Source organism: Archocentrus centrarchus, chromosome 6 (genome assembly GCF_007364275.1).
Source record: "Archocentrus centrarchus isolate MPI-CPG fArcCen1 chromosome 6, fArcCen1, whole genome shotgun sequence".
NCBI classification, from domain to species: Eukaryota; Metazoa; Chordata; class Actinopteri; order Cichliformes; family Cichlidae; genus Archocentrus; species Archocentrus centrarchus.
In genome coordinates, this window is record NC_044351.1 from 32,718,467 (window position 1) to 33,006,219 (window position 287,753).

Genomic DNA, 287,753 nt, shown 5'->3' on the forward strand with positions numbered 1-287,753 from the left:
TGTTTCTCCTTCAGCACTTTAGCATATTTCTCCTCGCTTTCATGGAGTTTGCACTGGATGTTGGTGTGCTTTTGTTCCATCTTCTGGAGAATTGCTTTGTGCTCAGCTTTCATTTCTTTAATCACAGCTGCATTGCTTTGGTGGGCTTTATGAAGCGATCCATGTAAGCTTTTATTTTGCTTTGTCATGTCTTCTAATTTGAGCTGCACCACCCTGTGCCTCTTTTCAGTTTCTTGAAGTGTTGCTTTCACTTCTACATGCTTCATTTTCAGCTCCTTCTTCTCTTTCAGTAGCGTTGCTTTCTCCCCAAGGCAAGATCAAGCTTTTGTTGCAGGCTTTCGTTTTCTCCCTCCATCTCTTGGAGCTTGGATTGCAAGTTTGCACATTTTGCATCCTGTTGTTCCTGATCTAACAGGACTTGAGCAAACTTTTCTTCCAATTTTTCATTTTTCTTCTCCACATCTTGGAGGTTGTGTTCCAGCTCTGTGCATTTTGTATCCTTCTCCTTGACCAAGGCTCTTGCTTCCTTCAACTTTGCTTCGAGCTCTTGGATTTTGGTCTCCGCGACTCGGAGCTTGCTGCACACATCCCTGAATTTAGATTCGTCAACATGACGATTCTCCTCTTGCATGCGCTGTACAGGGAGGGATTCAGGTGGACCATTACTGTCAAGGGAGTCGGCGTCTTGCCAAAAACCCCAGTAATGGGTATCTATTTCAGGGTCAAGCAGGATTTCCGGCGCATCACCCCATTCATGGGGGATTTCTGACTGATCTTCCCAATCAAACAGGTTGGTGTTATCGCGCTCTCTTGAATCCTGAGACATGTTGTCAATGTTTTGCTTGACTGCTGTGGATACAAATCTTTCTGAAATCTTCCTTCGTCAGTGCTGAGCTGGAGAATGCTGCTAACACGAGTGCTGCGAACAAACTGAATTCTATTGTTTCTTTTTCCTCCTCAAGGAAACACTTTGCACAGAAAAAGAAAAGAATGTGATGTCATAATATAATTTAACAGGTCCTGAGAAGGTCAACATTCCATATGCAAATTAGGCTGTCACATGACTTTAAAGATGTCATGTGACATCTTTAAAGCATTCGATTTGATTTATCAAATCTAATTCTTCAGCTGCAGCCTGACAGACAAACTGCAGGAGACAGAAAGTGGAGATAAAACTGTGGAGAAACGGCTCAGACTGAGTTTACTGACCGACCTGTGTGTTAGAGACTGAGACAGCAGCTGACCCCGGGGGCAGAGCTGACCTCAGGCCAGTTTGTTCCTTAATAAAAACTGTTTCTGCTGCAGTTGATGACAGTTCAGTTTATGGCCATTTATTTGCTCAAATAATTATATGATAAAAATGGAATCTATTGAATAGCAACCTCACTTTAGTCATTTTTTATTTTGTTTTTTTTTAAATAAAGAATTTCATTATTTGTGCCATTACTGGATAAAACTGAGAAATGCTTTCAGAAAAAAACTGCTTTAATGTTTCCAGTTTAACTGTTTTTAATCTGATCTAAGATCAGTTTCACTAATAGATGGCGGTACTCTGACAGCCACAGCAGAGATGTTTCACTGAGTTACTGTTAAAGGTCAGAGGTCAGTCAGTTTCATATTTAGCTGAAACGATTCAGGCCATCCAAGTCTGTAATGAATGTAAAGTTTTACCAATAAAGGCAAACATGTAATAATGAATGTCTCAGCTTTATAGGCTTTAAATACTTCAGTGGGAGGATGAGACATTTAATGCAAGAATGCAGATCGTGTCAGAAAAATGAACCCATTATCCAGACTGGATGAGCTGGAAAATGACTGGAGCCTGAACTGGATCTGGACCTTATCCGGTCTGAATCCGTGATCCTGATCCGTTTGGATCTCCTGCTGTGAATGGGGGCTCCTACACAGTTTGCAGATCCGTTATAAAGCCGTGATCACCAATTTAGGTGATTTTCAGCGGAGATTATGTTGAGATTCATACTCTGAGTTTCAGACATCATAACTTTCAAAATGTTGGCAAGATTTCATGTCACTTTAAATCCATTTAGTTCAGTTTTCAAGTCTTCAAATCATTTCAGCCTCATCTTCACTCAAACAAGCTGAGCACAAAGCAATTCTCCAGAAGATGGAACAAAAGCACACAACATCCAGTGCAAGCTCCATGAAAGCGAGGAGAAATATGCTAAAGTGCTGAAGTTGAAACAAGAGCTCTCCACATCACAGAAACAGCTGCAAGATGTTCTCCAAACCTCTGAAAGGAGCAACGGAGAACTCAGGGAGGCAATCAAAAAACTGCAGCAATACAGAGAAGAGATGGAGAAAATGTGTGCGGGCATCGAAGTTATGATGCACAAAAACGCAGAACTGGAAGAGCTCCATAAGAATGCCCAGCACAAAGCAAACCAACAGGAGAAGATACTCAAAGGACATGCAGGAAGCACAGAGATTGGTGGAACAGAAATTTAAGAGCTGAAAGAATAGTGATGCAGAAAAGCATGAAATAGTTGAAGAACTCAAAATACGGTGTGAGAAACTTTTTTTTTTTTTTTTTTTTTTTTTTTTTTTTTTTTTTAGCCTGTCATGTCTGGCATCTTTCACAATCGGAATGATGATCCGAATGCACTGATGTACCAAACATATTTGCTTTGACAAGAACAGCTCTATATGTTTCCTATAGGCTCTTCTTGTTAATGTTTGCAATTTTATTTTTATTTATTTATCTTTTTATTTAGTTATTCATGCCAAGTCTGACAGGCAACAAGGAAGGGGCAAGAACAAGAGGTGGGGGGGAGAAAGGGGGGGGGGAGAAAGGAAGAAAGGAGATAGAAAAAAAATAAAAAAATAAAAAAAAATAAAAGGGGTTGATATACTCACACACACACACACACACACACACACCCATACACACACCCATATGCACCTACATATACACACACCACAAACACACACACAAGTTTATTGTTTGTATTAATGTGTGTGTATGCGCCTTTGTCATGCAATGTATTCGATAATGAGGGCGAGAAACTGCAACCATGCCCCCCGCGATCCAGAGGCAGATAGGGAAGGCCCCAGGGGACCCAGGCCATCCACAGCACAGGAGCTCAGAAGACTTGGGGCCACACATCCCGATGGCAACCGCGTACACTCCCCAGAAGAGGAAGGAGGGAGGCTACAGACAGAACCCCCCCAATCCAGGGGCTAGAGTCCAGAGAGCCAGAGACGACGGGCAGCCCACCCCCCCCGGCAGGCCGGCACCCCCAGCACGAGCCAGGCATGCGGCCCCCGAGGCCCCAAGCGCCCGAGAGCAGCCCGACACCCCAGAGCCCCCCCACGCGCCAAAGAGGCCCAAGCCACCCCCAGGTCACGGCCGCCAAGGGAGCAGGCCAAAAACCATGCCGAGACATCCGGCCACACCTCCCGGGACCCACGGGCACCCACACCCCAGGGGCGGCAGTGACGACCAGTGGGGAGCAGCGTGGAGCGGTAGGGAGGGGTAACTCCCACCCTCCGTGTCCCACCGGTGCCAAGGCTTGGCAAGCCACCAACCCAGGCCCAGCTGTCCACACACACACTCTCACAAGCACGCACGTACACACACACACACGTACCAGTCATTCCCTCATGTACACACACGCACATACACACGCACGCACATTCGCATGCACCAGTCACACACTCATGCATACGCACATGTAACATACATGGACACCTAATGTGGGAGAGCGGGTACCAGCACCAAGCCAGCGGCAACCCAGGGAAGCAGCCAACCCAGCCCCGAACAACGAGCCAGTCCCCATCCCAGGCGGGGTGCATGGAACTGGGGTGTGAGAAGGCCCGCCCGCCCCCTCCTCCCACTCACTCAGCGTGTTGGGGGGGTGATGTGAATGTATGTACTGAGAAGAATGTGTATGGCTGTGTGAAAACTACAGTGCTTTTAAAATTGGAGGGACAGATGTAATATGAGCACTGAATAACAGCGCCCATCCACACTGTCCCCCCAAGGCCCTCAATGTCTAAAATGTAAATAAAATTGAGGTGCAGGCAGCAGTGAACAGACAAGTGGGGCCACCTCAGCAGTGCCACCCACTAACCACTGTGTGACACACCTGCCCCCCAAGGCCCTATATGTACTATGATGTGTTGTGAGCTGTATAATGCAATTAAAAAAGGAGGAGTGGGACATCACGCAGCACAGCGAGCAGAGCCGAGGTGATGGCCCTACTCACTGCAGCACGAGCCCCCACCCCCGAGAACCTATGTGTGCATAATGTGATGTTAAACTGAGTGGGAGGAGGGGAGGGGCCAGGATAAATATGACCGGGAGGCAGAGGACTACCCCCCGGAGGAAGAGAGCCAGCTAGCTACTGGCTCACTAGGCACCCCAGTTCCCTACACCCCCCCGCAGCCCAGGGAAGGCAGGTCCAGGGCCTGAAGTGACCGCACCCCCAGGACGCCACCGTACTCCAGGCCGGCACCCACTGCCCCCACTGCAAACAGGACACAACACACACCCCACATGCATACAAAGGACAACAAATATCGCACACCACACACACACGCACGTACGCACACAGACACACGCACGCACACACACGCACACACACACAGACACACACCCCCACCATACAACTCACACATACACACACACGCACACAGTGGTCCTGAGTCAGAACCAACCGGCCCCGTGTGGGGCAACTGCTGCTCCCTCACTGAGCGGCCCACCACCCCATGGGGGAGGGCACCAGAATCCCGGAATGCCAGCCAGACACCCCGACACAGCCAACCCACCCCACACGGCGGCGCGCCCAAGGGGCACAGACCCCTCCAGCGCAGGGAGGGGCCCAGCCAGGAAACGGGCAACCCCGGGCACCAGGGCCCCGACCCCCGCACCCCGGCCCCACAGAGGAAGCCGGCCACCGGACGGGGCCAGCACCGCCACCACGGGCCCCCGAGCCCACACCCCACGACCATAAGAGCACCATCCAAGTCCCCACCACCAACAACCAGGGCCCGGACACAGAAACCACAAAACGGTAGCCACCGCCTCCAGGCCAGAGCCATCAGACACCCAGGCCCCCCGGCCCACCCCCAGCCACCTACCGGGTGCGCCACGAAACTAGACCACAGCTCGTCACCCCCATCATGCGATGGAGCTGATCAGTGGGGACCAGAGAGATTCAAATTTGCCAGTTGATTTTTAGAGTGGCAGACATTCTTTCCAGACTAATGTGGTCTAAAAGTAGATTCTTATAGTGAGTAACGCATAAATCATTTTTGATTTCCAATTCATGAGGATAGTTTTCTTAGCGATGCATAAGGTAGTAAGAACTATGTGTGATATATTTGTTTCCATGTTTAATTCACTTAAATCGCCTAGAATGCACAGTTTTGGTGATGTTGGGATATCGCAATTAAAACATGTGGATAATTCCTCACATATCCTCTGCCAGAACCTCTGAACAGGTGTACAAGACCAACTGCATGCATATAGTTTTCAGTATGGTTGCCTGAACAGTGGGTGCATATATTTGTGTCTCTGAGGCCCATTTGGAACATCCTGTGTCCTGTATAATGTATTCTATGGAGAGTTTTGTATTGTATAAGTTGTAAATTCGGACTTTTAGTCATTTTGAAAGTGTTTAAACATATCTGTGTCCAGAAGTTTTCCTCTGGGTTAATGGAAAGATCTCGCTCCCATTTTGTAGTTGGGAGGGATATTGAATCATTAATTTTTAATAATAACTTATATATTTTTGATAGTAATTTAGGGGTATAAAGATTTAGAAATTCTGTTACCAGTACAGGGGTTTCTAATTTTAAATTATTTAAATTAAACCTTGCCTGTATGATAGACCTCAACTGCTGGTATTCGAGAAATTTGCTATTGCTAATTTCATATTTGGAAATAAGTTCTTCAAATGAAATAAAGGTCCCATCGTGAATAACATGTTCTAAATTCTTTATTCCTTCTCTTGCCATGTTGAGAAGTTCAGTACTGTTTTTTTTTGACATATCTGGATTGTTCCAAATGGGTGTCAGTTCACATGGGATAAGTGAAGACTTTGTTATCTTTAAGAATTCCCATCAGGCTGTCAGAGAGGTATTTATGTTAAGACTTTTAAATCCGCTATGATGTTTAATACTGACGCTAATGAAAGGTAAGTCAGAGATTTTCACTTTTCCACAGAGTGTTTGTTCTAAATCCAGCCATGGGCTGTCTAAAGGGCTTGATTTGATCCATCTTGAAATATACTGTAATCTGTTGGCTAAGAAATAGTGATAAAAGTTTGGGAGTTCTAGACCACCACTGCATTTTAGCTTTTGTAAAGTTTTTAAACTTATTCTTGAGGTTTTATTTTTCCACAAAAATTTTGAAATGTTTGAGTCTAGAGATTTAAACCAGGCAACAGAAGGTTTATTAGGGATCAGTGAAAACAAATAATTGATTTTAGGCAAAATCATCATTTTTACTGTGGCAACTCTCCCCATGATAGATATAGGTAGAGAGTTCCAACGTGTGAGATCATCCTCTACTGATTTTAATAGAGGAATATGATTCAACCGTACCAGGTCTGACAGCCTGGGGGAAAAATTAACACCTAAATATTTAATATTGCCAGATTGTAGTGAGGTGGTCGTGGTGTTCTGAAAATTACAATTTATAGGTAAAACGTTTGATTTACTCCAATTGATGGAGTAGTCTGATATAGATGAGAACTTATCTATAAGTGTGATTGTTTTTAGAAGAGAAGTTTGTGAGTTCTCAAGGAAAAGTAATACATCATCAGCATAAAGGCTTATCTTATGGTCTGTGTTTTCTGTTTGAATTCCTTTAATATCTACATTTTGTCGGATTGTTGCTGCTAGTGGTTCAATGAAAATGACAAAGAGTGAAGGAGAAAGTGGGCAGCCCTGTCTGGTGCCTCTCTGCAGACTGAAGCTTTGGGAAATAAGATCATTTGTTCTAACACGTGCATTTGGAGAGCTGTATAATGTTCTGATCCAGTTTTTGAAGGATGAACCAAATCCAAATTTGTGTAGAACTGCTAACAGAAATTCCAATTTTACCCTATCAAATGCCTTCTCTGCATCTAAAGAGACAACTGTGGTTTCTAATTTATTAATAGAACAGTAATCTATATATTTATCAGTCTGCGTGTATTATTGGCAGAGTGCCGACCTTGATAAAACCTGTTTGGTCTGGATGTATAATAGATGGAGTGATTTTTTCTAACCTTCTGGCAAGGACTTTGCAAATTATTTTAAGGTCTACATTAATCAGAGAGATTGGTCTGTAGCTGGATGGAGTGTGGGGTCTTTGCCTGGTTAGAAGTAGACTAATGTTAGCAGAGTTCATGTTTGGAGAGACCGCATGATTGCTCTGAATCTGAGCCACCATTCTGAGAAAAGAGGGTCTTAGTACAGACCAAAATTCTTTATAAAACTCTGCTGGAAAACCATCTGGGCCTGGGGCTTTATTATTTGGGAGATGCTGTATTGCTTCGTAAAATTCAGATGATGAAAGAGGCGAATCAAGAGTCGCGGCCGGTTCATCATTTAGTTTAGGTAGATTAATGTTATTAAGATATTCTTCAATTTCAGCATCAGATGGATTAATCTGCGATGAGTATAAGGCTTCATAGAAGTCTCTAAAAGAGTTATTTATTTGTTGTGGGTCGTGGGTAATATTACCAGTTGAGTCTTTAATAGAATAAATGGCTGTTTTTTCTTTATTTAGTTTTAACTGGTTAGCCAAAAATTTTCCAGATTTATTTCCATGTTCGAAGTTTTCTAAACGCAACCTCTGCAACATGAATTGTGTCCTTTTATCAATTATTTCATTTAACTCCAGTTTTAGTTTCCTCATGTTGTTAATTATATGTTCTTGTGGTGAAGCAGCATAGGCAGTTTCTAAAGATTTAATTTTCTGTTCTAATTCTAACACAAGTGCTTTTTCTTTATTTTTCTTATGCGAGCAGTAAGATATTATTTTGCCCTCATTACTGCTTTTCCTGCTTCCCAAAGAACACATGGTGATATTCCAGGTTGATCATTATTTTCTAAATATGCTGACCACTCCTTTTTGAAATAATTAATGAAATCTTGTTCTTAAGTAATGATGTATTAAATCTCCAGTTCCTGGTTGGTGGTGTGACTCTTTTCTGTGTCAGAGACATAGACACCGGTGCATGATCACTGATAGTGATAGGGTGAATCTGAGTGTCTGTGATATCCATCATCATGGAGCTGCTAATTAAAAAGTAATCTAAGCGGGAGTGAGACTTGTGTACTGGTGAGAAGAAACTATAATCTTTCAGAGTGGGGTGATGTGAACGCCAAGCATCGCAAAGACCAAAATCCTTCATGTACTGTTTAAGAATGTCTGCAGACTGCCAGTTCCTCTGACTCACTGCTGTACTGAGCCTGTCAATATCTGCATTAAGTACCAGGTTGAAGTCTCCTCCTATTATAAGTGTGGTGTCAGAGTGATCGGACAGCAAAGTGAAGAAGGTATGAAGAAGGAGGGGGTCATCAACATTTGGCCATATATACTAGCAATGCATAAATCTATATTTTGAATAGTTAAATTGAGTATTATAAATCTACCTTCTGGGTCTGATGTAGTATTCTAATGATGCAGTTTATCTTTTTGTTAATCAATATGGCTACACCTCTTTGTTTGGAGTTGTAGCAGGCTGAGTACATGTGAGGGAACTGTGGAGAGGAGAGTGTGTGCGCAGATGTTCTGGACACATGTGTCTCCTGTAGAAACACAACGTCAGCCTGTAAATCATTTAACCGATTAATAATTTTCACTCTCTTTTCCCTTGAACCAACTCCGCGTACATTCCATGAGACAAACTGAGTGTGCTCATGTTTAGATAACAGGTGAAGTGTTGTGTGTTTACTAAAGATGTGTGCGCGCGTCCTCGCATGTGTCCTCCATGACCTTGTGTGCGCATGTGTACGTTTCCTGCATGACTGTGTATCCTGTATGGCAGTGCGTGTGCTGTATGTCCGTGTGGCAGACATGTTGGGTGCAAAAAAAGAAGAAGAAAAAGGAGTGTAAAGTGAGAGAGAAATGAAACAGTGCAAACACCAAGAGCCAAGCATAAAAAAAGAAAAAAAAAAAACAACATGATAACAAAACAAAGAGCTGTGCATTAATTGTTATATAGAGACTGTAGACCGGCCGCGGTTTAAGTTTATCTCTTATCTAATCAATTACATGCTTTAAATTAACATGAAGTTGCTCCTAATAAAGCCATGGGGTAACCTCCCGGTCCCTGTACAGCTGTACAGGGACCTGTACAGGGACCGGTGTGAGAAACTTGAACTCTTCTTCAACTTAAACACAGCTGCCACCACCTTGAATCCATCTCCTTCACTTTGACCTGTGCCTTTGCCTTTCTTTCTTTCTTCTCTCTCCCTCCTTTTTTTGAAATTAATTTAATTGGCTACTCTAAATTTTAAGATAATAATAAGGCAATCTTATTGTAATTTAGCTTAATTGGACACTCTAAATTTTTGCCTGTGCAAAACCCTACCACCACCTCCTCGCGGTGCCGGCTGGTAACAGTGGTCTCAAACCCTGGCTAACGGTGGAGGTCATACCTGTCAAGTTTTGTGTTTAAAATACAGGAAATTTTCTGCCACTGAAACTAGAAGAATCTGATATGACTTTGGAAGGAAACCGGAAGTACCTGGAGAAAAGCCACACAGACACAGGGAGAACATGTAAACTCCACACAGAGAGAGAGAGAGAGGCCCAGGCAGAATCAAACCCAGGACTCCCAGATGGTATTCTGACTGTGAGGCAGCAGTGCTAACCACCGCGCCACCGTGCTGATTTGAAGCAAACATTTTAAAGACACACTGCACACCATGCTGAGATGTACCAAGTTTTCAGCTAATAATTCTTTGGGAATCATTTTGTTGATGAATGCTACTGAAAAGAATGCCATTTCTTCTGTGTTACTGTGTTATCTTTGACATTGTTTTCATGGATTAAACTACAGAAACGGAAACAAATGATGTGTTTTTTGTGGTAGGTTGCTAGTAACAAATTGCCTACACAGACCATTTAAAATGAGTTATTTATGAAATTCCTGGATTGCAAATGAGTGAAAAAGCAGCAAATGCTTTAAAAAAATTTGAAAGCCCTTCAGAAAGCCTGGATGTTACTATTGCTCAAGACAACTTGAAAAAATAGGCTGGCCTGCACCCTGCCTCTCACCCTATGGCAGTCAAAGCTTGACTCAAAGCTGCCAAAAGAAATAAAAAGATTAAAATTAAAGCAAAGTTTTCTCTTAATATTAACTATGCCAAGTTTCACAGCATGTGAACACGTTCACAACAGTCATGGTTGACTCAGTGACTGCAAGGTGCCCAGGTCCTGTGGCTGCAAAACAAGCCCAAACCATCAGCCCTCCACCACCACCGTTGCTGACAGGTTGTTTTGATATTCTATGTTTGGTTTTAGCCAATCTGACTTTGCATTTTGGCCGAACATCTCAACTTTGGTCTCGTCTGTCCCAAGGACGTTGTTCCAGAAGTCTTGGGGATTGTTCAGATGCAGCTTTGCAAACCTAAGCTGTGCTGCCAGGTTCTTTTTAGAGAGAAGAGATTTTCTCCTGATAACCTTCCAATCAATCCATAACTGTTCAATCTTATGCTAATTTTATTGTCATGAACTTTAACATTTTACATGCTGACCGAGGCCTGTAACATCTGAGATGCAACTTTTACACAGTTTGGCCTTGGGGTGAATTTGCAGGGATGTCCACCTGTAGGAAGACTGTTGGGCTTGCTGATGGGTGGGAAGTGAGCAGCTACACTGGGATGAGAGTGGGTCGCCTTCCAAGTGGAAGGTCAGTTGTTCAATTCCCAGCTCCTCTAGTTTACATACCAAGTGTCCTTGGGCAAAATAGTGAACCTCAAATTGTTCTCAATCATTTACATCAGTGTAAATGTGAGAGTGACAGAATGCAAAGAATAAAGGATGAATGTGGCTTGTATAAAGCCCTTAGAGTAGAGTGGAAACCAGTCCATAGAGAGCTGGTGTAGAGAAATTAGTGCTGCTCAGAATTTTTTTAATATAGTCTGATTCTGACCTCTTTCAATCCTATCAAAGCACAGGTTGTCAATAAATGAAACAGTAAGTTAAGTTAGGTTTCCCCCACATTTATAGTTCCCAGAGGTGGCAAAAGTACTAACATTCTGTACTTAAGTAGAAGTACAAGTACTTGTGTTAAAAAATACTTTGGTAAAAGTTGAAGTACTGGTTCAACTTCTTTACTTAAGTAAAAGTAAAAAAGTACAGGCTCTGAAATTTACTCAAAGTAAGAAAGTAAAAGTAGCTCTTTGGAGGACGTTTCTACCTGCTATTTTTGTGTAAAGCTAACTGAACCTTATTATATATTATTGTAATAATATAAAATAATACATGAGAACACAAACGTTATTCCAATCTAAATTTTAATTCTAATGAATGTACTCAGCTTGAATCACAAACTGTGAAAGGGAATTTAAACACAGCTCTGTTCTCTGTGTCCTCCATAGTAGAGGGTGACTGTGTCTCCACCTAAACACAAACATGAGGATACTCAGGGGTTACAGTGGGATTCAGAAGGTGGAGGAACCCTAAGATCAGCTGTAGTGGCTCTGCATGGGGAGAAGAATCACAACTTTCTATTGTGAGCTGCAGTAAATGATGTTGGTGTGCAGGCTGTGATCAGCTGACCTGCTGCTGCTGCTGCTCTGAGGTTTACTGCTCTGTGTGGATGAACTGAACTCACAAAGATGTAACCCAGTATTTCACAGCTATCTGAGCTGATCTCCATCCCCTACACTGACAGCATACAGGCTGTAGAAATGTTGGATTCAGTGAATGAATCTCAGCATCAGCAGCTTTGATTCAAACTCATCTCTGCTGCACTGATGTAACCTGTAACTCTGACCATGAACACAAAGTGCACCAACACAGAGCTTTACTGTAAATACAGTACAACTAGATAACCTGTTTATTACGTACTAAACTGCAGCATTTTCATACAATCTTTGAATAACACAAAGTCAGCATACTTCAGTTTATTTTCCAGTCCTTACCTTTAATTCTAGCCTCTCTTCTTCCTCTCCTGTCCTCTTTCTCCATCTCTGAGTGAACATCTCTCTCTTTGCTCTCCCTGAAGTGCAGCAGCTCTTCTTTCAGCTAGTAGACACACTGTGTGACAAACTGCACACACTTTGTGTGTTTGCTGATATTTGTTGAGCATTTAAAAACGTTGCATTTACCTGCCACACGTTACTCCCTTCATGCTCGCTCCTCTTCAGTAGCGCTAGCTAAGCTGTTTATGTCCTGCGAGCATAACTTACGGATTCGGTCCGGCCCGCTGTGACCCCTGATTATAGCGCTTTAAATGAGACATTAATTACATGGGTTTGTGTATTTAATCCCTTTGTACCCGATAAGCCCCGATGATGGAGGATACGCCAGTACGATTGTCTCTTATATGTTAATATTCCTCCGTTTAGGCTCAGATCGCTTGATGACTGACGGCGCACTGACCAGAAACGCAAACTTCTCCCTGACGTGTTAAAAAGTAACGAGTCTGTTTTGAAAATGTAAGAAGTAGAAAGTACCGATACTTGTGTAAAAATGTAGGGAGTAAAAGTAAAAAGTACTCAGAAAAATAAATACTCAAGTAAAGTACAGATACCTAAAAAATCTACTTAAGTACAGTAACGAAGTATTTGTACTTCGTTACTTCCCACCTCTGATAGTTCCCAGCACACTGCTCACATTGTCCTGTATACCCGACCAGGTTATATCAAAAGACTGAAGAACGTATCCTTGCAGCCAGACAACTTTAGCTAATCCAGTAAGGTAATGATGCTGGTTGGTTCATGCTGGATCATTTCTGATGGTAGACACAAATGTTTTGTGGAAATTAAAGAAAGCTGAGCTAATAAAAGCAGCATTGTTTGGGATTTGAAGCGATCGCTGAGTGTAACTGTTAAACGTGGTGACCACTTTCAGAGTGAGCTATGCAACATGAAAGTCTCAAATCATCCCTTATTTTGTTATATTTTACTAGGAAAATGGGAAACATGCAAATGTGCAAACATACATGGCATGATAGTGTTCCATTGTGTGTTTGTCTATCCAGGTGTGATTTGACTGCAGTGTGTTTGGGATCTGTTAGGGATTATTTTTTACTCAGTAAATAAAGGACAAATGTTTAAAGGTTGTAGTAAGCATAAACAAAAAGGGGGAGACGTCCCCCGCTAATTTATTAGATAAAACAAAAGCTTGTTTAAATTCTCTGTTTTAAATTATGTACCTGAAAAAACAAAAGGTCAGGAATCTGGGAAAAAACTCTAGAGCTGAATCACATAGGAAAAGGAAACTGTTTCTGTTACTGTCTGTCTGTGTGTGTAGCTGAGTCAGTGTGTGTGTGCGCCTTGCAGAGAAAAGAAAACAACTGGAGTTGGTGTGTGAGAGTGTGTGGCTCAGAGACAGACACAGAGAGAAAGAGAAAAAGGAAAAATGGTTGTAAAGTTTAGCAGCTGGAGTGTGTTTGTGCGTATGTGTGTGTGCGTCTCTCTGAGCATTGTGGTGTGTGTGTGTGTGTGTGTGTGTCACTTACAGCATTGCTGTGTGTGTGTGCATGTGAATCTAAGTTTGCGTGTGTGTCAGAGAGACACAGCTTGTGTGCGTGTGAGTGAGAAAAAAACGAGTTATGAGTGCTATAAGTTGTTTTGTTTTTGTTTTGTTTTTTCCTTTTTTTGCTTTTGTTTGTTTGTTTTTTGGTATGGATGGTAGAGTTAGGGAGTGGGGGTCAAGAGCACTCAGGGATAAGGTTTAACCCTGATACAAAGTGAGTATTGCTACCATTGAAGGATTAAAAAAAAAAAAAAAAAAAAGCATTTTCAGTTTTATTTCTCTCTTGATTTTTGGGTTGTCTGGGACTTTGCTTAGTTTTTTTGTTTCCCTGGGGAGTAAAATATTTTATTTCACCCCCATTTCTTTTCTTTTCTTTTCTTTTCTTTTCTTTTCTTTTCTTTTCTTTTCTTTTCTTTTCTTTTCTTTTTTGCACATTCTTAACAGAGTGTTTTGGTAAATAATCCTGAATATCTTGGGAAAAATGTGGGGTGGGGATATATAGGTGTGTGTCTAGATAAACATATGTTTGTCTACATGCGTATACATACATAAATATATAGAACAATGATCTCATTGATGGCAAGCATTGACATAAACCCCTTAGAAACATTGAGAAGCAGATATTTTATTTATTTATTTAATAATTTCTTCTTGATTGTTTTATTTGACTTTATTTCAATTTTACTCTTTAAATTTTATTTCTTTTATTTTAAAGGGGAGCACACTTGTGGGTCCCTGACTCTATCAGATTAGAGACTATTAGTGGAGAAAAGCTAAACTTAATTGATTTTCCTAAAATAAAAGCCAATATAACAGACAAATGCCTTGATCATCACAAATTAAAAGCAAAACATAGAGGGGAAAACAAACTATTTATGAAAATGTAGGATAAAATAAAATCACCTGATTTACTCTTTTGTGCATTTACATTTATTTATTTGGTAGATTTGTTTAAAGCTAAGATTATAAGAGAAAAGCAGAGAACATTTGAATTTTGAATGTCTGAACAAATTTTAAACAAATATTATATCAAGCATTAAACATTGAACATTCTCAGTAATTTGACTCATAATCTGTTTGGATAATTCATCATTGGAAGGCCACAGGAATATAATCTGCTTTGTTTCTTTTAACACGTCCTGATTTCAGTTAGATGATCACAGAAAACTATTTTGCTGTGAGCTCTGTGTAAAAAGACCGACAAAGGAGGGAAGTGTGAGTATGACCTCTGACCCCAGAATTACCACAACATTTCAGACTCACCTGACTGATTTTGACTGACTGCACTACATGGTGTTATATTCAGAACAAGACCAATAAAGATACACCAAAGCACAAAATAAATAAATGAAGTCATGAAAGTAAAATAATGAAGGTTTCTCTCACTAACACTAAAACTGTGTCACTCTTAAACAGAAAGCAGACTGTTTGTGTGTGATGTAAGACAGAGTCCAGTCCAGTTAGTTTTTCCTTTTCTTTTTAACAATTAGGACTAAGAATAATATCTGTAATTTTGGCAAATTTTCCATTACAACATTGAATAACATGTTTAATGAAAACTCAAATATTAATGCTGTCATTGAAAGATAACTGAATAATGAGAGAATGAAAACTAATATCATTTGCAATGCCTATTGTTTTTATTGTTTTTTATTTTTGTATTTTATTTTTCAATCAATTTTAACAAAATTAGAGAAAATAAATGGCTAAATTCAGAAATGTCAAATATAAGGTTTGGGGGCTGGAATTGGCCAGTAAAGTCTTAAACCTGGCTGACTGGGTGTTTCTGGAGGCCAAAAGGAGGGAGCTGCTCTAAAACTTTATAGTTTTATCAATTAAGTGTAAAAGTAAAGAACAGATCCAAAACTGGCTCCTTTCCTCCCTGTTGAATTGCCACAGGCAATGTATTGTTGGATCATGGTATTACAATCTTATATATGTTTGTTTTTCTTTATGTTTGCTTTTACCTTCAGTCTTTAGTGTTTTTGTCTTCATTTTATTCCATAGCTATAACACATGTACCCATGTGCAAATTTAAACTGTAGGATTCTAGGATGACTAATCATAGACTGTGTGAGCTTTAGCATATGTTTTTATTTTTCCTGGTTTCTGACTTAAATGTGTGTTAAGTGTTATTTTCAGAGCATTAATTCCTTTTTATTTTTTATCTGAATAGATTGAATCATTTTAGAATAGAAAATTTAGACTGGGTTAAACTAATGAAGAGATCTTTAATATGAAGACACTGAATAATGGATCTTTCAAACATACACTTCTGCTGTTAAATATGTCTCTTGGCAAACTGTAGTGTGTAGATTTTAATTGGATAGTCTTTGAGTCAGGGTGTTATATTTAGTGGGTAAAATTAATAAATAAATTCATGTTGAATAGTTAGACCTGATCAGACCACAGGTTCTATTCAAATTTAGATGTTGACCCCAAAGGCCTGCAGTTCAGACTCAACTTTTCAAAATAAAGACAGCAGGAAAAATCAGTACAATACAACTGGACTAGTTTTCATAGATACCAGTAACTGCTCCCAGCTGATAAGGAAATGTGCCTTTTTACAGGGAATGTTTTGCGTCGGACTAGAACGCCTGTCCGTCACACTGTGGATGGGAACATCTCAGTGTGACGGCCTGTTATCTGAGTATAAAATGGCACTAAAAATCCCTGGTTTGCCAAACAGAGGACTGACGTGTGGAGGATGGGAGTCTTGGGAAAATGGGATGGTGTCTGAATTAGTCCAGGTTGTAATAAAACAATCAGCCTGAAAGGTTTCTTTATGCCTAAGAGTTCCTGGTGGAGTTCTTAACAAATTTAAGGTACAGCAGCAGAGTTTGTGTCACTGTTTGCCTTTGGGTCAAAGTTAAACAAAACTTAGATTGGGTTAATTATAATCTTAAATCAGGAATGTTGATTAACCTTACAGAGGCTGATTGGAAAACTTAGTGATAGAACTGAACGTCATTAACAGCAGAATAAAATGACAGATGTTACTTGTGTGGTTTACTCAGTCTAAATAATCTTTAACCATAGCAGTTCAATTCTCCAGAGCAGTGTCAGTTGTTAGTAAAGAACTCAAATAAATGAATAAATCCTGTATCTTTAATGTTGGGAAAAATGTTTTGGGAAATCAGATGGACAAATTCTAACTTTTCCTCTTTTCCTAGGGACCAGTCGCCTGGGAAAAGACAAAAAAGGGGTTTGAACCTGTAACAACAGGATCAGTTATTCAGCACATAAATACTAATTGATGAAAGTGTGAAAATAAATATCTGTTTTATGTGATGTGCTTAAACAGAAATGTTCTGAGGTTATGTTTGCAGAAGGATCATGATCTTGTGTCTCGGGAAATAAGAGTGCTAATAATAATTATGTCTTAGAATGCTTTTCATATGCTTCTCCCCCTGTCTCTGTCTCTAACAAGTGTGTGTGTGTGTGTGTGTGTGTGTGTGTGTGTGTGTGTGTGTGTGTGTGTGTGTGTGTGTGTGTGTGTGTGTGTGTGTGTGTGTGTGTGTGTGTGTGTTTGTGTGTGTGTGTGGGTGTGTGTGTGTGTGAGAGACCTTGTTTAGTATAAACACTGATTACAGAACTCAGTGGCTCACAGAAATATCGTTTGGGAGCAACTCTGGTTTGTAGTGACTTATTGTGCTTTAAAATATATTATAATGTCATGTTGTTTGTTTTCATGTTGTTTTTAGTTTTAATCAATAGGTTATTAACCATAGGGGTATTAAAATTTTTTCACACCTGAATGGTGTGAAAAAGGAGGGAGTTGTTATTTTTTTACTCAGTAAATAAAGGACAAATGTTTAAAGGTAAACTCCAGTAAATTAATTAATAAACGGTGGATCAACCAAATAATAAACAATTAAATAATACATTAGACAGAGAGGAACCGATCAGAAAGTAGTAGACTAACTTCTCTCTTTCAGTGCATCTTATCTTGAGGACCGGCCACCAAACGTACAATTACAACATCACCAACGTCACCATGTTCTGTCATTAATCTGGACAAGATTTCTCTGTATTGATTAAATTAGAACATCAGGAAGAAGATGTGCTTATGACTGAGAGGAATCTGGGTCATGAAAAACCAGCCTGAACAAGACTGAAGGTCAACTCATAGCACCCAGAGATTGTTTAAGTTTAGATAACAGGCTTTATAAAGATGTAATGGTTAGACAGGAACACGGGCTCAGAGAGAGAGCACACTCTTACTCTGAGCCCCCACATACATGTGTATTTTTTCTGATTCTTTAATACATAAAATGACTTACTTTTTTAATTCAAGTGTTTTAGGTGTCTTCCTTCATAAAAAACCTGTTTACCTGTCAGATCGTTTTGAAAAATGAAACCACTGCCAATCAGATCATTTCCAGATCAAACTTATCTAATAGAAAGAGAGAGCATATTTCTTCCATATTGGCTTCTCTTCATTGGCTTCCTGTTAAATCTAGAATAGAATTTAAAATCCTTCTCCTTGCATACAAGGTCTTGAATAATCAGGCCCATCTTATCTCAAAGACCTCATAGTCCCGTATCACCCCAACAGAGCACTTCGCTCTCAGACTGCTGGCTTACTTGTGGTTCCTCGGATACTTCAGAGTAGAATGGGAGGCAGAGCCTTCAGCTTTCAGGCCCCTCTTCTGTGGAACCAGCTCCCAGCTTGGATTCAGGAGACAGACACCCTCTCTATTTTTAAGATTAGGCTTAAAACTTTCCTTTACGATCAAGCTTATAGTTAGGGCTGGATCAGGTGACCCTGAACCATTCCTTAGTTATGCTGCTATAGGCCTAGGCTCCTGGGGGGGTTCCCATAATGCACTGTTTCTTTTCATTCACCTTATTTACTTTGTTTATACTCCACTCTGCATTTAATCATTAATTGTAATTAATCTCTGGCTCTCTTCCACAGTGTGTCTTTTGGCCTGTCTCTCTCCCCTCAGCCCCAACCGGTCACAGGAGATGACCCCCCCTCCTGAGCCCTGAGCTGTATTATTGTAGGGTCTTTACCCACAATACAAAGCACCTTGAGGTGACTGTTTGGTGTGATTTGGCACTATATGATGAGCAGTGTTGTTTTTGCACCAAATATTCCTTTTGGAATTTTGTCCAAAAAGTTCAACCTTGGTTTCATCAGACCATAACACATTTTCCCACATGCCTCTATAGCAGATCTGCAAACCGTGTAAGAGCCCCCATTCACAGCAGGAGATCCAAACGGATCAGGATCACGGATTCAGACCGGATAAGGTCCAGATCCAGTTCAGGCTCCAGTCATTTTCCAGCTCATCCAGTCTGGATAATGGGTTCATTTTTCTGACACGATCTGCATTCTTTCATTAAAATGTCTCATCCTCCCACTGAAGTATTTAAAGCCTATAAAGCTGAGACAGTCATTATAACATGTTTGCCTTTATTGGTAAAACTTTACATTCATTACAGACTTGGATGGCCTGAATCGTTTCAGCTAAATATGAAACTGACTGACCTCTGACCTTTAACAGTAACTCAGTGAAACACCTCTGCTGTGGCTGTCAGAGCACCGCCATCTATTAGTGAAGCTGATCTTAGATCAGATTAAAAACAGTTAAACTGGAAACATTAAAGCAGTTTTTTTCTGAAAACATTTCTCAGTTTTATCCAGTAATGGCACAAATAATGAAATTCTTTATTTTAAAAAAAACAAAATAAAAAATGACTAAAGTGAGGTTGCTATTCAATAGATTCCATTTTTATCATATAATTATTTGAGCAAATAAATGGCCATAAACTGAACTGTCATCAACTGCAGCAGAAACAGTTTTTATAAGGAACAAACTGGCCTGAGGTCAGCTCTGCCCCCGGGGTCAGCTGCTGTCTCAGTCTCTAACACACAGGTCGGTCAGTAAACTCAGTCTGAGCCGTTTCTCCACAGTTTTATCTCCACTTTCTGTCTCCTGCAGTTTGTCTGTCAGGCTGCAGCTGAAAAATTAGATTTGATAAATCAAATCTAATGCTTTAAAGATGTCACATGACATCTTTAAAGTCATGTGACAGCCTAATTTGCATATGGAATGTTGACCTTCTCAGGAACTGTTAAATTATATTATGACATCACATTCTTTTCTTTTTCTATGCAAAGTGTTTCCTTTGAGGAGGAAAAAGAAACAATAGAATTCAGTTTGTTCGCAGCACTCGTGTTAGCAGCATTCTCCAGCTCAGCACTGACGAAGGAAGATTTCAGAAAGATTTGTATCCACAGCAGTCAAGCAAAACATTGACAACATGTCTCAGGATTCAAGAGAGCGCGATAACACCAACCTGTTTGATTGGGAAGATCAGTCAGAAATCCCCCATGAATGGGGTGATGCGCCGGAAATCCTGCTTGACCCTGAAATAGATACCCATTACTGGGGTTTTTGGCAAGACGCCGACTCCCTTGACAGTAATGGTCCACCTGAATCCCTCCCTGTACAGCGCATGCAAGAGGAGAATCGTCATGTTAACGAATCTAAATTCAGGGATGTGTGCAGCAAGCTCCGAGTCGCAGAGACCAAAATCCAAGAGCTCGAAGCAAAGTTAAAGGAAGCAAGAGACTTGGTCAAGGAGAAGGATACAAAATGCACAGAGCTGGAACACAACCTCCAAGATGTGGAGAAGAAAAATGAAAAATTGGAAGAAAAGTTTGCTCAAGTCCTGTTAGATCAGGAACAACAGGATGCAAAATGTGCAAACTTGCAATCCAAGCTCCAAGAGATGGAGGGAGAAAACGAAAGCCTGCAACAAAAGCTTGATCTTGCCTTGGGGAAGAAAGCAACGCTACTGAAAGAGAAGAAGGAGCTGAAAATGAAGCATGTAGAAGTGAAAGCAACACTTCAAGAAACTGAAAAGAGGCACAGGGTGGTGCAGCTCAAATTAGAAGACATGACAAAGCAAAATAAAAGCTTACATGGATCGCTTCATAAAGCTCACCAAAGCAATGCAGCTGTGATTAAAGAAATGAAAGCTGAGCACAAAGCAATTCTCCAGAAGATGGAACAAAAGCACACCAACATCCAGTGCAAGCTCCATGAAAGCGAGGAGAAATATGCTAAAGTGCTGAAGGAGAAACAAGAGCTCTCCACATCACAGAAACAGCTGCGAGATGTTCTCCAAACCTCTGAAAGGAGCAATGGAGAACTCAGGGAGAAAATCAAAGAACTGCAGCAATACAAAGAAGCGATGGAGAAAATCTGTGCAGAGAAAATGTGTGCGGGCATCGAAGTTATGATGCGCAAAAACGCAGAACTGGAAGAGCTCCATAAGAATGCCCAGCACAAAGCAAACCAACAGGAGAAGATGCTCAAAGACATGCAGGAAGCACAGAAATTGGTGGAACAGAAATTTAAAGAGCTGAAAGAAAGTGATGCAGAAAAGCATGAAATAGTTGAAGAACTCAAAATACGGTGTGAGAAACTTGAAGAGCTGAATGCAGAAAGTGTCAGAGATCTCCATACAATCATACTGCAGCATAAAGAGCTGCAAGAACGCTGCTTAAAAAAGAAAAAAGGCTTCAAGTTTTTCCGGAGGAACTCTTCTTCAACTTAAACACAGCTCACCTCATCTGCCACCACCTTGAATCCATCTCCTTCACTTTGACCTCTCCTCTGTGCCTTTCTTTCTTTCTTTCTTTCTTTCTTTCTTTCTTTCTTTCTTTCTTTCTTTCTTCTCTCTCCCTCCTTCTCTGAAATTTAACTTAATTGGACACTCTAAATTTTGGCTGTGCAAAACCCTACCACCACCTCCTCGCGGTGCCGGCTGGTAACAGTGGTCTCAAACCCTGGCTAACGGTGGAGGTCATACCTGTCAAGTTTTGTGTTTAAAAATACAGGAAATTTTCTGCCACTGAAACTAGAAGAATCTGATATGACTTTGGAAGGAAACCGGAGTACCTGGAGAAAAGCCACACAGACACAGGGAGAACATGTAAACTCCACACAGAGAGAGAGAGAGGCCCAGGCAGAATCAAACCCAGGACTCCCAGATGGTATTCTGACTGTGAGGCAGCAGTGCTAACCACCGCGCCACCGTGCTGATTTGAAGCAAACATTTTAAAGATACACTGCACACCATGCTGAGATGTACCAAGTTTTCAGCTAATAATTCTTTGGGAATCATTTTGTTGATGAATGCTACTGAAAAGAATGCCATTTTCTTCTATGTTACTGTGTTATCTTTGACATTGTTTTCATGGATTAAACTACAGAAACGGAAACAAATGATGTGTTTTTTGTGGTAGGTTGCTAGTAACAAACTGCCTACACAGACCATTTAAAATGAGTTATTTATGAAATTCCTGGATTGCAAATGAGTGAAAAAGCAGCAAATGCTTTAAAAAAATTTGAAAGCCCTTCAGAAAGCCTGGATGTTACTATTGCTCAAGACAACTTGAAAAAATAGGCTGGCCTGCACCCTGCCTCTCACCCTATGGCAGTCAAAGCTTTGACTCAAAGCTGCCAAAAGAAATAAAAAGATTAAAATTAAAGCAAAGTTTTCTCTTAATATTAACTATGCCAAGTTTCACAGCATGTGAACACGTTCACAACAGTCATGGTCGACTCAGTGACTGCAAGGTGCCCAGGTCCTGTGGCTGCAAAGAAAGCCCAAACCATCAGCCCTCCATCACCACCATGCTGACAGGTTGTTTTGATATTCTATGTTTGGTTTTAGCCAAATCTGACTTTGCATTTTGGCCGAACATCTCAACTTTGGTCTCGTCTGTCCCAAGGACGTTGTTCCAGAAGTCTTGGGGATTGTTCAGATGCAGCTTTGCAAACCTAAGCTGTGCTGCCAGGTTCTTTTTAGAGAGAAGAGATTTTCTCCTGATAACCTTCCAATCAATCCATAGCTGTTCAATCTTATGCTAATTTTATTGTCATGAACTTTAACATTTTACATGCTGACCGAGGCCTGTAACATCTGAGATGCAACTCTTACACAGTTTGGCCTTGGGGTGAATTTGCAGGGATGTCCACCTGTAGGAAGACTGTTGGGCTTGCTGATGGGTGGGAAGTGAGCAGCTACACTGGAGATGAGAGTGGGTCGCCTTCCAAGTGGAAGGTCAGTTGTTCAATTCCCAGCTCCTCTACTTTATATACCAAAGTGTCCTTGGGCAAAATAGTGAACCTCAAATTGTTCTCAATCATTTACATCAGTGTAAATGTGAGAGTGACAGAATGCAAAGAATAAAGGATGAATGTGGCTTGTATAAAGCCCTTAGATTAGAGTGGAAACCAGTCCATAGAGAGCTGGTGTAGAGAAATTAGTGCTGCTCAGAATTTTTTTAATATAGTCTGATTCTGACCTCTTTCAATCCTATCAAAGCACAGGTTGTCAATAAATGAAACAGTAAGTTAAGTTAGGTTTCCCCCACATTTATAGTTCCCAGCACACTGCTCACATTGTCCTGTATACTTGACCAGGTTATGCAAAAGACTGAAGAACGTATCCTTGCAGCCAGACAACTTTAGCTAATCCAGTAAAGGTAATGATGCTGGTTGGTTCATGCTGGATCATTTCATCATCATTCACTGCAATTTACATGTTGATGATTTGAAGCCAAAAATATAAAATTTGGATTCATCTCTCCATCAGACCTGTTGCCACTGATTTTTTTCAGTCCACTTCTTGTGTAATTTGGTATATATCAGCCTTTTCTCCTTGTTTCCCTTCCTCAAGAATGGCTTCTTGACAGCCACCCTTCCACTGAGACATCAGTGAACAGGAGATGGATCAGCTGAAGGGCCAGATGCATCTCTCAGGTCCTGTTTTGGGTCTTTGTTGGATTTTTTCCCATTTCTTAAATAAATGACTTTCAATTTCATCTGTTGTAGATCGTTTTTTAGGCCTGGCACTTCCTTCTTTTGTCCTCTACTTAAAAATTCCTCAATTTTTAAAGGACACATTGCACACCACCCCGAGATATGCCACGTTTTTGGCTAATAGCTCTTTGGGAATCATAATGCTGGTTTAAAAACACTATTTTATGCCTGTCAATCTGTCTTATCTTCAGCATTTGTAGTAGATTCAACTAAATAAATGGGAACAAGTTATGCACTTTTGTCAGGTTAAAATTGATTCTTTGATACTTATAGAGCACCTATATAGAGCACAGGCACACATTAGGCCCAGGTGTTGCCAGTGTCACCGATTGGAACTGAGCCACAGCCCTCTAGTGCCTGCAGGAGACCTGTTACAGAGAGGGTCGTCACAGCATGTTTTTAACCAGGCTCCCGGTGCTGTATAATACAGTACAGTCTGAGGAGTGAGCTAAAGAGGCTAAAGAACAGCTTTTATTATTCTCCAATGAAAAAAAGACCCAGATTCTCTGTAAGAGTGGGTAACATGTGAACAAAAGAAAGGCAGTCAGATGGAAAAGTACTCACCGTAAAAGGATCACAAAGTTCAGAACTTGCTGTTTGTTTACAGCCCAGAATTATTCATTTGCTGGCTAAATAATGTGGAAACTACAGGTCACCTGTACATTCGCATGTACAGAGAGCTGACCAGGTGTGTGAGTGTTTGTGTGAACATGAGCGAGGAGTCAGGTTGCACACAACAACAGTGGCAGCAGATGCCGGTGGCCTGTAAGCTATAAATTATGATTAATCATTCAGTGTACAGGTTTAAATAAACAACAGGTCAAGTGGACTAGTTTCCCCTAACTGTGCTGGAGGGGGGATGAGATTATCAAGTATTTCAGCCCTGCTAACTGTCATACTTTTGAGTGTGACATGCAGGAGAATGCATTGATTTGCAAATCTCATGAGCTCATATTAATCGCAATAGAACAAAGAAATACATCAAATGTTTAAGTTTAAAAAATTAGGTCATTTTGAATTTGATGGCAGCAACACGTCTCAAAAAAAGTTGGGATAGGGCCGCGTTTCTCACTGTGGAGCATCCCCTCGTCTTTTAACAACAGCCCATAAATGTCTGGGAACTGTGGAGAGCAGCTGCTGGACTTTGGGGAGAGGAATGTTGTCCCATTTTTGTCTGATGGGAGGATTCTAGCTGCTCAACAGTCCTTGGCCTTCTCTGTTGTAGTTTCCATGTCATGATGCTCCAAATGTTTCCAGTTGGTGAACGGTCCGATCTGCAGGCAGGCCACTTCAGCACCCTGACTCTTCCACTACGAAGTCACACCGTTGTACTGGATGCAGTATGCGGTTTAGCATCGTCTTTCTGAAATATGCAAGGCCTTCCCTAAAAAAAGATATTGTCTAGACAGGAACTTACATTTCAACACTGATGGTGTCCTTCCAGATGTGCAAGCTGCCAATTCCATAGGCACTAATCCACACCCCATATCATCAGAGATGCAGGTTTTTGAACTGAGCACTGATAACAAGCTGGATGGTCCTTCTCCACTTTCGTCTGGAGGACGCGGCGTCCAAGTTTTCCAAAAAGAATTTCAAATTTTGGTTAGTTTTCAGCTTTGCTTCAGTCCACTTTAAATGAGCTTTGGCCCGGAGAAGATGGTGGAGTTTCTGGATTGTGCTCAGATATAGTTTCTTCTTTGCATAATAGAGCTTTAACCTGCATATCAATTAACCTAATTAGTTGCAAAATGTTCCTCCAGCTGTTTCTTTTTAGTTCCACTTACTTTTCCAGCAATTTCACGACTCATTAAAGAAGGAAGCTTTTACGAGTCGCCTCCTTGTTATCTTGAAAGATGCACGAAAACATGGCGTTTCCCGTTTTGGACACCAAATTGAGATTTGCATAATTTGCAAGTCATAACTGCTGCAGATACAGGCAGCAGAAATGTTCAGAGAGAATGGGTTTTAACTAGTCTAAGTCTGGTGGATAACGATGATCCCACTGGCTAATCAAACCAATACACACTGCTCAAAAATTAAAAAAAAAATTATAGAAACACTTTTTAATCAGAGTATAGCATCAAGTCAGTTAACGTCTGGAATATTTCAATTCCATTTTATTTCTATAGTGCCAAATCACAATAGCTGCCTCAATGCACTCTATATTGTAAGGTAAAGACCCTACAGCAATACAGAGAAAGTTAAGTAGCAAACTTTCAGTTTCAGCTGCTTTGGTGTTCATGAAATTACCAACAGGTGCACTAGAGGGGCAACAATGAGACAACCTCCCAAAACAGGAATGGTTTTACAGGAGGAGGCCACTCACATTTTTCCTTGCTCATGTTTTCTGACTTTTTTCACCACTTTTGCATTTGGCTAGGCTCAGAGTCACTACTGGTAGCATGAAGTGACACCTGGATCCTACAGAAGTTACACAGGTAGTCCACTATGTGCCATTGCCAGAAGGATTGCTGTGTCTCCCAGCACAGTCTCAAGAGCATGGAGGAGATTCCAGGAGGCAGGCAGTTACTCTAGGAGAGCTGGACAGGGCCGTAGAAGGTCCTTAACCCATCAGCAGGACCGGGATCTGCTCCTTTGTGCAAGGAGGAACAGGATGAGCACTGCAGAGCTCCAAAATGACCTCCAGCAGCCACTGGTGTGAATGTCTCTGACCAAACAATCAGAAACAGACTTGATGAGGGTGGCCTGAGGGCCTGACTTTCTCTAGAGGGTGCTGTGCTCACTTCCCAGCACCGTGGAGTCTGAGTGGCATTTGCTATAGAAGAGCAGAACTGGCAGGTCCACCACCGGCACCCTGTACTTTTCACAGATGAGCGCAGGTTCACCCTGAGCACATGTGATGGATGTGAAAGGGTCTGGAGACGCCGTGGAGAACGTTATACTGCCTGTAACATCGTTAAACATGACCAGTTTGATGGGTCAGTGAAGGTCTGGGGAGGCATATCCATGGAGGGATGCACAGACCTCTACAGGCTAGGCAACGGCACCCTGCCAGACATTTTTCCATTCCATCCAGATCAGTGTGATGTAACAGTGACGCTGCAGTAACTACAATAAATGTTTCAGAGGAACTGACTGACAGTCTGACAGCGGCAGCTACCTCATTATAAATCCGTGACATCATCGCTGTCTCCGTCCTTACAGCCTGTTGACGAGTGAACGACTGTAAAAGCTTCATGTTACGTACAAAAATAACCAACTAATATCTAACTGGGATTTCAGTGCTTGTAGAAACGTCTGCAGATGAATTTGCTCCTCTGATCACTTTGCAGCGACTTTATGAATGAGGAGATGAATGTGAGTGTCAGACAGGTGGTTCAGATGCAGCAGGAGGGGTTGTTGTAGTCTCTCAGTGCCTCTGCTTCCCTGTGTTGTGTCAGCATCCTGTTTTACTTTGGCAGGCCTTTGTATCGTTGTATTCAGTTTTACTGCCCTGATCTTGTTCAGCTGTGCTCCCTGGTGTGTCCTATCTCCCTCATTACATAGTGTGTACATATTGTCTGTGTCCTGTGTTTTTGTCACATAGACTCACTCAGGTAGTAGTTTAGTGGATTTATTCCAAAGCCAATGGGGTGTGCAGTCACAATTTTATCATCGACAGTGTGCAGATAAATGAAAACACAAATAAAACAAATCAGCATGCAAAGACCAGAGGAATCAGCTGCTGTTTCACCAATTTAAACTCTAAGATGACTTTAATAGTTGATTATGATCACGTTGGTCAGATGTGGCTTGCAGTGTCGAGAGAAATAAACAGAACACTCTTTTCTTCAATAAGCAAACAGGATATAAGGCATTTATTTTTTTCAAATAGGTGTAAAGTCTTTGAAAAGAAAAAACAAAACAGTTACAAAAAACTAACAAACTAACAAACAAACAAAAAAAACAGGTTTAGAGGAAAAGTGGAGGACAGCAGAGAACGAGGCAGTCTGATGGAAGTCTAAAGGGGGACCAAGTGAATTAAATACAAAAATCAAACATGCTCCAATCAAATGATCATCACCAACAATAACCCACTCAGGAAGGCATTTAAAAATGGTAGCTTAAAGTATTTTTGTTTTTGCTTTTTTAAAAAGGAGAGGGACTCTGAATTTAAACTAGCAAGTGTTTGGGAATAAGACCATATCATCCTCTCCTAGTGTCCACCCCTCCAACAGTTACACACAGTTAGCCATCCAAATCGGGGTTACTTCAATAAAACCTTGTCACTGGAGGGGCACTGATGAAAATCTCCCATGTCACTGTGAATGTGATAGCTGGGTAGTAAATTGGTAAAGTTAGTCTGAAGTCAGCAGGTCTTGTGGTGTCAGCTCACACGTTTTATGCTGCGTTTGCGCCTGAGACAGCTGGGGACACACTTCTTCTCCGACTTGGCACCCGGAGACGCCGGGGCCGGAGCTGCAGAGCCCTGCTTCCTGTGCACAGAGAGGGAGAGAAACCAGACACAGACAAATGAGAAGAGGAAGTGTGATTGTTTGTTCTGGTGGTGACACGAGAAGATTTAATTATTAACGGCAGGCTCCTGTGTCCTCTGCTGGCAGAACCGCTGATGTGATCGCAGTCCAGTCTGAGGCGGCCGAGGCCAGCACAGACACTGTGGTTATTACCTTCACGCATCAATAATGCACTAATCATCTCAGTGGGCGGCACATGAATCTGGATGCTTTTCATTATCTCGAAAGAATCGGTGCTCACTGAAACTCTTGGTAGATATTCGCTTCGGTTTTTCCACATCCACACAAAAACTGCTCGTCAAGGTTAATCTTTGTAATTGCATTACCACCAAACTGAAAGCTTTAACACCTTTGTTCTGTTTTATTCAATTATTAAGTCTTAATAACGAATTATTTAGCCATTAATAAAGCCATGCAACAAGAAACTGCTTTTTAAGCCCAGTTTTTTTATAATTAAAGATGACTTTAATGTGGTTTGTCTTTTATTATTTAAACATAATTTTGTCTTTTAGTATGTTTGACCTAATCTTAGACTTCTACTTTTGACAGTTGGAGATTGCACCTGTCGGTGCTCAGCTTAAAACCCTACTATCATGGCTGCAGTCTCAGCTTTGTTTAATTAATATAACAGTTACTGATCACAAGCTAAAGATGGCTGCAGTGGAGCTGTTTGTTACCTGGTGGCAGCAGCAGGAGCAGCAGCAGCCTCTCTGTCCCTGATCTGCTTCATCACCTTCAGCAGGCGACAGATCTGCCGCAGGGTCATCTTGGGAGCATGGCACGCCAGGCGGGGACGCGGGGTACAGCGGGGACCCCGCTGTGTGAGAAGCGACAGATAGTTGCCCCCTCTGGGCCCCCTTCCGAACAGCTGCAGGGGCTGAACGCTGGCATAGCAGGATGCAAACTGGGAGCCGAGGATGGAGAGTTTGTTACATGATGGTTACAGAGTTTGATTCACATTCAAAAATTATGTTCCTACAAAGTCATTCTGTGTATGAATCATGTATTAGAGCAGCTCAGCTGATATATTCATCCTGATATTTTTTTTTTCACCGATAATGTAAACTGCCACGCTATGTTATTGTTCCCACTTTGACCCCATATGTGCAATTATGGTCAAAAGCTCTTTTTTTTGTAGTGCTCACAGAGTCCCACTCCCCAAACCAACCGATACACGAGAGCTGAAATTTCAAAGCTGGTTAACTGATGCGCATAATGACAGAAAATTAAAGAGCAACAATTCTGATAATTAATAGCTTGAATGCTGTTTTTGCTTGAAAACCCAGTTCCCAGCTTTACGAGACAGTAAACGCAGCGTCTTTTAGGTCTTTGCACGTTGGTCCAGCAACACAAACTGCTGACATGCCCTGGGAAATCTGTTAATAGAAAATTAATTATTGAACTCCTTGGGAATAATAATTAAGAATAACTGGTTGTGGCCTGTGTTGGAGTAATGCTGCCAGGCTCCAGGTAGTGCAGTTAACTCCTCGAGGCACAGAAAAAAAAAAAGTAAAACTTAAATTTGGATATTTCAGCACTTTGTCTTCAAGATCATAAGCACATGCATGGAGGTGAAGGTAATTTCAAAGAAATCTGCAGTTAATAAAATTATGCATAAATGTGAGTAAACCTTGGGGGTGTCGTGCATACAAAAATGAAGCAGCTACATGCTGACTCTGTTTCTGCCTAAATTAACACAATGATTACACAATGCTCTCTAAGGTCATTTTGAATTTGATGGCAGCAACATGTCTTGAAGATGTTGGGACAGGGTCACGTTGTGTGGCATCACCTCTTCTTTCTTTGACAGTTTGTCAACATCTGGGAACTGAGGAGAGCAGCTGCTTATCTGATATAGGATTCTAGCTTCAATGATGGAGCCTTTCCAGATGTGCAAGCTGCCAATTCCCCCATACTATCAGAGATGCCGGTGTTTGAAATGAGTGGTGATAACAAGCTGGATGGTTCCTCTCCCTGGCGTCCATAATTTTTTTCTGACCACAGAATAGTTTTCCACTTTACCTCAGTCCATTGTGAATCACCTCTGGCCCAGAGAAGCTGTTCACATATGGCTTCTCCATCGCATGATAGCGCTTTAATCTGCATTTGTGGATGGCACGGTGAACTGTGTTCACAGATTTCTGGAAGTGTTCCTGAGTCCATGCAGTGATTTCCATGACAGAATCACACCTGTTTTTAATGCAGTGCTGCTGCCAAAGATCGCAGGCATCAAATGTTGATTTTCAGCTGTGCCCATTGCACACAGATTTCTCCAGCTTTGCTGAATCTTTGGATGATATTATGTGCTGTAGAAGATGAGATATTCAGTCTTTGCAATTTTACTTTGAGGAACATTATTCTGAAATTGTTCCACAATTTGTAGATGGACTTTTTTGCAGACTGGTGAATCTCTGTTCATCTTTACTTCTGAGAAACTTATGCCTCTTAAGGTGCTTTTTAAAAAAAAACAACAACAAAAAAAAAATCATGTTACTGACCTGTTGGTAAATTAATCTAATTAGTTAGAAAATGTTCCTCCACCTGACTTTTCCAGCCTTTTGTTGCACCTGTCCCAATGTTTTTGAGACCTGTTGCTGCAATCAAATTCAAAATTAGTAAAATTTTCACAAAATAGTAAATTATCTCAATTTTCTGCCTTTATTATGAATAAAATATGAGTTTGAGATTTGAAAGCTGCTGCCTTCTGTTTTTATTTGACTTATTTTACACTGAGTCCCAGCCTTTTTGGAATTGGGGTTGTATTTGTTCTTTTTGCGCCACTCTATTTTTACACTACACCCTGTTACCTAACAAATTATTTGAGCGCTGATGCATCATGGGAAATACAGATAAGTATTTAATTGCATCTCGCTTTTGTTGCCCTCCCAGCCTGTTAATCTACTGGAGCATAATAGATACTATAGCTCAGGCAGCAAAAACACAATAGGTCTATACACTCATGCATCTGCCATTCACACACACGCATACACACACTTTTAATTAGTGGAGGAGTGGCTGTCTTCTTGTCACTGGCTTGATTGCGCTCTACATCAGCGGCTCGCACACGAAGAAGGATTGAGCTCACAAAGAGAATTCAGCTGTGCAGATTCATTTACAGGACTGATACTTGATCACTTGCATTGGCCTACCAACAACTCTTTATTCATGCATGCACGTATGCATGCGCTCACACGCACACACACACACACACACACACACACATGCTGATCTGTTCATGAACAAAGGCATCAATACCTCATCTACTGTCCTACAGTATTCAAAAGGCTATTGCATCATTTGGTAACAAATAAAAAACAGGTTACATTTCTGGGGGATGAAAAAATTTCTCGTACACTTCAGTCACTGCCACTTCCACTGAGCTTGCAGCACCATAGTTCATTCACACTATGAAGGATGCAGCACTAACAGAATCAACCCATTTCTAATGTTTAACACACACACACACACACACACACACACACATATAGATACTCACAGGAACGACAGCAGCCATGGAGAAAAGTTAGTGCAGTCTGCAGTAAAGATATGAGTGTATTAGTGGTTTCACTTTTATACACGCTGGCATGACCAGGCCACACAATGGGCCAATCATTCTCCAGATACCACAGACTAACTCCACCCACCCACATCACATCACAGTGAGGTCACTCTCAAAGCACACACACATACACACACCTGTTGATTCATGTTACACAGACACTGACGTGCGGTCTATTATTGATGACTCTTTTGTTTTGAAGGATATATATAGAAGCAACTGTAATTCAGAGAAAGACGAGAGAAAAACATGTTTAAGAGAGAGGGAGGGGGGTGAGTGAAGAGTGACAAAAAGAAGAAATGATAGAACTGAGGAAAATATCACGGAGAGAGAAAACAGCTGAACAACAAAAAACAAAAGACCGATGACGTACTTAAACAGTGTGGTGCACTGGTGCATTACATACGTCCATCAGTAGGATTTTCATCACTGACTGGAAGTGACAATAGATGATTAGACAGACTGTCGCTCTGATGTGGTTTCTAGTTTAGAGAAAAACAGAGGAAGGCAGAACTGTCTCTCAGACTCATTCAAATACTGTAAAAACCAGGAGAAGGTCTCACCACATTTAGCTAACCTCCTGCTCCACTAGATTCTGTGCTGCAGTTGTATATTGTTTTTCATTAATATACAATATGTTCTTTTTCCTTCTGAGTTACCTTCAATAGTTACTTCCTCCAAACTATCAACCTGTCTATTAGATCCCATTCCTAATAGACTGTTCAAAGAAGTCCTTCAATTAATTGATGCTTCAATCTTAAATATAATCAATTATAATACTGTAATATATTACTGTGCTACGTACCACAGGCCTTCAAGGTGGCTGTAATTAAACCTCTACTTAAAAAGCCATCACTGACCCAGCTGTCTTAGTTAATTATAGGCCAATCTCCAACCTTCCTTTTCTCTCAAAGATTCTTGAAAGAGTAGTTGTAAAACAGCTAACTGATCATCTGCAGAGGAACGGTTTATTTGAAGAGTTTCAGTCAGGTTTCAGAATTCATCACAGTACAGAAACAGCATTAGTGAAGGTTACCAATGATCTTCTTACAGCCTCTGACAGTGGACTCATCTCTGTGCTTGTCCTGTTGGACCTCAGTGCAGCTTTGATACTGTTGACCATAACATTTTATTACAGAGATTAGAGCATACTATAGGTATTAAAGGTACTGCACTGCAGTGGTTTGAATCATATTTATCTAATAGACTCCAATTTGTTCATGTAAATGGGGAGTCTTCTTCACACACTAAGGTTAATTATGGAGTTCCACAGGGTTCTGTGCTAGGACCAATTCTATTTACATTATACATGCTTCCCTTAGGCAGTATTATTAGAAAGCACTGCATCAATTTTCATTGTTATGCAGATGATACTCAGCTTTATCTATCAATGAAGCCAGATGATGCACATCAATTAGTTCAACTGCAGGAATGTCTTAAAGACATTAAGGCCTGGATGACCTCTAATTTCCTGCTTCTAAATTCAGATCAAACTGAAGTTCTTGTACTCGGCCCCACAAATCTTAGAAACATGGTGTCTAACCAGATACTTACTCTGGATGGCATTACTTTGGCCTCCAGTAACACTGTGAGAAATCTTGGAGTCCTTTTTGACCAGGATATGTCCTTCAATGCACATATTAAACAAATATGTAGGACCACTTTTTTGCATTTGCGCAATATTTCCAAAAGTAGAAATATCCTTTCTCAGAGTGATGCTGAAAAGCTCATTCATGCATTTATTACTTCTAGGGTGGACTATTGTAATTCATTATTATCAGGCTGTCCTAAAAGCTCCCTGAAAAGCCTTCAGCTGATCCAAAATGCTGCAGCTAGAGTACTGACAGGGACTAGAAAGAGAGAGCAGATTTCTCCCATATTGGCTTCCTGTTAAATCTAGAATAGAATTTAAAATCCTTCTCCTCACATACAAGGTCTTGAATAATCAGGCACCATCTTATCTCAAAGACCTCATAGTACCGTATCACCCCAATAGAGCACTTCGCTCTCAGACTGCTGGCTTACTTGTGGTTCCTCGGATACTTAAGAGTAGAATGGGACGCAGAGCCTTCAGCTTTCAGGCCCCTCTTCTGTGGAACCAGCTCCCAGCTTGGATTCAGGAGACAGACACCCTCTCTATTTTTAAGATTAGGCTTAAAACTTTCCTTTATGATCAATCTTATAGTTAGGGCTCAATCAGATGATCCTGAACCAGCCCTTAGTTAAGTTGCAATAGGCCTAGGCTGCTGGCTGCTGTTGAGTGTTTTTTTTTTTTTTTCTTCACTTGAATCATTATTTAATATTAATCTCTGGCTCTCTTCCACAGCATGTCTTTTGCCCTGTCTCTCTCTCCTGACTGATTAGGAACGTTAATCTGTGCAGCACTGGAGCAAAAGAAAGAGCAATTTTTCCTTAACTGTGTGAACTTCACTCTGTACGTTGATGTGTTTCTGCCCCCTGCTGGTTCTGCACCCAGCTAACAGGATGAGAAATGGGACACTGCGTTGCACAATAATTTATATGCTCTGATCTGCCATCTTATTTTCTTGTAGTTGGCCATATTAGATAGCAGACATTACTGTATTGTATTGTTTTCTTTTAGAAGTTTATATATGAATGTTATTGTTTTGCAGTCATGCACAGATTCTACTGAAACGACTGGGCAGGCAATTGTTTTTTTCCTTTGCTTTTGTGGAGATGCCATTGAGCAAGGCACATACCCCTAATAAGATTTAGACGTTTTGGAGAGGCTTTTAACAAAGTGATTTCTGGCTTGAGGAAAAGTAAAAGTAGTGCACTGTACTTCAAGTACTCGTCCTGCCTCCAGAAAGTTACTTACTAGGAAAATATACTTAAAGTATTAAATGAGACGCACTCAATGCCTAATGAGTTAGCATCGGCAAAGGTGTCAGTGTTAGGTGAACTGGTGACGGCACGGCGACATCACAGAATAGTTTAATTGTACCTCATATTCACATCACTTTTTCCACGATTTTAAATAATGTTTGACGAAACACGCGGGTCGGCGCTCTCCGACAAGCGCTGGCTCATGCGCCGCCTTCACGTCCATACGTAATTTTCCCAATTCTGTCTAATTAAAACCCGAAATCTACAGTAACATCTGGGTTTCATTGGCAGCTGCGCTTAAAAAAAAATTAAACAAGTTAGAACAGGCCTTTCAAACACAAGTTCTATCTGTTTTTCGATAATTATGTTACAGACAGCGGTGAAAATAATAATTATAATAAGAATAAGAATTCTGCCCTCTGTTCTGACTAAGCACTATAACCGAGAAACTTGTGTTTTATAAAATAAAATAAATTATAATTACAATTTTGTAACACGCTGAGTGCGGGGAGCAGTATTTTCGTCACCACGCGAACGCATCCGCAGTCACCAGACTGAACCAGCTGTTTGTGAAGATAAAACTCGAGTGACGCTTTAAAAACTTCAGATTGCGCATTCACCAGCATACATTAGACTTTTTTTTTTTTTACCTGAACATCTAAGGTGTGAAGGTGACGCATGGTCTGTTATAAAAGGAGTGAGATATTTATTTAACCTTGATAAACTGTGCTGCAAATGTCATATTTCTTATTGATCAGGAAGTGATGACCGACATGACACATCTTAGTGCTTGTGATGTCATCCGACTGACATCCATTAAAAGGTTAATTTGAATTAATCGCCATGAGACACATTAATTTTAAGATGATAAACTAATGTAATAATGTTTTTTAGCTGAAAGTTTGGTCTACACAGCAAACTTCTTTTATTTAACAGCAACAGGTGCCTCGGGATAGTATGTTGCATTCAGGGAGCATGAGACATTCGGGTACTTTTACTTTTAAGTAAATATAAGGCTTTTTTTCTGATTTAATATTGCTAATATTGCCAAAATAATAACACTGTAATCGTGAAGCAATAATAAACAAACATTGTGGCACATTATTTAGAAGTTTTTGTGCACATATGCTGCTGCGATTGTAATTTAGTCTCTACGCTACTAAATACGACCTTTATTGAGCTCGTGAACGCCTCACAAAAATCCCGCCCCTCCCGTCCGTGTCTCGTGGACACCCGGAGTTTAAGATCCTCTGGGTGTCAGCAGCAAAGTCAGTTCATTAGTCAGGTCGACGGCCCGCTGAGGAGGTTTTGGCTTCAGTCATCAGTTCAGGTGGACGCTTTACATCTCCACTAACAGGATGTCACCGTCCACGTCCCCCCGGTTCTTCACGGAGAGGGAGGTGGCCCGCCACTGCACCGAGGACTCCTGCTGGGTGCTGATGGGGAGCAGGGTGTACGACGTGACTGCCTTCTTGCGGATGCACCCGGGTGGGGAGGCACTAATACGCAGCCGCTCCGGCAAGGACGTGAGCCAGGCGATCGAGGGACCCCCACACCGGCACTCTGAAAACGCCCGGCGGTGGCTGGAGCAGTACTACATAGGGGAACTGGACAGAGACAACGGCACCGACGAGGCACAGGTAGAGCCGGGGGTTCCTGACCCACACCTACCTTCCTACCTATCTGTCTGCGTAGCTACCTACCTAGCTAGGATGACATCACTGACCTCAGAGTAAACAACTTAAGAGAAAAAAGAAGAAGTAAAATACTTTGCCGCTCTTCTTGAAGCTGCTTTAAAGTTTTGTCGAAGTGTGTCTCATAGGGTAACATGCTTAATCTCCCCCCTTCTGCTTAATTAGTTAAAGGGGCTTTAAAGGCATGATCTTAAATCTTCAGGAGTTTCTAGCATGTTTGAGATACATGTCATATTGGTTACGTTTTATTTCAAACGCAGAGACAGCGGAAGGAAAGTAAGGAAAGGAAAGCTCTCTGAGTAACAGGTGTAAACAGGTGTATAATGGTCTCTCATTTGACTTTATTGGGCGTTTTCCTCCTGCGTTAAAGAGGAAAAAGGAACTCCTCACTCCCCCCTATTTGCACTCTGTTGATAATGGGGGGGGTTAGTGAAGGAAAGCAGTGCTTGTGTAATCCCTCTAGGAAGGAGGGAGAGGGCCAGGGAGGGGCATACAGGTGATATGGGAGACCTGTGGGTTTGGGGTTGGGTGGGTGTGGAGGGGTCAGACATGTTAATGAATGATTCAAGACCTGTGCCTTTGTGCCTCTAAGAAAGGAAGAGAAAGAAACTGGTTTGGCTTGTCCCAGGAGGAGCGCTGCAGGCTGGGGAAATTGTGGGGAAACTTAGCATTTCTCCCTGTAAAATGAATCCACACCCAAACCTCTGTCCCCTGTGTTTTTTGTGTGTGTGTGTGTTTGAGAAGGGAGTTTGCATAAATCTCATGCTGACAGAGTTGTCATTTACATGGCTTGCCCACTCTCACGTGTGTTCCTGCCTGTTGGTTGCATCTCTGTATGGAAGGTTTACATAACTGCAGTAACAAAATAGTTGTACGTTCGAGGTTCGAGCGTTGCTCACTGATAAGCTGTAACTACAAAACAACTGATTTTTGGACTCCTTTGTCTCTGTCAGCTGTTAGATTTGCACATGCATGTGGTTGGCCAAGGGGGGGGTGAAGCTAAAGTGTGGATGAGCGTGCTTTGACTGCATATAAGTCAATTTGGCCCAAATAATGGCAGCACCTCTTACTACCACTGGATTCCCCTCACTGTAGCAGTCAGAGGGTTGAGTTTTCCTTTAATGTGTCATCTTTAATGTGTATTTGCTTGGGCTTGCTGGAGGATTTGTGTGTCAGTTATCTCTACACAAATTTTCACACCATTTCACGTGATGTGTTTGAGATGTTTGCAGCTAAGAAAGTAAAGCCACTGTTGTCACTGCAAGAGGAAAAGTCAGTAACACATTTTCAAGACTTTTGATTTAAACTGACTTCATTTTCTCAGGACTGAGGTCAGTGACTTGTCAGGCTCTGGACGGACGGACAACCTGTTCTGCTCCTTTCCTGCTCCTTTCCATTTTTATCCTTGTAAATTAAACTGTGAATTTGCATTACTCACAGTTCACAGTAATCCGAGTTTCAGTCTACTGACTGAAAGAAGCCATTTTTAGCTGCTTATGCCCTTAAGGATGACCCTTAAGCCAGCTTTCTTGTGAATGGCTATCTCTCGCAAACAGGTCTAATACACTGATGTACATAAAATGGCTTAATGAAGAGCGTAGAGGCAATTAACAGCAGGATTGAAATAAAGAAGAAATGAAAGAAGACCTCTATGTAGAAACAAAAAAATATGAAATGACACCCACCCACGGTTACCAGATTAACGATATCTGCTCTCAATATAATATAGAGCCAAGAGGAGATCATTTTGACTGGTTTATTTTTCTTAATGATGATGATCTGGTTTTTTTTTGTTTGTTTGTTTTGTTCGTTTTGTTTTTATTATGGGAGTGAAATTCTGAAAGTATAAAAAGGGTAAAATGAAAAAGTGGGCCACGAGATTTTGATCAGTGACTCAACAGGATATTCTGGTCATTAATGAAACATCACATTTGCATTGTTTGTTCTCCATTCATGGCTGAAGAACAAATTCTGCTCACTCTCTCTTCATTTCCTTGTTCTGCCCGAGAGGACTGCAAATGTTAAACTTAAGCCTCATTTTCTTCTCTTTAATGATTGGCCTAATGGCTTTAAATGGCAATTTCACATACCAGTGCAGAAACATGGTGGAGCTTCGAGTCACAATGTGACTTTAAAGCAGCTTTAGCTGCTTTTTGATGGAATCATGTTTTAATGATATTATATATAAATATATTTGTATGTGATAGAGAAGAATATAGCATATAACTCTGAAGCACCCTCAGAAGATCAGTGGAAGTTTCATCATCACAGTTTGAGCTTTAGATATAAATCTAAATTATTATTATTATTATTATTAATAGTAAGAAGTACATCTTTAATAGCAGGGCATGTTTAGTGTAGAAGAATACTTAATTTCCTTCTTTTTTCCTCTGCACTTTGATCTCAGCTTGTGATCATAACTCATGATCTGAGTATATCATAAGAAAGTAACATCCTAGTCCCATTATTCTGGGTTAAGCACGCAGTCTGTGCTCTCTCATAGGAAAACTATAAGACTGTAAGCAAATGTTATCTGGAAAACTGAAGGACTTGTAGAGCACTGTTTGAGGAATCTGAGACGTAAAGATCACCTGAGATTATCACTCGAGATGTTGCTAATATTTTAGTCAGCAGTTGATCTGCGGCTGGTAGATGCTGCATTGCAGTCACAGCTGCGGGAGGCACGACAGCTTCGTGTGTGTGTGTGTGTGTGTGTGTGTGTGTGTGTGTGTGTGTGTGTGTGTGTGTGTGTGTGTGTGTAATAGTTGCACATTGCACCCATTGATAACCAGTGTTTGAAACTGCTTTTTTTTTTTTTTTTTTTTTTTCACGTTTTAAAAAAATAAAACAGGAAGTAGCACAGTTTGTTCTGACATAAACAGCTCCAATAAGGTGTTATCATAAATTAACTGTCTTTGTAGGCACTAGGGTTGTCTAAAAAATGGATTCTCAGATACTAATCAACACTAAAAATTACTATGATATTAGATACTCATTTGCAGCAGTGTTGATGCTAACAGTGGCATCTTTGCCTCCACCAGCTGAAGTAGTTGATGTTCACAACACCTCAGAGGTCAGTAAGGCTCCCATTTCAACAACACTATAGAATTCAGCAGTTCTCATAGACGTTAACCCGTCCGGTGCTCACTTTAATGTTACCACTGTTGGCAGTTACACGATAAGCCATAGCCATAAATTGAAGCTCGACCACAGTGCTGGTCCCAGGCCCAGATAATTGGGAGGGTTGTTCCAGGAAGCACATCTGGCATAAAATCTTTGCCAAGTCAAACCTGTGGATCCATCTGCTGTGGCAGCCCCTGAGGAAATAAGGGAGCAGTCGATCTGAGAGCCACCTCGGCCACCTGTTATGTTACAATTAGGGTAGCAGCTAGTGGCTAATAATAAAATGATACCTCAGATATTTCCAGTCCGACTAAAAACTATTGTTTCTCTTAAAGCTTGAGGCTGAGAAAAAGTATCAGCAACTAGACCGAAACTCTGGCAGCCTACCTTACCCACTCTGTTTGTGGAGTTGGTAAAATATGAGTAAAATATGTAAATGAGCCACCAGAAGGACAACACTCTCAGCTTGTAAATACTGTGGTATCAGTGCAACTTAAGTGAAGCGAGAACTCGCATTCATCAGCGTGTCATTCACAGGTACACCTTTGCGTGTCCTGTGCTCCTGCCCCTTTAAGGAACTGAGCCAGCACTGCCCATCAGCCTCTGGAAAGGATGTGGAAATACCTGGATCAAAAATGCTTGACACATTCTTCCCATTTTTGTGTCACTCAGCCTGTTCGTCTTGCTTTTTCATTCTGTAAATTGACTCAGAAGTGTAAGCTACTTCCACAGGGAGAGAGGACAGAGGCAGGCATGTTAGTTCCTGACATGCATGAAAATGTAGCTGCATAGTTGTGACCTTTGAAAAGATAGTACCTCTATTGTTAAATGAGAAACTCTGAGGTATTATGTAAATGAATGAACAATGGAAAAGCTGAACAGTGTGAATATATGAAGGAGAGCAGTGTTGGTACAACAGACTAGTTCTGTACTTTTTAGAGAGGAGAGAGGATGTAAAGTAGAGTGTGTCTTGATGGTGGCTGTTAAGGTTTTGATGGATGGGATCCCGGAGGGTGACCGCATGGAGCTGGTGGAGCGTAGGAATGCAGATTCGTGTGCACGGGCCTTTCTCCACTCAGTGATGGGATTGGATTTTATCATGGGGCACAGAGAGGAACGAGGGGAAGGACTTAATACAATGTAACCATGTTTTAATGTTGTTATTAATCTTAGCTGCCATGTCGGTAACATTCTACCTGCATTCAGAGCAGCACGATGGTTATTTATTAAAGACTTTGTCCTTCAGAGGAGGTCCTTTGACCTCCAGTTTGATCCCTGATCATTCAGTTTTTACTGTCTCTCAGTACCTGTATCATCTCCACCTTCCACCACACTGTTCAGGTGAATTACCTCTTTTACAACTCTTAAGAGCCGCTCTGCCTTTATCACCATAGTGATACATTACCAGGAACATTGTTTACCTTTGCTGCTATAGAGACTGCAGACGCAGCAATTAGTGCTCAGGTGCAGGCCTCAGGTGGCTCATGTCATCGCCAGAGAAACACCTAAGGAGTGGGGTAGATGGTGGGGGTGGGGGTTGGATGGACGGTCAGTGGGGATGGTAACAAACATATGCCTGGAAAATGCAACTGATTTAGGTCTCACAGGAGTGACGTTTAAGTCTGTCAGTGGACTTTTCTCTTATTGATTAGTTGATTAATGATTCATTTCACCATGGTATTTAAAAATAATTCTTTTTCTTTAATGCTCACTGGTCTTTAGTGCCTTGAGGTGACTGCTGTGATTTGGCGCTATATAAATAAAATTGAAGTGACGTCTATTTGGGTGTGAGGCCGTGCTCATTGTTAAATAGTTTTAAACCTGAGAGTTGTCGTCCATAGTTACCCTGGCCTAAACTCTGCACTTTCAAGATATGCTATTTTTGGCTCTTAAAAAAATGCTCTCCCTTTTAAGTTTTGTTTTTAAGTTTTCTCACTCCCAAACAAGTCCATTTTATTCTCTGGTGAAATAAAGTGACCTGCATAGCTTTAAATCTGAGTCCTCAAACCAAGCCGTTGGTGTCTGTCCATGGTAACCACCATTATTCAGATTAAGCAGAATTAAGTAGATAAGACACCAGTGGGTAGTCATAGGATATGATGCACATGTTAATTTTTTTTTTTTTTGTTTGTTTGTTGTTTTTAAATTTGGCGCATAGGCTATACATCAGCTGGGCATCAGCTCATCTTTTTGTTTTAATATTCTACTTCACAATAAGACGTACCAACTATTGGACAGTTTTTAAAAGCCTGGAGTTACATTTTAGGGTTAGGGGTACTTGTCATGGCTGATGAAGCCTTACCGGTGATTTGTGCTTCAAGAAATCTACGCCGTAACCGGAAACCCCTCTGAACCTACACCACAACCTACGACTTAACCTGACATGCGCCTCCTGATAAATGTAGCAACACGTCGGGTCGGCGCAGCCTGCAATGATAGACCTGTTCAGTATCGTCGAGTCCTCCTGTGCATTTCTGGCCAATTTTTTTTTTTTTTTTTTTTTGCTGCTGTTTTTTAATTTATTAGTGAGGGAATAACAATGATCATCTCAGTATGAGGAATAATAATCATAGCATCAAAATAAGGACTCACAAATGTCAGTAACTTCCCGATCGCTGAAACTATCAGAATAAATGTGCAATGAAGTGGAAAAACTAGAGGGACAAATATGTCTGCCATGCTTACCTAAGAGTTGCTAGTCATTAAAATTCCTTCCACCCAACTTTTTTCTGTAGCTTTACACAATTATATAAGTACTCTTTGTAGGCCTTGGTGGGGCTATGTGTACAGATTTGGTGAACACAACAGGTTGGATAATGGCTCAGGGGGAGAACCCAGCACACAGACACACATGCATATACTCAGAGGTGTGTTGTTGCAGAAAAACAAACAGTTGAAAGGTGTGGGAGAAACAGACAAGACTTTCAGGCACACCTAGAGAAGGTGGAGGAGATGAAAAGAAAGGGCCTGAAGGAGTTTGCCGTATTATCTGTGAGAAAGTGGAGAGAAAGTGTTATCGATGGGGATATTTTGTGTCCAGTGCAGCGTGGCTGCTCACACTGCTCAGTGTCTCTAGATGAACTTTTCCTTCGGGGAATGCCGTGAAAAGACTCGGCTGACAGCAGTGCGCCGAGAGCACGAGATAAATGTATTGGATATTAGGGGACCTTGCTCCTGCCTTTTTGCTCCCTGTATGAATCAGCATATTTCTCTTACCTCTCACTCAAGGTCTCATTATGTTATGAAGCACAGGTCTTTTGGCCTGGGAAAGTAATAATAAGAGTTGTGGTCATAAAGTTCATGGATTTTGACCTTTAAAACCCCCCCCCCCCCCCCCCCCCCCAAAAAAAAAAAAGCAATTTCACTTGTGCCGCCGCGATTCCTGCGTTTGACGTTTGAGCACGTCAAATCAGCAGCTCTCTGACTTGATTGTCAGGACGAAGTCAAAGGCAGCCAAACCTGGCGGTTGGGTGAGAAGTGAAGTTTCGGTGTGCTCTCTGTCGGTTATGAAACAATGACATGCACTACAGTTCAGTTAGGCTTTTACCTCGGGGATATAACTATAAAACTCCTGATGAATTTATGGTGCACAACCTCGTGACTGTCAGGGGAAAAATGACAATCCTGCTACAGGTTGAGCTTCTGACTGGATGTGCCACCTTCTTGCTTGGGAACTGCCAGCCCCTGCACTGAAAAGTCTCTGGGTTGTAGTCCGAGATCCGGTTTTATCACCATCAGCGTGACATGAAATGTGGTCAGCTTGACACGGAAGTTGGTGTGTTTGCCTTCTGCAGGTGTTTGAGGTCAAAACAAATGAACACAATTTTAGAGCACGATCCTAAAATGGCAACAATGCTGGAAGATGAGCACAAGTTCATCTTCCCAAGATTTTTTGATTTTTACTGGTAGGTGCACACAGAAGGATCGTATGCAGGCATAAACTTATTTGTCGCGTTAATAAAGTAGACCTACCTTGGTTACCCTAAAAACCTTGTTTCACACTGTGTCACAGCACAGTGCCAGCTTATGGTTTTGCTGCATTAGAAAAATACAGCTCTGCACTGAATAGGCTCTCTGCTTTTTTTGTTTATGTATCATCAGTTCAATCTCTGTATTTGGTGCTCGTTTGACAACAGCACGCTTGCATCAGAAAATTGTAGATATAAAAATAGCACTGCAGGCCAGAGGGGGAAAAAATATGCAAATTTGACATTTGGATGATCTGTGCTTTTTAAGGTAAGGTAGCACCTATAAAATGTAGATGTACAAAATTTTTAATGTTGTTCTTGAAGTCCACCTGAGCAGTTCAAATATCTGAATAAATATGATTTGCCAATAACCTGAACAGGTGACACGTGCACGTTTAACCAGGTTACTTCCCCAAACAAGTGAGAACAGAAGAATGAATCATGCAAGTGTGTGTGATGACTGAGCAGGGATAATATTAGATGAGGTTGGTCTGCAGAATCCAATACTCAGTGCCTCAGAGTCTCACTGTGCTGCGTTCCATTATGGAGACATTTCCACCATAGATTGTGTCTTTTTTTTTTTTTTTTTGCATCAAACTCATTGGTCCCAAGAGGTCAGAGGCAAGAGTGCCTTTTAATAAAGTTATTTAAACTTTAATTGTAATCTCATGACTGATTTGAAGGCATTCAGATCAGATCTTCTTGCTGTCGTGTTTCGTGGACCAAAAAAAAAGTACGTAAAGAGCATCACAGCATGGTGAAGGTGAATTGTGTTTATGTGACATGACGCTTTGCTCACTAGTTAACGTGTGCCTGTGTGTGGTAACACAACACCATCTGAACAAGCTGGCTAGCTACACAGAGCCTTTGATTCTTGCACCAACAAACACACAACGGGGGGGGGGGGGGGTCTTGAGTCCTGGTCATTCAGGTTTGACTGGTTCTTTTGTTGATCTTGTAATCAACACACACGTACATGTGTGCGCGCGCACGCACACACACACACACACACACACACAAAGCCCCCCACCACCCACCCCCACCCAAACCTGTGGTGGATATGTGCTCCGCTTTGGAGAAGGTCTGCCTTTCTAGATTCCTCTATGATTTGGCATTAAGCACACAGATACAGGTACAGGACAAGCCTGTGTCACACAAGCCTGTTTACATTGTGTCATTTTGAAAGGTGGTGGTGACAGAGAGGTTTACACAGGGACTTGTTTTCTACTCATTTCTTCCTGTCCAAGAAAAAGAGGAGTGAGAGCAGTCAGTATACAGCCCCAGTGCTCCCATTTTCATTCTTTTATTCCTTTGCCAAGAGAGTTTGCACTGGAATTTTGTTTTCCTATCCAGGCAGTATCTCTGAAAACCCTGACCACAAAGAGGTATGGTAGTTTTTGAGAAATAACTGGTTAGTTGGGTGAGAGGTGAGGTTCCGTTATGCCTTGTGTTGGTTATGATGCAACAGCAATGATGCACAACCTCATGACTTTCTGGGAAACAATGACAGTCATTCTACTGATTTAAGCTTCTGACCTGATGCGCCACCTTCTTGCTTGGAGAAGGTTATCATTGGAGGTCGTAGTTCAACTCCAGAACCTGTGACCTGTTAGGCTTTTAAATAGGTACTGGTATCAACATCATAAATTAATGAATGGGTGTTTATTTGACAAAGACAAAATAACAGCATGTTCTTTAACTAATTGATATTATTTTATTCCAGCTTAGTGTGTAAGTCTCTGCCATGCTTTGCTGCCATTTACAGTCTGTTTCACTGCGTCTGCACCGTCCAAATACACACTAAGGTGCAGCAAGCAACAGATAACACTTGATTGAGAACACTTATTCCACTTGATGACAACTGGTTATACAACTGTACCTACAGTGGAAGCTTCATGACAAGTGTTAAACCTAAAGAAGGAGCGAGAAGCCTGTCTGTGGTCCCCTTCCTTGTTTGTGAATTCATTTGATTGAACAACAAACTAGTGCAAGCAAACTGAGGACCCTATGACCCTAGGACCCGTAATTTCAGTCTGGTAAAAATCTGATTCCAGATCAGCTCAAATAACTGTCCATTTTCTTTTCCGGGTGACCCACAAACAGACCTGAGGACAAAGGGTTTGGCCACACTTATCCTATTCCTGGTGTGTGTTTGGCTAATTTGGGAGTGGTGGAATATTTCAGCAAATGCATAATGCCTGTTGAGTAATATAAATAATGGGTGCAGGTGCAACTGTGGCTACATCTGGGAAGAGGAGAGGTGTCTGTGTTTTTCTCTGTGTGCAGCTGTGTAGGAAAGAGAGGTGGAAGTGTGTTCAGCCTTCACATGTGTCATGTGACCCACCACCCTCCCCCACCCCCGATGTCATTGTTATCAAATCTAAAAAGTAGGAACAGGCTCATTCTTACAAATGCGTAATAATAAGTAAATAACTTCAGGTTTTCTGTAAAAAGTGTGACTGATGTACATGCATGATCCTTTTTCAGTATTATCAAACCCTGTATTGAACTTCAGCCTTTATACATGTGTTCTATTAGGCAACGGTGCCTGGCACACCCTCACATACGCGTGCAGGCACACACCCACACGGTTGTCACAGGTAGTTTTTCAGAATAGCTGCTCACTTATCAGGTTTGGCTTCAGGTTTTTCCAGGTTTTGCGCTTTTGTTTTTACACATTTAACTCCCATGCTGGGCACAAAATCTAATACATATAGTTGATGGTGTGTGTGTGTGTGTGTGTGTGTGTGTGTGTGTGTGTGTGTGTGTGTGTGTGTGTGTGTGACGTTTTTCCTCTTCCTTTTTTTTTCTTTTTTTTAATTGGTTATGCCTGAGCCTGATGCCGGGTCTATCTTGCTAAATATTTATCACATCTTTATGGAGGTAATAAACCACATCATCCTCGCTTAGTTGGCTAATTTACCTTTCTCATCTGCTTTGTAACTGTAGACTAGAGGGGTTATAAAAACTTAACACTTAAGGTCACCTGTGGCTCTTTTACCTTAAAGGGTATCTATATGCCCTTAATTTTGTCGTGTATACTGTTACAGTGGTGCCGGTGCCTATTAAGCATGGCCAAAGATTCGGATTATGAGGTCAGCATATGTGCTAGTAATCCCTGTGAGCTAAAAATTCAGGCTTTGGACTGCCCTAAACGCCCTGTTGTAGGGTTCGTTTTTTTTCTGTTCGTGGCTCTGTGTGATGTCACTGAGTTCTGGTTGTCGGCGCAGAAGCTGCACCCATTTGCTGTTCTGTTTGCTAAGGGCAGCTAATCTGAAGAAAGTTTCCTTAAATGAAGAGGTGCTAAAACAAGTTGTATCAGACTGTAGATGAATTGAAGGGCTGCACCAGAGGTGGCAAAAGTACAGACATTGTGTTGTTAAGTAGAAGTACCGATACCTGTGTTAAAAATACGCTAGTAAATGTTGAAGTACTGATTCAACTTCTTTACTCAAGTAAAAGTGAAAAAGTATACTCAAAGTAAGAAAGTAAAAGTATCTCTTTGGAGGACGTTTCTACCAGATATGTTTGTGCAAAGCTAACTGAACCTTGTGCTATATTAATATAATAATAAAACAATATTATTACATGAGAATACAAATGTTATTTTAATCTAAATTCTAATTCCCGTCCTCTCCCTTACATCTTTCTCCATCTCTGAGTGAACTTCTCTCTCTGAAAATACAGCTGCTCTTCTTTTAGCTAGCAGACCCGCTGTGTGATAAACTGCACACACTTTGTGTTTTTGATATTTGTTGAGCATTTAGAAATGTTGAAATTACCTGCAACACGTTACTCCCTTTATTTTCGCTCCTCTTCTATAGCACTAACTAAGATGCTGAAGTACCGCGACTACAACTTACAGATATCTGCACACGGTCCGGCCCACTGTAACCCCTGAGCACAGCGCTATAAGTGATGCATAAATTATATGGTTTTGCCTCTTTAATCTCTTTGTATGCGATAAGCCCCGGGGATGGTTACACCAGTATGATTGTCCCTTAATGTGTTATTGTTCCTCCATTTGGGCTCAGATCGATTTGATGTTGTATGCGAGTGACCGGAAATAAAAACTTCCCTCAGATGTTAAACCTAATGTAACGAGTCTGCTTTGAAAATGTAAGGAGTAAAAATGTAGGGAGCAAAAGTAAAAGTTGTCAGAAAAATGAAAATGCAAGTAAAGTACAGATACCTGAAAAATCTACTTATGCACAATGGTGCAGCCCTGAGGTACTGGGCTGCACCACTTCAATTCAATTCAATTTTATTTATATAGCGCCAAATCACTACAAACAGTCGTCTCAAGGCATTCTATATTGTAAGGTAAAGACCCTACAGTAATTACAGAGGAAACCAAACAGTCAAAGCGACCCCCTATGAATCCACCCCATGGCCTTTTGCTGCATGTCTTCCCCTTCTCTTTCTCCCTACTTTCCTGTCTACTCTTCACTGTTGCACTGCCCAATAAAGGCCAAAAATTCAAAGCATTGCTGCTGATCATTATACAGAAGGTAGCATGAAGTTACTCGTGGTGGTTTACTAGAAATGCAGGACTTGACACACAGAAAAAAGCAGATGGGTGATGCTGCCTTCAGGGAGGGAAAAATTGGTAATGGAACCAAAATTGGTGCCAGTGGGTGAGATATCTAAAATTTTTTGTTTTGATTTTTATGATCAAAGATATTAATTGACTCTAAGATAACTGTTGTGTAACCTCCTCGCTTTTCCAGTGATGCCATATCTTTTAATTGCAAAATCTTGACTCCACCAACCAACGATGACAAAGTCTGCGTGCAGGAAGGCTACCAGGAGAGGACAGCAACACAGCCTTTGCTCTGCACACAATTTTGTCCACCTTTAGTTTCAACACTCACCCTATCAGCAGTCATAAAAGCCACTATAATAAAACCCAGTGATGGAAATATCTACGCACAGCTTGACGAGGCGGCGGGGTGGGGGTTACAGCTTTTGATGGCGAAATGGAAAACCATTTTAAATGTATTGTTTTGGTTTCACCACAAAAAGCACAAAATCAGGCCAAATAATCTATGAGAGGACACCAAAGCTAATGGTTCTGGGGTTGTTTTACATATTTTATATTATGTGGTTGTGTTATCTGGTTAAATTAATATCTGCTGGCTGTCTTATAAGACTGTGGTGTTTGGTATTAATATTCTTGCAAACAGAAAGTTTGACCTGCAGGTTGGGTGGTGGTGTTGGTGGTGTGTTCACTCTCTTCTGACATCATACAGAGCCAAAAGTAGAAAAAAAAAAGTCTGAAATCAGACTTTTGGAGGCGGGACTATCTGCAACACATGTTGATCGTGTTATCTGAAACTTTGGCCTTGTTTTGCCCTTCTGTTAGAAGGGTGCATCTGCCATTGTAACATAAGGGCAAACGCATAATAGGCATAATAGGTCTTTGTGTCCTCCTCGCTGCTCTCAAAAAATGTTTAATTCCCTCTCACCACATTCATTTAACTCATCCACCCACAACCCCCCCCCCACAGACACGGACTATAGTTTCAGTGTTGTGTTGGTACCAGGCCACATTTACGCCCCACTCTAAACATCTCCTTTGTTTTTTGTCTGTCATTCTTGCAGATTTCTCCCCCTCCTGCTGGGACAGAGCGCCGCTTATGTTTTACTCCTCGATCACATTCACCCGCCGTGCCCTTTTGTTAACGACGCATCTTTGAATCGTTTTCTCATTCTGAAGTGTTTCCTGATGCTTACTGATGTTAAGTAACCTGATGCTTAGTAACCTTAAAACTTCTCATTTTATCATGAGAGGCGAGTCTGAGCCAATGACCTTCATGAGCTCTGGCATTTGTGGATAAAAAAGGAATCATAAGGGATTCCTGGTGGTTTCGAATGCGAGTATAACCTTGTTAAATGCTTTTGACTCCATTGTAGAACAGTATAATGAAGGCTCTCAAGTGTCCCTCTTCTTTCTAATTCAGTCAATAGGTGTCATTCTTTTTTTTTTTTTTTTTTTTTTTTTTAAAGCCTGTCATGTCTGGTAGATCTTGCAAGCAGAACTGTGATCTGAATGCGTTGTTGTGCCAAACATATTTGCTATTTCAAGATGAGCTCTATAGGTTCTCAATAGGCTCTTCTTGTTGTTGTTTTAACCCTTTATTTTATTTATCTGAGTTATTTTTCCACATACTATGTAACAGCCAGAGCTGACAGGCTGAAGAAGAGGAAAATAAAGAGAAGAAAAAGGGAGAGAGAAAGGGAGCAAAAAAAAAAAAAAAAAAAAAAGGGGAAAGAGCACAAGTCTATTATCAGATACTTCATCACTTTAACATATAAAAAAATACTATCAATACTTGCAAAAATAATTTGTGTGTGAAAACAAAACTAACAAAGCATGTTACGCACACCAACAATTTTGTTGAGTTGTGATTGAGTGGGGCGTTTGTGTCTGTGTCATGTTTGTGTCTGTGTCATGGAACGTACTTACCAATGAGGGGCAAAACGCTGCAGCTCCACCCATCAGAAGCCAGAGGCAGGTACGGAAAGCCCCCAGAACCCCAGGCCACCAGCAGCCCACCAAGAGCCAGGAAGACCCCCGGCCACTCAGTCCAAAGACAACCGCACACCTACCCCAGCAGACGGGAGAGGGTGGTCTCAGACGGAGCCCCCCCAGTCGGGGCGCGAGGGCTCCAGGGAAACCCAAGGCGATGAGAAGCCAGCCCCCCCCCAGCGGCCAGCCCCCTGCACTGGCCGGCGGCAGGGCTCCCGGGCCCACGGCACCCAAGGGACCCGCCCGACCCTCCACAGAGCCCCCCCCCCCGCCGAAGAAGCCAACGCAGCCCCGCACCGCACCCCCCCGGGGGGCAGGCCAGTACCCACGCCAGAACACCCAGCCCCACCCAGGAACCCCGAGGCACCCCCATCCCAGGGGGGTAGGGGGGAGGAGGCAACCAGCAAGGAGTGGCCAGGAGGCAAGGCACAAGGCCCAGACCCAGGTCCAGCCATACATACAAACACACCCAGACACCCGTGTACACATTTATACACGATACTCATACATGCCCATACATACTTACCCACACACAGATATGCCATACATACACATTCACTCACCCACCCATACTCACGGAGACGGTGACAAATACACAAAGACACACATTCATCCATAGCTACCCACCCTCTGAAGGCGGGGCAAGTGGAAACCACCCCAGGGCCAACAGCGACCCCAGGACGCCACCAGCCCGGTCCCCAAGGAACCACCCGACCCCTACCCCGGGCGAGACGCAAGAAATCGGGGTGTAAGATGACCCATCCACCCCTCCTCCTCCCCAACTTGTAGGTCTATGTGTTAATGTTTGTGAGTGAATGAGGTGTATAGGGTGCAGTTAAAATTGAGGGGACAGTTATGCCACAAGCGCCAACTGTTGGTCGTCAGCGCTTGCCCACACTGCCCCCCCAAAACCCTCCATGTCTAAAGTGCAAATAAAATTTGGAGACAGACAGTGACGAGGATCCGAGTGGGGCCACCTCAGCGGCCCATCTCATCAACCTCTGAGTAACATGCCTGCCCCAAAGGTCCTATGTGTATCAGGGTGTAAGTGTGTATGTGTTGTGAGTTATAATGACTAAAGTGCAATTAAAACGGAGAGGCAAGTGGTGGTGCAGCTCTCCACGTGGCCTCTCCATCCTACATCTGTGAGTGATGTGTATTCTGTGTGTGTGTGTGTGTGTGTGTTTGTGTATGGGGAGGGGGAGGGGGGGGGGGGGGGGGGCATATGACCAGGAAAAATCCTGGAAGAAGAGAGCCAGCTGGCCGCTGGCTCAATAGGCACCCCGACCTCCCACACCCCAGCACAGGGCAGGGGGAGGTGAGCCCGGGGCCGCGGTGACAGCATCCCGGAGCACTGCAGCACCCGAGGTTGGCGCCCTCGCCCCCACCGCAGAGGGCGGCCCGCTCCTCCTAGATGCCCATTCACTCAACAATAGACACAAACAGGCGACAGGACATACTGGCCTGGGCATGGAAATGCAGTGCCCAGTCCCCCCCAACCACCCCACTGCGGCCCCATCCCCCACCCCACCCCCCTGCAATGCAGGCACCCCAGGGCCCCAAAAGCGTAGACCGGACATCCCGACGTCAGGCCAACCCACCCCACCCGGCGGCGCGGCCGGGACAGCAGAGGCCCCCCCCGCGCCAGGGGGGGCCCACCGGGAGCCGGGCGCGGCCCCAGTGCCGGGGCCCCAGACCCCAGCCCCCAAGCCATACAGGGAAGACCAGCCAACCGACCGAGGGCCGGCACCACCCCCCCAAGCACCCCGCCCACACCCCAGGACCGAAGGCAGCACCATCCAAGCCCCCACCACCATCAACCAGGACAGGCACACAGACATCACCAGAAGGTCGCCCCAGGACCCCAGCCTCAGGAGGCTACCAGCTACCCAGGCCCCCGGAGTCCCCCCCCCACCCCCCCACAAGCACATCAGGAGCAGAGCCCGCAGCCCACCACCCCCACTAAGTAATGGAGCTGAGCAGTGGGAACCAAAGAGAGTCAAATTCCTCCAATTTGTTTTTAGAAGAAGCAGACATTCTCTCTAAACTAACATGATCTACTAATAAATTTCTGTACTGAGTAATACATAGTTTATTTTTTGTCTTCCAGTTCATGAGGATCATCTTCTTAGCGATGCACAAGGCAGTAAGAACTATGTGTGATATAGGTGTCATTCTTGATGATACGATGGGTGAAAGTCATTGCAGACATACTAATTATCTCACCTCAGGCCTGAGGAGTGTACACAGGAACTCCTGCATCAGCATAAACACAAAGGTCCCACTTCCTCCTCTGTTTACTTAATTCATCTGCTGTTCAAACGATGTACAGACTGTGTCAGAGTAGGTGAGGAAAACTGAGCTGAAAGGTATGAAACAGACTGGAGGAAAAAAGGCATTGTGGTTGATTAGTGTTACCCAGGAAGGGTGAGGAGAAGGGGGCAGGTTTGTTACCTAACTCCCAAACCTCGTTGAAACCCTTACCTGAGTTACGCCATTTGGATTTCAATTGCAATAAAAAGATGAATAGCCATGCTTTTGACTCCTAGAGGAGATCAGCCACGAGTACTTTAACCATAGTGGAAAATCAAGCCAGCCTTAAAACACAACTCTTTCTGGAAAACAGAAAGCATCAGGTGTGCATGTTCACGGTCAAGACTTCATGAGCAGAGGAGGAACTCCCAGAATAGGCCTGTGATTGCTGTTCCTCTTTGCGGCAGCTGATAACACATGCCGTCATGATGGGGTTTAGATCTTTTCACGTGACCGATCACTGTAGCTGCCTTCACCCACTGACTAATTCCTAATGTCTTCCTCTGAACTGTGGAAGAGGAAGACGGATCATCTGCATCCATCTCACCTCATCCTCAGCATCCTCCTCTGTCACACAAACACTTTGCATGTTCTCCTTCACTACATCCATGAACCTCTGTGGTCTTCCTCCTGCCTGGCAGCTCCATATCCAGCATCCTTTGCCCAATAATCACTTCTCTACACTTGACCAGCCCATCTCAGCCTTTCCACTCTAACAAAAATTCCTAATTTACATTCCTTTATTTGTGAAATAGGTTTTTACATTTGTGGTCTAGATTATGTTTAATTTATTTCACTTTATTTCCTACATTTATCTCCATTAAGTGAACACATACCAAGAGCAAAAATCTGTTGTCTTTTGTGAGAAATGACCACTTCTCTGAAGTTAAAATTTACTGTTTACATCAACAATATTTTAATCACTTTATGTGTGATCACCATCATAGTGTCTCTGTCGTCCTGTCTCCCTCGCAGCAGATGGCCGCCCCTCCCTGAGCCTGGTTCTCCTGTTTTAAAGGGAGTTTTTTCCTTCCCGCTGTCGCCAAGTGCTTGCTGGAGTTTTCTCTGTATTATTGTAGGTTCTTTACCTTACAATATAAAGCGCCCTGTGATTTGGGGCTATATGAATAACCTGTGTTTATAAAAGATGGCCACCGTGAGCATGTTTCTTAGTGATGTTTAGTGAGATGTTTTAACATGTGGATGGACTTGCTTGCCGAAAGTGTCCAGAGAAGAACTGCAGTGCTCCTACTGTTTCTAGGCATTAATGTGCTGGAGGTTTCCTCTTATTTCCACTACAGTTGAACCATAGAGACTGGTTACAGCTGGGAGTTTGTTATACTTTAGTAGCATTTTGATTTAATGCTACATTTGTTGCAGTGTGGTTTTTCTTTTTTAGTGCTGTATACCATCCAGACCAACGACTCTTACCCACTCATGAATGCTCTTTCCTCCTCAACTGCCTGTTGTGGCAAAACCTGCAGTGTATATACAGAAATAGAGAAATTGCTTTGAAGCTGTTCTGGTGGTTTTTTGGTTTTGCTCTTTTTTTTTTTTTTTTTTTTTTTTTTTGTTTCCCTAGAAATTGTCACCCACCTACTCACCAGCACTAAATGGCTCCATTTTACATAATTAATACTCTTAATGCTCTTTTCTTTAGATAAGATTTTTACTTAAACTACAGAGTAAAATGTTTCTTGATGGTTATTTTTAGTGGATTCATTTATATTTGGCATTAATGTTTTGTGTATGATGAAAATACTACCTTATAATTAAAAAAAAAAAAATTGGATGGTAAGCAAATGAGGTTATGGTTTGGATGTTGGCACACACTCACCTCAGACAGGCACAGAAGTTTGGGTTGTTAGTATTTATACATCTGTCTTTTTCTCCGTTTAACAATTATCTGAATTGCTAAACTTCTTTTTTTTTTTCTTTTTTTTTTTTTTTTTTTGCATGAATGGAAAATAGAGCCACAAAGGAACACTACATCTGGTTAATTTTGTCAGAATATTCAAAATTAGCTCTGATTCACAACTTAAAGTAGGTCCCTCACAACCTAGGTGGTTTTATTAGTTTCAGGTAAACTGCATACATGGTTTGATTCCAGGAAATAAAATGATTTGCTTGCTGAATGGCAACAGGACGAGTGCATGAACATATGGTGACATAAACTGATCTGTGATCTTTGTCAGTCTGCCAAATGAAATAATGGTTAAAGATTATTAAGGACGTAACTCCAAGACGAAATTGCAGCCAGCACTTGAGCACTGACCCCCCAACCCCATATCCATATACCCCAAATTCATCATATGAATTTGAAATCTTTTTTTTTTCTTTTCTTAATTTGGAAGATAACAGATTTACATGAAGATACCTATTTCGTTTTCCAGACATCTTCCTGGTTTCCAGTTTTATCAGTAAAGAGGGAACAAAAAACAGCAAATAAAAAGGAAAACAAAAGAGGACCAGATGGTCACTTAAACTTTGTTTTTTCTGTCCTCTTATGCTGTTCAATGGTTCACTTTAATTCCATTTTATTATATAGTGCCAAATTACAATATAAAGCACCTTGAGGCGATTGTTTGTTGTGAAGTAAAGACCCTACAATAATTACAGAGAAAACCAAACAGTCAAAATGACCTCTATGAGCTGCACTTGGTGACAGTGGGAAGGAAAAAACTTAACAGGAAGAAACCTCCAGCAGAACCAGGCTCAGGGAGGGGGGGTCATCTGCTGAGGGGGGAGAGACAGGACAAAGACACACTGTGGAAGAGAGACAGAGATTAATTACAATTAATGATTAAATGCAGAGTGGAGTATAAACAAAGTAAATAAGGTGAATGAAAAGAAACAGTGCATTATGGGAACCCCCCAGCAGCCTAGGCCTATAGCAGCATAACTAAGGGAGGGTTCAGGTCACTGATCCAGCCCTAACTATAAGCTTTATCATAAAGGAAAGTTTTAAGCCTAATCTTAAAATAGAGAGGGTTGTCTGTCTCCTGAATCCAAGCTGGGAGCTGGTTCCACAGAAGAGGGGCCTGAAAGCTGAAGGCTCTGCCTCCCATTCTACTCTGAAGTATCCTAGGAACCACAAGCAGTCTGAGAGCGAAGTGCTCTGTTGGGGTGATATGGGACTATGAGGTCTTTGAGATAAGATGGGGCCCTGATTATTCAAGACCTTTTTATGTGTGAGGAGAGGGATTTTAAGTTCAATTGTGATTTAACAAGGAGCCGATGAGGAGAAGCCAAAGTGAAGGCATATAGTTACAAAAAATAGTGATCACTGAGTTCATTATGAAATTGCTTCCTGTGTTGGTTATTCCCAGTCAGGTGCAGTAGACGAACAGCATGAGGAATACCTTGTAACCATGGCGCTGTGGCTTTAAATTTCCCTAATGACTATTTGTATTTATTTTTTTGACATGCTACCCAAGCTGTAGCTGTGATTCTTTCACATGCCACAGAAATGGCCTTGTGAGCTACTAAGCTGCCACGTGCCACCTTTTCAAAGGTGGATGTAAAGCCTTGGATGGCTTCAGTGGGCCACGCATTCTGCCCTTTTACTATCATAAAAGGTAATCATTACAGTTGGTTTAGTTAAGATTTACCCCTCATTTAAAACCTTCAGTGCTTAAAGTTTGAGAGATTTCATGTGTTGACCTCAGTTGTCTCTTTAGTCAGTAAATCATCAGTCCTCTTGTTCTGACCTGAATCTAATTCTTCTGTAGCAGAACCAATAACAAGTATAATTAAACCAAATGTATCCAAGGATTTGTTTCACCTTTACAAAAGAGAGAAAAGGGAACTCAAGCGTTCTGGGCGTGTAACTGGAAGAGCTGCAGATTACTTGGGCAAATCCAGTGTTTTCTAAGTTCTGCTTTAAATATTGCAACTGAACCAACTGTAATGATTATTAAGTAATTTAACATCTGACAGGATAAAATAACTTGAGTTTCTACATTATTCTTGGATTTGGCTCGATGACACACACCCCCATTGCACAAATTTGATCTGTTTAATTTTCAGTTTGACTGTTTTTATTGCACTTTTTGTTCCTCTTCTCATAGCCTGGTGACAGTCTTCCCTTTAATTAGCCGAGTCATGCAGAAGAAGCAAAAATGCACCAAAAATTTTTGGTGCATTTTTGCTTATTGTTGAGGTTTGAGGACCTCAACAGTAAGTCTATAATCCATGTAAAGTTGATGGTATCTCTGGGTTTGAAACGAACTACTGAAAACAGAGTAATTTGTTTTTATTTTGTAGTTTCTCTTATCCAGCAATCAGACTTTCCCAAAATGCATAAATGACACTTTTTGGACACATAAGCAACAATTGCCGTTATTATTCTAATAAAAATACAGAATTTCTCTTTTTCAACGTAAAAATGAACTCTAACACTAAATCAAGTTTTACTTCAAGAACAGGAAGGGAAGCTCAACTGGAGGATTAAAACTAAAAGCTCCTCTGTTGTTCTGATGGGTTGATGTGAGCAATTGTTTCTATGTACTTATTTGTTTCCACAGCCTGCTCCTTGGAGAGTAATCCTCTGAGCTGTGCACTGGGTATGAATTGCTCTGTCAGGGTATTCTGCTACAGAGGGTTCACATGAAGGGTGTGTGTGCTGTCTCAATTTAAAATGTTACTTTAAAGTGGTAGTGTGTGTGTGTGTGTGTGTGTGTGTGTGTAAAAATGGTATATTTATTTGAAATGTCAGAAAGTATTGATACATATCTGGTGAAGCTTTGCTGTGTAACCAGATGACTAATGAGAATTTTGTCATTTGTTACTTTTTTAGCAGTTCTGTGAATATTGATTACAATATTTTCTAACATTTTTTGGCACTGGGGTGTCATATTGGTGTTTATTGGGTCTGTATGAAAGAAAAAGCTTTAATTATTTCAAATATGTTCAATTAATTGAGTTTGAAGTGGGAAAGGAAACATGTTAGAATAAAAAAAACATAAAAAAAACCCCCCAAAAAACCCAGTGAATCAGAATAAAATGAGATGCTAAAAAACCAACAATTTGCTAAAATGAAACAAAACACCACAGAGACAGAAAATTGGTTACAAACTGGAGAAACTAAAAGACACAGGAGCACAGCAGAGGGTTCGAGGTAGCATGTATTTGAGGTCATCTGTAAGTGTGTGTTTACCAGCTGGTTGTTTTCTGAAAAGCCCCATGTTGTTTGTTTTTTTTTGTTTGTTTTTTTGTTTTTTTTTGTTCTTGAAAATGGTAAATTCAGTGCATCATCAGTTCTGGCAAACCAGGAGTCAGTCTGATCAGCTGATCTCCGTGTCAGTCCACATCAGCTGACTGCTCTGTTGATACTCTTCTCTGCACACTATTGAGAAACCTGTCTCTAAGGCAGCCACAGCCAGCATACAGTTGCTACTGCCTCTGCAAGCCACTTTGCACCCTCCACCCCAGCTCCTCAATCTGATGCTTCGGTATTTCCAGACGTGATCGTTGTCATGGCTGTTGTCCTCTGTGAGGACATCCTGGTGCTTATCTCCCAGACTTTTGGCTTTTGTGCATGAAGGTTTCCAAGAACAGAGCCATGCTACCAATACAGATTCCTGCGTTCTAATCCTTACTTTTTGTTACAGATAAAAATCCTGATTTGTTATCACTTTGGTGTCACTCAGAACTGAGTTAAGAAATCAGGAAGGTTTTGGTCATTATTTTTAACTTCTTTGAAATTAACCTCCTTCTTGTTAAGGTCTAGTTGCAAATGATTTCACGTGCTCTGAGCCCTGATGGTGAGTCTGTAGGACCATGGTCGCTAGAGCTGAGTAAATCTCAGCAGGCAGAGCGTGTGCAGGTTGAATAAAAGCGGCGTGGGAATCGAACACTGGGGCACTCCACTCGTTACGGCGATCCGAGTTCAGATTTAGGATCACTAGTGGCAACAGCAAAAACCCAGATGTACGTTATGAGTTGAGCCATGTTTTTGTTTTTTGGCAAAGACTGCAATGAGATAACAGCAGTAAAAAAACATTTTTTTTTTATATATCTGAATCAGTATTCAAACAGATGTCATGTATCTCAGTACAGTAAAGCTTCTTTTGTGACCCCTGTATTTTCTGCTATAAACAGACTGCAAACCTCTAGCAGCTCATCTGGGATTCAGGATCATTATCTTCATCCCCCACCAAATAAAAATGGGCCACAGTTCCTCCCATTTTAATGAAAATTGTTGGGATATCTACATTCCCAGCAATAGCCATCCTCACCCTGAAGTCACCACACCTGCAGGATTCATTGATGGAACAAGACTTGAGTCACCTTTGGTCGACGATAAGTGTAAAATGGGGCAAGGTAGCGCTCGTTACACATCGCATTGCTCACCGGCTCACGTAGGCTATGGCTGCTGCTGATACAGAGGGAGTGTCTGTTTATTGCTCTCACCGTCATAAAGCTATCTCACTGCTTGTTTTGGTGTGTGCGTGTATGTAGGTGCATAGGAAGACAATGAAATGGAGGTGGGATAGTAGCTTTGAGCCAGCCAATAGTTTTTGCTGCTGGTTTGTGTCACCAAAGAGGTGATTTTTTTTTTTTTTTTTTTTTTTTTTTTTTTTTTTTTGATATGTGAACCACACTAAACAAATGACACAGTGAACACTATACCCAACGTCTTTATTGTAGGCTTTCTCGTTTATAATATGCCTGCTGCTTAAAAAAAAATCGGTTTCATTTTGTGCGTTCAAGCTTGTTCTAATAATGTGAATTATCACACATTTAAAAAAAAAAGTGATAATTTATGACCTTTGGGTGCAACTATGGAAGATTAATAGCTGAAAAAATGTGCTGATCTCAGGATTTATTGTAGTGTGATTAATAACATAATGCAGTAAAGTGTTCTGTGGTCACAGTCCTCCCTCAGGTTAAAGAAATGCCTGAGAGACCAGGGCGAGCTACAACTTCAAATCTGTTCTCCGAGGATGAGTGCAGCTCAGGGGGAATAGCGTTGCCTCTGTAGGTGTTGAATTGCCAAGGCCATGTTGGTAACAAACCATGGGAGACCTTGTACACATGTGTGCATCCAGCCAGCTAATAAATATTTCACCTGACTTATGGAGACTCATAGGAGTAGCCAATCAGAAGCGGGTGTTGATCAGACAGTTCCCTGAACTGACTTTAAATAAACGGAACGTAACTTGACAGGTGCTGTAATTTTTCATGAAGGCTTGCAGGTAAACTCTACCCAGACGGCTGAGGCTGCTTCTTCTCAGAGGGCAGCTGCTCTGTTTTTGTTTTTTTCAATTTGTCTGTTAAGCTTTTATCATTTTAGTAAGTTGAAACATTTCCGGTACAAGACAGGAATCTTCATGCTTCTTGATACTCGGTGCAGATTTGCATTGATCTGCTAATCTGGCCAAGATAGGCTTCATCTGTCTGTCAAAGATGTGTATCATGAGTCATCTGTTATCTTTTTGTCCTCATGTGACATCTTGTTGTTTGCATTTTGCATCCTGATCAATGAAAAATATATTGGTCAAATATTGCTGTTAGTGATTAATTGTCTCTGACTCATATCAGGTAGAAAAGATTGATGTCATTGGCTGATATTTATGCACTCAGATTAATTTTGGTGTGAGGAAGAACGGGTCCCATTATAAATTTATAATTAAGTTTTTGGTTTCCATTATAAAAAATGATGAAAATAAGAAATAAATTTCTGTCACCGTGCGTGTCTGCATGGTCGGTCACAGGCCATCCTTTGGATAATCAGAGGAAGATCTGATCAGGAAAACACGCTAACAGTTTGAACTTGTATTTTGAAAACCTGGTCTTGACTTTAGTGCTATTTTTTTTTTTTTTTTAACTAAAAAAATATTTAATTGCACCTTAAAGCACAGGTCTGTGCAGCAGGACACACACTAAACGTCACACAGCAGTAATGACTGATCCTTTGCTCATACAGCTGTAGAAATGGTGATGGCGAGGCACATTGCAGATGATGTTCAGTGATACAAAATGTTCAGAGGTTGAAAGCTGCAAATGTCAAGTGTTGATATATGTTGCATCTGATCATAGCCATTAAAGCCTAATGATGGGCCTGTTATATGCAGTGTAGATGGGCCATAATAGACTGTGTGACTCCTGTTCTATTTATATATAAAGGCCTGCCATCTATTGAACACATTAACAACTAATTTTTCTTTCTCAGTAAAGCTCAATGGTTGGTTAAAGCATTTTAATTTATATTTTAAATTATTAATTTAGCTGTGATTAAATAATAACAGTAATGTATTTTGTTATGTGTAGTTCTGTAGTGTTGCCACAATCTTTTTTTTTTTTTTTTTTTTTAAATAGTTGTTATCCAAGAATTTTCAGATTTACTGTTTTACAAAGATTTTGTTTTATTGTTTTCATGACAGGCAGTCTAATAAATTTTGTTGAGCTCTGTATATGTATTTATTGTACTTTTATCTTCAGTTACTGTGGTTTTGAGATCGAAACCTTTAATATTTTAATTATACGTTGTGCATGTAAAAGCTTTAAACTCTCGGTGCAGCCGTGAGTTTCATACTGTGTATTGGAACCATGTTACACTGAATCAAATCAAATACATTTAAATGATACTTGTTAATAACAGCTGTTCTTTTTTTTTTTGTTTGTTTGTTTTGTTTTTTTTTCCCAGACTCTGAGAGAGAGAAATAAGGCCAGAGAACAGACAGAAGGAGAGGAGGCAAAGAAGACTACAGCGCTGAAAGACGAGGACGGGCACGCCCCGTACAACCTCTGCAGCTCTGTGGACCTGGACAAGGTGTGTGTGTGTGTGTGTGTTTCTGAGACATGGCTGGTATGTGATTACATGGAGAGTGTGTCTTTTCTACACAGGGCATCTCTTTGAGTGAATGTGTGCTAGTTGAAATTGTGCAGGATGAGACACTCAGAACGAGGAGGGTGACCAAACAAGCGCGTGTGTGTGTGTGTGTGTGTGTGTGTGTGTGTGTGTGTGTGTGTGTGTGTGCGCGCCTCTGATAGGAGGGGGACTTAAAAAGAACAGGTGAATAGCCATCAGGTTATTCACCCTCTCATCTGTTTGTAGACTGCGTAAATTCCCACACTACCAGACAGAAGCATGTACAAACATTCATAACACACAGAAGACAAAGCAACATTGCTTAACACCTAAAGCTGAGCCAGCTCTGAAAGTCTCAACCCTAAAACCACGTCCACATCTTTACATCCTCCTCAGAACAGTTTGTCCTTGTAGGTGTTGAAAACTGCATTCGTGCACACGCACATTCATTTAGGCTATGCTCATGTGACAGTGCAGTTTGACAAGTGTTTTTCCACTTTAGCAGCTCTTCACATGGCGCAATGCCACCATGACAGTTGCTGCCGGGCAACACTTTAATAAGACCCACCACTCTTGACCCCTCCCACTGTAAACCACAAACCTTAACCCTTCACTGTGTTTCTGTTTATCACTGCACAGAGATCTGAAAGTTTAGACCCTCCAGTCTGAGTGGTTTTCTCACAGGAACCTAAATCCTGAGCCACCCTTCAGAGCTGCAGCGTTTGATTTCAGTAACTGTATCCATCTATTATACTCATGCAGTGTCACTACTGTCACCACCACACATGTGATGTGCTGGCCGTCCTGATTTAAAACAAAAAAAACCAAGGCTTTGTGTGTGTGTGTGTGTGTGTGTGTGTGTGTGTGTGTGTGTGTGTGTGTGTGTGTGTGTGTGTGTGTGTGTGTGTGTGTTTTTTCAGACTGGTTAAGCTGGATTCTAGCTGCTTTAATGTCATGTTTTTTCTAGATACTCGCCTTTACTTGAAATCAGGTCACTTCTTTGTGTGTGTGTGTGTGTGTGTGTGTGTGTGTGTGTGTGTGTGTGTGTGTGTGTGTGTGTGTGTGTGTGTGTGTGTGTGTGTATCTTTCCACATTTTCAAGCTGTGCGATACGCAGGAATGCGAAGCATGTCTCCACACTTGGCCTGTTTCTTTTGTCTTTGTTCACCTGTTATTAAACACAGAAACCACGATCAATATCTGCCTTCTTATGCCAACAAAGTTCCACTGTTAATTTTTCAGACATCCTGATATTCAGAGTAAATGTTGAGCTTGGTTTATCATTAATGTTTATCAGGAAAACCAGCAGATAGCAGCTTGATAGGGTTTTTTTTTTTTTAAGAATGATTTAATTCCATCCACCAGTAAGTTAGACTATAATTTGTTGATGGTTGAATTTAATGTAATCTTCCACCTTTTTTTTTTTTTTTTTTGAGAAATCACTTGTTTGTGGGAAGCCCCCAGCAGTAGCATGCTCACCCTCAGCATGTGACACAATTTCACTTCTTTTTTTTTTCCTCTTTTTATATATATCCACCAAACTGAATGTGTAGTAAAGATGAAACTTTCTCTTTGTAACTCTGAGAGATGAAATACAAGAAGCTGACACACAGTAATCACGTTTCCTACTTGACAATTTTTGTTTTTGTTTTTTTTTGACAAGTACTCTGAAGGTTGTAGCTTATGACTTTGGTTCTAGGAAAAACAAAACTTTATTGTAAGGAAGAGCAGCATTTATGAGATCATGGCAAAAATGTGATTGGCTGCAGTGAGAAGAGGCACAGAATTGGTGGTTTGGCAGGTGTTTATGAGCCCGTCTGTATGTGGACGGATTCTGTCAACGTGGAACATCAACATGCTGACAGACATTGCCGTTGGTGTGATCCCAGCTCTGATGCCACATTACCATACTGCAGTAATGGGTACTAAATCAATTCAGCTAACTGCAAAAAAACCAGAAAAGTACATGTGACTTATTTACAATATGTGCAAAGCCCTTTTACGTAATTTACAGTAGATGCCAGAAAGCATGGAATCCAGAAAATGCAGCATTACTGGTTTTGCTTTATTCCTTTTTATCCTGATTCAAGTTGAACTTGGTTAGCTGCCATAAGAGTGTGTGTGTGTGTGTGTGTGTGTGTGTGTGTGTGTCTCTGTATGTATATATAAACCCACTTAATAATAATGATAATGATGATAATAATAATATTTTTGCAGTTGAGAATTAACACAGAATAAGCTGCATTTATACCGTGTGTGAACCGGGGTCATGGAGGACCAAGACAGTTAATAGTTGTGTTCCTGGCAATGCTTCATGGTTGATGCCTCCATAAAGCCAGGTGCCATGTGGCAGGTACTGTAGCTGATCAAACTGTTGCAGTAAACCCATGTGATGATGATGATGATGATGATGATGATGATGATGATGATGATGATTATTAATTGTCAGAGTGAATGAATGTTTTACATGCTGTAAAGAAATATACAATAGCTGCACACTGAGCAGTAAGGTCATCTCTGGATTTCTGAGTCTAAATGAGGTTAAGTGGTAAACACTTTATTACCTGTCATTACTTGTAATGAGCCTGGCGCTCAGGTGATTGTGTCAGCCTGTGCCTGATGTGCTAAGATGGGTTTCTCTCAGAAGCATTCTCACATGGGTAATGAGCATCATTTCCTGACTAATCAGGGGGACGTGTCAGAATCATTAAGAAATTACAATTAAACTGTGGACAACTCTTCTGAGCAGGGTCACAAGTTCTGACTCAGGGTAATCCTTCCCACCTTCTTTCCTAACCAGAAGGGTTCCACCTGATATTACAAAAGTGATGTGTGTGAAACGTGACAGTTTTCACGTTATACCCACACACGTGTGGCTGTAAGCATAAGGAACTTGGCGCCATCTTAGCCCTTTAGACTCATTGAAGCTGCAAAACCTGCAAAGGCAACAAACAAATGCAGAAGCTTCCTGGTCTAACCAGTCCTTGGAGTTTTTAAAGGTTTTTGACTCTCTGCTGCCACCTGCTGGAGATGAGAATTATTTTTCACCAGTTTAGAGAACATGTTCAACTCATTTCTTTTGGTTGTACCTCTGCAGGATTTGGTTGACTGGCGGAAACCCCTGGCGTGGCAGGTGGGCCACCTTAGAGAGAAGTATGATGAGTGGGTACACCAACCTGTTGACAGACCTATCAGGCTGTTTGGGAACCCCTTGATGGAGGCCATCACCAAAACCTCCTGGTAAGAAAAGGACAACATGCATTCAGTTTTGTAGGCTTGGCAATCATACGTGCAGCATTTTGAAAGCATATTAGATGTAATTTTATGCAAAAGTTTCCACATATCGTTGTGTGTAATGCCCATATGATGAAGGCGATCAGGTAAAGGCTCCACCTTGAAAAATCTGTGGTTACACTATAGGCTCAGTTTTTTCACCTTTCTACAGTGCTACATGTCCAATTCATACAAGGCTGAGCTCAGTTATTTTTGAGTTGGGTGGAACAGTTGAAAACCTAGTGTTGACCTTTTTATTGTTAAACAGACGTTGTGATGTTTCTTAGCAGGAAAGATACAGATGAGTGAATGAATGAATGTGGGCGGGGTTGTTGTTCATACCTCGCAGCGACTGCAGACGTGTCCTCTGCAAAAATCTAATGTGCCAAAAAACAATCAAGCAAATGTGACCAAAGTGCTTCCTGAAAGGATATTTTGTCCTGAATCCATGTTTATGCAACTTTAAGCTCATCCTGCCTGCATCTGCAAGCCACCTTGCAACCCAGGTTCACCTCACGCTAGTCATGCTATTTCTGACTTAGTGTCATATCTGTGGTCACTGAGGCCTGCTCTGTTTTTGCTGTCTCTCTCCCTGCCTTTAGGCTTCACAAGGAGGAAGTGGTCCTTTCAGAATTACAGTGTGACCTAACGCTTTATACTCTCTTGCTTCAGGTATTGGGTACCCATTGTGTGGCTCCCTATAGTGTTTTATCTCAGCTGGCATTGCTACACCACCCTGGCGCAGGGCACCATCAGGGTAGCCCTCACTTCAGGTAACACACATTTTCATTTACACATCCAAATTTCTGTTTGAGCCATCACACAATAGAGCCTGTGTGTTTTCATCCCCTGTTTGTGATAGCATCGATATCTGTGTGTGTGTGTCTGTGTTCCCAGACTTCTCTATCCCCATCCATAAATACTTATTCCCAGTCCTCTTCTTGATTGGCTGGTTCTTGTGGTCGTTCATGGAGTACTGCATCCATCGCTTTGTCTTTCACATGAACCCGCCAGCCCATAACTACTACCTCATCACGCTGCACTTCCTCCTTCACGGGCAGCACCACAAGGTACGAACAGTCCACCGCCGAGGTCGCAGCTCTGTCATAAAAGTGCTGTTCTTTTTATATCCAGCTTTATGGCACCAGGTAATCACTTTATGTTCCTGCTGGAGAGGAAAAAAAAAAACCTTCCTCCTATTTCCAGATACTTTTCTGAACTGAATACATAGAGTGTTATAAGTATTTACGACTGTACAAATGTTTTGGTTTTTTTAAAGTTATTTTAACATTAAACATACAGTGTAGGCTACGTCACAGGCAGAAACTGATTTCAGTTTGAAGAACACTGAATAACTAAAATAAATAAGATGTTCTTTGGACCTTACAATCTAAATTCTAAAGTTTTATGTATCAGGATGTAATAAAAAATAATCTGCTCCTCAGCAGGACATGGCATATTAGACCGTCTCATTATGTATTAGATTAGATTATTCACAAGCTGAAAACACGTCAGTTAGGCCCTAGAGCCCGATCTGACTCCACAGGCCTCAGTTAGCACGTTAGCTGTTAAAGTTCATGATAGTAGCCAGGAGAAAGCCTCTTCTCTCTAAAAAGAGCTTGGTGGCATGGGTTAGGTGTGTCGGAACAAACCACAAGACCTCTGGAACAATGACCTTCTGCATTTTAGTGTAGTTTTTGCTAAGAAAATGACACGGTTTAATGTGCTTCATGTTGTTGTCCTGATATGTAAAACCTTAGAAATTACAGAGTGTATTTGGCAAAGGAAACTGTCATATTGGAGGCACAGTATCTATAAGATGGACCAAAATTGCACATCTTAAAACCCCAATTCCAAAAAAAAAGTTGGGATTCAGTGAAAAAATCTACAGTATGTTGGTCATGTAGAGAACAACAGTGAACAAAAGTTGCAACACTTTTTCAGTGGAACATCTAAAAGGGGCACATGTTTGGCATTTTTATGTAGGAGTGGAGTTAAACCTCTGAGTAATTTGGCCACTGCAGAGACAAATTAATCAATTTATTTTCCTCCACAGTCTCCATTTGATGGCTCACGGCTGGTGTTCCCTCCCGGCCTGGCCTCCTTAGTGGTGGGAGTCTTCTACGTGACCCTCAGTAGCGTGCTCCCAGACATCCTTGGGTTATGCGTGTTTGTCGGTGGGCTGGGCGGCTACGTCGTATACGACATGATCCACTACTACCTTCACTACGGCTCTCCAAAGAAAGGCTCGTATCTGTACAGCCTGAAGGCCTACCACGTCAAACACCACTTTGAGCACCAGAAATTAGGTGAGGATTTAATCAACTAACAGCCTTTAGAAGATCATTCTTCTTTCTTTTTTTTTTTTTTTTTTATTTTTTTACCCCATTATGGGATCTTTGTTTTTCTCCCCAGGTTTCGGAATCACCACCAAGTTTTGGGACCACCCCTTCAACACAGCCATCCCTGATGAGAAGTTCTAACAGTGAAACAGCTCCCCTGAAGGGCCACAGGACTTGTCAGCCACCCTCTTTAGCCACCAGCCCACATTCTCTAACCAGCCTGAGTCCTTTAATTAAGTCTCTGCAGCCACATAACTTCCACAAACGAGGAGGACCTTCAGGGCCACTGCATCCATCCATCCATAGTCTGTGTAATACATTAACCAGCACCGCAATATTATCTTGAGCTCAGTCATCTGGGTGTGTGTCAACCTGCCTGCACTATTTACCCACTGTGATTGTTTCCACTCAGATGTGAGGCCTTTCTGTGCCATTGTTATATTTTTTTACTATTAAGCCATCTGTGCTTCACCGCACCGACCTGTCACACGATCGCCACTCAGAACGTGACAGCGTACAGCTGGGAGGTGGGCCGTGGGGGGAACTGTGATGCGTGTGGTTTGACAGAAAAAATATGTCTATTAAAATCCAAATTCAGACAGAAAAAAAAAGCTGACAAAGCTTCATTTAAAAAAAAAAAAAAAGCACAACACAAATGAAGGCATATGCATGCAAAAGGCACACTGTTCAGGCGGAAACAGGAAGTGATCGATGGTAGGTGAATGTGGAAGACAGGTGAGGAGAGAGAGATGTGTAGAAGTGTGTGAGTGAAAGTGAGAGACTGAGCGAGCGTGCCCTAACTATAGTGAATCAACTCAGGAAAAACTGTTCGTCCTACCTTTGCATCATCTGCAGCTTGAATATTCCTCACCGCCATCATAGCTTTTATCCTGGTATGCTGCTACACACTGTTGTGATGTTAACAAATCACAAAAGTTCCCGTCGCCACATTTGGACTTGCTGAGATGCATTTAACTTATTAATTATCACCGAAGCTGCAGGCGTGAGATTATACTGTAGTGTGCTAATTGCATGTACTATTAATGTAAAGCAGAGCTCAGAATGTCTGAAACCCCTGTGGAGATATATTTTTGCAAGTCTATTTGTAATATTTCCATGTTTTTTTTTTTCTTATTAATAATTCAACAAAGATGTAAAAATAATATTTTGTAAGATGCTTTGTACAGAAGAGGAGGTTCTTAAATCACTGACTGGATGTTAGAGAGAGCGATTGTCAGGGAGACAGTGGGACAAATCTGAAGGCATGAAGCCAGTGTGTCTGACTTCCTGCTGTGGGGATCTGTGGGGTCAAAGGTCAGAGTTTTGAAGTGTTATTTTCTAAAAGGAATCTCTCGGAGGTCCCTTCCTCTAAAAGTGGACCTGTTAGTCTAATTTCTAATTCTATATTTCTGGTGTTACTGGAGCTACTGGTGTAGCTTTGCACAAGTCAGTTAAAAATAATCCTTATTTGCGTTTTAACTGTGCCTGTCGTTCATCTTCTGTTGAAAACGAGCCAGCTTAGCTCCCTCTCCCCTCCCTTAAAGCCAGCTTTCGTCAGAGCTTTGTGCCTCTTTAGATGACCATATCAGGGATATCTGCTCTCTGTGATGTCATACAGAGCCAAGAGTAGAAAAAATGATCTGAAACTGAGTGTTTAGAGCAGTTTGAAGCCTGATCTTCTGGTTCAGGGGTCACGTATGAGCCTCCACATAAGACAGGAAATGAAACGCATAATAGGCCGACTTTTTAAGGTCAGTGGTTTATTTTGACCCAGCAGACCCCCTCCCCGGGATGACGATCAATTAACTATCTGACTTTTTACAGCAGGAAGTCACGACACCGACTGGTGGATCCGCAAAAATGTCTCGTGCAAACTCCTGACGACGCTGAAGCAGAACAAACTTAATTCAGACTCTTTATACAAATAACTAAAGCACAGTGAGAGCATACTGCTACTGCAGGAAATTATTTTTTATCTACTTTTATAGCTTAAATAAATACTTCCACCATACAGGCCTACACGCCTGTATGTAAACTAATCCATCAAGCTAATTTTTGTAACGCAGCACCATGACTCCATTTGTACTTCTGTTTTATACAAATTTACTGCAGCAATAAGAATGAAGTGTAAACATGAAGACCAAATATGTAACCAAATATGTTTCCAGTACAAAGAGTTGAATTTAACTGTTTCCACACCAAAATGTGCCATGGTCTACAAATATCAGTTAATCTAGAACCATAACACTGTCTGTCTTTATCAGCGCGCACCACAGATGATTATGAATGTTCAAGACACTGTGAGGAAAGCATTAACTCATCAGAACCAAAAGAATTAATATTTTTAATATCTCTTATGCTGTCGTCAGTGACCAAAATGATGTTAAGTTGCAGTAATAATATTACGTGATTGTGCTGTCTGCTGGGCGAAGTGAAACGATTCCACCTGTTGGAATTTTAAAAAGATCTTATTTATGTATATTTATGTGAAGGACAAAAACAGCAAACTTGATTCTGACTCGTGAAATTCTCTTGTGCTAAATGACGCAGCCAAAAAAAAAAAATAATAATAATCCTGAATCTGTTTACTGTAATATCTTAACTTTTACTTTGTAATTTTAAAATGTATATGCAAATGCAGAGATATGTGTAAATAAATATCTGTATATTTCTGATGTAAGCCCGTCCTGTGCTTTTTTTTTTTTTTTTTTTTTTTTTGTTTGGCGACTGTCTGGCTTCCAGTTTTTGCAGACGTGCGGTTGTGTTTGAAGCAGCGAGGGAGCGTTTACAAAAGGCTAAATGTTGCTTTATCATAAGGCCATACATTATAGTTTAACTAGCTCGAGCTGTTTTTCTTTGATGTGTAAATATGTACCAGTTAACAGTATCAGTATACACTCACCAGTAGAACATACTGGGTACCTCTCCTATCAGCTAAGAACAGGAATCTGAGGCTGTATTGTGCACAAGCTCACCAAGACAGAAGATTAGAAAAATATTGCCTCGCCCGATGAGTCTCAGTTTCTGCTGCAGCGTTCAGATGGTAGGGTCAGAATTTGGCATAAACAAGATGAAAGCATGGCTCCATCCTGCCTTTATCCATGGTTAAGGGTGGTGGTGTAATGGTGTAGGGCAGGGGTAGGGAACTCCAGGCCTCGAGAGCCGGTGTCCTGCAGGTTTTAGATGTTTTCCTGATCCAACACACCTGAATCAAATATAGAAGTCATTAGCAGGACTCTGGAGAACTTGACTGCAGACTGAGGAGGTAATTCAGCCATTTGATTCAGGTGTGCTGGATCAGGGACACATCTAAAACCTGCAGGACACCAGCTCTCGAGGCCCCTGGTGTAGGGGATATTTTCCTGGCTCACTTTGGACCCCTTAGTACCAGCTGAGCATTGCTTAAATGCCACAGCCTACTTGAGTATAGATGCTGACTGTGTCCATCCCTTTTCCACCACAGTGTGCTCATGTCTCAGAACTCAAATCATCTCAAACTGGTTTCTTGAACATGATGAGTTCACTGTATTCAAATGGCCTCCACAGTCACCAGATCTCAGTCCAATAGAGCTGCTGCTGCGCTTCTGGGATGTGACGGAACAGGAAATTCACATCAGGCATGTGACTGACAAATCTGCAGCCACTGCGTGATGCTATCACACCTTTACTCTTCTACGCCACAAAGAATTAAAGCAGTTCTGAAGACAACAAGGGGTTCAACCGATTACTGGCAAGGTGTACCTAATAAAGTGACAAATGAGTGATTATTGGCTAAATGGGTGGGGTTTTTATTTGAACACTGGAGGCAGAGACACAAGAAGCAGAGTGTGCTCCATCAGGATATCAGACCCTTCATTTGCTTTTACATTTCCAATTTTTTTTTATTCTAGTGAGATTTTTTTGTGAACTTTTTTTCTTTTTTTTCTGGCAAAATTTTAGGGAAAAATGTCTTAATTTATCTAAAGGAACACAAAGATATCAGACACCAGCTCACCCTTTATACTGGTATGCTACGCAATGAGGCTCTCAGGTATTCTGTATTGCTTTCACCTTACAGGGCGAGGCAGGCCACGCCCCGGACCGGTCACCATTCACACCTAAGGCTAATTTAGAGCCAGCACTTGAGCTAACATGCACCGCTGCACCACCGTGCCACCTATACTAATTAACACTTATGCACAGTATGTACAATATTATAACCTAATAATAATCTAATTCAAGCATCACCAAGCAGCATTTTAGTGTTTTAAATTGCAGGTAGCCTAAGTCCACCACTGCAATCTGAATATTTGTAGTGCAGAGTTTGTCTCCTATTTCTTCTGACGCCATAGCCTCATCTCACTATCCCTTCTAGGGGTCTTGACCAAGGCTGGATTACTATTCAAGTAAAGTGAGCAACTGCCCTGCGGTCAGAAAAGTTCTTTTAGGGCCAGCTGAGGCCCAATAACAAAAATCTTTGTCTCAGCGCCTGTCAGGAGCCTACTGCGCATCTCATTTAGATTTAATCTGAAACTGCTGCGCTTTCTCAAGAGCAAAGGACACTTTGTCCAAGTGCAGCCTGCGGCGCCACCTTCACACCGAACTTCTCTGAGCATCTGTAGGTGCGTGTGTTTTTAACACTGAGTCGCAGCAGCGCTGGTGCAGTAGGACCCTGGGCTGCAGCTGCAGCAGTATCGCAGAGAGGCGACAGGAGGGAGGAGCCTGAATAGAAACCAAACAGCCCTCCACACCCTGCAGCCTCTGGGAAGTTCCTCCGCATTCCTGCCATACAACACACCTAAAAAATCAATAGAAAGCTGGGAGGAACCTCATACTGAGGCTGGGTAAGTGTGTGCAGACTGAGAATGTGCTCTTCACGCTCTCTTTTCAGCACTCAGCTCATCAGTTGTTGTCTTCATGTTGCTTCTGTGTGTTTATGTGTGTGTTCAAACAGGAGTTTGGAGGGGGGGGGCCCTGCTGTAGGACTGTAGACCAGAACCTCATCATCTCCGCCCTACCAGGTGCTGTAGTTGATATTTTCCTGACTCATCCTCTGTTTCACCGCTAAAAACCTTCCTGTCACTTTCCCCGCCTGCATTAACATAACTCAGTCACAGGAAGTACTAGTTTCAGTTCACGAAGTGTTGGTCGGTGTATCTTCGAGTGCAGATGCAGTGCGGTCAGAACGGAGGAAGCGCCTTTTAGACACACTTTTTAGAGCTGTAATAACCACATTTTCCACCCGAGAAGGTGCGACATTTCTTGTAAATTCATTAAAGGTGCAGCAAGTAAGCGAAATTAAAGCCGGAGCATGCAGATGTGTGCACCCTCACATGCAAATCTAAACCCCGCGTAACCAGTTTAATAGTTGTTATAATGTAATAACTGATGCAAAAACGTTAGTTAAAATGAGGAAACTGTCACATTACTGCGCTCATTATGTAAATGATGCATTATTAAAAGTCCTGAAACAATCAGATAAGTTCACACTTGTCACCTGATAATAAACATGACTCCATCTTGTCTTCAGTGTAAATTCAATAGTCCTGCATTATTAAAATGCCTGCACTTAACTTCGTTTATACTAGTTTTTGAAGTACCTGTTTCTTACATAGTAATTGGACATTTGTAATGAACGCTTATGCAGTGATCAGTCCGGAGGGATTGTTAATGTCTATGAATTATTAGTGGTGATCGTGTTGTATTTTTTTGTGTTCAGACTTTAGTTCGTGTGGCTGTGTGATGTGGGTTTCAGTGTGTGTGTGTGGTTCAGAACAGTGTAAAGGTTTAGCTTTACACTCTACGTAGATTCACTGCAGAAGTATGAGTGAAGCGTTACCCTCTTTAAGTACTGCACGCTCCAAATAAACAAGTTGTAGCATCTGTCAGCTACCACTGAACACAAAGAATAGTTGAGGTTGATGCAAATGCCATCTAAAGATAACCTTAGGGAGCCGTCTATAGCTGTGCCACATTTGATGGAACTCTAACCATAGCCTCACTGCTATGTTAGAGGAATCTGGATCGCCGACTCTTCAAATTTTAGCTGTTGTAGCTGTAAAGTCATTAAGGATTATCCTCTGGGTACTGTTCATTTCTTTCCATATTTAATCGTGATCCATTTAATATTGGCAGAGCAAGTATCAGGGATCACCATGATCTATCTCTGGGGACCATGAGCAGAATAGCTGTTCAGATATTTGCATCAAAAACTGTCAGTGTCAACCCTTGAGCCATGATGGCAGTGTGACTAAATAAGGGCAATAAGGTGGTGGTGAAGGTGCTGAGGGTAATAGCTCCAGTTAACATACTGTTTTATTACCATTTGGTTCCAGTCTCACCATGAGTAAGGCGGGTGCAGATGAAGGTGGAGCTGGTGGCTGCGCTGAGCCTGCCAAGCACCTGGAGGATAAAGATGAAAAAGGAGGAAAGATGCTGAGCAAACTGAGCGCCGTCACCGGCTGGACCAAAGTCAGCTGCCCCTGCTGCGTCTCGGCACAGGTGGAGCCGCTGGTTCTGGTGAAGCTCGGCCCGAAAATCGGCCCCGAGACGAAGCGGTGGCTCATCAAGATGATCGGAGCTCCTCAGAAAGATGGAGGTGGGTGCTGCTCCGTGCTGCTGCTCACGTCTGAGACCTCTCAGACGTGAGCAGCAGCACGGCTCTTACTTTACTTTCTGCACCGTGCAGTCGAGGAGAAAGCATGCAGAGCAAACATTTATGAGGATTTCTCCCGCTCTCGTGCTGGGAGCGAACGTAACAGGAGAGCAGGAGATTTCCAGGAAAGATTGTTAGCATTGAAAAATTTGAATGCATTTGCATTTGCAGGCTATATGGCAGATAAATACAGTTAAATAACTCTTGTATAAATGTACGCCTGACATGGTTCTGCAGAAAACAGACAAACACAAAAACTACTCTCTAAAGTAACAATATTGATTTTTTTTTTATTTCATTATTGTTGTTAAGACAGCTAAAGGCGTGAGCGTTTTCACCGATATGTTCACAGTACTTCGAGCCTTTTGCCTCAGCATTAAAGTCGTGTTTGTAACAGTGTAACCACTGATTCACTGTCACCAGGCGCTGCTTTGCTGGCCCACCCGGGAGAGGACGCCAGCGGCGATGTCATTGTGGTGTCGGCCCCCCGCTGTACGTTACTTCAAGCCACCGAAGAGTTGGGTCTCTGTAAGACTTACCGCAACGGGGACTTGGAGCCCTTCTCCAACAATGACAGAGACAACTTTAAAGATTCAGGTGCAGTGCAGGAACTTTAAGGGAACACACTTTTTCATGGTGAAACAATGATAAAGGTGTTTATTAAAATACCCTATAGAGCTTAGGGAGGCTTATTTTTGTCTTTAAAAAAATCACAACCTTATCTCCATAAATGTCCCTGATTATTTGTTGTACATTAAGCCGCTCACTAACAGTAGCATCTGGATCATAAATTGACTTGCACGAACACAGTCCAAAGTCCAGTTCTGTGTTTTTCCATTACTTCGTTACTTGTGTGGTTTCAAAGAACTTTAGAAATCTCCAGTGAGCTTTTTTAATATATGTTTGTATATTATAATATATAAACATATATAATATATATATATTATATTAGAGCTCCTTATTTTTTATTCCTGGATTCCACTACAGTAGCTTTGCATGATCCGTAGTCCAACATAATCCTCATTGGTCTTCTGCATACACATAATCAGAACATATTTCCTGCCTTTCTGGGGCTTTCAGACATATTCTGTACCCCTCATGAAGCACCTTTCATAAACTTGGAATTTCAGTCATTAAAGTCTTCAATATTTGCACATCTTGGCATTTCTCAGTCACCTTTATGAGAATGGCATTCAATTAAAGTGCTCAGCACCTCTGGGAACTCTTGGAAAACCATTTCAGGTGATGACCTCATGAAGCAGATTGAGAGAATGCCGAGAGTGCGCAAAGCTGTAATCAAAGCAAAAGGAGCCGACTTTGAAGAATCTAAACTCTAAAAAATACTTTGGTTTGTTTAATACTTTTAAGTTTACTACATGATTCCTTCCTTCATAGTCTGGATGAGTTTAGGATTATTTTACAGTGTAGGAAAAATAAAAACATCGAATGAGAAGCTGCATCCTGTTACTGTGCTTCACTGTCCATGTGTGTGACAGACAACATGGAGGTGTTTCTGACGCTGGCGGAGCGACAGTACATCGTGAAGTACGAGCTGGATGGACTGCGAGCACACAGGGACCTGAAGATACCCGGCCTGCCTGACAGCTACACACTACGAAACCGAGACAACATCTGTGAGTGGTCTCGTTGTGTGTTTTCAGACGTCATTACTCTGGGACATTACATTACTTTTTCTTAGGCTCTATTTTCAGCTGCCGATTGATACGCATTTAATCTTCTTTGGTTTGTGGGATTGGCTTAAAACTGTGTGTGTTATAAAGAATATGGGCAACTGTTTCTGGCTGATATCAGCTGTTCTGAAATTGCTCACTCAGTGTGCATAGGTAACTGAATATGTATTATCATATTATGGGTCGACTCGAGTTTTGAAATCACACTGTTGCACACTGTCGCAGGGAGGAAGCTTTCCTCAGCTGGTGTTGTTGTGGACATGTTTCCCCTGCACACCCCGGCCAAACTGAAGGACCTCAGTAAAACCTGGTACTCTGGGAATCAGCTGACTCAGCCGCTGGGTGGGTGGAAATACAACAGATAGAACTTGCATACATTCGTGCGTATAGTTGTAACAATCTTAAGTTTTCGTGCATTTTTCAAGGTCTTATGATTCATAATAGATGACTGTGTGGGTGACAAGCGTGTACTCACACCAGATATCGCTGTGCCTAAATACAGATTCAGTTAATGACTATTTTGGAAGCCCTGTGGCGTTCTACTTCAGCTTCCTTGATTTCTACACCTGGTCTCTGCTCCCACCAGCAATACTGGGCCTGGCCATCACGTACTTCTCAGGTAGGTGTGTGGACTGAGCCGTGTTTGGCCTTTATGACATATTTGGCACTCAGTATGCTTATATTCGAATGAGATGACGCACTTCAGTGAAAACACTTCACATGTACACATTACTATAACCATTATTTAAGCTCATTTTTCACTGCTTTCCAATTTAGATATATACCTAAAAAACAAGGATTGGGTGCACAATTTGAAAGTATTTTGGATTTTCTCTAATCCGCACTGTCAAAAGTATACATGCAGGCTCAAACATGTGCATACAGCTGCACTATATTTGGTTAAATGTCTCTTAGCAATTTGCACCTCAACCAGAAGCTTTTGGTAGCCACCAACAAGCTTCTGGCATAATTCTGGTTGGATGTTTGACCACTGTTCTTGGCAGAATTGGTAGAGTTCATTTAAATTGTTTGGTTTCCTCATACAGACCCAACTTTTAAGCATAGTCCACAAATATTCAATACGGCTAAGGTCAGAGCTTTGGGAAGGCCGTTCCAGAAGCTTGATGTTAGCCTGCTTTAGCCGTTCCAAAGCTAGTTTTGATGTGTGTTAGGAATCATTCTAATGTTGTCCTAGTTGCCCCCAACAATCAAAAGACCCCCTCTGAGCATTGGCGACAGTGGGACGGAAAAACTCCCCTTTAACAGGAGGAAACCTCAGACAGAAACAGGCTCAGGGAGGGGCAGCCGTCTGCTACGAGCGGTTGATGCTGACCTTCTGGACTCCAGTTATTAATTAAATCCAGTTATCAAAGATGGGATGGCCCACTGTTTGTATTTCACTAACCGGACACATAAACTCTTCCTGCCCATCACAGGTGAGGTTCAGAAGGAAACGGCCACGTCGGTCCCGGGATCAAAGGTCACAAACGATGACGATGAGTCAGCACCAGTGGTCAGTGGTCACATGCTTCAGGCGATGTTCAGCATGATCTGGTCCACGCTGTTTATGGAGATGTGGAAACGCCGGAGCTCCTCGCTGTCGTACCGCTGGGGGACCCTGAACCTCGCAGAACGTTTTGCAGAGCCCCGGCCCGGTTTCCACGGTGACCTCGGGGTCAACCCTGTGACAGGCCGTGTGGAGCCTCTCTTCCCTGAATGGCAGAGAGAGCTGCGCATACTGCTGGTGTCAGTCCCAGTAGTGGGGCTGTTTCTAGGTAGGTGTAGCATCGATTACTGCTTTATCTCCCCAAAGATTTAGCAGGAAAACATGAAATTGGTGTGATACCTGTCATCTGTCACGCCTTCTCCTGCAGGGCTGGTGGCGTTCGGTATGATGTGTTTCTACTGGGGGGAGGCCCAGGTGCAACAGCTACACAAAAGCTGGGACTCCCTGCTGTCCAAGGCTTTGCTCTACGTGCCCTCAGTGCTTCACATCATCTATACAAACATGCTAGCAAATGTGTACAAGAATGTAGCAGAGTCTCTGACTGAGTATGGTGAGTGAGACCGAGCCGCAGGGAGAATGCAGGAGAATGAGTTTAATAATGCAGGGGAGATTTTTGTCATTTGAACTGTGATTGTGAGAGGAATCTTTAGGATAGGAATCGTGCATATCTAATGAAATCACTTTTGGAAATCCACTGAAATCTTCCCGTGTCCCTCTAGAAAACCACAGAGAGGAGTCGGCCTTCCAGAACCATCTGACAGCCAAAGTGTTGGTGGTTAGTTCCTGCTTTCCTTCTTGAACCATTAGCTCATACAGTACAGGGCATCCTCTTTGACAGGTTCTCCTTTCTCGCCCCTCAGTTCACCTTCTTCAACTACTTTGCCGTGCTCTTCCACATTGCCTTCTTCAAGCAGGATGTGCCCCTGCTTCGTAAGGTAACCGCTCTCCTCTTAAAACGGGAGAAAGTTTTAAGATTGTGCTTCCATGAAATTTGGGAACTTGCATGACAGATTCCTTTTAAAAATGCTCCAGACACTGACATAATCATTGTACCTGTGCTATTATTCTTTATTTTTCTAGGTGAACGTCTCACTGTTTGTCTTGGGGCTAAAATTTGTAAAATATTTTACCGGTTGTGGTTTTTACACATATGCAAACAGATAAGAAGGAACCAGACGAAGCAGCGAATTATACACTGCTCAAAAAATTAAAGGAACACTTTTTAATCAGAGTTTAGCATCAAGTCAGTAAAACCTCTGGGATATTGATCTGGTCAGGTAAGTAGCAGAGGGGGTTGTTAATCAGTTAAAGCTGCACAGGTGCACTAGATGAGCAACAGTGAGACAAACTCCCAAAACAGGCATGGTTTTCCAGGTGGAGGCCACTCACATTTTCCCTCCTCATCTTTTCTGACTGTTTTTTTTTTTAACTAGTTTGTCACTGCTGGTAGCATGAGGCCGTACCTGGACCCTACAAAGGTTGCACAGGTAGTCCAAATCCTCCAGGATGGCACATCAATATGTGCCATTGCCACAAGGTCTGCTGCGTCTCCCAGCACAGTCTCAGGAGCATGGAGGAGATTCCAGGAGACAGGCAGTTAGTGTAGGAGAGCTGGGGAGGGCCGTAGAAGGTCCTTAACCAATTAGTAGGATCGGTATTGGTTCCTTTGTGCAAGGAGGAACAGGATGAGTGCAGCCAGAATAACAAGATGACCTCCAGCAGGTCACTGGTGATTCTGTGTTGGTGCAGTGGGTTCTGGGTTCCTCGTGCTTCATGTGGTGAGAGTGTGTGGGCAGATCCTGGAGGATGAAGGAATTGATATCACTGACCGGCCCACACCCAGCCTGCTGCATCATTGTTTCACTTTGATTTTCTGGGTGTCTTTGAATTCAACCCTCTTTAGGTTGCTCATTTGCATTTCTATGAAACATTATTGCATTCAATATTGCATATTTCATTCCTAACACATTACCCAATCCATAACTGTATAGATATCAGCATGATTTTTTCTCCCAATGAGATCTGATTGTTTTCATCTTGCTTTACAATGCAAATATTCTGATCTATAATGGTACCTAAATATTTATTCGTCTCAGTTTCAGCCCTTTGAGTGGCTTTGTTTGTTGGAAGTTTAGATGACAGCATTTTGCCATTTGAAAATTTGTACTAATGAAGAAGCTGAACAAGATATAACAAAAAACTTGATAAATTATCCCCCCCAAATTTTTATATATAGAGAAAGTAGTGGTCCTAATATGGAGCCATGGGGAACTCCTTTTTATACGAGGAGAAAAGAGGAAGATGGAAAGGGTGCCATCAGGATTTTATTCCTTCTCTTTCTTTCTGCAGCGCCTGGCGTCTTTGCTGATCGTGAGTCAGTTGGTGAACCAGGTGACAGAAGTGGTCATACCTTTCCTGGTGGACAGATTCATCAGCGCCCCCAACAGGAAAGAGCGAGAAGATGACCCACAGGAGGACAAGTTCAGGAACCAAAGAGCCCTGCCTCCTTTTCCTGTAAGGCTATAGAAAACATTAGGACTGATAGGATGAAATGTTTAAAAGACAGCTTGACCAAGAGCAGCTGATAATATTTTTTATTTTGTTTATTTTGTTTTTGTTATGTATTTGGAAAAAAATCGTAACTGTTCTTTGGGCACTGACTGTGGTAAATGTCATCTTATTGACCGACAGGCCATTATCAGTCAGCACAGTCAGTACTGATGCTGGCAGATTGTAGAAAAAAAAAAAGATTGATCATAATGCACTGAGAGTGACAGCTTCCTGTTGTGTCACAGGGCCTGTTTGCAGAATACATCGAGCTCCTGGTGCAGTTTGGGTATTTGAGTCTATTTTCCTGCGTGTATCCTCTGACGGCCGTGCTGCTGCTCATCAACAACGTAACGGAGATCCGATCGGACGCCTATAAGATCTGCAACCTCTTCCGCAAAACCTTCTCCCCCCCCGTGGCTAACATGGGTGTGTGGCAGGTCAGCAGAAAGCGCAACACAAATGAGACGCAGCAACTTTGTCGTTCTCAGTTATGAGCAAATATTTTGTGTGGTTGTCTCGTGTTTCAGACTGCCTTCGAGATCCTCAGTTTTGTCTCTGTTGTTTCTAACTGCTGGCTGCTGCTGCTGTCGCCACGGTTACAAGAGCTGTGCCGGGAGGGCGGATTGAGCAGCACAAACGTCCTGCTGTTGGCTGTTTTAGTGGAAGTAAGAAGGAGACCAGAAATACATGCCAAACTAATACATTTGTGTGTATGCCTCTGACATGTTTACCTTTGTGTGTATTTGTAGCACGTGCTGATCTTAGTCAAGTTTATTATGGCAGCGCTGATTCCCGATGAACCTGATTGGGTCAAAAAAAAGAGAGAGCATATTGAGTACACGTCCATGCAAGCCCTGAAAGAGCAGGTTAACTCCATCTCCATCGACTACATTCTCTAGCATTTTGGCACACTCCTTCATCCATGTGATATCTTTTCTTTATTTCTTTTCCCCCAGAAGCTGCAACCTGTAAAGTCCTAACTGTGTTTCAAAGCAATGGTGCTTGATGTCATCGGAGGCCACCATCTTCAGTGTTGCTTGGAACCCAGCAGGAGAAGAGTCTCCAGCAGGGCCGACGATGCTTACTGCTGTAGCCCTGTGTTTGTAAAGTGTTTCTGCTGCTCTCCCTGATTTACCTGGTGCTTCTGCAGTGTGCATACTTTGAAATGCAGCTTCACGTTATCTGTACACTGTGCAATTGAAGCAGCACCTAATTAGACTGCGAAGGAAATGTATATGTTACACAGCAGGTGCAGTTTAAAGGTACTTTTTGCAAAAACCCTCTGTCAAATGTAACGATACCTTCCACCACAAGGCGGCAGCGTTTTTACCACAAAGTTTTAGTGTAGTTGTGCACTGCAAACAGCATTTTATATGTACTAAATTATTTTACATTGCTACCTTGAAAAACTTCAAATTTTTTAGAATATTTTTAAAGCATAGTCTTGTGGTGGATGACTTGCTGCACCCTCTTGTGGTTCAAAGTGGTATTACATTAGAGTATAACCAAGCCTTAGTTCCACTTTACGTAGTTGACATCTCTTCAACATAATATATATACGCAGGGGTTAAAGTGGGCTGAATCAGTCCGGAATGTCATTCTGGCACCTTCGGTTAATGAATAATTAAATCTGATTCGGCATGATGATGCATATTATTACTGAATAAGATAAATTTTCATGGACTGCAGCCTGGCGTTGCTTTCAGTGCCAGTCTGCGTAAATTTCAGTTTCAAAAAATTTGCACGTACTCATTTTGCAATTCAAAGGTTGTATGAAAATATTAGGCAGTTTACTGCAGGCAAAACTGGTTCGTTTGCAGTACTGTGCAGTATTAAAGTTTACAGTGACTGACTGTGTTGGGCTGGTTACGTCTAGGTTACACCAAAGATAGCAGACAGGAGTTTATATTTAAGGTGATGATGCTGATTAGATTCACTCACTGAAGTCTACCTCTTTACAGTGTGCAGAGGTTGGACATCAGCCATATAGCTCATATAACATCTGCGTATAACTCGTTGACTTGCGCTGGATAAATCCACACAGAGCAGTGAATGTCGTAGTGGCAGCACAGGTCAGCTGATCACAGCCTGCACACACAGAACAATCTTCTGGGACTCACAAAAATATTGTATGACTTATTCCGAAGTATTTTTTTTTCCCGTGCTGAGCTGCTACACAATTTTAGGGTTCCCCCACCTGCCAGATCCCACCTTAACTCCTGCTTATGCCACAGACACAACATCATTTTTTTTCTTTACTTTCTGGTTACAGTTTTAGTTCATTTTAAAAGGGTTTAAATTCTTTTTAAATAGTTTTTTTTTTTAACAAAAAGTACCTTTAAAGACTGTCCTACAGTAAAGCGGGTTTTTCAAAGTAAAATTTATGCAGTATGTACAATCAATATTTGAAAGGGACAGACAGGACTTGATATGTGATGCCACTACAGTTCCAAAGACAGATGCGATACTTGACAACGTTTTTCATTGTTTTCTCTCTGGGGAGTTTTTCTTCTCAGTGCTGCCACCTGGTGTTCAGCTGCGGTTCCTAATTATAGATGACTGTATGGTCACTGGAGTGAATATCAAAAACCAACAACTATCAGTGAAAGGTTAGCCTTTAAAGCTGCTCTAATCAATATTTGGTGTACATCCACGATTTAAATACTCATCCCTGTAGTTTACACTATCTGCCCTGCACCCAGCAGCTGACAGACACATTTAATTCAGTTTAATTTTATTTACATAACTCCAAATTGCAGCAGTCCTCTCGAGGCACTTTAATGTAATTCTAATTAGATGCTAATGGCACTGTGTGCTTGCTGCCTGTTCAGATGAACTTTACAGGGGAAAATGTTTCATCTTTTTTTTTTTTTTGCTGTTACCAAAATTTGATTATTGCAGCTGTAAAATCTTTAATTAGACTCCATCAGATGGAGAAAGCCTGTATTTTTATAGTGGTACCAGGAGAGTTTAGTGAGTATCGGAAGTGAAAAAGCGAATTACGGTGGTGTATTTTACAGTTATTTGTAAATGAGCTTCAGGAATGAGTTTATTATCCAATATTTTGCTAAATCCACTTTTGTGCAAAGGACAAAATGACAGGAAATACTTTGAATACTCCCTTGTATATTCCTGTCTTTTCCCTAAGTAACTGCAGTATAGTTATTTGAATATTTCACATCTAGATATAGCTACTTTTGACTACTTTCTTGTCACAAGCGGTCACCACAGCAGGTAGCTCCACATGTTTGATTTGGCAGTTTTACGCCGGATGGCCTTCCTGACACAACCCCAACAGGGAAAATGAATATATGACATCTGTAGCATGAGCTAAATACGGTAAACTAAATGCCAACATTTGCACTGAAAGCAGTGGAAAAGAACCGCGATTTGCTTTGCTATTAGTAAATCTCTTATTTTTCTACTTGTGGGTTTTTACTTGTTTGTTAAAAACTTATTGTATGACTGTTATTGCACTGCTGTGTGATGGTTACTTTGACATATTCTAAGAAATGTGTAGAATGTGAAGCCACTGGGGAAGCCCACCATTCTTCTACACAGTGGTATATTGTTCCTCATAGAAGTCAGTTTTTAGGTGTTAGTAGTCTTTCCAGCCACCAGGAGGCACCATTGATTCTGGTGGTCCTAGTAATAATGCAGGTCAGCAAAGGTGCAGATGGATGGTGAGGCTTCCTCCAGAGGCTGCAGGTGCACATGTGTTCCCCAGGACACTAATCATAGACAGACACTAATCCTTTCTTGATCTTCCTTTGTTTGGCCATCAGCTGGCATAGTATAGACGTTATGTATATACTAGTATATACATAATAGTATATACACACTAGTATTGCCTGTTCAGGAGGGGTCCATGATCTGAGTCAGCATACTTGTCATTATTGGAGTGTAGTATTTGTGTTGCACCTCATCAATCTCTAGCTATTATAGCATGTTGGGTTTCAAAGAATCCATAGGATCCTTACAGGAACTACACCCTGGTTGGGATTTGAACCCATGACTCCTGCTCCAAAGACTGTAATGTTACCACTACACCATTACAGCTGATAGGTTAAAAAAAATAAATAAATAAACTTCACAACTCCACAAATCCTGCTTACATGTCCACGTTTGCAATATGAAGTCAATAAAATCTACTACTGTCAACATTATGAGCTGCATAATGTATTTTAATTTTTAAGTAAGTCAGTGGCTAATTATCTGGGTTATCATAATGGTTAGTATTCAGAGGACCATTTGACTTGTGTTTCTGAAAGCCAGCACCTGAGGAATTACAGAGAAAAGGCCTTCATTTGAAAGTATTATTGCATATTGTATACACTGAACACCAGGTTTCAGACTGGATGTTGTTAAGTGTGGAATATCGTAAAAAAACTTGCTGTCTCAGGTACACAGCCCTGGACCCACACGCTGTTTACATCTTTTGTTTGCAAGGGGCAGCCAATCAGAAGAAAGCTGCCTTAAAGGGTGAGTAGCTAAAACAGCTCATTTCAGACTGTGGGTAATAAGAATATTTATGAACTGTGACTCATACAAACCGACTCATAAACCCTGTTCAGGAGAAACTTCATTTTCAGTGTGTGTCTCTGTGAAATAAACACACTGCACACATCCGTCCTGCTGATTGAATCCATTTTAATAAATAAACAGAAAAACAAGTTCATGGCTCCATAGAGACGTGGTCCTAGTAATAATGCAGGTCAGCAGACAGACGCACTGAGGAGGGACGGGCTGCAATCACATAGAAGCAAATAATTTTATCCCCCTACTGCACAGATTTTATGCTTCCACGGCTGATGAGACATGAGCGATAATCAGATTTCACGTGACAGCCGCTCCTCATATAGGCAGGGAACCAGCGATCGCCGGTCCTGATGAAAAATCCAATTTGTTGAGCTCGTGAAGCTGCACTGACTGACAATAGTAAGCTCTGGTTACTGAACTACAGGAGCAACATGTAGCTTATTGTACAGCTTTGACCTTCTGTTACCCTACAAAACTTTACACCTTCGTCTTTGCGTCAAAAAGGAAAAAGTACAGAACACACAGAGCCATTATGTGTCAAAATAATCCCAATCGGAGAGACTCCTCAGCTACATAATAACAAGCCGTCGTGGTTCGGTCTGAACGACCCAACAAACTTAGCCATCAGTCCCCGGACACTGCTTGTTAAAAGCTGCCGGCTACAGTAGTCGTACTGTGTGCAATTCATTATTCAGTGGGTTACCTCAAAGTACTTACAGTCACACAAGAGCAATGAAACAACGAATGTCCCGTCAGGTCCAAGACACGTGGAGGTATATGGTGATAAATGACAGTATTACCATGCACAAAGTCACATATCTCTTCAGAGGATTCATATCTTTGTCACGTTATAAAAAAATAATAAATCAAGGAACTTTAAAACTGTTCGTCCAAAATAAAACGAAATGTTAGTTCAGCAGAATTAAAACGAAAAATGGAAGACCTGCATTCCAGTCAACGACCAGTGAGCGCGGAAACACTTTTATACAGTATGTTAGGACGATATATATATTTTCTTTTAGACCAAAGGATTAAGAGAACAGGAAATCATATTGTCCTCTTCTCAGGGGTGTATTATACAGTATCATATCTGAACATATCATATTGTAACAGTCTCAGTCTTGCTTATATTAAGAGCTTTCAAACCCATGTGACAGGCAGGATGTGCAAAGGAAGGAAGTGCTACTCTGCAGCAGAATCTGATTCAAGATAAATTAACACATCTATGTATCTGCAACTGTTTTAATAATTATCTGTTCTTCCAAAAAATAAATAAATAAAGAATCCAATGTCTGATGGTCCAGTGTCGTCAAATGTATCCGTTTTCTACCTTTTTGGTCTTAAAGTGAATTCAGGTTTTGGTCCACCGGTCGTTTTAATGAACCACCTCCTAATTTTTTTTTTTTTTTTTTTTGGGAACACCATTTTTCAGTTTTCTGATAAAATAAAGAAATCCATCAGAATATCTGGCTGATTAATCAACAATAAAAATAATAGTTGCAGCTCTAGTTTAAAGGTTCATATTCACATATAATAAAATAAGGAGCTCGGAGCTTTTGCAGTCGGGACTGAAATGATTTACAGTATGAATCCACTTTTATCCTATTAGGCACCAAACAAACAAACAAAAAGGACTTTAGCTTATTCGATATAAACTGCTTGTGGTTATGAGATCCCTCTCTCCGTGTCGCCTCCTTTCCTCAGTCTTCCTCATTCATATACAGTTTCTAAGCTACACACTGGAAACAGTCTGGTTTAATTCTATGGTGGCTCCTGTACACAGCAGCAAAGGGATGAAGTTCTACTAAGTTTGATTACTGTGCTCAACACCGGCTCTCCAAACGTTTATCCGATGAGCAAAACGCTAGAGAGGAGAGTTTGTTCGTATGAAGCTGTGCATGTTTCTTCGTGTGCACTCGTTTGTACGCTGAGGACGTTTCGCTCTTGTGCCTCAGCGGGGAGGTCAGCGGTCCACGCTGGGCAGCCAGCGACCTGCTGACTGCTAAGCAGTCCCGTGTCCCCCCCCCGTGTCCCCCCCCCCCCCCAAACGTGGAAGCAGCACATCAAAAAGCACCGAGGCCAGTTTCACTTAGAGCACATGGCAGCAGTTGTACTGAGCCAGCGGCAGGATTTTGGGCTTGTTGTGTGTCGGTATGTTGAAGGCCAGAGCTTTCTCACACAGAGGGAACTGAAAGAGGCGCTCGCGAAGCTTTATGCTGTGCCGTTTTCCCTGCTCCGCCCTCGGAGTCGACTCATCGCGGGTCGCCGCCGCACTCTGGGGTTGAGACCTGTCTGTTAGGAGGTCGTCTTTTCCGCTTTCTCCTGCCCACTCGCCTTGTTCTCCTTCTCTTCCTCTTTGCTGCATCTCCTTCTCGTTCAGGCCGGCAGAGGACATGAGGGAGGGATGGGAGTTAGATTTAGGGAGAGGAGGACGGGGTTTGTTGGTGTTGTTGTTGGGTTCCATCTCCTCGTCTTTGCCTTCCTCTCGGGCTGTGATGTCTCGCTGTCCCTGACAACACGGTACCCTCAAACCCAGCTGAGAGGATGGTGGAACTTCAGGAGTCTGACTGACCAGCGTGTCTCCATGACTGACTGGCTGATCTGAAATCACACACCCACTGTCTTCATTTTCTATTTCTAGTTCCATCTCTGCTTTGTCCTCCTCCATTACCTCCACTGAGCTTCTTAACCCTTTCTCTTCCTCTTCCCTGATTTCGTGGCTTTCTTCTCCATCCACCGTCTCTCTAGCATCTCCTTCTGGCTCTCCCTCTAGTAAAGAGGCCAAACCTTCTCCCTCTTTCAGCATACTTTCATCCTCCTCTTCTTCTTCTTCTTCTTCTTCATCTTCATCTTCTTCCTCCTCACAGATCTGCTGCAGCGCAGGAAGGTTCTTGGCAATCGGAGGCTCTTCAGCTGGAGGTGGACGCAGGGTGAAGCTGAAGCTGGGCTGCCACGGCCCAGGGAACGCCTGCTGAGACGATGGCCTCTCAGCGAGCAGATCTCCACACTCGGGCACTCCTGAGCGGGGAGAGCTGGGAGAAAGAGCCCCTGAGAGCCAGTGTGGGGGGGGCTCTGGGCTGAGGAGGGCGTTATCCAGCCCCTGCAGCCAGTGGTGAGCCTCAATCTCATTGAGTGAGGCGCGGCGAGAAGGGTCCTTCTGCAGCATGCTGGAGATCAGACTGATGGGAAAGAAGAGAGAATTTTATTGTTTGAGGGAGAAGATACAAGTGTCTGTTATGCTTTTAGTGATAAGCCTTTACAGCGACTGGATTGACACAGAAAATGACCTGATTTTGATCCGATCTAGGCCGTCAGCACACATATTAAACCTGTATGTGTCCAGAAGGCTCTTCTGTTCTGCTCCTCTCATAAATTCAAATACATAATTGTGTGACAGAGGGCAGAGTCATATGACGAGTGCCGGGTCAGAAGTGGATAATCTGACAAAACCACAGGGCCGAGGGTATTTACGTCGCCTCCCAAGACTGAAGACGAGCTGGAAATAACCTTAATGGAGCTATTTAAGAGGAACATGTAGATATAGCTGCTATTTTAAACACACACACACACACACTCTACTGCACCTATTTTATTATACTTTATTGTCATGGTTTTTCTCAGCAAATCACTAAAAAGACCAAAAGCCAGCATTTCAAAGAGGTTTCCTTCTGTTTTTTTTGGTACTCAAGTCTATAAAATAAAAACAACAAACAAACAGGTGAGGTCATTTCCTGCAACAGCTCTCCATGCACGCATGATTTAGTAAATATTATTTAAACGGGGTGAAATGGTGTTGATGATGAATATGAGCTGACAAGCACCGTGAAATGACCCTAAAAGCGGCGTGCTGCGATTTAAAGGTCAGATTTCGCGCTGGTTTAATTGCTGGTCAGTAGAGCAAAGAATTTAAATCTGTAGCTTTCCTCTTTCGTAACAAAGAAGATTCATTCTTGCACAACACTTCAATCAGGTTGAAGTCTGGACTTTGACTGGGCCACATCGCAGCACCTTGATTCTTTTCTTTTTCAGTCATTCTGCTGCACATTTGCTGCTGTGTTTGGGATCATTGTCCTGTTTCATGACCCAATTTCAGCCAAGCTTTAGCAGTCAGACAGATGGCCTCACATTTGACCCTAGAATGCTTTGGCAGTGACTGCAAGATGTTCGGGTCCTGTGGCTGCAGCCCTCCGCCAGTGTGTTTGACAGCTGGTTTGAGGTGTTTGTGCCGATATGCTGTGTTTGGGTGATGCTGTGCATTACGGCCAAACATCTCCAAACATCTCTGGGCTCATCTGTCTTGAGGACATTGCTGCAGACGTCTTGTGGTTTGTTCAGATGCAGTTTTGGCTTTCTCCTGGCAACCCTTCCATACAAGCCGTACTTGTTTAGTCTTCTTCTAATTGTGCTGTCCTGAACTTTAACAGTGTTTTTGTATTTTGGGGGCTTTTAGCCTTTATCAGTTGAGAGTGGACAGGAGAAAGAGCGGGGCCTCTGTGACAGCCTTTTACAGTATTGGGGTCGCCTGCTCAACCCAATGAGCTACACCAGCGCCCACAAACTTTACCATGCTAACTGCAGCTTGTAATGTCTGAGATGTAGCTCAGACTCTCTGATGAAACTTCTGCTTCTACAGAAGTGCACACACTTGCTGCTGATCAATCATGACTATGGCTGCTGCTCTTAAATCAGGAAGCAGTAAGAGTGTACTTAGTTTTTCACACGCTGCTTCTGCATTTTGGCTCAGCATTTGTTAAATACATAATGACACAATGAATGTCATCATGTCTTGTTGCTCATCTGAAGTTGTATCTACTTAACTTTTTGTGTGTGCTGGTTCAGTCTTTAAGGAGTGAAGGTGCAACGAGAAGACAGATGTGTACCTGGGAGGTGTATTTTATTTCAGGAGTGGCAAAATTTAAGACACAGATGCAACATTTGAAATAATGAAATGAAGATGAGGTTCACACTCTTAGGCAGAACTATATTTGCAGCAGGCTGATGGAGCCTTCGAGACATCTAGGACACTGAAATTATTCAGTGAAACGCACGCTAATGAGATGATTTTACGGTCAGCAGCTTCTTAACGCACCGCATCTACTGAACAGCACAAATCTGCGGCAGAGAAAGCAGCCACAAATAAAACATGCAAAATAATAAAATCATTTTGCTTTTCACAGACAACGTTTTTCCCTACAGATCTGGTCTAAGAGGACATTTGAATAACCTGGATTTTACTCACTCTCTGCAGTCGTCAGAAACATGTTCGGGGATGGTGTAGCGACAGTCCAGGATCATGACCAGAGTCTCGCTGTCGTTGGTTTCCTGGAAGGGAGGGACTCCACATACCAGCATGTAGAGGATCACCCCCAGAGACCAGATATCTGGAACACACACACACACAAAAATCACAAAAATTAGCCTTAAATAGCAAAATAATTTCAGGACTTAAAATAGCCTCCAATCCCTCTGCGCTCTCATCATATTTAGAATAGCTCCGTGGTTCAGAGAGGGTATTTTAAAATGTTGTCACTTTTTGAATGTAACAGTCAAGGAGAAAGAGCTCACTCTGTACTACAAAGGTACATAAAAGGATTCAATCTGGATTAAAGCAAAGATGATGGCTGTATTCACTGATCTCCCGCAGTGAATTTCTATTTTCTCCTGCCTGCTTCGGCTCCACAGTGAGGTCACAGGTCAGGATGCACAGCAGTGGAGCTTCCCTGCTGAGTCCTACATCAGATTACACGAGCGCATTCCTCAATGAAGTGAAACAATCTAAGAGGAAAGCTCGTGAGTAACAGCTGGATGTCCGGTTTTTAAGAATCTAAACTGTGAGCACTAAGCTGTGGACAACCTGGCTTAGTGCTCCTGACCCTGACTGAAAAACACATGCCCAGGCTTCCTGACCGACAGCGCTGCTGACAGCGTGCTCTCTTCCCCTATCCTCCCTTTCCTTCCTCTTTTCCACTCGCCTCCCCTCCTTCTCCTGTCCTGATGTGGTGAGAGGAGGTCGATGCAAACTCTTGCGAGAACACGGCAGCCGGTTCAAGGAAACTCACACGCAAGCTGAGGAAAGGGAGCTTGAGGGCTGAAGGCCGTAACAAACAGAAGGCTTGTTGTGGTGTTGTGCTATTCTGAGAACCATCTTCCTTCTGTCTTTTATGCCTCTTCTCGTGTTGCTGCCCAAACACTGGAAATAGGAACACTGAGCTCTCTGTTCAGACTGTGCGCTAACCCTGATGTAACACTGTAAATATTGCAGATCATAAATCTTCATCACTAAAACCTGCCCCCGCTAATATCACATATTCCTTCATGCGCAACTTGAAGGGTGTTTCCAGAGGTCTGACCTTGATTTGCCAACTTTTGCTGCTTATCTTTCAGGTTTTTTTTCTTTCACAGAGAACTGCAGTCCACATATAAAATGTCATTAAAACACAATAGTGCAATAATTACTAAACTTATATATATATATATATAAAAAAACTCTTTACTGGATCTCTACTCAGTCCTTTTTGATCATTTTTAGTTTGATAGTTAAACTGTGACAGAAACCGTGATAGAAACAGAGCAACGATGCCTGGTTAAAGCAGGCCGAGTCTGCTGAAAGCTAACGTTCGAGTAAGGAGTAATGTCCACTGAAACTTCTACATGAAACATTCATTGTTTCCAGAGGATAAATTCTAGAGACTTCAGCGGTTCAGCTACCTACCTATTACTCCTTTTCTAAACAGGTCATATTACTTGTCCTTTAATTCAGCTTAAGACTAAACCTGTGACACTAGTGATATCTGTACATGACTTAGGCTGCAGACCTTAAATTATTATATTATACATCCACCCAGGGACTCCAGTGTTAGCCCTGCGACAGACTGGTGACCTGTCTGAGGTGTACCCTGCCTCTCGCTCTACGGCAGCTGGGATAGGCCCCAGACCCTGAATTAGATAAGCAGAAAAAGATGGACAGCTGGACCTTTAGACACTTTGTTTCTAGCAGTCTGTTTCAAAAACATCATTTGTTCCCATTTCTTTAGCTGAATCGATGCAAAATGCCAAAGATAACAGAGTTTCGCAGGCATAAAATAGTATTTTTGCATCAACGAGGTGATTCCCAAAGAGCTGTATGCTGAAAACCAGGCATGCTGCAGCATGGTGTGCAGTGTGTCCTTAAAAAAATTTGATGAAACTGCACAAGTGGAGGAGACAAAAGAAATAGAAGAACTAAAGACTTGTTTACAACAGATGAGCAGTATCTGAAAGTCTTGTGCATTTAGCCTTACAGCATATGGTGCTTCCAGCTTCACAGAGCATCTGCAGCGCCTTGTTTTAATTGTAACCTATTAGAACAGTATTAATAATAAAAATTACATATTTATTACCTGAGACCAAAATTTTATCAACATCCTTTTCTCAGAATTTGAGTACACTGCCTTTTGTGCAGAAACAGCACACTTGCAGTGCAATCAGTTTTGCAACTAGTTTAAAATAACACGTAATGGTGCAAAAAGCACATGTTTAAGGGCACAGATAATCCTTAAAGTGCAGGGCTGCAGTGTGCATGCAGCTTCACACGCAGTTATAACAGCACAAAACAAAAACCTCATTAAATACTAAGCAGGTCAGACATAAAAGGAATTCAAAAAAATTTCTTTTTAGAATATAATAAAACATTGTGGTACATTCAAATCCTCCTTTATCCAGTGGTTCTCACATGTACCAGCCCCGTATATGATCAGACATTCAGCCATTGTCCCACATCATACTCATGATGGTACAAACAACAGCCCTCAGTTCTCACCATACAATGTAGTCTCACACGCACACTCGTGGACACGCTCATTTCAGTCCGGGGACGTATTATGCAACAGGGAGGAGAAACCACAGAGTGCTGGGAGTGTACTTTTCTCTGCTCACTGGGGAATATCACACATTCTTACCATGCATTAGTGGCCTGCTGACAGTACAAAGATCAACTGCGCGCACACACACACACACACACACACATGCACGCACAGTAAATACAAACCAGACTCAGATGCCATAATGCTGACATTATATTTGAAAAGAAATGTAACTATAAAACAGTTGCAATATAAAACCTTCAGCACAACTTCAAAGAGTAACTGAATGATCTGCGGTCCTCTGCTGGGGCCGTCTCCTTTTAAGCGCACATTTCAAGGCCAAATACGTCAGAAAGGGTCAACACAGCTGACTCCAACTGGTGTTCGAGCTGAGACTAAATATAAATGCAGCCCTTTTTTTTGCCCACATTTGGAAGCTAAATCCAGAGTATCCCAGCATGTTAAAAAAAAAAAGGTGCATTCAGATCATCAGTAACTGATTCATGAGCTGTATTACAGGAACTGGACCAATCACGAAGCCATATTTCTCCTCATCGTGGGAAAGAGTATTACTCTGAAATGATTATCGTCTAACTCTTACATAACTTTTGTGTATACTCATATTATTTTAATAACTGTGCAGTCATCTTCTGTGATCACTTTGACGTGAAACTGCATTATTTCAAAAGAATTTGTTTAGCTATCGAGGACATGCAACACTAAACTTTAAAAACTGTATAAAAGTATAACTATGCCAAGTACAGATGCATGGATTAAGAAGATCCCGGCAAAGGGCATTTAAATAACTATTTTGGCTGAAGCTGATATTCATACAGACACTCTTCTAGTTGTGGTGGTAAATGTAAGGGCAGCGGTTGCTGCACCAAAAGCCTCAGAGTGACTGCTGTTGGCCTCAGTGTGCATGGAAGACACCGATCTGTTTGCAAACACTCGCCCTTTACTCTCCGAACTGCAGCGACACCTGAAAAAGTGCAATGAAAACTTTTAACAGTCGTCACCAACGCATTTCAAAAGGTGCAACTTTCCCTTTGAAGGCAAAAAAAAACTTTTCACAGTTTCACTACCGTTTGGCGAGTAGTTTGCGAGTGTTTGCACATAAGTTGGCATCTTACTGGCGACCATGGAAACCTGCACCCTATATCTCTTTGCAACCAATAGCAATTTCCAGCAACCATTCAGGGTAAATGGTGGCAGCCAGATTGTCGCCGTCAGGTCTCCGGGCCTCTGTGACTGAAGCCTTTCGAACAGCATATACTCGGTCTAACTTAAAAAGTCGCTTTCATTTAGGGACATTCCATCAAAATCCATCAAATTAAAAGAAAAACTTCCCAACCTGCATCACGGATTGACCGAAGAAGATCTCTACTGTCAACAGCCTTCTCTAAAAAACATGACATGACATGACACCGTGTACCAAATTAACTGTGTTAGAAAGAGAACGTTTCTGTTAATATTATATGCAAAATCTGTGATGGTGCTCTTTTAATACTGATGATGGAATTTTAAAACAGCCCCCTTAAAAAATGATGGAAAAACAGACATAAACACCCCGACTTTCATCCCTTGAAATAATTTTTTGAGAAAACTAATCACAACAGGAATCATTCCCCTGGAGCACATTTGATGAACTGACACAAAATGACCCTTTAGTCTATTTTTAGTGTAAACGGTGAGTGTTAAGGGGATAAAGAGACAAAGATTTTGTCCCAAAAAAGGAAAAAAAAAAAAAAGTATTTGTTTGGAAAACCTGTTTAAAGTCTTGGAAAGAGTGTTCATAAATCAGGACATGCCGTACCCAGAAACATCTGCGGATCCTCACTGTTGCAAAAATATTCTCCCAGAATGAGGCATCTGTTTTTGGATTTAGTTGCTGAGAGATAATCTGTTCACTGCACCATTGGACTTCCTGGTATGTGTTAGTGTGCTGGTGCTGTGGTTTTCAGCTTTGGAAAAGTACTTGTTGCTACAAACAGTCCAGCAGCCCTGAGGTTGATATGAAAACACTGACAAAGAGGTTTTGTCTGGAAAGCCTCTCGGTAATTCTGCTCTTCCTCGGCCTAAAATAGGATGCTCACAGGGGGCTTTCCATGTGCTACTGCCCGCTGGGTAATGAGCAGCCATCACCCTCCACCTTCGAGCAGAGGAATAGGTGGTGTATATGATGTGGCATCCAGATACAAAGTCATCACACATCAAAGAGCTTAAAGTTTCTGACTTACTAAGCACCAGACTGAGCATGTAGGTACTGTTTCAGGCTATAACAAAGCAGCTTTTCTTCCATCACATTTGGGGCTCATTTTTAAAAAAAATAAGACACAAACTGAAAAACGCATCATCATCATTTTCTTCATAAAGTCAACGCACTTCGCTAAAACTTTCCATGACAACCAACTGTTGGAAACACAAACAACGCTCTTCACCCTTCAAATGAGTAGCTGACTCTGAGTAATCTGCCAAATGCAGAAGTTCCTCCTGTACAGAGCAAACTCCACCAATTTAGCTCTTCCGTTTTTCCTTATCTGACATTTTCTCCAACTTTACTGCACAGCCCAACGTCTTTGTCATAACTCACCACTTACTGTCAGATTTACATCTGTTCAGGCAGAGCACTTTCCCACACTGACAAACTATTATTTGTGTTCTTTATTTATGACAAACCGATTCTTATTAGCCAGCGGTTGAATTCTTATAAAGAAAAAAGACCTGCATGTATCATTAACATGATGACCTTGATGTGAAGCCGAACATTTACACTCACAGCCTAGAAAGAGTACACACATGCATGCACGCAGTAAAGGGCAGATATTATGTAACTGTATGCAGTGTTTATCTTTATTAAAGGCAAGAGGTCCTGCAGACATTCCTGTCTCTCCTCTAAATCATGTGACCATCATCAAACACAAACACCACGTCTTTAATTAGACCACGCGTAAACTAGCGCTGGGCTGCATGACCAAAAATGTATCACGTGTTTTTGTTTTTTAAAGATTTTGGCAGTTTTACAGTATATCCGGTTATTATTATTATTATTATTACCTCCAATTGTTGCTGCTCTTTAAACAGAGTCTGCATACATTATGGCTCATTAGCGTTGCAGTTGGAGGTGTTCTTCAAAACTTTGTCTCATTTTTAAAACCCCAAATATTCCAGACAGCAGACACAGCTCCTCTCTTGGCTGTTGGTGCATTTCTGCTCTCATCCTTCACCCTCTATCTTTACAGACTCTTATCCTACCTGGTTAGGAAGCATTACCCAGCATGCTCCATGGTATCTTACAAACTGTTGCCATGATGCCCTCCTGAATAGACTTAGTTTGGGATTATTAATTGTTGCCTTATATTTATTTTTGCATCCTATGATTAAAAAGGCACGTAATTAATACAGGTCACACTGCCTCCCCTTCCACAGCAGTTATATTACATGAAAGCCCTTTGAAAAGGCTTTGGTTATTGTTGAAATATTCACATCTGGCAGAGCATAACAAAACATGAGCGGTGCATCTAGTATGGTTACCAGCGCTACGGTATACAACAAAAACCGCACAGCAGCCCGTCTATATCGGACAGAAATATCAAACAGACACAGAGAGCAGTCTGTGTGTGCAAAGACGGGTTTATGAGTCATCTTACTAAGCTGAGATCACTTAGGGACATCTCTCCCTCTGTGCAGCTCAGGATTATAACACACAGTCATGAATATATACATGTATGTGCCTGTGTGTGTGTCTGTGTGTGGGAGGGTGGAAGTGAACATTTCTGTCAAAGTGATGACAAACATGAAATCTACAGGTTGAGTCATATTCAAGTAAAAATAGAACAGAAAAATGCACTTCAGTTGAAGTGAAGCAGAAAACAGGCATAGAGGAGGTAATAATAAAAGGATTTAAATGGACGCCCTGTGAGAAACAGGAAGTGACATTAAAAAAGGAACTAATGCAACTCATAAGTCATGCTGAAGTTATGGTCGTGTGTGAACGAATTTTTCATGTCACTATTCTCATCTGTATACTATCCATAAACAATATAGTAGTTTTTTAAGGAAATTTAGCAGCTTCGACTCTCGATCTAACTTACTTACACAGAAGCAGTAAGAGCAGAACCTATTTTACATTCAGTGCAGTATAGTTTACAGAACAGCACCCAGACCTTGGGGAAATCCAGCCTATTCCCGCTTAGCCGATAAGACCACCGACCTCCCCAAAGCACACATGCTGAGTTGCCCCCAGCCGGGATCCATAAGACCAAAGCCCTCAATTCTCCTTCTGTTTCTATCAAGTCAAATCCCACAATCTATCGGCCTGCTTCACCTTTAATGTCACAGATAGTAGAAAACCTGCTCGGTACTAAGGATATAAACAGTGATGCACAGTAGTTTCTCTTTCTGCTATCTGTCTCTGTCTTCATCTCTCTCTCTCTCTCTCTCTCTCACACACACACACACACACACACACACACACACACACACACACACACACACACACACACACACACGAATGCTTGCTATGCAGAGTGGGGGCACTGTGGTGAGCTGCAGTGTTTGGTTCCTCTGCAGAACGTGCCCAGTTGGCTCATGACTGGCTGGCTTGCTTAGACTGACCCAGATACACACACACTAATCCTCAATGGATATACGAACACACACACACGCAGACAATTGCATGCTAGCACAATAAATATGGAAAGCACACACTGAGACACAAGAAAGTGCACAAGAATACCTACACAGGGTCAAGGGGACAAATTTGGCCACATACTCTTCACCCACACATACACTTGGTTTCATGGAAACAGACAATACAGCCTTTTGGGTGAATTTTCATTGTGTTAGCAGTTTGCTGCAGCTGTGTCAAACATAAGCAGTAACTCTTTTTTTCTTTCTGGGCTTTGGCAACAGCACATGACAAAACAGCCTCATCTTATCTTACCTAATCTGCTGACTCTGTGTGAACAAAGGCTCAAGATCTTCAACAGCCATTAACTGGACTTTAAAATAAGAAATTAGTACAAGTTGTAGAAACAGATGTAGCAAAACGACAAGTGCTAATCACAGAAAAGAAAGACTTTGACGCTGCACGCAACCTCTGGGCATGACGCAAATGCAAATAAGCCTGTAATGCTGTTTACGGGGCTGAAATAAATAATTATTTTGTGAAAAATCTGCATATTCAGTCGTCTATTAATCAGGTTTACAAGGGAAAAATAGAGAAAACTGCCTGCTAAAGTTCCCTCTATAAAATGAATCCTAATGCACAAAATTATTAAGGTAATTATCATTTGTAGATAAAGCACAAAATAAACACATTTTAGGAGGTAGATCTTTTGCCATTTATCCTTTTAAAATTTTATAATAAAAAAAAAAAATCAACTGCACTGCAGTCTACTTGTGACCCCCTGTCACTAGCTGCACTGGACCCCCCCCCCCCCCCCACACACACACACACACACACACACACACACACACAGACTTTACTTGAGTGGGCCACCCAGGTTTATGTTGCAATTTATTCATTTTTTTTTTTTTTATATATATGTCTAAGACAACAACATAATCAGTTAACTACAGCTTGCCATCCCAAGGCTGCAGTCCAAGGAGGCGGAGCTGAAGTCCATCCACAGGATGAGGAACTAACTGTCGAGGCAGCTGATTACTCATCTATCCATCCATTTTCTTCTGCTTATCTGGGGCTGGGTCGTGGGGGCAGCAGCCAAAGCAGAGAAACCCAGACATGCCTCTCCCCAGTCACCTCTTCCAGCTTATCTGAGGGAACACTGAGGCGTCCCCAGGCTGGCAAATAGATATAATCTCTCCAGCATGTCCTGGGTCTGCCCTGGGGCCTTCCTCCCGGTAAGACATGCCTAGAACACCTCACCCAAGAGGCGCCCAGGAGGCATCCTAGTCAGAACCACCTCGACAGACTCCTTTCGATGTGGACCCTTCTGACAGAAAGGTCAAGGGAACAGTTTACCCTGGCTGCGATAGGGTTACCAGGGCCCCAGCCTGGAGTCAGGCCTAGGGAACAGTGCTTGAGGGAGAGCACCTGGTGGCCGAGCCTTAGCCCATGGGGCCCGCCCTCCTTTAGGCCCACCACCCACAGGAGGTGTTGCAGGGGTCGGGTGCAATATGGCCAAGTGCAGAGGCCCTGGTAGACCGATCCCTGGCTATCAAGGCAGCTGAATACCGCTCCATTAAAAGCAGACATGGAATTACTGGCTACAATCTAATTATTTATTTAGAATTTATTTAACAAAACAAGAAATTTCCTCCTCTTCTTCTTCTCTTCCTGCCACAAATACAATCAAATCCTGTGAGAAACACTGCACAGTTTTTCCTCTCACATTATAACCATAACAACAAAATATATAAGGTGCCCATCAAAGACTGTTTTTCTAAAGCGGAATAATGTTATGCAACACCAATTTGCATTTTCTGTTTTCCTATTCTGTTGATCATTTTTTCTCGCAGCTTTAAAACCTCTGATCTCCAGTTCAGCATTTAAATAAAAAAATAAAAATCACAGATAGAAGAATGTGAAATTTTTCTGCCTCTCACCCACAGCTGGAGCATGGTACTCTTCTCCCAGCAGAATCTCAGGAGCAGAATATGCCAGCGACCCGCAGCTGGTGGCCAGCATCATCCCGGGTTGGAATAAGTTGCTGAACCCAAAGTCTGTCAGCTTGACGGCGCCCTGCTGAGGGAAGAAAACCACATTCTCGGGCTTCAGGTCCCGGTGCACCACGTGGAGCTGGTGGCAGTAGGCCACGGCACGCACAATCTGGGCGAAGTGACGCTTGGCGGTACCCTCGGCCACGCCTCCCTCGTGGCGAAGGATATAGTCGTAGAGGTCGCCACCCTCGGCCAGCTCCATCACCAGGTAGAGAGTGGTGGGTGTGTCGATGACCTCGTAGAGGCGGACTACGTTGGGATGCTGCACCCGCCTCATGCACCTGATGATAACAGGGAGAAATTTAAATAAGGATGGTTTCAATGATTTAACTTTTTACATGAGGCTTCTTCTCATATCAATGTGTCTGTTTAAAATCCCATGTAACATAAGCATTCAAACCCTCAATCTTTTTTTTTTTTTAGAATTCATACCTCACTTCCTGTAAAAGGTGGCTTGTCGCCATGACGTCGAGTTTTGTCTTGTCTATCATCTTAACAGCCACCAGTTGGCCCGTGTTGACATTACGGGCCAGTTTAACAACAGCGAAGTGACCTCTGCCCAACGTCCGACCCAGATGGTACAATCCGCTGAGATCAGAGCGACCGGGGCTGCTCCGCAGGTCCAGATGTGCATCCTGGGCAGCAGTTAAACCTCCAGAGGATTCCATGTTTGAAACAGAGAGGGGGTTCGGAAGGGAGGAGGCGGAAAGCGGTTGCGTCAAGGTGTCAGGGACTGAGAAGGGAGGTGGGGGGGCGTGCACGGCAGCAAAGTTCTTCACTGCTGGGGAGTCGCCTGGTAAGACAAAGAAAAGACAACACAATGAAACTAAATGACTGTACTGATTATTTTGGCCTTTGGCCCGAAGGGAAAAGGGCTTTCGATGAGGTCAGCTGCTGCTGCTAATGCCTCATCCCTTCAGGCACAGGACCAGAAATAGACTGATATTAAACATCGCTTAACAAAAGGCACAGAAAACAGAACACGGTTAAATTAAGTAGGGAGGACTAGATTAGAGTGTGGCAGAATTACAGTCCAACAGTGAGAGCAGCAGTGTAAAATATTGTTTTATTGTCTCCGACGCTGAGGGGCTGCGTTTGGGTCTATCTCAAATAACACCATCCAGCACAAATGGCACGCTGAATCAATACTGTAACAGGAAACCATAATGTACATCTGTGCGCGTATGCATGCGAGCGTATTTGTGTGTCATTAGTTCAGTTAAGAGGGTCACAAGGTGGCATTAGGCCTGATGATGTCATCATCATATCATCTTTGGGGTATTCTGCCTGACAGCCACCGCCGTCAGGTTCACTGCTGCTTTCTTTTTTTTATTAGTTTATTTAGAGGAGCAAAAACAGGTAAATGTGCAGATATGAGTTCAGCTTCAGAGGTGGAAAAAAAGAACAAATAAATCAGACTGTGTTCAAAGTTATTAGCAATTCATTCTATGTTGTTTCATGTGTGCGGGGAACTCTCTGCTGTATGTCCTGTAAATTAAAAAAGTTATTCTACACCTCTGAAGTCTCCACTGACAGCTAATAGCTCCTTTGGCTCTACATATGTTGATTAATTAATAGATTATATCTGCGGCTGGGCTTTATCAGCGCTGCTTTATGAATGAAAGCTTTAAAAAAAAAACAAACCTGTAAAAATAGCCTGTTAGGGCTTGTTTTTGCACCTCTTTGCCTCACTTCTTCTTTCGTGTCTCTTTGTGAGCTTTTAAAGTTATTATAGTTCTGTATATTTCTTTATTTTCATTTAGTTTTACATTTCTGTTTTCAGTTTAGTTTCAGTTTCCAGAGTGTGCTTGCTTTCAGTTTAGATTTTATTAAGACTGTATTTTACTTTTTTACTGATTTCCATGTTACTTTTAGTTTTTCTTCCATTAATTATTTTTTGTTATAGTTGATTTTTTTCACCTTTTTTTTTTTTTTTTTTGCAGAACACTTCCACAACAGTCTTTGTCTTTTTTTGTAGTTTTTAAGTAGTTTAAGTTAAGTAGCTTTTTGTGTCTTTTGCGATTGTTTTGTGTATCTGTAGTCATTGTGGATCTATTTCTATAGTTGTTATTCACTTCTTTATTGTCACGCTACATCTCTGCAGCTCTTTGTAGTCATTTTCCACATTTTCACGTGTGTTTTGAGTGTCTTCAGCGTCATCTGTGCTTGTTTCTGTGCCTTTTGCATCTCTTCTGAGTTAGTGTTCATTTGATTACACTGTCGACTGCATCAGTCATTTCAAACAAAAGCCCACAGGACCCCTTTGAGGTGTTTTGAGACAGATATGTGATCCTATCGAAAACGAGAGCAGTTTTTATCATCTGCAACCCTTCATCATGACTTACCACTAGTACATAATGCAGCATCACTATTCTCAGCAGCCTCTTTAAAGCACGTCTAACAGCTTCTCCTGTCCTAATAGGCAGAAACAGGCCTGCCTGTGTTAGATATGTGCTAATACCCTTGGTTATACAGTTTTATCACATCCACAACACCGCATAATCCTGCCTCGGGGCTGCAACACTTGTGTTAAGGCCAGCTGTTCTTTTCTTGGCCTCAACTGCAGTCCCGAGTTGGCACACACACTCACCCGCATGTAGTCATGCCCCCGGCCGCTGCTGTACACCTCCGAACAATCGCTACCAACAACCTCGCTGACACCGACAGAGCCACACGAATAAAGTGCCGTCACCGCACTGGCGAAGCTGCTGTGGAAATACAGCGGTCGCGGTGCTAACTTACCATTGTTGAGCGAATATCCCGTGGCGAGCGGCTCTTTCCGTCACTCCGCGGCTCCACGCTCGGTGTCACCGCTGAATTCAGGCGTAGAAATCGGCAGCGCCCGCTTCTCGCTGTCTTTCATAACACTCCATGTCCCCGGTCCATACTTTTCTCATGACCGCCCGCCTCACTTCGCACTACTCAGTCTCGAGCCCCGCGACCGCGCGCCCGCTCCTCGAGTGGTGGACGGAGCTTGCCGTGCGCGCGCGTGTGTCCGGCTGCCCTTGACGTCAAAGCATACCAAGTGGCTCGCGCGCGGCGCGTCGGCAGGCAGCGGTCGCGAGCCTCTTGTACGCAGTGAGGAGAGGAAAATAACTGAATGAACGCTTTGGAAGTCCAAGAAATTATGTAACCGTCTGAGGTGTTTTTTTCTCTGTAAACAGGATCAGGGAACAATGAGCTACACCATAACTTACCGACTGCGTGCACGCGCGGATTCTGGGGCCCTTGAGCCCCAGAGCACCGAAGGGCCCTCAACCTTCCTGCATAACAAAGAAGTCATAATTCTTTGTAGTCGTTTCCATAATTGTGCTCTTTCGTCTATCTATCTATCTATCTATCTATCTATCTATCTATCTATCTATCTATCTATCTCTCTCTCTCTATATATATATATATATATTTTTTTTTTTTAATGCTTCTCTGTGCTTTTCTCTCTCTCTCTCTCTCTGTGATTCTTTCTGCTTGTTTCTCTTTCTTTTTGATACATTTGTTGTCCTTTTTGGTTACATTTGTGCAACCTGTTTATTGGCATTTTGGATCCATTTACGGCCGTTTCATGTTTCCTTGTGGCCACTTTATGTCTCTGTGATTATTTTTGCCTCTTTTTGGGACATTTTGTGTTTCTTTGCAGCCACAACTGTCTCTATGTCGTCCTGTTGTGTGTGTGCGTGTGTGTATGTCTGTGTGTGCGTGTGTGTGTGTGTGTTTTGTAGTTTCATTGATATTTCAACAAGAAACATTAACAGCAGATCTGTTCCAGTGATCCCCTGACCCCAGTCGTCTTCCCATGACCATATGACTTTATTCGTTTGACCGGAAATCACAGAGTGACTCAAAAGGCCTCGAGGGGAATGAGGGCTTAAAGTTGACCAACTCCCCTTCTTCTTGTTGAATAATGAATGGTCACATTAAACATGAGCAAAGTTTCACATAATTAAGTCAGTTTATACACAACTATGTGAGCCAAAAGTTCAGACTTCAGATTGTTCTATTTTTTCTATTCTTGGATCTCTTTAATGTTACTGGGAGCTGATACGATGCTCATGAGGCACACAGCTCTGACTGTCCCCACACACCTGATGTTCGAACTTTCTGTTTGTGAGGGGCAGCCAGTCAAAACAAGGCTGATTTAAAGGGAGGGACCAGAACCCTAAAACGACTTCTTTCAGAAAGAGGAAGAAGCGCTGCACCAAGTTTCGATATAAGATAAATAAGAATTATTTTGGAGAAGCTACTGTAGTCTAAGAATAAAAACTGGAGCCAAAAGCAAGCACGAGCATAACAGATCCAATTTAAATAAATAATCATAACATTATTATTGTAAATATTAATTAGAATTATTGATGTCATGAGTAAATATAAGCTTATTATATCAGGTAATGTTAATTACTGTATACGATGTGTAATTTAATGTATCTGATGTTTTTATGTTTTGTGTAGGTTTTAAATTTTAAGCATTGTTACTCTGCAAAGCTGCATTAGTCTGCAAGATGATCTCATCCTAGCTGCTCTTTGTTTCATCTAACCAGCCAGACAGCCAAGCAGCAGAATAATGGGGCCATCTAGTGGTTCTTTCTTTCTTTCTTTCTTTCTTTCTTTCTTTCTTTCTTTCTTTCTTTCTTTCTTTCTTTCTTTCTTTCTTACCCCCCAACACACACACACACACACACTGACTCCATCACATGATCTAATTTCATAAGTCCTTGGTCCTGCAGGAGTACAAACAAAACCATATGTGCATGTGATTCGAGCAGCAGCGTTGCTTCACACTGTGCCCCATCACCTGTTTTTCTTCAGTATCAGGAGGATCACACTGCTGTCTTTTCAGGTCATTTCAGGTAGCTTCAGGTTCCCAGGCTACCTATCAATTTTCCTCTGACTTGGATTTGATTTGTTCCGGCAGCTTAGCGGTGCATCTGTTCAAGTTCACAAATAATATTTCAACAAAAGAGATATGTAACATCAGAGCCACTGGGTTTGACGTTGGATCCATCTGGTGGTAGAATGGCAGTCCAGCAGAGACTATGGACTCCATAGTAACTTTAACCTTTCTCCTCTTTCACATAAATACACAGAAACATAGTGTACATCAATCTGAAATACTAATCCTATCAAATAAAATCTGTATTTGACTATAATATCTATTTCAAATAGTGTTAAGGAAGCTTCTGACACCAGTGGGCAGTGATTCAGTGACACCAGGTAAGGACAGTTTAGTGCAAAATACACATTTTATTGTTCAAACAAATACCCAGTGTTACATAATGTCAAACATATATTGTTAGAATTAATCACAGAGCACTAGAATTAAGTAAAACACAAATAAAACAGTATTAAAAATAATACAGGAGTGTTCTGTTGGACTGTATTACAAATAGTCAGGTGTTTATAACAGGCTAACTAATAAATTATTCTGTTTATTTATTCTTGGTCTGAGCATAAAAAATATACTTCATTCATAAGAATCATATTTACAGCAATAACTTAAATTATCAACTAAATTATGGCATATTACAAAAAACTGATAGTTTTAAAGTGCCTCAATTATGTTGTTACGCAGCCGTCTGACTATTAGGAATGTTGAATATGGTTGGTCAACATTTTTTTTAAAGTTCACTCTTACAATGTCAAATTGTGTGTATTTGCTACAGTGTAATATTAGTGTAATACACAGTGCAAATTATCCTGAGGAAAGGAAATGAGTTCCTACAGTAAAAATTAATATCACCCCTCATTCCCAGCACAGACACAGTGCATGAGCAGCACACGATCCAATATCACAGTGTGAATTCTGTGTCTGCCAGCAGGGCCTTCGTCAGTCTGTCTCGCATGATCTCTTTGGTTGAGTATAATGGTAGCTCCAGAATAGAGTGACATGTCAGTGACTCGGGGAGGTGCTGATCGTAGGAGCCGCTCTGAATTTGCTTAATGCGAACCTTCATCTGGATCTGGTCCATGCCAAGAATAGGAACTCTCCTGTAACCAGTCAGGAACCCTGAAGAACAGCCGTAGAAGGAAAACGTTCGTGTTTGTCTGTAAATGTCTCTGCTTTATATGGTTACAACAAGGACACAGACTTTCTTTTGGCTCAGCCACCTCATTCAATCAGGTCCCCAGTGGAAAAACACAAGACATGGGGGCTCTTTAATTGGACTTAAACATTGTTCTTAAGGTAAGGTCGTGACAACTGCAATAATCCCAGTACTGGCCTATTGTAACTAGAGTAAAATGGTCACTAGATCATCATTATCCTTAACATTATCTGTGACTAACTAAATCATAAAGCAGCCTTTATATTGCTGCTCTCTACTGTATCACAGCAGTCCTCAGTTTATGAGCTGTGATTTCAGTAACATATCATAAGAGAGGCTTCAGCCGTGAAAAGCTCAAATTTTGGTACTTACGAAGGAAGTCTTTCTTCTGCTCTTCAGTTAGTTCATCAAACACCTCCCAAAACATCTGTATTGTGGGGTGGTTATGGTACACCCACTCATAAACTGTGTTCTGAAGACAGTGACAATGACTATTACTGTGATTGAATTTATAAAATTCAGCACATAGACATAGGTACTCTTTTACATCTGTGAAAACTAAAACACGTCTCTTTCGTTGACTTACCCGTTTGAACTTTTTCCAGTCATAGACGTCCTGGCCCACCAGCACGCCCTGCAGCTCCTCTGGTCGAAACAGCCTCACCAGATCCTGGTCACACACCTGGAAGAAGCCTCGCTTGAACTCCTGAAACACACTCTCCACTGATGTGTTGAAGGCATGATGCACGTAGGCCTCCACATACTCCTTCCTGTTTAGCAGGCAAAAGTTTTAAATAAGCAAACATTTCACTGATTCAAAGATGCTTGGATGGAGCTCACAAGCGCTTAGCTTTTTGCATTCTTACTTATTTTGACTTGTCAGGGGCTTTCCAGGAGTTTGAGGATCCAGGTCAACCTCTGTCCCGTCCCAGGTGATCTGTAAATGAGTCATAAAACAGATGAGTTTAGTGATATAGCTGCAAAACCTTTGGAATACCAAGTAACATGTTGTATAAGAAAATACAAACCAAAAAGCCCATGTACAGGTCACACACAACCTCATCTTCATAGTCCAAGATGCTCTGCAGTCTCCTTCAAACAGAGTAAAACAGAGAGTTGTATTAAAAGAAGTGCAGTCTTGCATAGTGCAGTATTCACAAGTTATTGTGATCCTTAAAGCACCACAATGTAAACTCTATGTTAGTGAAATTAAATCAGTACTTACCGTCCATTAGCTGGGCTGAACTCCATCATATCCTCCAGCGTTGGCTCTAAATTGAGAAGCTTCTTGAACAGAACCAGTGGGAATGGTAAGTGTATGATACACTGGTTGTACAAGGCCAACCCACACAGAACCCCAAACAGGAAGAAGTTTCTCTTGGCCTCCTCTGTTGCCTGAAATGATAAAAGTTGAAATAATAAAGTCTAAAACTTCACTTTGGTTCTATTATTGCTTATTTAGCAGGAGATGATTTTAGACCATCTTATTCAGTCTATGGGTTCACTTTTAAAGCCTTACTTTGGAGGGAAACCATGCCAACGTTTTGGAGTCATTGAGCATGAACATCCCAGACTGAGCTGACACAATATTACGAAACAGGTGGTGAAAAAGGTCTCGTTTGTAGACATCTGTGACCTTTGGGTCCTCATCAAAGTATACCTGAGAAATAAAAAAAAAGTTCCAGATGCTTTTGATGAGAGCAAGCACAGATGAGTCCGGTTATGCTTTAACCATCAGGTGAAAATCAATCAAATATTCACCACAAGCGGCTTCTTGAAGTCTTCGTGACGAGCAGCTGCCAGCTGTCTGAAGGTGCCTTCGAAAAGTGACGCACGCTGCAGCCTCAGCTCAAAAAAACGTGGATCTGACACGGGAACCCCTCCATAAAGAAGTGGAGGCACTTGGTGTTCTCTCTGTAATAAAAATCAAAGTACCAGGATTTAAAAATACATTTCATGTACTTCAGTGTGTCTTAATATTTATAGATGCATTAATTTTTCTGTCCACTCGGGGGGACAACATCTACCTCACAACATTGTTGGAACAAACTTTGCAAATAGTTGCTTTTTAGTAATCAGCTGCTGATTTAAGTGATTGTATTCTGTTGGTTTACAGATTGTTGTTTCCTCTATTATATAAAAATACTAAATAGTGTAGATTTGACTCCCATAACAGGTTACCCAGAGCTTACATGAAAACAATTTAGGTATCATTGCCACCCCAAAGTCGTTTGGTTCAGGTTAAGTTACCTGAGTGCATGCAGAATTCATGTCAAAAACCATTTTCTTTGATTTCAGATCCATCACAAATGGGTACCTGCAAAGAATCAGAGGCAGACCGTTCGTACCCTGAAAAAAAGCAAAACAGTTAGTGGTGCTAAGTGAATAAAAAAAACGCCCTGATTGCCATCTTAGCGTACCATTGGGGTCAAAGGTTTACATCCACTCATCATGGGCATGAATGTAATTTTGGGATTTTAATGATATATTTTTTTTCAATTGTTCTTTTTCCAATGTGGAATGATTATCTTCTGGTTGAGGTGTGAATTGCTAAGGAACATTTAACCAAATATTAATGAGAGTGTATTTATACTTTTGACCCTGTGTGATTAGAGAAAATCCAAAATAATTTCAAACTTGTTCACCCAATTTTTGGTTTTTAAGGTCATTAAAAATTACCATGACATTCACGCCCAGGATGAGTGGATGTAAACTTTTAACCAAAACTATGGATTCAAACTACTTGCTGTCGGCTGAACTCACGTTGAGTTTGGACTTTGTGCGCCAGCGCATCAGATCCTCATGCAGAAACATCGGGTTAATCTCAAAGCAAAAAGTTGTTTCTGGGATTTTCTTGTTTCTCTTGTTTGCCTTAAAACAAGAAGAGGCCGTATTTATTTTAACTACTGCATAGAAATATTGTGTTCTTGTCAAAAAGGTGAGCAGTAACAGTTCTGATTTAGTTCTGATAACTGATACTGACCTGGTACATATGCTGGAGGATTAGCAGCACATTTGTGGCTTGAGACTTTTGAGAAACAGACTTCTGGGACAGGATCTGTGAGAGGGCCTGCTTCCACACCTGAACGTGTCTGACCATGTTGGAGGGCAACAGTGAGCACCACCAGTCACCTGAGGATGACAAAGATACAGTCAGCACTTCACCAGCTCAAATCATAAATATAAAGTCTGGAGGGTTTCTTAGAATGAAATACCATCATTTAATAAACTGGTGTATTTAAAGAGTATCGATTGTGCATTTGAAAATGTGTGTGAGGGAAAAAAGTGACTGTGGTCTGACAATTTCGTACATTAATGTGGGGACTTAAGGTCTTGCTGGCGAGCTGCTCATAATGCAAAATGGCAGGTAGCTATATTTTTGGTGTATGTATGTATGGATGGATATACGTATCTGTCACTGTACCTAAAATCTGGACGCTTTCGTCAGGGAGTCTTTGCATGACATCAGCGACTGCATCAGCAAGTCTTGTGTTCTGCTGCTGTCTACATTTCTGCATTGCATGCAGAAGTTCACTGAGAAGCAGGAAGATCCTCAGTCCTTCCACTCCCACTGGTTTCACATCAAGAGATGGAAGCAACTCCAGAACAGCAGCCTCAACCTGACGGTATAACTTATTATTAATCAAATGTTTAATCGAAGTTGACTTACTACTTTTTTGCAGTTCATTACTAATCGTGTTATAAACGCATGCAGTCACATTTTAGTTTCATACCTCTTCCAAAACGGGATCTGACTTCACCAGTTTCTCAAAATTGTGCCGTGCAAGTGACAAGTCCAAACCGGAGTACTTTGGTGAGGTCTGGAAATGTTTATCTTTGCTGAGAAGAAAAAAATGACAAATGTGTAAATTTAAATGTCACAGTGCAACAGAGACAAAGACGTCACGATCGTGCTCAGAAACTGTGTGTTTACCGCCTGTCGAGGAAGCTTTGATTCATGCAGAATGGAGAGCTGAGCATCCCGTGAATTTCCCTGTGAACGTTTCAGGAGGTTAGTAGGATGCACACGCTGTACAGCAAACTGATTACAAACCGCTGCTGTGTTACACTTACTGCCTCAGATTTTTCACTGACTTCGGATCATAGTTAGAGGTCCATTTGCCAATCATATTATCAATCGAGTGCTGTGTCACATTGTTCTTAGTGCCACTGTTTGAGCCGTTATCAGTGTCCTGTGAAAGAAGCAAACATTCATGTTTGGTTTAGAAAAATGACTTCACATACATGTAAAACTGGTAAAGACAATTTTACATCTCCTACAATTATCCTTTGTACTGTATGCATTTGTGCTGGTACCTCTTGAGGAGTGCATATTGCAAATGAAGTATTTTCTCCTGCATAGATGTTAGTGGTGTCTAGAATTAAAACAGAGGTTATAAAGTTAAAACATTATAATCAGATAATCAATGAATTAAAAACCAACCAGGATTAGTGGCAAGCTTCAACAGTGGGATTCATTTGTTTTTTTTTGCTAACTGTGGTTGACCCCAAGGTTGAATTCCAGGTCCAATTTTATTTATTTATATATATTTTCCATTGATAGTTAAAAATATGTACATACAGCAAAACACATGCACCTAAAACTAAGTCCGTGACATTCAGGTTATTTTAAAAATTTCATGCATGGCCAAATATTTTCATTTTACCTTGCTGCTTCTACACAGTGTCATTGACAGGTTTATACCCTCTAACTACACCTTTTAACAATTGCATTTGACACACCTTAATTATTACTATAATCATAAAACTATTTTATTTTATTTGCTACTGTCATTTTTCTTTAATTGCACACTGAACACACTCTCTTAAGGTTATATGTATTTACCGTGTGGCAGTTGGACAGGCAGTGGCACTGATGGATGACTCTTCTCTCCATGCCCCAGCTGTCCTTGTTTATTACACCCAAAGGAGTACACCTTCTTGGATTCTGTCAGCACTAATGTGTGATAGCTGTTTGAGAAAATAGAGGACAAACAGCAGTACAGCTGATCAGACTTGTTAGTGGACCTGCTTAAGATTAGTCTGAGGATATAAGCCAGGATCTAGAAGCTGTGATTAAATACAGGAAGTGGTCATCACGCAGGTTTCCTGTTTGTGCCAACATTTAATAACATCCTCGTGCATCGTTGCTAAATCTGACTGACACGCTTTAAAGCACAGAGGCTTTGGAAAGCAAACAAAAGTCACATTTGGAAGATAGTAAAGCCTATTAATTATTTATGATATGCTGATAATTAAATATTACCTCCCACATGCGATCTTGGTGACCTTTGACCCCCAGAGCTCTGCAATAAGGCGAGGACGCAGTTCATCCTGTAATGAGTTGTGGCCGAGCTGTCCATGTTGCCCAGAGCCAAATGTAAACACTGCACCATCCTGAGAACCAAACAGTCGCCTCATATTAATTTTGTACATATAGCTATCGCTCCAATTTTGCAGTGAATATGTGAAAAAGTAATCAGTTAACTAATAGCAGTGTCCACTGTGGCCTTCATGAGCTTCATTAGTGAGGAAGAAGATATGCTGAAATAATCAAAGTGGTAATAATGTTCCTAAAATAGAACAAGCTAAAGAATAAAGCAGACTGGCAATTTAATATCTACTGAAAAAGTGCTGAACAGTGATGGCATTAAAGTCATAGAAGACTTAAAAAAAAAAAAAAAAAAGAAACTAACACTGTAATTCATTGGAGCCAAGAGGAGACACAGAAAAAACAATGAGAAGAAGAAGGAGGCCAGATGACAAACTGACAAATATACATGATGGTGTACAAGACACAATGTGGGATACACTTAGTGCACTACATCGTGTATAGTGGAGCAAGTCACCTTATAATCCACTGCGTAATCAGTGATTTTGGACACAGCCAAAGACTAAACAGAAGTAGCCTTGAAAATAAAACAGGAAAAAAAAAAAGGAAAAAAACTCAGCAAACAGGAGCAAAAGCAAGAATTAAAGAGTGCAAAACCTCCCCCAAATGCAGCTCTCTGAGCAGCATTTAAGGAAATAGTATTTTATGGTGTATATATTGATTTTGTTTTCTTTGTTCTTGTTAAACACACTTTAAGAAGTTTGTGGTGCAGTAAAAATCAGATCAGGGCAGCAGGACATGAGTAGGTAATGATAACAGGTATTGATTTGTAAATAACTGGACATGAATAGCTTGTGATTATTATATATTATACTACAGCATATTTAATTAAGTGACTGGGCAGCTCATTCTCTTTCTCTTGGCAATACTCTCTTTAAAGATAGAACGGTCAACTTGAAAGAAAGGCAGATGTGAAATCTAAAAGTCAGGTCAGAGGTCAAATGTAACATGATGTTTGGATACAAACTATAAATATAAATTGTAGAATCCCCATATACCAGTATCATTTTCTAAATGTTGCCAGTACAAACAAAGGCAGTAGAATTTTAGGCACACTTTTAAAGATAAAAGACATTTTATGAACATTTGACCTTATTTGACCTTGAAGAAGAGGTCAGAGGTCCAAAATAATGCAATATTTAGAATCATTCCCTATATGCTTATATGTCGCCAATGCAAACAATGTCAGTTCAATTCAGTTCCATTCAATTTTATTTATATAAATTTAAATCATAATCAGCCATTTAAATGTTTGCTTGTCATCCTGGTGGTCAAATGTTACAACACGAGACTGTTATGGACTCACCTTTGTCAGGACGGCAGTGTGGTCCCTCCCACAGGAAATGGAAACAGTTTTCTTCATGTTTAGGTAATGAAGGAGAGTCGGCGTATGTCTGTCTATAAGAAAGATATAATACTGAGCACTGCACAAGTATTTTGATGCCTACATCTAGAATATATACAAGCGACTGATTCTCACAACAACCTTTCAGTACAATATTGACAGTTATCAAAATAAATAAGAAAACTCAACAACAAAAAGCAAAACATTGTAGTACCTCGTGTGTCACCCAGTCCGAGCTGTCCGCACTCGTTTCTGCCCCAGCTGAACACGCCTCCAGAGACAGAGAGGGCCAAGCTCTGCTCTCCTCCTGCAGCCACCTGGACCACAGGGATCGCTGACAGAGATCTGACGTGCTGAGGACAGTCAACCCTGGACTTGTTTGTGCCCACCCCCAGCTGGCCCCTGGAGCCCTGGCCCCATGTATACAGCTGACCATCTGTGGGGACATCACCAAAGCAGCTTTCTCACATCCTGCAGTAAACCTCTGTGTAATCAAGTGCTGCATAAATTAGGAAATAATTATCAGTATCATCTGAACTTTGGACTTGGAGAATACTTTTACCACTCAGTCATCTTGTCCTATTGTCTTACTAATATGACAATTATTATAAGGGTTTACAAAATAATATCAAGTGCACAAATAAACTGAAGAAAATAAACTAAACAGTTACATTTACTTCAACACCGGCAGTAAGAGAAGATAAAAAAAAACGCTTGCTACCTAAACACAAAGGAGTGAGGGTTTTTTTTTTTTTTACTTTTGTGCTACCACAGCATCAGGAGCCTTTCAGTGCAGTGCAAACTTCACTCTACCTTTTGTCAGAGCGACTGTATGCTGACTCCCACAAGCGACCTGAGACACCCGTATGTTACGCAATCCTTCTGGAGTCCTGAAACAAAACAAAGAAGAGGCGATCAAACAATTCTGTGATTATGGGCGTCAGATATCATGAAATGAAACTGAGATTTAGGAACAGATCTTTAAAAAAAATGAAGATGCAAAACTTTTGCCTCACCTGGGAATGAAAGGCGTGCGAGCTGGATCCACACAGAAAACTCGGCCTCTTGCAGACAGCAGTGTGACCACATCATCACCACAACACACAGCCTCAATCTTCTCCTCACAATTCACAAACTCTGCAGATTTACGAGCCACAAACACAGCAGGTGAGAGTGGATCAACAGACGTCGAGAGCAGAGACTGAGACAGGAACATGAGGCCAATACTCACTCTGTTTGCCTCTCACTCTTCCCTCATCTTTGCTCTCAACTGTGCGAATAATGTAAGCATCCCCACTACTTTTAACGAAGGTGAGCACACTGTGACCAGCTGAAAGATCCGCGATGTGAAAACTGAGGTTTAAAAAGTGCACTCCATCAGCAGTTTGAACATTTGAGGCTTTTTTCAAGCGAAAGCCCTGCTGCCAGTCCTCTCCCCATGAAAACATGTTGGTAAAGTGACTCAGCCTTACAGGCGCCTGCTTTTATGGCTCAGCTGGAAGCACGAAACGAAACCTTATTGGTTTATTCAGCAAAGTCAGCTGTGACGAAAGGAAAACAAAACTTATAAACATTAGAAATACCACAGCGAGTGAGTCAGCGGGGCGTGGTTTATTACCCTCACTGCAAGAGGAAAAACAAAAGTGAAACTGGAGTTGATGAGTGCAGATTTTGCTTGACAGCAACAGTATTTGCATAGTGAAAAATGACCACATTTCCCTCCTTTCTTTACTTATATTTTTGTTGTTAATTCAGTGGTACTTTACAAATTAACTCTAACAAAATCTGCTTGAGAACTGAAACACTTTCATGCAGGTTTCACATCACTGGGCTTACAAGACACTCAGGATATTATGAACTGCACCTGTTAGAGGTCAGCTGATACTTAACAGGGCTAAATGCCAGGCAGAATATTGTAATAAGGAATGTATTTTCATTAAAAAACACCATGGATAGTCAGGGTGATGTTTTAAGTGTACATTGATCAATATTGACAATATTTGAACTTCTCACTTGTGGCTCAGGAGTAGGTAGAGAGGGTCTGCTAATGGGAGGGTCAGCGGTTCAATCCTGGCTTGAACCTGTATGTCAAAGTATCCTTGGGCAAGATCCTGAACCCTGAGGTGCATCCATTGGAGTGTGAGTGTGTGAATGTTTTTTCTGCTTAGAAAAAAGCACTTGTGTGAATGATGTTTGTAGTAAGAAAAGTTCTTTGAGTGCTCAAATTGTATGGAAGAGGGATACATAAGTACCAGAGTGTTTACATTAATTACAATGGTATAATTACTATCAGTCATTTTGACACCAAAATCTAAAAATGACTTCTTTCAAACACCCAAACAGACAATATAGGAGAAAAACAAGAGCACCTGTAAATTAAAAAGGAGGCAAAATTTTGTGAAAAGGGGTCCCGAAGTGTGTCTATTTGGATCCCACTGGTGGGTACCATTAACAGGTCTGGGATTTTTCCACCTAACAGCATGGTTAACAACTGCACAGTAAATGGAAGAAAGTGTTTTCCAGCAATACAGCTCTTTATGTTGCTCTGCATTTGGTGTTTTCTCAGGAAAATATTGACAGGTATCTTATTAGCCAACAGCTACAGGTTGAGATATCTGTCACCTGGTATTCATTTGGTACATCATTAGCCCTTGTGTGTGTGTGTGCATGTGTGTGTGTGTTTATGTGGACATGTGAGGACATGCACGTAATCTTTCCCAAATCCCTTCAAAAATGCATTTCAGTGAAACCCAGAACCAAACACGGGAACAAGGATAAAGAAACTAGCAGGAATCAAACCAGGCAGTGTGGTGATTGTGTGGACGCCCCACCACAGAGTGTTGATGAGAACACGCATAATCCCAGAAACCCCGAGTGGACACAACCTACAGCAAAGACCAAGAAGCAGTGGGCACCTGTGTGCAACGCCAGAAACATAATAGCCAAGACCCCACAGAGGCCAGACAGCACTTTTTCATCTGGTGTTTTCTGGAGATGGGTGGTTTTCAAATATGGTCATCTTGGGAGGATAGTTGTGGCTGTGAGCACAGAAGCCTCACCAATCTGCATTTCAAATCTTTTGATTGTGGCGGCAGACACCCAGAAGAAACTTGGCTTAAAGGGAAAGGGTTGGATTATTTTAAACTGTGAATCATGCAAAGCTACTTAAGCTGAGTCCAAGAATAACAGAGTTTGAAATGAGCAAAGTACATCACATTTCAGATAAGTTTTAATATTAAATCCACATTTGAAACACAGAACAATGTATATTTTCTGAGATTTAACACTTGGAAAAAAAAATTAAAGACAAACAGACTTCTTCCAATCTATATAAGCATATATTACCTTCATATTTTTAGAAAGTGTGATTTAAAAAAAAATAAAACTAAATTCATACATTCCACATCATCAGAAACCCTTTATTATCCCTAATACTCTGATCATTATCATAATCGGTAACTCTGCTCTTAGGTCAGCCATTCACAAAATAACTTCTGTTACTTTGTTACTGTTAAGTAACAAAGTGTATTACTGCAATGTTAAGTCTTCTGCTCAGTACAGTAAAAAGTCGGTGTATATAATGCTGATCACTTGTAGATCCTCTTATTGTTGCTCAGGGCCTCTGTCAGTTTGGTTTGCATGATCTCCTTAGCCGAGTATAACGGCAGCTCCAAGGTCGAGAAACACGTGTGTGTCTCCGGATAGTACCGGTCAGGGGAAAGGTCCGTGACTTCTTTAACTTTGACTTGCATCTTGATTTTGTCCGTACCAAGAGTAGGTACCCGGTCAAATCCTGTCACAAACCCTACAGGAGGAAAAAAGTGGAACTGAATTGAAACTGAAGTGAAAGTGAATTTCCTGGTTTTAATGTGTTTATTTATTTTGCATGGTGTTGAGGAATTGTCCACCACCTCAGCTGCTGTGTAACTGATTTTTCCTACCAAAGACCAGATACCCACTGCATAGACCAGCAAATGTAAAAAAGTTCCTGAACAATCTAAACATCACTAGTTTCAGGTGACAAAGAAATATTGTGAATTTACATTGTTAAATTCCTGCAACTGCTGACTTTGTTATAACTCTGGATGAACTGCATAGAAAGTCCAACAAAACAGATTAGTAATATAGCTTCCATTTATGGGTCAAAATTAGACTTTTGTTCATGTTAAAACCAGGTACAGTACTCACACAGGAAAGCTTGCTTCTGAATCTCAGTTAGTTCATCAAAAACCTCCCAAAACATCTGTATGGTGGGATGGTCAGCAGCGTAGCCACCTTTATAAACTGTGTTCTAATCACAAAGAGGCTATTATGTTTATTACAGATAATCCATCAATTACTGATAGTAATCAAAGCATACACAAGGATGTTATAAAATAGCTGCAGAGCAAATAATTTGGACTGTACCTGCTTCAGCTTTTCCCAGTCATTGAAGTCTTTACCCACCATCACTTCTTGCAGCTCCTTTGGCCTGAAGAGTCTCACCAAATCCCGCTCGCACACCAGGAAGAAGCCTCTTCTGAACTCCTGAAACACGCTCTCCACTGATGTGTTGAAGGCGTGATTCACGTAGGCATCCACGTACTCCTTCCTGTTTGGCAAAGTAGCGATTCAAAAAACACGTCTACACTTTTGTCATATCATGAACTAATTTGTTCCATTTTATATGAAGAGTGATCTCTCTCTATCGCTGTCACTGATATCTCCCCATGATTGTTTAAATTGCTTGTCAACAATTGTTCCCTTTTCTATTAGATGCTTCCCCTTGGTCACAAAATAGTATATGTAATAAATCTCCAGTTATAGCTTGCTGTCAGCTACAGTGGTATAAACAGTTTGGTTTGGCTATTAGATTGTTTTGATCATTTTAAGTGATGGCTTGTTTTTATCTGTAGCTCCTCTCTGGCAGGATAACACTATGTTTGCTTTTTAAAAATATGTTTGTTTTTTTAAAAAAGCTTTGATTGTCCTCACTTATTTTGACTTGTCACCAGCTTTTCAGGATTTTGTGGATCAAGGTCAATATCCTTCCCATCCCAGTTGATCTGTTGAGAAAAAATATAGATATTACTGCTTTAACTGAGTCAGGTATCCAAGACCATTTCTGAGTGAAATTGATTGGCCTTCTGCAAAACTCCTACCGAAAAATACATGTACAAGTCTTCCAAGTCATCATCTTTGTAGTCATCCAGGATGTACTTCAGACTCCTTTAAACACAACATAGTTTGGGATGATTTGTGAAACCAACCAACACCTAAAACTATAAATTTGTGTAAAATAATTATAACTCATATTAACCCCCCCCCCCCCCCTTACTCTCCAACACTTGGGCTGAATTCGATCAAATCCTCCAGGGAAGGCCTTACACCAAGCAGCTTCTTGAACAGAACCAGTGGGAAAGGTAAGTGAATGATGCAGTCGTTGTACAAAGCCAGTCCACACAGAACCCCAAACAGAAAGTAACGCTGGTCTTCCTGAGCTCCCTGATGATGATGATGATGATGATGATGATGATGGGGGAGACAAATCAAATCAGAAATCAGTTCTCGAAGGTTGGATCAATACATATGATCCAAACTGAATATTGTTAATTTTATGGGACTATAAGGAACCCATTAAAAGCTGTAAATTCTGGGTCTTTTCCCATTCTATTTCCAGTGAGCAGGAAGACTTACTTTGGAGGAGAACCATGCCAGTGTTTCAGACTCATTGAACATGAACATCCCAGATTCAGCTGACACCAAGTCATGAAAGACTTCATAAAAAAAGTCTTTCTTGTAGACATCATCGATCTCATGATTTTCATCAAAGAAGACCTACAAGACAAGACAAAAGGGCAAAAAAAAACAAAAAACAGTTTATATCAAAAATTGTGGCTTACAATAATGTACAGACTTTTAATATTATTTGTGTATTGCTGTGTTTACCATGAGTGGCCTCTTGTAGTCTCTGTGATGAGTGTCAGCCAGTTTTTTGATGGTGTCCTCCAAAACTGATGCTCGCCTCAGGTTCACTACGAAGTAAACTTCAGTAACTGGGGGATCGACAAATGTCCACCAAAAATTCAAAAGGACATCCTCCACTTCTGTCAGCTGAAATAAAGTTATTTCAGATTGAGAAGTGTTCTAGTTTATATAAGGGCAGTTTCTGTGAGGCTTCAATTACCTTGGTGTGGAAAGCATTCATGTCAAAAACAGTTTTCTTTGATTGCAGATCCATCACAATTGGGAAGTTACAAAGGAGAAGTGGCTCAGCATGTGCATGCTAAAAGGAAAAAAAACACAGCTTAAAAACACATGAAAACCACACATTTCTTCTTGTTGGTTATATGAACACTGGACACTGACTGAAAGTGACAGAACCAAAGGTCAGAAAAAGGGGATAACAAAGCAGTGGATTACACACAGACACACGGCTGTAGACCAGAACATTTTACCTTCCGTTGTGACTGTAAATGCCAATGATGCAGATCCTCGGAAAGAAATGTTTCGTCAGTTGACAAACAAAAATCGCTCTCTGGTATCCTCCGAGACTCTGCAACCCTGCTGTTGGCCTTCGGAAGGGAACATCTTATCAATTATATATTATAATTTAAAAGGTCAAGAAAAGGCAAAATTTTTAAATTAGTAAAATAAGTGGTTTAGGATATTAATACTGACATTGTACATGTATTGGAGGACTAGCAGCAGATTTCTGACTCCAGAGTTGCGAGGAACAGGCTGGAAGGACAGGATCTCTGAGAGGGCCGTCTTCCAGACTTTAACGTGTCGAATCATGGTGGAGGGTGACAGCGAGCACCACCAGTCACCTCAAGGAAACAACAGGGAAGAAAGCATCAGTGTCAGTGGGCATTTTACAACAGAACAGATAAAAAGGGGCATACCACAAAACTTTCAACGCTTTGTTCCCTTCCCGATTGAAAAAGAGCATTCTGATATTACATAAAACAGTGGCAACAGTACCTATAATCTGGAGGCTTTCCTTCGACAAGCTTGTCACTGCAGTAGCTACCACCTCAGCGAGCTTCGTGCTCCATTGCCACATGTGTTTCTGGATTGCATGCAGAAGCTCATTGAGAAGCAGGTAGATTCTCAGCCCCTCCACTCCAACTGGTTTTTTATCAAGGAAAGGAAGCAGGTGCAGCACAGCGGCCTCAATCTGTTCGTTTGAAAAGGATGGCAAGGATCACTCAGCAGCAGCAGCAGTTGGGTCCGCACATGTTAAATGTGTCTTTTGTTTAGGATGTGTTCAGAAGAAAAACATTAGGATTATTAAGTCATTCTATAAAAGACAGGAAGCTTATCTTGTTAACACAGACTAGTGCAGTGCCCGGTCACAGAGACTGTAACCAGTTACAATCTGCTAAATGAGTCACACGCAGGTGTTTTTGTAAAGGGTGCAGCTATGAGGATGCTTTTACCAAACGTGTGTGTGCTCAGAACGAGTAGATAATGGGTTGCAGCTTTTGAAAAACTCCTTCAAACAAGAGTGACAAAAATGTAAGCAAAAATCCTGATATGTGTACTCGTCCAAGCTATCTTTTTTTTTAGCTGGTCACGGTGATAAAATTTGGTAAAAATTTGAAAAAAGTCTGGATGAGGATTGAGACACTGTTTTAGTGTTAGAATTAGGTTATTGTTAAGGTAACTCTAAGTTTAGCAGTTAGCTGTAATGGTTCGTAGCCTGTGTTGTAAGTGTGCCCTGCCTCCCACGCAGAGTGAAGCAGTGATAAAACCGTGTAACTGTGTATGTTTAACGCCTGGTTCAAAAACTGTTTTAGCCTGTATAAACAGTGTGGGTGAATTTTTGAATCACAGTTGCCAGGCAGAAGAACAGTCAGTCATAACTTATGGACAGATACAGATTTCTGGACTGATTAGAAAGATGTTTATTTAAAAAAAAAAAAAAGACTTTTCCTACAGATTACATGTATTCTAGTAACATACCTCTGCCCGAACACTGGCCTTCTTTACCAGCTTCCTGAAAGCGAGCCGTGCATGTTTCAGGTTCAAACCAGGGTACTTTGGAGAGGTTTGGAAATGTTGATCACTGCTAAGAAGACAAAGAAAAAAGTCCACATGAAAGCATGACACTGAGGCAGAGGCAAATATATAGCGGCTGTAACAATGTTTCAGTTATTTGAGTCCTGAACTAACAGCCAGTTTTAGAATGAGAAAAAGGGAGACGATGGACAGAAACTCAGCGTTTACCTTTGCTCGAGGAAGCTGTTGTTCAGACAGGATGCCGAGGAAAATGCCCCGTAGATTTCCCTGTGAACATTTAATGCTTTCATTCCATTGCAAAAAACAACAGCTTTGCTTTTAATCATATAATTCGAATCACAAACCCAAAAACTGTGACTCCCAGTGCATCATACTTACTGTTTTATCTTTTTCCATGACTTTGAATCACATTCAGAGGTCCATTTATCAACCTTGTCATCAAGACCGTGCTGTGTTACAGAGCCACAGTGGGTGTTTGGCCCTTCGTGAGCATCCTGTGAAAGAAAGTAGTCAGTGTTGACATGTTTACACCTCCTCCCATCACGGTCTGTACTTTATGCGTTAGTGTCAGTACCTCATCAGATGAGCATGTTGCAAATGAGCAGTTTTCTCCTGCGAAGATGTTTTTAATTTTGGGCTCGCTGGTGGCTGAAATGATGAGTAAACACATTATTTCTTTCTCAAATCACTTAATTTATTTATTTATACCATAAGTATGGTTACCTTGTGACAGATGAACAGGTAGCGGCACAGTTGGATGAACTGACGCTCCATGTCCCAGCTGCCCTTGCTCCCCACAGCCAAAGGAGTAGACCTTCTTTGAGTCGGTCAGAACTAAAGTGTGATTCCTGAGTAAATAATATATCACAAATCAACATTTTTAGACCTCAAAACCACATATACACTTTAGTAACTGTTTGAGAAGCTTGGTGCTGTTTGTTATTCTCTTCAATGATTAAGTAGTGAAATACTTCAGCACCAGCTTTCAAAACAAACTGCTTCATAGGATCAAGAAACAGGAAATATGTTTTTCAAATCTTACAAATAAACTGTTCACTAAAAAAAATGCAAATCAAATAAAATGTTCAACAATAAAATAATAAATAAATATAATAAATCCTTAAATAAAAAAATAAAAATAAGAAGCTTTCTTAAAGGATGCGGCTGATGAACAGGCAGCTTCAGATCTGGATGCTGACTGTTCATGTTCAAGTCATAATTCCTGTCATTTTTAGGTCTGACTGTTAATATTTCACTCTTAAAGTGACTGTTAATGACAACAGCCAATGAAATGCCCTTACTTTTGGCTTGTTGACCCTTACTGTGTCATATATTAGCATGCTTATGTAACTGTATAAATAACGAGCTTTACATTAATAGGTTTTTTCTATAGTTTTTTTTACCGCTAGTAAAAACTAAAAACTTTTTTTTGTTTGTTTTTACCGTTTGTAAAAACAAACAAAAAAAAACCAGCCTGAATAGATCATGAAGTTAACAGTATGCATACCATACCTTCCACATGCAATCTTGGTGACCTTTGCCCCCCAGAGCTCTGCAACAAGCCGAGGATGCAGTTCGTTCCGTCGTGAGTTGTGACCGAGCTGTCCGTGCTGACCAGAGCCAAATGTAAACACTGCACCATGCTGAGGAGGAAACCAACAAACTGCAGCGTAAAGTCCCACAGTCATTTTGTACATTTGCACAGAAAGTGTTTTATGTTTTTTCAAAAAATAAAAAAATCTATTAAGAGCGATAAGTACTACATTAGAATCATCCTCTATAGAGCTTCTCAGCCTCTTTCAGTTTTCTTTTTGATGTTTACAAATGTTTTAAAGTAATATTTGGAATCATCCAAACATCCAAAATCCTTCCGTTGTGGTTTGGGGAATAATTTTGTTTATTCATTCGCTCTTTGTAGTAATATGTCGTAAGATGAGAAATCAGAGCATCAAAAAGCTCCTGCTGACTAACCTTTGTCAAAATGGCCGTGTGGTCCTGTCCACAGGAAATGTGATGAGCTTTCTTCCTGTTCAAACAATGAACAGAAACTGGTGTGTGTCTGTCTATAAAGGAAAGGTTTGTTAGTGTTATTATGTTACCAGATTATAACGCTTTCCAATGTACATTAATATACAATAAAGTTAGCATGACTGTGATGTCTGGTGGTAAAACAGACTGCAGTATTATCCTTACATAAATACATTTAACATATTCATATTAAAAGGAATAAAATAGATATTAAAAATTTAGCCACAGTACCTTTTATGTCTCCCAGCCCGAGCTGTCCACAGTCATTTCTGCCCCAGCTGAAGACGCCTCCAGACACAGAGAGGGCGAAACTCTGGTCTCCTCCTGCAGCGACCTGGATCACCGGGATCGTTGACAGAGATCGGACATGTTGAGGTGATCTGCAGCCAGACTTCCTCGTACCCAGACCCAGCTGGCCCCTGCAGTCCTGTCCCCATGTATACAGCTGACCACCTGTGGGTGAGATAAGCAGATCTCCATTTTAATTTGGGTTTATATTTAATGTCATGACAAGCCCACCAATGAGATGGTCACAAACTGAAGCTGTGCATTAAAAATGTTTTCAAACACATAAAAATAAAAAGTACAAATAAAATTTTATACTCCGGTTTTAGATCACAAAGCTTCTAAATATAAATATGCCAGGTTGAAGGTTGATGAAGTTTCTATAAAATGATGCACAAAACAAAGAAAATTTTCATTTAATTTTCATTTCCAATAAAAAGAAAATATCAGCTGATGGCTCAGCTGATACCCTTCTAGGCCTCCAATTATCATATCTTATGCAGGGTATGTTAATTAAGCTGGTTTAGCCTGCCCAGAGTGACTGTGCATCTGCAAGCCACTTTGCAACCCGAACTCCTCCTTTTATGCTCTATGTGACTTAATGAATGTCAATAGATAGATAGATAGATAGATAGATAGATAGATAGATAGATAGATAGATAGATAGATAGATAGATAGATAGATAGATAGATAGATAGATAGATAGATAGATAGATAGATAGTGTACCTTTGGTCAGAGCAACTGAGTGCTGACTCCCACAAGCAATCTGAGAAACCTGTTTATTAGAAAAAGCTTCCAGTGGCCTGAAAAAGAGAACAGGAAACAGAAGAGAACAGGGCTGAAATTTTGCTGAAGCATCATACACACTGTAGGCTGTATATAGGAATACTAACAATACTAATAAAATACATGATATTTTGCACATTTCTAATGTCAGTCTAAGGACCATAAACTGTGTTTCTGCTTACCTGGGAATGAAAGGAGATTGTGTTGTGTCCACACAGAGAACCTTCCCACTGTCAGACAGCAGTGCGACCACATCATCACCACAACTCACAGCTTCAAACTTCTCTTTGTATTTCACAAACTCTGCAGCCACAGGAACAGATACAAATGGACGCAGTGCAGTTAAATATGTGGTTAAATGTACCTAAGAGTGAACCTGTTAGTGAGGCTTATACTCACTCTGCCTGCCTCTCACTCTTCTCCCATCCCTGCTCTCGTTTGTGCGGATGATGAAGGCGTTTCCATTACTTTTGACAAAAGCCAGCACGTTGTGACCTGCAGACAGATCCGTGATGTTATAACTGATGTTTAAATAATGAACTCCACCATCAGCGGTCCCGCCGTCGGAACTGGAGCCGTCTTTCAAGTAAAACCCGCGCTGACAGTCCTCTCCCCAGGAAAACATGCTGTCTGACTTTGTTTTGGACCGACAGCTGATTCTTATTGTGTCACTCTGCAGTCCGTGAGTCACAAACGAAACTTACCGTGGAAAACAAAACTTAAACATAAACTCCGCTGAGCAGCGTGACGAAAAGAAACAACGACACAACTCAGCTGATCTGTAACAAAACGAAAGTGAAACTGTTGCTACTGATCATACCGTATCAGAGAAAGAATAGAAAGGAAAGGCCGATTGTGTAGCTTTTCAGTGTGTTTCGTTTCACATGCAGAGGAGGAGGATGAAGGACTGGTGAGGAAGAGGCGGGTCAGTGTGCCAGGCTGGAAAAATGGGCTACAAAATCACCCAGAAACTAATGTTGAAGGTGTGAATGAAACTCTAAAACTCAAACAATTTGATGTTTTGTAAAAAGAGGACCTATTCTGCTGCTCCATATCTCTGTGGGACAATAAAGGATGTTTCTTCTTCTTCTTCTTCTTCTATTCTTGGACTCCGCTGGAGTGACTGTGCGTGACAGCTCATAACATGAATATGAAATACACTGTAAGTTATTTTTAACTTTTCCAAGTCCCTCATTTAAAAAAATACAATAAGCATAAATGAAATCTAAAGTTTGTTTTTAAGCTCCTTTGCGTTCGTTTTCATATATTTAATGTGTAATGATCTTTAACAGGTGGGACAGCTGTTATCACAGCTGGAGCCTGAGATAAAGCTTTCAATTTCAATTAACATAATACTGAGCTAAGAGAAGAAAAAGGAGCAGCCTGAAGCTTGAGGCTCACGGGGATTGTTTATGCATACACTGACTTCATTATCGGAAACTTTGTCCTCGTTTGATGCGCTATTAATGCAAGAGTGGGACATCTGGCACACGTTTGGTCTGGGGCTGGATAGTTGTAAGAAACAGAAATGAGTACCTGGTAAATGAACTAAAAAATGTGGCCTAAATCCACTGCCATACGAATAGATCACAGGTACAAACAACATCTGGCAGATCGGTTCATAAAGAGGTAGGTCTTTTGCCCAAACTGTGCCATCGTGTACTGAAAGTGAACAAAAGCGGCTTAAATATCTGAAAGTGTGAATGCTATAAACGTTATTTATTTATTTATTTTTTTAAAAAGAGCATCGACTTACCTCATCCAGTGCAGTCATAACCCCTGCAGAAGCTTTGAAAACCATCAGTGCCATTTTGGAGACTACATACAGTAAATCCTTTATGATAATCCGACTCTGAAGGTCTGCAATTATTTATCCATTCTTTTGTACTGAAAACGTATCTTGTTATTGTTGGCATGGTAGCAATCTCTTAATACCTTGGGTTGAGTCAAAATCCTGTTGGTTGAGTCTGTCCACTCACCAGGAAACAAGTAGAAAAAACTGCCACAGCTTCTATAAATCTGATGGCAGTGAGAGCTGAAACAATTAAGATGTTTAGCCTGGAGCTTAGTTACTGATCAAGGATCATGAATGGATATATTTCTTTCAAGCTTGACAACAGTTTAAAATAATAATAAAAAAGTAACTTATAAGAGCAAATGGCAACATTTTCAGCATTAAAAAACTTGAACCACGTGATCATGACCACAACAATCCGCTCAGATCAGACATCTCCAATCCACACGGGTTCAGCTTAAACACAATGGCATTGATCAACCACAAGGTGGCGGTAGAGTCACTCCGATGCCCACACATTAACTACAAAGTACACATCAACACAAGCATATAAACACTTTCAAAATGTTACTCGGCCTTGACCTTCTGTAACTCAAGAAGCAGCTGTCATATTTACAAAGTAAATTATTTGTTTCCAAGAAAAAAACTGAAGAAATAAATCCGATAAAATGCTCACTGAAAGGCGAAGTGCCGACACAAAAAGTCAAGACCAGTGTGCTTCTGTTTAGTTCAGTGGAAGCTAAAAATGCAAAAGGTTATCTTGAGGACAATATTTGCTCTAAAACCAACAAGCCCCGTTTGAAATGTTAGCTTTGGAAAGTGCTCACACTGAGACGAGATATCGTGGAATTTGTTTCCTCACAGGAAAAAGAACCAATGACACTGGTTCAGTGAGCATTTTTATCTTTACAGTGAAAGTGATTCATGTTCCAAAGTAGCTGATCAGTGACAGAGAGAGAAGAGAGATGTTCAAGTTATGGTTGTAGACGGCATCACTGCCCCCCCACTTCTCTTCCTCTCTCTGCTGTAACTCTCTCACAGCAAAGAGACCAACCAAAGTAAAAGGAATTTAAGAAAGTCTGAGTGAGTAGCTGGTGTGTAGGTATGTGGTTAAAGTGTTTTAAACCATCTGAATCCATCACAGCCTCTCTGACCTCTGCAGCCCCCCCCCCCCCCCCCCCCCCCCCCGCCTCCCCCAGCAGCAGGAGTGAGCTTCATGACATGATTTATATACTATATGAGTATTTTTCCTGTTATTTTACTGTATTGCAAGTAAGAGAATGCAAATTTTGCAATTCTGCTTGTAGTTACAGAAAGTCAGACACCCCCTTTGGATATGTATCTTCTCAATCAAAGGAATTTGATATATTTTCATTTTTATTTTTGGTACACTCCGCAGGTGCCCTCTGAACTGCACCTCTCCACAGTGATTGCGGTGCTGATGGCTTTCGGAGCACTTTAATGGAATTATGTGATAAATAGGCCTGCTGTGAGGTGCAGCCTCTCCACAAGGTTTCTGCTCCACCTTTGGTGAGTGTCCATCTTCAGTTGGGCCAGAATGTGGCAGCTAGGTTCCTAATAAAAACTAGCTGGTGGTTGCATTCTTACTTCCCATCACTGGCTTCCAAAGAAATATAGAATTCATTTTAAACGGGCAGCACGGTGGTGCACAGCTCACAGCAAAGAAGTCCTGGGTTTGAATCCACCATCTGGCTGGGCCTTTCTGTGAGGAGTTCGCATGTTCTCCCCATGTCTGCATGGTTTCCAAAGACATGCAGTTAGTGGGGTTAGGTTAACTGGTGATTCTAAATTGCCCATAGGTGCGAATGGTTGTCTATCTCGCCCCTCTGTGACCCTGACTTCTATAAGGAGGATGGGTGGATTTTAAATGTTATCAGCATTAAGTGATTAAGACCTTTTGACCTCTACCTTGTTAGTCCAACAGTCATGGCACTTTTTGGGTCATGCTGCTTAAACTTTGACACAGCCTTTCTGATTATATCAAGTTAGGTTATTTTTGATATGTGGATTTTTTTCTAGGTGCTATACTAAAATAATAAATAATTCTTAATTAGCAAGAATCTGTATCATCATTATGTTTCATCCACACACATTTATGGACGCACCTTGCTAACCAAGCTAGCTAGTATTAACTGAAATCTTAAAACTCCATCCTCTGCTTTCAATATGGTCACTTGGCTACCAAATATTAAGGCGGTGGTTGCTAAAATGCCAAAAGGCCTAAAAATGTAGAGTCCAGAAGCCAGTTTGTGATGTCATGGTGGCTGCATCCATCTTTTATATACAGTTTATGCGTAAAAGTCAAGAATTGCAATAAGACATCTGGATACTTTTGGTATAACCCACATGACACACTAAGTCTTGGGGAAATAAATCTTTATCTGGTGCACTTAATAAAACAGTAGTATGGCTATTGGAATGGAACATCTGCAATGCCAATTGTAATATTTCTCTTTTCTGAATATAAAATAACATAATCTTTCACCAGCTTTATTTAATCTTGACTCTCATAAGGAACATCGTCACTCTGACCTGCAGTCCATTTCCTGTTTACTCCATTTCTTGAAGTTCCTTTGTTGCTCACTTGGCTTTACTGGAGAGGATAACCATCTTGGAAGTGATTGGCCCATCAGCCTTTTACTCCTCTGAGCTACCACTGCCAGAAACTGTCAAAAGCTTTAGCTCAGTCTGAGCTGGAGGAACATCACCTTCTTCCTGTTTTGTGCCATGAAGCAATAAAACAGATTCCCCTTTAAAGCCTACCCAGAGGCACAAAATGTAAAAGACAGAGTAGATCTGCTGGTAGAGTTTGACAAACATCAGTTAATGAAGTCATTATTAATGTTGAAACGAGCTTTCTAAAATCACCACGGTGCAAAACAAGGAGACAAGCAGCAACAGCGTGATAAGTGACTGTTTTCCTTCTGTTTATTCAGCACTTGCTCTGCATGTTTTGATGTTCGTCCCTCCTGTGCCTCCAGCTTTGCTGTACTCATGTCAGAATTTTTATTCTCCTGAAGCAACTGGAGGCTCTGACAGTAAGTGAAGGAGTGCAGCCTCTTGAGAAACAAACTGCGCTGAGTACTTCCAGTACTGTGCGCATGTGTGTGTACGTGTGTGTTTCAGGGCTGTGCTGAGCCGTACCAGGACCTAAACAGCCACGGTATCATCTCTGCTTCTTTGCTTCCACATAACACAGAGCAACATGACCGCAGAGGATGCTGTTTTTCTGCCCTTAGTTTTACTCTTTCCCCCAGTTTCTTTTTCTCCCGTTTCTTCCACATTGTCGCCGTTTCTCTTTCTTTCGGCTCCAGAATAAGTGCTTCTATCTCGTCTTATCTTCAGACACAAAATATAATTTAAAAACAATTTTCTTAAGTGAGAAAGGCCCGCGGGGCCGTGAATAAGGCAATCAGTACACTGTCAACACCACGACTGGATTAACTCAAAGGAGGGCAAAAGTTTACTTTATCAACACTTTATCACCAGCAGAGTCCTCATGTATACACTCCATGTTATAAATGAGACAAATACTATGCTATTCAGAATGAATAGAAGCCATATTTTTAAATCAGTTTTAATTTTACATATACTGAATTTACAACATGCATATTCTCATGTACTTAGGGCACAATTCTGAAATACTGTGTATGAGTTGTGTTACTTTGTCTTTGGAAAGAGGGAAGCTGTTTTTGCAGTTTCTCTGAGCGCTGCACGGTCTGATCTTGGGGTGAAATTACTGGGAAGATTAGGGCGTTGTGTTAACACTCACATGGACGCTCCAGGTGAATGCTCTGCTTTTATAGAGGTGCTCACACTTGCTGATGATGAGTTAATCAAGTGCATTTAATTAGCAGTACCTGGCTGCCAGTCACCCTCTTAATGCCTATGGAAGTAATAAGGGTGCACTTAACTTTTCATGCACTGCTTCTGCATTTTGGCTTAATGTTTGTTAAGTAAATAATGACAGTGTAATATGTCATGTTTTGTAGTTCATCTGAGGTTATATTTACATCACTTAAAGGCTTGCTGAGGACCAGATTATTTTTTTATGTCTTGATATGTAAAACCTTAAAATTACTCTTTTTTTAACTAGGACTATAGCTGTATGAAAAAAAATGATCAATATATTATTCATTCATTGCTTTCTATCTTAATGGAATTGCTTATTGGCAGTGTTTCATCATGAACTATTGAGGAGTAAACCACTTCACTTTAACAATATAAGTGAATACTGGTTGGTAGACCACTCACCTTTGACCCTCGTAGACTCCAGTATGTCTGACTCAAACAATAAACTGTACTTAAAAGATGGAAGTAGCCACAGTGATGTTTTAAACCATAAAAGACGATGCCACCGTATTTGGATAAAAAGGGCAGAGTTTTGGGATGTTACCAACTAATACTAGTGCATTAGCTGGTAACTTCCCATTCACACCCTTTACAGGAGAAATTAGCTACAGAGACACTGTCGCCATCTTGGTGGTTTGAAACCAGGTGTGATGAGTGAGGGCCAATCTCATTGGCCAACATTGACAAGCTGCTGACCAGTGAACTTTTCCTAGATAAGCCTCGTTTATGAAACTGACAAAAACTTACCAAATAGATTTAATGCTTTATTCATTATGATCTGAGATGACAAACGTGTCAGCACAGTGTCTACAGAAGTCAGAGCTAATGGATGTTTTCCTGCACACTTCTACAGGACCCAAAGTCTGTTTGTAACCAGGCACTTATGTGTTGGCTTCACTTTTCAAACCCAGAAGCTACGTCCATCATTTATATAGTCTATGTTTTTTTTAGACGCCTCAAGTGGTCATTGAAGGAACTGCAGTTTTTGGCCCTGCTTTAAAGCTGCATGCCCCTCAGCCACTAAGAGGCAAGAGACCTCAACCTGACAAACACCCTTGATGTGTTATGAGTAATGCTCTGAAGCAAAACATTAGTGAAAGAGTCCATTTACATTTATATGTCCAGAACACACCAGCTTTACAGCTTTGGTTTGGTCTAATCCACCTGCTAAGTTAATATATTTGAGTCTTCAGTAGCAAGTTGCTTTCTTCATGAATACAACACTTAGGTTGTGTCTTTGATTACTCTGGACATGCAGCAAGCAATGGCTTTATCAGTTTTTCAGCTAAAAGCATCCGTGGATGAGATTTGAGATTAAACTGAGATAATTAATGCACACTAAAAGCAAAATAAGCATAAAAAGGGCTCAGAATCAGCTGACACGTCCTCAGGAGAAACCCACTGCATGACCCTGAGGCTCTAACGCTTGATGGTAAAAGTATTTGCTGTTAAGTAGCTAAAATGTAAAGTACCTTTGAGATGTACTACAATGGATTGTTTTTTCTTTTTCCTTTTCCACCATTAAAAAAAGCTGATTCATGTTTTTTGCTATAACATTTAGATACAGGAACTAATGTGGCTACTGAAAGTGGACAAGACTGCCGTTACACTGACCAGCTATACTTCAAAGGGCCTTAGCGGCATGAACACACACACACACACACACACACACACACACACACACACACACACACACACACACACACGAGTAGAAAGACAGAGGAGAGATATCAGCCTTGTCCGACAGCTGAGATATAGCACCAGAGCCCTGGGGAGTTTCAGGGGATTTCCACCAAGGGAATCGGACACGTTGTCTGATTTACTCTAACACTCTGGCTAAACTTATGATAAAAGTTCACAAAGGAAGCAGCATTACTCCATCTGTCTCTATCCGTCTCTGCACTCATCTGTTTTCTGCTCGGCTGCTTTCTTTTTTCATGCGAGCGTTGATGACCATCATCTTTCCTGAATAATAATAATGATACACACAAAAAAAAAAAAGGAACAAAAGAATGGTTTTTGGCCTAAAAAATGAAGCTAATGGTGAGTGAGTCAGAATGAGAGGAGTGAAAGCGAAGCAGCAGGAGAGAGGGGCTGAAAGAAAACACATTCATTTTTATCTTTCTTTTTTTTTTTTTTCTTCTTCTTCACTGAGACGAGAGCCAAAGAATGCAACGAGGAATCTGGTGAGAGATAAAGAGAGGAAGGTGGATGGTACTGTACTGTACTGTGTGTTTTCTGATTGTGCAACCGTGTATCAGTTGGAGCGCATGAAGTCGATAATGTTTCATTCAAATTTTCAACGTTGAAAAGCGTTGTTTTAGTCGTAAACAGGGCAGGATGCACTGACGGGAGCTCTGGGAGGAAACTCTGGTCAAGGTCAGCTAATGTATAGTCGTAGTTTTTGCACATATTTCTCTTTAAGTCTTTTGGGTCTCTTTTGTAACTTCTTTTTTTGGGACCTAGTAACATTGTTTAAAAAAATGATGGAATTATAGATTTTTACTTTCTGTGTGATAATACTGTGACGATAGTTGGAGCCTCTGAGAAACAGATAAATAAAGACCACAGAGACAAACTCGTACTGTATCAAAACAGTCACAATACATTTAAACAGAGAGAAATTTTCAATCTCACACTTCGAGTACAAAAATGCTTCACTGGCATTTGCTGTTTTATGACTCCAATATTAATACACATCAAAGAAAGGAAAAAGAAAAAAATATAAACCGTTTCTGGATTCATCCAAAGAAAAGTCTAATATATATCAGTTAATTTACATCTTTCCCCCCATGAAAACAGTTCAGTTCCCATGGTGAAGAAGTATTATTTACATCTTGACCATAATGTCCCGGCCACAGAGCCAGTGTGACCCGGCAGACATATTTTAAAGCTCGCAGTGCTGAAAACACTGCCAAAGTCCAGCAATATTTACACACCACAGGGACAAGAGACAACTGAGCTCCAAGAAAAAAAAAAAAAATACTCACATTAATCAAGAGCAAAAAAAGAAAAGTTCAGCTTTTTAAATACAGCCGTAAAATCATGTTTGCAGCAGTGAATATTTTATGCAGACCAGACAAAACACCAAAAAGCTTACACAGAGCGCGCGCGGCACAGGGTCAAAGATGCAAGTTATTTTCTTGATTTGAGTCTTTCAGATTAAAAGCATCTTACTGTTAATAGTATGACTTGGAAAATTATAAGAGGTTTTTCCCGTGTGACAGGGAAAAAAAAAAAAAAAAAAAAGCTCTCTCTCCTTCTGGTGAAAGCAGTTTTCATCTGCAAAACGATGACGGTGCGCCTTCTCAAAGTAGTTCTACAAAAGAAATATTTACAACAGCTGAAAAGGCGCCAAGCTGTAGGTGTGCGCAGGTCGCTGACAGTAACCTTTGACCTCACTCTGCAGCATTGTGCAGTTGTAATCTGTTGTCCTCTGGAACACCTCCTGGGCACGTTTTTAGAACATTTACACAGAATATTTGCTTGCCGTTATGTTTTATGCTGGTGGAAAAATATTTTAATTTTAAACAAAGGTACTGACTATGCTGTACTGTCAACAAATCCCATAAAAATAAACCATCAACAGTGAAAGTAGGCTGCATACAAGTATTTCTCCTCTGTGTGAGATAGGCCCCATTAATTAAATATATGAGTGCTGCACTGCCAGGCTTGTTCCATAATTAGCGTTACTGCAGAGCCCGTTCGGAGCGAGTGCAACACAAATTATGTTTTATAGCTACAGTTTACAGATGTCCCCTGAATGCATCGGTCATAAAGTTGCTGAGAACAGCTACAAGGATACACTCGCTGAAGGCGTGTGTGTGTCACTGTGGGCAGTGGCACACACGCTGTGGGCACTGTGTTGTGGGCAGCCTGCAGCTCTTCCAAACAACATGAGTGACATTTGCCTTCATGAATATGCTCACAAAGACAGCCACGTATGTGTGCGCCTCCCGTTACACACAGAGCGGAGCAGGCAGCAGTCACTATAAGGGAAACACTGGACAATAGAGGACAATTCATAGCTAAAATATGAGGCCTACATACCCAAAACAACCTCAAACTCAAAACGGCGCTTCCTCACATCCCAAGAAACACACCCGCCTAGTTTACAGGGGGTTGGATAAGCAGTTGTCAAGAGATGGACATACAGAGATTTCTTTAATTATTATTGTCACACCTACAAATACTGTATTGAAGGTACCGTCTGAGAACAACTGCTTACCCCTGTTTGAGAAACATTTGCTAAAAAAATACAGTGGCCAGGTATTTTAGGAAGTTATTCCACCTTAAAAAAATATACATGCCTGAATGTCATGAGCTTGGAGCTCAGAATAACCTATATAAAATACTGAGAGTATTAAACATGGAGACATGCTGTTGAGACCATGAGTTTAAAGTACTTTCCTGATGATAAAATACTGCACAGTGGCTATTTATATTACAAGAAGTATTTAAAACCTCAATGGGAAATAACTATTAAGTAATCTACCAGGATTATGAGCAGCCACTGGTCCTGTACTGGAAAAAACTTCAACTTTGCTGCCTGGTGAATGTGCGAATTACATTTTTCACACATTGATGGTTTTGATTTTTTTGGCATTTGTTGACAGCAGCAAAAATATAGTTCAGCAAAAGAAGATTTCCATCTGCGCTCTGCATTTATATTAGCAGCATGGCTCGGTTCTGGGACACCCCCCACCCTTCAACACTCACACTTGGAAAGCAAGGAGAGCAGCAGCACGCGGCACAGAACGCAGCAGTCATCAAGAACAGAGATGTGACACCGGTTAAGTCAGATACAGCGTGAAAGGTGGAGCACGGGTGGAGGTGGGTTGAAAGTGACAGGCTTAAATAGTGTGCCCCGTATGAGATAACTAATTGGATGTGTAGGAGACGATCAGCTGAGCCATCAGCTGATGTGGGTTAGGCTTGAGATCAACTGATGTGATAAACAAACTAATATACAAGTTAATATCCTGAAAGTGCCGGTGCAGTTTCCAAGATTTCGTTCCCCTTTTGGATGTCAGGATTTTCCTCGGTTCTGGACAGATCTGGATTTTACCTCGGAGTGCAGGCTGTGGTGCGTAGCTTGTAAAATTTAAGTTCTACCTGGACTCCCATGGAGGCTGGTTTTTGAGGTTGCAAAAGTGTGACTGGATTCATCAGTGAATGGTAACATAACCCTTATGTTTACATTTTAATCTTGGAAATGGGCTGCAAAGACACTCAGATGGACAGCTGGAGCTTGGTGAGGTTCCTCTGGTGCATGTTGTGGTGTCGGACCAGCTCATCGCTTCGGGCGAACTTCTTCTGACAGTTGGGCCATCGACAGTTAAACGGCTTCTCACCTGAGAGAGGCGTGGGTGGAGGATGGATGAAGATGAGATAATGAGAGGAGGAGGAGGAGAATTAGCATCGGAGGGATGTGAAAATGAAGGAACTCCTAGAATATTTTGTTGATATATTTATTTATAGTAGCACCAGTCAATTGACATTATTATTTCATAAGAATTAAAATTATTTTCAGCTATGTCAAATGGATGAAGAAGAAATGGAAAAATAAAAGTTTACGCACTTGTTTTACCTGTATGAGTCCGTGTGTGTGTCTTAAGGTGGTCAGACCGAGAGAACTTTCTCTGACACGTCTCACATTGGAACGGTTTTACTCCTAAACACATGTACAGTAAGCATGCACACACATTCAACACAAGTTCACATAAACACATACAGAAAACACACATTCAACATCACACACACATACACACACACACAGAGGGGGAGATAGAGAAATACAGTAGAGCAAAGGCTTGCAGATAAGCCATTCCAAAGTTTGGCCAGCATTTAGCAACTTCATCTGAGGTGGGTTCAGTACAGTGCACCAATGAACACAAAACTCTAAAGATGGGATTGTTTAGAAAAAAACAGTGTCATGCAAAAAAAAAGCAGAGGAGAGCGAGTGAAGAGAGCAAAAGGCCAGGAAGTCAGACAGCCAGCGGGAGGAAAACCAGTCAAACCTGTGTGCCTCCTCTGGTGCCTTTTAAGCTGGTCGGAGCGCGAAAACCTCCGTCCACAGTCTGTGAACTCACACTGGTAGGGTTTCTCCCCTGGACAGAGAGAAGAACAAGAGCACCGAGGATTAATGCAGACATCATTTTAAATTATTTCATCACACACTCACAGAAATTTCACATATCCAGCCGCTCATTATGCAATTCATAACGGACAAAAGCAGCATCTGCACAGATGAAATCAACAGGACAGTTAATCAGCCCGTCGAACAGCTTTGAACCTGTTCACTGTAACATGAATCAAAGCTCAAAAATGTGATTTTTTTTTCCTTTTGTTTTTTTGGTCTCTAACTGAGGGAAATTTTTACACTAAACTGATTTTACCCGTCATTAAGTTTCCCAGCTGACATCCATGTGAGAGAAGTTGATGTGAATGCTGACAATCATCTGGATGTTTCCAAAAAATATTTAACCACATAAACAATCAAACAAATAAAAAAAAAAAAACACACCACACAATAAAACAGTCAGAAATACAAAAACTGGATGAGATGCAAATAAAGGAAACATTAAAGAATACATTTTCTGGTTTTCATCCAACTACATTATCTGAACATCACCTCGGGTTCTGGGTATTTCCTGAAAACTGATACATTAGATGAGGACACGATTTTTTAAAAAAATGACTAAAAAGTGAATAATTAATAATTAGCCAAAGCTTCACCACATCACAAGAGTTGGAACCAAAACAAAAACCATCACACTGACCGCTGTTCTTGTGGTCACGTCAAGATTTAAAAAAAATAATGTGTCAGTATCAGCAAAGATATTTAACAGCCCAAGAAACAAAGAGAGATAAATGAAAAACATAATGTATCACTGTGGCTGTTTTGTTGTCCACAATCATAAAAAACAACATTGAACAAAATATTATTTTTTAATGAGTGTTTTTCTGAATATATGCACAGGAACATGTCATAAAGGTGTACAGTTATTAATTTAGAAGTTACATGTAAAATATGTGTTTTTTTGAGTCATGGAAAAAAAAATAGCAGTGAAAGGTAATTTTCTCTGCATCAGATTTGACTGAAAATCTCTTTCTCTATATTTCACCCAACAGGAAATATTTCCTGGCAACTGGAGACACAGAAATTTGAGCCAATGGAAACTTCGTCTGAAGATGTTTGTCCTCTTGAAGCTCAAAAAAACCCTTTAAGCGAAATAGGAACTCGTTATTGACGTTAACGGCGCTTCTGGGAAACGTGTCTGAGTGCGCAGAACGCCGCTGCTGTCGGCGGTCGCGTGATGAATGCGGTGGCGGGGCGCGTCTTTACCTGTGTGTTTGCGGCTGTGCATCTGCAGATGAGACAGCTTGAAGTAGCGCTTGTTGCATCCTGGGTAGGCGCACATGAACGGGCGCTTCTCGCTGCTTTCTGATCGCACTATGGCTGGAGCGATGCTGGGCACCCGCCGCACATCCTACACACACACACACACACACACACACACACACACACACACACACACACACACACACACACACACATTTATATTTAAAGCTGAGCCACTCCAGGCAGAATTAACAAAAACATGAAGCAGTAAAATGTAATTTAGAAAACAGGCAATTAAATCTGTCCTGTAAATAAGTGCATGTGATCTGTCTGGTGGGGTTCATTATAATAAAATGGTCATGTATTCATTAGATGAGAATTAGCAGTAAAATGACCCCAGACTGATCGCAGCCCAAAGGGAGCCGTTAGTCACGCCTTTTAGACAGACCCCCTTCCAGTGCGCCCCATCGCCTCGCTCAGAGCAGGAGGAAAATAACAGAAAAAAACACATGGCTGCAGGGACAAATTCAGTGTTTGAGTTTATTTGCACTATAAATCAAAATATCTTTTTTTTTTAAAAAAAACATCTTGTTTCATGTCACCTGCTGCTGTTTACCTAATCTACTGACATGCCATACATGAAATGGTAATACATGTTCTTCATGTTTCCTTTAGCTGTGCTTCTGGCCCAAATGTTTCCACTTTGCACCCCTCTTCCCAGTCTTTCCTTTATCACTTTCTCCCTCTTTCCCTCCACACTGCCTCCCATCACTCCTCCTCCCCTCTTTGCAGCATCTGCTCTTCATTTCCTCAGCGTTTAGCATAATGACCAGAGACTAAGAGGTCAGCCCTGTTCTAATTAGAACTGTTAACATTAGAGCTGTTAAGAGTCACCCACCATGCCCGGGTGAACACTGAGACAACAATAAGCTGCAGCCACAGTATGTCAGCTGTTAGACAATACAAATAAATATTAATGTAATAAACATCTTATATTTTAACTACACAATTTTTATTAATACAAAATGAACTCGTTGCACTGCTAATTTATTATATGCTAACATACGGAGTCCTAATAGGCCCAACACTTTAAAATGTATAAATGTGATAAATGTGTAAACATACAGTACTTGTTATACTGCCACCCAGTGTAAGGTATATGCCACAGCTGCCCTAAATTAAAAGTACTGATAATTCCCAAATTATATTTTTTAAGTTTCTGTAATGGTTAATCCATCAGTATGTGTAAGCTTTTCAATAAAAATGATATTTTTAAGGCTAAAATGTATCTATTGTTGTTTGCGTGAATTTAAAAAATTGACTATTTTACAATAAATCAGAAAAAATAGTAAAGCTCATTATTAGTTTTTGATTAAGATGCCAAGTTATAGCTGTTTACTTCATTCGTGAACAGAAAAATCCGTCTTAGTGGTTGAATATTATGCATGAATAAAGTAAATTTTTGTTTTGCTGTTTCTGTTGTTATTATTGTCTCATGATATTGTAGAGCCACAAAGTTTTCTAAAAAATATATTTGTCTTTTATGGTAAGCTCATTTCTTTTACATGTAACGAATGTGCTATATAAATAAAATTGCCTTTGATGCTGAGATTATTTTACGGTACAATCATTTAGTGCCTATAAGCTCGCACAGATAGATGAAATCATTTTATGATTCAACACTGAGCTGAGGAACATTTAGGTTTAAAAAAAAAAATCTCTGATGCTTCACCTTCATATTGTGTAATAATTTGGATTACAGTTCGGCATAGCCAGTTAGCTCCTTGCAGCTAGAGTAGCAAAAGCCAGCTAACTGTTTAAAAATGGTAGCTGCTGTTAGGCTAGCTTCAGAGATGAAGAGGACAAGACTGAAAACTGTCAAGAAAAGTGACTTCATGCAATAAATGGCAACATTATAAAAACAAGAAAAAAATTAAATTGGAAAAATACTGTGATAAAAAACCCTTCATAATTGAACAAATATGAACATAAATAGAACTTTTTTGTATTCAATTGATAATTAAATAATTATAATTACATTATTCTAGATGTTTTTGAAGTATATATATAATTTACTAACATAGTTATTCATCTTAAAAAATAACTAACAATTTAATGAATTTTGACCACACTGGGCCTCCGTACAAACAGCTGCACTCTAACGAGTAACATGTTCGTTTAAGGTTTAGTTGATTTAAACCTGAGATCAACAAAACTCTCTCCATAAGAGTAAGTGTTATAATTAGCTGTTAGTTTTTAACACCGTGTAATAATGACTGCAGGTCATGAAGTAATATTAATGAAGAGTGAAATTCCACGGCTGTCAACTGTATTTCCTTTGGCAGTGACTGAGAATTAGTGTAATCCCTGCAATAAAAATATGGAGCAGAGCATCAATTTGCTGCTCAATCTGTTATCTCACTTTTTAGCAGCTCTTAAATTATACTTTAAAAGGCACAGGAGTGAGATATTGTTTATTCTTTTGTACTGAGCCAGATCTCAAAGAAAGAAAAAGGAACAGAGTGAGTAATGAAGCACGCCGCAGAACGAAAGATCTCAAAAGGTCCTGCTGTGGACTAAGAGCAGGTCTGGAGAATCTCCTGCTCCCTGTCCTTTAGAGCGGCTGACAGACAATAATTAAAATCTAATGATTTATTAGCATGCTGATCCCTGTATGGAAACTGTATCGTTACCCAGTGTAACCCTGAGTGTGTGTTTCTCCACTGCTAATGGATTTGTGGAAAAAGATTCCTCTTGACTTTTAAAGCCGCCTTATAACAACCCCTGAATGTGTGTGTGTGTGTGTGTGTGTGTGTGTGTGTGTGTAGGTATTCATGTGTACGAGTTTGTAAATCTGTGCTCTGCTACATATCAGTATTTCCTCTTCACGTAGCCTGTTCATTGCATCAGACTCTCCACCACTCATCTTCCTCTTCAGTCCACCCATTTAAAACATTTGTTCTTTTTTTCTCTTTTTCCTCCTCTCTTTTAGACCTAAGGGTTGTTTTTTTTTCAGATCTTGACACATTACCTGGCCTCAGAATGACCTCCTGACAAAGAGTTAAGAGCCTGCAGTAGAAGCAGCAGTGTGAGTCCTACCTGTATTCCCCTGAAGACGCCGTGTGTGTGTATGCGATACTGCGTGCTGCAGCTGTATACCATCGGGGTGCTGGGGTCACTGTCATAACTTGCTGCGTGGCTGTAAACACAAAAAGAGAAACAGATGATTTGTGCAGCAGTTTATTTACCTAGTAATCGACCATTTTTAAGCTGCCACTCTCGTGGTCTCTGAACCCACCAAGTACCAGACACCTGGCATCTAGAGTAAACTAGCAATAAGCCTCCATGTTCACTGTCATGTACACAGATTTATACATAAATTACTATTTTCCTGGGCAGCAGTGAGCACTCCTGTCTCATAAAAAGAAGGTTCTGGATTTAAATTTGCTGGTCGTATCAGAGGCGGGGAGGAGGAAGAGTGTGCTTTTAGCCAAAGTTAGATGTAAAGAGACGTCTTTTTAATGACCTGAGAACACATGACATCTGACAAAGTCGTCTTCAAGGTCTTTTCAGCGAGTTTGTGCTGGACAGGAACCATTCAATCAATTCTATCAGCTCCAAAATAGCAGAATTAGAAGGATGATTTATGGGTCAGATGACTGATACTGACTTGTTGGCCAGTGTTATCAGCCTTTACTGCTACATCACATGTATGCTGTGATGTAGCAGTAAATTGCTTGATTGCTGCCTATGTTGGACATTTTAAAAGAATCATTATGACACACTGTATAAGAATATAGAGCAAAATATGAATTTAGCTGTTTTATTATTCTTGAAAAGTTGGCCCCCCCAAAAAAGTACACAATCACCAGATGATAAAGTGCAATAGCACATGAATCAATACCCTAGCAGCCCGGTAGAGTGAGCATATCGTGTGCAGGTAACATTATTCCAACATGGTCAGCTTGTCGGATAGCGCCTGTAATACAAAACACAGAGTCCACAGTACTGATGTCACTCGTGCTGGTCCATATTTGGTCCAAAGGGTTAAAGTTTTGCCCCAGTAACCTCTGATACAAAATCAGCTGGCATACAGCAAGGAAAAGGTGTGAAATTATATATTCAGACAATATTCTTAGACTTGGCAAACATGATAAAAATCAGCATATTAACATATTAATCAGCATCATTTGGTTACATAAACAACAAACAGTTCCAGTAACTTCTGTTTCTGAAAAGTTACCAGATTTAATTGTGGAAAATAAACTATTTCTCTAAAGCTGTTATTATTTTTTTTACAATATTTTACAAGTAGCTGCTACAGAAACTCTTCCAGTGGTGCATTTCACACCGACTTAAAGGGCAGAACAAAACCCGTTCTGTCTGACACCGCCGCCTGAGTCACCTCTCATATCTTCTTATGATAACACCCAGAGACACAGAAAGCTCTTGTCTGTGAAATGCGTTATATTTCAGTCTGTCTAACCAAACGAGGAGGATGGGAGTTTGCATCCTGTGCCGCTGCAGTGGAAACATACAATATACAGCCGCGCTCATATAAGGTGCTCTTTGTCTGCCCAGATTATCCCAAAGACAGAAGGACGGCTACCGCAACTGCATGCTCCTTTACTGCTGCTTATTCAGTCATCTTTGTGAGTGTATGAAGTTATTAATAGTGGGTGGTATACTGTACATAATGAGACACCCAAGTCAGTCAGTTCTCTGACAATCTCCGTACTGTGAGGGTGGACAGATATGGATGTGGCAGCAGATGTTTATGGCCCAGCATAAAGACGTTATTGTTACATCACATAAGCAAGACCAAAGGAGAAGACATCTAAAAGGAATAACTATGTAATGAAGAGCTGATTTAAAAAATGTAGTTCTGTTTTTAAGGGTTCCCTCAAAAAAAGAGACAGGGCCGTCCATTAATCCCATGCTGTCACGCCGCTGAGACGACCAATGTTATCCTGTGGTGGCGAAGCTTGAAGCATCAGGTTATGGTATCAGTAAGATGCGTCTGTCAACTGCAGTTCACCCCCGACCAGAATATCTTCTTAACCTCAAACATTTTAGAGCCTAAATCTAAGCAGCAAGAAGGAGAAAAAAGCGCAAAACACAAACGTCCCAGTGGGATACAAACCATGGATGACAAACCTGCACCTCATGCCATCTCCATCCCTTCAGCCTCACCATGCAGACTTTGTCGGAGCACAATTTCCCAAATATGGGATAAATAAAGTATTTCTCACCTGATATATCTGCAGCTGGGGGCAACAAGGCATCGAAGCCAAATGTGCTTAATGGGGAGATGCAGGAGGAATCTGAGAAAACTGCATTATATCTGTATAACACAAGACTACAGCAGGTAGTCAGTTAGCTTAGCATAAAGACTGAAAGCTCTTCCAAAAGATAACAAAAACATAGATTTGTTGTTTTTACTCTGAAGTGTTAGTGCTGAAGAAAGAAAGATATGATGTGATAAAGATGAAGTGACAGGTGGGGTTTTCTTCCCTTCAGAAAAAGGAAGACTAGCAGTCTTTGGGCTAATGTGAGCTCATCAGATGCCGGCTCCAGCTCCATATTTGGCAGATACGCTGCAAAATGTTTTATCTCAGGAAGAAGAGCATACGTGCATTTCTTGAATAAAATACCTGCATATCCACGTAACTTTTAAACAGTTTATACAGTCACAGCAATAGTTGGTAAAAGCTAAGCCTTCAGGCATGGCTGGTCTTTCAAGGTTGAGCTCTGATGAACTTCAGGTTCATTCATCACATAATACACAACGACAAGCAGCTTCCACACTTCCATACCGAGTCCTTAGAACAGGAACGGCTGTAAGAAAGTGAGTGTCACGGTCTCCTTTTAATATTCTCTTTAAGCGGTTATATCCATAAACCCTCATAAGGTCTAAAGGAGGTAAGCTTCTCAAATATTCCATATCCTTCGTGTTTGTGGGATTTAACAGGAAGTCAGCAGAAGCAGGATGGACTCTAGTGCACATGCTCCATAAGCCCAGAAATGCAAAGAGCATCTGCAGAAACATGAAGATCTGCGTGCTGCTGATAGCTCTCCTTAATACACCCACGACGGGAACACACATGATCAAAAAGCTAATTATACCATAAATCAGTACATTATGATACTGAGAGTATAATGTCAAACAATCAGAGATGCTAAACCAAATCGTTTCAGTGTTCAGTTTTTAAGTCTAAATACTAGGAAGGGACCAACGTGGACTTCCTGTTTAAGCTCAGCTCCCCTACACTTCCTCTTCCTCAAAGTCCTGCTCCTCCTCCTCTTCTTGCTGCTTTCTTTTCTCATCCTCGTCATACTCACTACTGCCTCACACCTCCCCTTCCCTTCCTCTTCCATCACAGAGACACAGAGGAAGAGTAAAATCACACGGTAAACATGAAGCTGTAATCAGTTTAAAACTTTAAGTGAAGAAAAAGATATTCAAACCAGATTTAATGAGCCTCGGTCCACACACACACACACACACACACACACACACACACACACACACACACACACACACGTTAACTAAGATGGATGCCTCTTGGCTCGCAGCAGAAAGCCATTTGTGAGTCGACACAGACGCTGACCAGCAACAAGCTCTGCGGGGTCACAGTGACACACAGCACAGCGCATGCTTTTCAGTGCTTTTAAGATAGTCTGAACAATGCTGACACTTCACTGATTACTTTTACATGGTTTTTAATTGGTTTCTGGCACACAGGAAAACGAGAAGTCCTGGGAAAACTTATTAGATGCTCTAGTTTCTCAACCTCACAGTAATTATCAGCATGTAAAATCTAAGAGCAAAGATTTTGTTAATATTGATAATCTTTCACCATATCCGAGCTTTCCCTGCATATTCTTGGCTTCCTGTGAGCAGGTAAACTGCACTATAATTACTTCTAACACAGTCTTAGGTTACGCTGCCCTTGGAAACATTCACTGATCTATATTTATTGCTCCCACATCTTTTTGGGAAATACAAACCCATGCTTGACCTTTCAATGCTCTGCTTGTGTTTTGTTTCTGGGTTCTGTAAGATTATTTTCTTTTATTAAACACTCAGCTGCTGTAAATTTGCTCATACAGTACGCTAGCACAGAACGGGCCACTTGCAATAACAAGTGCATAACAAGTACTGATGCTTATCAGTGAACCAAACTAATAAAAAGTCATGGTGTCATGACTCGTCATCGAGTTCCCCGGGCACATGCCTTAATAAACAGCAACAGTATCACATCTTGTCTAAATAACTCGCCCGTAAATATTGCCTGATATTGTGCAGCTCCTTCTTGTGTCACCTGTGCTCAGTTTCATTGTGTTGGGGGGAATTTGGAAGGCAGGTCAAACCCTCGGGCTCCTTTGCCCTGCTGGGGCAGGCTGCTGCCATTGGGAGCACCATAGCTACGTAGGCTGGAGGGTGTCAAAGTAACATCCACATTAATGTCAAGGTAACAGTACATCTGAATATTTTGTCCTGCAACAGAAAGAACCCCCCCCACCTCAACAAAAGACCACCGCTCATCTACTACTTCTCGGGACCCCATCAAGTCAAATCGTTTGACTAATAAGTGAAATGAGATGGTTTCAGATGTCATTCGCTTTGCTCAGTGGCTTCAATGTTGTGGCTGATCAGAGGTTTAAATTAATGTTCTTACCTGCTTAGTGGTAGATGCACCTCCGTTTGGAACAATACTTTTAGTAAGTTATAGTAAAGGTCTACATTCAACAGTGTAATCTGTGGAGTTTACAGCAAACAGCAAAACATTATTTAATCTTAATTTTAAAGGATTTACTTTCACCTTTTAAAGGTTCGTCATACTTCTGCTACTTATATTAAAAACAGCAACGGCAAAGTTCTTGTAGAAGCAAGTTTCACCGCTCAGCTGTTGTATATAAATATCTAAAGATTCTCTGAACGCCACGTCTCAATCTTATAATGTCTGTGATAACAGGAAGGCTAGAATTACGTAAGGCTGGTATATGTTGCAGTAACTTATGCTGTTAAAACAATCCTACAACAGCGATGTCCTTCTAATGCTGGGCTGATACAAATGACCATATTTAAACAGATAAATACATATTTTCATGAACCCAGTGTCTTCCATATAGCATATCTTAAACCTTAAACGTCAAACTTAAGCCTGTGTTTTACTGGCTTTTCTGCACCTCGACATCAGAGCAGCAATACTTCTTCTTCTTCTTCTTCTTCCACCCTCTTCTACCTCATCTAAACCAAACCTGACAGACTCCTGCTGCTTAAAGAGAGCGATGGATGAGTTCCTACCTCTTTATGGTGGATGCCAGTGTATTGACAGGGTTCCATGCCACACACTCCAACTGAGAGGTCATTTGATATAAATTTTCACCGCTGTGGAGGAAAAACAAAATGTAGAAGAAAAGCTCATGAGCTGTGCAGTGGACTGTCAAGTACCAGGACACGGTTGAGTGTGTGTGTGTGTGTGTGTGTGTGTGTGTGTGTGTGTGTGTGTGTGTTCATTTGCGCAGCTACGCTGGCTTTTGTCGTCCCCTGTAGAAGCACACTAATGAAAAATGCCAACACACACAAACACCCACACAGTCACAGGTGGAGCTCAGATTTAAAAAATGTTCCTCGGACACCAGGAGAGCCAAATTATCCCGTTACAGCCATCTTTCATTAAACGCAGCAGACTCGAGAATCATTCTTCAGACCTGCCATGTGTTTAAATACCTCACGCACGCACACGCACACGCACACACACACACACACACACACACACACACACACACATATATACCCAATGGATTTATAGCGCTCACCCCTAACACCGCAGTCCCTCTATCACACCACCTGCAGGCTCATAGCAGTGTGGATGGGGTAGATGTGGTGCCTGGTACCCTGCTCATTACGCAGCTATTATTTTACAGTACAACAGGGGCGCGCGGCCAAATGGTATTTCTGCTGAAATACTTCTGGAATGGAGGCTGAGCAACAAGATTTAAAGCAATGATCCGTGACATTTTAAAATAAATATGCATCTGCTTTTCTTCTCTGACTGAACCCACTGCTGACCATCTATTTTAAGACCGTTATCCATCCTAATTTTTTTTCTGCGCCGTAACACCCAATGTGTGTTACAGCAGGCCTTTCCTGGAAAAACCCCCCCCTCATCTTCACAGGTGACCTGCAGAAGAAATAAGATTTTCTTTAGAATAAAGATAACGAGTATTTACCTCAAGCAGCAGCAGTTGCCAAAGGAGGTCAAAAAGAGCGCAACTATCGAATTACAATCCGTGTTTTTGAACAAAGAAGAAAATGCACAGAACTAACTATATTTCTTGTTCTCATGAAGAGACTGGGAATCAACCTTTTATGTTTGAGGCAACTACAGGCTTGATTTAGCTTGTTTGTAAAATAAAATTAGGAAGTGGTAAAAATAATAAATGATGGAACCAATCTGTGTGGTAACAGTTTGCAGTTAGGTGGAAAAATAAGTATTACAGGCATATGGAGGTGGCTGGTGTAGCAGGGGTGTAAAACCCACAAGCTACCACCTCTTTGCTGTTAGCGTCCTCCATGCTATGTTAGCGCTGCTGCTGACCATAGTGAGGTAACACAGATTTGAACAACACTGAACAGACTGGCCAGTTATCACCAATACCAAATCCAGCTTTTTGAGTCAGGATCAGACCAGCATGTGATTCTCATATCGCTTCGTAGTTTGGGCTATCAGCTGTTCACATGCTGCTCAGTGCAGTGGATGTGGATGTCAGTGGAATTCAGTCTGTGGTGCTTAAAATATTCAATAAAACATCCACTCATCTTTGTAGGGAAGTTTGTTGGCAATAATACATAACCAGGCCTCTTACCTGAAAGTTTAACCAGTTTAGCTAAGTGTAAAACGCTGACAGTCACCAAAGCCTGACACTACTAACATCCATCCATCCATCCATCCATCCTTCTTCTAATTATCCAATTCAGGGTAGCAGGGCACTGGAGCTTATCCCAGCTGTCAGAAAGGCCCCAGCCTGGACTCAGCAGTGCTAACCACTGCACCACCTCTGGATACTTTTAACTAATAATAATAGCAATCAGCCTGGTTATGGCCTTTCAGTGCTGTGCAACTACTTCATTAAGATAACAGCACACATTTTTAGACGGTCTCTCCAAGGAGACGCTGTATTGCATTAAGACTTACAGTTGAAAATTGCCTTAAACGTTTAAGTAACAAGTGTAAAAAGAGAGCTAGATAATCTCACACTACATATTGGACAGGTGTGTGTGTGTGTGTGTGTGTGTGTGTGTGGGGGGGGGGGGGGGTATTTATTCAATAAGCAGCTCAGACAAACTGTGAATCTGCTTTAGTGTGACAGAATTACACAAAATCTGCCTGAGCAAACTTAAGGACTAACTGAATATGTAAAGAGTGACTCACCACCGGCCCTCCACACGGACGGACTCAGTCGGAGAAGTCAAATTACTTTAAACAAAGTTTCGGCATTGTATGCAAATTGTCAAATTTCTTGTCAGTCCAACAAGAGTCTGAGCGTTTAGTTCAGTTAACTGATAGATTACAGCAACAGTTCAGAACATTGTGTGCAGCCCCCCCGTATGGATTAATAAGGCCATGTTTTAATTTCATGTTGTTCCAGCAGCCTGCAGAGTAAATGCAGGCCTGTTGGTACCAGGCTGTGAGATCAGACCGCTGACTCAGTTATGAGTGAGAGTGGATATCAGTTATGTTTATGACTGAGACGCCCCTCAGTCGGAGACTCTGAGGATAGCCAATGGCCACCCGTCTCTCTCTCTTTCTCTCTTTCACACACACACACACACACACACACACACACACACACACACACACACACACACACACACACACACACACACACACACACACACACACACACACACAGAAATCCATCCCTGCTGTGATATTCACAGAGGATTTATTATGTTGGTCCATTGATGGGCAACATTGAAGCAATGGCATGTGAAGAATGTTATATTTAGAAATCAGAAGAACACACAGCAAGAAGACATGCCTGCTTAAAGTCTTTCATTTATTAACCTCAGAGGAAGCTTACTGCAGCTTTTAAACAGGCTTGCACAGGTAGCTCATTGTGGAATATTATATTAAACTATATGAACTGTTTTTGTTTCTGTAATCATTTTACTTACAGTAACTGCAGTAAGTACCTAGCACAAAATGAACACAATGTTGACGTGTTTTAAGGAACTGAGCAATATTTCTTGGAACTTTTATTTCTGGTATGAGGGAGGAGTAGGGAGGAGGATAGGAAGGGACTTAGGGTTAAGATGGGGTGTGGCTGGAGGTGAAATGGCCATGTTTGAACCTTTGATGGGGGAAGGAGTATAAAGACTCACATAAAAAGGTTTTTTTTTTTAAATACAGGTATATATTTGGTAAGTTCTGACAGTGACAGTGGCTGCCTGCACGCGTACCTGGACTGCAAACAATGACCAGAGAAGGAAGTCTTGTCACAGATGCTACTTATGTGGGTATCAAACCAGTTCATCCAAACCCCAAAACATGGGCCACTGCCCCAAGAACCTAGAAGTTATACACTATATGGACAAATTAATGGGTCATACCTCTTAATCTTTGAATTCAGGTGTTTTCAGTCCAATTGCCACAGATGTATAAAACTGAGTACCTGGTCATGAAGTCTGCCTTTACAAACATTCATGAAAGACCGGGTCGTTCTAAAGAGCTCGCTGAATTTGAGTGTGGTACTGTGAGAGGACGCCACTGTTGCAACAAGTCAGTTTATGAAATTTCGTCCCTCCTCGATATTCCGCCATCAACTGTAAGTTGTATTATTGCAAAGCGGAAGCGTTTAGGAACCACAGCGACAGCAGCGTCAGGCCAGGTACAGTTACACAGCGGGGGTGCAAAGTGAGTAAAAGTTGCAAACACTCTGCCGACTCGGTTACTGGAGAGTTTCAAGCCTCCTCTGGCATTAACATCAGCACAATAACTGCGTGCCGGGAGCTTAGCGGCACGGCTGAGCAGCTCCTGTAGGTGTAATGTGTGGGTCAGTGGTTTTGTCCATATAGTGTATGAGAAGAAGCGGGTTCCTGCATTGCTCAACTCAAAATGTACTGACACTTGATCAGGACATGTTGATAGCACTTTTTTTTTCTGCATTTTTCATCTTCACCACTATAAACAAGGCAATCATAGAAGTAGAAGTAGAAGAACTTTTTTCTCTTGGTACTTTTGTCAAATTGATTATTGGTGTCAGCGCCACTATCACGAATGCAAAAAAGTCATCACAGTCAGCTGAGACACTGCCAGGGTCCGGTTGTGTTTTACATGTGACACTAGATGCTCACCTAATCCCGTTTTGAGAAAGTCCAGGCCATTTTCCCAAACTGTTTCCTGGGATCACTTGTGACTCTTGGCTTGCTGTAACAATGTCACACTTAGAGGGAGACTTTGAACGCTGTTGCTAAAAAGTCCTTTCATTAAATGTTGCAGAAAGCACGACCCGAGCAGCGAACGAAGGGTAAACTGCCCATCAACCATCGGTGCAGTTTCATGACAAGAAAACAGACTTATAGCTGTGGTTTCTCTCAGCAGTTTGTTGAGTGGAAATATTTCTGAAACACAGTGTTCCAGTCATTCATCCACTGCAGCAAATCACGGCTTTGGAAACTGGCTTAATGTGATTTAACCATATGAGAAGCGGTCTGCTGTCAGTGAAGAGATTTCCTTTATTTTCTTCATTTTAGTTTTTATTGGATGAAACCATAAGATAAAACCCTGTTTTATCTTATCTCAAAGAGCCGTATCAACCCAAACTGATTCACACCATAAACAATAATGTAGATCAATCTGCAAGTCATCATAAACGCAGAAAGCGCTGCGCTGTTTTAATCAGAAACTGCAGGTAATGTTGCAAAATGATGTTGAAACAATGACAATTTTAGAATCAGAGGATTTTATGAAAGAGTCAGTGAGAAAGAAGCTGCAGGCTATTCACATCTTGCAACAATGCAACGGCAGAAAATGGCGTGACTCCTGCTCGGACGTCATCTGTCCTTGAAGAAAATATCAGTGTGTTTCACAGCAATTAGAACCGCAGTAAAGGATCGAGAGTAAATCCTCTGCAGCCCCATCAGTGAGGAACCGAATAAACATAAAAGACTTTTCTCGATGTCCTTCAGCTGCTTTCAGGTGTATATGCACTGAAAGGGGACTAATCTACACACAAAGTAATGAGCAAAGGATTTTTAAAATCACTTGAGAAGTACTCCTGTGCTTCTAATAGGTGCACAAAAACTGAAACAAGCAAGAAGCCGCAAAAGGAAGAAGAACAAAAACAAAGAAGGAAACTGCAATGGCAAGCAGACCTGTCCTGAAGGTGAACATCCTGTTAAGGACTGCATCCTGCTACCTCTCACTGAATTTAGTTCAGCACGAAAACAATCAACAATGGTTTCTGAAGCATTTCCAGATTTGATTGTTGCCGATTGTCTGGTGTAAAAATAGATTTTGGAAGAGGCGTGTGCGCTGCAGTAGGGTTACCTGTTGTAAGGGTTCCTCAGAAGCAGAGCCTGGCTGCTCGCACAGCTGTCTGAAGGTGTGTGACATCCATAAACAGGAGGAGGTACAGGATACTGCTGCTCACCTGTAATACCCACACAGACACACAATGCTATATATAATATGTGTAGTGAAATGTGAAAAGGTGCCTTTTGCAAACAAATGGACAAAAGACGAATGTTCAGTTCCTCAATATTTTTTCTTCTTGTGGTTTCTTAAAACAAAGAGTTGTGATGTTTCGCTCTCTGTCAACGGCTCCCTCGACGTTTCCCTTCATTCCTAAATCCCTCTCTGCTCTAATTCACCGAGTTATCTTTGCTGTAAAAATCACCGGACATTTGCAGCTCCGGTTCCATAAAATACCCCCATTTAAATATTTACCAATAGCACACACAGAGGAGGGATTACAGAGAAAAGTGGGTGGATGAAAGAAGTCTGAGGAGTCAGGATGTGGCTGATTTATACCTCCGACATGCAAGGTCACCGCAGAGGGATCAGTTTAGGGGGACACGACACTCCCTAGGTGAGGGCCGCTGGGCTGCCATACACACAGCTGTGCACTCACACAGAGGCTTAAAATGCACTTAAAGCTCTATTTTTGTTTTAATTGGAAAAGAATCTGGTGAATTGTTGTTTTAGGAAAGATGACTTTTGGTTGAATGAAAAAAAAATGTATTTTTTGATCTGCATAGAAGTTATCTGACTGAAGGGCGGTGAAGTCCTGTTTGCATTACTTTTAAATGAACTACAGCACAAGTTTGTTTGCCCTGCAAAAGCAAAAGACCTCCAGCAACTGCATGTTTTGGTCCAAACTGGCATCTGTGTGCTATTTTTTTAAAATTATGAGGTCATTCTGCAACAAGTGCAACAACAATTTATTTCTAGTTAGCTCAGCAGAGTAGCCGAATGATGCTTTTTGCTGTTTTAAAATTGGAGATTTTTTTTAGCATATACATCAACAGGTTTTCCGCTAAACTGATTTTTAACTATAAAAAATTTGAATAAAATTAATTTTCTTGAAGAAACCAGCTGGTATAGTGTTGGTAGAGCTTGTGTTTTCCCCTCTCATTATCCACACTCCTCCTGCCTTGTTTTATATGTATAACGCAGAATAAATGGCAGTGATTTATCCCCAAAATAAAGACATAAAATGAAGTAATTACAACAGTTTGGTCTGTTTCTGTTTTCTGGCCACACCCAGCTGCACTCGTAGAGCAGAGAAGCAAATTTGCAACAAAAACAAAAAAAAATCTTGTTGAATGAATCTCGTGTGAGAAAACTCCTGTTTATGTGGTGAAGTGTTTGTTCACACACACGCCGGCACGCTGAAACCCACGCTCGCACATACCCATGGTGTTCTGCTGAGTCAAAGCGTCTTCGTGTTTGAAGGAGTGGTTGGAGAACTGCGAGCTGTGGTGTGTAGGAGTGTGACCGTAATTACTGGCCCCATCGAACGCAACGGTGCCGTAACCTGCAACGCAGAAAAGGAAATAAACACGTAAATACAGGCTGAAAAACACAACAGCTCACACGTCACAGCGCCAGTGAAATACGATGACACGAGAGTCGTCACTGAGCGCATCGGTGCAGCTACAGTTGTGACTATAATCTCATAAACAGACTGCACTTTATGTGTGTAATTTCAGGCATTAGATTTTTAGGGTGGGGTGGAAACTTTTTTTATCCAGAGAGTTTTACTGATAAAAGTAAAGTAACCAAAGGGCCACTTATAGAACAACTGAATTATAAAGTTATTATAAACTCATAAGATTGTTTCACAGGCTTTGCCGGCGTCTGCATACCTGATTCAAACCACACAACTTTCTATTAATATTATATTAATTAATGCTGACTTTAAAAATAAAAACAGCATCAGTTTAGTGCAATGAAAACATAACTTTAATAAAACAATTCCTGTAAATGTATCTTGCTAATGCCTATTGTCACAGATGAACCACAAAGCATTATGTTATGAATCTGGACTGGCTACATGCCTGCATCAGTGGATGAAATGATGGGCGCATATGATCGTCATATTCACGAATATTCTTGCTGCTTCTTCTACTATTATTATTAACAATATTAACTCTAATCCTCTGCAGCACAGATGTACAGATGTGCATCACTGAAAGAGTCAGTCAGTCTGCCAAAGTCATGCCTGATACTGGAAGGTGCAGCAGAGACGTTTATGCATCAGCCGGGATCTGTGGTGCAGCTTTGGTTTGCACACAGAAGTGGAACAGGTCAGTTAGAAAGCAGCACAGACTCACTGCAATCATCCACACTGAGATTTATTAACATAATAATGCCATTTATATATATATATATATATTTTCCCCCCTTTTTAAGATGTTGTAGGCCAGACTAAGACGTAGTGGAGCAGCTCAGATATTTGGGTTGTGTTTTATGTCTGATTTAAAAGATTAATTAGTCGTGTTATTAACATGAAACGTGATGCATTTTAGACCTCAACATCCTCATACTCCGCTGTTTTTACAGTTACAGAAAATTAGAAAAAGCCTCATTTATGATTTTATTTCACACGGATTTGAGGAAATTAAATGTGTTTTTTAATGATTTCATTCTAAAAGGTGTTAACCTCACTTTGCAACAGAAATATTAAAATGATATTCACCACGGCACAATACGCACAATCCGCCCGATGCATTTACACACAGTTATATATTAGAGACAGAAAGTAAGCACACACGCATAAACACACCCACTCACTTCTCTGAACCCTAGAACACTAACGCTGGGCGATGTTCACCCACGCGATTGTCGTCACGTGATTTTCATTGTGTTGCTGCTGTCTGAGTTCCATGCAGAATTTATATGGTCAAAAAAATTATAAAGGCGGCGAGCCATTTTTCCTCTCTCCCACACCCACTCAGCAATGCAGGACTGGACGAGGCTCACATGTCCCACGGATGGGTGGACCGAAGAACAAGTTCCCAGTTCTATTGTATATTTTTTTAGGATTTTTTTTCATTAACAATTCCCCAATTATTTACTAATTTTAGAGCTTTTTATAGGGTCCCCCATGATACCTTTTTTGCTGTATGAGACGTATAGGAGGAAATAAAAGAAGAGTACTTTAATCTGCCATGCATTACTGTACTTCAAGATATTATGTTGGGTAAAATATACCCGGCGTTAGTGATGGTGTTACAAAACTGCTCATTAGTGTTCTGGGGTTAAGAAAAATCCGCGCTTGACACCCCAGACTAGACCTGACTCATGACTTAGACTGACCTAAAGGGCACAACACACTCCCATAAATCACTCACGTGCACCCGCACACACACACACTCTCTCTCACATGCATGCCTCATTAATTAAAATACAGCACTTTCACTGACTTTACCCTGTAAATCGGTGGGTGAGAGGTGAGGGGAGGGGGAAGAGAAAAAAACTCATTAAACACATCCATTTATCTTCCTCCCCGTCTGACTTTTTCTCACTCTCTCTCTCTACGTATGTTTGAGTGTGTGTGTCCATCCATGTATCAGGACATTTTTGCTGCCTCCTTGAAGTCCACCACTGAGGTGAGAAGGGATGAGGTCAGTCTGTGTTCAGCTGGAAAACTCTGGAAATACCCAATATTCTCCTGTTACACTCAAAGTCATTATCAAATCTTCAAACTTGTGGAAATCAATTTTACAGTTCTCTCAAATTTAAATACGAGGTGATCACGAGTATTTTACGGTTATCTAAATATTACAGTAAATATTAGGGTAAAATTTGTATATTTCTCTAAAATTGTGCTAAGTTTTGTTAATTTTATTGTTCAAATGACACAAAAATTTCAGAACATGACAGAATAATGGAAAAGGTGTGTGTGTGTATGTGTGTGTGTGTGTGTGTGTGCTGGTCCCTGTGTGACCTCGCTGTGCTATCGCGCTCTACTGTGTGACCCGAGTCCTGCTGTTAGTTTGTTTGTCTGCGCTCGTCCAGCCACAGCGGGGAGCAGATAAAAACAGGTTAGAGGTCGGCCTCGCTCTTTGATTGCAATGTTATTCCTAAATGATCTGCTTGATAAGCACGTTATTACTAATTAATCAGCTGGGTAATCGCTAACAGATGAATTATCCTGCCTGAAAAGAATATTAAAAAAAAGTTTAGGGTGTGATACACAGACGACATGAATCCCGTTGTTGACTTTGGACACACATAAGCTCAGTGTTAATTACTGAACTGTAATTTGGTTAAAATGAAGGATTTTCAGTTGAACCTAATTCATTTTCACAGAAAAGAAACAAATGCAACAAATTTCAGATCGTTTACACTCCAAGAATGAAGGTAATTAATATAAAAATGTTTAAGGATGTTAACTGAAAAGTATTCTTTTCTAAATATGTTTTTTTTTTTGGCCTTTTCAAATTAAAATGACACCTAAACGAGCATGAATAAGCTGTGAAATGTGAAAAACTCTAATAGTGGAAATTATTAATTAGTGTCGACATCCACAACGTCCTTATTTTAATTGTAAGCGGACGACATGTATATGATCACGCTGATGCATTTCCTGTGTGTTGTCCTAAATAATGCTGCAGTCATGCATTCACTCACACATTAAGCTGCAATATAAATCATAATTACCACATCTTTGTCATTTTTTTTAGGGAGAAATACTCTTGATAAATTTTACTGAAACAAGAGTTTTAGATAAAGTTGTGTATAAAACGTCGCACTTAGAATTATGATAATTCTTTAAGTCTATGTTCTGATTTCCACAGAACATACGTTACTGTATATAAAAGTAAACCTCCAAAAAAATGATTTTGTAAGATAGTCGGCCACAAAAAAGAATGATCGTAATTACTGTAACTTTACTGCAAACGTCAGTGACTCCAAGTCAAAGCACCCGCTGCAAAACATCCAGAGAAGTTCATGGATGTGACTCGACTCTGATCGGGTCTTTTGATGGGCTGTTTGCACAAGCAGCACTACAAGCACACACATCTGTGGCTTAAACATTAATACCCAAAGCTTGAATAATACCGACACCTTTTCAGAAACAAACAGGGATTTTCTGTAGCACTGACTTCCAACAACCTGTGTGTGCTTTTAAGAAGACGTCTCTGTTTGTGATGCACTTGGTCAAGCCGAGCTAAGATGTCGCGCCAGAGATGCAACACATCGGCCGGTTTAAGAGGCATGAAATAATTTTTGGTGCATCCACTAATTACAGACAACTAAATAAGCAAAATTCAGATTTGCATACGGTGGGTGAAATGAGTAAACTTTGGTAAATTAAAGAATGAATCACTGAGTCTTTCTTCTTCTATGTTTATTTTAATGTGTCTTGTTCTAGAAAAGTGAACTTGACCTTCTGATGCAGGGACAGAAGAAGAGACTTGTGGAGTTGAAGTGAAAGATAAAACAAAATCATACCAAGACTTCAATCTTCATCTGTACTTTCAAATCAACTCTGACACTCCTGATGAACTGACTTTTCACTCACACACACCCTACCTGTCTGGTTGCGGGCTGCCTGCTGCGTATCCATGCAGTTGGTCAGGTACGGCGGGTTGCTGAACATCCTGCTGGGGGGCTGGTGGTGGTGCGGGGCGGCCACGGGCGGTGGCTGGGTCGGGGCCGGCGGAGGAGGGGGTGCCCCGAATGCTGCCCCGTACCTGCAGGCCCCGGTCCCTGTGAACTGCCCCGAGAAGTGGACGGTGAAGGCGCTGAGGCAGTGGGGGTCTGCGTCGTGGTGGTGGGGGTCACCTGTGGCCCCCCAGCTGGGCTCCTGTTTGATGAAGGAGTGCGCCCCCAGGGAGGAGTGGGGGGCAGTCAGGGAGGGGTAAGGGGAGGCAGCGGTGTGGAAGTCCAGGACGGGAGCCCACTGAGGGGCCGTGCTGACGGGCAGGGCCGGGCAGCCTGGACTGGGGCCTGCCGGGACTGGGGGCAGCAGGGAGTTTAGGTCACGTACATCTGAACCCATTGTGGTCCAGGGAAGAGAACTGGGATAAAAGAAGGCTATTTTTAAATCTGATCTGTCTCCCTGTGTCCACCTTCTTAATCCTTGAGAGTCTTTCAGTCACTGTAAGGAGTACCTCTTCTCTTTCACAAGTCGTATTAGAATCAGTCGTTTACGACACCACAGGCAGGCGCTCTGGAAACTCCTCAAGTCCGACAGAAGTTCATGGCAACGCAACAAAGTATCTGCAGCCAAGTTTCTCAGCAGAAGTAGCAGAAGAAAAAAAAAAAACTGAAAAAAATCGCCTAAGTGATCAGTTGTGATCTTCAGTTTTTGTCCACAAAAGCAGTAAACAAGTTTTGGCTCGGAGAGATGGAGTCCATTCAAGAAGGAGCTCAGAGCTTTCTCTGTGAATGGAGAAAGAGGAGTGAGGAGAAGTGAGGAGGAGTAGCCCTCTTTTCCCTCCTCTCTCTGAGCCTGTGTGTGTGTGTGTGTGTGTGTGTGTGAGAGAGGAGGGTGGAGGGGTGGAGTCAGGAGGTGATGAGGGACAGCACCCTCTGACTTCATTCATCTGCTGTATGGTGAACAGTCACTCACATGCAGGGAAATAAAGCCAAACTCTGACCTCAGCCACAAAAAATAAAAGTAGAATCGTGTTATTCACGTATTTTAAAATTATGGGAATAAAACAAGCATAATTTTCTTCCAGTTTGTCGATAAACAAACAATCTGCCAAGAGCCACTCTTTAAAAACAAATCTATTTTATTGCTGACAGGTAGATACGGTAGCTATTTTCAATGCATTTAATATTGCAGGCCTACTGTTAATTTTATACATAATATAACTTACATATTTGTAGGGTCTTTACCTTACAATGTAAAGCACCTTGAAGAGGGTGTTTGTTGTGATTTAGGGCTATATAAATAAAATTGAATTCTATTGAATTTCTGATAGAAAACGGGAGCGCAGAGTGTTTAAACTCACCTGCGCAGACAAATGAGGCCCGGCCTGGAGCAGCAGTCAGCTTTAAACAGAAATTAAACCCCCTCCTCCTGGAACATGAGCATTTCATATAGATAAAACTATTATTACCTAATTATTTTTAGCTGATTTTAAAAATAAAAACGAGGGCGGGGCTCGCGATCTAATTTAAACGGTTGCGCACGAACGCGCCGCGCGGCGGTAAATCTTGCGCACCGCGCTGTCAGGGCCTGCGGTTGTATTTGTCTGTTATTTTCTTTATCACAGTCGCTTTAGTTTATTCCGTGAAAAGCAGCCGACACATTAAAATCACACTAACCCTAAAATAACAATGAGAGTGAAAGCTGCGGGTTATGGCAGCCTAAAGGCCGGAAAAAAGGATAATATCATTAAAAAATAAATAAACACACAGCCTACATACATTCATAAATGAATGGTGACGCGCAGGTCGTTGGTTTAAAAATTATCTTAATATTTTGTTCGTGCAATGAAAACATAGTTCAACGGTTCAGGGTAACGTTATCGTTATGGTTATAATAACAGGTCGGTTAATTCCAGGAATTCCCTCTCTGTCTCTCTTTCTCCTCTGGGAATTATGGCGATAAGCCTTCCCAAAGTGTCCGTGAAAAGTCCGTTTGTGTTCAGATTTACATGTGCATTTGCTGGCCGCCTGGTGCAAGGGAGAATAACGGTTCATTTCACGTAAGGCAAACGTCACCGTTAACTTTTACCACCTGCGTCAAAATGCTGAGAACACAGCGCAGGAAAAAAAGAGGGGGGAAAAAAACTGACCTGACCTCCTGAGAGTCTCAAAAAATAAAATAAATAAATAAATAAAAAATAAAGGGAAAAAAATAAAGAACAAGAAACAAAATCTTCTTTTATTAAAATTAAAGCACCGGTCATTTCTATGTGCAACAAGCTTTAAAAGAATCATGTATTTTCGGTCCTTCAACGCGAAAACATTTTTAAATGATTGATAAAACTGCATTTAAGCATTTCTGCTTCCAGTTTAACTCTTTATACTATAACTAAATCAAAAACAAAAAAATAATCGAGCTGTGCAGGGGCGTTACCAGCATTTTAATTATTACTGCAACGTTTCAGTTAACTTGCATATTTTCTAAAATACTTTTTTTTTTTTATACATCTTGCAACTTTTTTCCAAAGTACAAACCACATTAGTATTTAAAAGCTCATTTACCATCCTGTGATTCTGGTTTCTCTTAGTTTTCAGTAATTTTAAGTAAACATTATTTGGGGCTGTATTTATATGATGAAACCAATCAGGGTCATTTTGACTCTAGTATAAAATAATTGAAATAAACACCAGGCAGCCCAGAGATGAAATCTCTCCAGCGTGCCCTGCCTCCTCCCAGCAGGACATGCCTGAAACACCTCACCTAGCAGGTGTCCAGGAGGCATCCTGGTCAGATGCATGAACCTCCTCAGCTGGCTCCTGTCTATGAAGAGGAGTAGCAGCCCACCTAAAGGACCAAGCTCTGCAGCCCTCTGAGTCCAGACACCCTTCAGAGGAAGCTTATTTCTGCCTCTAGTAAACCCATTCGTATTCTTTCAGTCACTACCCACAGCTCCTGACCACAGGTGAGGGTAGGAACCTGTAACAGCTTTGCTTTCACGGCCAACTCTTTCTTCACCACAATGAACCGATACATCGTCCACGCCAATATGTCTAACCATCCCAGTGTGAGCTGGAGGTCACTGCCTGACAAAGCTAAGAGATCCATATCATCTACAAAAAGCAGAGACAAGGTCCTAAGCTCTCGTTTGCCTATGTGACACGGCCAGGGCACACCCCAGCTGCGTCAGGTAGATCCACTGATGCCTGCAACGTTCCAGTGCCACCTGAGGGCCTCCCTCTGCACACCCCTCTGCCGTCAAGTATTTGTTTTAATTTAGCTCATACCTACATGGCTAATCAAAAAATAATGTTGCTAACTGTGTGTAAAGGATGTTTACACTGTTATTTCCAGGAAAGAAACTATTTTCCTCTTCTCCTGCCTCCCACTTTTAAACCCCACCGACTTCCTCATGTTACTGAATAAGCTAAGCCACAAGAAACAAGCTCAAGACCAGTTTATGACCCTGGGGCTATAATTTAGGATGACACAAAGACACAGAGGGGGAGCGAGAGGAGGAGGATGTCTGTGATAGAGCGCCTCCACGGTGCAACGGAAAAACTCACTCACAAACGCCACGCTTCCCTACGCTAGTTCCACCCTACGTAGAATTAAGTGCAGAAAAATCTGCATTTTGAAATGTTTTGACTGTAACTCACAAGCCTGATATGTTTCTTAATTAAGGTCAGTGTGACAAGACACTGCTGAGACGAGAGCGCTTCCTCACTCCTCAGTTAAACAGATGTGATGTTTCTGATCCGGACATTTTGAAGCTTAAATTCTGGCAAATTTAGACACCTGTCAACCAAGCGGACCACGTCCCCCTGACTCTAACTCAGATCTGTCTCTTACTCTACTGGATCATATTAAGCATATCTAAATTTCAAATTACATCACTGCATCTGCAAGTACTCTGTGACTGTGACTGTAAACTTGGCTCTAGTAGAATATTCCTAATATGAGGGAGCTTAAAAAGTTTGTTTCAGACAGCAGATGAACTGAGGTCCTGCTCCAAGGACCAGCATAAGATAAATAAGCATTATTTTGAACTTTGAATCATGCAAAGCCACTCTAATAGCTCTACTTTTCTGCTAATTCTTCTGGTAAAATATATAAAAACTCTTTTCAGGATAAAACAGTACCACCGACTATCAAACCATAATGTAAAAATCCACTACCTGACCAAAATATTTGAATAGAAACTGAAAACAGATCGCTCTGGAAAAGTAGAATTAAGACCACATTAAATTGCTGAGGTAGACTTAATGTAGTGGCTGTTAACTGAAGCTTGAGGGGTGACTGGCACTCAGCACTTTTGGAGGAATTTTGTATTTTTTGCTTAAGAATCAGGTATTAAAGTCAAGTCAAGTTCACATAAGCCTTCTGAGTCCTGCATTGAGGTCCAAATTTTGCCTGTCACACAGCTCAATACATAACTGTAAGGTAAAATGATATGATAACTACAGAGAAAACCCAACACTCAAAACGACCCCCCGTATGAGCTGCACCTGGCGACTCCCTTTGAACAGGAAGAAACCTCCAGCAGAACCAGGCTCAGGTTGCAGTATAACTAAGGGATGGTTCAGGGTCACCTGATCCAGCCCTAACTATAAGCTTTATCATAAAGGAAAGTTTTAAGCCTAATCTTAAAAATAGAGAGGGTGTCTGTCTCCTGAATCCAAGCTGGGAGCTGGTTCCACAGAAGAGGCGCCTGAAAGCTGAAGGCTCTGCCTCCCATTCTACTCTTAAGTATCCTAGGAACCACAAGTAAGCCAGCAGTCTGAGAGCGAAGTGCTCTGTTGGGGTGATATGGGACTATGAGGTCTTTGAGATAAGATGGGGCCTGATTATTCAAGACCTTGAAGGTGAGGAGAAGGATTTAAAATTCTATTCTAGATTTAACAGGGAGCCAATGAAGAGAAGCCAATATGGGAGAAATCTGCTCTCTCTTTCTAGTCCCTGTCAGTACTCTAGCTGCAGCATTTTGGATCAGCTGAAGGCTTTTCAGGGAGCTTTTAGGACAGCCTGATAATAATGAATTACAATAGTCCAGCCTAGAAGTAATAAATGCATGAATTAGCTATATATTACTTACATATTTGTTTAATATGTGCACTGAAGGACATATCCTGGTCAAAAATGACTCCAAGATTTCTCACAGTGTTACTGGAGGCCAAAGTAATGCCATCCAGAGTAAGTATCTAGTTAGACACCATGTTTCTAAGATTTGTGGGGCAGAGTACAAGGATTTCAGTTTTATCTGAATTTAGAAGCAGGAAATTAGAGGTCATCCAGGCTTTAATGTCTTTAAGACATTCCTGCAGTTTAACTAATTGATGTGTGTCATCTGGCTTCATTGATAGATAAAGCTGAGTATCATCTGCATAACAATGAAACTGTATGCAATGTTTTCTAATAATGTTTTCTAATAATACTGCCTAAGGGAACCATGTATAGTGTAAATAAAATTGGAACCCTGTGGAACTCCATAATTAACCTTAGTGTGTGAAGAAGACTCCCCATTTACATGAACAAATTGGAGTCTATGAGATAAATATGATTCAAACCACTGCAGTGCAGTACCTTTAATACCTATAGTATGCTCTAATCTCTGTAATAAAATGTTATGGTCAACAGTATCAAAAGCTGCACTGAGGTCCAACAGGACAAGAACAGAGATGAGTCCACTGTCAGAGGCTCTAAGAAGATCATTTGTAACCTTCACTAATGCTGTTTCTGTACTGTGATGAATTCTGAAACCTGACTGAAACTCTTCAAATAAACCGTTCCTCTGCAGATGATCAGTTAGCTGTTTTACAACTACTCTTTCAAGAGTCTTTGAGAGAAAAGGAAGGTTGGAGATTGGCCTATAATTAGCTAAGACAGCTGGGTCAGTGATGGCTTTTTAAGTAGAGGTTTAATTACAGCCACCTTGAAGGCCTGTGGTACACAGCCAACTAATAAAGACTGATTGATCATTTTTAAGATTGAGGCGTCAATTAATGGAAGGACTTCTTTGAACAGTCTAGTAGGAATGGGATCTAATAGACATGTTGCTGGTTTGGAGGAAGTAACTACTTAAGTTCACTCAGACAGATCGTTCAGAAAGAAAGAGTCAAAAAAAAAAAAAATATATATATATATATATATATATATAGTGCTGAAGACAAACCTGGGGTTGTTCTTATTTTCTTCAATCAGTGATGAATAGTAAGATGTCCTAGCTTTACAGAGGGCCTTTTTTTTATAGAGTAACAAGCTGAATGAGCATCTTCTAAACTAGTGAGATGCCATTTCCTCTCCTGCTTGCGGGTTATCTGCCTTAAGCTGTGTGTGAGTAAATCACTTCCGATTCAGCACTTTTTTTTTCAGCGGAGCTACAGTATCCAGAGTCTTACGCAGTGAAGATGAAAAAAATTCTGGCGAGATAATTGACCTCTGCGGGAGCAGAGTTTAGTTAGCACAGTGCTGGCCTATCCTTAAACTTAGTTACAGCACTTTCACATAGACTTCTACTATAATGAACTTTATTCCTCACTGCTGTGTAATCCCTTTTGTTTTCTGTATAGCAAATTCTTGTTGGCAGGACAGTCCTTTTTTTTGTTTTTGGTCATTCTTTATTTGTTTGTGTGGTTATTCCAATTGTTAAGGAGTGTTTATTTTTTCTCCCAAATTGCTGACAAAGCTCATAGCGTAATTTTAATATAAGACTCCTTTTGGAGCAGCCAGAGCAACTGAGGTTTGTTGCCCCTGCTGACACCCTTATGCTTATTCTGCAGCAACTCGATAGCACTCGACTGGAGGACTGTTCATCACGACGAGCTCAACTTTCAGCATTTGCATAACAGTAGATGACAGAAATGCACATTCATTTCCATCTTCATGCTGATGTATGAACACTCAGTTAAAAAGAAGTACCACAAATGCTTGAAGCACATGAGAATTAACTGTTCACCTCTGATATCTCCTCCCAGACATCTCATGTTCACTACACTAAATAATGTGCTCCACTCATTGGACGTAAATCATACAACAATCATAAATGCTATTCATAAAAATAGTCATTTGCTCTCCAAGCCCAACTTTGCTTGTATTTGATTAAGAAGCTTGAAATCACTCAGCATGCTGACCTTTTCGCCAGACTAAGAAAGTCTGGAGCCGACCTGAAAAGAATCATGTTGTCGTACCTCCTATCAGTTCCTGTCTTCATATATTCCAAACATATATTCCAATCTAACATTCACCCTTTGCTGTCTTGAGCGATACCGCCGCCTATTTAACGTTATCTCACTCCGACGCTCCTTTCGGTAAGTTTCAGTTTATTTTTAACAGGCATCTCCAGAACGTGCACGTTTTCTTGGAAAACGAACCAAACACGAGAAAAGAAGCGAAAACAGAGTTCACGAAGCCACTGCAAGCAGATGTTTGGGTGCCAGACAGCTGCACGCATTTAGCCTTCAGCACTTATTAAGACACCTTGTTTCTCAAACAAGGCGTCCAACTTTTAAAATGATGTCTTGATTTTGAGACGTGTTTGTGTTTTCTTTAGTCTGCTTGTTCTTCCCTTTGAAGACGAATGGATGTTCAGCAGTTCGGAGACGCTGGCAAACAGCCACCTGTGGACCCAAACACACACACACACACACACACACACACACACACACACACACACACACACACACACACACACACACACACACACACACACACACACACACACAGTTAAAGTGGGTTTTCCCCCTCTTAACGGAAGTGTCCACTCAGCACTTTTCTTCCCATCATGCTCCTCCTCTGGAACCAATTATAGCACTGACATGTCTCAATTTGTTTAACACTCTGTACATCAGAGTCAACAGGAACAGTTAGACAGCAGCGGTGTGCTGTTGTTTACTCCCTGACTATTGGGTAAACGTGAAATCCTGCTATTTTATGCTTGTTTGTATGTATGTGTGCGCATGTGCATGTGTGTTTGTGCCCCTGTGTGTCAGTTTGGGTGTATCTGTGTTAAGCTGATGAGGAGAGATAGATGGTGACTTCACCATCTGGAAATCTAGTCTGGCTCTCTGCGCAAAAGAACTGCTGACCCACGATTCAACTCTTCAACTCCACAAGGAACACAGAGAGAGAGGGAGGGAGGTTAGCAGGAGGAGAGGGTGAGGGAGCCAGGAGGAGCGCGGTGTTAAAAGTGCTTGTCATGAGGAGAATTCAGCACGTCAGACTACTTTGTTCGGCCGTCAACAAGAGTCTTGGAAATAGGAGGCGATGCGCACTCATCCAGACGTGCAGACTGACACAGACGGAGTCGTGTTTCCATCACTTCAGAGAACATTAAATTGACTTACAGTCATTCCCAGGAATTTTACCCTAAACTAACCATCCTAAAAGAATTTGTCACCAAACGAGAGGCGAGTCCCCGCTACATCATTATTACTGATAAACACACACACACACACGGAGGATCTGCCCGCTTGTGTTCTTATTATAATGGCTCATGTTGTTTCAGAGCCAAGCTGTGGCTGAAATGTAGGGAATATAACGAATGGGTTGGTATTGAAATGTGAGCCTGTGTGACTGCATGCTGTCCTCTTTAAGATGCATGTAAGAAAACACGTGGTGCAGCACGTCTGAATGGCAGGATGGTGATTTCACTGTCCTTCATTTCTTCCTTCTTAAAAGCACTACTAGAACCAAACACTATGAAAAAGAAGTCTAGCGTACTTTATTCTGAGTGGAGAAGTAAGGAACAACATCCTTTGTTTTGAGTTACCTTTTCAAAGAGAAGGAGACAGGGAACAGTAGACAGCGGATTGAAGGGTGTGAGGGGAAATCTGTTTTTTATTTTCTAAAAATGCATCATTTTGCATTTATAATTAGCAGCAGAAGGGTTAGCCGTGGCCTGCTTTTACACCTTTATCAGTAACCATCGTCCACCGGGATATTTTGAGCATCACACACTTTGTTTCTTGCATTCTGCTGCATGATCACACTTTCAAACCTGCATCACCTGTTCACACCAGTAATAAACGATCTTCATTTTTAAAGCCCTCGACTTAATGGCCCTTCAGCAGGGCTGTTCATATTCATATACACAAATTCCAGGACAAAAGAAATATGGAACTTGAAAAGACAAGAAAATCACTCCTTTCTTCCCCTCAACAGCACTTTAGCATCTTTAAGCTCATCAGCCCCCCGTTTAAGTGTTTTATACATTTTTTAGTGGAAAACATAGAGCTTAAATAGGAGGGAGTATTAAAGTTACATTCATCACAATTCTAATGAATCCTAATTTCTACTGAGCTCGTTAATCTGCACTTTTTTTTTTTTTTTTGAACAATACTTCGATGCTGTGCTTAAAAACATGTGAAACAATGAAAGCGTGTTGCAAAACTGAAGAAGAATAATGGCAACAGTTATCTTTCTGACTGTGTAGCAGGAAACCAGCAGCTGAGAACAAAAACTGTCCGACTGCTCGTTGTGTTAGTTTGACACAATCAAACCAAAGATGCTATTGTGGACATTTTCTAGTCCAAGATCTCTCCTCCTGTATCTTTGGTGCAAACATTCTCACAGTGTGAGAGTCCTCTCAGCTTCAGTGAGGAACACAAAGATGCATTTGGGTCTTTTGTTCTGTGTTGTGCTGATAAATGTACACTGATCCATCATGATAAGCCTTCTGATCTCTGATAGGACTCAGGCTGAGAAATAAGCCAGCAGCACGCTGCAGGACAGCTGCGGCGACATGTTTGGGTCTGCTCTTCCTCGTCTCCTCTTCTTGTTTCAGTTTGTTCTGATTTCTTTCTTCATACATAAAAAAAAAAAAAATCACACGCACTTTCACCCTCCACTTTAACGCGGCCGCCTGGTATCCCCGAGGAGCTCTCAGGCATCTGACCAGTCGACCAATCTGGTTTAAAGATTGATGGCCCCTGCGGCCAATGGAACACATTCCTGCTCCACGAACAACAAATTATCTTCAAATGAAAACTCGACAACCTTACCCCCAGTGTTTTCTCTAGAAACACAGAGATTCCAGTGACCCGAGAAATATTTTGTTTTCCCATACGCAGCAGACTGGAGTTAAGGTGGAGCGTCTTTAAATTAAGGGCTGCACCGGTGTCACTGAACCTTATTTCTAGTTTTTCCAGTCGTTCATGTAAATAATACAGTGATGCTTGTGTGTAGCACAGAATTAACGCAAAAATGCAACTGTGTAAATGTATGCGTGTGTGTTCATGTTTACTCAGGTGTGTTTTATACCTTTGATATTTATGTGAATGAAGTCCTCTTTTGTCTCAGCAGGTTGTGTCTGGATTAGCTGAGGCCAAAACGTGTCCTCCCTGCTCTCCTACAGACAAGCTGCAAGTGTGTGTGTGTGTGCGTGCTCATCCAGGATCCTCCCTTTGAGCTATTTACTGATATGGAGGAAGGATGAGCTCTGCTGCATGCAGCTGGCCAACAATAAATTGTTTTGTTTCTGCCAGTCCGCTTTAATAAAATGCGACTTTATGAAAATCCTGCCAATAAAAAGCATATCGATTTAAAAAAAATTGACTGCAAAAGACAAAATATGATAGTTTAGTAAATATATGGCAGTTCTTAGTCTAACAGTTGCACTCCTCTTTGCACTTCACGTGGTGTAAGTTGTTAGCGCGCTGCACCTAAATAAAGGAGATGTAAAAGGTAATCCACCAGAAATACGTCAACTTTTTCAATTTGTTCCTCAGTGGAAAAAATTATCATCAACAGGGAGGCAGGATTATGAAGAAAGACATACGTGTACGTGCATACATGTGAACGCTGACTCAGCAACAGTTTTCTAAGGTGGTTGGACAATTTGCATGTTTAAGCTGTCTTTGGAGTGTTCACGTCTCATGGGATTTGATCCCTCACAGATCAGATTATGGGGTGAGCCTCAGAACCACTGCAGGTGCGGCACAGATGAACAAGCGGGGAAAAATATGGAGTTAGACTGTTGTAACCTGACAGAAAAAATACTGGAGTACGAACTGCAGTCAGCTTTTGAAAAAGTTTGAGAACCACGAGAGGATGAGGAAAGGCTATGCATGATTAACACAGATTAACATGACTGACCCATTTTACTGACAGTGGTAATTAATAGCTGTACGTGAACTCTAATGTTTTCTTTGGTCAACTCTGATCCCAAATTTTACAAGCCACGGTGGACGGGCGCTCCCTGCAAACACAGGTGGTGGACCAAAGTGGAGCAGGCTGAAGTCTGTGCCTCTCTGAAGCGATTTGAATAAACAACTTTACAAATGATACATCAAGAAGCAAATAACGGCCCGGCCCCAGATGGTGGATATGGGACCGTTAGTGCAGTCAGAGAAAGCTTTGAGAGTGTGGTACTACCAGCTGCGCTCTCAGTTTTTCATAATTTAGAAAACCTTGAGCCAAATCCGAACACGCCCACACACCTGCAGACAAACAGCAAAATGAATTGTGGTTTGAGATAATTTAACTGCTGGAATTCAGAGACGCAAGAATTACTAAAGTTACACTGGTATCTTCGAACACGCACAGTTAACAGCTTCATGTGTATCAGTTTATAATGCCGTGTGCTGTAAAACAAAAACACGCAGCTGAAAGAGACTAAAACGCTCTGCAGCTCTCTTCATGTTACACATCATGATTTTTTTTTTTTAATTACATAAAAATTCTGAGGAGTGCAACCTCACCACAGATATTATCTTAGTCTTATGACAAAACCAAATAATCATAAGTAAATTCAAAGTAACTATATGCTATATAGTAACTACCCTCCCACAATAAACCAACAACAAAGACAACCAAATAATTAATAATTAATGTACAGGAGAGAAATGTGGATTTCTAAGAACGATCACTTCATAGATGTTGTTGCTGAAGCAGATGTGAAGAAGAGGACAGAGGGAGAGGTAGTGATATACAGAGGCAGTCATACACACACACACACACACACACACACACACACACACACACACACACACACACACACACACACACACACACACACACACAGGCAGATGTTGGCCTGCTATCAGCTTCAGCAGGCTGTGCAAAGTAAGTTATGTTCTGGCTGTTGCAGACAATTCTTCAAAGATACTATCTCAGTCTCCAAGCGGACGGCCGAGGGAACAACTTCCAAATCAGTATGTATGTATATTTTCAGCATTGAATAGAGCAGCAACAAATCACCGTTCTCTCCTTAATATCCAGCCAAAACCACCGACACAATCTGAAGCTGCAGACATGAGTTAATATACATCTGAAAATAGATCCAAACATCTGACCCACTCGAGATGGCTTTGATTTAACTCACCAGACACTTAAATGTGTCTGAGGCTAAAAAAGCCTGAAAAGAACAGGTGATTAATCAGGCTCATTAAAGTTTTTTGTGATGGTCCTTGCAGTACTTTTGGTGCCATGCATACGATGAATCAACATTATATTACAGCCTTAAACTGAGGGAACCCTGCAGGTAGTCTGTGACCTCTACACAGGTCATGTTCAGAGGAAATGCAGACATTTGCATGGAAAAAAAAAAAAAAATACAAAAACAGTCTTCTTATAAACACACAAAACCAGAACTGACTTGTGTCTGATAAGGAGAGTCTACTGGTAAAACAACGTCTATAAAGAGGATAAATAAACAGACTGATATCAACCCCGTGTGCCTTCAGCCAACGCTCGACCCTTCCCAAGTTTCGCCAAGTTTAACAGGCACTGATAACTCTTGCTTGTACCCTAAACCACATAAAACCCAGGAGAGAGAAAGATAAAAGGCCCCAGACGAGCGTGAAAGGCAACAAAGCATAAACAATGAAACTAGACCACTCAAGGCCACAGTGGGATCTGATAGCTGGGTGCTGATGGAGTCTGTTTTGATGTTGTGCTACAGTCAAAGTAACCTCTGATTCACATGCCAGCAAACGTGTACACACTTGAACTTTGGACTGGGCCTTTCTGTGTGGGGTTTGCATCTTCTGTCCTGGGTGTATCCGGCCTCTCCCCCTACATTATCTGTTTTATATATATATATATATATATATATATATATATATATATATATATATATATATATATAAATAAAAGAGAAGAATGTAGTGAAATACGCTACTCTGTGTCAGGAAGATAGCTACTGTATGCACCATCAGCTTAACATAAATGCTGGATACAGAGACTCAGTAATCAGACATATACAGGAATGAGGACATTCATGTCCACAGGACGGTTTGAAATGGAGAGCAGTGTAGTTTACTAAAAAAAAAATGAAAAGGAACAGACACTCTATAGTACCTTATATTAAATGGAAAATGAAGCAGTCAGGGCTTTTTCATGTTTTTTACAATGATAACACACACACACACACACACACACACACACACACACACACACACACACACACACACACACACACACACACACACACACACACACCTACCTGTTGTTGTCGCCGTTCTCTCTTATTCCTCCTCCTTTTCCCCAGTTCCACGATGTCGCTTCCTGCAGAGTTTTGAAACAATGTATCAGAGCTCAGAGAGCTTTTCTCAGGAAAAACCTTTTTTTCTTTGTTAAGAAATAATAAAATATTAATGCAGGTTAAAGAGAATTATTCCCTGGATACTCACTTCTTCAGCTGTGAGGTGCAGCAGGACTTCCACCTGGTGCCTTCGTTTAGCTTCAACCAAAGTTTCAGGTCATAAATTCACTGACTGTGAGCTGCGGCTACAGCTAACCTCTGGATTAGTTTGCATGTCATCTCACTGAACATCTCAGGAACTTTAAAATTAACTGCAAGGTTTGCATCCTGAATTGGCTGAAAAGAAATAGCAACTTTAATAAAGTTAGAGATCCCTGTTTATTCCGTTTCCCACTGTCATGCCTGTTGCATTCATTTTGGAAGTACTGTTTCCAGTAGCTGGTGGAGAGAGACTGCTAGCCTCAGCAGTGTTAGGGATGAAAGGGGCAGGTAAAATAAAGGCTACCAATTACATCATTTTGTTATGATAAAAAAAATATATCTATGTTTTGATAACAGATGGTTTTAACATCTATCGTTAAAGAGAATACAACCCTGATAATATTGTTTCATTGGTTTCTTGGATGGGCCCACAACTGTACCTGGCCCCTGGTCATAGGATAATCCGACTCAGGTTATCGCTGTCTCACCTGACACCAAGAAAGAGTACCAGGCTGTAGTTTTAGATGGAAGCTGCTTATATAGCATGTTAATTAGCCAGCATAACAGGTCTGTTAATTGGACTTTTGTCGCTCAGTTAAGCATTCTGTTTCATATTATAGCGTCAGATTAACTGCACGTACATCTAAGTATGACAACACCAAAATGTCCAATCCCAAAATCTCTAGTAATAGTGGGGTTTCAATAACATATTGCACGATGGGCATAAAATACCACATCAAAGTATGAAAGTAGATCCTCCTGTCAAATTTTCTGCTACAATATAAATACTCGAAACATCTGAAATCTGTTCATGGTTCTCCAGATTTACAGTATTAATGGAGATGCTACATTTAACACAGAAAGTAAAAATCTGTTTCCTCCCATCCTTCCACACTGGACTCACCAGACTGTAGCGACGGATCAAACATCGCCCTCCATCTTCATCCTGTTCTTGTCACCTACTCATAATGAGCGAGATTCAGTCAGCCAACCAGCACAATAAAGTAGCTAATAGGGAGTCAGAGCAGAGCAGATTATCCTGCTGGCAATGAAACTTTTGGCAGGAAAACTGACAGAAACACTGAAACAGATCTCAGACAGAGGAAGGACTGCATACATGTGTGTTTAGCTGTGTGTGCGTGTTGGGTTCACTGGCTGGTCAACTTAAAGTGTTTTAAGAAAAAGGAAAATAAAGCAGCAATCCTTACTCGTAACACAAAGTAACATAAAAGGGGGTTATTGCTACAAAACAATAAAGTTTTTCTCTCCAAAATGTATGCTGTTTCAATTATTGATCTAAACAACCAATATGTTTTAAGCCTCTTAGCTACTGTTGTCAGTGTAGCTTTCAGCCTGGAGTAGGTTAGAGAGTAGATTTGTGTCGGGCGCTTCATCCTGCTGAAAGTGGCCACAGCCATCAGGGAACACCGTTTTACTTAAAAGTCTGCACCAGCACTGTCTGCAGCAATGCTTAGGCAGGTGGTACGTGTCAAAGTAACATCCACATGGATGGCAGGACCCAGGGTTTCCCAGCAGAACATTGTCCAAAGCATCAAACTGCCTCCACCGGTTTGCCTTCTTCCCATAGTGCATCCTGGTGCCCGGTGTTCCCCAGGTGAGTGATGCACACGCACCTGGCCATCCAATGTGATTCATCAGACCAGAACACCTTCTGTTGCTCTGTGGTCCAGTTCTGATGCTATTATTGGTGCTTTCTGTGGGTTACGCGGGTCAGCACGGGCACCCTGATTGGTCTGTGACTATGCAGACAAACTGCGACGCACTGTGTATTCTGACACCTTCCTATTAAAACCAGTATTAACTTTTTCTTTGCTTCCCTCGTGCATCAGTAAGCCTGGGCCACCCATGATCATGTCACAGGTTCTCCACTGTTCCTTCCACGGACCACTTTTGATAGATACTGACCACTGCAGAGTGGGAACACCCCGAAAGAGCTGCAGTTTTGGAGATGCTCTCACCCAGTTGTCACCAGTCATCTTTGTCTTCATGCACGTATGTCTGATTATTTATTCTGCGTATGCAGCTTCATTCAAAATGTGTCTTTTTCTTGGGGTTTTTTTTTTGTTGCAGCATTTGTGAGTTGGGGGGGGGGGTGAGGACGTAACTCGGTCATGAGGCCTCCTGCTGCACTGACCGCTCAGTGTCGCTCGTATTGATGAAGTACCAGACACATTCCAGCGCTTTAATAACAAATGGGCTGACAGGGAATGATGATGGTGGGGTATGAGTTCAGTCATCGAGTGTAATAATAGATTATTTTAACACTGTTCTTTGGTGCTGCGCAGTGTGTAAGTATCTCACGCTGTGACAGAGCTTTGATAACAGGTTACCCCTTTGTTTACTTGAAACATTTACTGAACTCAGCGCAGCAATCAAGGACCCGAGGCTTCAACTGAGCTCAGCCCAGCAGAAGATATTCTGCTTTCTTAACATCTCTATCTCCTGTTTTCTTTCCATCAGAACTCCCTTGCAAACCTCAACCTTCTATTTCTAGTTCCACATGTTGTTCTTGGAGGACGGCCCGACTTCACTTCCGACACGAAGAAACCCACCAGAAAACAAACACCGTTCGTCTTTATTGGAGACACAGGAAGAGATGACCACAGTGGCAGTGGGCAGGAGCTCCGCTGATCTGATTCTGATGACCTTTGACCTCATTTTTTCCCACCATCTGACAGGTCATTTCAGGCTGGACCGAACACAATCAATCAACTACTAACAGATCACTATCGACTCAGATTATTGCCTCCCTCCAAATAGTTATTTGAAAGTAAAAACACTTTATCCATCATTTCTCAATTAGTTATCAAAACAGCTTGTGTAAAAAAAATACCTCTTTGACCCCACAATTAAATGAAAATTATTGTTGAATAAAAATACTGAACAGTTATCAATTAGGGAATAAAATTGTTATCTACACTGAGAAATGTTTACCAGCTATGAAAAACCATTAAGAGAAGGAAAACACAAGAACAAAAAAAACATGCAGCCATTACAGGAAGTGAGTAAATCAAAGTGTTGACCTCTGTGTATCAGTAAATCAGCCCGTGGAGCCATTTCTAAAATTACTGCTTCGCAGAATGAGAATGGTGAACTTCAAAAATAGAAAAAAAAAACGAAACTTGGCTTCAAAACGCCGAAAGAAAACGTGAAGAAAAATTTAGGATCTTTGAAACACGAAGTTCTGCAATAAAAATACTGTTTGGACCACACAGCTGTAGTAACCTCTATCTACAAACTGGTCTCCCAAACACAAGTGTGCAGCTTCATACTCATTTGTAAACTCTAGGCTGGATAAGGAATGTGCATTTAAATACAGCAGATAAGAGGGAAGGGGGGGGGGGGGGGGGGCAACTGTAATGTTTTGTAGGTCTGGAGGAGTCGATGGGGGTTAGTGAATGTGAGCAGTTTTGCATTTTTGTTTCCACTTACAGTCAGGGCTCCCCTTTGCTAGGTGTGCAGTGTTGTGTGAGTAATATGTACCCAGAACCACTCACAGCATAGAGCGCAGGGTCAAACTATTGAAAAGTAACAATGGAATGAAAAACTGTTTCTCACCTCACAACAATTTAAGAAAAGCTCTTCATTCCTGTTTTCTTGGTGTCTCACTTCATATTTAATGCCCCGAGTGTAGGTAACAGGTGGAGCTGTTTTTGGGTTCAGCAGAGAGCATCGCCAAGTTTTCATATGTCCTCTCACTACAGCATGCTCATGAGTTTACTTACACGTGTTCTTTTGAGTTGATATCCTCAACAATCCCATATAAATAATGTAGCAACAGAACCCGACTCGAGGTTTGACTTGACTTTGTAGTTGTTGTTTTTGACTAAGATCTCAGTAAGGGGGGGAGAAATGTATTCCCTGACTGGGTGCAAGTGGTTGCCTGCAGTCGCTGTGAAATTGACTGCTAAAGCCCCAGTCACCCAGGCCTAGAAAGGGTCACCGACCCCCTTGGTCCATGACCCCTTGGCAACCACTGGGCACTGGGCTAAGTGTGTATTCTGTGATGAGTCGGTGAGTGGTTTCTGGATGTTTCTGGCAGTCGCTAGCATGAAATCGGTCTTAAAGAGGTAACGGTGCTGCACTAAAAACCTCTTTGGAAGTGCATTGGTTGCTAGCAGGTTGATGCAATCAGAGACCGTTTGCCTTCAAAGTAAAGCTTGCACCTTTTGAAATGTGCTGTTTGCAGCACTGAGGTGTAACTTTTACTTTAAAGGCAAACGTTATCTGTTTCCTCTCTGAGTGTTTGCAGGCAAGTCAGCATCTGTCATGAAAACTGCAGACGACCCTGGCTATCACCTAGCAAGCAAAGCAATCACAAGCAGATTTTTGAGCCAGCAACTTCTTTGTGAGTGCTTTCACCCAGCGCCAGCCAGCAACTTCCTGTAACCACTCACCAACACACAGATTTCTTTCCTCGCCATCAGTGAGGTTGGTTGCTAACTGGTCTCGGGGCCTGTGTGACTGAGGCCTGATTTCTTTAAGATTTCTGAATCTTGACTTCAGTCTTGATTCTGAATCTTAAAGGCCTTTACCAGAGGTTTAATCTGGGACCTACAAGCCATTGGCATGGATTATTAGGGCTGAGTGTCTATGAAAGTGTAGAGAAGCCTTTTATTTGGATTGCTTAAGTTTTTCTTCTAATTTTATTCAGTGATAATGGGCACTTCACAGGCATGTCTTCAGTTAGTCTGTGGGGGTTTTTAGACAGGAAAGCAGTGGGGGAGAGTGAGTGGGTGTGTGGCATGCAGAAAACGGCCTAGGATGGACTCAGCAGCATGGACTCCAGTCTTCGGCACATGGGTCACCTGCTCAACCAGCTGAGCAACAGTGGCACTTCCTGCACCTGAATGCCCTTTGGCAACCAAAAAAAAAAAATTGGGGATGTCATGGGTCCCAAAAAAAACCCATATAGTTTGGTCCTATCATGTACACAGGGACTTTAAAGACAGCCTCATAGGCCCTGCTTCCCTGTCATTTTTATATTAATGTCTTTGACCTTGTTCAAACTCAAACTGTGGCAGTTGAAGAGAATAAAATATTTCCCTCTAGCGAGATCGTAAAATTTCCATTTTGGTTCTGTTTGTTTTGTCCTTTTATTCACATTTTATCTCCTGGGTCTTGCCCCTCCAGTATACCGGGGGGGGGGGTCATACAGACGTGTCCCACAGTACCGACTCTGATTAGAAGGCAGTGAGCAGATTAGTCCATGGAAAAGCAGAGAGGCCGTGAGCTGCAGAGAGTGGGAAAATGACACTGTCTCTGCTAATGAAATCACAATAGAGAGAGACATTCATCTGTGTCGCTGCTGTACTATCAAAACAAACAGAGCTGAGATGGATCAGAGTGCTTAATGGGCCAGTCAGTGGGATAACTTACAGTGCTGAAATGGGACCAGTGTAAGATGTTCTGTCAGCACAAAAGCAGCGATTAGATGAAAATCAGAGAAAAGCAACATAAAAACCTTGAAACGTGGACTGCGTGCACTGCGTGCACTGGGTGTACTGCGTACCGGTGTGAAGGCTTATTCTTTTCGCCAGTGCCATCTTGAAACTACTGGTTTTTAATGTGTTTTTTTTAACTGTAATGAGGCGCTGATTAGACTGAGAAACTGGAGGATGCTGCATGCACATAGTCTAGTGACTTGTCAATCACACGATAAAGCATAACGTGCTTTATCCTCCTTTTTGACAGTAAAGGCCTTAATGAGAACCATAAATTTAAAAATAAACATCAGGTAGTATTCAATAAGACCTGAAATCAGCATCAGGAAAGTGCTCGCTGAGGTCAGAGTAAGGTAGCCGAGCGTCGTTTTTTGTATAGCGCGGCAAAGATCGAGTTGTCTTATGAGAATCGGTGGAGCCGCCCTCTGTTGGCCAGTAGAAAGAATGCAGGTACTTCACATTTCAAACCCAAAAGGTGCGCCCATCTTTTACACATTTATCCTATGAAATAAACTCAACATGCGTTACATCCTTTTCAAAAAATTAATACAAGTATTTAAAAAGGCATTGATTGTATGAGCATTGTAAGAACAAGTCAAACAGTATGGCTGTTACAAAAAGGTATGTGAAAAAGTTTTGATCACACTGATGCAAATACAGTAAGGTCAGTCTATTTTTGTATGAAATCTGCAATGAGACAGATGAGACATTATTACATCATAAGGCATTTTGGATACTAAATAAAGAGCTGAAACAGAAGACTAATTTACAATGACAAAATCTGTGACCATAAGAGGCAACACTGACAATCTCTATAAAGTGCTATATGCACACAAAGCTGCGTTTATGGTCAGTAGGAATTTGCATGTTTGCATCATGTGGCACTTTGTGGTTAGTCAATAGTTCGCCTAACCTAGAAAGCCAAATTAGTCACAGTATAGTAAATTTGACTGTGTTTATATACAGAAGGAGAGATGCTCTATCCAACAGCATAGCCTCTGTGTTAGCCTTTCATGTCAGATAGGAACAGATGCACCTTTTACCTCAGCGCGCTCCTCATAATGCTGCGTTATTCACTGCGCCCTGATAATACTTGTCCGCTTAATGTGGCCTGAACATTTAGCCAGGACTTCACACAAATCACGTGTTACACGACACCCTGGGTTTATGGTCTCAGCCTCTTCCAGGTCCCATCTATTTGAAACAAAATCTAAGAAAACAGGGTGAAACATAGCAACCGTTATCTATGAGTTCAAGCTGGGTTTAGTGTTCAAAACTAGAAGAAAACACGGGGGTGGGTATACACCTCTGAAGGCTGACATTTTGAAGTGGAATACATTTGTAGCAAAATGGAGCTTGGCAGGTTGTTCTGGGCCGGTGATTTAGAGGGAAGGGCATGTGTGTGTGTGTGTGTGTGTGTGTGTGTTAAAGTGAGACGCAGGAAAGTCTTCTAATCTCACGTGAGTCTTCCTGTCGTTTCAGAAAAGCAACGTTTAGTTTTTGGGATTTAGAGACAGCGATGTGGAGAAGCAGAAAAAGAAAGAGAGAAAAAGAGAGAGAGATCATGGCTGTGACAGGTTTATAGGATCCCCTGGAATGAAAAGAAATGCTCTGCGATGCCGACCACGAGCAACCCGCTGAGGGACGGACTCCCAGGCTTGACACTTAACACGGCGTGTGTGTGTGTGTGTGTGTGTGTGTGTGCATCTGTGTGACCTCAGAGCCTAGATTTAGGCCCCCGCTCCATCAATTACAAAATGGCTTCATCTTCCGGAGTGGAGTGCATGTGCAGAGACAAGCGCGTACACATGCTGCAACATACGCGCGCATTCCTGCAGATATATAGGCATCAGTGACAGTGTGGGTCTGTGGGAGGACCATGTACCCATAAGAAGTTAAAGCCCTCTCAGGAAATCAGAAACGTATGTCTGCGCCATGGTGGTCCTCCAAGAAGATCATTTTGGAGCTGGTAACAGTCCACCGAGTATCACAGACCTGGCTGGCTTCTCTATCTCTCACTTCATCCTGCCTTTCTTTACATCACTTAAGTTCGTCTGTTTTCTTCTTCGCCTGTGTCTCCATCACATTTTCAGGGCTCTCCCACTCACGTCTTACAGCCCTGCAGACTGAGAACCCCCAGAAATCACTAACCTCAGGAGCTGAAAGCTAATCTGACCAGCAAATTACAGGTTTAGGTGAGAGCACGCTTTGCTGCCTCTTCAAACTCCCCCAGCAACTCAAATGACTTTAACATTTAATTTTTTTTTTTAGCTTTATAAGTAAAGAATGGCAACAGTCTAGCAGGGGGAGTATCTGTCCAACTTTGGTGACTTTAACATGTTGGAAGCGATTCGATGTCTAATTTTAGCTTCCTCTGCTTCATCTTCTTTTACGTGCAAACACTACTGGTTTGGGGGAAAGAGAGCAGTTTACAGGTAGTTTAAGTTAAAAAGTTATTTTAAAATAAACAGTTGATTATATATTACAATATTAATGGAGACTGTTCTCCAGTTATGCTCAGGAACTAAATGTTTAGTTAATGTCCTCAAAAAAATGACATAACAGACATGAAAAGCTCTTCAGTGGGTTTGGTTACTATGACAGGTGCAAAGGAGTCAGGTGGCATTACTGTAGAACAACCATCATGTTAGCTGCAACCACACTGTTTCCCTCAGCTTTAAGTTAAGGCTGTGCCCGACCCACTGCACCATTCAGACACTGGTTTGCTGGGTAGGTGTTCAATGTCAGATCTTAGTGATCCTCACCTTTCTTTTCTCCTCATTGTTGTCACTTTGTCACTAGATTTAGCAACTTTTCTAAATGTTACCAGCTAGCCAAAAATCCACAGACAACAGACTGCAGCTTCACAAAGTGAACTCCTGCTCTCCATCTGCAGAAACTCTCCATCTGCTCTGTTCAGAGAGAGAGAGAGAGGACCGTAAGAGTAACTTTACTTTAAGGTGGTTACTGTTACAGTCCCTCCCATCACAGCCTGCTGTATGGTACACATTTTAACCCAAATGAGGATTTCACTAAACCTAACTCCATTTCTTTATCTTTGCCTTTTTTAAACTGTGATTTTTTTTTAAACAAGTTTTGAAGTCACATTCATAAGTAAGCTATAAAACATGGTTAGACAAGATATTTTGCTATCTAATGGGGAGGACCTGTTCATCACCGGCTTATGAATTTTATTCAAATACAGTAAAGTGACTGACAGTGAGCAGGTTCCATAAAGATAACCGAAGAGACTAAAAAGACCAAAAAGTTTCTTTGCATGGATATCTGTGTAGTGAACAAAGTCCTAAAAACCGTGATAAACATATTTTAAAGCGCATTTAAAAATAGTCAAAAAGTCAATTATCCTTTTTATCTGCAGTCCTTTCAGTTTTCGTTTACAAATGAATTGCTTTACAAGAATTTCATGTAAAAATATGTAATTTATGTCTGAAAAGTCCAGATAAGAAGTTTTGAAGGTCTAGTAAGACCCCCCAAACACTGGTCTCATTTCACTTTGTGCACTCTTATTTTCTCTTTCTTTTCTCTCTCCGTCACCACTGGACTCGTATCCGAATAAGCAGATTTGCACATTACTTGCAGAGTCTGATAACAGTTTAAAAGGGAGAGTATGCTGCAGCGTAAGAGCCAGTCTTATTTAAGAGCCTATAAATGATGCAGAGGGCAACCTTTCAACTCCTCTGACCTTTGACAGCGGGTCAACGTTTCAGAGATTATCTTCTGCTTTGCTCTCTCTCCATGCCGGTAAAAGCTGAGAGGAGCATGTGTGTGTGTGTGTGTGTGTGTGTGTGTGTGTGTGTGTGTGTGTACCATAGGTGTGTGTTGAACACAAGTGATTCACAGCTGGGGACACACTCTCACAGAGACTAGGAGTGCATTCAGTCATGCTAAGCCCCACTAAGGAAAGGTGAAGCCTGTTATTTATCAGTGTCGTGAGGTCTCACTGCAGTAAAAATGCGCAGAGATAGAAACCACAGAAGACAAAACAGCACAACTATATTTCAAACCTAAGAATAAGAAATACTACGTGAAGAAAACAGTAAAACATTTGAGAGGTTTTAGTTTAAATGTCTGTTGTTTTCTTTTGTACTGATGACTGATTCCACTGATGTGTTCAGCTGCTTAAGGGGCAGCTAGCTGATTTACTGTGCGTGCATCATAATCCATACTGAAGCAAACACTCAGTCCTGAACTGGGAGCAACAGTTTTAGGCAGTGATTCTGTAAGGCTAGCTAAGCCTGGGCAGCTCGGTGCTACACTGGTTAGTACTGCTGCCTCTTAGCAAGGCAGCCCTGGGTTCAAAACCAGACTGGGGCCTTTCTGTGTGGAGTTTGCGTGTCTTCAGGTGCTTCCTCCCATGGATGTGAATAGCTGTTTATCTCTCTAACAACTGTTTTACTTTTTAACATTATTTTGGTGTTTTCGTGCACCGGAAGTCAGCTCAGCTCAGTGGTACACGTAGCAAGACATGAAAATGATATGAGCTCCAGCAGAGGGTACTGTGACCTTTACAATATACAGTGTTATTAGGACTAGTCTACTGAATTATTTGGGGTTTATTTTTCACAGTAATAGCCTCGAGAAATAAAACATAATTTTGGAGTCAGAAATGTACATAAAGGTACATTCTGGGGAGTTTTTGGCTGCTTTAACATCAATTAAATGCCAAAAAGTATATTAAAATTAGTTGCTACATATTACATATAGAAAAATACAAGTTGTATTCTACAGTATAACGTGAGCGAAGAGAAGGTGAAGCCACTCTCTCTCCCTATAATAATCTGCTCATTTAAGTATTTTTACAGGGCCAAAGGAGCAGCTGCACTTTTTCACTTTAAGACTGCAGAGTACACTCAGAGTGCCAGGATTGCACTCAGCCTCCGTCTCTGCAGACATCTACTGCACTGTTTAATACGACTTCCCGGCTAGATTTACTGTGATGGCTTTTGAGGCAAAGAGGTATAATATGACAAAACATGGCCCTGTAACCTCAAGACAGGCAGCGATGTTTAGTGGTGGTGGTGAGACCCATTTAGCTGGAGGATTGGCAAATATATAGCATTCCTCCCCTCTCATGTACAGAATTTCAATAAATGGGACGGTAAATCAAGGTTGAATTCAAACTTGTGATTACATTTTCTTTTTGGGGGGAGGTGAAGGTGGAGATGTGTGTGTTTAAGTACTGTCCATTACTGAACCACTGCTGAGATAGTTTTATCAGTCCAAGGGCTCAGGTTCTTTTGGGACTAACCACTTTACTGCTTTGCACCAAGTGGCAACCTCCAATATCAAAAATGAAGTTTTACAGTGTTAATTAAACAGCCTGTAGCTATTAGCTGTCAATATGCTGATAGATGAAGCTTTAAAAAGCAAATAAGAGATGGGAGAAACACCCTTCATCCATGTTTTGAGTGTTGATGGTGCATACTGTATCTTATCCACCAGAGGACACTATACAAATTCCCTATAGGCAGCACATACTTGGAACACCAAAAACACAACCAGCTGATCCAAGCAGGAAGTAAATAAATAGCTGTTAGGGACATCAGAATATCGGATTTTTAAACCAAATATCGGTATTGGTTTCAACAATCAAATTTTATCGATATCTTGTATGTATTTGTATGCACTAATTGGCATATACACTCTTCTCCAAAAGTATTGCAACAGTGAGGCCAATCTCTTTATTTTTTCTGTAGACTGGAAACATTTGGGTTTGAGATAAAAAAAAAATCAATATGGGACAAAAGATCAACATCTCAGCTTTTATTTCCAAGTATTTAAATCTGGATCTGATACACAGCTGTAAATCCTTTGCTTGCAATAACTGCATCAAGCCTGTGACTTTTTTGGTGGTGCTTCTCCTCTTTAGCAGGTAAAATGCTCTATAGGGTTTAAGTCTGGAGATTGGCTAGGCCAGTCTAAAACCTTCCACTTTCTGCCCCCAATGAACTGCTTTGTAGTTTTGGGTCAGTGTGTTTTGGGTCTTTATCTTGCTGCATGATAAAGGCTCTCCCAATCATTTTGGTTGCATCTTTCATTAAACTGACAGAACAAATGTTTCTGAGGACATCTGAGTTCATTGTACTGCTGCCATCATGTGTGACATCATCAATGAAGATTAATGAGCCCATCCCAGAAGAAGCCATGCAAGCTCAAGCCATGACATTTCCTCCACGAGGTGAATAATGACCATAAAAAGATTTGATCGGGATTAAAAAAAGGCAAAGATACAAGACTGTGTACATAATTACTTTAACAGTGAAGGAACGACCCCATCACGACTTCCAACATTCTCAGATTTAATCCTTTTCTTCATTCATTTGTATAATAATAATTGCTTTGAATATATTTTGTAGTTTGTGTTGTTTGTGTGTGGTAAAGTATAGCCAATATAGTACAATGCTTTGTCACATGACAGATACGTAGCTGTTTCAATTTAGGATAATCGTTAAAATAAGGCTGATATCAAATGCTTGTGGTTTCTACAGGAGCACATACCATCCTAGCTCAAAGTAAGTCTTTTCTGGACGGTCACAACATTATGGCACATAATCAATATCCATATGGAGCATATGAATGGGATTTTTACCTCCAGAATCTCACTATTGAGCTCTACTGTCCCAAATGAAAAGGTGACCCACATGTCAGAAACGTGCCAACATCTTTAGCTATAGGCTCCAGATTGGTGGGACATAATGTGAGGTTTATAATTGCCTCTGTAATGAGCTTGCAACCAACCTTGAACAAATTTAGGATGACCAACCCCTAACTCATAATAGCAATGACATAGGGATACAGCAAAGGAATAACCGCCATGTGTCCTGGCCCTGATGCAGTACGTATTATCATTGTACAGTCAATGTGCATAAAAACAGGGGTAGATGGACTGGCGAACAAAACATTAGTCTTTAACACAGGAGGCCACCATTTTCAAACAATTAATTTTCCAAATGGGCCACATGAGAAACTAGGACTGTTGTGGAAGGCCTCACCAATAAGCTTATAAAGAACTAAAGCCAAGTAGAACTGAGTTCAGCTTACTGCGGCCCTCCACGACAGTCCCAGTGCACTTTTAGACTTCTGCAATAATATCTGTGCAGCAGTTGTTGTTCCCATTTGGGGTGCTATTTTAGGATTCGCTCTGATGAGCCATATTTAAAGGTAAACAGCATATCTGGCTGTTCAGGTTGCAGTTCTATTCAAAATGTTTTTTTTTTCTCATGGTTCCCACCTCATAAGAATTATTTTAAAATCAAATACCACACACAGAATACAGTGTGAGCTGGGGGACGCATTGATGGAATGTGAATGTCAGCGGTCTCTTTATTTACGCTCCATATAAAACACTGAGCAGTAATTAACAGCAGGTATCCTCCCTACCCAAAGGGTAATTGACTGTTTCAAAGTGCCAACACTTCATAACTGAGATTCTATGTGTGTATGTGGCCACGTGCATGCTCATGTAAAAGAGGAGAGACAAAACTCCGTGTGAGAAATATAGAACGTGTATGTGTTTTTGTGAGCACGAGTGCATTAAAATTAACTCTTTTATATTCCACATCTCCCCCACCTCTCCTCCCATACTCTCCCTTCCTCCCAATAAGGATAAGGGTCAGCAGTGGTGAGCGCAACCACTCAAATGCTCCAGGTTTCTTTATGAGTGCATTAACGTTCAGGCGTATTCATTATCAGTAAGTGTAGTAAGATGGATCAAGCGAAGCCCTCGTGCCACCATCAAAATGTGCACTGTTAATTTTAGTGTGTGAGTAGAATACCTGTGAAAAGCATGAGTCTTTTTTTCAAAAAGTCAACAAGGACTGCTGTGGATCTGTTGGTAGGCACACTCTGGGGGGGTGGGGGGTCAACTACCACAAAGTGTCAACTACCACAGCCAGCTGGTTAACATTAGCTAAACTATCTGAAACTTGAGTAACCCCAGTTCTCAGAGTAGCAAGGGTGAGATGTCTCACTATGGGATGCATCTCCCTGCGTATTCCTCAGAAGCATTTATCTCATTCCACCAATCCCGATTGGCTAGTGATTGCAATGACCAGGTCGGGCAGAACCACCCACCCTTAAGTAGCTTGCGCTACAAGATATGCACCTCTTCTTTCTTCGCCCCAGAGCTAAGGGCTGTCTGGTGAGACATCTTACTCATGCTACTCTGAGAACTGGGGTTATGCAAGTAATCTAAAGTTCTCATTCCTAGCATTCACTTCGATGTCTCACTATGGGAAATAGAGACTCCCCTATTGCCAGACAAGCTTATCTCAAGCAATTGCCAGCAATTAGCAAGTAGTCCACCTATCCAAGTGAGGACCCAAAGCTCAGTACTGCTTGGGCTACACTTGGATGCAGAGATATTCAGCCTGTAGAACCGGACAAAAGCGAGAGGTGAAGATCAGCTTGCTGCTGCACAGATGTCCTGCATTGAAACCCCTTTAAAACAGGGCCCAGGATGCTGCCAGACCATGAGTGGAGTGAACCCGCAGGCCCTCTGGAGCCTGCAGCCCCTGACTTGTATACCCAAGAGCAATCGCCTCCACAATCCAGCCTGAGAGCCGTTGCTTAGTGATTGGCGTGCCCCTGTGAGGACCTGCCGATAAAATGAAAAGCTGGTCACTATTTCGGAAACTCGTAGTCCTGTCCAAACAAACACGCAGAACATGAACAGGACACAGCATGTGCAACCTTTGTTCTTCATCAGTGGAAAAGGGAGCGGGGAGAATGCTATAAAGGTAATAGGCACACATGACCCAAACAACTTAGGCATATAGGCCGGGTTGGGTTTTAGCGACACCCAAGACTGGCCCGGGCCAAACTGAGTGCATGAAGGGTGCGCTGAAAGTGCATGAATATCACTGACACGTCTAGCCAAGGTAAAGCCAGCAGCAACACTTCTGTCTTCAGAGACGGATGCTTTAAATCAACCTCCTGCACGGGTTCAGACATTGGGCCACAAAGCCCATCCAAAACCCCTGCTAAGTCCCAACAGTGTGCAAGTGGCCTGGAGACTGGGAGTACTCTGCGGGACCCCTTCATAAAATGGCAAACCAACCGTTTTATTACCAAACCCCATGTGGTAGGCAGCAATGGCAGCAAAGCACACTACCATGGAAAAAGTTTTTTACTTGTCAATCAAGTCCTGTAGGAATGACAGAATCAAGCCAACTGGACACTGAAAGGGAATATGATCCCTCACTCTGGAGAGAGTGGGAGATATAAAAGCCAGAGCAAGAAGAGCGTATAGGAGGATGGATGAGAGCGGTGGAAGCCAGTGTGCTCTCCTACTCGCCCCGGGAGGTGGTCACAGTGGTAGGCTTGACAGCCTACGAGGAGGGTATGAAAATTTTTTCTTTGTTCACCACATTGTTGGATATGAGGAGCTCTGAGGTGTCCTCATTGTCACCCCCATAATCTATCACGTCTTCCATAGGCGGGGCTGCCACAGTGAGGTCAGAGCTGAGCCCCAGCTGGTGGCAGTGGACAGTTCGGGTTCCGCAATTCCTTCCTTGTCGCCACCATCTGCCGCGATCCCGGCTGTGGGCAAGTAAGGATCTGTACCCGACAGGCTAGCTTGGCGCACAAGCTGTTGCTGGAGACTTTTCATGGTGAACTGGGCACAGTGCACACATGAACCGGGGGCTTTGAGCGCAAGCTGGCGTGTTGGAATGATGATGACAGCATGTTAGCTGGTTTGCTAACTACAGCGAAAAATAAATAAAAAAAGGGGTTAGCTGGCGTGATAAACTGTACAAATAAACCACTATACCAGAGGGTAAGTGGTAGGATGCCCTGGTTTATGGTGAAGACTTGGGCTCAGGATGAGACAAGCGAAAAGGCAGCTAGCGCCTGGTGACAGAAAAGATAGCTAAACACTCTTGTCTATGGACAGTTCAGCTAGCTAGCCTATCTGCAGATTGGGATATGCTCTGAAAAGAGAAGAGGTGTTTGAATAATGACTATGTTGTGGTGCAAGCTAATTAACCGTGGGTGGCTCTGCCTGAAGTGGTCATCGCGATCACCAGCCAATCAGGATTGGCAAAAATGCTGCTGATAAATGCTTCCGAGGAATACGCAGGGAGGCACATCACAGAGTCAGACATCAAACCAATGCTATGAATGAGAACTTAAGGTACTTCAAAGTCCTGTGTAGAGAATTTAAAACTGGTGAAAGAACCTAATATTATGAACCCTAACACAACACTGAACAGCACTGCAGTGTTCACACAAGCATCCTTCTGCGAATTCACTGGATTTCAGTGGGGTGGTACCAAAATAATAAACAAAAGCAAGGTAATATATGTTTATTTCTTCACATTATTAGCTATTATCTAGGCAGCATAGTGGTGCAGTGGTTAGCACTGTTGCCTTTCAGCATCCACCATCTGGCCGAGGTGTCTCTGTGTGGAGTTTGCATGTTCTTCCTGTGAGTTTGAGTGGGTTCTCTTTGGGTACTCCAACTTTCTCCCACAGTCCAAAGACATGCAGTTTTTGGGGTTAGTTTAATTAGTGATTCTAAATTGCCCATGAATGTGAGTGTGAATGGTTGTGTGTCACTCTGTGTTCACTCTGTGCCTGTCCAAGGTGTACCCCGCCTAAAAACACATTCTGTAACTGTTTCTGTATAACAGCATTAAATCAGGGCTACAAAACATAGAGGTGATGAAAGATGCAGTAAGATCTATCAATAGATCATTTTGCCAATAGGAATTTGTCTGTAGATGACCTATTTACTACAAAAACATCTTCACTTGACACTCTAAAACCCAGTTAAACTAACCCAAGGAGAACAAGCAGCATGTCTACAGTACATAAGCAGCAGACTAATGAGAATCCAAATATGTGTGGTCAGCTGCTACATGCTCTTGTGGGGCCAGATGTTCTTTCCACCATCATCCTCATAGGGAACATAAAGTTAACGAGAGGCTTGTTATAAGGTGTTAATTGGACTGTATGTTCACTAATTGATTTTTGTTAATTAGGGTTGGGGTATTTAGTGCTAATTGTTATCTGAACTGTTATTTCTGTTAATTTAATAGGTGTAAACACAGTCTAGCCATTTGTGTCCTGAGCTGTAATTGCCTCCAACAATGCAGCAGTAGCAGAAACAACACGGTGTAGACCAAAGGTGCCTCCACAATTAGAGCTCCTCTGAGACATGCAACCTTGATTGGCTATGATGTTAATTAATGTTAATTAGCATGTTCCCAGCCTTTTTAATGGGCAACAGCTCTTGGTCTTTATTTATCTGGCTGTTTGCTATGAAATGCATGACTTACTGTGAATAATGCTTCAAGTAAAAGAAATGCAACAGCTACTGTTGTTTTAATAAATTTGTGCTCGAATGTCCTGTTTGGTTCTACGTGCCAAGTTGTGTCAGTGAGGCTGCAGAAGCTTGTAGTGTCTTAGTTAAAATTGTATTCCTGGGCTATCTGAAGTCTTTTATTTAGAATATTTGGAAGACAACTGATAACCTTGTAATTTAATTAAATGGCAAGAAAAAGAAAATGTAAGGAAAATTGCTTTTTTTATATCTGTGATAATACAACCATTTTAAAACTACTTTAAACATATACAACTCTATGTTTAAAAAAAAAATCTTAACAATATAGCAGGACATATGTTGTATATTTGGGATTAGTAAAGGCTATCTTATTTTCTTCTGATCTCTTACCTTAAAAGATACAAACACATGAACTGTGCAGTTTTCCACTCAAAACACAGAAATGTTAAGATGACATTAAAGCAACAATAAAACCTTAAACATCAAACAGTAACCTGAGAAGAAACTATGCAGCTGAAATTAATCAGTAACACACCTATATATTCAAAAATGATCATGTTTCAGAACATTTAAACCTGCACGAACAGTAACTGTCAAAAATGTGCCATGCAATTTCACCTGAGACAGAAAATAAGGACGACGAGCAGTTTCTAAAGATTCGGTTCAGTTCGTTGTCTTTTGGGCAGACGGAGCTTCTCTGCGTTGAGGAATTGTTCAATTTTGGAGATCTGTTCCCTGAATGCTGCCTGTTGGTCATCCCTCTCTTGGGAGCAGGAGAGTTCCCAGTCTGACTCTGAACTAGGACCAGCTAAGGTAGGAGCTCTGCTACACCTGATTGAGGGAAAACACTAGCATTAACTTGTCTGTAGTCAGCAATCGTATTATTACTCTTGATGAGAAAGCTGAGATACACGTGTCACATGAAGCTCCCCCTGCTGAAGTAATGAACTTAAACTAAAATGTTCCAACTTCTAAAATATAATTTTTAACCAATTTCCAATGAGCTTTGGAGCAGGCTTCTACTTAAACCTAAAAATGAAAAAATGCAATGATTTCTATGGGGTGGATCATTTACTCTGGTAAAATGATGGCTCTTTTTGTAGAGCACATGTACTCACTCTGCGGTGGTCTGCTGTGACAGTTTGCTGCCCATGTTGGAGGAGGCGGAGGCTGGCAGATGAGGTGTGCCATCCTACATAAAAAATGATAACAAAAAGTAGATATAATCAAATATCCGCTGTGAGAAAGCAGTGACTGTGGTTTATTTTTCCTGTACAGTCACAGCAAAACAGTTTTGGCATTGACAGGAATTTTGTGTTTCATAAAGTAATAAAGTGGCTTGAAGATCATCAAATTAACATTGTGGATTCATGACCAAGTAACTCCCCATATCTTAATCCAATGAAGAATCTATGGTCAAACTTAAAAGGCAAATGGACAAGCAGAAGCCCACAAACTGTGATCAACTTGTAGCACTGATAAGGCAGATATGCCGTTAAACTGTATTTAGCTTAGTAATTGATGCCTAGCATTCCACAGAGAAATACAGAAGCTACAACAAAGTATCAAAATTGTAAATATTCTTTGCACAAATTGGACTTTATTTGCCAATAAAAGTCTTTGAAACATATTAAATGCTTATGATTGTTTCTAATTATTCAATTTAATTCAATTCAATTTCATTTATATAGTGCCAATCACAACAAAGTCGCCTCAACCCTCATTACATTGTACGGTAAAGACCCTACAATAATTACAGAGAAAACCCAACACTCAAAACGACCCCCTATGAGCAGCACTTGGTGACAGTGGGAAGGAAAAACTCCCTTTTAACAGGAAGAAACCTCCAGCAGAACCAGGCTCAGGGAGGGGGGGGGGGGGGGGGGGGGTCATCTGCTGTGAGGGGGCTGAGGGGAGAGACAAGACATGCTGTGGAAGAGGGAGAAATCTGCTCTCTCTTTCTAGTCCCTGTCAGTACTCTAGCTGCAGCATTTTGGATCAGCTGAAGGCGTTTTTTAGGGAGCTTTTAGGACAGCCTGATAATAATGAATTACAATAGTCCAGCCTAGAAGTAATAAATGCATAAATACATGAATTAGCTTTTCAGCATTATGAGACAGAATGTTTCTAACTTTAGAAATATTGTGGAAATTCAAAAATTCAGGCCTACATATTTGTGTAATATGTACATTGAAGGACATATCCTGGTCAAAAATGACTCCAAGAGTTCAGGTAATGCCATCTAGAGTAAATAGCTGGTTTGACACCATGTTTCTAAGATTTCTAAGTATAAGAACTTCAGTTTGATCTGAATTTAGAAGCAGGAAATTAGAGGTCATCCAGGCCTTAATGTCTTTAAGACATTCCTGCAGTTTAACTAATTGATGTGTGTCATCTGGCTTCATTGATAGATAAAGCTGAGTATCATCTGCATAACAATGAAAATGTATGCAATGCTTTCTAATAATACTGCCTAAGGGAAGCATGTATAATGTAAATAGAATTGGTCCTAGCACAGAACCCTGTGGAACTCCATAATTAACCTTAGTGTGTGAAGAAGACTCCCCATTTACATGAACAAATTGGAGTCTATTAGATAAATATGATTCAAACCACTGCAGTGCAGTACCTTTAATACCTATAGTATGCTCTAATCTCTGTAATAAAATGTTATGGTCAACAGTATCAAAGCTGCACTGAGGTCCAACAGGACAAGAACAGAGATGAGTCCACTGTCAGAGGCTCTAAGAAGATCATTGGTAACCTTCACTAATGCTGTTTCTGTACTGTGATGAATTCTGAAACCTGACTGAAACTCTTCAAATAAACCGTTCCTCTGCAGATGATCAGTTAGCTGTTTTACAACTACTCTTTCAAGAGTCTTTGAGAGAAAAGGAAGGTTGGAGATTGGCCTATAATTAGCTAAGACAGCTGGGTCAGTGATGGCTTTTTAAGTAGAGGTTTAATTACAGCCACCTTGAAGGCCTGTGGTACATAATAAAGACAGATTGATCATATTTAAGATAGAAGCATCAATAAATGGAAAGACTTCTTTGAACAGTCTAGTAGGAATGGGATCTAATAAACATGTTGCTGGTTTGGAGGAAGTAACTATTGAAGTTAACTCTGAAAGATCAACTGGAGCAAAAGAGTCTAAATAATAACAATTGTGAATTATACCACGGAGTCAGGCACTTCTGATTTGAGGCTTTCCTTTTCAGAGGAGCCACAGTATCCAAAGTCGTACGCAGTGAGGATGTAAAACTATTGACGAGATAATCGACCTCACTGGGAGCAGAGTTTAGGTAGCTGCTCTGCACTGTGTTGGCACTGAAGAGCATAATAATGAAGGAATTAGATCCTTAAACTTAGTTACAGCACTTTCAGAAAGACTTCTACTGTAATAAAACTTATTCCCCACTGCTGTGTAATCCATTAAAGTAAATGTAAACATTATGTCACAGAAACATGTAAAAAAATTATCAAAAAAAAAAAAAAACCTGAGGCAGCAAATTGTATAAAACAGAAAATTTGTGCCACTGCCAAAGTTATTGGCCATAGCTGTCCAAATAAGGCATTTCAATGCTTAATTCTTTCTCAAGCCTCAGTGAAAACGCAAAAACACTGATGACCAAATTCAGGGCAGACAATAAGCTGTGCCAACTGATATGAATCTGTATCAGCCCAGAGAGAGTAGCCAGGCCCAGACAGAACTCTTCAGTCTGGCCTTCTCTACAATTTGTTAAACTATCAGACCAGTTTTTTTTTTTTTTTCTCCTCGTACTCAAGACATGCTGCAGCCCATCTCTCTCAACTGCCAGCACCTGGACTTTATAAAACACTGAGTGACCGTGTGGTGATGGTGACAAAAGAGAGTGGGAGTGTGTGAGAGTGAAAAAGAAAGAAAAAAGAAACAGCAAGGGGGCGGAGACAGTGAGTGAGGGACAAATGATGAAGTGAGAGAGGAAGGGGGGGGGGAGAGAGAGAGAGAGAGAGTGAGGAGACTAGAGACTGAGTAAGTGAGAGAGGAGAGGTACCCGGGCATCATTAGGTACTTTTTCTTCCACAGGTCATTTGTTCTCTGTCTGTCTGGCTGTCTATGAGCCCAACATACATCAGCCACATCCCTTCAGTCAACACCTGACCTAACATTACTCAAAGAGAAGGAGAGTTTGAAACCTCTGAAATCTTTGTCAGATATTCTGCATACGCTGTTAAACAAGCTCTCTTACATTCTAAAACTTTTGGACCACAAAAATGTTTAAATGCATTTTAATATCTAGTTGTTCTGAGGACATGTCAGGCTGTTGTAACAGGCATATTCATTCAGGCTCCGGCTCATATTTCCCGTGGGCTCCACTCAGACACATTCTATAAAATGATGAAGCTCTGAATCTGTGGAAAAGGAATGACCTTTTATAAACCTTTTATAATGGTCATTCTCTGAGGAGGAGGGGGGGGGCATACATTTCTATGTGAACACGACACTGCGGCCATTTCCTGCTGTTCAACATCAAGCTTGTACTACAGAACGGCATTGAGGCTTTACTGTGATGAAATGTATTTGTGCAAAAGCTTCAGCAGCTGAAATTAAATTTTCCAAAGTGCTGCAGATTGAGCTCACGCAGTGAGGAATCATTAATAAAGTTCTCAAATATAAAAGGTATGTCAATCATGAGCTGTGTTTTACTGGTTGACCTGCAACACTATTTTAAAACAACTTCTGTGACGTACACATATGAATATGAGGTTTCACGGTTATAAATGAACCGCTTTCTAATAACAACTGACCGTATCTGCTGCAGTTCTCTCTCTGCAGGTCTCCTCCGCTGCTTCCCAGAGTCGCTCCTGCTTTCTCCGCTGGGAAGGTGGAGGCCCAGAGACACTGGAGGCATTCAGCAGGTCCGACGCCCTCATAATCACCGAGGGGACTGAGAGGAATGAGGTGAGATGGCAAGAAGAGCAAGAATAAATGATGATGATTAGTGATTGTAAGAAACACAGACGGACAATGAATTCACTGTGTAAGATGTTCCTAGTCATGTAACAGAGCAGTTTGTGCTCCACAGACGACTGATTAAACATCACCATTGTCGAGTTTGCGTTTGAGGAACATGGGTATTGCTGTGCTGGGAGGACGTCCAGGGAATCCACCAGTTGTATTTGGCTCAGACAGAGAAGATCCCTGGAAATGTATACATTAATGTAGCTAGTTATTCCTCTTCCAGTGTGATGTAGAATATGAGCAATCGGATAATTGGAAGGGTTTTGGAACTGATTTTTACACAGCTTGAAAATACTGATAAAAACTGCAAATAGAGCTGACATTCTGGTTGATAATGTTCACCTTTCTTTAAAAACTACTGTTATCCAAAACAGTGTTACTTTTTTATTCACCTTTGGCCTTTGGTTTCTTTTGTATACTTAACTATGAAATTACAAAGACAAAAAAAAACTCACAATTTTCCTTCAAGTCTGTTAAATGGCAACACTTCAGCCTGTGTATTGTAATACCTGGATTAGCTGGTGCACTCTGCTGACACCTGACTTCGTCCTGGAGCTTGGTATTCTTCTCTCTGCAGTGCCCCACTCAAATAATGGCCTGAAAGTCTGTTTTCTGGGCAGAGACGACTCAGCAGAGTCTTCCAGCAGCTTCTCTCCTGACACGAGCTGCTCGCAGCCCTGATTTGGACGAAGCGGCAGCTTCAGATCTGTTTCACTTTCAGTTTGCTTTGCATCTGCTGCATCCTCGATATGGTCGATTTTCCTGTGTTCGGTTTCCACCTCAGACTCCAGGTTTATGGCATCCATGGTAATATTTTTTAAGTGAGATATTCCCATAGGCGTCCTTCCGCTCTCACATGCAGTCGTATCTACATATGATTGACCTTCTCCTCCCTTACATGCACTAGAATCACCCTCCCCTTCAACAGTTACCACAGACCTCAGCTGTCCATCCTTCTGCTCTGAGCAGCCCTGACTCTGGAGCAACTGCTCAGGTTCTGCCAATTTTTCACTCACGTGCGTATCACACTTTTCATCTGTTTGCGTCATGTCTGAAGTAACATCAGAGGGATTACATATTTCTGCTTGTGTTCGACTTGCTCCCAGCTCTTCAGCACTGACAAAACCATCCGAGTGACCAGCCGATGGTTCATTGTTTGTCGGTGAGGTATTCGACTGATTCAGGTGTTCAGGGAACCCGGCAGAAAACCCACCTGCTCTCGTGGTGGGCGGCTTTTCACGTGTGGTTTCTGGGAAATGACAACCTGACTGGTGGTTTAGTGACTCTGTGTCTCCGCAGGAACTTTGGGCTTCATTGCGACACGGCTTCGATACCTCTTGTTGCCCACAGCTAGCACTTGGGTATTCTCTTCCAGTCTCACACTGGTTGTTCAAATGTTTGCACTCAGCATCCTTTTCACTGACTTTCTGATAGAGACTTTGTGTGAAGCCTGATGATTCACAGATATCCAGAGGCGGCTCAGTGTTCATGAAGTCAATGACCTGCAGTGTGTGGCTCTTTTCAGCGGTCATATCAGTAATCTCAGTAATCGTCTGGACTCGTATCTGTGTTTGTGGTGTGTGCGCCGCTGTCTTTTCTCTCTCCTTCGCTCCAGCCGCTCTATCTTTTGTTTCTGTTTCAGCATCCTTTGCTGACCCCTCACTGTCCTCTCCCCTGTTTCTTCTAGCTGTTGTTTGCACCATGGCTGTTGCCCTCTTTTCTCCAGCACTTCCTCCCTCCTTCACATCTTCTCCTTGAACGCCTTCCCTTTGCTGCCCTATATTTGCCTCCTCTTCCTCTCTGTGGCTATTTCCTTGTTTCTCCTCCTGTTCGCTTTCATTCGTTCCTGTGTTGTCTTCTTTATCTTTCATGTTTCTCAGTAAATTTACAGATTCACTTAGAGAGCTGTACTCAGGACTTGAGGTAAGTGGGCAACTGGGCATATCTGGTGGGCTTAAAGGTTGATTAACTGTTTGTGACTGTTGTTTTGGGACTTTTTGACCTGAAAGAGAACACAGTGTAGAAATTGCACCGCTTCAAAAGCAAATGATGTATAAGAAAATGTGTCAAAGTGTGTCAGGATAGGGCATGTAATAAAATATATTTATCTACTGTATGTTTATATTTAGCTGGCCGACCTTCAGTTGCTTCAGTGGCAGTTAGCTTAGTCACAGCTGCTGTGTCCTCCGGATGGTCCGGGTTTTTGGCCTGAGAGGAGATCGAGTGCTGCAGACTGCAAAGCCCGGGCAGCTCAGATCTGGAGACGGGTTCACTAAGAGGTTCCTCGCCTCTGATTTCATCCACGTGAGTGGGCTGGGTGGAAACACTGAGGCTCTGCCTGCTGTCTCTTACCTGTGCAGAGAACACACAGCCACATATTAAGGTTTTCACTCAGCCACTTAAGTGAGTGAATGATGTGTTAAAACACACCTAAAACAGAACGCGTAACAATGTTGTCAGTTTGGGTGACAAAGTAAAAACATTTCTTTTTTTAAAAATCACTTACTATGTGTCACTGAGCTCAGCTACACCTGCTTTTATTAACATTACTGCTGTAGCTCTAAAAATGTTCGCTTTGGTCTGTCTAATAAATGAGTGGACCTCTTTGCAACATTTAATCTTCTGCTATGTTATTACTATCTGCTACACATTACACTTTCTGCCAAAAGTGCTTAAAACACTAACTGTTAATTTTTAATTTCAATTAATTTTTCATTTTTCATATGATCATCCTACACCCTAACAGTACAGATATTTCAGAAAAAGTAAAATTCCCCTTTCAGGCCCTTTAACTTGCCAAATCAAAAGTCTGTGTGATGACTGACCGTCCTGAGTTTTTGTGTGAAAACAGAGTTGTAATAAAGACACGTCTGTATTGTTGTGTTTTTGTCCCTCTCCTTCTTCTTTTGGCTGCTCCCGTTAGAGGTTGCCACAGAAGACCATCTGCCTCCATCTCAGCCTATCCCTACCATCCTCTAACCAACCCTCTGCATATCCTCTTTCTACATCCATGAATCTTCTCTAACTTTGTCTCCAAACCCCTCAGTCTGAGCTGTCTCTCTGATATACTCATTTCCTGTCCATCCTGGTCACTCCCACTTAAAACCTTTACTTCTTCAACTCTGCCACCTCCAGTTCAACCTCCTGATTTTTTTTTGTCAGTGCCACCATCTTCAAACCATACATCATAGCAACTCTAATTACCATCTTGAAAACCTTCCCTTTCACCTTTGCTGCTATCCTTCTTCACAAACCGCCCTTTACGCTCTTCTCCACCCACTCCACCCTCCCTGCACTCTCTTCTTCACCTCTCTTGTGCACCGTCCGTTGCGTTGGACAGCTAACTCCGAGTATTTAAACTCATCCACTTTCACTGCCTCTACTGCCTGCATGTTCACCTTTCCACCTGTCTCCCTTTCATTGACAGACATGCATTCTGTCTCACTTGTGCTGTCTTTCATTCCTCTTCTCTCCAGAGCATCCCTCCACCTCTGCAGGCTCTCTTCCACCTGCTCCCTACTCTCACTACAGATCACAACGTCATCTGCAAACATCACAGTCCACAAAGTCCCCAACTTGAACCCATCCCTTACTCCTACCACACACACACACAATTCCTGCATACCTCCATTTCCTGTATGTGCTGTGCATGTGATTTGGCCTGTAAGGACAGCTTGGTATGTTTCTGATGAAGGTCATCATAAGCCTCTTTCAGTGCTCGAAGGTCTTCCTGCTCATTCTTGATGCGATCCAGAAACCTCGTCCTCTGTTTAACCACGCAGACAAATGAAAGATGTGATTTTAGACTAGCTTGTATGAATTCACTGCATTTCCCCCTTTCTTATATTAATTCTTCTAAGGGAGAGTCCAACCTGACTGATACTGTATGTATATGTACTACTATCGTCACACTGCCTTCTCTCACAGCAGTTTTTCTTCTACCTCTTTGTCCCAGCTGGTCTTGGAAGCACCGTAGCTCTCCATCACTTGGGCCACCTTGTCTTCCACTGCCTTGCTTTTCTCTCGCATCACCTCATGTTCCTGTTTAAGGGCCTGCAGTAAAATTAATCGCCCATAGGGTTTTAGTGCAATACTAAATTTTTATGTGTTTATTTAATGTGAACAGAGGGCTCTAAACAGGGCAGGCAGCGAGAGGACTTCTTGCTAATACAAATCAGTTGGCTTGTGTCATTTTGATAATGATTTTAATAAATTAATGAATGGGTGAATTAAAATGAGAGGGGGGGTACAGAGAGAAGAAAAGAGAACAATAAACTGTAAAGCTATAAATGCAGAATAAACACACTATCATTCAGTTGTGGAGGCGACTATATTCACATATGTACATGCTGTGATATACAACCTCACATTCATCAAATTTATGAGAAGGAACAACAGTCGTCATTTATTTCAGTCTTTGTATAAATTTACTCTATAATCATTTAAATAGACCCTGAAAAATTTCTGATCTGTGTGGGACCGATGGGTGGTTTTTAAACTGATACAGACTATAGTATATGTACTATAAACAGTATATAACATGGATACACCAGTTAAAACTAAATCAGGAGATTAAGATGTAATATTTTTCATATTATTCATATGCTATTCATATCATATTATTAGGTTGTTTTTGAACTTGCTATTCAGTTGGTCTCCAGACACACTGCAGACAGATTACATGGACCTGGGTCAAGATTTCACGTATAAAGTTCATACATATATAATGGTTGCCTTGAAATTTTAGCTTTTATTGAAGAATGGTCTGTCCACCCACTTTCAGGCCATTTTTTTTTTTTGTACATTGAAATCTGAGGCAATGTTTGAACATGAACATCTCAAAAACTCTTGAAGGTAAAAGACTGAAATTTTCACTGGTGTTTCTTAACATCAAAATCCATCAGGATTGGGAATTTGGGACAGATACATAAAAGAATGTCTGTGTGACGGCTGGTTAAGTTATCAAAATAAAGTCCAGCACTTATGCAAAGCTGGACTGAGCAAATATCACAAGCTGTACCCCAAAAACAAAAATACTGGTAGATAGTCGAACCAGAATAGGACAAAATTCTGGAATTTCCAGACGATACTCCAATTCAGTGATTCCTAAAGTCAAGAGTGCTGTGGCCCCCTTGAAAAACAGACAACTGGGCCACAAAATTCAATACAAGAGCAGTAAATTCACAAACTAACCAATTACAGTTAACTATAACTGTAATTTCCCCATTGTGGGACTAATAAAGGTATTCATTCATTCATTCTCTCACCAGTTTTCATTCACTTTTTATATAAATAAATATAAATATGTAACTGTACATACTTGTGAGTAATTTCAAACTGAATTTCTGTTATTTCTGCAGCCCCCCTGCAGTATCTTTGCAGCTCAGCTGGGGGACCGCGACCCACGTGTTGGAAACCACTGCTCTAATTATAACTTAGAAAATAATTATGTTACATATGTGCATATTTTTCATTTTCAAGACCTGAGTCACTCCATCTCAAATCATCAAAATTCTCCCAACCTACCATTTCGAGACCTACTGATAATTCAGACACACAAATGCAGAGAACTGTGTAACATAAGACACGTTTTATGATCAGCTGGGCAGAATTTTGTGTGGAAGCACCTGTGTGAACTCTGCAAGTGTCAACAAAGGGAGAAAGGTGTAACAGTACAGAGATAAAAGTGTGACAGAGCCTCTTTGTTATTCCCTCACAGACACAAATAGTGTGAAACACCATCAAACATCATAATCCAGAGGGTTAAAGGTGTCAGAGCTCCACAGCATCATTAAACGGGGGACTCAGGCCCTATTAGAGCTGAAGTGGACCAGAAACAGTCCCCTTTCAAATGTAATCATAATATGAATGCAAAAAACCTCATAAACCTCAAAAAGCTCATTTTGGAACACTTTTTCAATGACAGTAAGGGGACTAAGGTTTGTGTGTGTGTGTGTGTGTGTGTGTGTGTGTGTGTGTGTGTGTGTGTGTGTGTGTGTGTATATATATATATATATATATATATATATATATATATAAAAAATACATGGATGTAGCCTCCTTGTTTGGAAAGTGATGCCAATTCAAAAAAAGAAGGCTCCCACGGGAAATATGCGTACAATGTACACAGCAAATAGTACAGGAAGAAATACTCTGACCTTGTACTCGTGTCTTTGAGTCTGCAGCTCCAGTTCTACTCTCCTTACTGTCTGTGTCTGACTCAACAGCAGCTGCTGGGTGTGCTGCAGAGACCGTATCACCTCCTAAACAACACGCACACCCACAGAGACACAAATAAAGCCACACAAACTGACCAGACCTGGTCTGAGCTTATTTGCACTCAGAAATCATTAAAAAAAAGTGGAAACACTTCAAAGGAAACATCATAAATTCATAGGAAAATATCACAGAAGAAACTCAACATGAACACCTGAGTAGGTTTAGTCCTGTTTTCTAGGTTCTTACCTGCTTTTCTGCTCGTTCAGTTTCATTTTCCTCCCTCAGGTTTTTGTTCATTTCAGTTTCCTAACCATACAAAAACCATTGAATAGGGTCAGAATAGGGTTTGAGTTTGATGACATAGAGCTCAGTACTCAAATTAAAAAAAGATTTCTGGTAACGGATCGTCATTCACCAGCTTTAGCTTCTGCTGCAGCTGCTGTATATGCTGCTCCCCGCCTGTAGGACTGCGAGGCTTGTCATGTCTGACCAAAGTCATCTTGGCCTTGGTGAGCTTGTTACTGACTTCATCCAACTCCTGAGAGGACACCAAGCACAGGATTAGTCAAGCTGATTCCTCCTAAATTCCTCAGGCTGATTATTCAGTGTAGACAACATGCTTTTGGTGTCCCTGGACAAAAACAGTCCATCCAATATATCATAACTTTAATGGTCTAAGATGGAAGTAGAAAACATCGCCTGTGACTGGAGACTTTTGGAGTAATACAATGTTTAGAAGCGGGAGGGGAGAGCTGCAGGACGGCAGCTGTGTGGCTGTTAGTTTGGGGTTTTCTAGATTTCTGAAAACTGAACAAAAAAGCCTAAAACAACACCGGATTTCACTGCCTGATATTTAGCTGATAATGACAAATGATACAAAGTTTTTGTGACCCACATTTTCAAAATGTGATGACACTGTGCCTCTAATCTGGCCCCATACCTTCTTTAGTGACACAATGGTCGCTTCCTGTTTTTCATTAGCAGAAGTCAGTTTCTTGTTTATCCTCATGGCCTCATCAACTGTAAAATTTAGACAGGACACCATGAAACATACACAGCCTACAGGTTAGTCAGTCAGAAGTGATCACATGTAAATTACAAACTAAATTAAGAGCTACGGTTTTCCCCTTGTACTAAAACAACCCAAACTTTGACCAAAAGGTGCCTCTTGGCCTTAAGAAGGTATTAAAAACAGAGGCTGATGCTGTGCAAAAGGTCAGTTTAAGAACACACGGCTCACTAAACATGACTACATCTGGGCTTCATTGACAAAAACTCTACCTTTAGCTGACAGCAAAAAGAGTTAAGTATGTTAGATAAGTGGACAGCAAGGTTAAAAAGTTAAAGAGCAGGAAAATAATGTGATGGATCAATCCTGCCTGGTGTCAGTGGGACAGGCTGCTGGTGTCAGTGGTGTGGGAATATTTTCTTGGCTCACGTAAAGCCCCTGGATAGCAACCCAGCACTGAACTAAAGCTTGCTGCTGACCTGGGAGATGTCTTCATAGTTTACTCTTATCAAAGTGCTCCTAGAGGAGCATTTAAAGAAACATGACAGTGACCTTTGCGCATTCCCCAGATCTTGACCCCCAAAATTAAGATGAGGATAAAGTGAAATGAATGACGTGAAGGGAGATTTTCTCTGGAATTGATGTGCTGCTGAAACTTCTGCATGAGCAGAGATATGGTACTATATTAAGTCATGATGTACCAGGATCCCTGTGAACTGTTTCCAGCACCTTATTATATTCATAACTTAAAGACCTCAGGCTGTACTGGGAGCAAACCCGAGTCTCTTCTGCTATAATAATCTAATTGAAGCATGTTACCTGAGTAACATTCAGTGATGATCCACTGAAGCAGTATACATGTGATCTGATTTGTGCAGGATAATGAGAAAACCTAAAGCGATTAACAAATATATATCTGTCTATACAGTCATTTATTACCATCCTGCTCCAGTTTCTCATGGGCCTGCTTGACCATGGCACACTGCCTGGACAAGGCGCTGAATCTTTTCTCCACCTCTCCCAGTTGGCTCAGGTGGCTGTCCTTTGTCCGGCTCTGCAAGGCTAGTTTCTGTTCCTGTGGAAGGGCCCCAGTTAAAACAGACAAGAAGGAATGTGTCGAGGAGGACCCGGCACCCTAACGGGCATAGATCCTGGGACTGCAAAGTGACACTGCACGGTCTCTGGTCACCAAATCGCTGCTAGTCCCGTCCTGTTTGTACGCTCTACTTTGTGACTGACGAGTCTCTAACCTATGAGCACGAAGCCCCCTCGATTTCTCACTTATTGCATCAGGTTTCAAATTATAGATGGTGACAGCAAAAGTCTTCAGACTGACACTTTAAAACCACCAGCCCCCCCGCCTATAATGTAAACTTGTGCTTCAGAAATGCTTGTATGCAGATTTGTTTTATTTTTGTTGGGAGTCAGAACTCCAGTTCTCCCTTCATCCATTTTTAACCACTTATCCAGCCTGGAGGACTGGAGCCTATCTCAGCTGACAAACAGCAAGAGGTAGGTGCACACTTAACAGGTCACCAGTCCATCACAGGGCAATTCAGGGACAGACAGGTGCACACTTTCCATCCCACATCCAGTTAACCTAACACACAGGTCTGTGGACTGTGAGAGGAAACCAGAGGTTCTGGATGAAACAAGGAGAACACGTAAACTCTTCAGAGAAAGGCCTCGGCCAACCAGGAGGTTCCAATCCAGGACCTCGAGGCTACAGTGACAGCTGACAAGTCAACTCCATGCTGCCCCTTTATTCCCAGCTCAAATCTAGTTAATCTACAGCTCAGCCAAAAAAATACATAAATAAAAACAAAGACACGGAGTGCTACAGCGGAAACAGCAGTTGAGTGAAGTGGGGCTCATGGTTTTACAGAGCTGGTGCCTGCCTCTTTCAGCGTGATGAAAGAATCGAGTGGGCTCGTGCCTGAGAGCGCTTTATCGCTCTCCAAACTGCCATCGCGGTTCGATTGTGTGTATCAAGCTGAGCAGATTCTTTCCTTCGCTCGTTTTCTCACTCACTCCCTTCTCTTTCATTCACACTCCCTGCAGTCAATCTCTCCGACTCTCCTTTTCACCAGATCTCTACAACTCCCTCTCACGCCGCTGAGCCACTGTCATGCGAAGAAGGTTAAACTGAGCGAGGCCCAGTTATAAAATATTTTAATAGAGATATTTTCTCTGCTGTGCTGGCAGTTCAAAGTGTCACACACTCCCTATCCGTTACTCCTGATGAGCTCCCCCCTCTAAACCCATCCCTCCTTAGCACCATTCCCTCATCCTCCTCTTTTTAATTTTACTCCCTCCCACCAACCTTCTGTCAACAGTTTGTATAAATGGAAAATGCTTCCTTACCAGCTCACTTGATTTCTTCTCCAAGTTGTACTTCAGCAACTGTGTGACAGCAGTAAAAGAAAATCAGCGAGCCTTTCTTGGCCGACAATCCGCGAGCAGGTTCCAGAAAATAAAAGTGAGTGATGCTGCGGCACATGAGATGGCACATTTTTAATTCCCAGAGCAGCAACTGAGAGACACTTGAAGCAAGGCTGCTTGGTGGGCTTCTTATTCCAAAGATGTCCTTAATACGCTCAGGTAAAAAATATATATATATTTGGAAATAATCTGAATCTACAATCCTTGAACAAATGCATAAATTCAACCAAATGAAGATCATGTAACGTAACAGAAAGCTCCATGTCAACATACAACATTGTTTCCATATTGTAACTCTCTCTATAACTCTATAATTATTATTATTTTCTTCTGTATCTGTATCCAAATGTTTCATATAGCTGATGTAATGTGCTCCCCGATGCTAAGTGGAAACTAAGGATTATCTTTATTGTTGTATTAAGATGTAATTAATTCAATAATTAAAATGTATTAAATGTTTTGTTTTGCCACACCAACCTAAAGACATTTACAGAAATGAAAAGCAGAAAATCTGTCATAAAGATTTTCATAGATTACTCCATGAATGCTTTCCTGAAGGGCTCTGTCATTAATTCTAAGTCCCTCCATGTTCATAGATTTTTGGCCTCATTTATTACATAATGAACACCTCACTAACAAAAATCACTCAATCAATTCTCATTTTGCCAAATTGTTCTTTTTCTTCCTTAAATTGTATAATTACAACCAATAAATCAAACAAAGCAACACAAAAGTACTTCAGACCTGGTATACGCAGCCACTGATATACCACATTCTTTTGCTTAATGCATCCAGAGGTCAGAGTGAGATTTTAAGGTTTAAAAACTCTGACAAATGATTCCTTAGGCCAGGAGAAAAGATGGTAATTTTAACATTTTTAACAGATAATCTAATTTTAAAACAAGTTTTAAGCCCCAAAGCCCTAAATGTAAAGTTTGGGGGCAATAACACCCCATCTGTCATTTGCATTAATTTAAAGAGATTTAAGCACTTAGCAACATTACTAATGAATATTAAATAACCAAAAACATTTTAATTAAAACAATTAAAATAACTGGTGTATGATTTTTAAAATATATTTTACATTATTTAAACTGTACAACACTAGCGCTGTGCAGATAGTCGAGGTACATGGCGATTAAATCACTTCAGTGCCACCTGTCACTTGTGTGATAATGTGTTAAATTAAAGAATCCACCAGACCGTGTCACAAGATTGAGCACCAATGGGCTTCATTTTATCCAAACACTGCAGTCAGCGTCTCCCAGATAGAATATCAAAAACGGTCTCCATTGTCTCTGTAACACGGCTGGGTTGTTAAAGTGCATTAGACCGTGAGTACGGCCGTATATCACCTCTGTGGTGTCACGTCTGAAGACGAGCGCTCCAGCCAGAGTGAGTGAGGCTCCTGCACCAACACCCTCGACTCTGATCGGCCGTGTCTTTATTTACTTCCCTCTTCGAGCAGATTAACAGTTAAATTACCTTATCTTCTAACTTTAACTAAAGAATGAGAGAAATAAAACAGTGAAGGTAATGGGATAAAAGCTGCTGCTGCGATAAAGACAGAGAAGAAAGAGACGTGATGAGCATCTCGGTACCTGCATCGACTTCAGCTCTTCCTTTAAGTTGTTAATCTCTTTGTCTTTTAACTCAGCAATGACCTGATATTTCCCCTGAAATAATAAATTCATTTTGAGCGTCAAAAAAGCAATAAAAATCCAAAACACAGCACAAAAGAATTCACTGAGGGGGCCAAAACTGTGCAACCGAGATGAGTAGATTTACTACCCCACTACAGACGTTTATTGAATAAAACACTCTGTGATGGCGGGGGGAAGTGGGGGGGGGGGGGGGGGGGGGGGGGGTATTGGGAAATCAGAGTTCTGTACCTTTTCCTCCTCTGTGTTTCTTAATTTGGCCTGAAACTTGAGAAAAGACGATAAATTATTTGGAAAGTTTTTAATACACTGTTAAAAATCCTGAAAAATAAAACCATACCTGCTTCTTCAGATTTGTGAGTGACTCGGTGTGTTGGTTTGTCACCGATTCAATTCGATGCTGTAGGGATTCCTGCCAGTCAAAGAACGGAAGAAAGCCTCTGAGGAATCTCATCTGTTATTTGTTACTATTTATTATTATTTGTTAAATAAAGATACATGTCTAAAAGAGTTGATGTGAAGGCCCAGCTGTACCTTCTCCCACTCCAGCTCCTGCTTCTCCAGCACCGTTTTACTGATCTGATCCTCGAAGCGTGTTTCTGCATCCTAAACCAAGAAGGGCATAATTTATATGTTGACAATGTTTCACAATGCTGGAGACACCTGATAAACTAAATACCAAGACAAAACAATTCATGGGACGGCTGTGACTTAGAAGGTGGGCTGCAGTCTTAAAATCTGTTGTTATTTTCACTCTGTGGGCCAATGGAGTTGAGCCAAAACTGCAAAGTGCTTAAAGTTTCCCTGGTTCAGTCCTGCGTATCTTTTGTAGAAGCACCCAGTCACAGAGGAACATTAGAAGGGAGGTGATATTTGTGGAAAACCATCCCTATCCTCCCTCTTCCCCTGGAGAAGGCAGGTAAAAGTCAAGTGCTCACTATATCCAAGGGACTTTTTTATGTGCATGTGGGAGCTGGTTAACTCAGTGAGCTTATTTTATAAGTTCCTATTAAAGTATGCTACCAGCGTGGCACTCCTTTTTTTTTTTTATTTAAAAAAAAAAAAAAAAGGAGTGCACAGGAGATAAAGCTGTTATTTTTCCACCGTGGATTAATTGCTGTGTGTACGTGTGAGTGTCTTTAAAAATGCACAGCAAAGCCTTTTTAAGCTCAATAATCCATGTAAATTAAAATAGGTAACTGTGTATCAACTGGAGGCTGAGGGCACTAAAACCTTTTCCTTCATACTAAATACCTCAAACTATATGATTCTAGTTTTTTTTTGTGAAAATGAATCCCACCTATGCAACATGGCTTTTCATCTTTTTACCATTTTTACTGCTGTTCTGAATGGTCAACTTTTATTGGGCATTAAAACAAAAAAGAAAATATCTGTGAGCATAAAAGTGTGACGGTCTATTTGGCTGTTTAGTCAGAAAAAGTTTGACACTGTTTATTCTCAAGTTGCTAAAAGCTTTCCAGATCACACTAAATGCCCCCCCCCCCCCCCCCCACACACACACACACACGTTTCATCTTTTTCTTACAGTGCTTCCCCATTTATGGCACATCTTCACCCTCTAAAGCAGCTGGTTACATTGTTTTTAAAAAAGAAAAAGTAACCGCTGGAGTTTGACCTGCTCAGGAATGTCCGGCTCCATCACGACATCCTCTTGCCTCTTAACCTTCCCACCCCGTGAACGACACGACTACAAAGTGCTACTCTGATAACGGCAGCGCCTGAGGAGGAACAGACTGATATACCGTCTAATGTCTGTGTCCCAGTTAACATGACTATAACAATAAAAGCTCAACGACCAACATCCCATTTTTGCTCCCCTAACCTTTAAGCACACTCAGACTGCTCTCAGGTTTAAAGTACTTGCTGTAGGGTAGAAAGCTTTATTTCTTTTTGTTAGTTCTTTACAAACAAATTTACTTTGTGCTTATTGGTTAAGGGGCTATTTGGCTTATATGACCCCCATCCTGATATAATGTGCATCACATCCAGCAGGATTAAATCCACATAGCCAAAGGGGCAGCTGACTTCTTCTATGGATGCTGTGTTACCAATGTCACCAATATTTCTATAAAATTATGCTGCTCTTCATTAAAAAAAAAAGCCATTAGTGTCTCAGTTCTACTCAGTAAATGGTGACATAATGCAGAGGAATAGAGGAAGTGAGCAATATTGGAGACGATGCTCAAAGCGAGACATCTCAAAGTTCAAGCAGTTCTCTGTCTCAGCCGTTTCCAATCCTAAATAAGCACCGTGTAACTCGCTGCTAACGATGACACGTGTCAGTTAAATAAACCGTAATCAGTGTTCTGCTGCTTGTGCTGACAGGCAATGGTATGTAATGTCATGTATCATACTAGTACCAACCGGCATTTCCACTCAGACACACTGCTCAAAAAAATTAAAGGAACACTTTGAAAACACATCAGACAGACACATCAGATTTCAGGGAATAAAAAAATGATGCTGGATATCTATACTGGGTAATGATTTAGGAATGAAAGGCTGCCACATTGTTTGAAGAAAATGAAAATTATCAACCCACAGAGGCTGAATTCAAAGACACCCTGAAAATTCAAGTGGAAAATCCATCCTGCGGGTTAGTCCATTTTGCTGAAATTTCACTGCAGCAACTCAAAATGGTCCTCAGTAGTTTGTGTGACCCCCATGTGCTTGTATGCATCTATGACAGCGTCAGAGCTCCTAGTGAGACAACGGATGGTGTCCTGGGGGATCTCCTCCTAGATCTGGACCAGGGTACCACTGAGCTCCTGGACAGTCTGAGGTGCAACCTGGCGACATCAGATAGACCAAAACATAATGTCCCAGAGGTGATCTATTGGATTTAGTTGAGGCGAGGGGCAGTCAATTGTATCAATTCCTTCATCCTCCAGGAACTGCCTGCATACTCTCACAACATGAGGCACCAGGAGGAACCCAGGACCCACTGCACCAGTGTAGGGTCTGACAGCGGGTCCAAGGATCTCATCCTGATACCCGATGGCAGTCAGGGTGTCATTGCCTAGCCTGTAGAGGCCTGTGTGTCCCTCCATGGATATGCCTCCCAGACCATCACTGACCCACCACCAAACCGGTCATGCTGAACAACGCTGCAGGCTGCATAATGTTCTCCACGGCTTCTCCAGACCCTTTCACGTCTGTCACATGTTCTCAGGGTGAACCTGCTCTCATCTGTGAAAAGCACAGAGTACCAGTGGTGGACCTGCCAATTCTGGTATTCTATGGCAAACGCCAATCAAGCTCCACGGTGCCGAGCAGTGAGAACAGCACCCATAAAAGGACGTCGGGCCCTCAGGCCACCCTCATCAAGTCTGTTTCTGATTGTTTGCTCAGAGACATTCACACCATGGAGAAAGGGATCGAGGCATGGCACTCAGGGGCGAGACTCAGCATCGCATCCTAAAGATTTTTGCATAAACTGTGTTCTGAGTCTTTCTACATGCTGTTAGAAGCAACTGATAAAGTGAGGGATAGTCTTATTTTGTAATTATTTTCACTGGTCTATTGTAATTCTTTTATTTTGTAAATTAGTTACATCTTTTACCATCATAAACAAATAGAATGACGCAGAGTCATGAAGCAGGAGGTGCTTTTGATTGTGAAATTAAAATAAAATAAATAAACTACAATGAGACAGCACTGCAACGCCTTCACGATACCACCAGTTGTTAGCCACAGTTACAACTGCTACTTTACCCTCCGAATGTGCAGCTCCTCTACGGCCTCGAGCAGATGGGTTTTGAATTCCAGCAGCCGCAGTGAGACGTTCCCTCCGCTCTCTGTTTGACTGTGAGCGCAGGAAAGGCTCAGCTCCTGTTCCAACACAGGTTCTCCAAGCTGCAAGAGAAGAACGAAAGCCTCTGAATCAACAGCTCAAATTCTCAGCATATGATGTGGTTCAGCTTGGAGTATAATGTATGTAACTCAAGAAATTCTCCAGGTGCCTTCTGTAATTTTTTTATTTACAAACATTAAGACAATAACATCATTCATTTCTCAGAACAAAACTAAGATGAAAAAACTATTTAGCAATCATTCTTATATAAATATATTTTAATCTAATCTTTAAACAAAAAATTAGTAACTTACAGTGGTGTGGGTGGGACGTGTCTCAGAGTGTGCACTAACATCCATTGAGTTGTTTCAGGGCAGCCAAAGGTCCCAGCGGGCCTCTTCTGCCTGTTAATCGGGCGGGCGGGACATTGTGTTGAAAAGGTTAATAGAATAGGCTGTTTAATAAGCAGTAACATTTCTGCCTTTCCACTTATAGGCTTATAATTACTTCCTCATCTGCAATTTTTACCCCTAAATGATTTTAGTAGAAATAATAGGCAAGAACATTAAGGCCTCATAATGCTTCCCAATCACTGCAGTCTAACCTAATGGCTTTGAAATGACTCTTAGGGCTTTTTGCTTTCTTTGTTCTGCACCGCTTTGAGAGGATGGCACCTTGATAAGCCGTCTAGGTTCAAATGAACCAGCCCATTGACACTAATAGGGGTCAGAGCAATAACACTGAATGGACAAATTGCACTGTCAATGCTTTTTAAATTATCTAGGTTATTTAATTTGACCTGTGGATAGTCCTCTGCAACTGTCCCCTCAACATACCAAGAAACTGAGTGACACACACACACACACACACACATACAAACACACACCTACTGAAAAATATAACTATTTAAGTGGGAGGTCTCCACTAGCCAATGATCTCTTAATAGAACAGACCTTTTTTCTCCCATTTAACCTGCGCCAGTATAAATCATGTTGGAAAATTAAATGATCCCTGCTAGAATTGGCTACTATCATAAACTGACACTGTGACCCCCGGCTGGCTGAGCAGGGAGGGGATTTGTGCAAGCGTGTGTTAGTGTGTCGCAGTCATGGCGTGTTATGTGCACAGGCTGAAAGTGTATGTGTGAATGTGGCAGAGGGGGAGTAAACTGCAGTGTCTTTATTTGCTTTTGCTGGGTTTCAGTTGAGCAGGCATTAACCACCATCTCCAAGTCATGAAAGGACAAATTAAAAGAAGTGCCAGAGCCATTTCTATCACGTAGCATGAAGTCTGTATTACCTTTGGATGAGTTATGTCAGTCACTGTGTTGTAATACAACCATAAAAGAAAGTTAAAGAAGCTCTGAATCTGTAATACATGCAATCCAAGTGCTGCTACTACAAACTGCTGCAACACAACAATTTGCCTTCTTCTTCTTTCCGTTGCCTTCAGTGTAAGAAATGCACAGGTGAAATAAACTGACAGTCAGGAGGGAGTATCGTGTTTTTAAAATTTGTGGCAACTTGTCTGGAAAATGAACTGCAAACTGCAATACCCCTGCTTTCAGTACTGCCTGAGTTATTCAGCTTTTATGTAATATATACATGACTTTCTTCTTTGAATGAAATTGGCAAAATAATATAAGAAATTTATATTTAAATGCTATAAAACTTAGCCAGTTACCCCCAGTTAACCATACCTTAGTGTAGACACACAGTCGTGGTAAAAAGAGTGTAAATAAAGGTTTTACGTATCAGGACATGATGAAAAATGATCTGATCCTTACCAGGTCTTGAAATTATGTAAATACAACCTCAGATAAACAGCAACACCTGACACATCACACCTTATTATTCATTTAACAAAAACTAAACCAAAATGAAGAAGCGGTGTGTGAAAAATTAAGTACACCCCATGATTGAGGAGCTCGTAGAGCCACCTTTAGCAGCAATAACTTGAAGTCACGGTTTCCTGTGCGATGTTATCAGTCTCTCACATCATTGTGGAGGAATTTTGGCCCCCTCTCCTTTAAAATGTTGCTTCAACTCACTGAGATTTGTGTGCATTCATTCATGCACAGCTTTCTGAAGGTCCCGCCACAGCATTTCAATCAGAGTGAGGTCTAAACTTTAACTGGGCCACTGCAGCATCTTTATTCTTTTTTCTTTTTCAGCAATTCTGTTGCAGATTTGCTGCTGTGACTGGGATGATTGTCCTGTTGCATGACCCAGTTTCATCCAAGCTTTAGCTGTCAGACAGATGGGCTCATATTTGACTCTAGAACGAAATACAGAGGAGTTCATGGTTGACTCAGTGACTCCAAGGTGCCCAGATGCTGTGGCTGCAAACCAAGCCCAATCACCACCTCTCCACCAGCTGGTATGGGATGTTGGATTGTTTGTGCTGATATGCTGTGTTCTCCAAATGTGCATTATGTCCAAACATCTCCACTTTGGTTTCGTCTGTCCAAAGGACATTGTTCCAGAGGTCTCGGGATTTGTTCAGTGTTGCAAACCTAAGCCATGCTGCCATGTTCTTTTTCAAGAGAAACTGCACTCTCCTGGCAACACTTCCAAACAACCCATATTTGTTCAGTCTTTTTCTAACTGCACTGTCATGAACTTTAACATTTTACATGCTAACTCGGGCCTGTAGAGTCTGAGCTGGAGCTCTCGGACTTTCTGCTATTTCTCTGAGCGTTGCATGGTCACTGTTATCACTGTTTTACTGTACAATCATGGATTTCAAAATATTCAGAAATGGCCTCATGACCTTTCTCAGACTGATGGGAAACATCAGCTGTCTCTGAAGATCGCCGCTGATGTCTTTCCTCCTGGACACTGTGTTCACACACACCTAAATGCTCCAGATGAGCAACCTGCCAAAAACTCGAACTTTTCAGAGGTGATCACACTCGCTGATGAAAAATCAATCATGTGCATTTGATTAGCAGGACCTGGCTGATATTTACCCTCTTAACCCATGGAAGCAGTAAGTGTGTACTTAAGTTTTCACACAGTGCTTCTGCATTTTGGCTTAATTTTAGTTAAATCAATAATGACACAAAGCAATACGTCATGTTTTAAAGTTCATCTGAGGTTGTACCTAATTACCTCATTTTAAGACCCAGGTGCTTGTACTATGAATATAATTCGGATATAAGCAGTCACACAAATTTGGTTATCAACTCACTAAATTAACCCATGGTTTCTCAAACTAGTTACGAACGCGTTGAATGAAATGAAAAAGACGGCGCTGGCAGCATCTGACCGTTCACAAACTGGCAGCAGAGCAGCTGATTATACAAAGGAAGATGAAACTAGGTTAGGTTAAACACATAATTCAGACTGCTAGCACCACAACTGCTGCACACTAGGTAGTGGTATGAGTGTGTGTGTGTGTGTGTGTTTGTGAGAGAGGAAAAGCACAGCAGTAGTTTAGTATTAAAAGCACCGTGTGAATGCATGAGCACTTTAAGCTTTCTGGTCAGTAAGACTGGGAGAGTTACTAGACTGATGAAGTTTAGCCTGTTTGTTTGAAGCCAGGAAAGATTAAGTTAACAGACTTATCAATATCACAGCTCTTTCATTAAGACACCGATGGATTATAAAATCGAGTACTTATAACTGTTTAAAAGACAGCTTTAGTTTTTATTCTTCAGCTGCAGCCTTGGTCCTGATATGAGGGTGTATTTTCTTTTTACCGTGAGCCAAAATGAATGCTAAAGCTAATGTCAGCTAGTTTTAGCTAACACGATTAGCCAGTTGGCTAAGATTTAAACCAAAAACATATATTTTCATATTAATACAGAAATACATATTTGAATGCCAATTTAAGAGCGCAATAAAACACTCACTGCCTTTAGTTGGCTGATGCACCTGCGCGGTTACCTTTGGTAAGATGGCGCACTCACAGGAAGCGGAAGTCAGGGACAGATGTCGACAGATGTTGACAGAAGAGAAGATGCTGGAAATTTAAAAATGTTCAAAACCTGAAAAGATGTAATTTACATTTTTAACATTTAAATATCCCACTAGTTTTCTGTCAAGTATATAATACACAGAGTCCAGAGACAAATGTTAATGCTTTGCTTACACCACCTGCAGACACTAAAAGGAAAACAAACAAATGCATAACACAGATCTATTTAATTCAATCTGAACAAAGTGCCACTCTATCATGCTAGAACTTTGATATAAAATTAATATTTTTGTTAGACATAAAAGGTAACCACGGCTAACGGCTCCATAGAGGATCAGAAGAAATGTTCACATCTATTTCCCATTCATTAGTTCAACAGCAAATCAGCAGAAACGGTTTAAAGCGGCGCCAGAGCGCTGTGTGACTAGTGCCCTCTAGCGGTTTCACTTTACATTCGCGCACAAACACCAGAGGGGCTTGTTTGATTGGAAACGCGTTCATTGATTGCTTCCTCCTGTTTTTATACCCGCCTGTTCTCAGCTGAAGAAGTGAGTCTCTGACCTCGCTGTCATCAGTCGGAAGCATGGCTTCAATAAAAGAAAGAGCCGCAGCGCTGAACCTTGCAGAGAAATTGTGCGTGCGTCCTCAAGGTGAGTTAATTAAACGCCCGTTTCAGTGAGGTGTGTGCGGCTGGCGGAGGCCTGAACTGTGATCTGATTGTTTTTCTGGCATGTTAAGCAACAGTTGCAAAGCTAAACGCACATACAGCTGTGGCAAGGTATGCAGAGGTATGTGAAGCTGCCTCATCTGTCTCCGCTCACGTCACCTGTAAAATATGCTGAGTTTATTCTCAGTGGACTACAAGTTTCTTCGTGCCCTTTTCTTAGCTCCTTGTGTGGCCACCAAACCAGTCCAGTCTTCGTCCGTGTGGAGCGGCCTCATCTCCCACCTGAAGTCGACTGTGAGGGTGAAGCGCCGACGAGTCCTCCTAAAATCCCACAGTGACTGTTTCCTCGGCTCGGAGGCTGTGGATGTAGTGGCAGAATACGTTGCTAAAGCGAAGGGCTTTGGAGGTGTGTGAGGGGTTTGTGGGTGCTGGGCTGTGGGTTGTAGATTATGCTGTATTCCCACAGCACCTTCTAGTGATGCTTTTTATTTCTGACATTCAGCCCTAATGTTTGATTAAACTTTAGGTGCCAACGTGTCTCGGGAAAAAGTGGGGTGCGTGTGCCAGGCCCTGTTGGAGTGCAGCGTGTTCGAGGCAGTGGGAACCAAAGTGTTGGGAAAAGACAGGAAGCGGGCTGTGTTTCAGGACAGCAAGAGTGCTCTTTACAGGTGGGATGCATGCAAACATACTGTTTAAAAAAACACACACACACACACTTTTCTTATGTCAGATTCTCTATCCGTATTGTTTTTTAAACACACAGGTTTGTAGGCACTTGCACTCCTTCAGTTGACGAGTTGGAAAGAGGTCTGCTGGCAAATGGGATCCAGAAGTTCTTCAGCAGTGCTCCTTCAGACAGGTATCACCTCTAAAATAAGCACAATGCAAACATGTCTGACCACAGCTGGGAACAAGTTTATCTCATACAGTGTTATCAGAATATTGATTATTTTAAAAGACGAAATATGTTACTTTATACACTCACTGGTCACTTTATTAGGTACATTTTTCTTTTCCCTTCAGAACTGCCTGAATTCTTTGCAGCACAGATCCATACTCTGTCTGGTGACTCTGGAGGCCATTTGAGAACTTCGAATTCATTCTCATGTTCAGTATGACAAGAAAATATGAATTGTCAGCCAGGACTGTTCACCAAATCTCAAGTACAAGTTGAGCTGTAGTTTCATGTAATGCCAGTTTGTACCACAAGAGGGTGTGACCCTTATTTACAGTGGTGTAAGTTGGTGTGACCCTTATTTACAGTGTTGACCTTGAGGAAATGGAGGTAGGGCTTTAAAAATAAAATATTATAAAGGTAAAAGAACAGCAGCATGTTTGGTGGTGAAGGTTTTAGTTAAATTCCAGAGAGGATGACTGCAAAAAGTTCCTTTCAGAGGAAATCTGCCACATTAATGATGTCAATCATCAACTCCCACTCTAGCATATGTCCTTATCTCTACTAGACTCCACAAAATTCTTCTCAGCAACTATCTTTTGTGTTTCAGGCAGGAAGAGCAAACCTGCCTCACTGAATCGCATGTTGAGATGTCCCCACCTGCCATCTTCACTCAGACATCCAGCCAGCCAGAGGCTCCTGCCGCTACCAGCCCGTCACCGGAGCTGCCGGTGAACAGTCTGAGTCCGAGCAGGGTGCAGACAGACGCAGGTTTACCGCAGTCATGTAAGCCAATCCTGTGAACACAGATGTGTTTATGTCCATATGTGACGGTTCTTTCACTGAAGCACATGTGGAGCTCCAGGGTGGTGGTTAGTTTTGTACTCTAGTATGCATATTAAAAGTATGGCTCATATCACAGCCTGCATCTGGCAGTGAGACAACTTTAGCAGCTCTGATGTGAGCGGCTCTTCTCCGCAGTGGTAGATGAGGTGTGGCAGGAGCAGACTCTGCTCAGGCTGTTAAACCTAGTGGAGCTCCCTGTGCTGGAAGGTGTGCTTCAGTGCAGCCGGAGCCCGTCCCCTCCGTCTCCACCCAACCTGGCACACAGCAACCCGGACCTGATCTACAGCAGCAACCACCTGGACCGACAGATCCTCAAGGCCTTCAGGGATTCTCAGTGAGTTTGGCTTTTAAAAATTTTTATTCTTTGCCGTTGTGGCGTTCTCACATGGTTTCCTCCCCATTCTTCAGGGATGATGAGTGGCTCTGTGCAGCTTTGGACTGTTTGGACTTCCTCCCTGACCAGCCGGTAGTGGAGCTGAGCAGGGAACTGCCTCATTGTTTCCCTCAAGATAAGGAGAGCGCCGAACCAGAACCAGCTGGTAGCAGCAACCAAGATAGAGGCAAGTGGTTGGATGAGCCTCAGAATCAGGGAGTGCACATAAAAACCTCTAATGACCTTTTGGTACTGTGAGACAGGTTTTGTGTGTTGACAATAAAGTTTTACAATACTCAGGTGAGAACAGTGCAGAGCACACACACCTCTCCCCAAGTGCCTTGGCCCAGTGTAAGCTGCTGCTGTATGGGACTCTGGTCAAACACTACAGCAACACAAACAGGCCTCCACTTCTGCCGCAGCACATGACTGACATCTACACAGCCATCACCGACCTGCTGGGTAAGAACACCGGCTCAGGTGTGCGTCGTCATTTTTACAGCATCCGATTGGTACCGAGCTTGGGTCTGCAACTATGCTTGTTTCACTTTCAAAGTTACCGTACTTAAGTTTTAATAACCTCAGAGTGACTTAAATCTGCACGTCTCACTCATTCTCTCACAGTAAATGCCAAATTGGATAAGACTCTCGAGGCGTTGCAGCTGTGTCTGAAGCTGCTGCCACACGGCTGCAGAGAAGAGCTGCGCAGGCTGCTTACGTTCATGTCTCTGGCAGCTGACCCGCATGGGATAAAAGTGGACAAGGAGGTGAGAGCTAGTGGCTTTTGCTCTTTGAAATCCATTATGGGAAGGCCAAACATCCAGTTTTCCTGACGTTAAAGAGGTGCTGTGGTGTCTGTAGGTGGAGAACAAGCTGGCAGTGAGGAGGTCTTTCTCCAGGGCGATCCTACACAGCAAAGCTCTCACCAAGGAGAACGAGGATCTGATGGTGGTCTTTATGCTCAGCAATGTTAAAGAAATCTTCAAGGTAATGGAATCCTATTGGTCTGTGTTGTGGGTTATCCAATAAGCCATGGGTTCCTTAAAAGGACAGTGTAGCATGTTAAGCAGCTGATCTGCAATAAAACTCGACCACAAACTGGTTAAAACTGAAAAGGCAACCAAAAAAAAAAAAAGTTTGTATGATTTTTAAACTCCACAATGTCACTGCTCATAGGGGGTCGTTTTGACTGTTGGGTTTTCTGTGTAATTATTGTTGGGTCTATATAAATAAAATGCATTAGCATGAACCACCCCAATCAGAAACATGAATAAGTCTGTTGCCAAAGAGCAGCGGATTTAACAAAGGGAGATCCTATCCACACTTAGCTCTGAGGGATCTTCTGGGAATGGTGGTGATATTTTCTGAATCGATTGGTCAATAGGCAGTGATGTCACACCTGTTCTCCTATCTCAGATCTAATCTGCTCTGGAGCAGGTTCGGTCTGCAGCATAAGTTACCATGGCACTGTACTCCAGTAAGAAGTGAACTGTCTTTGTAACACTGACAACCCTCCAGTTATCTGTAAGTCGACATCCTGCTTCGTACTGCAGTGTCTACCTGGGCTGTTGTCGTCAAATTGGTCCAGCTGAGTTTGAGAAAATAGTTACCCTCAGAAAAGAAGTTATGTGGCTGGTTTTGGTTTGTTTTTACCAGTTGTGCGCCAATTTCAAGGTGAATGACTTTAACCGTTGCTCCAGATCCACATTTGACTCTGAGAACTTTAAAAAGGATTCTTTACCTTTGCAAGATATGATGCAAAATGCCTGGGTCTCATCATCTTGGTGATCTCAACCAAATATCAGGTGATACATATGCAGCAGCTCAGTTTATGAATTGTGTTCAGTAAATGTTTTCTCTGCTCCAGATACCAGGGGCTCTGCACAAAGGAGTGAGTGACAAGCTGGCTGGCCTCATACAGGAGAAACAGCCTGACGTGACGGGTAAATGGTTTTAGATAACATTTAGCTCAACAGCAGTGACCCACGCTTGGTAAATGAAACCAAACATCAGCTTCCTTTAGGACCTGAAACTTAAGAGAACAGATTCCAGAATTCGATCTCAGTGAAAAGAGAAAAGTAATGATATCTGTAATTAAAATGTTCTTCACAGCTCTCATCAACACGAAGTCTTTCATTACCTGGAACAGGTCACAGATGAGCCGTCTTTCAGCGCTGGAGTTTTCGGTTTTACTTTCTTAAAATTTGACACTGACTCAAATTCCATAAATTCAGCTGATAATGGTATCGATATTATTCATTCTGTCACAATCTATCTGCATTGCTACACACGCCTACAAAACATTGCTTTATTCGACTCTTTCCAAATATCTGGAATCACTGACGGCGTGAAACAATTTCCTCATCATGCAGTATTTTCCTTGGCATGGCATCCTGAATATTTTTAAACTGCAGATGGTTTATTGCAATTTGTCACATAATTGCAGAACATTTGACATTAATTTCATGCAGATGTGATTAGACAAATTTTCTATTAAAACAGGATTAAATAACTACCGTTGTCTCATTACTTGACCCAACAGATCCCCTCATCTCCAGTGTTTTTTGTTTGTTTTTTTTGGGGGGGGGCTGCAGCTATACTGTTTTGGCTCTAAGTGAAAAAGCACTGACAGACCTGCCATAGAGTAGCTGGAGAAAAATCTGAGGTAAAGACGCCGGCCCTCGAGGCCTGGATTTGAGGATCCCTGCTCTACATTCTGTGTGGGTGGTTTTACTGCCCCCTCGTGGTCAAAACAAACTGGTTGCAGCTCTATTTTATTCCCAGTTGAGAATGAAAGTCTGTGGTTATGTAAAATGAGCTATTATGCAATGTTCCCTCTCTTTTGATATAATTTTTGTTTTTCTCTCGCTCTCTTCAGGCTCCACATTCTGTCAGCAGGTCACTAGCACCACCAACCAGGAGCTGTGGGTCCTCTTAAACAGCATCCACCTGGATACCAAGATCTCGGCCAAGGAGAAAAAGCGCCGTCTTAGACAGTTCCATGTTTCCCATCCAGAGATCTTTAACCAGTACTTTGGTGACTCTGCTGTCAGCGTGCTGTAGATCTGTGCAGCCGACGCTGTTTTCTGTAGTCGGAGTGTTTTTTTGCCTTTTTATTAGTTTGTTATACACAAGCTAACTGGCTCAACAGGCATATTTTTGACTGAGAAGTCTGACAAATATATAAATAATACTACAGTATGTTTGTGTATGTGCTATATTAAATAAAATGTGAATAAATTGTTTACCAAGTCATCTGCATCTCTGAAGTGTGAAACATTCAGCTCTTTACAGACATGTCGCACTTTAAATGGAAACGACTCATTCACAACCATTCCTTAGATTTGAAGAACGCTCCAAAACACACAATTCATCTTCTGTGAATTCTTATGAATTTAAGAGACTCAATAAAATGTAAAAACGATTTAAAACAGGGGATTGAACTGACAAATCTGGCTTTATGGAAATAAAATGCTCATAATTTCACAAAAGTGTAAAAAAAAGTGCACAAATGTTTTTCTTTATATTCAAAATGGGTGATTCTAATTTTTCCTTCAGTGTTCATGTTTAGTCAAAACGTTTTGCAGTTTGTACAGACATAAAACGTATGTGCTGTATTTCGTAGATGGGCAAAAAGTCTATTTTTCGTCCCCATTTAAGAATCCTGACATATTTATGGGATTTACGCTCACAGGACACTTTATTAGGTACACCTTTCTAGCGCTGCCTAAAGCCTAGTGGTACTGATGAGACTCTTTAAACGTGATGGGAGCGTCGTCTTTAAAATAAACTGCTGACCATTACAACCAAATAAGACATTTACGTTTCTGTAGATGCGTCTGTGTGTGTGCGTGTGTCCGGGAGGGGGCTCGACTGTTACGTCACATTAGCCCCACCCAATCCAGGAAGAGTCTCTTGATTAGCGGCAACCCGTCAGAGGAGGGCTGCGACGTCAAAAACAAAAAAAAAAGCTCGAGTTCCCGAGGATGAGCCGAAGCCTTTCTTCTCCCGAACACGGTGTCTGGCAGCGGTGAAGTTTGAATAAAGGCGTGGCAGTGAGAACGCCGCTGTGTGTGAGTTATGGAGGAGTAGCTGTGTCATAAAGCTCTGTTGTGGTGTTGTTCACAGAAAGCGGCGTTCACGCTCACTAAAAGCTAACGTTAGACAAGTTGAGCTCCACAGCAGACGCATCTCTTTCCCGCGGGGCTGCCGACGACAAGGTTAGTACCGTTACCGAAGCCTGCGAGGACAGCCACGGTACCCAAGAGGCTTTGTTCTGTTTACTTCATCTCCTCAGTCTTAGCATCGCACTGCCACACGGACCCCCCCCCCCTCCCACTCCGCACCGGTCCGGATGATGTCATCATTTGAACAACACAAAAACAAATCTGCACATCTCTTTCTGTTTGTGCCATTAAATGAGATCCTTTTACATGACAAGCACTGCTTCCTGGTGTAGCCCGGCTGCATGCCCTTCTAGAAAAACCCAGCTGTTTCACAGCGTTTGGGCTTTAGAGAGAGAGAGAGAGAGAGAGACTCTCAGCTTTTAAAATCCCTGCACATTTCAATCTCACCTGTCACCTGTTCTCCTGCAGAGTCCAGAATGCCAAAGGAGGCAGATCACCTTGAGGATGGAGGAGACAAGGAGTCGAAGGAGGAGCAGAGACAGGAGGCTCCTGGGGAGTCGGTTAGGAAGAGGGTCCGGGCAAACACTCCGAGTCCTCACAGAGGCAACACTCCACAAGGTGAACAGGCTTATTGTAACTACTCATTATTGTCTGCTCGCTCACTAATGAGATTGTGCTTATTTAACAGAGGCTTTGGCAAAATGGCAGATTTATTAATCATTTTCTAAAGGAACAATCAGGTGGATTTCTGCGAATTTTAGTTATAATTCAATGGAATAAACTGAATTGAATTAAACATGCCAGAGCCTATCAGGTGCATACTTTGTCCTCTTTTGATCATTGTTGGAAACAAAAACTGTGATTGAAATTTAAAAAAATTTTAAACATTTTAATCACAGTCTTAATTCCAATATTAGACAATACTACTCTAATTGAGCACTCAAAGCGCTTATACAACATGTTTGCATGTTAACATTCACACTCCGATGCTTGCGTTGGAGAGAAACTTGGGGTTCAGTATCTTGCCCAAGGATACTTTGGCATGCAGCCCGGAGCAGCCGGGAATCGAACCACTAACCTTCCGATTGGCAGGTGACCTGCTCTACCTCCTGAGCCACAGCCACCTCAGTTGAGCTCCCACATGATGGGTATGTTGTCCAAAAGCTGTGTAGGCTTCTGTATCTCTACCTCTGAGCACACTGACTTGAGCTAATATTGAGTTGATATTGCCAGTATCTCCACCAGCACGGCTTAATTCATCATCAAAGCTATTCAAATGTGAATAAAATGATGCCTCACTGCATGAGTACTACTCAAAGATGCCGTACACTGGTGTCCACTTCAAAACCTTTTGGACTTGTAGATGATGCAGGAAAATATTACCATAGTCATTTAAATCTGGAAAACACTTAGTTTTCCAGATTTAGATTTGTTCTGGTGATGACTGCATGAGACTGGAACATTGTGACTTTTTGTTTTTGCTCATGTTTATGAGCCACAAGGATCGAGGCTTTGCTTAAAGGCTGGTATGTTGTTGAACAGAAAGCTTTGTTTAGACTGACTAATGAACTGAGAGATGGTGCACTCTGTAAATGAGTTTATACCCAGTTTGTTGGCAGTAGGCGTGTGTTCCTCAGCTAAAGGAAACGTTAGCTTTTGGAGGACTGACATGTAATTGTGTACAAATATGTACATTTTCTCCTCCCAGCCAGCCCACCCAGGTTTGTCTCTGTGGAGGAGCTGATGGAGACGGCTAAAGGAGTCACCAACATGGCTTTGGCTCATGAAATAATGGTCAACCAGGCTTTTCAAATCAAGCCCACAGAGCTTCCTGAAGGAAGGTGAGTTCTGGATCTGATACTTGGAGTGAGTTCTTTCTTGCTGCAGATATAAGAGCGAGTGTGTTGTCCTGGTACAGTTTGGAGCGCAGGGTGAAGGAGATCATGCACAAAGCATTCTGGGATTGTTTGGAAGCTCAGCTGAAGGAGGATCCACCGTCGTACGGCCACGCCATCAAACTTCTGGCTGAGATCAAAGAGGTGAGCTGCTGAAGCTGCAGTCATTCAAATTCCTCCGTCATCCCTCTCTAAATTGAACCTTCCTCTCCGCACGTCTCCTCTCTTCCAGACACTGGTATCTTTCTTGCTACCAGGCCACGGTCGTCTGCGCTCTCAGATTGAAGAGGTTCTGGACTTGCCTCTGATCCAGCAGCAAGCTGAGAACGGAGCTCTTGACATTGGTCGGCTGTCCCAGTTCATCGTGTGGATGATGGGCTCGCTCTGCGCCCCCAGCAGAGACGAGGACATACAGAAGCTGAAGCAGATCACCGAAATTGTGCCTCTGCTCAAGTAAGCCATGGGAGACAGATTATCATTAGCTCTGCATGTTCCAGGCTGTGGTTTATTTTTAGATTGTGTAATTTCATTCCCTTTAGACGATGCAGCTTTTTGTGGAGTGATGGTACTATGGCTGGAACACAAGACATTATTAACAGCTTCCCAGAGTCCTGATGCAAACTTAGCAAGAGTGAATAAAAAGCTTAGCCTACCATGAAAAGTGCATGTTCCATCATCAGCACTTACAGTTTGTCCATTTTTGTCCTCTGTCATGTTTTAGGGCCATATTTTCTGTGCTGGACCTGATGAAGGTAGACATGGCTAACTTTGCCCTGAGCAGCATCAGGCCTCATCTGATGCAACAGTCTGTTGAGTACGAGAGGAACAAGTTCCAGGAGTTTCTGGAAAAACAACCTAGTAAGGGATATCTCTGTCATACCGACTACTATTATTAGCACTAAACATTACACGTAATATAAGTAGTACAAAACCCACAGTGTTCAAATTACTGTATTTATAATAACCATCTGCAGTGTGAGTTTCTGGAGCTTGAGAGTTGTCTCATTGCCAGTATTTTTGTGTTTCCGTGGGCCTTCTTGTTGCCATCCATGAATTACAAACTTCCCTTTTCTTGGACACCTCTGTAGAGGCTGACAACGTCCAATGTCCATCGCACCATCTGAGTACTCTGAGATCCACTGATGACCTTTACAGCAAGACTGAAGCATTTGCCTATTTGTCATTCAGAACATAACTGTAGGAGTTGCATGCTCTTCATTTTGTTAATCAAAATCAGGATAAACCCATTGATCAATCACCAGCTGTGAGCCAATGAGGATGCAGCTTCACTGTCAGATCCTCCCAGTGCTCCTGACATGTGGTTGCTAAAACCAGAACAAAGCCGCTTGAGGCTTCGCAATTTGACTGCACTAGCCAATGGGTGACATCGTTGCAGCTATGTGCGTGTTTTATATAAACAATCTACGGTTTCCACTGTTTGTAGTTGGTCGTTGCGTTTCTGTATCCTCACAATCATATTTTTCTGTTCCTCTGATAATTCTTTTTAATTGGAAATCACTGTTGAACTCCATTAGTTTCAGTGGCCACATGTTTTCTGCCTATTGGAACAGCTCCCATTCTTCACAACAATACAGGTGATTCAGAGGGGATGGGGGTTCTTTCTGTGAGATGGTCAACCCCCAAGCAGCGGGCAAAGGACTCGGTGTCACCAGCACTTCCCTGAAAGGATCCGCTTTCAGTCACAATAGCCGATGTTCAGCTTTTCTAGCTTTTCATAGCCACACAAGCAGCCTGGTGTGCTAGCTTGGTAGTGCTGCTTGTCAAAAAACAAGCAGTCCCAGCACAGCGTGACAAGTGCCTCCCAGTGCGATATGTTTTGAAATGATGGAAAAAAAGCAATTTAATAATCTTGAAACCAGAAAATCTGCATTCAGGGACTAAGTTGACAAATGCATCAGAAAACAGTTAAATGGAAAATCTGGAATCTGAGGAGCTCAGCTGGTAACAGAGGGATGGGGACCCTGTGTTATTCAGGCGAGTGGTAGTGAAGCGTCCATGACAGGTCACACCAAACGGCTGTTTTTTTAGAGAACTGGGGTTAAGATTCAAGATTCAAGAAGTTTATTGTCATGTACACCGCAAAACACTGTGGTTATGCTGAGCAATGAAATTCTTACTTGCGACTGCTTTACAAACAATTGAAATAAGCAACTAAGTTAAAATAAAATTTAAGAACTAGTATATTAGGAAAGTAAAAGTAGAAAATAAAAATAAATAAATAATAAAGCAAGTGCAATATATACAGATGTATACAGATGAAAGAAAGGCAGGTAATCACAGTTTGGTAATCAGTCAGTGGTTCAGCAGCCTGATGGCCTGTGGATAGAAACTGTTTTTTAGTCTGGTTGTTCTTGCTTTTACACTCCTGTAACGTCTGCCAGACGGCAGGAGTGTGAACAGTGTGTGCCGTGGGTGGGTACGGTCCTTGATGATGTTGTGTGCCCTCTTTATTACCCGGGTATTATAAGTGTCCTGTAGTGATGGGAAGGCAGCTCCACAGATGAATTGTGCTGAATTAAGCTGGTAACCAGACATCTTCAACTTTGAGTGTTTGCTGTGCTTTTAATTAGGTCTGTTTTACAGATTCATTTTTAGTTGTTCATAACAGGGAAATACTCAAAATATCAACTTAGAAATTCTGCATTTATTAAGACGTTATTATTTAATATTTAATATATAATATTTAAGTGATGTTATTTAAGTGATTTCACCAACTCAACAGCTGTGATTTGATGCCGTGTTTAATCTCCTCTGAAAATGCAACATAGAAATCTGTGTCAGCGTGCTTTTCTGTCGAGTATGATCTGAATTGTGGATATTCGCACATCTGGCAACATAAGCTAAAAATACAGAAAACTGAAAATGTCTTTTGTTTTCTCCTGGTGTGTATAAAAGCTGGACCGACTAAGCTGATCACTCATTAGTGATGTAAAGAATAATAACATGATCCTTTCTCCTTCAGATGCCTTAGACTTCACTGAGAAATGGCTCGAGGACACAGTGAAATGCCTGAAAGACTCAACAGCAGCAGCAGCAGCAGGTGGTGCTACATCTGACTGTTCTTCACTCCATCCCCTCAGTGTCCATAATCATGCCTACCTTCGCCTGCTCAGGTGGGACCATACCTCAGACCCATTCCCGGAGGTAAACCCCCTCAATCCTGGGGCAGTGTGTCTCAGTGCTGGTTTAGATTTCATTTCTTGGGTCTTACTCTTCATTCAAAAACTCTCATCTACTTCTGTCTTCAGACGGTGTTGATGGATCAGGTTCGGTTTCAGGAGATGCAGCAGGAGGTTGAGCGGTTGGTTCTTCTCTCCTCCGTGCTGCTCATTGTCTACACTACAACTGGGGAGGCCATCTCAGGCCTCCCAGGACTGATGGAGACCCTTAAAAACACTGTCAACATATTACTTGCAGACATGCACTCACCGTAAGTACAAAACATTTTATATTTAGTAAAGCTATAGTGGCCAAATTTGCCTTCATTGGTTTCAGTTCACTCCCTCAAGCACCATTTATTCTCTATATGAATAATCAAAGGAAGATTAGAGTAAGAGTGCAACTGCCTGAACATGACTGAGCCAGAGCTGGACTATTTTCTAGGAAGTTGCAGTTTGCCAGTAATGCAGCTGACGGTATAGGTTTTGAGTTGCAGGATGCATAAATCGACCCACTTGGGTTTAGTCTGACAGTGACTTCCTCTGGAAAGGCCACACGCTGACATATTCTGTAAGTGCAGCTTGTCTGATTTGAATTCAGCCGAGAAAAATCCACAGCAGATATAAACAGAGACACTGTGGATTCCGTCAGCTCCACATATGTGATGATGTGACTGTTTTAGCCCCATTTAGATAGGAGTTGTGGCTAAGGCTTTCTGAGCTGAGTCATCAGCTTTCAGCAACTGTGTAACAGTAAAAAAGAGAAGAGGAATTTTATATACAGTCCTCACAGACTATATAGAAAAGGTGGGAGTAGGTACAGTGACTTCACCCACTGGTTTCTGGACAACCGCTTCAAAGCCTTGAGTTTGCATTTTGGCTGTCACCACATTAGTTTTTTTCAAGCGATGTGACAAATGAGGGGGGATTTAATTCTGAACCGAGACCGTAGGCAGGCCTGTGTGTCCTTACTAAAGGAGGTATTTGTAATCAGAATTTACAAAATCGTATTTAAAATTTCACCTCTAGGTGAAACTTTTTTTTTTTTTGTCTGTCCCAAGTTCATTTAGTGCACAGGAGGCCTTAGCGACCATTGGGGAGAAACTGTGTGTTGAGCTGAGTCAGTGTCTAAGCCAGCATGGCTACTCTCCATTCTCAGCTGACCGAACGAGCACCCTGAGGGGGCAAATCTCTGCCACCGTCCAACCAGACAACACAGTCCGCATGCTGATGGGTAAGAACAGTGTTACCTGTGATGACTCTCTTAGAGGGAATGCCAGCGGTGCACGATTGACTGTGTAATGAAGTTGTTTGTCAGTGACGGTAAACCCTCTGCTCTCCTCTCAGAAACTCGGGTTCATAGCTACCTTCTGGCTTCTCTGGAGTCCAGCCAGCATAAGACCCCTCCTCCTCTCCCCGGAGGTTTGGTTCCAGTCAGCAAGGAGCTGAAAGAGCTCACCGTCCGCTTCAGTCGCCTCGTCAACTTCAACAAGCTGGTCTTCTCCCCGTTCTACCAAAAGACCCTCCAGAAAATACTGACGTCAGGGGAGAGTTCCAGCACAGCCACATAAACACTGCAGTGTGGACGAAGAGAGATGTGGAGGGTGGGCTGTGGTTTTGCAATTTCCTCTCACTAGTAACGATTAAGATTTAGAGAAAACAGTCAAGGGAGGTGATCTGTAGTCAGCGAGTCAAGCCCACAGAGCGTTCACCTTAAACAGACTCCCATCTCAGTTACAGTGCCTTGCGAAAGTATTCGGCCCCCTTGAACTTTTCAACCTTTTGTCACAGTTCAGGCTTCAAACATAAAGATGTAAAATTTTAATTTTTTGTGAAGAATCAACAACAAGTGGGACACACTCATGAAGTGGAATGAAATTTATTGGATGTGTCAAGCTTTTTTAACAAATAAAAAACTGAGAAGTGGGGCGTGCAATGTTATTTGGCCCCCTTGCGTTAATACTTTGTAGCGCCACCTTTGGCTGCAATTACAGCTGCAAGTCACTTGGGGTATGTCTCTATCAGTTTTGCACATAGAGAGACTGAAATTCTTGCCCATTCTTCCTCACAAAACAGCTGGAGCTCAGTGAGGTTGGATGGAGAGCGTTTGTGAACAGCAGTCTTCAGCTCTTTCCACAGATTTTCGATTGGATTCAGGTCTGGACTTTGACTTGGCCGTTCCAACACCTGGATACGTTTATTTGTGAACCATTCCATTGTAGATTTGGCTTTATGTTTTGGATCATTGTCTTGTTGGAAGATAAATCTCCGTCCCAGTCTCAGGTCTCTTGCAGACTCCAACAGGTTTTCTTCCAGAATGGTCCTGTATTTGGCCCCATCCATCTTCCCATCAATTTTGACCATCTTCCCTGTCCCTGCTGACGAAAAGCAGGCCCAAACCATGATGCTGCCACCACCATGTTTGACAGTGGGGACGGTGTGTTCAGGGTGATGAGCTGTGTTGCTTTTACGGCAAACATATCGTTTTGCATTGTGGCCAAACAGTTCGATTTTGGTTTCATCTGACCAGAGCACCTTCTTCCACATGTTTGGTGTGTCTCCCAGGTGGCTTGTGGCAAACTTTAAACGAGACTTTTTATGGATATCTTTGAGAAATGGCTTTCTTCTTGCCACTCTTCCATAAAGGCTGGATTTGTGCAGTGTACGACTGATTGTTGTCCTATGGACAGACTCTCCCACCTCAGCTGTAGATCTCTGCAGTTCATCCAGAGTGATCATGGGCCTCTTGGCTGCATCTCTGATCAGTCTTCTCCTTGTTTGAGATGAAAGTTTAGAGGGACGGCCGGGTCTTGGTAGATTTGCAGTGGTCTGATACTCCTTCCATTTCAATATGATTGCTTGCACAGTGCTCCTTGAGATGTTTAAAGCTTGGGAAATCTTTTTGTATCCAAATCCGGCTTTGAACTTCTCCACAACAGTATCTCGGACCTGCCTGGTGTGTTCCTTGGTCTTCGTGATGCTCTCTGCGCTTTGAACAGAACCCTGAGACTATCACAGAGCAGGTGCATTTATACAGAGACTTGATTACACACAGGTGGATTCTATTTATCATCATCAGTCATTTGGGACAAACTTGGATCATTCAGAGATCCTCACTGAACTTCTGGAGTGAGTTTGCTGCACTGAAAGTAAAGGGGCCGAATAATATTGCACGCCCCACTTTTCAGTTTTTTATTTGTTAAAAAAGTTTGACACATCCAATAAATTTCATTCCACTTCAAGATTGTGTCCCACTTGTTGTTGATTCTTCACAAAAAATTAAAATTTTATATCTTCATGTTTGAAGCCTGAAATGTGGCAAAAGGTTGAAAAGTTCAAGGGGGCCGAATACTTTCGCAAGGCACTGTATGTTAGCCCACAATGTCAAACCTCATATTTGTGACCTTACACTGGATAAACCTGTATTCAGTATTATAGCAAGGCTGGGTATCATCTGGAATAGTTTCATACCCAAGCCAACGCCAATATTTTCTACCATACCTGGTAGAGTCCTATCAATAGATTCAGTATCAAATAAACAAAACCGTGACTTAATTTTCACAGTATTTATTTAAAGAATTAAGTCAGGAAGACAGGATTTGTATCGTTAAAGTGTCTCAAAGTAGGAAGCCATTGGGCCTGAGTGCATTTAGTCGCTGTCATTACCAGGAATTAAACGGATTTTACAGTTGAACCCCTAGTTCCCCTGTGCTTTTAGCATCCTTCTTCCTAACCCAGGAAATTCCCTCCCCAGCGTCTAACAAGCTCAAGCACTGCCCATGCCTGTCAGGAGCTGCCAGGAGTTACTGTGGTGTTTCAGAGATGTGCTCATTTTGTTACGCAGTAAGAGCTTCAGCCTCTCCCTATAAAAGGCCGTACAAGTATAAAAGAACGGGAATTCCGTTTAACCAGGATAATCTAGTCATGGAGTATTTCGTAGAGAAATTCCTGGGAAAATGAAGTCTTTGTGCGTCTGCCTGAGCGTGCCTTCCTGTCAGCTCCTGACAGGTGGCGCTCTTTTAAAATACTGGCAGACAAAGCTGATCCTTTCAGCGAGATATTTGATGTTACAAACCTTGGTGAAGTATTCAGTAAAAGCTTAAAGTACATTACAGTTTTTAAACTTGCTGCTTGTGGCACTGTTTAATTAGCACGCTAAGCAGTTGTGTAGCTCACACAAGTAAAAGAATGAGCAAGGCAACAAATGACTGCATGCTGCCTTTTACACTGTAACTAAAGGACAATACAGTGGATACAAAGACTGTACATCTTCATCGTTATCATTTAGTTTATAGATTTCTGTACGTACTGGTAGGTATTTTTTTAAACAGTTAGACAGGACCAGCCTGTCTTTATGCTCCTTGCAGTAGCGTCAGAAAGGCACACACAACAAAGCCTCATTGATTCTCTAAACAAATTCTTGGCAAGAAAGAAAATTAGTTTTTCCTTAAAGGATAAATCAGAACCAGCCCTATCTGCAAAGGCTAGACTAAAAAAAAAACTGTAGTGACCTGGATGCTTTAGTCTTCCTCATGACCTGAATCTCCAGATCAGTTTATCTGTTAGAAATAAGTCGGCAGACTTTTAGTATCTACAGTATGCACAGAAAGAAGTAAGATAGTGTCCAGGATATTAGATAAAAGTAAAATAACCTGAATAATAAGTTGTACTGTAAGTTTTACTAAGGGACTGGTGTTATGGACCAAATTGAACTGTTAATTTAAATGATGTTTGCTTATTGATTTCTGATGTTTTTTTAAGAAGACGAAACATTTTGTTTTAACAAGCACTTTTCTTTGGGGTTTGGCTTTTCTCGTGTATAATTTACAGCTTACGGTTCTAACACTGTTTCACTCCTCCAGGCAGATCATCTGACATCAGCCATTCCCCTAATGAATAACACTGACTGATCACATTGACTACACTTTGAATGATCATTGAACATGACAATAAAGCGTTATGTCCCACACAGCTGTGTGTGTGTGTGTGTGTGTTTTAATCCATCTACACTGACTGCCCTGAGACACATCAAAAAGCCAACAAAGATGATTGAAATAAACAGCTGAAAAATGTTATAACACTGCTCTTATTATTAGCTCCAACAGTGATTTAGTGCATTCACTTATGAGCACACATCACCAGGATGTTTGTATGCAACACACAGTTGAGGAGGTAGGTGGCGCCAGAACTCCAATTTAAAAACCAAGGAGGTTGTTGGTGCAATAAAAAGCAGGGTTTCAGCTGCTTCCATAAGAGCCATTCACAGCCAAAGGGTGTGTTGTTCTCAGACTTTAAAACAGCATCTGTTCGAGTGAACTTTTCTTTGCAGCAAGTTAAATGTCACCATTTCAGTTTGTTTAACAATGTTCTTGACCTCTACGAGTCTTGAGCATGATGAGAGCATGCACTTTGAATGCTTTACAAATGACTGAGACCTTATGTTGAAAGAGCTGTTGCGCTTTCATTTGTTGTGTTGTAATGCTCACGTGTATCGTCCTGTCCTGAACTGCATCGAGGTCTGTTTGCCTAATCCAGTGGCTAATTTGTTAATCTTACATTATCATTGTCTGGCTGCCATTTTGTCAATTAGAGTAGTGACTATTATAATTACGCAGAGTAAGGTCTGTACATGTTTGGACAATGACACTTTTAGGACATTTTTAGGTTTAATTTAAGGGATTTAACTAAAGTGACAGGCCTGCTGCTGCAGTAAAGGCCTAGCAGAGCATCTCAAAGTAGGTGATGTCCATCAGGCAGTCATTGACTGCAAGGGATTTTCATCCAAGCATTAAAAACAACTGTTTTATTTCAAATCATGTTAGATTATCCAGTTCCTTTTAAGTCTTACAAAAGGAGGGACTCATTGTAAAATGGCCTGGGAGTTTGAGGGTTCTGTGCAGTGTCAGAGCTGGGTCATAACTCCTAATGCTCCTGTTACCACTGGGACCACTTTGGACTTCACCTTCCACATGTGCTCCAGTTGTTCTTTCAGCCTCTGGTACTTCTTAATTTTCCTGTGTTCCTTCTTTCTGTTGTTGTTGTCTGCAGTGATTGCCACATCTGTCGCACCTGCAGTCTTCTGCTCCTTGTCAACCGCTGCTGTGCCTGGTTGGTTGGCCAGCAGCTGCTTGTCTGTCTGGAACTTGGAAGTCCCACCGGACCGTAGAACTGTTGTTCTCAACCACCTTTGGTGTTGTCTCCTATGGGGAATTGGGGATTTCTAATCCATATGGAGCACAGATGTTCCTGTGTGCCATCCCAACCACTTGGTTGTGCTTCTCTGTGTACGCTGTCCCAGCTTGCATCTTACTTCCTGACGCTCTGTGCTGTATAGTCTCCAGGGTAACTTTCATCCATCCATTTATGTCCCTATATGACCACAACATAACCATGTGGTAATAAAGGGACAGACATGGTCAGCAACAATACTGGTACTAAGGGCCCCAAAGTGTGCCAAGAAAATATCCCCCACACTATTACACCACCCCCACCAGACTGAATCATTGAAACAAAGCAGGATGGAGCCACGTCTTAATGCTATTTACACCATTTCTGACCCAACCTTCTGAATGTTGCAGCAGAAATCGAGACTCAGCAGACAAGGCAATGTTTCTCTGGTCTCCAGCCTGTGCAAAATCTAGCCTCAGATTCCTGTTCCTGTTCAAGAGAGGCACCCAGTGTGGTCTTCTGCTGCTGTAGCCCATCAGCTTCAAGATTTGGCATAGGGGGTGTTCAGATGTTCTTCTGCATACCTTGGTTATTTGAGTTCCTGATGCCTTCCTATCAGCTCAAAACAGTCTGGCCATTCTTCTCTGACCTCTGGCCTCAACAAGGGATTTTCACAGAGAGAACTACTACCCACTGGATATTTTCCCTTTTTTGGACCATTCTCCTAAACCTGAACTGCTGGGAAATTCCCAGTAGATCAGCAGTTTCTGAAATACTCAGACTAGCCTGTTTGGCACCAACAAAGATGCCACATTCAAAACCACTTAAATCACCTTTCTTCTCCATTCTGATGCTCGGTTTGAACCTCAGCAGGCCTATTGAGGTCACTGGAACAAAGGTGTGAATGGGGGTTGAGACGTCTGGGAAGGGAGCTCAGGACAGCACTGTAAGCGGGGGAAAGTTGTTTCCTGTGACCTCAATAGGCCACAGGAAACAATGGAGCGGAGTCCTAAATTGGTTTCAACTGAAACCACTGATTAAATATGACCCACGCCCCCTTCACACCTGGGCACATGTGTTCACGCACATGATCAATAGAGGGTCATAACCACCTCCAGGGGACTACGCCCACAGGGGTTTAAATACCTGGGTCTCTCCACCATTTGGTTGAGAACTGAAGAAGCCTTTCGGATGAGAGGTGAAACGTCTTCAAGAAACAAAAAGAAGTCCAGTCGCCTTTTTCAAGCTCCAGAGACTACTATGACCTGGATGACTGAGAATCTACACAGACAAGCTGTGATGGAGACTGCTCAAATTTGTCTCTCTCTCTCTCATCAGATTCAACTCAGCTGCAAACAAAACATTTGGATCTACATTTTATCCACAAATTAAACATTTAAACAGCCTGAGTGTTGTGTTTATCATTTTGCTGTGAAATCTATTTTCCATTGGTAACCTATTCTGTTTGATTACCTAAAAACATGCAAAAATAGCTGCATACAGAAGATTCAGTTAATCACAGGCAACACAAAAGGCTATGCATGGCAACTTTAATATAGGACCACAGACCCAGAAGCAACCAGTATTCCTGTGCTGGTGTATTATTACCTGTCACTGGCTTTTCTTTGTTTGTGCCCGTTTTCTTTGTCATAGTTCAGGTAGAAACTGTTTTATTTAGAAACAGGCACCATGCCAGCACAGAGAGCTAGAAAGAGCCAATCTAAAAGCAATATAAACATTTGCAGTAATCACATGGGTCTGATGCAGCCATATGTGGAGGTTTAATAAATATAAAAAGGCATCTTTGTTTTGAGTGTGCTCAGATACTAATGTATCATACTGTAATAAAGTTCAATGGATGATCAAACCAACAGATTATTTTAAAAAAGGACTTTTAATTGTAACATATCTAAATAGAAATATCAAATGTTTTTGGTTGGTGTCAGTGTTACACGGAGACAGCGCTGTTATTATTCTACCCTCCCCTCCCTCCGCCCTCCCCAGCATTCCACACATGCGGAGAAGCAACAAGCTACCGAACCAGCAGCAACAGCTAGCCGCCCGCCAGCAGCGTTCTCCGTCGGGGACGGGGCGTATTAACATGCAAAAGTTTAGAAACACGGATTCCTTGTCCTGAACAGGCACGGGAGCGACGTTCGGCGAAACCCGAGACGGCTGTGGAAACCATGGGTCATGTCGGGCTTTCGCAATAGCTAGTTATTTACGTTATTTAGTGCTTCAAATGTGCGAAAAGTCGCTCGGTGTGTCCTCGTCGTTGAACAAGATGGCAGCAGCAGGAGCAGCACCGTTGCAGGAATCGACTGTGGTGCGGGTCCTCGTTGCTAGCCTGTTCTTTCACACCCTGGGTGATACGATTTACTGGTTTTGCTGAAGGTATGTCTCCTTGTCTGACAAAACTGGCTGTCAAATAGACTTTGTGTCCTGCGCTGGTGTTTGTTTAACATATCCCGTTAACGTTGACAGGACTTCGCTCACTGCTAGCTTGTTTGCTAACTGCTGCTAACTTCACTTTGCCCCATGTAACAGAGAAGTGTTAGCGATAAAACTTAATTAATTAGAGCTCCGGCAAATAGAAGTTATTCAGGTGTATGGGTTTTCATGTGTGCTTGTATGTGTGTGCATTTTTAAGTAACTTTAGCAATGCATTTTGTTAACTTGCGCTAACTTGAAAAAGTTATGTGCATTAAAAACGAAATTTATTTGACCCATTATTGTCCCTTAATAAGTATACAGCGGCAGTTTACGTTGTCATCTGTATTTTTGAGTGAGTTTGAACAAACTGTTTTGCTGCCTGTCACTTTATAAGTTCCAACAGGTGTCTCGGATGGTGTTGCCCATCCCCCAAACACGTACACGCAGCCAGGCACACTTCACCCCTCCCCGTGGGCTAACTTGCCTCTCTAGATTGATCAGTAACAAATTGTGGGGCGTTGTAAAAGGACGCTAGCTCGACTCATGAGCACATACAGACACGCAAACACTTGTGTGTCGTGGCTCTCTATTTCAGACTTAGATCTCGTCATCCTGTGGGGATATCGGGCTACCAAAGCCTGGCAGTGAGAGGGCAGAGCAGTATTGACTGTCAGTGGCCCCCAGAGACTGGAATGACATATTGGCAAGCATAGGAAGGGGGAAATGTTTGCATCAGCCATATGGTGGTGGCTCCTTTGCCCCCCCCCCCCCCCCCTTTCTTCTGTTGCACCATCAAATTATTTTCAGTATTTGTTAAATTTGCTGCTGTTGAATGAAAGGCAGTGGTGGGGGGAGGCAGTGGAAAAATACGGGTTTGTTTTTAGATGACAATGATGGCTGCAAGAATTTTAATTACAGCTGCTCTCCACAGCTATTTGCCACTTAGTTCAGTTTAGCTCTGAGTAATATTGTTTGTTGTTAACCAGAGCTGAATACGGGATCTATATTGAGAGAAAAGCATGGCCACGACTGTTACTGTCCATCAGCGGTTTGTCTAGTGAAACTCACCAGCCCTACTTGTCATAAGAGGTGTGTTTTATTGAAATGTTGACTTTGAGGCACACCTCTCTGCTTGTCTGAGCCTGTGCTTCTGTGAACGTTAGTACTTGGAAAGAAATTTTGTGCCTAACACAACTGGCTTCATGAGTGTTTGTGTAATGTGTGATTAAGCCTTAAGACTGGAATCACCTGAGTCCAAATGTAACCAAGCCAAACACAGGCATTCAGGAAGTTTGGCTACAGTCTTTGCCTCTGCCTGTTATCATGATGTACAGACTTGCTGCAATGAGAGGAAATTTACAAGAAAAAAGGCAACTTTTTTTTTTTAAAGTAGAGTGTGTGCCATTAGAAAATAGGATGTAAAAAAAAAAAAAATTTGTATGTTGCATCATGCCTGACACTGTTTTCTGGACATACCACACTTGGTGTTATCAGCTAAATGAACAATACCTGTTGTGTGGCTGTGTAATCAGTTTCCCCTTTTTGTGTACTTAACTTCCAGGGAGAGGTGAGTAATGCTAGCAGTACTTCATTGAGGTCTAAATAATTAATAATTCTGCCTAATGTGTCCACTCCAGTTAATGATTTAACTGTTTTGTGGGACAGACGGGCATTGCTCATCTAAAGAAGTCCTTTCCTCACATTTGGGAGCTCAGTTTTTTGGCATTGAAGAGGAAGCAAAAATAAAGGAGAAAATAAAAGTTTGCCGTTAACAAATATGGACACAGGAAAAGCTGTAGTAGGCTTGCCTGGGAGATTTCAACCCCACACTGTGTGGTGAGGCCCTCTGCTTATTCCACTGTTCCACCAATTCTTGCTCACCTGATACTGGTCTGAAAAGACCTGATACTGCCTGAAGTCTCCTTAGATTTTATAAAGCCTGAAAACAGAGCCCAGAGGAAGAGTCCTGATCTTATCAGACAACTTGAATTACAGTTTGCTGAAAGCCCCCCACAAACCCCCCCACCTTACAAATTCAGTTGACCAGTACAAGCCATCAGTGCAATTTATGCCTTATATTTCCATAAAATAATGTCTTTTTGTGAACACTAAGTACATGCTGATGATGTTTGAATACATGTAATTTGACCTGTGATCCATGATTTAAAAGAGTGCAAGTCAACACATGATACGAGATTAACAGACATTGCAGTGTGCCCTCCAGGGCTATCACAGTATTAGATTTTCTCTCCACAATTATTTTGGTAAAAAGTGATTCACAAAAAAGGATATCTATAGTCAACTTAAACAAAAAAGAAACAACAGTATTGCTATTAGTCCAAGTTTTTTGTTTTTCCTGGCAAATTAAACTCAAAAGTGGATGAAGGTGGTGGGAGTCTAACTGTAACTATACAAAAGTATATTAAAAGAACAGTTTGCAGTAAGTATGCATTACTGACACATGGATATTTAATTCTTAAATACGCATCATGACACCATCACTGTGCCACATTCAGTGCTAATCATGGTAGCATACTGTAGCTAACTGATGTGCAGCCAAAATGTTGTTGAATTTTCATGTTAATTTTTGCGTGGACATAAAGTTCACCATTTAGATCACCGTGCACAGTGCAACACAACTGAAGTAAAAAGGACTGAATGTAAAAGTGAGACTCTGACACCATGTAGGTTGTTTAAATGCACATTTTAGAATAATGTGCTTCCAGAATTTAGGAGTGAAGTGTGCCTTATTGTAAGTGTTTGAAGAGTCATTGAACTGTAGTATTGCACAGGCCATAAACTAAAGTAGAAGCTACTACAATTCGTGTCCACTTTTAGATGGCATTACTTATAATTTGGGTTTGATGCAAATCAAATTTAGCACTGTCATATTAGTGTTGTGGCCATATATGTAAAATGTCACTGTGTAACAGAACTCATCATGCCTCATGGTAGATTATCTTCCCCCCCCCAGTACTGCTTGTAATGTGGTTGTGCTTTGTGTGAAACTGAACCTCCAGTATAGCTTGCAGAGACAGGTCAGAGATGCAGTGGGCTTCCCCCATCTCCTATTTCAGTAGCCCAGTTCCCGTTTCCAGTAATGGTGATATGATGGCTTAGATGTGTATTTCCTTTGAGATCCTTTATTAATTTTTTTTTTTTTTTTAATTTTGGTTTAAAATCTTGTCTCCAGGTAATGGTGCAAGAGCAAGACGTGATTCTATTTCTAATCTCGTTACTTTTCTGAATGTAGTATTTTGGTTAAAAAGCTGTGTGTGGTTTGCTCTGCCTTAAATGATACATGTGGCTTCTGTTTTATCTCTGTTCTGTAGGTATGGCCTCACAAGTCTTGGTCTACCCATCACAGATGCACTCAGCTCAAACAAGTGCCTTAGGAACCAGCAGCAGCGGTACCAGCAGACACACAGGTGAAGCCCACCGCATTAATAACACCAGCAGAGCCTTTCAGCACCGACCACCACCCAAAACCTATGTGATCGGCGTCAACTACGGTATTGCATATCCCAACAACGTTATCCCCTCCTCAGCCGGGGCTGATTCAGGGACACTGCACGCAGGAATACAGCTTGGAGAAGGGGGGCTGTGGGCGTTGCAGGCTGCAGGAATACAGAGAGAAGAGAGCCTAGGAGAAGGTCCAGCTCTGATCCAGGATCAGCAGTCTGTTTGTCATAACAGAGGCCAACAGGAAGTGAGGCTTCATAGGGACAGTGGTGGTACTCCAACAGGAGTAGGCCTGGACTGTGGGCTGCTGAGTAGGGCCTGTTACAGAGCGCAAGAAGACAGGGCTAGAAACAGAAGAGTACAGAGGCCAGGATACACCAAACTTTTAGACACAGGTGCCATTCAGAGATGTGAACAGAAGATCGGTGAAAGTGGAGAACAACTGCGGGGAAACAACTGTGTCGGAACCATGCAGATAGTTGAGGAGGTATCTGCTCTACCTTCACTTCCTCCTCCCGTGGCCATGTTGCAAACCAGCACTGGGAACAATGCAGACACCGTCAGAGTAGGGGGTGGAGGGATACTGCCCGCTCAACACAACAGGGTCGAAGGTGTGACAGGCATTGGAATCAGGGTGGACGGGACTGAAATCAGGCCAAATGGCAGTAATGAGGCAGTGGCAGGAGCTACGGTGACTAGAGCTGGATCAGGAGATGGAGACTACCAGTTGGTACAGCACGAGGTTCTGTGTTCCCAGAAGAACAGCTACGAGGTTCTGGAATTTCTGGGTCGTGGCACCTTTGGCCAGGTGGTAAAGTGCTGGAAGAGGGGAACAAATGACGTGGTGGCTGTTAAAATACTGAAGAATCACCCATCCTATGCACGTCAGGGACAGATTGAGGTGAGGAACTGTGTATTACTGATTTGTGTTGTCAGTGTGTTAACTAAAATTTGCTGCTGTGTTTCCCTAGTTTGCATAACTGCACAGAACAACAAATGCTTCTCTTGGTGTTTTTTTTTTTGCATTATCTTTTTACAGCTGATAGTCTGAGCCTATGTCTTTTTCCTTTTGTTCAAGGTTGAGATCCTGGCACGGTTGAGCAGTGAGAATGCCGAGGAGCACAATGTGGTGCGTGCTTTGGAATGCTTCCAGCACCGCAGCCACACCTGCCTGGTGTTTGAGATGCTGGAGCAAAACCTCTATGATTTTCTTAAACAGAACAAGTTCAGCCCACTGCCACTCAAAATCATCAGGCCTATCCTGCAGCAGGTAAAATGGCTTTTCTTGCATAGACACACAAACATTCAGGGCATAGGTGCTCAGAAGATGATGCTTTTAGACCTGGCACCCCTACTTTTTAATGCTTAGTACCATGATGAATCATAATCTGTATTTATGTTTATTTCGGCAGGTGGCAACAGCCCTAAAGAAGCTGAAGTCTTTGGGTCTGATCCATGCTGACCTGAAGCCAGAGAACATCATGCTGGTAGACCCCTCCAGGCAGCCCTACAGAGTCAAAGTCATTGACTTTGGCTCGGCCAGCCACGTCTCCAAGGCTGTCTGCTCCACTTACCTGCAGTCCAGATACTACAGGTGAGGACTTTCACGCTCACTTGATTCTGAATCATTCTCTAAGACACAAGGGAATCACCCACCAGTGGGCGTGGCTGGAGTTGATCGACATTCCTATTCATACTTTTTGCAACACATTTTGAAACTGCTCTAAAATAATTTGCTGTGGCTTTGTCATTATAGACATGAATGCAGCCTTCATTACTCCTAGCTTTAATGCAGAGTTGTCTGCTCCCGTATCCTAGGAGAAGCATGATGTTGAATTTTGAAACAAATGGTGGTGGTAAATATTTCCATTTGTCTCTTAACAACAAATAAAGTTTTAGTTTGAGTGTAAGTATCTTTTGGATTTTGAATGAGTCACATTTGGAAAAAACCCCAAAATGTTTGGGGGGGGGAAAGCGTTGCATACATCAGACAAAACTCATCTGGTTTCAAATAGTACAAAGTGTTCAGAAATGAGCTTCACACGGTGGAGTATTTTTAGGGAGATCAGATGTGTCACGAGGTGAAATGTCATGGTATTTGTCTTCATAACATGCTAGCACAGTGATTTGACTTACTCCCATGGGTAATGGTTGTTTGTGTGTTTGTGCTTCTCACAGGGCTTAGTGAAGTCTTGCCTTAGCATTGTGTGTTGAGGCCTTCTGTTATGTAATATGAAGTGGACTCTCATTGGGAGTTCGATGGCATGCTTTTTATTTTTATTTTTTTGTCCTCTTAGCCCGCTGTTTAGTCCTTCTGTTTGTATGCTTTTTTTTTTTTTTTTTTTTTTTTTGAGCACATGCCTGGATGTACATCTGAGCGTTTTTCAGTGTCACACCCTAAACTCGACTGCTCTTGCATAATGCGTAGAGGAACTGAAATGTTTATATGAGGAACAGCCTCATGAAATATTTGGCATATCTCTTAGGCCACGGTGAAAGCAGGAACGTGCTTATGAAACACAGCTTTGTAAACCTCAAGACACATTGTTGAACTGAAATGTGGAACTTAATTAAATTATTAGGCCGTAAGCTGAGACACTCTCATTGTGACAGTTAAATTACGGACGTTCTGTACTTAAAAACAAAGTAGACCACAAGGTCAGCATTATAAAAAACAAAAAAACCCAACAAACCAAAAAAATGCACATCCCTCTTTGATAAATAGTTCACTCATTGTGGTTTGTTAGTGACACACATAATGACGTTCGAGCTTGTTCCAAAGGAAAAGTATTTCCTTTTTGTTAATCACGGGACAGAGTGCTGGCAGCGCCATTCATCACCGCTCCGACTAGCAAGTTTCAGCAAGCAGGTCAATTGGGTCGGGCGAGCTGCTCCAAACTCTTCATTGTGCAATCCTTCAGAGGCTGCGGGGATAAAGGGTATGTCTGCAGTTAATGCGCCACACACTCCCAGCATTACACTCTCTGCAGTGCTGATTTTATTGCCCTGTAAGGAACGTAGGACATTATCAGTTATTTCAGCAATGTTTCTGGCAGTGGTGTACAAATTGGGACACACAAGTCTGGGTTTCCTGATGTGAAACAACTTCCTAAATCCAAAATGTGAAACTCTAAGCCTCAGAGCACAAAAGTGCCACCAATAACTGTGTGCAACTTCTCTGTTCTAGTGAAATCAAGCCACTCCCCGGCCCCGTCCTCTATCAGAGCTGAGGTTTGGTGTGGAACTACAGCTGTTGCATAACATAAAGGATTTGCTCTGCATTTGACCTGGTTAACTGTGTAGAACGTGCGTTCATATGTGCCTCTGTGTGTGTGTGTGTGTGTGTGTGTGTGTGTGTGTGTGTGTGTGTGTGTGTGTGTGTGTGTGTTTTGTCTCGAAGCAGCAGCAGTGAGATCATGGTGCAGTTAAAATGGGCTGGTGGTGGATTTCAGGGAGGTCACTCAGGCCAGGGAAGAATGTGGTATGTGAAAACTCACATTTAGATCCAGGAAAAAACATTCAGACATTCCTGTGTGTGTCTGGGTGTGTTCCTATGTGGTGCCCCCGTCTATATAACAGCTGTCGAGGCTGGATACACAATGTGTCCTAACATGCTTCGCAATAATGCCACATGGATGTGACAAAGGGGCTTTGCTGAGGATAGAAAGTTTGATGTTGAGATTGGTACCTTGTATGGGTGAAAGAGACCAGGCACAGGACTCTTATTTTTAAATAAACCAATACTTCATGGCTGTCTTCTCTCGCTTCTGCCGCACATCCCACCTCCTTTCCACTGTGGGTTTGTGTGAGGGGGAGTTGGCTTATCCATGATGGTAGCTGGTAGTGCATATGTGAGTAGTTGTGCAGTGTGCATGCCAGCTTGGTTAGGGAAGTGTGTATTCAGTCTGAGATGTCACAATAATGTCTTGCTGTTTTTTTTTTTTTCCCCGCATGTGTGAATAAGGGAGTAGCTGAAAGTTGCTGCTGCTTCTTATTGTTATTATAGAAGTCCCAGAGCAGTGAGTCAGCTCACTCCGCAATGTTACGTTATTTGTACATGAGGTTATGTGGAGAGTGGTTTGGAGGATATAGTGTATCATCTCACGTGCTCATGTTACATAATGGCTGTACTGTATTGTTACCATAGTGAAGCTCTTAAGAGATGCAGCCTCACCACAGTGGGTAGGTGGATTTTTTTTTTTTTTGGCTAATGTTTTGGGGATTTTCCCTGGATTTTTCCAGCACCATGGATAATGGCATTGCCAGCAGTGTGGCTTTGATGAATTCAGTTTTTAAAGATGAAAAGAAACACCAAAAATGGCAGTAAAAGTGAGGTCTTTTTAATGAGGCCCAATAGGAATGTTTTGTTCTTGGTGTTTAATGGCATGACAATGTGGCTTTTATTTATGGACAAAAACAATGAACAGATTTAATCGGGTTTTAGTGCTGAGAAAAAATCGCATTTGATTATTCGTTCAAAAAAACCTATAATTTTGAGCCATTCACATTTCACCTTAAGTCAAACCAAGGGCAAACCAATAGGAGAGACATAACTGTTATATGGGTACATTTGTTTAATCATAAACATGCCTTTTTAGAAGATCTACGTGTTACAAAAATAAAACGGGTTAAGTGGTTATTTTGTAACTAGCTTATTCATTATTCAGTCTCAGCACAGTTAAAGATCCACAGTGCTGACTGAAAAACAAAGGTAGTGCCCCCCCCCCCCCAAAAAAAAATTAATATTTATTTTTTGTAATATATTAAATAATCAAATTTAGAACATTAGTTGACATCCCTCCTGAGTGTTGTATAACAACCGCTGATATGACAAAAGTCATTAATGTGATTTTGATTAGGATTACTCTTACTTTTGTGTAGTCGGTACAAATCTAGACTAAACTATAGTGTCCAACTAAGCTTTAGGGGCGTTTTATACCTGCTGTGCGCTGCCTCACAAATGGCACTTTGTGACAAAGTTGACCTCAAATTGACGTCAGGTCCGCTGTTCGAGCCACCATTTCTGCCGGTTGTCCACCCACTGATTTAGGTGTGGTGTTGTGCCTTTGCAGGTTACGCAGACTTTTGTACTAGTAGATGAAGAAAATTGTAGTTTCAGATAATATGTTGGACCAGGAAGTGTTATTTAGCATTGCCAATTTTTGTGTACATTTACAGTGAACTTGGTTTTGGATTTGTAGTTGTGTTGCTCATGTAATCAAATAAATGACTCAGTGGATAATCTGTGGTTTGAGTGTTAGCATGTCCAGTAATTAAAGGTTAGGTTTTTAGATCCCCAGATCCTCCTGTTTGCCACGTTAACACAGTTCAGCTTTATCTGGTAGTGAGTGCTGTATAGCTTTCCTTACTGATAGCCACACAGCTGCAGTGTTTTGGCTGAGCTCTTCCTCAGTCACTTAGATGGCTTTTTGTGCTCAAGTTGAAAGGCGTGATGGTATGAATTTGAACTTTGCTGATTTCCCCAAGCATTGCTCTGTAGCTGGACGGTCGTAGCTGAAGCTTTTGTGCTCATGATGTGCTAATGTGTTGTTGCCATGGTAGCATGACATAGCAGGGCCACGGTGAGGTGACTGTTCTGTGCTGCGGGGGCTGTTGACGTAAAACCACCTCCCACAGTGAAAATGGAGCACGGGGCTATGTGAATAATTCAGCTAAGCAGCTCAGGTAGAAGGAAAGATGCTATCGTCTTTGCACACTTACAGATTGGGGCAGGCCACGTTAGGCGTCCTTCATCTAGGTGTGATGCCACAGAGGTGATGTTTTACAGAATCCCGAGCAAATCTTAAAAAGTAGCCCCGAGCCTCTTTTCAAAAGTAGTCTCCATATGTTGAGCTAAGTTGCCGTCTGACCCACGTTGTCACATTCATGCCGCAGTTTCACAAAGCAGGGCTAGAAGAAGACTGGGATTTTCTTTTTCTGTTCTTTGTGTCTTTGTGGAAGTAAAACTGTGGAAATGAGTTGTAACAGTGTTTGGTGTCACCTTCCCCTCCTGACATGTAGTCAGTGGGGAAACATGACAGTGAAGTCCATACCTGCCGCCATGATATATTTATAGTACTTTATGAATAATATATGAGCACTCTCAGTGAGCATTGTATATGATAACACTGTGGTACAGTCCCTGTTTCTTATTTTGCTGGTTCCTATTTTTCTTGTACTTTAAGAAGAACAAAACAAAACACTGCCTTTCTGTGTGCATGTGCACATGTATTCATGCCTCTGCCCTAGGATTGGGTGATTATTATATCACAATATTTCAGGGAAATTTGTGATGAAGATATTTCTGGTGCTGTAGAAAAAAAAAACTTACTGAACAATGTTTTATTGGAGATTGCAACTTGCAGGAAGCAGAATTTTATTAGTGCAAACAAATGAAGACCATATTTCTTTTCCAATGTGCTAGTGTTGATGACACTACCTAATTCAAAGTGTGACTGTTTTAGGAAGTAGCAGCTTTATAGTACAATAGTAGCAACACAACAGTATATACAGTGTTGCAGCATTAGACAATGGTACGCACAAAAGTAGCTTAGGTATTTTTTCCTGGATATTTTGAATAAAAGTAAAAAAATAACTGTTTAACACATTTATAACTTTGTAACTCAATTTCATTACTACTCAGAAGCCTGCTCAGTAATGGCCCATAATAACACTGAAATTCAAAAATATTTTCTACCTGGAAATCTTGAGTCGTGCTTTTTTCCTAAAGCAGCTGCTTAAAGCCCTCCTTTGCCGCCATCTAGCCACATCAGTAATTTCCAGCCACCATTTGCACTTCCTGTCATATAGAGTGCAATTAGCCAATGCTCCAGCAACGCTCGATTGAGTAATTTGTTTACTGTTGGGTTACACATCACCAGCTGCAAGTATCTCTGCTTCGTGTGTCTTCATAGCCTGGTTTACTTGACATGTTTTTATGCATGAAGTAGTGAAACTAATTTGTTGCTTCTTCCTTTTACAGGAACAATTTTTTTGCAAAGTACTTAGTTGGAGTTGGGGGGGGAAGGCGGTTGGAGTGGGTCCCTTTTTAGGTACTAAATTGTCAGCGAAGGCTGATCTGTGGCTCTCACTCTCAGATATGTCTGGGCTTGTTGCATTGTTGTGCGCTCAAGGGAACATAAACACATGGCATCATTGATATCACGATATGACACTTTTATATTATGCGTAAACCGGTATTGTCATGGATGATGATGTTGATGATGGTGTTCGTGTGTAGCAAGCGTAATGATTTTCTTCAGTCTCCTCATGGATTAGTTGCTACAGTGTGGTGAAGCAGCTTTGTGTACAAACATCTGAAACTGGTGGACCCAAAGCTACACTCTAACATTATTATTATTATTATTATTATAAGGAAGCCACATACAAATGCAGTACGTGTACATATTAAACAAAAGTGAAACAATGACGTTGGGTACGTTCTACATCACAGTGACGTGTAGTTGCGTCTGAGCAGATGAATGTCAGGTAGCTGCTGTTGCCATGACATAGGATGTTCTGAGGTTGATCTGCATGTCTAAGTAATGCAATTCATATTTAATTCGTTTGTTGGTCCTTCTACTCCTGTGATATAGTCGGTCATACACCGACCCCACCTTTTCCTGACCTCCGGTATCTGCTGTATCAGTCATGTCAACTCACTTGACCAGTTTTGCTGTTCTAAAACTACTGCAAACTACAAACATACAAATAAAAGCTGTTGGTGTAGCTAGCCTCCAAGCTGCTGTAACTTTGCTATTAACGTCATTGATACTGCTTTAGCTTTTCCTGTAGCATCCTGTGCTGCTGACGTGTGGTGTAGTAAACAACATAGAACTGAGTTAAATGGATCCGCCATAGATCTCCTCAGTGTCACTGATATCTGATCCAACTTTTTGAGTCCAGATCTGACCAGTATCGGTCACCTCGTCAATCACCATTCCACACATTTGTGCAGAACTTGTGTAAATGCCAAAGTTTTGTCACTAGGCAGCAGTGAGTTTGTGGCTGGTATTGCTTCAAGTGTGTGTTTGTGCGTGTGTGCATGACAAAACGTGGCCTCATACATGCCTGTAGAAGGAGGAAGTATCAAAAGTGTCTGTGCGTTGACATGTGACTAATTTTGTCATCACAGCTGTATCACAGACACACCATGTTTGATGCTGGGTGTGTAGTCACATATTATGACATTTTTGTTTTAATTTACAAATTAAAAGCAGAAATCAGTCTTAGTCTTATGAGTAGATGGTAGAAAAGGATAGTTGCAAACATTTAGAAAATGTAGCAGAAAAGTAAAGACGTGCCAACGCCGCACTGCTCCAGGTGATCATTCCTTTTAGACGTTGCTGGTCTGGTTGCTATGTTTCCTGTAACATGAGTTGCTGCCTCACACTTCAGGGTTTGGTAATCAAGTTGGAGTTGTTTGATATGTGATCATGATGAATCAGCTCTGCCTGCAGTTTGTTCAAGCACATGGTTCACGTGTCCTTTACCAAGTCCCATCACATCATGTTCAACATCAATTAGATAAACACGTGTCTAAAGACTGAGGGTGTGTGTGTGTGTGTGTGTGTGTGTGTGTGTGTGTATTCATATCCACAGTTATTTCTGTTCTCTGGACACAGCAGCATGTGTTGCCATACTGTATGCACTGTTTATTCGGGTTGTAGCGGCTGCTCTCTTGTGAGACTAGTTAGTTCTGGAACCTGGTTTGCCTGCCAAACACCTGTGGGTGTGTGCGGGAGTGTCAGATGTGTGCTATGTGATGAGCTGTTATAGATCTGGAAGGCTGCAGCTATTGCAGCAGCAGCAGCTTTTATGACTCTGGGAGCAACAACAACCACACACACACACACACATATGTATGTGGATGCTTGTTTGCTATAGGCCTGTAATGCACAGCTATATACTACATTGTTGCTTGTGCAGTTGGTGGAGAATATCACCCAGTGTTTTCCCTAGATAATTTTACTCCATTTGAAGACCAGTCATTCTGTTATTGTAAGTGCGGTAAAAGCTTCCTAACGTGTGTTAAATCATCTGAACTGGAGGGTTCACCTCCACTCTTTTAAAAAAGTAAGCCTGGAGGAGTCACTGCCAAGTGCAGTCGAGTCTCACTACCAGTATTTCATCAACACTTGGATAGTTAATAATTACTGTGAATCATTACTCCTGACTCTAGACTTTATAGCAGCTAACAATATATTTACTCTTCAGACACTATATTAGGTACACTTTTCTAGGACTGGTTGGACCCCCTTTGACCTTTTTAGAACTGCCTTAATTCTTTGTGGCTTTTATTCTACAAGGTGTTGGAAACGTTCCTCAGATTTTCTTTTTGTTTATATTGACGTGATAGCATCACACAGTTGCTGCAGATTTGTCTGTTGCACATCCATGATGCAAATCTCCCGTTCCACCACATCCCAAAGGTGCTCTTTCGGATTCAGATCTGGTGATTATGAAGGCCATGTGAGTACAATGAACTCATTGACACATTCAAGAAACCAGCTTGATGGTCTGAGCTGTGTGACATGGCATGTTATCCTGCTGAAAGCAGCCATTAGTAAATGATTATATTGTGGCCATAATAAAACAATTTAAACAATCCTCAGTGGCTATTAAGTGTCTCAGGGTGTGCCAAGAAAATATATCCCACATCAGTACACCCCCCCCCCCCCCCCCCACCACCACCACCACCACCACCACCACCACCACCACCACCACCAGACTGAACCGTTGATATAAGGTAGGATGGCTCCATTCTCATGTTGTTTAAGCAAATGTCACACCAAAAATCGAGACTCATCAGGCAATATTTTCCTACGGTCCCACTTTTTTGAGCCCATCCAAATTGTAGTCTTAATTCTTAGCTGATAGGATTTTCACCTGCTTAAAGGTTCAATGCGTTAATTGTAGCAAGTTTTTAGGAAGACAACAGTAACTTAAATATCAGTTTGAAGCAGTCTGGCCATTTTCCTCTGACTATTGGTGTTAATCTATGTGTTAAAGTGTTTTCTTCCAGAGATCTGCCGCTCACTGGATATTTTCTCTTATTCAGACCATTCTCTGTAAAACCTAAAGATGGCTGTGTGGGGAAAATCCCAGTAGACCAACCACCAAGAGCAATGCCACGTTCAGTGTCACTTAAATCAACTTTCTTCCCCATTCTGATGCTCGGTTTGAACTGCAGCAGGCTGACTTGACCACATCTACGTGTCTAAATGCATTGATTTAGATGTAATAATGAGCAGTTGCACAAGTGTACCTAACAAAGTGGGCAGTGAGTGAGTGTGTTGTTGTTGTCAGAATGACGCATGGGAAATTCATCCAAAGTCATGAGTAAAATGGATTTTTTTTTTTTTTACTGTAAAGCTTTTGATATCTGTTCTCATCTGTACGTCACATTAAGCAACAGCAGAAGCAAATGGGTGTGATAACAGTTAAAATCAGAACCCCTGTTTCCTCTTCCTAAATCAGCATAGTACACTGTTTTTTGTAATTTGAGCAGCTGTCTAACATGGCCTTAGCTTATTAGTGTAGTTTGTCACCATGGGTTTATACATCTATTTTTATTTGGTGGTTTGGTAAAGAGTTTAAAAGGATTTTAGTAGCCTTTTGTTTGCATGAAAAACAAAGTTGTTTTGTGGTTTGTCGTCAGGTCAACTCTGTGGTTTTCTTTGTTCCAAGTTCGAAGTGACAATCACCGTCTTACTTCTTGCTGCAGGAATATTCAGTAAATGTTTGAGGCAGTCTAGCCCAAGGCCCTCTTTGGGGTTGCATAACTGAACTACTTCCTCTCGAATGAGCAATGGGAAATGGCAAAGTGTAATTTCCTGCAAGCCACAGAGGGCAGAAAGCCTGGGCTCTGTAAAAAATGAACTTGACATATGCATTTGTGTGTCTGCACGCACGTATAGAAACACACTCACAGGCGTGTACGCACAGAGCGATGACTGATGGCCCCATTTATCACGCTGTAATGCAGTTACATTATGGTCCTGTGTCCAGTTGTTGCTTGGCAACAGTCATTTTTCCTGTGGTCGTCACAGCAGTGGTTGCTATTTGCAGCAATGTTGCTCAGCTGCTGTGTCCAGGCCTGATAGACCATTGTTTTCATACGCCAGCTCAAGCTGCCACAAGGTCCAGTTAAATTGCGCAAGTGGCAAAGTCCGTTTCTTGAAAGAGATTTAGTTCTTTTGTTGCTGGAATGACGCGTATACGTCATATAGATGCAGCCTTTGGTTTAAGGCCTGAGAACTTGATGCTGATGAATTGGTTGTTTTTTTGGCAGTCACGTACCAGGCAGCATGGTATTCAAAATGTTCCTTATGCATAACACAGAGACACACACACATCCCTGAAGGTTTATAACCGTGGCTTAATTAAACATTTCAGGCCAAATCTGTTTCTCTGCACGTATCCTATAGGCCAGGTCTGTCATAAATTATGCCAAGAATTAATAACTTTTTGCTGAAATACCATAAAAACAGGAGCAGTGTCGAAACACATTCAGTGTAACAGTCATGCAGTAAGTTCTTACCAAAGTCAGTTTTCCTGAGAATTGTGTGTCTTCCCACGATGTCACAACAAGAGAAAGCAGATTTGCAAGCATGAGCTAATTTAGTCTCAGGTTCAGAACTGTTGCAGGGATCTAGCCAGAAAAAAAAATTCACAGCCCAGCAGTATCAGACAACCGTGGGGTGGGGTTGGGTGGGGGACGACCACTCGCTAGTTCTAATAGCCACGCCCGCTTGCTAATTGAGGTGTTGGTGAACGACTCCGATAACGGTGAAATTCTCAGCCAGGCGCGACAGTATGGCCGATCAACCGCTGGCTGGAACCCTGTGTTACTCCTATATGGTGCTGATTGAAATTGCATTGCATTCTGAATGTAGCAGTTAATTATGTAACTTAACGGGCGAGTTACTCATCTGCTGGTCCCTGGGCTATCCTTAATGTCCTGGGTGTATGCTTGCTATTTGCGAAGCTGTTTTTACCTTTTCGGTTCACCAGAAACATTCCTGTTTAACCTCTTTTGAGCTCAGTCCAACAAAAGCTGCAGCGGTCCCAGCCTTTCCACTCTTTTCAATCCATACTCATTTTGTTGTCCTCTGGGTTGTGTCACTGTGACCTGTTTGTGATTATACATGGTGACCAACTCCCAGGCGTAACCTTTTCTTTCTGCCTTTCCTCTCTGCAGGGCTCCAGAGATTATTTTGGGCCTGCCATTTTGCGAGGCCATAGACATGTGGTCGCTGGGATGTGTGATAGCTGAGCTCTTCTTGGGTTGGCCTCTCTACCCTGGAGCACTGGAGTACGACCAGGTGACTTTACCCACATGTGCACGCACACAGACACACACACACACACACACGCACACACTGAGAAGAACTGCACCCTCTCAAAGATGGACAAAGCCTAAAGAGATATATGTTTCATAAATGAGGGAATAAAGAATATATGCAGAATATATATTAAGTGTGTATAATTCTAGGCTGTGTTTTCCCAGTTGCCAAAATGTATTATATTTATTACGTAGTTAAACCTTTATTTGTTTTTGGTTCCCAATCTCTCTCCTGACTGTAGTCCCGTAAATCCACCTAATACTAATCTGGACTGAGTGAATCAGGAAGTTGTTTCTGGCAGTGTGTGATTATCTTCCCACAGGGTTGGACGATCTAAACGGCACAACTGGGACCCTAAATGGGAGTCCCTCGGCAAGGGAGAGGGAGCATGGGAACAGGCCCACAACACATTCACAGACCAGTGCAGGATTAATCATGGCAACTTGTTGAGCTTAGAAATTTGAAGGGCAAAAAAGCTGGACACCCTGTTGTCTTGACATGAATGAAATTAGTTGTACTTCCAAAGTACAAGGCAGTACCAAACATTGTATTTTTTTATTAAAATGGATTACTTGTTTGGTAAGGCCCGCCTTTAATGCTATTCATGTGAGTGTTTTTGGAGGTCCTTTGTTGCTCCAGCAGTAGCTAATGGTTTGAACAGTCATCAGTCAGAGAGGGTAGCTGACAGCTCTGTATCACAGGGCCATGCCAGGACACACACTCACGCGTGCACATTTGAGTCCCCAAAAGCATGCTGTCCTATGCCAAGGCTCACTGCAGTTCCACTCTACACAGCAAAATGTATTTATAAACATAAGCCTGATGGTAGACAAGTGCGCTCTCTCACTCTCGTGTGCACACACACACACACACACACACACACATGCACACACTGGTTGGTGTTCAGTGCACCATCAGCAAGTTCTCAGTCCAGTGCCCTCTGGCAAGTTGGTGTATTTGTTCTAGGCTGTAGACATGACACACACACACACACACACACACGCTGTAAAATGTTAGAGAAGGATTTTTATTCTTTGTGGAGTTTCTGGAGTATCGGAGTGTTTTTAAGATGGTTAATCCAGGGGGTCCGAGTTTGACGATTCTTGTTCAACATCAACATCTATGTAGAAAAATTTAGAGGTGGTTCACTTCACAGGTGTTTATCAAACTGTGGAGGTAATCGCACATTTAGTGCCATCTTAAACTAAACATGAGCCGATAAACAGAAATGGATTTTCACGCTCACCAAATAAACTTTTGAATCTGTCGCTTAGTATTTCAGCCTTGGGCTGTATTCTGCGGGTGAAGATTTTTTTTATTTTATTTTACAGCTTTATTATTACTTCCTCTGTTAGTGGCTTGTTTGGTGCGTCTGCCTTGGACCAGCGAACTGTCAGTTTAGCAGAGTGTTAAAGGTTGAAGCGCAGGTTAAAAGAAACTTACAGAACTCCCAACAGCCTAACTTAAGTGTACATGCAGGAGATGATGTTTCACAGTCTACCTTATGTAGTCATATACAGGTTTATACTACAGGAGTGCACCGGCTGATCTAAACTAATAGTAATTGGGTAAAAGTGATTACATTCCTGTTGATTATGTTAAGTGGTTGTGACTGATTGTGACTTTCCTGTTGTTTTCTCCTTTCTTGCTCTCCCTTCCTCTGCTTCTTCCTCACTGTTCCTCATCTACTTGTCTGCTTAGATCCGGTACATCTCTCAGACTCAAGGCCTGCCTCCTGAGCAGCTGCTCAACAAGGGGACCAAGACCTCTCGCTTCTTCTCCAAAGAGTCTGATTCTCCCTACGCATCGTGGAGACTAAAAGTGTGTGCATTCAAATCACACAAAAATATACAAAAATGCAGACACGGTGTATGCATCTTCTTGCCAACCACACATCATTAACAGTCACTTCAGCTTTATTTATTAGATATTTAAGTAAAAGATCCTTGCAGTGAGGGGAAGAATAAGAAGTGGCAGTACATTCCCAATAGGAAACAGCTGCACAGGCCTTTCCAAACAGGACAAAGACTGCAAACCTGGAGGAAGGCTCAAGGAAATGTGAAACTCTGTTTAGACTACCTGCTGAGCTGGCTCTAAATACATTTTAAATGAATGTAAGCTTAATATTTATCTGTGCATGCACTTTTCAGCAAAACGCAGTTGGAACAAGTTGAGCGTGCAGATTTACATGGAGATGTGCATCGTTTGCTCCCACTGCTCGTGTACTTTATCTAATACTTTAGCCTTTCTGACCTCTGAAACAAATCCAAAATGCAGAGATGCAAAAACACTGCTTATACAAAAGTCTTAATATGTTGCATTTACATGGCTGAAATATTTATCCTCGTGTTCCTGCTCTTCCTCCAGACAACAGAGGAGCATGAGAAAGAGACGGGACTTAAATCCAAAGAGGCCAGAAAGTACATCTTCAGCTGTCTGGATGACATAGCACACGTGAGTCTTTATAGACCAAATAACTTGGATTCAAATCAAACCAGTATTGAAACCTAAATTCGTGGCTGTAACATACTGCCATCGCTTTCAAGCATTCCTGGGATTCTTCATTGTTAACAGTGTTGCTGCGTGGTTTTCACTGCCTCTATCAATCAGGTGAACTTGGTGCTGAGTCCTGATAACAGTGACATGCAAGCAGAGAAGGCAGACAGGCGGGAGTTTGTGTCTCTGCTTAGGAGCATGCTGTTGATCGATGCTGAGGATAGGACCGTTCCCACCAGCGTCCTCAGTCACCCCTTCCTCACTATGACTCATCTACTAGACTACCCCCACAGCAACCAGTAAGGCTGTAGCAACTGACACAAGACATGTTTGCACATTCCTGTGTGCTTCCTTTTTTCTGTAGCTTGCAGCACACAGAGATGGTAGAAATATATGATACACTTGTGAACCACACACACACACAACTTGCCTTCTCACCCCTACCAGTGTGCAGTCATCTTTCCGCATCATGGACATGTGCCACAGTCGGTCCAGCAATGCAGTTTTTGACGCTCTCAACCAGAACACCATTCATTTCTCCAGACCTCCTCTAGCCCCCGCCGCCTCCTCTGGCCTTCCTCTGGCCTACAGCAACATACCGATCCACACTCAGGTGAGAATATGGTGGGATTGATCTAAACTCTGTCATTCAGCATAGCAAGTGCCTGATTAAGTCAAGAAACTATGGCACTACACTATCATCTGTCTGGACTGAGAACGCCTCTAAATATGGATGACAATTGATTAACATAATGTTTCAGTCAACACACTCTTCACTGTTGATCTAATGGTGCCCCCTTCAGGAGAGAAGTTGCTTTAATGCATCACTGGATTTGATATTTCTGCCACATTATCTTCTTTTCACGGCTAACCTCGGCCGTGTTTCTCTTTGTTTCCTTTTAATGTCCTCCCTCCTTCTCACTGTTCCCTTTGACATATTCTACACCCGCTCACCCGATCTCCGATGCTCACCTACTGCTGTGTTCTCTGCTTTTTCCTCCTTATCTGGAGCAGGCTATTACCCAGTCAGCTCCATCAGTGTTGCATCCAGGGATAGCTCTAACAACCGGGAATGGTCAGTTTGGGTGCAGCGACTCATTCCCGCCTGCCCTTCTTCTTTGTCCTCCAACCATGCAAGGTATATAAACCGGACTGCTTCTTTCGGCCAGTACACGACATAAATTTTAAATAGTTTTCTAAGAAGTAGCTTTACCAAGATGTTATTAAATTTAGCAACTTTTCAAAGCTAAATAACAATTGATTTGGTTTATGCTTTTATTCTATTTTTAAGGTAACCTTAACCAGCCAGCAGGGTATTCTGTACCCATGGCAACTCAGGCGCCCCCCATACAACCCCTACCTGTGAGGCCTGGTGTAATAGCTCAGGTAAGCGCTTTACATCCAACAGGAAGTGTAACTCTTTAGGAAGCAGTGACAGATGCACCCAGAGTAACCCTCAGCTCCCAAGGCCCTGCTGCTGATGTGTCCCTGAGCAAAAGCTTGAATTCCTTAAAACAACTTCTGACGCCACTGGAGATCATCAAAAGATGATTACATGACATATCTGATTTGCCTTTAGCAGGCTTGGTCTAACCGGGGGCAGCAGCTCCTTGTCCCAGCAGCCTGGCAGCAGATGACTCCAGTGGGGCCTCCTCCCTCTCACCCACCTCCACCACCACCGCCCTCCCTAACCAGCGACACCACAGCTGGGCCTCCGAGGATCAGCGATTGGGGGTGAGTCACCAAACGCTGAGTCACCCAGTCGCACAGTCTGGGAAAGTCCCCGTTAAGTTACATAAGTCCCGGTTCACATTCATTGGGGGGGGGGTATGTGTGCAAAGATGACCTTTTAATTTTGGGAACTATCAAATTATTGTGATTTTTGGAGTAGTTGTCATGAATGTTTTGTGTTCCCTTCAGGATTTTACCAAAAAATATAAAGCTTCGTGTTTCTCTTACACCTTTTTACTCCAAACATCTTCAACAGGAAAGTGCGTCCACACAACAGCCACTTCAATGCAGTGATGAAACAGCCTCTCCTGACTAATCAGATGCCAGCTCTCTCTGCCCATCAGCCAATCAACATCGGCATAGCTCACGTCGTGTGGCCACAGCCGACCAATAAAAGGAACAGGCACAGTTACAACAGGTTGGATGATGCTTCTTGCTTATGTCTTTTGGATTTTAATTTCTCTGACACTGATGTATGAAATCATTCTGTTTAAAGGAACCTGTCTCACTCCAGCAACATTCACATGCCTGCGTGTCGGACCCCCAAAATGGCTGATGCCGTTGAACAGGCAGCGGCAGGAAGGGAGCAGCCTCAAAGGGAGGTGCCATTGGTGGAAACCAGGCAACCAGAAGTTCCAAACACAGATGAGGAGGATGATGACGCAGAGGAGGAAGTGAGCTGCTTCAAAGAGGTGGCGACAAGCGGTAATGGAGAGGCGGACCTGCCCAGGCAGCGTGATGTGGGTGTTCTGATGGCTGACAGCGATGGGAGCCCCACTCCCAGTGTTATCAGCATTCGCAGTGATCTGACAGATGCAGAGGACGAAGGCAGGGAGGAGCAACCACTGAGGTGCCGTCTGAATGAGTGAGTATAGTCAGGAAAAGAAACTAGTTCAAGCCCACCCCGCTGATGAAGGGAAACATGTCAGCTTCACCCACAACAGTCTCTGAAAAGTCCCAGAGAACCTAGTTTTTTTTTTTTTTTTGTCAACAAGCCACTGCAGCATCTGCATTAAGCAATAAACTGCTCCTAATTTCAGCTGTGAGACTAAAAATCAATAAAAATATACCCTCAGGTGCAAAGAGGAGTGTGAGTGTGAGGCTTGCGGCAACACCAGTTTGTCTATGGAGAGAGTGTGCTCGCTCAGCAGCCCCGACAGCAGCCTCAGCACCAGTTCATTTGCCTCCAACTCACTTCAGTCCAGCCCCTCTGTGTCACCGTGCAAGAGAGCCAACAGGTAGCAGTTCACTTCCTTAAGTAACGAAATAACCGAGCACGCTTTTAAATGGTGATGGTTTGAATCTTTATCTTGCCCCCCCGCCCCCCAGCATGTCTGAGGATGATGGTCACGAGAGCGGTTGTGACACAGTGGAAGGCTCCCCCTCATCGGACACGTCAACTTCCCCACGCGGCAACAGTACCTATCGTTACCTTGACAACAGTAACCACAACAACCATCCATCTTTGGCCGCCGTGGTAGCGCCGCTGCCTTCCCCTACCGTGCAGGGCAGGGGTCCCCGTGGCATCAGGACAATGGTAGTTCCACCAATGAGAGTGCAGAATAACAACATTCAGGGGTTAGAGGAGCGTGTGCAGAGAACCGGTCAGTGAAAATTGATTCTTCAGTGAAGTGTTTGTGTGTATAATCTTAGTTTTTTTGTTTGTTTGTTTGTTATAAGTCAAGAGAAAAGAGAATTTATATAAAATTACAGTTTTCAAACAACCCACTGGGACACCCCCCCACACACACACACACCTGTGGGTTGGTGGGGGTGGGGGCACATATGTGCCTTCATTTTGCCCCTGTCCTGTGGTCTGTCACCTGTGTTTTGGTGGTGTTTGCTTTACAGGTCATATGGAAGCAGTGGGGGGTTACCGCCCCCTAGTGGGTCATAGAGGCTTTAACAGGTGATCAAGAGACAACAGCAGAAGACTTGCCATGCTGTAGTCTAAGACCTCAAAAGATGCATCCATCGTAGGCAATGCTAACATTGCCTCTTTTGTGGCTTTCCCTCCACTGGAGTTGAAACTTTCCTTAAGGAAAGTTTTTATTTTCTTTTAAAACCCGTAGATTCCCTCCTTATCCAACTATTCAAAGTCTTACCTGCATCAGTGATCCACATTGTTTTATAATAGGTTTACACAAGGACAGGAAAGGAGGGGGGGAAAGGAGGATGCATTTCATTTGGGACTGGACCAGAGCCTGAGTTTTCTCCCTTGGTTCTTGCTGTGTAGCAAAAGTTACCCTAAGGCACTGATGTGAGATCAGTTTTCACATTTCTATTCCCAGAATAGAATTTATACACTTATTAATTTTGCAGTGAGTTTAAAACTGATACAGATCAGCGTCTGAGGGTCAACTTTGCTCTCAAGGTGCCATTTTCTGAGTGCTAACAATTTGTTTTTCTTTTTCTTTTTTTTTTTCTTGTCTACTTTATGGTGCTGTGTTTTATCTGAAGATTCCCAACTGTTCTTTAAATAGCATCACAAATTACAGCCATTAAAATATAAAACTGTCATTTCTTTGCATTACTTCAGTTGTATTTTTGTGAACACTGGGGTCATTAAAAGATGTTTCTGCCATACCGACGGGAGTAGGTGGTAATTATTTCACAGGATGCAGTTTTTTTTTTTTTTTAGATGCATGAGAGGCTAAAATATGTCATGTTATTGACCTTTGGTGCATAACTTTCATAGTAGGTGTTTTTAATAAGCTCTCATGTAATATTTATAGCTTAAATAAGGAAAATAAATTGGTAGATGGATTTCTATTTCATGTTTCATGTTCTCTATTCAGAGCAAACCTTTCAGTCTGGTGTGCATTCTCGTTTGATGTCTTTGTACTTGTTGCTGTCTTGTGCTTTAGTCATGCAGACTAAACCTGCAGTCTGTTTTTTACCTTATTTATATGCTTTTGTCTGACTAACGTGTCTTCTGTTTGTCCCAGTCTCAGAGTCCTGGTCCCGGTCCAAAGGGCGCTGCAACCTCGTAGGACAACAGAGCACTCCCTCCTCTGTCCCCCTCCTGCCCCGACAGCAAAAGGTGGCTGGGCAGCAGCAGCACCCTCTGGGTTTTGGACAGGTCAGTTCAGGTTTTTTCCTTATGAGTTTAACAGAAAGTTAATTATAGGAGTACTCAGTATTTCTCACACTCTGAGTGTGGTAGTTTGTTTGTGAGGTTTGAGGTTTTTTATTTTGAAATATCATCTTTTTAAAAAAAATAAATCATATGCTTTCTTTTTTTTTAATATATATATATATATATATATATATATATATATATGAATTGAGAGCAGCTGTTACAAAGTCATTTACTCTAAAAGATTAATAGTGTTCTGATTCTGACAGCCGAGTGTTTATACTCAATCTTTTTTATTCTACCGTCGTTTACAAGGAAACTGCAATCTGTGTGTGGTGGTAACATAGGCTACGTTCACACTGCAGCCTGAAGTGACCCAATTCTGATTTTTTTTTTTTCTTTTCTTTGGCGTGGTCGTTCATATTTCCAAATATATGCAACTTGTATGTGATCTGTGTGTGAACGAACTTAAAAGCGTCCCGCATGCGCAGCAGAGGACACGATAACGCCGCACATGGCGAGCATGCTCAGTATTTACGGAAGTAAGTTTGTTTTCCTTCCCGCATCCGCGTAACGGGACGCAGAATAGTGACGTTTGTCGAGTGTCAATGACGTGCAGGTCGGATAAATGCGACCTGGCCGTACAGACACAGGTCGCATTTGAAAAGGTCGGATCCGTGTTGTTCAGACTGTCATGAAAAGATCGGATACAGGTCGCATGAGGGTCACTTCAGGCTGCAGTGTGAACATAGCCATAATCTACCTGTCTGCATCTCTAAAGCCTTTAATATGAAGTGTTTTGATGGTTTAATCTCAATACAAGCAAAGTGTAAATACAAGATCTGAATTTTTGTGGGAGATTGTGTACCAGGAAAAACCTTATGAGGCAGTTGATTGGCCCATTCAGGCCAGTGGTAGTGCGTCCACCATGCCCAGATATGAGTTCACCTGTGAATCAAAACGTTAAATCGGCGATCTCTAATTTTATTTTTCTTGCTGCCAGTTGAAAATAAAAGAGAGGCTGCTGGTGGAGTGTAACACACAGCTATATGGCTAAGAGCTCAGCCTTCACAGAAATGGACATAAGAGTAGCATCAGAGTTCACATCTGACACTTAGCAACAAGCAGCATGATCATATATCAGAAACTTCAGCCTGTCTGTGTATGAAGCTTTGTTGTGTTAAATGGGCTCTGTGTGCTTGTCTGTCCGCTCCCTCAGGTGCAGCCGTACGGTTCAAACCAGAGCAACAAAGAATGGAACGGCAACTATGGGCCCCTGCGGCCGCACGCCTACATTCCCCCTACTGTCCACACGCACACCTTCAGCCCCACGCACACCTCAGCCGCCCCCCACACTCTGCTGTCCTACCCCCCCAGTGGCCCGCTCGCCGCCGCCCACCATCCCCACCCCATCCTGCCCTCTCGTCCACCTCCACCCCCTCTCCTCCAGCATGGCTACGGTCTTTCCCACCCCCAAGGAGGCGCTATAGTTCACCAGGTGACCCTGAGCATCAGTGCCCACCCTCACCACCCTGCACACCCCGCTCCCCACCCTCACAGGCTCCTCCCCTCCCCAACCATCCACCCGCACCACCAGTCCGGATACGCCCACCACCCGCACCAGTTCAAGCCTCCCTTCCCTCCTCCACCGCCCCCTCCTCACCCATACATGGCCTCCCCAGTCACCTACACAGGCTTCCCTCTGAGCCCCACCAAGCTCAGCCACCACCCCCAGTTTTCTTATATCTGAGGAGCAGGGCGGGGCCACAGCAGTACCTTCTGGTCAGGAAGGGCCACGGGAAGTGGACAGGGGCAGCAACCTGGGCAGGCAGAGCTAGCAGCAGGGCACAAAATGGACGCATGTAATGAAGAAGATGGAAAACAATGTATCATGGCGGACTGAGTAAGGAAAAAAAGTAACAGTGCTGAAGATAATGTCGACGTTTGGAGGACAGAGAAATTCCCGGCCTCTAATCGTAATTCAGTGATTATGTTTTTATTGTTGAACTTCAGCTCTGGAAGACTTCCTGCAAAATCAGCTAACGGAGGAAACGACACCTTAAAACTGCAGCTTTAAACAGAGCGTAACAGGAGTGAATGAATTCATGACAATAAGGAAAATTTAATTAAGAATGTGTCCTTTGCACGTTGCCTCCCATCATCGGTCGTTCAGAGTATGATCACAGCTGGAAGTCGGTAGTTGTTGTTGTTGGCGTCAGGCCGCTTGGCCTCCCTCCCCCTTTAGCGTTGTTGCCTTGTAGCATGTGCAAGCCGATCAGATTGTGTTTAAGCCATCCCAGCGTGTATCAACCACAATTGATAGCCCGCCCTCCCCCTTTTGTTTGTTTCGGGCAGACTTTGCTGCTGCCCACTCTTAGTGCCTTAAAACGAGACGTTACTTCAGGAGCATATACGGTAGATTGTACATTTAAATAGGCTTGCAGCAGACTTTAAATAAGATGGGCTTATTGGATACATATGAGGTTAATCCTTGTTTTTATGTTTTAATATGGGCAAATGTTGGACTTCGTGTGCTTTCTAACTCAGAGTATGGATTTCTTTTAGCTAGAGGCTGCACACATAGGGCTTTGACTGAATGAGCTTTTTATGTACATAAAGAGTGATTTGATATTTTGATAATCGTTTTCTATTCACTATAATACTTAATTCACAACAGTATTGTCACTGTTTACTGTAACTGCAATACAATCTAGATAGACTCTGGGTTGCTGTGTTTTTATTATTATTTGGCATTTAGGCTACACTTGCGTTAATGCATTTTATGTTTTAGATTTTGGGAGTGGCATAGACTTAAAAAAAAATAATAATTTGTATGTTTTTACTCGCTTTTCAGTGTTTGAAATAACCTATCAACTTACAGTATCATTGCTGGGCTATCGAGTATTAGAGTTGTAATCGTTTGAAATATTCACGTGAGGTGAATCTTTTTTTTTTTTTGTCCATGTATTGAAGCCTGTCGTCAGTTTTGATACATTCCTGCAGGGTGGACGTATAGCCTCGATTTGTGTTTGTGTTTCTCGCCTTTCTTTTTCCCCACCATGTAGTAGAGCTGTGTCTTTACCCGTCATATCAGCTGGTATTTTACTCCAATCAGCACCAAAGACTGTTTGTTTTTAATCATTTCTGAAGCGTGGTCGACGATATTTCTCTTTCACCTCCAGCATACTTGTTGCAGTTTGTCAACATTGGAATATATTGTGAGATCTCTATTTTTGAGTGTTTCGGTTGAGGTTTTATTAATTTTTTTTTTTTGTCTGAGCTGTGTTTGGCAAATTGTTTTTTGGAATGTATAGATAATAAGCTGCTATGTACTGATTATCTGCCACTTTGTAGCTGTGAATTTCGAGGATTAATCTCATTCTAGCCTGCATTCTTGCTCTTGTATTGTAGTTCTGACAGTTAGATACAATAGAAGTGGGGTTTATTTTGATCCTAGAGTATATTGAATGCTACTCTATATGCTAGTGCCTCTGTATATTGGCTTTGTTGTTTTTGAAGTGATTGTAAACTGCTGTAATGGAAGTTATGAGTTTTCCTTTTTTTTTTCTTTTTTTTTTTAAATTCAGTTGCTTTTTGGTGTGTGTGTGTGTGTGTGTGTGTGTGTTTTTTGTGCGTATGTATTTAGCATCAGTATTTCAAACGTAGGCTGGGTTCACTCGTTGATTCTGTGTGCTGTTGACGTATTATCATTTTTCTTATTTGCGTTATCGGACTGTATTCGCAACTCTTTGTACTGTACAACTAGTGCCTTTCTTCATACGAGTGGCTGACGGATGACGTCTCGCGTCAGTATCGGAGCAGTCACGTTTATAGACTAGTTTCCTTCTAAGGGGATCAGATCCCGTTTTCACAAAAAAACAAAAACAAAAAAACCAAAACAACCCAAAGTTTGTTTGACTGAGATTATGTCTAAAAATGATCCCTCTTTTCACAGAATCCTAAGAAAGTACAAGTCAGGGAATGTTTCATCGTGCTCGCCGTGTTGTGCAGTACTCCAAAACAGACTGTAGGGCCTGGATATACACAAATGCAAAGCTTTACTCTCAAACAGTGAATGTATTTGTGGAACTCAACATCTGTTTGTGGTTTCCAAATGTTGTTGCGTTTCTGCTGGCTGCACAGTTTGTTTTTGTTTTTGTTTTTGTTTTTTTGTGACTGGGATGTTGATATGCAGCTATTACCATAGGCAGACATCATGTGTTTCAGTCAGGGGTTCCTTCAAAAGGCTTTATCTATCAAATAATATTCAGAAGTTTATCTCCAAAGCTGTCCCACCCTGATCTGCTTTTTGTATTACATCATAATGTTTTTTGCTATGTTGCTTAATTAATGGGTGTAGCCTGTTTTTGTGTACTTGTCTCCTACGCTACCATGTTGATGAATTTTTAAACAATACAAGATGGTGTGCAGTTTGGATTGGAGTGCAACTGCGAGGTTCGTGTCACCGCGCCCGAGCACGTACTCCACTCCAAGGAAAATCTGTTTTTGATCTTGCGGTGTGGAACCTCTGTGTGTATTGTTTTGTCAGCCACGCACAGGCGATGAGATGTACCAAACTCAGCGACATCTCACGCCATAACACCCCCCCCCCACCCCCAAATTTGAGGCAAATCTCAAAGGCACCAGAGGGGGGCGCACAGTCCAGGATCCAAAAGCACTTGGTGCTCAGCAGCCTCAAGCAGGCCTGAGGACTGCCCAGACACCAATAAAAACACAAGGGGAAGCTGAACTTTCTGTGACAGAGTTCCTCCTATAGGCATCGTCATAAGTCCCTCTTAACAAATAGCAATAATCCAGAAATGGCTCCACTTTTAGCTTCTTTTAGACACTAACATTTCGACCCCAGGCCTGCCTTTATTGGCCCCCGGAGAAAAAGCTACCAAACATCATCTCAGTGTCTCATTTGGACTGAAAAATAAACTGAGTGAAATTTTCCCTGGTGACATTACATTGACTTTGTACCACACCTGTGTAATTATCGGGTTAACATTTGTTGTACTTGGACACAATTATGTAGACATGATTGCTAAATTGAAACTGTTACTGTTCTAAATATGTGTAGATTTGTGTGGCTTTGATTTTATTTTTTTTTATTATCTTAAATGCTACACTAGTGTGACATGTAGCAACTGCACTGTGCAATATACATCAATATGAGGACTGGGGAAATGATAATTGTTTGGATGTAATTATGTGTGTCTTACCAGTTTGCAGTCGCCCCCCCCCCCCCCTCCTCTAGTTCTCAGTGAGTTTCAGTGTGACCAAGCCTTATGTACTTTGTCACAAAAAGCGGGTTCCTTCTTGGTGACTCTTATTGGTGAGTGTCAAATTATGAAATGATGGTGTACCATGTCAAGATTCACTTTGAATTAAAAAAAAATCTTTTGCTTCAGTCTGTGTCTCTCTGTACAGTAATCAAGTGGACCCTCATTTCTCATCTGTAGTTGCATATTTCTGTTCCTGGACTATGGTAATACTGTAACTTGATTTACAATTCAGAATAATCTAGTTCAGTCAGTTTGCTGAAGTAATCTGGAGACATTGGTCTGAGGGGCTCGTCTCATCTACCTTATGGCCATACTTGGCCCCACAGTAGGGTTGTGGTGACTCTGATCCGATCTCTCCATAAATGTCAGGAGCCCAGTTTATTCTCTAAATAGTTCTTGCATAGTTTGGAGTTGTTTTTCTGATCGTCGTCTTGTGTTAGGAGGAAATGTGTGCCAATAAAGCAGCTTCCACAGTTTGGAGTAACACTGCAACATGAAATGACAGACATCCTTGTCCAAGATCTCTTTTATCCTTTACAAAAGTCCCACTTCACCATCAAAGCATCCCAAACTCTCACATTTCTCCTGCGTGCCTGACAGATGGACTCGAGCTCTCCTCCTGCATCGTTTCATTTGTCCCACAACTCTCAAATGTTGTTGGATTTATCTACCCAGTTTCCTCAAACCTTCCTTTCTCTGAAGTCTTACTTTTATTTACTCGTCTCTGATACAGATTTTTCTTTGCATCTCTGCTTAGAAGGCCAGCGTCCTGTAGCTGCCGCCTCCTGCTGATGTTGAGACTGAAGTTTTTAACGTGCTGTTTGATGAAGACCTGTGTGACATCTGTTTCTCAAACCGAAGACTCGAGCGTACTTCTCATCTTGCTCAGTTTTTCACAAGAAGGCTCCCACTTTGCACTGTTCTGTGAAGGGAGCGGTACCCAGCCACTGTTCTGTCACCATAACTGGAAAATGGATAGCAATGGTCAGTTAGCCTTTTTCATTGCTAAACTTGTACTAAACTGTAATCCAAATATGAAGCCAGGTTTGTCAGTGGGCGAGTAACCCTATGTGTTTCTGTATTAGCTCCAACACATCTGCAGTTTCTTATTGTAACGGTCTAAGTGCTTCGGCCCATGTTCCTGTGAAGTCCCTTTGTTGTTCTGCTTCTTTCTTTGATCTACAAACGCAAAGTGCATCCTGACATTTGGATACTGTACAGACGATGCAGCGAGGTTTCTATTTATCAAGCAGAGGAGCACTCGCTGGCCTAAATGGAACTGTTTTTTTATGTGATGCAGCTCTTCAAGTGTTTGTGAGAGCTTCAGATCTGGTCAGGATGACCTGGTGAATTAATTAAAAGAGCCCACCATGGATCCCGCTCCCTCCCGTTTTTCCAGCAAGCTGCGTCCAACCAAACCTCCTGTTTTTTAAACAATTATTTGTTGCGGTTTCATTCATTTGGCTCTTTGCGAGGACAGTGTGACACATGACCTCCAAACACAGAGCCAGATAATTAACACAACTGCAAGTGATCAAATCCACTGGAGATAAAGGAGATCTGTGTCTTTTGGGTTGGAGCAGCTGCCCATTTTGTGGAAAATCGATGTGCCCCTCTGAAGAAATGCAAATAAATCTTTCATTGTAAAACAGGCTAAATAACAATGGCTGATATCAGGTCAAAATGTAGAGTAAAACAACTTGAACGGACCTTTCCCCTTGCATTTTTACTATCAAAGGAATGCATTTGATTAAAAATATGACTAACTGCTGTATAGTGTTTTTTGTGGAAATGCTGTCCATCTTCTCTGTGGGTTTCGTCTTTTCCTCCTGCCTGGGAGCTCCACATCCAGCATCCTTTGTCCAGTATATCCACCATCCCTCCTCTGCACGTGACCAGCTCAGCCTCAATCCCTCTGATGTACTCATTTCTAATCCTGTCTATTCTGGACAGTCCCAAAGAAAATCTTAACATCTTCAACTTTACCACCTGAAGCAGCAGCACCTCCTGTCTTTTTTGATAGGTATTTAAACTCACCCTCCTTCACTACCTCTGCTTACTGCATATTCACCTTTCCACCTCTCATTCACACATGTATTCTGGCTTCTACTGACTTTCATGCTTCTTCTCGACAGGTGCTCTGCCACCTGCTCCCTACTCTCACTGCAGATCACAGTGTCATCTGCAAATATTAAAGTCCACAGAGACTCCAGCCTGACCTCATCTGTCAACCTGTCCATCACCAAAGCAAGAAAAAAGAAAGGACTCGGAGCCGATCGCTGATAATCCCACGTTGAACCGATCTGTCGCTCCTACTGCACACCTCAGCACTGTCAAACTGTCCTCATACATGTCCTGCACCACCCTCACATGCCACTCCTGACTTCCTTATGCAGAACCACAGTTCCTCTCTTGAGATCCTATCATACACTTTCTCTAGATTCTTCTCTATGCTCCTCCATCAGCAAACTTCATGTCTATAGTGATACTAATGCACGGTCCTGGAGGGAGAGTTCTTTCACTATTTCTTTAACAGTAAATTGAGCACAGAGTGTAAAGATGGAGTCCACTTTGCGACTTATCCCCCGGCTGCCACCAGGGGTCGCCTGCCTCCAGCTGAGCTCAGCTCAGCCGGAAACGCTGCCCGCCTGGTTTCGGTCCTCTTATAAAATAATGCTGCGGGATTTGTCTGCTACTCATAAAAGAGGAAGCAGAGACACAGGAAGGGAGTCATTTCATCTCATCGCGGTTTTTAGACGAAGGGATAATTAGTCGGGCTGTTAGGTGCAGTCTGTTCCTGTCATTTCCAGCGTAATTACACCAAACGCGCAGGAACGTGCGTCAAGGTGGCCGCAGTCAGCAAAACACAACCGGAAGTCAGCGTCTTGGAAAAAAATGAAAACCGGATAAACTGAAAACTTATAACCGTGTAAACTTTGTTACAAAATAACTAAAGACAGTTACAAAACCAGTGTGTTAAATGAGCAGTTGTACTAGGCAAATGTAACTTTATTCCCTTAGAAGCAGCACTTATTTAAGCTGCTTTGTTAAATGAAGTTCATCTGCCAGCAGTTATTTAAGTGTGATCTAAACCTTATTTTCAACCATTATTAGTTTATAAAAACTGCATGTATGGATACATCTTAAAAAGTTTGGCTTCCCCCTCCAAATAAGTTTCTAAAAATATTCAGCTGGATCTTAATTTTACAGCTCACAAAGGCATTGCTTTTAGTCTAAACCTTAAATCTAGACTATAAAACATACCTGCACAGAGAAACAGGGCAATGTGACAGCAGTGTTTAGCCTAGAGTGGAAGCACAATCAAATTCACCTGCCTTCAATGAACCCAAGCACAGCCATCGTCTCACAGCAACTGTTAGTGCACACACACAAAACTACTCCACGAATCAGTGCCAGTTGCCCACAGCCAGAGTGGAGGTGAGCTAGTGTGCAGGTGTTGCCAGTATACCCTGTTACGTGTGTTTAAATGAATACCTTGTTTGAACAGCACCGCTGAGATTTCAGTGCACAGCAGGCAACTGGATTGATTTAAAGTGCAAAAAGATTGAGTGTCATCCTTTTAGAAAAGGTCAGTTCTGGCCTATGAGGAAACTTGGAAGTGTGCACTCATCATTGTTAGATGAACAAAAACAGGTTTTGTTCAGAAATAGTAAAGTTATTCGTACCACCAGCTGCTACAGTTAGTGTTAAAATCACAAACCCTTTCCGGATTCACCAGCATGCATTATATCCTGTCACCTGTCAATCTGTTGGACACACCCAGGAGTCTATATAATCTATATAGTGTCAAATCACAACAACAGTCACCCCAAGGCGCTTTAATACTGTAAGGTAAAGACCCTACAATAATACAGAGAAAACCCAAACAATCAAATGACCCCCTATGAGCAGCACTTGGTGACAGTGGGAAGGAAAAACTCTCTTTTAACAGGAAAAAACCTCCAGCAGAATCAGGCTCAGGGAGGGGGGGTCATCTGCCTCGACCGGTTGGGGCTGAGGGGAGGGAAATATGGGCAGCTTGGTGGTGGGGTGGTTGATGCGGTGGTTAGCACTGTTGCCTCACAGCAAGAAAAGTCCTGGGTTTAAATCCACCATCTGGCCGGGGTCTTTCTGTGTAGCATTTGCATGTTCTCCCAGTGTCTGTGTGGGTTCTCTCTGGGTACTCTGGTTTCCTCCCACAGTCCAAAGACATGCAATTAGTGGGGTTAGGTTAATTGGTGATTCTAAACTGCACGTGAGTGTGAATGGTTGTCTGTCTCTCCGTGTCAGCCCTGCGACAGGCTGGTGACCTCTACAGGGTGTACCCTGCCTGTCGCCCTGTGACAGCTGGGATAGGCTCCAGACCTCCAAACAAATTGAATTGGATTAAAAAAACAAAAGAAAACATGCATTTATATTTTTAACTCTAATAATCTAATTAATAATTTTTGCTTGGACCCCTGTTATACACAGGAAACAAAAACATCTGTCTGGTGACGGTTCAGTTTCTGTTGTTATACTACGATCAGTTTTGACCTAGGAGATAATATCGCCGGGGAATAACTCACTCAGTAATTTCATGCATGATAAAAATAATGATCAGATCAAAATTTCAGTCTTTTTTAATCTGAAAACGTAGTTACATTATTTGATACTGACAAAAGAAATGCAATTAAACATGTTACGTTTACTGGATCCCATTTCTAATAACGCAGAAATTTAAGACAAAACTAAATTAAAAACAAAACAAAATTCAGAACAGACATTCTGAAATGTTAAAAACAAGTAGATTTAGAGGGAGCGACAGGGCAGGTCTTGGAGACAAAACATCTGAGTAGATGGAAGATGTCAAAGCATCAGGACAGAAAACTCAAAGCAAATGGGCAGAAACAATAGTCAGACTCTGTGACAGAGGAAATGGGATTTACGTGGAGAAAAGGAAAAGCTGGTAAAGATAAAGTAATTTTTAGGATGATAATACATCTTGCCACAGTGAATGTTAAAACTGTGAAATGCAGATCAAATCAGCGACAACCCAACTGTTAACAACTGGAGAAAGTTGGAACCAGCTTGATGGAAAATATTGTTTTCCTCTAATATATTTTTTGCCGGTGTATGAATAAAGCATGTTTTTACAGGCTGAAGAACAGACTTCCCGCTGCTAAGCAGACTTCAGTGTGCAGCACTGGTGAAGAGTTCCGTTACTCGCACTGTGCGCTGCACAGTTTTTTAAAAATTTTTATTTTGAAGAGGTCTTCGGCTGATTTCCGGTTGTGTAGCTGTTCATTGACACAGCTGCTAGCAGAAATGGAGCGCGCGTTGCGGACGCAGTAGGGACACCAGACTTCACGCAGACACACGCAGAGAAACTGCCACAGCGAGACGCGTAAAGGAAAAACTAAAGCTTCTTTGTTTCCTTATCGACCTTCACAGCCTCCAGCAGGCTCATGGAGAGCGGAGCCCTGCTTGTCCGAACCGGGGGCACGTTGATCGGATGCCTTTCATCACACCAGCGCCGTTAGATGTTTTCCATTCAGGATTAATTGGTTGACCAATGGCTCCCAAACATGCGCTCCTCTCCAGCAGCTGTGGCCCCGGGGTCGGAGGGGTAAATAAGAAAAAAGACCCCTGCTCTTCCTCCCCGGCGGCATGGATCCTGGATGCGGCGATGGTGGCCGTCTGCTCGCCGAGGAACGGCAAGAGGACGCGCGCACTGAATGGATTGGTGGCCCGGTGGTTTGTGACCATCGGCGCGGTGCTGATGCTGATGATGCAGAGCTCCTTGGCCGCTGACGGTAAGACCCCGACGCTGTGTTTTGATCCCGTCTCTAAGACGAGCCCTGCTTTCCTTTCTAATCGTGTCAATAAACCATAAACGCCACGCGATCAGGCGCCTGGGTCGCGCTGGATGTTTTGAATCCAATCTCAAACTGGCTTGATTCATAAATACAATAATTATCAGCCAGTGAAGAGGAAGATGAGTACGTGGAGGATTTCATCAAACTCTGTTAGATAAGAGATAAAGCTATAAAAGCTGTGTTAGACGGCAGCGTTTTAATGCATCTGGAGCGGTTTTAGTGATTTATTGTATTTGATTTGTTATTCTGACTGACTTTAAATGCTTATTTTCTATTTTAACCACCGGTGTAGTGTCACACAGGGCCTAACCGATGTCACGTCCCCAAAAACGCAGCCGGAGCGCACTGTGGACCGCAGCGCTGCGCTGCGCCGCGCCGCCACAACGGCGCGCTCACCGCGACCGTTTCTTTGCGTTAAGGAGGAAACTTTTTCTTCATTCATGGAGAATCGGGCCCCGAGGTCTTCAGCCTCGATTAAGATCCACAGGGGACGTTTCGCAGTCGGCACAAATGAATAATTTAGGATCTCTGTGTGTTCACAGACATCCGAGGATAAAAGAGAGAGAGACAGAGAGAGAGAAAAAAAAGCAACAGTCCTCATTCAGAGAACAAATAATTGATGCAGGAAGCTATTCCGTAAACACTGACAGCAAAGCCTTAGTGTAATCCTTTGAAAATTAATGTTTCCGTTCCTTGAGAAGGGACTGGTTTTCTGTTAAATGAAATATCTCAGGCCTTAAGTTGGGTCATTTTGTCTCAGAGTGCCTTCACACGCTGACATGTTCTCGGGGTTTGGCTGCAAAGACCGCGCAGGCGTCACTGTGTGTCATGTTTCCACGGATTACAAATTCTTCTAAAGAGAATCAAACGCACAGACTCACCTTTGGTAACAGAGTAACAGGAAGCAGAAATCTACAAAGCTGTGAAAAAAAAATTCACAAACAGCACAAAGGGAATTTATTTAAGTCAAGTCCAGTGATGCTCGGAGATGCAAATTAAAGGGTCATTTCATCCAAATTACAAATCACATTTCCCCACTTAACATTAGTTTTTCGATCTTGCCATTTTTTATTTTAAGTTTTTTTTGACAGGAAAAATCCACAACACATGTAACAGATAAACCTGAGATATGAAGGCTTGTACACAGTGAATCTCACAACCTTATGATGCCACCACACAACCCATGTGAACCCCATTTGGATGTTGGTGCTCACAGCACCGAGGGTGACATTTGCAAAAATGTCAAATGTCCCGTCGCTTTCCAGGAATAATGAGTCAGTTTGGCCAGCCCCCCCCCCCCCCCCCCCCCCCCCCCCCCCCCCCCCAGTTTTCAGAATGAGATCAGCATTAAAAAATATCTTTTCAAACTTTTCAATTAAAGTGACACAGAAAATATTATAATTAGATTATATATGCCTTCTTTAAGGTGCCATCTGCCAATGTAACATGAACACTGCAGCGGTATGGGGGAAATGTTACACTATGCAAATAGGCCTACTGGACACTATGCCAACATAAATACCCCACAATGCAGTGCACTGGTATAAAAATGTGTACATTCAGTGTGAACCGGAGGTGCAGTGTTTCAGTGTCTTTTCTGGGCTGAACAGCAAGTTTCACTGACATGTTATGCAACAGCTATTTGGAGTTATTTCTCTGGTTTCGTGGGCATGCAGCACACCTCTGTTTCTGTTTGTGCATTTTGTACAAGTGAAAACCTCCAGGGCTTAAAAACAAAGGTAACACAGAAGTGCCAAAACCTGCAGTTCCTCTAACGACCGCTTGAAGCCGGCTCTCCAGTGACAGGTGCCCCGGGACAGGCACCTGCAGGTAAATTGTGTTTATTTTTTTTAAGCATTTTTTGGCGTCAGTATTGGCGAGGGAAATTGAAACAGCGTAGTTTGTGCAGAAGGTGTTTCAGCCTTGCCATCATGGGAATCAGTTGCCTTCAAGTTCTACTTCATACTGTTCCAACAAGCTTATGTAGATATGCTCGACAAAGGCCTCGAAGAAATCACACAAGCCGAACAACTCGTGTTTTTTTTTTTTGTGGCATTAAGTGTCATTAAAAGCAGTCTCAAAAAGTGTTAAATCTAACTTTTCTGTCTTAAACTATCCAAGCCCTGTCATCTTTTATATACAGTCTATGGTTTAGTTTAGCTTCCACAGACCTGTGGGCACACCTCCACCTGGGAAACCAGCTGTGAAGAAGTCACATGTTATGGTCTAAGTTGTGCATCTGAAAAGACAACTGCTGTTCATATGTATTGATAATATATTACAGGTTATGGGATATCAGCCATGGCGCCAGAAATCTCATGGCTTTACATAAAAAAAAAATCCCAAAACACCCTCCCTGCTTCTTTTTTCCTAAAACGAGTAATTAAGGGACAGGTGTGAATTAATGGAATAGTTTAGTAGCTGCTCTGTCGGCTTGCTGCTGGTTTATATTTGCATAATAATTTAAGCGATTGTCTGACTGACTCGCACACTCGGTGCCATGTAGTTAGGGAAAGGTTCTCTCCCTCTCTGCGCCACCTCACCAACCTTCACTTTCAAACTGGAAAATGATGAAAATCTGGCTCATCTTAATAACACACGCTGCCACTGCTCAGGATGTGATTAGAGGCTAATAAAAAGAGACTGCACCCCTGTGATGGGCGCGTCTTCATTAAGGGCGATGTTAAGTGGAGATTTGAGAATGAAAGCTACAGAAAATGGAGGCGATTGCAAAAGTATTTGGCAAAAGCGAGTTTATCTGCCCAGCCTTCCCGGTTAAATCAGAGCAAATCGCCCACTCACTCTGGATGATATATATCCTCTTTTATGTCATGCTGCTGTGCTACTTAAGAGTGTTCCATAGGATGGCACTGGGGGTGGGGGGGGGGTTGCCTTTCTCTCTTGCACCTGGTAGCTCAAGCCTTTGGCTGTTTCAGGTCTTCTGTTTTTTTAGAGAGCGAAAATGTTCCCATTGTATTTTTGTTTTCTGCATTTAGAACAGAAAAAAAGATGCTTTGGAGGCTGATGCCCAGCTGGTGTGTGTGTGTGTGTGTGTGTGTGTGTTTGTGTGTGTGTGTGTGCATTCTTTTTATTTGTGTGAATTTGTGTCTGCAGGCTCATACAGTATGTGTATGTAGGCGTTTTCTTTAATAGGTCTACAGAGATCTTCATCCTCAGTCAATAGCTGAGATCTATTGGTCCACGTTACCATGGGAACAGATCTGCAGCTAGTACTTTTTTTCACCGCGCGCACGTGTGTGTGTGTGTGTGTGTGTGTGTGTATGTCTGTGTTTGTCAGTCAGGGATTGAAAATAACATCTGAGTAAGTGCCAGGTTAGAGTCTGCTGCCTAATGATCAGCGTCTGATGACACACCGGCAGAGATGAAACACTCCTCGTGCTGCACTGTTTCAAAATGAACTCAAACCTTCTGCTTCCAGCTGCTAAACATCCGGTTTTCTGGTCATCTGAGTCACTGCATCCTGCTGCTGTTGTTTTTCTTAGAATCAAACATCATATGTGATTTCACTCTCTGTGACACTCCACAAACAGCAACATGGCAGTTGGTGTCAATAAGTTGCACCTTCAGCGGCAGCAGAGCTTCATGGACTGAAGGACGTTTGAGGAAGTGGGCTTAATTTGATCATTATGTCATTGTAGTCCTAACCTATGTCCTCATTCCTCTTATATTCACTAATACTTTCACAAGTAATAGTGAGTTAGACACCAGATCTTTAGGGTTTAGTGAGTCGCAGGGTGGGACCTACAAACTCACTGCGGGGCTGAGAGAGACGGCTGCCATCGGGGAGTGCTGCTGCTATGATATGGGGATGTGTGAGAGGAACACACACAGGATTGTCAGCATCAGAGGTTCCCCTCAGAATATTACATAGCACCAAAATGACTGATTCACTTTACCTGTCAGGGGTTTTAATCTTGTTGCTCAGTAAGTTACAGATATTTAAAAAACAGAAGCTGCTTGGGAATTTTTCCAATATTCAATAAAATGCTCTTTCTATTCTATCTGATTCTATTTTTTTGGTCTATAAATGGCTGAATCAGATAAAGCCCTGGAATCTAATAACCAGCAGCCGGACTGTGAGGACAGACACAGAATGATTGATAAATCCTGATGTTGATGATCATTTATCTGCTGTCATCAATTAAAGCAATCAATTGCGCTGATTACATAGAGCCAAACTGGGCTCCTCCCTGTCTCCTGTGGTTTCAGAGAGAGGAGGAGGTGGAGGAGGAGGAGGAGGAGGAGGGGGGAGGACGAGGAGCTGGCTGAGCATCAGAGCTCTGAGAGTCGCTGCCCTCACAATCAGATTAAAAGTTTGCGGCGCTGCGAAGGAAAGGCAAGACAGAAAGAGAAGGAGCAGGTAATCAGTCAGTCACTTAGTGAGGTTGATTTAAATGTGACCGTAGGTTCAATGCAATTTCAGCTCAAAGCAAAGATGGAGAGATTAGTTTTACGCATCCTGCTGTTTCACTTACGTCAGTGAACTTTGCTGAAGCTTTGTAGCCCTGTTACCCGCTGTGTAACAGTGACACATACGAAATCTGTGGTTGCACTGAATTATAAATAGGATAAAATCTATAAATATTTATCTTTGCAGAGCTTTATTAAATGTGAAAGGAGAATGACTTTACCGTGTATTCTTCCTCTGCATATGTCAATTTTTAGCAGATTTTACTCGTAATTGTGGTGAATTCCACTCGCTCCGCAGAGCACTTAAGCTCCGAGCTCGTGTTTAATGCACAGGGACTGTCGGATGTGATGCCCCTGATGACTTTGATGACGGCTGACAGATGAGGAGGCTTGCTGTGCTACAACCTGCTCCATTTGATGCCAGTTACTTGGCTTCATAAGGATTCCTGCTCACACACCATCGCTCGGTTCATCCGTTTAGAAGCCCTGACAAATCAAATGAACGGCAGCTCTGCACGCTCCAGTGTGTCCTCTTCAGCTCCCTAGTAAATAACTTTTCCAGGATTTAATCCAAAAAGGTTTGCAAAGCCACAGTTCACTTCTGCTCAATTTATTTGGCGTCAAACCGTGTCTCATAAGAAGTATTAAAAAAAGGGTATGTAACCAAACATAGGGAAATGAAAACCGGTGCTGCAGCAGCTTTGCTCCAAGGGTTTTTTTTTAAAACCTGTAATTATAACAACAGCTATAATCTGTAGATATGGATGTGAGCAGTGACACACAATGAGTTTTCAAATTAGTTTGAAAGCATATGCAAAGGCGCTCCTTTGCCAGTCCAGTGTTGTCTATAACTGTACAGTACATACAGGCAATATTGTAACCACTGTAACCTTCCACCCTTTTTAGTGGCTAGTTTCTGTTCTTTGTAAAAGTAAAAGCTTCAAAAAGTTCATCCTTAGAAGTTATTTTCCTTCACCTAATGTTTGAGCTGAAAGAAGAGCTGTAGTTATTATAGAAACAACTGTGGAGAAGATGTTTCCACCAGTAATTTTTCCTTTTTTAGTTGCAAAGATTTCACAATGTGTTGTAGATAACTGCCTTACAAACGCGAGACATTACTATCACCTTCCACCTTTGCTTGAAGAAAAGAAGGGTGCTAAAGCCAACATGGCTTCAGGTCAGAGAGATATTTTTTTTAGATAGCATTATAGCCATTAATTTTACTCATTGACTGTATAAAAAGATGGATGCAGACACTGTAATGCTACCGGTTGACTTAATTTTTCAGCCCAGAAGGCTGACGCTTGGTTTTACAAGATTGTTGGGACAGAAAAGAAAAAGCGGTCACAATCAAAGCAAAATGTAAAGAAGCTGAGCAAGCTTTTTAAATCTGAAAAAAAAAATGATAAAGCTGTTTAGTTGATGGATCAATACTGCAGGAGATGCTTCTTGCTTTTGTGTGTAAAAGCTCTGAAAGGCTCATCAAGAACCAAAAATGTTCCCTGCTTCCAAAGGGTGACAGGAACCTCTAAAAACCACCGCAGTACTGTTAGATCTTCTTTTACAAACTAAGCAAACTACTAACATCTACTACTTATTGGTAGTAGATGTTTTTCTCCAAAAATGAATGTTGTAAAACCTAAAAAAAAAAAAACAATCTCCCTGCTCTCTGAAACATGAATTAATGTCAGACAGGCTATTTATACGTTCCAAATAGCTCTGTAGTTCAACAAGTGGTACAGACACTTATGAGGAATTTCATACTCTTAAGGCATTAAATATGAACAGCATGCAAACACTGAGGACACCCTCCCAACTTTATTTTGTCCATTGTAAACAAAAGCTTTTAACTAAAGGTAGGTGGGGTCACAGAGAGGGATATCACCTATATATATATATATATATATATATATATATATATATATATAAACATAAAACACACATAAAATAAGGAGCAGCATATTAGGCTTACTTTATTGTAAATCTGTAGCTGTGTAATGTGCTTTAAACATTGTAATCGTCACCACTGCTTTTGGCTGCAGCACCTGTGGAGGCTTTAATGTTGATAGTTACCTCCACCCTTTGCAAAGTATCAGCAGATATTTCACCAGGATGAGTGACAGCAGTCGGATGAGAAACCTGACTGAGAGGGTGGAGGACGGGGATATCAGGACCGTTCTGGCCTGGAGAAACGTTTTGTCATGCAGCTTAACATTTACATTGTGCTCGTGCTCAGACCTCAGCTGGTCCTCTTTGCATCATAATCAGACAGTAGCACCCCCCCCCCCCCCCCCCCCCCGGTATGTGAAGGGCTCAGGTGATCAGAGGTGTGGCAGCACATCTGAGGGGATGATTCTGCCCGCAGTGGATCCAAGGCCAAAGATCCTGCATGTGGTCCCAGAGGCTGGAGTGGGGTGGGGTGGGGGGGTGGAGGTGTGTGTGTGTGTGTGTGTGTGTGGGGGGGGGGTCAGTGCATCATCCGAGCACATGTTCTCAGCATTAAAGCAGCAGTGGCTCATTTTGCATTGCTCCGCTTGGCTGCACTCCATTCTGTGCTTCTCTGATTATGCACTGCTGGAGCTTTTCACACCGACAAGGGAAGGAAAAAAGAAACCCACAGGAATAAGTTTGGTTTTTCCACACGACGCAGATTTAAACCATAATCATTAAAAAGCCAGCAGGGTTTTAAAATGTGGTAGCATCATGTGTTATGACATTTCAAAATAAAATGCGTATTATGGTTTTGCCAAATAGTTCAATTTTCATATTTTCTTGTCAGTCCTTTTGGATTTTTTTGCTGTCTCTGATGCATTTGCACCACAGAGACCTCTGTTCACTGCAGGTAGATTGTGTAATGATGCGCGCTGTCATGTTGAACGTCTCCTCTGGCTGCGCTGTCATACCTCTTACTGTTGCCAGGCAGAAACACAGCGCAGCTTCAAGGAAGTGCTGATGAACTCTAACGATGTGACTGACACAGCTCTATTTTAGCAGCGCTCTGGCGAGCGTTGCTGTGATTGTGACCGAGCAAAGCGGGCCAAACATCTCTCCTTATCTCATCTGTTACGTGCTTCATCCTTTTACCCGTGTGCACGCGCACGCACGCACACAAAGATACATTGAGTGCAGAACATCGGTGTATCAAACTGCTCCTTTCTGCAGCACTGTGAAGTTAATAATCTATTTCTGGAAAGAGAATGAGTGAGTGTGAGTGTGAGTGACGAAGAGTGACTGGACACCAGAGAGAGAGGTTTCATAGGCAGACTGTACATATTGCCTCATCTTGTATATTAAATACATTATGCATGGAAGGACTCTCGTTCGAATCTTACGGGTAGGCAGAAGCTTTTTTGGATAAATTGATTTTATAATCCCAATTAGCCACGCTTTGTATTTTTCTAATCTTGTGGGAGGTTGCATGTTTCTTCGTTGGTGTGTTTCGCAGAAGGATTTGCTGAACAGAACGTCTTCACATGGCAGCACTTTCTCTTGTAACTACTATGTGCACTCTCTTTGCAGTGCGGCTCCATTTTTGAAAATTCGAGGAGGCTAGTAGAGTAGATTTGCTTGATTCACAGTTCAAAAGCTTCTTTATTTAGTTGATAGTAGACCTAATGCAGCCCCTTGTGTATCCCCTGAGCCTGGTTCTGTCTCTTCCTGTTAAAAGGGAGCTCTTTCTTCCCACCAAGTGCTACTCATGGGGGTCTGATATTTGGGGTTTTCTCTCTAATATTGTAGGGCCTTTACCTTATAATGTAAGCACCTCGAGGTGAACGTGATTGTGAATCGGTGCTATATAAATAAAACTGAACTGACCTGTATTGCAACATCTGCCACTACGGCTTTCTTCCTCTGCTTGTCCACCGCTATGATTTCCGGTTGGTTAGCCGTCACAGGTTTGTCTGTCTGTATCTGGAAGTCCCACAGGATCTTAGCTCTGTTATCCTCGACCACTTGTGGGGGCGTGTCCCATTTTGACCTCAGGACTTCCAGGTCATACTCGGCACAGATGTCCCTGTATACTATTCCAGCCACTTGGTTATGGCGTTCCATGTATGCCCTGCCTGCTAGCATCTTGCACCCTGCTGCTATGTTCTGGATTGTCTCAGGGGCATCTCTGCACAGCCTGCACCTGGGGTCTTGCCTGGAGAGTGTGTGTGTGTGTGTGTGTGTGTGTGTGTGTGTGTGTGTGTGTATATATATATATATATATATATATATATATATATATATATATATATATATATATGTATGTATGTATGCCCTGATTTAAGCTATTTCATCTTAAATATTTTACATTGTATTCACCTCTTTAAAGTAGAGACATCTGTGTGTGTGTGTGTGTGTGTGTGTGTGTGTGTGTGTGTGTGTGTGTGTGTGTGTGTGTGTGTGTCGTCACCTTCAGCTGTCCAAAGCTCCGTGGACATTTGTGTGCAGCGTGTGAGGCGAGGATAACAAACTTTTCATTCTTGCTTGTTAGATCCACTCAGTCAGCAGCATCTGAAAAACAAATGTCCGAGCAATCAGATGGACACAGAGAACAATTGAGTAAATTTAGCAGATGATCCAAATGTGAAATGTCAGTCATTATTTCATAGCTCAAATGAAACTAATGGATTTTTTCCCCCCAGATTCCATTACTGATTTCCAAGGTCGGGAAATCAATTTGGTAAAAGCAGCTTGAGAGAAATGTCGAGCGATGACGGAGGTTTATGTTTTTAGGGTTTCTGTCTGGCAGCATGATTGAACTGATCAAAATAAAACACGTGTGGCGTGACCCTCGTCGGCAGCCGAGCTTCATGAGGTCTCGAAGCGCCGTACGTGCAACAAATAGATAAGACTCCCAGCTGACGGAGAACGCACTCTTCCCCTTGTAATGACAGCTGAAGAGTTGAAGGGCAAGTCACGAGAAAACGTCCCCCTGGAGGGGCCAGCACACAAGTATGGAAAACGGTTCAGTTTTCTTAAATATCAAGTGATGGTGCAGAAAACAGCAAATCTGGGCAGACAGAGAGGGAAGGACACGAGCTGATGTCCTCACTCAGTTTAGCTTGTGAAGGAAATATGACAGAGGCGTGACACCTGCTGCTGTCACCGCCATCATTGGCAGCGCTGTCATCGTTTTATTATGAAAATAAAAATGTAAGTCTTGTGCAGTAAGTAGAAAGTGAAGAGAGATTTGGTCCTCTATGTACTTTCAGAGTGAGCCGCAGGGCTTGTTAACAAGAAGATTTATTCTCTGTCACTAAAATAAAATGAAATGTACAAACTACTTTGCTTCTGTCCGTGCTCCCTGCTGTTCCCGTAAGGATATTATGCAATCGGAGCGATTGCGGAGTGTGCCTTCAGAGGCCTCCATGTTTTCTGCTGTTACTCCCTCCGTCGTCTTCCTGTTGTTGCGCGTTTCTGTTTAAAATGAGCTGCACAGAAAATCTACCCGGACACAGAAAAGAGAATCCAGCTTGTGATAACTGAGAGAAATCAATTTATTCAGCTGGACTTGTGCAGTTTTTTTTTTTTTTTTAGCGAGATGTTGATGAGCTCCTTGTACTGCATGAGGTTATTTCAGGCTTCAAACTGACAGACAGGCAGGGATTTATTTCCACTGGAGCAACTGAAAAAGGAAAACACGGGGAGAGGGGAAACAAAGCGAGCGAAAGAATGAAAATTTAATCAGCCTTTGCTTCTTAAGGATTGACTGGGAGAGGGCTGGATTTATAGCTACTTGGCCTCCCCTCCTTCAGCTCACCGTGTATCACTGCAGCTGCTCACCTCCCTCCTATCACTCACTCACTCTGTCACTTCTGTGTGTGTGTGTGTGTGTGTGTGTGTGTGTGTGTGTGTGTGTGTAAGGGCCTTTCCATTTGTGTTTCTGATGTGTCATCTGGCCTTGGAGCCAATGATGTGAGTATAACGGCCACATTTTGTTTCTGTGTGTGGATGCTGTTCTGCCCGTTAATAAGCTTCATTCAGAACGGCCGTACAGAACAGTAACCTACTTTTATAACTGTGGCCACCGTCCATTTGGCGAGGATATTCACCGTGTTAATTGTTGAGATCTGAGAACACACAGCTCTGCTAGAAAGGAGTTTCCAGCCAGCAGAAATGGGTGGTCAGATGACAAATGTTAAGCAAACCTCCCACTAGGCCAGACGTATTTAGGAGATAAATTGAAGGCACAATACTTACCCAAACTTTTATATTGTAAACATCCATCACAGTTGAATTCAATTCAGTTTTATTTATATAGCACCTGTCATTCCAGGGCACTTTATATTGTAAGGTAAAGACACTGAAATATTACAGAAAGAACCCCAGTGATTCCCTGTGAACGAGCATTTGGCGACACTGGGGAGGAAGAACTCCCTTCTAACAGAGACCTCTGACCTCTGAAGTGTCACAGACAGCAGCCCCGACTCATAAAAATAAGAAGCTGCAGATCTCACCTTTGTGATTCCAAAACGTGCCAAAATACGATAATTGTAGTCAAATTTGGCAGCAAGTTGCTGCGTTCTAGTCAAAGCAATGCTATTGTGTTCACACCGCTTCATTTAAATACATAGTGTGCATAATTTACTACATGCAAGTGTACTAAGAAAGTTGAGGTATAGATATACTTTTATTGGAAAACATATTGATTTAGCAGGTTAATCTGCAAACCCGCAGATTAAGCTGACTGATGATATTTAAAATAAAGTTGTCAGTTAACATTCATTCATTCTAAGATAAAAAGCTGAAAGTAAGATATTCAAGGCTCAGCCTGAATGCACCTTCATTTTTGTTGTTATATAATCTCATAATTATAGGAGTATTTTTTTTCTGCATCCATGGCAATATTTGAAATATTCTCTTTGGTCACATGTGATGAGAATAGGAAGATACATATTAACAGTATCCTGAATGTGACCTCAGCCTTTGGTCTGTTCTTCTGCACACTCAGTGCATGGAAAGAGCAGCTAAATCGAAGTGGCTTCAGCAGGTGGATGGGAACAGTGTGGACATCAGATGAAGGGTAATATTTATTTGTGATCTTGCCTGCCGAGTGATTTAAAAAATAGATAAATTCCTCCAAATGCATCTCAAGCAACTTCATGTCAACAATTGGCTGGAATTAGGGGACTCCATTTCCACACAGCAGCTTATTATGTGTGCCCGGTGAACCGAACTCGCATTGCTGTGTAAACGGAACAATTGCTCTCAATGACAAAGGTAATTGTACACCCCCCCCCCCCCCTTCCCCCCCGGGTAAATCAAAATTACACGGCTCTGACCCCACTCTGCTGTTTACCAGCCTCAAGAAAAAAAAAAATCTACATAAAATATTCATAACTATGCATAATCAGACATGCTGTTCAAGACCTAGTTTAGGTGTTAGAGAGCTGTAAGTTCTCAACAACCCAGATTAGATCCTGGGTTCGTGAGCAGGAAATATTTAAAAGCCGGCGCTCCCGGTGGTTCGGATGGCTTTACGAAGATCAGAGGTTAGTTAGCAGCAGAGGCATGATGAAGCCAGGATCTGGCTTTAAGCAGCCTGATGATTAAAGGAGGAACAGCGCAGACCAGAAACGTGGGTTTGTCTGTTTTACACTTTGGGATTAAAGGAAAATGCTGTCACTCAGACTCGTGCTATAATCACTTTTTTAGGGACTTTTAGAAGTCTAACCGGCAAACTGTTAGTGATGATGTTGCACTCTGCTGTGTGTGTATGTGTGTAATATGGTTCAGCCCGTTACATAACGAGTGATGACTAATTAGTGCACAATTTATTCTCTCTCTGCAGCTCCTTAAACGACAGAAGCCTTTAATTTCATCAACACCGTCATCGTGTCATCATAGCTGGGTGGAAGCGCTGACTGATATGAGTTGGGTTAAGGATAATGATGAGGACACTTAATCAGATTAATGTCTTATTTCCACAGCCTGTAATGAAATGGCACTCTGTACACACACCATATGTGTTTCATGCACACGCACTCACACGGATACTAGCGCGCCGCCCCAGGGGACGCATCGAGGGCAAACACACATCAGGCGCTCCGGGCCAATCGGAAGCCCTCAGCTCACTCACTGGCTCACTCAGAGTCACATGGTGCATCTTGCAGCAGGTTTGCTGCTTGTTTTTATTTTTCTCTGGAAAATCAATACAACTTCACACACACACACACACACACAAGCACTCACACTGTATATACAGACTCACACACAAGCACGCAATGTTTGGAAACCATCAAAGTACCAAGACAATCCACTATGATTATGTGTTTGTGTAAGTGTGTGTGCGTCTGAGTGCGCATGAGTGTGCACTTGTGTGGCGACAGAAGTGTGTCATGTGTTCTGTTTTGAGTATACTTCAGTTAATAGGAATTTATAAGTGAATTAGAGCTCGCTCACCGAGTGTCTGTGTGGAGTACCGAGCGTGCGTGTGTGTGCGCACGAGTGCGTCACTACAAAGAGGCCTGTCCTCCTTTCAGACGCTCCTCAGAGGAAATGTTGTCTTCAACAGTTTGACAGTTTTCGTGTTTTTGTTGGTTTCATCAAAGGCTCGGCCGCTGGATGAAAACACAACCTGATGAGACGGGATTTTCAACCTGAAATTGAAACGAAAATTAGAGGAAGGGGCGTAAACGCGTGACGACCTTACAGTAATATTTGTCGGGTTGTTTTATGTGAAAAACTGCCTTTGTGTCATTGGGACTCACACAGAATCAGCTGCAGTTTGGATGATGTGCAGTCTGATTACAGCCATCGTGTTGCGATCTGTAAGAATTCACTTTAAGCGATACCCCACGTGTTTTTCTACTCGTGTTATTATGTCATAATTTTATTGCTTATACTCACACTTACAGATGCCTCCCAGCAACATGCACAATCTGCTGCTAGGACCTGTGTGGTGCAATCAGTTTTTACTATTTTTGGCCACAGCAGCTTTTGATTTGCAGCGTAGACAGGAAATGGGAGAAGGGTACGGGGAAGACAAACAGGCAAATCGGCGACAGGCCGGGACTCGAACCCATGCCGCCCACACCGCAAAGTGGCATACATATGTGCTCGCCTGCTTCACCACTGATTTTTGATTGCTTGGAAATTTGAAAGTATCCTGCTAAAACATCCCTAGTTATGAACTTTAATTTCCTATTGACACCAAACCTGCAAAAGAAGATTTCAGTCAAATTTGAGTTTCATTGTTTGATATGACTTGCATGTTGAGCCGCTGTATCTGTGAGGCAAAATCAAACCCTCTTCCACTGCTGAGGCAGAACTGAGACTCTCAGACTGTTTTATTACTGTGTGGCTTTTATATTGTCGTTCTGATTCAATAAAAGTAGATTGTATATTCCCCCAGTGACAGTTCTCTGCTCCGAAAAACAGACACTAATCTATCAGTCTGTGGCTCTCCAGTTTACCTTTACCAGGGTTTAAAATTGAAATCTAAAAATAAAAGTGATTGCAGTGTGTGTGTGTGTGTGTGTGTAGATGCAAAGCACTAAGAGGCATTTTGGGGTGGCCAACGACCTGAGTGAGCTACTGGGAATCGTGGCCTGCTGTTTTCCTGGATTCATCAGAAACTGTCACTTGTAACTTTGTTTGACTTGAACATTTTTAAAAAGCAGAGTTTTTGCACTTGAAGCTTTATTTAGCAATTTTGCACAATGTTGTCTTCAAGGAAACTCAATAAAAATAAAAGGCATGGTTGCCTGACAGCATGAAGGTCCTGGGTCCCTGCCTGGGCGCTTTCTGCATGTTCTGCATAAAACAGAATCCACTGAACTGTTCAATAATACGTATCAAAGGAGTCTGCTTTTGTCTCAGGCACTTATCTAGATCACTTCTCCCAGTGGTTCAGCAGAAACACTGGACTTGGCACTTTGTGTGGATGGAGGTGGAGGTGATTTCCCACCAGTGGCCGTTCCCAGCACCAGATTTTAACCTGAGTAAAGTAGGCGCTGGTATGGTCTGTCAGATTGGCAGGGATGGGTCCATAAAATCTGCCGGCTGGTTAAACCTGCATTATTTAGAAGTTCCACATACAAAATTGGCATATGATATTTTGAGCTTGTTATCAAACAGCAGCTTATGGGGCATCCTGAGCGTTCAGTTGAGGTTATGTTTCTTCCTTTAGCTCCAATATTTAGTCTTGTTTTAGCTCTATTTTGATAAAATTGTGGCTTTTTAAATTGAACATTACACTCACTGTACACATTATTAGGTACACCTTGCTAGTACTGGGTTGGACCCTCTTTTGCCTTCAAACCTGCCTTAATTTTTTCATGGCATAGATTCAACAAGGTGCTGGAAACATTCCTCATTTTGAGATTTAGGTCCATGTTTACATGATAGCATCACACAGTAGCTGGAATTTTGTCTGTCGTTGAGATCTGGTGACTGTGGAGGCCATTTGGGTACATGTGAGTACAGTGGACTCAGTGCCACATTAAAAAAAACAACAGTTTGAACTGGTTCACTGGATATTTCCTCTTTCACACCATTCTCTGTGAGACCCTAGAGATGGTTGTGTGGAACAATCCCAGCAGATCAGCAGATTCTGAAATACTCAGACCAACAACCACGCTACATTCAAGGTCACTTAAATCAGCTTTCTGATGCTTGGTTTGAACTTCAGCAGGTTGTCTTGACCATGTCTACATGCCTAAATGAACTGAGTCGCTGCTATGTGATTGGCTGATTAGATATTATGCTAATGAGCTGTTGACCTGGTGTACAGGTTTGTTGCTAACTTTGTTAATGCTAAAGACTGTATACAGTAGATGGACAGCCACAGTGATGGTATTAAGTTTGCCTACTTGTGACCATATTTGCACAAGAAAGTACACTAACTACCACAGGCTAACACAAACACTGGTGACTAGCTTAGTTGGCAAGCTCTGTGAGTAATGCTGTGATTTTAAATGGCATGCTAATTTTAGCTAGCAAAAATCAAGCACTGTATGCAGAACAAGGCAAACCTGCACCCACCTGTCAATCAAAGTTGAGACAAACCCAGTCATGCATAACTTTAAGCCTTTATATGAGATAAACAGGTAAGTCATATAAAAAAAAACTGCACATTGTTCTATTTTGAAATTGGCTACGGCTGCTTTGTTGCACTGCTTCAGAAGATGCGCAGGTGTGAGCAGGGCTGACCGATCATGGACCGGGCTCCTCTTTTCCTCTTAGTTAATTGTACCAGTTCCATGTTCTGTTTCTAATCCATTTTTTATTCTCATCTCTTTTATGTCAAGAATCTATTAATTAAAAATCCTCCCTATGTTCTACAGCAAGCTACATTTCAAAGACCTTTTCATGCAGCTCCAGCCTTCTGCGTTAATTATGACTGTTTACTCTTTGGTTGTTAAGTTGCGTTTGCTTTAATCCATTAAAAAAAAAAATCTAACTCACTGCCCGCTGGGATTGTGATAAATTCGTCTGCAGTGCCATGTTGCCTGACAGATTTATTGGTACACAGCAGTAGATTGGCTTCACATGCTTTACAGTTCTGCTGCGAGATCATGTGTGCCTCGTATCTGTCCTGGTATCTTATTGGCTTCCTGTTTGTTTTAAAATAGACTACAAATTTCTGTACAGACTTATTAAAGCTCCTTCCTCAGCTGTCATTCATATGTTCCTTTTAAGGTTGATGAGGTGGATTTAATCTCTTCAAAATGCAGGAAAGCCCGCATCTTTAGTGTTGCTGAGACAAGGTGAAGACATCTATCTATCTTATACACACTCCCACCACACAAACACAAGCTCATATGCACGCCTTCCACGGTGATCCGTCATCATCCGTCATCATAGAGTTGCTGTCACGCCAGCGAGGCCTCGGCAGCAGCAGGTTGGCTGCGGGAAATGAAGCGAGAGATGGGATCTGAGCTGGCGTCCATGTGTGTGTGTGTGTTTGTTGAAATTTGGGTGTGTTCTGACTCTTCTGTCTGCACTCCTGTTGGGACTCAGTGGACCTATTTTCCAAGTTTGTCTGCAGCGGTGTGTGTCACTGCTTGTTTGTGTGCTATGCGGTGACATCGGGGTTTCTCTGCGCTTGTCTGTGGCTCAGCTTTGTGTGTATTTGTCTGGATGTGTTATTGTTTCTGTCACTGTCTAGCTTTGTGTGTGTGTGTGTGTGTGTGTGTGTGTGTGTGTGTGTGTGTGTGTGTGTGTGTGTGTGTGTGTGTGTATACGCAAGGGTAAATGGATTTAGGCAGATGATGTAATAGTTTTTGTCCCCTTGTGTGTCGCTTCACATAAGCTAATGGCTTTGGAGTTCAGAGAGTGTGTGTGTGTGTGTGTGTGTGTGTGTGTGTGTGTGTGTGTTTCATTGGGTGCATCTTGTCAAAAACAGACAGGAAGGTGCTCGGCTTGGTAAAACCATAATCCTTAATTGTTTAAAGTGCAGCACTGATGGACAGATTCTGTCATGTTTCCGGCTCATTCTTACAGAACTCACTGCGTGTGATAATTTCAGAGTGTTTTGTAAATATAGAAAAGCGTGTCCTCGGACAGTTTTCTTAAATCACAGTAATTTTCCTAATTCCTTTGGCTTTTTTTCTTTCTGGATCTCCAATGCATGCAGTATAATGTGCAGTGCAGTGTTTCCACCTGTCTTGTAGGGAGATGAATATGTGCAGCAGATTAGAGCACATTAGATAAGAAAGAATCAATTGACCTCTGCTGATCCCATTTTCTAAGGCAACATGAGTAACATTTCCATGGTGAAGCGAGGATGATGCCACCGTAGCTTTCTGTAAGAAACGAGGGCTTTTTAGCTGTGGTTTTGGGAAACTGGAATTCAAAATGAATGTGTCTCTTACGGTGAAATAATAATGGAATAATAGAAGTGGAAGCTTTGACGGAGCAGAGCCAGCTTCTTCTTCTCTGGTTTCTGTACGTTTGTGCTTGTGGTAGTGAGGCTGCTGATCCCCACTGCTAGAACACAAGTATCAGTAACTCGACACAAGCAGGAGCTGATCTGCATTGAGAGGCAGCACTCTTATCTTCACTGGCAGACAGCATATTTTTGCATCTTTTGGTTGTAAAATCCTGCAAAAAACAACGAGCTTCCAGCAAGAAACTCTTTGTTCTTTTTCAGAATGTACAAGTGATTTTAAACGACACTTCTTCCTTTCTACTTGAAATTTATATGAATGTTTATGTTTTCTAGATAATGAATTTTTATGACTCTGGTGGTCCTCTGACTTTAACGCTGGTGCTTGCTGGTTGACATTTGTTGTCACACTTGGGAAAGAGCGGCTGGGAACCAGTCACCTCGAACAGCCTTTGTTCTGATTTCTATGTGATGGAATCGAGAAAAAAATTTCCACAAAAATCCAAAGGATGTGATGCTTATGCTCAATCCTGAGCGCCTCAGTGGCTCCGTTCCTCTCTCTGCACCTACAGTGAGCAACACCAGCTAACGTTAGCTAATGCTACAGTCACGCTAAAGACTTTGACACACAAAATTACTGCGACAGTTTGCAATCAACTTGCGATCTTGTGGCCTTTGAAATGGTTGCTTAGAATTCGTAGACCGGGTCTGCGACCACTCGCAGTCAGTTGCCATCTTCATTGACTTTTGTGGGTCAAGATGGTGATAAAACACCAAGGAGATGCAGTCAGTCTGCCATCAGTTTGCAAATGAATGGCATCATATTGGCATTTACATGCAATCTGTTTTCACATTAACTTCTTACATACAGAGTCCAGCCAGAACCTCCAAGATCCTCCACAAATAGTTGCGTAAGTGCTGCAAGACAGCAGTTTAACTACAAAATGGTGTACTGTAGGCTCTTGGCAGCCTTGCTTTTATATAGGAATACAACCAGAATGCAACCAGTTGGCATCTAGATGAATCAAGTTCCATATTGCAAAGAGGCGTGTTGCAGAAGTCATGGCCATCAGTGCAGACTGACATAGACTGATTGCAATGTGTTGTCTGCATTTATAAATTAGATGGAAGTTTTTTGCAAGCCTTTGCCAATCTGTCTGAGAGTGATTGCAGTCAGTCTGAGTCGGACCACGATTGGAAACAGGTTGTCTCCCACAAGGCAACCTGTGCACCTGGCTTGTGATCAAAAGTGGATGTTACCCCCTCTGGCCCTCTCACTCAACTGCTTGCAATCGGTCGCAGAATGCAAAAAAATTAAATGCAACCACCAATTTGTTTTTTCCTCATTGCAAAGCATTTTTTTTTTTAGTGAGCAAATAAAAGTTGACATGGCAGCTTTAAATCATCTCTAGGAAAATTTTCTCCCTCCAACAGGCTGCATAGTGTTCATGAGGGTAGCTGTCAAGGACTGTCTTTTTGTTCCTGCGGTTTTATATAGAATCAAAAATGTATTCTTCATACCTTTTGCTATCAGAGGACAGTTAGAATTTAACAATATAACTGTGTTTTGGTTTTTGCCATTTTATTTTTATGCAAAAGTCGTACTTGATCAAAATAAACTTTTTGAAATTTGGCTTTTATCAGGTAATAAACAGACACATTCATGATACACTAAGAGCACATTTTGGAGTCTTATTATCTTGCGAAAGACACGCAGACTGAAGGAGCCTGGGTTCTAGCCAGCATCCTTCCAGTGAGTGGAGAACCCGCTCTGCCTCCTGAATGAGAACTTCCCCGTGAATCATTGGTTATCACAGCAGACATGGGGGAATGACATGCAGTGAGTTGAACCAGGGACTCATCTGCTAAGGTGGTTATAGCGTATGCGGTATGCCCCCTAACTACTTGCACATTGGGTTGTTCCATAGAAATGCTCACCTTAAACTCAGTAAGAGAAGACTAGAATAAGAAAATGGTCTTGAATCCATCTGTTAAATGGGTTGAAAATATCTGGCATACTCCCCAGCGATATGGTGCTTTTAAAAGTTTGCTCTTGCCTCCTGGAGGCTTATGTCCAGAATAAAAGCGCTATAATCGCCCTGCTTCACGGTCACAATCACATTTGAATATGATGCAAGATTTGATTTTGTTTTTGTGTTTTTGTGCGAAGGCCCCCACTGTGTCCAGGATTACTATATGTATACTAAGACGATCATACTGGCAGACAGTGATCCGTGAGCCTCCACGACTGCGTGTGTCTAAGTTGGTGGTAATGCCCACAGGAAGACCCCGCACGTCTCCACAAACCAATGAATAGCAACAAGTATGCATTATGGAGTTTTTATTTTTGTTGAGGCTGTGCCTTAAAATGTGAGAATGGAAAAATAAACTTTATAATGAAATGTAGAACAAAACTACAAAAACTACTCTAGAACTTCAAGTGTCAGCGTGGGCCATAAATCCAGAATCTTTATGCTTGGGTTAACAGGCTGTAGTAGTATATTTATATGTATATGTAGTATATTTGGCAGCAGAAGCTATTCACATTTAACCAAGCTGAGGTCTTTTTAGACCAGACTGATTGTTTTAGCCTGTCCCTAACTTTTCTCTGGGATGTTAGTGTGGACTGTTATGATATAATATGATATGATACTGTAGTATTATGATGGTCACCATCGTGGTTTTCTTTAAAACCAGATGCGACCACATGTGGACAAGAGGGTAGCTTGGTTAGCAGGCTGGACTGAGTAAATTAAACTTTTTTTAAAAACATTATTTTTGCAGTGCTGATGGCTTTTCTTCGGCTCTGGCCTAAAATTCTTTATGACCTTTTTTTTTATGTAGTAAAAACCATGCCCATGTTAAGTGCCAACACTATGGGCTGTGGGTAATTCTATCAAAGTCTGCAGAAAGGCAGACTTATGGAAACTGTGCATAAGGGGCTTAAAATGTGTGCAGGAGAGTCCACATGCACTTGAGGATTTGACAGTGGGACAGCCCTAAGCCCTCACACACTTAGCGGGAAGGCGCTTCAAAGTCTGTGGGTGTGGAGATTGGGAATGTGTCATATTCCATAAAAATATTTAGGTCAGCTTCAGGACAGGAGAGACAGTGAAGGAAGAAAGTCGCATTTGGAAGTTGTAATTCAGAGTCTTTTGTTTCATGAGTCTGTCTCACCTCATCTGTTATGTCACCTTTCACAATTTTATATATAATAATAATAATATAGAATACAAATAGATTATAATATTTTGATTGGTGATTAATAAAAGGTGGGGTCAGTAGTCAAAATGATCCACTCCCTGTACAAATACATTGCCTGTGTACTTGCTAGTTAACAATATAGCACTGAACTTTTGTACTCCTTCTTCTAGTATTGCCACCAAGTTGATGTCACAGGCAGCATAGAGTACTTCATAAAAACGCACTGTGGTGACAGTGATTCTACTGTAGGAATGAGTATGTGTTGAAATGTACAATCCTAAAAGCCTCTCTGCTTTTGCCACTGTTAATAAAAGATCGCACAAATCGGATCTTCGCTCTAGTCGGATGGCTTCTGCAGGTCCCGATTTTTCCTAACGTTAATTCCAATAAAAATCATCACCTAAATCGGATCATACAAGTCAGATTTTCGCCTACCTCGAATGAAAAGTTTGGTCCCATTGTAATGCATTTCCAATTAAATGTGATCGCATAAGTCAGATGAGTTTAACGCTAAAGCCCTCCTCAGCAAGTCGGATGAAATTCCATGGGCCATTTGAATCCGACTTAGGTGATTTCTACTGTAATTACAAAAAAGTGGAGCTAATGAGGATGGGATAGATGAGCAGAAAGGAGGGAAAAGAGCAAGGCAGGAAGAAGAGAAGACTAACCTTCAAAATTAAACTAAAAAGACAATAGCTCATAAAAACCTGAAGACAGAGTCAGGCACTAAAACCACAATAGACACAAAAAACCCATAAATGTTACCAGAAACATGAAAAAATAAAATCAGAAGTAAGATAAGAAATCCCTTTATTAGTCCGACGATGGGGGAAATTCAGTATAGTACAGAGCACAAACAATAACCAAGATGCTATAACAATAAAAATAGAAAGTATGAGTTAAAGGAGAAAGCAGAGCGATAAAAAATCAGTATAAACAATATGTATCAGTATAAATAACAAGTACATAATAATAGGAGTGGTGAACATAGTGGACTACTTCTGTTTCTGGGAGCAATGCTGGATAAAAAGTCTGCAGGGAAATAAGAGCGGCGTTTTGGGTGCAGCAGCCTATCACTGATGGAGCTCCTCAAAGCTGTCACAGTGTCACGCATGGGGTGGGAGTCATTTGGCAACATGGAGTACAGCCTTGCTATCATCATCACTCCCCCCCAATGATCAGATAATTGATTATTCAGATTATACATAATGCAACATGTGAATGCTCTGTTAAATCAAACCTTTAAGACAAAATGACTGCAAAGAAAAACAGCTGAATACCTTCCTTTCCTGTCTAATCTGTGACATGCTCTCCGTCTGTGTTGGGGCAGTATTTCAGGTGGTCATCAGACAGTGGTTTACAGCACAGCAGCTGGAAAACACACACAGAAAACACACACAGCAACAACAGAAGATGGGGCTTTGCCACACACAGCTACAGTGTTGGCTTCATCCAGCGGGGCTGGTGCTGAGAACTGTTGAGGAACGTATGCAGAACCTGTTTCTTCACTCCACGGCCTCATCTCCATTCTCTGCAGGAGGCTGGTGTTACGATGAAATGCATTCAAGTGGAGCTTCCTGACTTTCATGTTTTTATGGTAGCTTCTCATTAGCAGGTTGATGTGCTTTGTGATCGTTGCCGCATGCAGTTGCTGCATTTTCACTCCTGTAGCCTCCTGAAATGTTTAAATATAATCCAAATACTTTTAAAAAAACTATTTTAGAGTATCGCACTACTTAAAGCCGGGTTTAAGCTGTTCAGTGAATGTGTTTCTGTCTTGCTAAGCATAAAGACAGGGTGGTGCCATGGTTGTGTACTGCATGCGCACAATGGGGCTGTGTTGCACACAGAAAGGAAAAAGAGTGATGTTTTATGTATGTGTCTGGCTATATTGGTGTATAAGCTGGACAAGCTGAGATGGAGGGTGTGTGTGTCTATTTTTGCCACTGAAAACTTTTGTGTTTGTGAGTGCTTGACTCTTCCTGTGCTTCTGCGCCTCAGAATAAATGTCTCCTGGCTTGTTGGAGTATTTACATGCGTGTGTGTGTGTGTGTGTGTTAGGAGTGCACATTTCAATTAAGGTCTGTGTGTGTGTGCACATACACAGCACAGTAGCCCAGGATGTCTCCCAAGTTCTGTTTATGCTAGACTGGCTGACCTACTGAGTGCCCCAGAGCTAATCACATGACTGCGTGAGCCAGTCACATGGGACTCTGCGACAGAGCAGCACAGATGAGGCGCCATGCTGCCTTCCATGTGTGCTTGTTTCTTAATTATTGCATGAGTGGATTGTTGCCTTCTTCACCCAATCCATGCCAGGCTCTAAAGGTGTGTGTGCGTGCACACACTGAGTGCTCGTGCAGACATTTAGATTGCTTACAGCTACTTTAGTTTTCTGGTGTGCATCATTTCTCATGATCGAGCAGATGTGTTAATATGCAACATAATACAAGTTGAAGGGTACAAAAATATGCTCTAATTTTTTTTTTTACTGATGGCAACAAATCTCATGTCCCTTTAGGCTGATGTAATATAATAAAGTTTGTTGTTTCTCACAATGATGCAATTAGTTCCTTAAGACTCAACGTGTCACTGAGAATAAAAAAATGTGCGCCATCAGACTGTAAAATTGCAATGCGTGCTTAAATGTTGCTGTGAAGCGGTGGCAGCAAAATCAATTTCCAGAGTATGATTTTATTGTGAGACGTTCAAATGAACTCCAACAAATGACAATCTGAATTTTTCACACCCACTCGCTCGCTGTGCTGATACAACTAGCATGACTTTTGGATTTTATCTTTAATATTTTGGTCACTGCCATGTTGGTTTTTTCAAGATTGAAATGACCATATGAAATAAGAGCGTGGAGTGCTAAATTATCAGTTTAGGCGAGCAGGATGAAGCAAGCTGTACAGGTGCAACTCACAGACACACACATTTGTTGATCTGCTAATAAGTTTAAGACTAAACTAACATTTGCAGTAATTTGTTCTAATCCATATGCAGCACAATGACTGCGTGAGAGCAGGAAGCACACAGAGGGAGACTCTGTTCAAACCTTCAGAATGAAACCCGCTCATTCAACTCAGTCCTATAATAAAATCACAGAAGTACACAAGATTCTTAACAATAACAATTCGACACTGTTACACACGTCAAATGGAAAAGTTAATGCGCGCGTGCAGGAGCAGGTTCTCTGCAGCCAGTCAGTAAAGATGCTTTCACCAGCCAAAACATGTCAGTCATTAAATGTGTATTAATCAAGAGAGAGCGAGACAATAATGATAATAATAATCTAATGAGCACTGTGTGTGTGTGTGCTTCTACAAGCAGTGTGCATGTATGTGTTATGTGCACTTGTCTTGCTCTCAGTTCATAGCTGAAACCTTCTGCATGCACTGAAAGCTGCTGCGATCGGCTTCTTTTGACCTCTTTGTGAGTTTGAACCTCTGAATACTTTATGAGGATGTGCAGGAAACTTTGGAGGCGGGCTTTAAGCTGCTCACCCAATCAGACGTTAGAAACAGCACCTGTGTTTCTGGGCTGCTTTTTTCACAGGTAGAAGAAAAAAAAACAAAATTTATTATTATTATTTATTTTTTTACTTTTATTTGACTGGGCAAGAATGGATGGATGGATTTAAAGGAGGTTACTGATCCTGTGAGCTTTATCTCTTCAGGCGAGTTGTTCCAAAGTCAGGTCCATACCAAAAGCATGTTCGCCTTTTAATCTGGACTTTGACATAGCCAGAAGGGCCTGAGAATCTAAGGCCGTGAGCTGGGTGATAAGGGGTTACCATTTCTGCTTATAGCCTGGGGCGTAGACAACTACATGCTTTCAAGGGAAACAGTAAAATATTAAACCCAATTCTAAATTGTACAGAAGAAAGAATCAGAGCCGCAAGAGCGACTTCATTTATGCCACAGAGGAGGGAGCAGCAGCAGCAGCCGAGCCTCGGGAAAATAAATGTGTGGATGACTTTCTTCAGGTATGAGTGTGAAAGTATTATTAAAT

At 41.9% G+C, this 287,753-nt stretch overlaps 11 protein-coding genes across 22 annotated transcripts in view; 6 read left to right on the plus strand and 5 right to left on the minus strand.

Annotated features, from left to right (window-relative positions):
• The first annotated feature begins 35,635 nt into the window (after window positions 1–35,635).
• fa2h (fatty acid 2-hydroxylase) lies at window positions 35,636–67,135 on the plus strand. Its single transcript, XM_030730552.1, has 7 exons — window positions 35,636–36,035; window positions 60,676–60,801; window positions 63,937–64,079; window positions 64,785–64,885; window positions 65,010–65,182; window positions 66,169–66,421; window positions 66,528–67,135. Exons 1-7 carry the CDS (start codon window positions 35,754–35,756, stop codon window positions 66,593–66,595), a joined length of 1,146 nt encoding a protein of 381 aa, XP_030586412.1. The 5' UTR covers window positions 35,636–35,753; the 3' UTR covers window positions 66,596–67,135.
• A 4,043-nt stretch (window positions 67,136–71,178) lies between these two features.
• ano10b (anoctamin 10b) lies at window positions 71,179–82,997 on the plus strand. Its single transcript, XM_030732410.1, has 16 exons — window positions 71,179–71,277; window positions 71,388–71,454; window positions 72,769–73,031; window positions 73,512–73,685; window positions 74,585–74,722; window positions 75,005–75,121; window positions 75,282–75,398; window positions 76,216–76,554; window positions 76,654–76,836; window positions 77,006–77,061; window positions 77,147–77,221; window positions 78,636–78,800; window positions 79,082–79,273; window positions 79,364–79,501; window positions 79,586–79,702; window positions 79,793–82,997. Exons 3-16 carry the CDS (start codon window positions 72,776–72,778, stop codon window positions 79,814–79,816), a joined length of 2,091 nt encoding a protein of 696 aa, XP_030588270.1. The 5' UTR covers window positions 71,179–71,277; window positions 71,388–71,454; window positions 72,769–72,775; the 3' UTR covers window positions 79,817–82,997.
• Window positions 82,998–83,469: 472 nt separating this feature from the next.
• snrkb (SNF related kinase b) lies at window positions 83,470–100,838 on the minus strand. The gene is made up of 5 exons (XM_030731336.1): window positions 100,643–100,838; window positions 98,333–98,693; window positions 97,787–98,181; window positions 88,615–88,756; window positions 83,470–86,554 (listed from the first exon to the last, which is right to left on the minus strand). Exons 2-5 carry the CDS (start codon window positions 98,566–98,568, stop codon window positions 85,465–85,467), a joined length of 1,863 nt encoding a protein of 620 aa, XP_030587196.1. The 5' UTR covers window positions 98,569–98,693; window positions 100,643–100,838; the 3' UTR covers window positions 83,470–85,464.
• A 2,287-nt stretch (window positions 100,839–103,125) lies between these two features.
• Window positions 103,126–112,120, minus strand: LOC115781670 (probable E3 ubiquitin-protein ligase HERC3). The gene is made up of 23 exons (XM_030731466.1): window positions 111,904–112,120; window positions 111,689–111,809; window positions 111,486–111,562; window positions 110,887–111,108; window positions 110,634–110,725; window positions 109,202–109,332; window positions 108,782–108,906; window positions 108,253–108,311; window positions 108,010–108,128; window positions 107,870–107,929; window positions 107,670–107,775; window positions 107,360–107,555; window positions 106,919–107,067; window positions 106,699–106,806; window positions 106,186–106,284; window positions 105,697–105,849; window positions 105,455–105,595; window positions 105,161–105,330; window positions 104,964–105,027; window positions 104,802–104,872; window positions 104,522–104,705; window positions 104,308–104,407; window positions 103,126–103,898 (listed from the first exon to the last, which is right to left on the minus strand). The coding sequence occupies exons 1-23, from the start codon at window positions 112,118–112,120 to the stop codon at window positions 103,681–103,683; spliced, it is 2,982 nt and encodes a 993-aa protein (XP_030587326.1). The 3' UTR covers window positions 103,126–103,680.
• Window positions 112,121–113,914: 1,794 nt separating this feature from the next.
• Window positions 113,915–122,631, minus strand: LOC115781460 (probable E3 ubiquitin-protein ligase HERC4). 2 transcript variants are annotated; one of them, XM_030731111.1, is made up of 23 exons: window positions 122,177–122,631; window positions 121,960–122,080; window positions 121,718–121,794; window positions 120,936–121,157; window positions 120,648–120,739; window positions 120,189–120,319; window positions 119,400–119,524; window positions 119,251–119,324; window positions 119,055–119,170; window positions 118,884–118,943; window positions 118,620–118,722; window positions 117,636–117,831; window positions 117,333–117,481; window positions 117,110–117,226; window positions 116,839–116,937; window positions 116,601–116,765; window positions 116,349–116,489; window positions 115,990–116,156; window positions 115,814–115,880; window positions 115,647–115,717; window positions 115,080–115,263; window positions 114,861–114,963; window positions 113,915–114,477 (listed from the first exon to the last, which is right to left on the minus strand). In XM_030731111.1, exons 1-23 carry the CDS (start codon window positions 122,400–122,402, stop codon window positions 114,260–114,262), a joined length of 3,024 nt encoding a protein of 1,007 aa, XP_030586971.1. In that variant the 5' UTR covers window positions 122,403–122,631; the 3' UTR covers window positions 113,915–114,259. The 2 variants fall into 2 exon arrangements, with proteins under 2 accessions (XP_030586971.1, XP_030586970.1); XM_030731110.1 differs by having other exon boundaries at window positions 118,620–118,725.
• Window positions 122,632–130,027: 7,396 nt separating this feature from the next.
• On the minus strand, window positions 130,028–155,385 carry wt1a (WT1 transcription factor a). 4 transcript variants are annotated; one of them, XM_030731113.1, is made up of 10 exons: window positions 155,279–155,385; window positions 153,849–154,700; window positions 149,719–149,841; window positions 148,353–148,455; window positions 143,102–143,185; window positions 137,890–137,989; window positions 134,794–134,938; window positions 133,466–133,555; window positions 133,036–133,119; window positions 130,028–132,799 (listed from the first exon to the last, which is right to left on the minus strand). In XM_030731113.1, exons 2-10 carry the CDS (start codon window positions 154,315–154,317, stop codon window positions 132,678–132,680), a joined length of 1,320 nt encoding a protein of 439 aa, XP_030586973.1. In that variant the 5' UTR covers window positions 154,318–154,700; window positions 155,279–155,385; the 3' UTR covers window positions 130,028–132,677. The 4 variants fall into 4 exon arrangements, with proteins under 4 accessions (XP_030586973.1, XP_030586972.1, XP_030586975.1 ...); XM_030731112.1 differs by having other exon boundaries at window positions 133,027–133,119; XM_030731115.1 differs by lacking the exon at window positions 143,102–143,185.
• A 29,240-nt stretch (window positions 155,386–184,625) lies between these two features.
• Window positions 184,626–208,828, minus strand: ccdc73 (coiled-coil domain containing 73). 4 transcript variants are annotated; one of them, XM_030731757.1, is made up of 22 exons: window positions 208,751–208,828; window positions 208,410–208,510; window positions 204,834–204,923; window positions 204,441–204,581; window positions 201,240–201,311; window positions 201,046–201,117; window positions 200,937–200,972; window positions 200,646–200,720; window positions 198,967–199,005; window positions 197,542–197,677; window positions 196,534–196,613; window positions 196,009–196,131; window positions 195,840–195,899; window positions 195,533–195,637; window positions 193,317–193,427; window positions 193,000–193,140; window positions 191,513–191,726; window positions 189,884–191,376; window positions 189,458–189,554; window positions 189,161–189,300; window positions 185,488–185,561; window positions 184,626–185,200 (listed from the first exon to the last, which is right to left on the minus strand). In XM_030731757.1, exons 3-22 carry the CDS (start codon window positions 204,876–204,878, stop codon window positions 185,020–185,022), a joined length of 3,435 nt encoding a protein of 1,144 aa, XP_030587617.1. In that variant the 5' UTR covers window positions 204,879–204,923; window positions 208,410–208,510; window positions 208,751–208,828; the 3' UTR covers window positions 184,626–185,019. The 4 variants fall into 4 exon arrangements, with proteins under 4 accessions (XP_030587617.1, XP_030587618.1, XP_030587616.1 ...); XM_030731758.1 differs by having other exon boundaries at window positions 200,937–200,966; window positions 208,376–208,510; XM_030731756.1 differs by having other exon boundaries at window positions 208,376–208,510.
• A 180-nt stretch (window positions 208,829–209,008) lies between these two features.
• LOC115781861 (DEP domain-containing protein 7-like) lies at window positions 209,009–214,318 on the plus strand. The gene is made up of 12 exons (XM_030731761.1): window positions 209,009–209,090; window positions 209,328–209,513; window positions 209,634–209,775; window positions 209,871–209,966; window positions 210,613–210,788; window positions 210,984–211,182; window positions 211,257–211,408; window positions 211,522–211,683; window positions 211,846–211,988; window positions 212,083–212,208; window positions 213,089–213,164; window positions 214,100–214,318. The coding sequence occupies exons 1-12, from the start codon at window positions 209,024–209,026 to the stop codon at window positions 214,282–214,284; spliced, it is 1,710 nt and encodes a 569-aa protein (XP_030587621.1). The 5' UTR covers window positions 209,009–209,023; the 3' UTR covers window positions 214,285–214,318.
• An 819-nt stretch (window positions 214,319–215,137) lies between these two features.
• On the plus strand, window positions 215,138–222,215 carry tcp11l1 (t-complex 11, testis-specific-like 1). 3 transcript variants are annotated; one of them, XM_030731907.1, is made up of 10 exons: window positions 215,138–215,441; window positions 215,817–215,966; window positions 217,057–217,189; window positions 217,267–217,387; window positions 217,476–217,696; window positions 217,965–218,101; window positions 220,227–220,408; window positions 220,513–220,694; window positions 221,484–221,656; window positions 221,770–221,993. In XM_030731907.1, the coding sequence occupies exons 2-10, from the start codon at window positions 215,825–215,827 to the stop codon at window positions 221,991–221,993; spliced, it is 1,515 nt and encodes a 504-aa protein (XP_030587767.1). In that variant the 5' UTR covers window positions 215,138–215,441; window positions 215,817–215,824. The 3 variants fall into 3 exon arrangements, with proteins under 3 accessions (XP_030587767.1, XP_030587766.1, XP_030587768.1); XM_030731906.1 differs by having other exon boundaries at window positions 215,138–215,294; XM_030731908.1 differs by lacking the exon at window positions 215,138–215,441 and having other exon boundaries at window positions 215,825–215,966; window positions 221,770–222,215.
• Window positions 222,216–228,648: 6,433 nt separating this feature from the next.
• Window positions 228,649–257,551, plus strand: hipk3a (homeodomain interacting protein kinase 3a). Of its 2 annotated transcripts, none has more exons than XM_030730903.1 (18): window positions 228,649–228,984; window positions 232,356–233,386; window positions 233,564–233,755; window positions 233,898–234,079; window positions 244,688–244,811; window positions 246,534–246,653; window positions 247,200–247,286; window positions 247,443–247,627; window positions 247,776–247,941; window positions 248,343–248,466; window positions 248,620–248,714; window positions 248,908–249,062; window positions 249,316–249,477; window positions 249,556–249,924; window positions 250,136–250,297; window positions 250,389–250,663; window positions 252,008–252,141; window positions 253,358–257,551. In XM_030730903.1, the coding sequence occupies exons 2-18, from the start codon at window positions 232,358–232,360 to the stop codon at window positions 253,886–253,888; spliced, it is 4,092 nt and encodes a 1,363-aa protein (XP_030586763.1). In that variant the 5' UTR covers window positions 228,649–228,984; window positions 232,356–232,357; the 3' UTR covers window positions 253,889–257,551. The 2 variants fall into 2 exon arrangements, with proteins under 2 accessions (XP_030586763.1, XP_030586764.1); XM_030730904.1 differs by having other exon boundaries at window positions 248,911–249,062.
• A 5,186-nt stretch (window positions 257,552–262,737) lies between these two features.
• kiaa1549la (KIAA1549-like a) overlaps window positions 262,738–287,753 on the plus strand; it is a 131,835-nt gene continuing 106,819 nt past the window's right edge. For both annotated transcript variants that reach the window (XM_030731418.1, XM_030731419.1), the window contains exon 1: window positions 262,738–263,221. In XM_030731418.1, the coding sequence (XP_030587278.1) occupies window positions 262,981–263,221 (241 nt within the window). In that variant the 5' untranslated portion in view covers window positions 262,738–262,980. The remainder of the gene's footprint in view (window positions 263,222–287,753) is intronic.

What these genes read in the sequence shown, in the direction of transcription:
- fa2h (XM_030730552.1), top strand. Translation starts at nt 35,754, where the DNA reads ATGTCACCGTCCACGTCCCCCCGGTTCTTCACGGAGAGGGAGGTGGCC. An exon ending in GCTCTGTGGACCTGGACAAG is followed by an intron (nt 60,802 to 63,936) that starts GTGTGTGTGTGT and finishes GTACCTCTGCAG; the next exon opens with GATTTGGTTGACTGGCGGAA. An exon ending in CTTTGAGCACCAGAAATTAG is followed by an intron (nt 66,422 to 66,527) that starts GTGAGGATTTAA and finishes TTTTCTCCCCAG; the next exon opens with GTTTCGGAATCACCACCAAG.
- ano10b (XM_030732410.1), top strand. Translation starts at nt 72,776, where the DNA reads ATGAGTAAGGCGGGTGCAGATGAAGGTGGAGCTGGTGGCTGCGCTGAG. An exon ending in AGCTCCTCAGAAAGATGGAG is followed by an intron (nt 73,032 to 73,511) that starts GTGGGTGCTGCT and finishes CACTGTCACCAG; the next exon opens with GCGCTGCTTTGCTGGCCCAC. An exon ending in TGTTGGCTGTTTTAGTGGAA is followed by an intron (nt 79,502 to 79,585) that starts GTAAGAAGGAGA and finishes GTGTATTTGTAG; the next exon opens with CACGTGCTGATCTTAGTCAA.
- snrkb (XM_030731336.1), bottom strand. Translation starts at nt 98,568, where the DNA reads ATGGAATCCTCTGGAGGTTTAACTGCTGCCCAGGATGCACATCTGGAC. An exon ending in CACCTTTTACAGGAAGTGAG is followed by an intron (nt 98,182 to 98,332) that starts GTATGAATTCTA and finishes TGTTATCATCAG; the next exon opens with GTGCATGAGGCGGGTGCAGC. An exon ending in GTTTCTGACGACTGCAGAGA is followed by an intron (nt 86,555 to 88,614) that starts GTGAGTAAAATC and finishes CTTTCCCATCAG; the next exon opens with TCTGATCTCCAGCATGCTGC.
- LOC115781670 (XM_030731466.1), bottom strand. Translation starts at nt 112,120, where the DNA reads ATGTTTTCATGGGGAGAGGACTGGCAGCAGGGCTTTCGCTTGAAAAAA. An exon ending in TACAGTCGCTCTGACAAAAG is followed by an intron (nt 111,109 to 111,485) that starts GTAGAGTGAAGT and finishes ATGTCCCCACAG; the next exon opens with ATGGTCAGCTGTATACATGG. An exon ending in CAATATGCACTCCTCAAGAG is followed by an intron (nt 108,129 to 108,252) that starts GTACCAGCACAA and finishes CTTCTTTCACAG; the next exon opens with GACACTGATAACGGCTCAAA.
- LOC115781460 (XM_030731110.1), bottom strand. Translation starts at nt 122,402, where the DNA reads ATGTTTTCCTGGGGAGAGGACTGTCAGCGCGGGTTTTACTTGAAAGAC. An exon ending in ACCTGTTCATCTGTCACAAG is followed by an intron (nt 119,325 to 119,399) that starts GTAACCATACTT and finishes TCATCATTTCAG; the next exon opens with CCACCAGCGAGCCCAAAATT. An exon ending in TGGCATGGTTCTCCTCCAAA is followed by an intron (nt 116,157 to 116,348) that starts GTAAGTCTTCCT and finishes CATCATCATCAG; the next exon opens with GGAGCTCAGGAAGACCAGCG.
- wt1a (XM_030731112.1), bottom strand. Translation starts at nt 154,317, where the DNA reads ATGGGTTCAGATGTACGTGACCTAAACTCCCTGCTGCCCCCAGTCCCG. An exon ending in GCACCAGAGGAGGCACACAG is followed by an intron (nt 133,120 to 133,465) that starts GTTTGACTGGTT and finishes ACATGTGTTTAG; the next exon opens with GAGTAAAACCGTTCCAATGT. An exon ending in GACTCATACAGGTAAAACAA is followed by an intron (nt 132,800 to 133,026) that starts GTGCGTAAACTT and finishes CGCCTCTCTCAG; the next exon opens with GTGAGAAGCCGTTTAACTGT.
- ccdc73 (XM_030731757.1), bottom strand. Translation starts at nt 204,878, where the DNA reads ATGGATGTTAGTGCACACTCTGAGACACGTCCCACCCACACCACT. An exon ending in AGGAGCTGGAGTGGGAGAAG is followed by an intron (nt 201,118 to 201,239) that starts GTACAGCTGGGC and finishes TTTGACTGGCAG; the next exon opens with GAATCCCTACAGCATCGAAT. An exon ending in TGCAGCAGAAGCTAAAGCTG is followed by an intron (nt 195,900 to 196,008) that starts GTGAATGACGAT and finishes TTGTATGGTTAG; the next exon opens with GAAACTGAAATGAACAAAAA.
- LOC115781861 (XM_030731761.1), top strand. Translation starts at nt 209,024, where the DNA reads ATGGCTTCAATAAAAGAAAGAGCCGCAGCGCTGAACCTTGCAGAGAAA. An exon ending in TAGCAGCAACCAAGATAGAG is followed by an intron (nt 211,409 to 211,521) that starts GCAAGTGGTTGG and finishes TACAATACTCAG; the next exon opens with GTGAGAACAGTGCAGAGCAC. An exon ending in GGATAAAAGTGGACAAGGAG is followed by an intron (nt 211,989 to 212,082) that starts GTGAGAGCTAGT and finishes TGGTGTCTGTAG; the next exon opens with GTGGAGAACAAGCTGGCAGT.
- tcp11l1 (XM_030731907.1), top strand. Translation starts at nt 215,825, where the DNA reads ATGCCAAAGGAGGCAGATCACCTTGAGGATGGAGGAGACAAGGAGTCG. An exon ending in GAAATTGTGCCTCTGCTCAA is followed by an intron (nt 217,697 to 217,964) that starts GTAAGCCATGGG and finishes GTCATGTTTTAG; the next exon opens with GGCCATATTTTCTGTGCTGG. An exon ending in CCTCAGACCCATTCCCGGAG is followed by an intron (nt 220,409 to 220,512) that starts GTAAACCCCCTC and finishes TTCTGTCTTCAG; the next exon opens with ACGGTGTTGATGGATCAGGT.
- hipk3a (XM_030730903.1), top strand. Translation starts at nt 232,358, where the DNA reads ATGGCCTCACAAGTCTTGGTCTACCCATCACAGATGCACTCAGCTCAA. An exon ending in ACGCATCGTGGAGACTAAAA is followed by an intron (nt 246,654 to 247,199) that starts GTGTGTGCATTC and finishes CTCTTCCTCCAG; the next exon opens with ACAACAGAGGAGCATGAGAA. An exon ending in TTGTCCTCCAACCATGCAAG is followed by an intron (nt 248,467 to 248,619) that starts GTATATAAACCG and finishes TCTATTTTTAAG; the next exon opens with GTAACCTTAACCAGCCAGCA.